At 37.6% G+C, this 288,358-nt stretch overlaps 2 protein-coding genes and 2 long non-coding RNA genes across 18 annotated transcripts in view; 2 read left to right on the top strand and 2 right to left on the bottom strand.

Moving 5' to 3' along the window:
- The window catches only part of RBL2 (RB transcriptional corepressor like 2), a 22,700-nt gene extending 18,930 nt beyond the window's left edge, over positions 1 to 3,770 (bottom strand). Inside the window, exons 1-3 of the mRNA XM_080553012.1 lie at positions 3,519 to 3,770; positions 2,788 to 2,918; positions 1,337 to 1,537 (exon numbers count right to left, since the gene is read on the bottom strand). Coding sequence (XP_080409138.1) covers positions 1,337 to 1,537; positions 2,788 to 2,918; positions 3,519 to 3,740 — 554 coding nt within the window. The 5' untranslated portion in view covers positions 3,741 to 3,770. The remainder of the gene's footprint in view (positions 1 to 1,336; positions 1,538 to 2,787; positions 2,919 to 3,518) is intronic.
- A 3,557-nt stretch (positions 3,771 to 7,327) lies between these two features.
- CHD9 (chromodomain helicase DNA binding protein 9) lies at positions 7,328 to 101,680 on the bottom strand. Of its 14 annotated transcripts, XM_080551858.1 has the most exons (42): positions 101,407 to 101,552; positions 93,634 to 93,711; positions 92,873 to 92,958; positions 91,109 to 91,156; positions 84,118 to 85,721; positions 61,082 to 61,419; positions 51,826 to 51,937; positions 48,218 to 48,364; positions 46,757 to 46,825; positions 46,615 to 46,670; positions 45,944 to 46,061; positions 45,343 to 45,429; positions 43,818 to 43,955; positions 41,524 to 41,645; positions 39,923 to 40,166; positions 38,624 to 38,800; positions 37,675 to 37,818; positions 36,845 to 37,100; positions 35,837 to 36,047; positions 33,613 to 33,808; positions 32,792 to 32,959; positions 32,050 to 32,229; positions 30,453 to 30,563; positions 29,551 to 29,747; positions 28,060 to 28,259; positions 27,402 to 27,561; positions 26,377 to 26,466; positions 25,341 to 25,444; positions 25,112 to 25,229; positions 24,400 to 24,457; positions 24,044 to 24,086; positions 23,677 to 23,896; positions 23,345 to 23,547; positions 22,164 to 23,072; positions 20,080 to 20,243; positions 18,942 to 19,214; positions 17,954 to 18,122; positions 16,976 to 17,115; positions 16,264 to 16,485; positions 15,365 to 15,493; positions 13,012 to 13,116; positions 7,328 to 10,786 (listed from the first exon to the last, which is right to left on the bottom strand). In XM_080551858.1, exons 5-42 carry the CDS (start codon positions 85,552 to 85,554, stop codon positions 9,923 to 9,925), a joined length of 8,679 nt encoding a protein of 2,892 aa, XP_080407984.1. In that variant the 5' UTR covers positions 85,555 to 85,721; positions 91,109 to 91,156; positions 92,873 to 92,958; positions 93,634 to 93,711; positions 101,407 to 101,552; the 3' UTR covers positions 7,328 to 9,922. The 14 variants fall into 14 exon arrangements, with proteins under 14 accessions (XP_080407984.1, XP_080407989.1, XP_080407986.1 ...); XM_080551863.1 differs by lacking the exon at positions 91,109 to 91,156 and having other exon boundaries at positions 18,990 to 19,214; positions 20,080 to 20,240; positions 101,407 to 101,680; XM_080551860.1 differs by lacking the exon at positions 91,109 to 91,156 and having other exon boundaries at positions 20,080 to 20,240; positions 101,407 to 101,680.
- A 126-nt stretch (positions 101,681 to 101,806) lies between these two features.
- LOC308176298 lies at positions 101,807 to 222,987 on the top strand. Of its 2 annotated transcripts, none has more exons than XR_013938213.1 (4): positions 101,807 to 104,524; positions 133,308 to 133,428; positions 219,931 to 220,038; positions 222,617 to 222,987. It is a non-coding gene; the product is annotated as an uncharacterized lncRNA (long non-coding RNA). The 2 variants fall into 2 exon arrangements; XR_013938214.1 differs by lacking the exons at positions 219,931 to 220,038; positions 222,617 to 222,987 and adding exons at positions 170,410 to 170,539; positions 172,630 to 172,834.
- On the top strand, positions 115,528 to 124,753 carry LOC308176299. The gene is made up of 2 exons (XR_013938215.1): positions 115,528 to 118,967; positions 119,078 to 124,753. It is a non-coding gene; the product is annotated as an uncharacterized lncRNA (long non-coding RNA).
- Positions 222,988 to 288,358: the final 65,371 nt, after the last annotated feature.

Consider the following 288,358-nt stretch of genomic DNA (forward strand, 5'->3'; position numbering starts at 1 on the left):
CAATCATTCTGAAAGAAAATTAGGCTTTACCATGGAGTAGCCAAAACCTCTCCCCCCAAACCAAACAAAACACACAAAAACCTGACTGAGGTAACGAAAAGGCTGCACACTGCTTTACTGCAGATGCAACAGGAACCCCAGTCTCAGTCTGCACGCTATGATTTGAATGTCACCATGGCAGTCCAACACAAATTGAGAGCTGGAGCTGAAATGCCTTCTTCAGGAGTATTCTGAGCAATATAACCACGTATACATGTTCTTGGAGGAATGCATTACACAGCGTGTTGATGTTAACGTCCTGTTTGTTTGCAAGTGTCACCTATGTACTTAGGTAAAGCATTTTTGTATGTAACTCTACAGGGTATACAGAATGCAAGGCAAATTCATTCAGGGTGAGGCCATTTAATCCATTTTTCTAGTTGTCTGGTCAGCCTTAAATCATTTATTTGGTTACAGCAGGTTATATGAGGAATGTTAAAACTATTATGTATTTCATGCAAAAATCAGAAGTATCATCTTCTGACTTGATTTTCAGAATTAGTTCATACCTTACCATCCAAGCTAACCAACTAGCAGGGCTCCTCCTCTAATTGTAGTATTATATACACAGTATATTATAATTTCAACATTTTGTGCCATCTTAATGCTTCTCAATACATTTGTAACTCAATTTTGGTTACAAATACCACTAAGCTATGCTCACAAAAAACATCAAGGAAAGAAAGAAGAAAGCAATGGGTTTTTTTCCTAATATTTACAGTCTATCTAGCACAAGCCGTGATAAAGTGCTAGCATAAACAGATAAAATCTTGTTAAGATCAAAATAACCAGAAAAGAATGCTAGTGCATAATTTGACAGCTCTTATAATACCAACAGTGACAAAGAAACAAAGCTTCCACTATAAATTAAAACATGCAGAAGATCTGTCTCTATGGAGAAAACTACAGGAATTAATGTGTAGTGAAACAGACTGAGTTGTTCTGTGAGCTAGTGAGGCTGTCGAACCATAAAATGATCTAATTCTTCCAGCCTTCCCCACCTTACAAATACTAGTACTTCTCTTGCCTAGAGGCTGGTTTTCATTTTTCATCTTTTTCCCCACCCCTAAATCACAGAAACTTAACAGCTTTGGGACTTCACGCATCCCGTCAGATCTGACAAGCTGGAAAAAAAGATTCCAAAACTTCTGGAAGCGAAGACAAACAGACCACCTCTGATATCAGAAAGAACTACTATGAAAACACAGTTAAAGCACATTTACAACAACCAAGAAATTTCAGGATATTGTTGTGACAGTGATGCTCTAAAGTCAGTCTGGAAATTACAGAAAGGTACCTCTGTTTTCTTCCTCTCTGTTGACGAGGTTGATCTTCTTGAGGATATCTGAAGATGTCCTGAAAAATGGGCTCATACTTCTTAAAAATTACTGCAGAAACTGTAAAGTTTCTCTCCAGTCTCTCGGTTCGTTCTCTGAACTGGGGGGGTAGATTCGCCATGTCTTCCCATTTTTTCATCTTGTTAAAAAACTCAATCAGGCTGAAAATATGGAACAGGTTAGATCTCAGAGGTTGCTGTGTTTTTTTTGTGTTTGGTTTTTTTTTCAGAAATATACCATACATTTTTACTTATTTACAACAAAAGAGCAATTGCTACTTTCCTAACTACTGATAAAATGGCAGCATTGCAAATGTGACAGCTGTAGTTCAAAGTGTTCAGAGCCGGTCCTTCACCTACACACACGGACAGGCTTTCGGGCAGCTCGCGGCGCGTTGCGATACCCTCTGCTGATGACCCTGTTAATTACACATTCAGGGTTCTTGGCTTTTCCTCACAAAGACACCATCAGCTCCAGCAGGCAGCTTACTATAAAAGCAGATTGCTGTCATTTTTCTGAATAATTTATCTACTGAAATAAAATAAAATCTGACCTCTACTGAACACTAAAAAGCTCTACAAAGTAGGAAAAAATAAAGCGTATCACTTTTACACATGTACATTTCAATTCATAAATTTGGCTTCCATTCATTTTCACTCCTTTTTCTAAGCATGCTTTTTCAATGTTATTAGTCTTGCATAGTCCAAATGACAGAAACTACTTGTCCATATTCAGTTCCTTGAATGGCTGATTTGGAAAAAAATGCTTTTGAAGGAACTCTTCTGTATTGTTTAAACAAATAATAGTGGTCCAACAGTAAAGGAGACAGAAAGTGCATAATGAACAGTCATGTAAGCATTCTTTTTTTGCCGATCTACTAAATTGCTACAAAACAACCACATTGCTGATAAATAACATCATTTGTTTCAGGAAGTTCTCCTTCGTTACGCTATAGACAAAAACACTCGAGCAAAGTTTGTCAGAACCTGACATTGCTTTCGCATCATAAAGCAAGAACAAATGAAAAGTGAAAGTCTTGACAAAAAGAAAAAGTGAAAAGGTATTAACAGTGTCACAAGCAATGAAAACTGTTACTCTTGTGGGAAGCTCACACTTCATTCAATGTTCAAAAAACTGTTCTTCATGAGTTGGTTTCTTCCCCTTCTGAGCATAGGAAGTTAATCTCTAATTTTGAAAAGCAGTGTTTTTATGATATACTAATGACCAAAATGGAACTGTCCTACTCGTGTGGCAATGAGCTCTAGCGCACAGATTCCCACTGTGTAAATTCTATCTGTAAGAGCGGGAATCAAGAATGACATCCATCCTTTGTTCACAGTTTCTAAGTCTTCCAAACTGACAAGTAGCCCTTGAGATTTTGTGTTTTGAAACTGGCCAAAAGAAGAATTACCTTTGCTCCGAGCAGCGCAAAATTCTGGTTAAGGACACGAAATTTCCCTCAACCGTCCCTCTGCTCATGGTTGGAATCGCTTTTCTGCAAGCCACGTACAGGGCGCACGCCAGCCAGTGCAGATCGTTTCCCTGTGAAGTAAAACACGGCGATCTAAAAAGCTGTCAGGAGAAGGAAAACCTTTTTCCACCGTGCTGAGGGGAAGCACAACCCGTGTCCTGAACCAACCGTGCCCAACCACCGAGGAATTCGGTTCCCTGTCTCAGAGCTGACACCGCCGCAGCGTGCCTGGAACGCGTATCGCTGAAGGTGTCACAACAGAAGTTACGCAATTAGCGGTTACGTTAATGAACTTCAGAGCTGACCCACAGACCAGCAGCACGGTTGGTGTCGCTCCCCTCCTAGAACGACACTCAGTACTACGCGTGTAAGAACTACCAACAGACTAAAGCAAGCAGCGGCTCCTTCCCGGGGACGCCCCCGCCCCTCAGCGGACACAAGCCCCTTCCCCACGCCGCCCAGCCCGGCAGCGGCCCGGCGGGCACCCGCACGGGGGCAGCGGGGACCCGCGGGGCGCCGGCACGGCCCCCCCGCCACGGGGCAGGGGCTGGCGGGGCCGGGCCCGTCACGGCCCGCCGGGGGCTGGCAGCGGGCGGCGGCGCCGCGCGCCCGGCCGGGCTCCCGCAGGCCCCTCGCACCCCTGAGGCCCCTCACACCCCTCACAGCCCCACCTCCAGCGTGTAGTTGCGCCTCATGCTCTGGAAGCTGAGCCAGGCCTCGGAGCGGGCTCTCTCGTCCATGTTGAGGCTGCTGCAGAGCTCCTCGTAGCGCTGCCGTGTGTCGCCCTCCTCGGCCGGCGGGGACGGCCCGCGGGGCCCGCAGGGGGGGCAGGGGCAGGGGCCGCCCCCCCCGGCCGCCGCCCGGCCCTCGGGCTCCCCCCCGCCGCCCGCCATGCCGCGCCCCGGCGCTAGGGGGCAGCGCCGCCCCGCCCCGCACCGCGCACGCGCCACCGCCCCTCAGCGCCGCCCGCTCCCAACGGCCCGCCGCCGCCGCGCCGCCGCTCATTGGCTGGCGGCTCGGAGGGGCGGTGCGCAGGCGCGGTGGGGGTGGGAGGGAGCGGTGGAGCGCCCGCCCGCATGGCTCCCGGCGAGCAGTGCGGGCATCGTGACGTCATTACGCGGCGGCGGCGCTGTCATGGCGGCGGGCGGTCTGGGGGGGGCGGGCGGCGCCGGGCACCCGGCGCTAACCCAGGCGCGGCCCCGGCCGGGAGAACACCGAAGAAGGGCCCGGGTGGCAGGGGAGGGGCCCCGGGGAGCCACAGCCCCGGCACTGACGGGGGAGGCCGCAGCGGCCTGGGGGCAGGGGGCGCTGCCTGCCGCCCCCGGGGGAGCCAGCTCGGCGGACAGGAGGTGAAGGACGCCTCGCCAGTCATTTATTGCATTATTTTACTTCCTACTGGAAACCCTCCACTCTTCCTGCGTCCTTTAGGTAGAAAGGACTCTTACACAATAAACAAGGGCTAGGTTAAAAACAAGGTTATCCTGCTGCATACTTCCCTAGTTTTTTATGCAACTAGGCTCTAAACTACATAACGTGACCGTTCTTCTCTAGGAAACTCAGAAGTCGTGTCATTTTTCAGGTAATGGTCTACTGACAATTCATACAAGAACCGTTCAGATATTAAAACCACTGATACCTTTTTCACTCCAGAGGACGTGGCTTTATTTGTATGTTCCTCTGTGCCCTCCCTCCCTCCTTTTTCACCCCTCACAAAGCAGCAAGAAGGCTAAACATCACTAGTAGCTAGAGTACACACTGTAAATGAGTCAATAAAGAGGTATCTTCGTTTATCATGTCAATTGAATAGTTTCCATTACTGGATTCAGTTCTTTATCTCCCAGTACTGTAAGAATAAATTACAGCCAGCAGTATTAGCAACTTATGCAAGGCTCTACTGGAACCTCCCCACCTACCCTCTAGTCTAGGTCCCTGAGAAGGGCTAGGCCTTCTGACAATAAAATACTATCAATTTTCAGAAACTTGGCTTATGAACCTTTTATGAGACAGACTTGAATTAATTTTACATGATACTCCTAGACGATGAAAGGCCTCCACGTTTAAGTATTTCCTTGTTTCGTTCCTCCTCCTTCCATCACAGTGGGGAGCTGCTGCTTTCAAGCTGAACATGGCCCTGAGCTCAGCTCTTGAGAGGTGGCACTCCAGAGCACAGGTACACAGCTGCACATCACAGAACAACTAGTGAACATTTTCAAAGTGGGATTGGACAACGATAAGGGAAACAGCCTCATGTTTTTTCCCTCTCCTGGTGACTTGGCTAAGAAACTAGTTTTCTTGCAAAATGCAAGAAATGGGTAGCAAATGTTGAGGCCAAACAACAATTGCAGTGATGCACAGGCTGTAGCTGTACTGACCCCAAATAGAGAAGACTGACTCAAACTTCTGAAGACTGGCTAACATTTACCTCCTGAGAAATTAGGGGGACCCCCAGACAAGGCTAGACAGATAACAAGCAAGGTCTGATGTCCTAACAAGGCAGGTCCAAGATGACAAACTCTCAGAAGTATTACTGCAGGGAACAACATCAACAGAAGGCTTCCTTCCATTATTCCCCCTGGGACTGTCCCAGCACAGCCAGTTCTCCTGATACTTGTGATGTCTTTTTGTCAGTGTGAGGAATGTTATCAGAAATCTCACAGCATTTGATGTTTTATTAGAACAAGTCTCAGTGAACGAAGACCAACGATTACATGAAAAATTTCAGCTTCCATTTGAAAAGGACGTCTTCCCCTCACAACTCTCAAACGCTCATAACTAAAAAGCAGAAATTACAACTTATTTAGGTTATAACTGCTGATGCATTGAAAAAACAAAGCACTCTATGTACACTTTTTCTAGAACCAGGATTTAGAAGCCCTCCCTTAGAGGGGCAAAAAGCTGAGCTGTAGCCAAGCCACCCGATTTACTTGAGAGGCGGGCCAGATCAAACAACATGAAGCAGAGCTGCTGACAACAGTTACCACGTCAAAAGCTGTTCTGAGAACTGAAACAAGCTTGACCATATGCTCTAAGTTTTGGTGAGCACTGGTGAAAGATTCTGACCCCAAATCTGACATCCAGTTCCCACATATTTTCCAAACCAGCCTGCAGAAGTGACAGAATCAAACACGTTATTTTCCAAACCACACGCAGAAGTGACAGAAGAAGGGGTAAGCACAAGAGACCTTACCTAGAACACTACCAGCTACACCAGTGCAATTATTCTCCTCTGCAGATCCCAGCATGACCCCAACATCCTGCAAACATACAGATGTGAAATTTGAAGTGTTCATCAGCTGCAGCAGTGCAAATCCCACATTACACTGACACAATTTACTTATGTTAAGATACTCATGGATATAGTAGAACTAGGTCAGAAACTGTTTACACAGATAAATGGGTATCTAAATGGGTATATAAAAATACATTACTAAATAACACATCGAGAGGAATTTACTCAGACAAAATATAACAAAAAGGACAGGAATTTGTCTAGGACAACCTGTTAACAGCCTTATAGCTCAAATCAATGTATCCAGATAGGTTTTCAAAAAAAAACTTGAGAGGAATGCAAGAAATTAAATACCGTGCCTACACCCTCTGTTCCTTGGAAATCTCATTGAAGATAGATCTCTTCATATTTTACTGTACAGACTAAGATGTCTGAATTACAAAATTACAGGATTATGAATATACATTATTTTTTATTTATTCAAGTCTGTGACAGTTCTCTAATCGGCCTGTTAGAAATAAATGAAAAAATATTAGGGTTTTCTGCAGAACTTTAAAGGAGAAAAGAAGTGGATGAGAACATGAGAGCAAAGCACATACACATTTTTATCACCTGTGGAGACAGTTGAAAAAGTAGAAGCTTAGGAAGGACAGACGTGATCTGGAGACAAAATTCAGAGTAGAATAAATAAGGATACCACAATTCAAGTTCAGTGACACATTAAAAACAAGCAGGCACTTGACAACCAGGAGACAATCTGTGTTCCGAAGTTCCAAAGTGTCTGTACTCTGTAGGAAAAAAATGAAAAATAGTTAAGTGCTGTGTACAAAATTAAAAGATTCAGTAAACACATAAAAGAGTAATGCAGGGTTTTGAAAAGCAAGATTCAAAAAGATAGTCCACTCCCAACACGCTTACCCAGGAACATTAGATGCGTCCTCATTTCTAACCAGAACCTAGACTATGTATTCCTTCCACAGCAACTCAAGGGCTGGAACAGCAGCTCATTTTGTTTGTAAGACAACAGAATTATAGGAAATTGATTCATACCAATTCCCAGAAAAATTATACAAAAGTAAAATATTTGTGTCTGTTGAAATAAAAACACATCCTATGCTTGATTTTACTTTTAAGGTCTAAAGAGTAATTTCAGTTTAGTCCGTAACGCTGAGACTTACCTTTTGCTGCTCTGAGATGCACGTTTAATCGTTACACAGCATTATTTTCATATATTGAGGCTGACATCATGGGTAGTCAAAGAATATGTTTAATAAAAAATAATTAAACTTCCATTTGCTCTATAGAACATCATAGAAAGTAATTCAATAAATTACAAATGACTTTTTAAGACGCTTGTTCAACTACAGAAAGCAAATTCAGACTACACAGAACACAACTGGCAAATATTGCAAATGTCCAAAAGAAAAACTGGACTAAGACTTGGATCATGAAGCCTGAAACAAGGGATAGAAATACAAGGCAATAACAGCTAAGGTTCTTTTAGTAACTACCAACACACACTTTATCATCACCTTGGATATCCTTTTAATTTTAACTTCAGTATTAGTGTAATTCTACTGAGGTTTCCTTATAACCCTTAACTTTATACAACCGTATTTGCATATAGTCTAGCTGATAGTGGGACATTTTTCCCCTTCTGGTTCAAACTGATTAAAAATAAACCCAATACATTATGTTCAAGTCTGTACCAGCCTTTCATTACTTGAAACTGTAATTGCCTTATTACATAGAAAGAATCACTAGAATGGTAACCAAACACTTGAGCATAATTAGGAAAATACTTTATTTCATAAATCTGATATAAATTAGGTTTTAGCCACAAGATTTAGGATTTCTTTTGTGGGGTAAGGGTGGGAAGTGATGGTATCGTTGACATAATCCATCAGCAAACTAAGTTAATAACTGTTTGTAGAACTTTGGCTATTTCATAGATGCATCCTAGTTAAATAAAAGTGCTATATTACAAAGGGCAAAATATTAAATATGCAATACTTTTTTCTTTCCTTTTTTTTTTTTCCATGATGAATTGCTACCCCCTTCTCTTGGCAGTTTTTAATTTTCACTATTGCTAAGACACTGCATGAAGGGCCAAAAATCAGAATACTATTTGGGAAAATATGTAACCAGCACAATCCAAATGGTACTTGTATAGCTGTGTAATTACATGTAATACTGCTTCTAATCATGGGGTTATTTTGCACATAGAAACTTATATTTCATTGGTAAAGTTCTCGGTAAAAAAAAACAACACAGTTGTTTTACTGTACAAGCAAGCAACAGAACTATATCAAAATATACAGTTTTTGTTTTTATTTTTAAATTTATCCCTTTGTAAAGCTTTTTCAATGACTTCTACTAGTACCTGTATCTATTTTCTCTTAACACTTGCCTTTTCTTGGACTGCAAATGATGTAACAAAGGTCAATTGAAATCTCAGTCACTTCAGATCTTCTGTAAATGTGAATCTGGGCCTTTACTGTGTCAGTGTAATAGCAGCTTAAGAAGGAGGAAGGATCAGATCACACATCAAATATTAGACAGATTTGATATAGTAAAGGGTTCTAAGGTTTTGGACTTCCAACAGATGCTTTATGCCCTGTTACTGTTGTTTCTAGGAATAATTTATCTTCCTTACTATTCAAAGTGCTTTTTCTTTAGTGGGTAACTCAGCATAACATATGAAGTGATATCCCAATAATGGTTTGGGGTAATATTTAATATTTAGTCAGATTTAAATCTGCAGAGAAGTTTAAACTCAAAAGGAGTTCAAAACTATCTATACTTTATTTACCATTATTAACTGGTAACTCCAGGAGGTTTTATGACATAAAACACAAATAGAAATCTACACAAACAAAGCAAACAAACAATTTTTACATGAAGTATGCAGTGTTGAAAGGTCTTTTCAGTGGCACTTTATGACAGTTTGCCTCTTCTGAGTCTTGGGGAAACTACTCCTCATTTGGGGAGTTTTAATTCTGCAGAGGGAGCCCAAAACTTTGCAAGGTGTAAACTAAATAGATCTATATGGTGCCAGGTAGCATGAGATAAGACAGTTTTTGTTAGTATTTCCCCCTTACTGCTGTCACAGAACAGTTGTAATGACAGGGGGAAAAAAAACACCAACAGTCATATCTCAGCTCAGATTTTAACATGATATACAGGATGTCTTTAGAAAACAAAACAAAACCTGAAAACAAGTAATAGAAACCAATGTAAACTTCCTAAACTAACTCAGCTGAGGTAACAGGTAGCCAGTTTAATTGGCTGATTGGGAAAAATTTATCTTTTTAAACACACTTGTACCTGAATTGGAAACAGCAGTGCATCACAACACTAGAGCATTTTCATGTAATTAAAGCAATGGATGGTGATGTAGATTCTACAGCTTTCATGACATTCATTAGCTGCCCAAATTATTGCTGAGTTTTGATCTGTAAATTATAAGTGTCAAGGAGGCTGTAAAACTATATTCAAATTAAATCAATAATATGCATAAAGTATTCTGTGTTCACTGCAAATATATTAAATATACAGCTCTTACTTGAGCATTATTTTCATAAAATTAACCCCCCAACAAAATTATAATGCCTTTTGTTGTAATTTTACACCATTGTGTATTTGATAGTACGTACAAGTTCAGAAACTTATGAACTTCAAGAAATATTACATGCAAAACGTCTCTGAAAGCAGTTTGCACTTCTAAACAAATACTGAAATGTTCGGTCAGTAAATCATTGATGCACTCAACACTGGGTTATTTACAATGAAATAATTAAAGAATAAATTCAAAATCAGTTCATAATTTAAGTGCAGAGTCTGGGGTCAGTCTTCATCACTAGAATCTGAATCCTCAGATGAAGACGATGTACTATCAGATCCAGATGAAGCATCTGCTTTCTCTGAACCCTCATCTGTGCTGTTTTCGTTGTGAGAGCTTGGCTCTGTTCCCCCTTTGTCTTCCTGATCTCTAACCCTAGAATTTTCCTCCTTTTCTTCTGTGGGCTTGGCTAAGCCTGTGTCATTACTTTCACTGTTTTGTACATCAAAAATATTAGACTGAGACAAAGCTGGGATATGAAGATTAAGGCCTGGAGTGAGAAGCATCCCTGGATAAAGTATGTTGGACAAAAGTAATGGGTTAAGAGAGAGAGGATTGGCAGCTGCAGCAGCAGAGGATGTCGAAGGAGAGCTCGAAACAGAGTTTTCACCACCAGTATCTGTATTTTGGTCTTCTGTCCTTTCTTTCTTTATATCTGCCTCTTTTGAATCGTTTCCCTTTTTATCCTCTGAAATAGATTCCGTAGACTTGGTTAGAAGTCCTCCCATGCCCAGCAGGTTTGGTAATCCAGCCATCCCTGACAGCAGCATGGGGAACATGGCGGCCATGTTCTTGGTATCTCCTCCAGTAGTTAAGCCAGCTGGCATTCCCATTAGTCCCGCCGTTACTTGCAGCGACTGCAGGTTTTGCAGGTTTTGTTGTAAGGCCTGAAGACTAGGCAGATCCACTCCTGGAAGCAATCCGTTAGCTAGCAGAGGGTTAACCGACACGCTTGCAGCAGTGGCAGCGGCTGCAGCTGCTGTTGCCTTAGCAATCTCACTTTTCGGGCGCCTTCCCCTCCGACTGACTTCTTCCCGCACAACAGGCCCAGTGAGAATACGGTCAAACATAACTTCTGGGAGAAATCCCTGCGAGAGACATTGTGTATCATCAGTGTTTTGATAGCATAAAGATGCAAAAGTAAAACAAAGCAAACAGAAAACAAAAACCCCACAAGCATACAGTAACGGTGTCGAAGATGATTCCAGTATGTCAGCACAGCAGCTCGATCTCTTGCCCACTCACTGGAATTTATGGTGGCTTTGTGCTATCACATCTCAAACATCTCAAGTACCATTTCTACAGTCAGGTCTAAGCAGGTGTCTTCTCAGACCCATTGCTAACTCGTCTTCAGAAGTTTGTTTGCACATCAACCCAAATACAGCTAATTAGAGGAGCACTCTTATTTCAAGATCTAAAACATAACACTGCTTTGCAATATTATCACATTCTAATCACTTAGTTTGATACTGCTTAATTAAAAAAATCAGTTTAAGGTTAAATATAGACATGTGACTGCACACAGACCAACCTCCAAGTCTTTTTTATTGTTGCCAGTGTCTGTTTAATGTCTATATATTTCATCTTATCCATAAACTTAAGAATAAAGACTCTCATTCAATTCTATTAAAATGGAACTCAGACCACTTTTTTTTAAGGTTTGCATACTATTTGCTTCACCTCTGCAAGCCCTCCTACCTAATGATGGAAGAACTACTATGTGTGCTAATGTTCTCTTTGAAATGTATTGTTCTGAAAATTTCTCTTTAAAATGGCAACCATATGATCAATTATTAATCATCTCCATAATAAAACAGCTTTTTTTTCCCCCCAGAAAATTTCTCTAATTTAAACTAGTCTACTACATCTAGAGGAATTCAGAACTCACACTGTTCTTCCGTCCTGTGGCACAGTATGAAATTCTAAAAGTAATTCTGCTGTTACTTATATCTATATTTGTTGCAATCTAATCCTCTCTCTAGATACATTTTTTCTACCACCATGTCCCCACAAGGGTACTGGACAAACAGGTATTTAAGACTTTTTCACGGAAAGACTAGTCTTTATCTTCAAGGCAAACACGCAGTGAACTCAGAACCATATGGCATACTTGAATCCATGGCACTTACAAGGGAAGAGAGATCAGCTATTTAATAGTTCCCATAATGAGAATTCATACCTGTTGTTTCATTGGAAACAGACAAAGTAAGTCTATGGAAAAACTTTCTTGTTTGAAATTTAACTAAATGCAAACCTCAAACAAAACCTCTGAAATTTCTGGTGTGTTCGTTTTTAATAAATCAGAGTTTTTATTATTGCTACATAAACATGTATTATTTCTTCTCTAGCAGTTTTTTCATACTGGTCCCTAATGATTGAAAACAAAGCTGTTTAACCTTGGAATCATTCTCAGAGATTTGTTTCTATATCTATGGTTGCAAGGCATGTAACTTATCAGTCAGGTGCACAGTTATTTGATGGATGTAAACATGTACAAATCCTGTCTACAAATGCATGTAGTTCTGTAAGCTTTTTATTAGCCATGGTCTAAACGCAACACAGTGTATGTATACAAATATGCATGGAAGCACACACATGCCTGCAAATGTGAGGACACACACTTAGATGCACCCCTTTGAAGCATCTAGGAAAAAGCTACTCACTAAATCTTGCTACTAGCAAGAAACTTAGTGAGGATTACCAGGGAAGGTACTATTTTTACCCCTAACTTGGTTGATAATCCATACAGAAGGAATGCACAGGCAAACTCTTAAGTTGTTGTGCAAACCTATTCCTAACAATATAATAACATACTAACATTGGTCCCTCCACTGGAATTTCAACATTAGTTTCCAGCTAAAAATAAAACCTTTAAGTCAGAAATCCTAAGTAGTACAAAATATTTTTATTAATACTTGATTTACATTTTGATTGGTGATATTGACCTCTTAAAACTAAAAGTAAGTTGGCTAAAAAGTAAATATTTAAAATCATACTTATCGTTCTGACTCTAAGGGTAAGAAACTGTTCTGTGGGCTAGTACCTTTTTTAAAGCCTTCAAGGCAACGTTTATGAGATGAAGTAGTCACAGCATTATAGCACCTTCAACCAAATCTCTAATTTGGGGTTGCCAGTTACTGTCCCTTCTCTTCCGCCTACTCACAGCTGTGCCAGCAAACCACTTTAGGGAACCGAGCTGGCTGAAAAAAAGCTAACACTGACTCATATTCCAAATTTAATATAATTTAGTACCAGAAATGAAAACCCTGCCTTCCCCCCCATGTCACAGATATCTCATTTTGCAAATACTCACAGACTGTTTTACAACATCTCCCCACTCAGGAGCCACTCCATACTCTGGATTTTCTTTCAAGAACCTGCACAAATCCTTCAGAGGGGGAGCAAATGCACCCCCCACCTGAGAAACAGAACAGAGAAGTTAGTGAATATTTCTCTTCTGATAAGAAAAAAAGGCAACAACCATAACTGACACTGTTTCATTTTTGTCTTTCATATACTAACACACATATGGTCTTACAATTATCACTAAGTATAGCATAGCGTTTAATTGATTTCTGTTGGTATATGTGAGATACTCCTGACTTGTTCTCAACCTAAGCCCTAACTCCTCTATTACACTCATATGCCACAACTTCAGTATCTAACATTCATACTATGTTAAACATCAAGAAATTTAGACATGTAATGAATCAAAGAGCAACAGTATGAATAGAAAATAGTGACCAAGTAATACCAAGTTTGTAGCTATAATCTCATTTGTTCACCTTTTCATCTATTCACTAAATCACTCTTATCTCAGTCAGCTTCTAAAATACTTCCATTGGGAGGCTCTGTTTCTCTTGTGACGTTCTTGTATTTTTTTCCGCGCAAAGGTCACTTTTGAGTTAAGACTGCTAGACAGCATGCCGTAATAAAATCATATAAGCAAGGAAGTAAGCTTTCAAATTAACCAGAAGTATTACTCAGATCCATATTATTTTACGATTCTGTTTTATGATCCAGAAAGAAAGAAGAAATGGCTGAAAGAGGGAAAAGAACTGCAGCATCTATTCAGCTTTGTCTATAAACTTCAGCTTAAATTCACATTTCCTAGGCTACTACTTATGGTCCTCCCACCCCATGGTACTAAATACGTAATTAAGAAAAGAAAATGAGACAATAGTTTGGAGAGTTCAGTGATGCAAAGAAGTTGGTGGCAGGTTATAACTGGGGAAACAGAGTAATAAGGTAACAGAAGAAGACTGTCTCAACTTGGGTGTGGAAATATAAGAAAAAAGCCATCATGAAAGCATAGGCTCTTACAGCAAGCAAAGACCAAATCCCTCATTTGTCAGTCATCAACTTTGAAGATTCCTCAGGGCACGACTTACTATAGAGAAGTGTTTTTCACGAAACTAGCAACCATAGATGTTCCTCTTCAGAGTAGCTATCCCAATGCATGGAAGAGATTAAAGACTCAAGCTCTGCCTCACTTTCCTCTACAGATGCACAAAGCTTCTGACCTTAATGGCAGCATTAAAAAATAATAATAAAAAAACTGCTTTCCTTGCAACTACTCTCTAACAGAAACTGGCAGCATCACAAGAGAAAATGCTCCAGAAGGTGTTGCAATCAACACCTCGAAGACTCTCCCTGGATTGCTGCTTTAGTACTACATTGACTCTCAAAGACACCATCCCAAGTATCTAAATTCATTCCATAAATAACAGGAATGTTCTATATGCTTTTCTTGAGTATGGCCTTTTTGCCTTCCCCAAAGCACATTCAAATGCATTACATCTTTTGAACTTTGACCATATATTCATATATCTGAAAACTTGTATTCAGCAACTGGCTTCCCATCTTCCACTGTTCAGATTTTAGACCAAAAACCCAACAACCACTACTTTTGATCCCCTGATCATAACCTAGCAATTTGATGTACAATGCATATATACTGGTGACCCATAAAGGCTGAATGGCAGAGATAACAACAAAAATAAAGAAAAAATGCAAAATGATCCAGTACACAGGATTTAAGCAACACCAATGGACAAGATCCTATGAGAGATGCAGTACCAATCTACTTTTAATCTTTTGAAAAGTAATCATGTAAAAATGAGATGGCATGCCCAGAATTTAGCATTTCTGAGAATGCTGCTATTTGATTAGAACATACAAAGAATTACACTAAAAAAGATGTCAAATTTAAAAACAGGTCCTTTTTAAAAGCATTGTCTTTGCTGCTAGTCTTCAAGTAATTTAAGATTATATAGAGACTAAGAACTTTCCCTGAAAAAAGTTTCTGTAACAAGTCCAACAGTTAAACTGAAATAGTGAGGTACAACGAGTCATTTTTACAAACAGAACAAAAGATTTCAGTGGCCATGCCTCTGTGTTAGTCAATGGCACAAATACTGCAATATATCGAGTGTTCAATTCGCTCTCAACATTAACCACAAGGTAAATTTCTAGCAGTATCTTGTATGTTTTCATGGTCATAAAATGCTTACTAGAAGATTGTGATCAACGTTCTTGTTCTGCGCCAAACCCCTAGCAGAAAACCTTTAATTTGTACATCGAGTTACACTTGATAAAATACTAGACTTCATTTCAGATAACTTTTCATTTGGGGAACATACGAATGAGAACAGCAATATGAATACCTTTCTTGCATTTCTTCTATTTATGAGCTGAACACGTTCTTCACCAGTCAAACTATTAACATCCAGTTTATTAGGGTTTCGACAACGATGTCTTTTTTGTTTGGGCCTCCCATCATGCAGCTGTGTCCTCTATTATAAAGAAATTACAAAGCCAATTATGTTTCTGACATAACTGTTTAAAAAAATGGTAAAAATTAGTTTCAGAAACATGTTAACAACAGTATTAATTTACAAATCACAACTATGTAATGAGAAGACCAGGAAACAGCTTCTACCCATTGTTTTTTGATATTTTTTCAGTTTTCAGTGTTTTAACTAGCACAGATGCTGTTTCTTTTTGTATTATAACATCTTTCTGAAGAAATAAGGCTGTTATTCAAGATGTCATAAATAAGACTTCATGCATTCTGTGCAACATTAACAAATCTGAATTCAGAAGTAACTTGAGAAAAATCATGCCCACATAAAGATCACTACCATACCCCTGTAACATAGATAGAGGGCACATCCCACAGTAAAGTCTAACCCCTCTTGCACATCACTAACTATGCTGCTACATGTTTTCTGCTCCCATAATTTCTCATATTACCATGATATTGATTAGCTCATTAGGTTTCTTATCTTAGATTATTTTTTAAATCCTATGTACAACTATACAAGGATTAAATCTCTTTGTTTAGTATTACTTTTCTTAGCAATTATATTTGGAAGGAAGGGAAATAAATGAAAGGCTTGTAGAGCTCAAATGTATAAGAAAAAACAGACATTTTCTTTCCTAAACAACAAAAAAGAACAAAGAAAGAAAGAGTAATTCCATGAAACATGCAATACCAATTGAAATGTATTTTATGAGAAATGTTTTGTTGTTTCGCTGAGGTAGAGCTGAAAGGAATACTCACAGGAATACAAGCTCCTAAATCTTCAACATAGCCAGGATGTTCTTTCAGCCACCTTTCTAAATCTTTTCTTTTGGGGGCATCATCACCTGCAAGCCTTGTTCCATCTTTTAGGTTAATAACAGGAACTGGACTCTCTGCATCAAGCACGCCTTGTGACTGTGTGTAGGTGAGTGCTGGGTTTATTCCTGCAGCAACTTGGCAGGAGTTAATACCTGGATTAACCTGGAGAAATTCAAAACATTTGACTAGTTCTCCATAGAAAGCAAACCATCACGATTATTTCATGTATGATACAATGAAGGCCGCAGTCCTGCAGACCATTACGCACAAACTCAAGGACTTGGGGAGACTAATTAGGTGCATAAAGATAAGCTCCCTTTAAATCCCTGTAAGATCAGGTGCCGTAACACGTGAACATGTGTAACATCAGAAGGTGTTGCTAAGACAAATATCAAGTTTTTAATAATACACTGGTAGTTACAGCTTATCAAAACTAGACTCTTAAAAAATTACTGATATTGTAATGTTTCTAATATTTTAGTGAAACTCCACCAGTTCTTATTTGTGTAGTTATATGCATCCAATGAACAGTTTCAGAAAAAAAACAGCCAAGTAATTAATTTTTCACTGAATGTTGACAACCAGTTACACTCAGGTAAGGAATTAACAGTAATCTAGGCCTTATTTTGGATACAGAATGGAGTTTACTTACATGGTTAGGCTGCTTATTTCTATTTATAAAGAGGACATCAACTCCTTCCACATTCTTCCTTCTTCCTCTTCTCTTTTTGACTGCAGGCTGACTGTCAACTATCACTCCATTGGCGCTGGCTGTTAAGTGACTGGAAGTACCTAATGAAATTACACAGCAAAATTAATGTCGATGCTTAAATTGTTTATAACAAGAAATACTTCAGAATTAAAAGAAAAAAAAGGAAATAAAATTGAAGTTGTGCTAGTGCAGATAATTTCTACATGTAATATATCTAGCAGAAAATGAAAGCTAAGAATGGTATTTTCGAAGGAGATGTTTTAATATGCATAAGCATGCATTCAATTACAGCCATTTCATCAGAATCTGGCCTAACGCAAGCACCCAATTCCATACTACAAATATTTTAATCCAAATTTTAACTGCTAAATTCAAATGCTTTTTAAATTAGCCATGTACACTTACTGTTACGAAAATAAGCTATGAGTTTCTGGCTGTAAGCCACAAACCTTTTTCTAGACTACTGTCTTCCACTGTTTCATTACATGAGACACAGGCAAGAATACGAAGAGTGCAAAGACAACACAGGCATAAGTGTAGAACTCTTCATCTTTACTTCCAAACTAGCCCTAATAAGCTGTAATTTAAACTCATTATTTACAGTGGAGACTGATGAGCTTTATAATGACTAAGATCTTCTTGTGGGGGTGTTTAAAATGCAAGATGGCATCCTTCTAATAAATGAATTCTACAATAACTGACACTGTGAGAGTACTCATGGTCCAATATCCTAACTCAGGTACCCAGATTCCCTAACACACTGCACAGAATTCCCCTAAATGGCAGTTTAGAGCAAATAACACTGCCAACATCTCTCTCCACTGCCTATACACATGGAGTTTAACAAAAGAACACAGAAGAAAAGACTTATTACTAATCCTCATGTCCTCCGACATTTTAGGAATTCACAGTATATACCCGATTCAGGAAGTGATTTGGGGAAGTTGACGAGGCTGGTTTCTGAAGCGTTCTGGAGTTCACGTAGCCGAGCCAGGTATTGCTGCTGTCCCAGTGCACCTTCCTCGCTTTCAAATGGCCTTTTCTGAGACAGTCCCTGCTTCTGAAAAGTCAATTTCAAACCACCTTCCTGTTAAATAAATCCCAGGGTTAGAAGAGTCTCTTCTGAAGCAGAACGACTACTTCATAATCCTTCATAATCAGGATTTTTGTTGTATGAGTTTCAGTTTGTATGAGAATACAAACAGCTACTCCAGAGGAGTTGAAGAAGAACAAAAAACTTATATTAGACTTTAAAACTAGTCTTGATTCTCCTCCATGTAAAGGAAACTGACTGGAAATTTCATGGAATTGCCTCTAAGAATATAAATTATATAACATCCTTATATAACATCCTAATTGAAAAATCTAGACACTGAACAGCTGCCTACCTGATCTTGTCCTAAACAAGTGACAAATCCAATTGCAAGAGAAAAGTTTCGTATATTTTTTACATGCTACCAACGGGTCACAGAACATAGGTAAGAAAAATGTTTGAAGCTTCTTGCCTACTTTTTAACTTGAAAACGTACCTGTAACTCTCTAAAAGGCCATGAAAAAAACCTATTTGCTGAATAGGATATGCTGAAATGTTCAAAAAAGCCAAACAGAAATACCATTTATTATTAACCCAGTTTTTAAGGAAATGCATAAAACAGGCTGTCTGAAGAAGCAATATAACAGCAAAATTTAAATTCAAAGAGGGAAATAATGGTGATTCCCCTCCAGAGTTTTATGAAAATTAAAACCAACAATGAAAAAAACCCAAAAACCTCAGAAGAAGCAGACCCAAATACCCACAAACAAGTGTGTGAAGGAAGTGAGAATAAGAGCAGGCAGCCACTTGCAGGTAAAGCATGCCGCACACCGCAATCGCAATCAGGTCCTAGGGCAATAAAAATAAACATACGTCATTGATTTTCACTGTAAACTCCTTTTCTCGTACATGCTTCTTCACCTTTGACATCTGTGGTGACTGATCATATTCTTCTTTAACACCTGCAAGAGGGGGTGTTGGTGCACTGGGCTCACTGTAATCTGCAGCTGCACCCGGACTATCCAGAAGCTTGGTTGTGTAGAAAGATGCCACCGTATTGCTGTCATAGTTCCTTCTTGCTGAAGGCCATTTACCTTTCAACACTGTTTGACAAATACTATCGAGCCGGTTAATCATAACTCGATCCTGAAAAACAGAGAAAGTATTTTTATAAGTGTAATGCTTAGTGACACTGCATACATTACATTTATGTAGTATGTAACAAACTACTCTGTGAACTTCCTAACTATGAATCAAATCACATGGATCTTCTCTCTGACTATTGAAAAACAGCTAAAAAAGCACGTAATGCTCAAATGAAAAAAATATATTGTGGAAGACTGAAAAGCAAACAATCAACCACAGAATTTAACTTAGTTATGTCAGTCATAGAAATTTGGATGCAACTGAAAAGCTTAAAACTATTCAGTACTTATTTCAAAGAAGATGAATTTACAGTCCGTTAGTACTATTATCTTTCCAATGTATACTGGACTATTTCAACATACAGAATCACACAGTAAAAATTCTAACATGAGAGCTGTCTTAGATCACTGCCTCACCTAGTCTATACTTCAGCACAACTTCAGAATTTTACCAGGATTTTACAATGTAGCGGAAGGTGCCTGATATCCCTAAATAAAATAGTTTCTAACATGTAGCATAAATGATTTCTTGCTCTACTTCACTCTTGACGTACTTTCGAACTACTCTAAAGAGTACAATCGCTGACTTAAAATTCCAATACCTGATCATTTATCTCATGTACATCCAACATACGCTTTCTTTCAAATTTTGCTTGCCACATGAATGTTCTCTCACGTACAGATACAGCTTTACAACTGATGCATAAACTGCTTAACTGCAGTTTTACTATAATTTACCCTGAAGTCAATTGTCGTCCCCCGCCGAGATCTTCTGTGATGTGGTGTTAGCATATTTAATTGAATACTAATGTCACAGCCCACCTTCCCGTATAACCTTGATTTTCAAAGTAGTACGATAAACTTGCCTTTGGCCAATAGGATGCTGCCAACATGTAGCCACCTTGTAGGAGGTAACTGGAATTTGGTGTCCCATTGTTCATCTGGAAACTGTCTTGCGTCTCATCTTGCGTTGTACTCAGAGAAGCTACACTTTCTTCATCATATGCTTTTATATGAGCGGTTCCTTCTGCTAAATAAAACCACTAAAATCACTTGATGTAGTAAGTTAAAAAAAAACAGGCTCACTGTAAGAGGCTCAGGTAAACAACACAAGATGTTCAAAGTAAGTCCAAACTCAAAATTATACTGAAGAATTAATTTGCGAGTTTTTTCAGTGTGACTGATGACCCTTTTCTAGGCATGTAAATTCCATATATTTCTGTTAATTATTTGAGAGCTTAACATGTCGAACTTGAGATATTTGAAAATGGGCATGCTACAGGGTAAGCTGATAGGAAGTCCTTGTTTACTTTAAAATTAGTACTTCGTTTACAGGTAAACATATTAAAATACAGAATTAGATTGAAAAGAAAGGTGTCTACTACCAGAGTGTGGCATATCTATTGGGAAACTACTTTTAAAACTGCCATTTCATTTACTAGATGGAACATTGGATGTTCTAATTTACTCATATTGAAAATGCACCTCTGCATAAATAACTTTTAGGTGTGTCCCCTAACTTTCTTATATTTCTTTCTTCATCTTTATTTTACTTTTGCTTCTGTCTCACAATACAAGTTTCACTATGTCACAGGGAAACAGTCAAACTGGAAAAAACGTGCTGCCTAACAAGGTAAATACTACGTCAGCAAAAAGAGCAGGATAATTCTACTGAACTCGTATCGGTCCTTAGCAATAGCTATGTATTCAGTGACCTGATATTATTTTACTCTCTCAAAATATGTTTCAAGTATGGAAAGTACACCAAAGGTTCCGCCATACAATATATGACGCAAAAACTGGGCCTAAAACTGAAAGCACAGATGAATTTCAGAGAAGCTTTCCAGCATTTGCCAATCTCTTCAATACCAAGTTACAGTAAAATAGCCACAGAAAGGAAGGCTGACTGATTTATAAGATTTTGCACATCTGAGGATGGCACAATTACTTGCATAAACAGACCGAGCTGGCAGAAAGCAAGGCTAATATTTTGACTTGTAGCACATGTTATGGTATCCACCATCTAGAACTGAAGATCGAAGTCATGTAAGCTTTCCTTTTCTCTCACTTTTTCTATTTTTTTCATACAGCTGTTTCCTTTGAACATGTCCTCCCACTGCTACACGGAGCAGCATCTTAATCATTTTGCCTAAGAGGCATTTAACTTGCCCACTTTTCCCAGTAAATTAACCCTAAGGTTTCTATCTGTCATTTTCACAGACAACAGGATCCATCTGATTAAATATTTCCTTTTGAGGTATCGGGAAAAAAGTCAGCTTATTTAGTCATGCTGTAATGCCACTGCTTAACTTCACTCTCTTCACTTTTCTACTACCATTTATTATCACAGAGCAGAGAAATATTGCCACATTCTGAGTCTGAACAAGGCAAAAGTCGAGTACAGGTCAGAGTATCTAAAAGTAAGGAATGTTTCAAATAATGATTGGTTGGCTTAGTGCACATTTTAAATCACTTCACTGATCAGAGGCTTTTGTTTTTCACTTTGAACCTTCCAGAAGCGTCTCAATGGGTTCTTTGGTCCTATACTCTATAATCACTGCAGTTTTGAAGTATGTATTTAGGTGTTTGAAATTTTTCAGCACAAGTACACTGCTAGGCCACCTCTAGCTTTCAAGAAAAAGCAGCTTACAACACAAACTTGTACAGAAGGACACTTGCAGATTTCCTGAAAGCACAGTGAGGAAGCTACACATACAGGAAAGCAAGACTGGAGAAGAAAAAAAAGCAAAACCAACTGCCTCACCCAAAGCACTGATAAAAAGCAAAGCAAAAGCTCTCTTCTTGAAATTCTTTCGACTCACTTCAAATCAAGCAAAACTGTTTACGTTTACTTTTCTGGGATTCAGTAACCTTTTTTGGACATTCTTCCATTAGGAATAAATTCGTTCAATTTAAAAATTGTGGTTCAGAAATAAGACTACCAACATACCACGTTTTTGTGCCTCCTCTTCATCACTATCACTCTCTTCAGACGATGATGATGATGACGATGAGGAGGAGGAGGATGAAGATGATGAGGATGAAGATGCTGAAGAACAAGATGAAGATGAAGAAGAGCTAGAGCCTGATCGAGAGTGTGAACAAGATGAGGAAGACGAAGAGGATGACGAAGATGACCTGGAAGAACAGGATGATCTATCTGAGTCAGAGTCTGAGTCAGAGCTAGAGTCAGATCCCCTTTTGCTGACTCTCTGTTTTTTGGAAGCTGGGTTTGGAGTTAGAGGCTCTGTCCTTGCTGACACCATGCGCCTGTCTGTTTCAGTCTTCACACTAGGTCTGTGGTCTGTATTTTGTACTGGTGTGCCGTTTTTTGGACTCAGAGGTTCAGATTTCATTATCATCTGGGTCTCCTCTGTAGACATAGATTCCTCTCCAGAAGACTGAGCATCCTCTTTCAGATTCTCATTTTTAACTTTTGCATCCTCAAGAGCATTCACTTTAGCGTCTGGAAATCTTGACTGCGGTGTAAGAGGAGAAGCAGCTAATGCCATCTGGTACTGATGCAAGAGCGGAGTAGAAGTCCTTGAGAGCGCCACTTTGTTCTGACTATAGTTCCTCTGGGCAGACATAAATGACAGTTCAGGATCACGAAGGATATGATAATCTGTCCTGCTAACTCCATGTTTAGCAGCTCCAATAAGCAAATCCCTGTCGTGAGTCCCACACTCCCACCAGACAGGTAAGTCTGGGTTTGGCTGACATAGCTTTAGTCGCTCAAACAGCTGGGGGTGTCTAAGGGCCTGTTCTCGCACCTTCCTTAGGAGCTCAATGCGATACAAAGTCCGGGAAGCACGCTCCTCTGTAATTGGCTGGATAAAAATGTTTGGGTCTACGAGTTCTGTTTTAAAACAAAACAAAGATGAGAATATGGCAAAAAAAACAAAACTAAACAAAAACAACCACTGCAAAGCAATACTAGAAGTAGATGGCTTCAATCAGTTATGTTCCCCCATTATAAGGTTATAATTTTACACTTCACTTAAGATCTTTACTAATTTTCTTCACCCCCATTTTTATTTCAGAACACACGAACAAGGAAGGCAATAATCAAGAAAAACACTTTAAATAAAAAGTAAAGAGAAAACTAAAGATAAAAATATATACACCCACCTTCTTTTGAGGGGAGACGACAGACCCTCCTGCACATTGACATAAAAGCATACAGGTACTTTTCTAAGCTCTCATCAGTTTTCTTATGTAGCCTAGCCATTGCTCTAAATTTGGTCCAATCAAATCGTCCCCGTTCAGGATCAAATACCACTCCAAATGTGGACACAACTCTGTAGAAATCGGCTTCTTCTCTTCTTGTCCACCTTCACCACCAAGCAAAAAAAAAATCTGTAATTTTCTTCACTATACCATGTGGCTAGCAATTATTTCTCTCTCTATATATATTTTTAAATAAGTATGCATAAACATTTGTATTTCTATAATGCACATACCTTTGCTGTCTTTCTATCTTAGCAGCCATCTTTGGGTTTAGAGCAGCTTCTTCGTATGGAGGCTGCATCATACTAGTTTGTATTGGGAATGCTGGCTGGATCTGCTGGGCCTGCCTATTTTTACTCGTTCGTTGATAAGCTGTTATTAGGCGTCGAAGACGTGTTGTTAAGGCAGACTGGGTGGGCCAATAGATTTTGTCTCCTTCCATCATTTGTCCATCTATATTAAAAGAAAATCACAGAAAAAATAAATTAATTGTTGCTCGCCTCCATGGGTCTACACAAGGCAATGTCAACAAGTTTTAGTTAAGTCAGGGGAATTAAACAACCAAAAATAAGGTGCCGATTTCAAGTTCTATGTATTTACCTCCATCTGCTATTACCAAATCACCCGGAGATGAAATATCATCCTGTAGAAAAACAACAGTGAAACAAAATAAATGTATCCTTCTCCAAGGATTTAGGTAAAATGCACTTCTTGTAGACAATTTACAAATATGACGAACAAGAGTAACGTGCATTATGGACAGGCAGCTAACAAGGCACACAACAGAATTACACAGTAAATTGCTCCTGTTCCCCACCCCCAACTGCAGAGAAACACGGAGTAAGGTCTATCAATTTTGAAAAACATAGAAAAATGTAATTATTTGCTCAATAAAAAGATGGAAGTGTTACTTTCTAAGTGTGTTAAAAGTAGCTATTAATAAATGCCTGTTATACCTCTATGTCATCTTTAAACATTGCTGGTGCTGGTTTATATTCCGGATCTTCTACATCCCTGTTAAAGTTTCAACACAAAACACGTTTTAATAATATTTAGGAAGACCTTACACTCTTTCAAATCAAGCAGAACCCATTTCAATTTAGTTACATACACTGTGTTTAATTTTATATTTGAAACAAGGAAAATATTTCATAACAACTTTTGCTTGAATCCTGCCCCACTCTCCCATTTACTGCCTCACTCATATTCTTTTTGAGCAAAATTACTAATATCACTGATGAAGCAAGAGTAAAGGAAGTTCTCTCTTTCAGAAGTTATCCAGTAATACTCAAAGTGATCTACTGGTGTCACTGGTTAACTACACAAGAAAACACACCAAGGTGACCAACCTAAAATCAAGTTAAATAGTTCTGTAGTATTCAGCCTCTGAAGGCTTGTACACTTCAGCATGTAATATTTCTGAAGTAGCAACACAAGGCACAATCCTTTTAACATAAAGTTGATGTATTTCTCCCTTAACTGTGAAATCCCAGATATTTAAATTGTTTTGTCACACTTCTAACTCTGCTCAAAGTATTGTTCTTCACAACAATGACATCGAACTAGCGTAAAGCTAGTTAAGAGGAGAATAAAGTACAACACACACAAATTGAGTCTTGTTTACTTTAAGCCCTTAAAACATTCATGCTCAGTTTGAAGCACTCCTACCCATCAATATAATCATTTGCTCTCTGCTCAGCAGCAACCGCTTTATCATCTGGCTTGCCAACCCTTTCCAAGAAGCACAGTGCAGGGTCTGCTCTGATAGTGTTGTATTTTTCATAACCTATAAAAAAGTGGCACAAAGTCATCTTTTAAAGTAAACTATAAAAGAAAAGAGGTAGAAGTTGATATTGAGGGGTGGGGAAGTACATATGCAGTCATTCATATTACTCACCATGTTTAAAAACTCCAATTAGAAGGGATTTATCTGCATCTGCATCCCACCACTCAGCAGGAACTTCTGAGTGATCTGGCTCAGGGACCCAAACATCAATTTCACTACGGAGAATCACCAACAGCATCAACGTCAGTAATATTCAGAGGCAGAAGTACATTTTTAATTTGGAATTTGTACGTTATGGAAGGTTTTCAAACTTCTCTTTTCAAAGACCCACGTACCACATTCCATGTCCAACAAAACAATTCAAAGATTATTTTGAAGGTTGTAAAGATTCTTTGGATAGAAACTTTTTTTTTTAAAATGCACTTTGGTATTTAAAAGCAAGTAACAGTTAACTAATGTAGGACTATGCTACTAAGAGGTACATAAGCTACACAATACAGTATTAAACAGCAATACAAGACAGACAGCTTGGTATTTTGTATTTGGCAGAGACCAATAACAGGGAAAGAATATGAAATCAGAAGGAGCGTGCAATATTCTCTTTGAATTCTGCCAATTTCTAGCAGTTCGTGTTTACCAACCTTAGTAAAACCAAGTATTATCTGCTTTTGTGTTTAATAGCATGAGATGGACTAATCCGTAAATGTTTATAACAGCTTTCTGAATCCAAATCAAAGTTTCTATTTACTGCAAATTCTTGCAGCCACGAGCTCAAGAATTCTCACACAGAAATACTTCCATAAAAGAATTAATGGAACTTGCAGCACTTAACTAAAAGTGTGCATAAAGAGGCAAGGAAAACCTGCCAATTAGAATGTCAAACATATTTCATCTTTCACTTACTTTCTCATTCTATTTGTTTTTAATAATTTCATATAGCTAGACTCCCAAACAGGAATCACGACTTCCTGTGTCAAGTAAATACAAAGTGTTTTGTTAAAATGGCAAATAAAAACATGTTTTCCTCACAACCTAAAAACAGAAATATTTGCTTGCAACATCTTTTATTTGGGTCTAAGACTTCTGAATTTTCATTTGATAAGTTTACATCTAAAATAAACAGGTGAAAACCCTCCATATAGTTCACCTGGCATCAATTCCTTCGAACACCTTTTGGAATTCATTACCAATGACTTCTTGTTTTAGGTAATACAGCATTCTTACTCGAAGCAAGACCCTAAAGAAAAAAAAAGGTTAGAAACAGATATATTAGTACTTTAAAAGCTTTCATTATTTTTTTTTGTGACATCAGAAGGTTTACAAGCCGTTTTCCTAAAACATACTTCCTTCAGTTATGAGAGGAGATAACCTCTAGTTCAAGTCACTCTGCACTTTTTTATTGCTACTGTTTCATTGCAAAATACCTTTCAAATCCTAGAGAAAGACCAGAGCCAGCAGAATACTCACTTGCTTCATAAATTGCTGCTAAGAGCAAATTTCTAATTTCCCTCTTCCTACTTGGAAGATTCCCTTAAAAAGATTCCAGCAGGCTGACGATAAACATCTTTCACATCCCTTTTCATTCCTCCTCACTTCAAATTTAGTTCATGACCTCAATGGCTTGTCCATGCTTTATCTCAATTTTTGTCTATAGTTGCCTGAAGTTTTCAAGCAGAGTATGACAAGCTTTGTTATAAAGCAGTGCTTTATCTAAAATAACCTCATTCATCATTATGGATAAGCTTTCAACAAGCAAGCCAGCTCAGATTCTCAGAAGCTGAGAAACAATACCAGGCAAAAAAAAAAAAAATTTAGGAGCAACAACTGTAGCACTTTCAATTTCTTTGCTAAGCACTCCCAAGTTCTTTAGTCTTTGGCTGCTACGAGGCTCCGAAAACATGCTAGCAAGATTCTCTCTCTCTCGGGCCCCCAGCTCCGCAATGTACAAACATGCGGTTTATTTAAAAAGGATAACAAGGTTATTTTTAATATGAAATATTTATTTCACCTCACAGTACAATACAGCCCGTTTGTCCTAATCAAACACACACTATGAAAACTTGTTTTTTCATAGCAACACAAGTACTTCAAAGTCTAAGACAACAAGGAATTAGAAGAAAAAGAATCTTTGCATAAGAAGTGAAAAACATTCACACTTCAACTACTGCTTACTTGTTGCAGTGGTGTTTTATGTGCTTTTTGTATCCTTCATCTTGCAACAGATGTTCTGGATTGTATTTTCGAAGCCATTCTGCTTTGTGTATGTCAAAAGTGCTAGCCTGGGTCTTCACTTTTTTTCCTTTTCTTCCTCTAGGCACAGGGGCTGATAGGCCTATATAATTTAAAACATAATACAGTAACAGCAACAGGCAGGTACAGAACCCCTGTGATATTTATAGCTACAAAATCCTATACCAGTATTGTGACCTACTAGAAAATACACCAGCCTTCCAGCTTGTGAACACAAGTTTTGTTTTGTTTGATCTGTTAGAGCATCTCTGAACTACATTTCACAAGCTAAGGACAAAGCAGGAGATGGGGACAGAGACAAGAGCACGTTGTCACCTACTTTGAAACAAAATAGGTTCTTATGAACCAAAATGAAAAGAAAGCTTAAATACAGTATCCCAACCCATTTCATTAAGCAATCAAAAAACAAAGTGAAACAGAAATGACACTTCTTTTTCCATCAGTTGAATTAAATGGAGCTTACTCCAGACACCTGTTTCAAGTAGCACACTTTCAGAGAGAATTTTTAGCTGCTTTTATCCCATTGTCACTGGCATGCGTATGCGAAGCTTTTTAACCGCAAAACCACTTCAGTCCTTACCAAGGTGATTCTGCAGCTCTCGCGTTTGCCCATCTTCTGTTGGGGTAATGAGATCCCATATAAAACTTTTTATTTTCTCATCCCCTCTGTAGTGAACAAGACAGTAGGCTAAGAGAGCTCGGCAAATTATCTCCACATCCTGTTCATTTAGCTGTCTCTTGAAGCGACCGTGTGACAAAATCTCTCTCCAGCGACCCCACCTAGTCCAAAGAGAATCACAGGTTAGCACGTAAAAGTGAAACACTCCAGCAGGTTTATTTTATAAAAAGGAATACCAAAATTTTAGAGAAATTCTACTTTTTCCTTCCATTTAAATTACTGAGTGGAAACATGAAAGTAACATTTCCAACAAGACTACCTGTTTAAAATGGTTTTAAACAAAAACTACATGTTTAGAAAAAAAAAGATTGTTTTAGGCACAAAACTCACTGGAACTCAATGATAACATGCACAGTCATTTATCTTTTCAGGTGGATGAAAAGAACACCTAAGACTTTATTTATAAAATCACAACATCTGATATAAGTATGCTTAAAATGACTGGTTAGATTTTCAGTTCCTATTCAAACCTCACGGAAGTGCAAGATGTTCTGCAATTACGAACAAGACAGTTACCAAGCCGTTCATTAGCTTATTTTAGATATTGACATATTTAGGTTTTAAGCCTGCCTGCAGCCCTTATCATATTTCTTTTTTTTTTTTTTTTTTTTTTTTTTACAGAGACTACTGGAGTGCCCATATTAGATGTGTCTACCCTTCCCTGAAGAAAGGGTTTTACCTGTTTTCTTTAACATTTCTTCAATTGCTAATTGTCAGAAAGATTTATACAGGGCACATGATTATATCAAATTTATTCATAAAATAAAATTCAAATTTTAAATAAAATCTCTCTATAAACACACCAGGTTATTGCAAGTTTAATCTAAAACTTGTATGTAGTTCATTTTAACAGATTAAACAACAAAGAAGGTAGGAATTAAAACAATAAAAGCATAATAAAGATTTAAATGAGCTCCTTTAAATGGGGGGGGGGGGGGGATAAAGGCAAAAATGTTATGAATGCCATCAGTACATGCTTATTTCTACCTCGATAGTGCAATATGTATAAATGTCGCCATTTATGTAGCCATACCCAAAAGCCCCCAAAAGACCAAGGTAAATCTTGGTCTTGCTACAAAAGCAAAGACCTAAAACTACAGTTGTGTGATTAGGTGTATTTTACTATGCCTTAGAATTTCTGCAAAAAGTAATTCATCTTAAAATGCTTAGGATCACATCCAATAGATACATTAAGGAAGCTATATATATAGTCTCTATGCAGTATACAAACACCTATTTATTAACTGGCCAGGATCTGTACTTCACCAATATAAGTTTCCCCATAAATACAATTTAGTACATGGAAAAACAATTGCTTTTTTTCCCCTCTTTTCTCTTTTTATTTTTTTAAATTTATTTTTTTCCTAGAACAAAGAAGGATGTATACCATACCCATAGACCAGTAAGTTTTTTTCCACCCGAAAGCACTCTGTTCTTCCATATCCATTGGAACGGTCACACGGCCTGCGGAGTTTCGGTTTATCCTCACCCTCGCTTTCCACTTCAGACAATTCAGCCAGCTCATCTTTTGTAGCACTGAAGGGCCTTGTTTGTTTTCTAATTCTTGGGGTATCAATAACCAGGCTGTTCTGCAAAAATTCAAGCAAACCATATCAGAAAAACAGCTGGAAATTTTTCTGTAAATATCTGGCTTTAGTTCAAAAAGGAACAACCTCTGTCTAAAGTCATTAATAGGTCTTTTGCAAAGACATCATGGAAAACACCTGTAAAGCACGTAAAACATTTTGCGGTATTTAAGGCAACAACAAGAAAAAAAGGGTTTCATGCAATGATGCCAGCACACTACTTAAAAGCCATACTGAACATTTCATCTGAGCTGAATACTTCGACTGACTACATATGACATAGCCTCTATCAGTAAAAAGGCTCAATGAAACCTTTTTAAAACTGACTTCATAGGAATGTCTTTGCATGTAAAGTCACAACTTCCAGTATTGTAAAACCAGTAATTAAAACTCTGTCTGCTGTTTTGCAGATTCCAGAATAGGAGTTACGGCCAAAAAAACAAGGCAATCAGAACAATTACACAGTTTCAACTTTTTCCAGGACTTGGAACAAAAAATCAAAAATGCCCAAACTCTTTTTGGGACAACAGGGAGCTAGGAAATATTAAACCTATCTGCTGGTTGATTATCCGTGCACAAAGTAACCATCACACAAACTCTGGTTCATAGATGCATTAAACAAAGAAGCACCAAAAATTTATATTGCCTCAGACTTCAAAAGCAAGCACATACTTGGAAAAAACGATACATTATGAGAGAAATACTTACTCGGCCACTGATGGCATCTATATCTATTTCTGCTTTTTTGGCCCATTTCTGCCAAAAGTTGGGATCATCTAGTGAAATATCAGTCCTGTTTCCAGATGCAACAAAGCTAGCCTGTAAAAAAATATTATTATATCTTACCAACAGCATTCATGAGAAGTTTGTAGAGTTGAATGCCTCAGTGTGGCATTACTTTATTCCATCAAAATCTCCCAAGCAGCTGTTAAGCCTTTAGAAGTTACTAACAGTGCAAAGTAGCTCAAAATTCTCCTCCCCCTTCATTTTTTAAATTCAGACCCATAATATATCAGAAAAATCTAATGAACTTTTATGCACCATCAGGGGAGAACAACATTAAGCAGCAAGATTATTCTGCTTCCAAGTCTGAATCTAAATTACTTGAATGGAAAAAAATAGAATCGTTTGAAGAGGCTTATCAGCATTTGGGGATTTCATCTCATGCAAAAAGTACCCGCTTGAGGGAAATTTCAAAGGAGTACTTAAACTACCAACAATCAAAGCTTGAAAGCATGGAATAAGCTTTATTTCAGAAGGCCTTTTAAAAAATGATACACTGCTTTTTGGAAAAAAAAAGTAAATAAAAATGAATTTTTCTAATTCTTGTGATGAAAAGAAAGTCACAATCATGTTCCATAACTGGTTTCATATTGATTCTTCTTTAGAAAGCTTTTGTTTTTTTTGACTAAACTCAGAAATAAACAAGATATAAGAGATCCTCAATAAACGTACATTTCAAAATAATATACACATCAGTATAAAAAGTTTTCTGTTTCATGTCTTCTTTAAATGTAACAATTGCATTACTGCATTAATGAAGGACGCATGCTCCAAATTTGATTATACTGCCTGAGATTTATTTTTTTTTTAATTTACCTTAATTTATATTTGTTCAGGTTCATTTTTGCAAGTTTGGAAATTAAAGGATTCAAGCTTATTTTTTTGTTCTGCTTGTTCAATTTTCCAGCACAGGTTTTTGGATGCCACAAAATTATTGGTTTTTGCCTACACACCACAAGTCAGAAACAGAGTTTGTCCAATTTTTTTTCTACACTGTTACTCTTAATGCCTTATATTCTTATTCTCCCCTCCCCCTTTACTCCTTTTATCTTTACTCCTAAAATATTTATGTATTATTTAATTTTTCAAACTCCAACCAAAAAAAGCTCAGGTTCAAACTATAACCTAGCTATAAATAGATCTAGAATAAGGCTAACTATCTGTAATCTTATTAAATAGTTGTCTTATATGCATTTTCCCTTGTTCTGAATATGAATGAATCTATAAACTAAAGGCTTTTAATAATTTTGGTTACTGCAGCCCATTATGTCTCTCAAGTCCCAGCCTTTTTCCAAAGCTGCACACAACTTGTCTCTTTGTGTCTGGCATTTACTCAAGATGTATGTGTAAACTGGATTTTGCTATATGCATATGCTAGTAAGTATATATAAGAACTCCAAAAACGTATCTAACATACAAACACACACAAAAGTTGTCTACTTTTATCTAAGTATAAATTTTTATAATATTCGATTAAGTTTACAGGTCTATACTATCAAAGAAAAACTTGCTGCTTCTTTACCTTGGCAAATGTGGAGCCCCTTCCTTCTGATTCAATTGTAATAGTTTTAGTACGGCGCTGCAAAATTTGATCAATGTCTTCCTCACAGAATTTAGAGCCTTCATCTTCTTCATCCATTATGGCACCATATGCACCTCTTCGAAGCAAGTCTTCGATTTCTTTTTTTGAGAGTTGTTGGATCTAAGTAAATAAAATGGGTGTTAAAAAAGCCTAGAAAAGATCCCCAAAGTTATTTTTTTCTTTCCCTTTCCAATGCTTCTGTGACCTAACGGTGCCTTGTAATTTCTGAATTTAAAATCTAGATTATTAAAGACAGAGATACATCTAGTTAACAGCTAAAGTAATTTGCTGTGTGTTTACAGTACCCACTTATACAAGTACCTGTCTCTGGTTTTGGCCAGTCTCAATACTGTGATGAATATAAGGTTTAAAAACCTACCCTTTAACACGAGATGTAAATCTCACCTTGTATTGAAGTAACACATTATATTAATACAGGAAGATAAAAGGAAAACAAGAAGAAAATTTTCCCTTTGTTTAACTTTGACATTGTTTACCTTAAGAGGCACAAACTCTGATAAGTTATTACTGAAGTACCTTGTAAATTATTTCTACTATTCTTAGCTCACATCAGAAGACATAGCAGAGATGCAAACAATAGAAAAAAAGTTTAACTTCTATAATTTAAAATACTTCCCACATGACTACAAAATCAAAAGGAAAATTCAGGAAGTCTACATACACCACCAACACTGTTTTCTCTTCCGCTCATACTCTGTAAGACAGCCTTATCGAGTCCCAGTTTCAGACTTGCTCGGTCAAACATCTCTCTTTCATATGAGTTACGAGTTATCAGTCTGTAGACCTTCACTGCTTTGTTCTGACCAATCCTGTGACAACGGGCTTGAGCCTTTTGAATGAAGGGAGAACAGTAAGAATTTAGATTGATCTAGGAATAAAGTAAGATTCTTCCAATAAATTTGTTTTGCTGTAGCACAGCCTTAAAAAGAAAATATAACCTTAAGAAGAAGTCAAGTGCCTATAGTTTTTCCAAAACCAGAGTAATAAATAAAATGCAGATGAATGTGCTACTGAATGGTATTTATCTTCCAGTAGCACTAGACAAAAAAGACATGCTAACCCCAAAGTTACCTGATCTCCAGATAAAAATCCTAAAAGAAGTTGCGATTTGGGAATGTATTCAATTTCAGCATCCAATTCCTAAATTGGATTAGTTCACTGTTTTGTTATATAAATTTGTTCATTTCTATAAATTATATTTTAATGGAACAGTTCTATTTCTGTAAAGTGTGTTAATCAATATATGCAAAATCTAACCCCACTGCTGCCTCTGGTTTCATAACGTCATCAAAATCTTAAGAGATTTATAAACTCACTGACTTAGTTTTCTTGTATTGGGTATTTAATCAGTTTGAAAGAATAAGAACCAAACCTGAACATTTAAATGTGATGCACATTAACAACAGAGATTGAACATTCTGAGGGACCAAATTTCTATCAACCAAGTTTGATGTCTTCACTCTCAATATTAAACAAGTTTACCTGCAGATCATTTTGAGGATTCCAGTCAGAATCAAAAATTATACATGTATCTGCTGCAGTCAAATTGATGCCCAAACCACCAGCTCTGGTGCATAGAAGGAACACAAAACGATCCGAATCTGGTTTGCTGAACCGGTCAATTGCAGCTTGCCTGAGGTTACCTCGTACTCGTCCGTCAATTCGTTCATATAAATATCTGGAAATTGTCACGCACACAGATCACTACAAGGTTTTTCACAGTTTAAATGGGGATTAGAACAAATCTGCCTGCATATTTATTCTTTACAGTGAATAAAAGTCACAGACTAACTTTGATTACCAGAAATCAGGACAGAGCACGGTAGTACTAATACACATCAGGAAGTCCTAACGGCAAATATTTTAAGAGATGCTCTTTGTCCATTAGAGCAAGTACCGGACTATACATACCTGGAAATATGCATTGTCACGACATTTAGTTGCATTAATACACAGCACAAACTCAAGGCTAATGGGGGCACCTAGAAGTTTTTCCCATCCTACTCTTGGATCTCAGCCTGTGGCCACAGAAGCAAGCAGTGTACTTCTGTATTACACACCAACTTGTCTGAGCACAGGAAGGGTAACCAAGTAACCAGCACAAAGGAATACTTAGCTGTCATTCAGCAAACTGCACATCGATTCTGGCAAGACCAAGAGAAATAGAACAAAAACGACTTCACAGCACCTCTCACTATCTTTTATCAAGGCATCAATGAATCTATGACTACTTAAACTGAAAGTGGCAAAATCAGAAGCCCAAAGTAATTGCTGCTTCCGTTACCTTTGATAATTACCAAGACCCCTGTAAAACTTTGGAAATGAAATGGACCCTCTCTGTCTTGCTTAAAAAGGGAGCAAATACTTCTAAATGTACATGGAGTTAAGATGCCGAGTCTGTATCTAGTTAAAGAGCTTCACAACCATTTTTCTTCTAATCAGCCATAAAATGGGACAGCAGATAATCCACAGGACCACAGGCTATTTGGCAGGCAGCCATCTCCTACAGTCATGAATTCTGGTAAGTCTAATCATGTGTGCACTCTAACATTTCTAATCAAACAGCAGCATAAAGCGAGCTGCAGCTTCTGTGGATATCAGAAGATTGTACCTGAACCTATGATGCACCAATCTAAATCTTGCCAGTTTGTTATAAAAAATGAATAGTTTCATACTGAATTGTAAGCACCACTATGAAATTACAATTAGTGTATTAAAGTGCACACATACAAAATACAAAACGTTAAGCTCAGTTCAAGTAACTAGATTGATGAAAGAAAAAGCAAAGAATCATGTAATTTATATACAATTAAGATAAAAAGAGATACTAGTAATCTACAAACAATTTCCAGTATACGTTCCAGCATTGCACTGCATGAAGGCATGCCTTTTTTTTTTTGTAACATGTTAACTCTGTATTACTGTGCAGTTTACTGACAAATATACATTTTAAAACAGTATTTAATTTCTAACAAATAACCAGAACCTTTTTCATTTTTCAGGTTGATATAGCAGCTACTGGTTGTAACTGAGTTTAAGGGCAGATTTTACATGCTAAGGCTTTATGTGTAGTACTTAGTCATGTACATCTGTAAGTGCCTAGTTTCTGTGGAGTCGACAGCATAACCAAAGGGTGCTATTACACGTGACAGCACAAGGCAATCTAAGGAGCTGCATTATGTCTGGCAGTAAACAAACTGACTTTCCGTTCTGCTGCAAAATTCAAAGAAGTACTAATTTACGCAAGACAGGAAGCCCATTTTTGACATTAATAAAGAAATTAAACCTCCAGTTATTTACTAGTTTGTAGTAAGGAACTGTGTTACCCGTCAGGTCCAAGGTCAACATGATGTAAAGAACATACTATATGCTTCCTGGAGGTTGGATGAGCAGTGTTGAGCTTGAATTTGATTGGTTTCTGATAGGTAACGCCAACAGTGTGGATATATGTTAAATTATAATTATGTTTAATAGAAAAAGCAACTAACTGAAGGTTTACTCAACCAGCTCTCTTCAGTTTCTCTGTGAAGTTGTCCAGTTGTTGCTGAACAACTGATATGACATCACATAGTAAGTTAGTGATTCGCAAAAAAAAAAACCCACCAACCTTCCTATCTTTGGTATGCTGTATTGTTAGCCCCACAATATCCAAAAATATGTCCACTGACATCAATATACTACAAAGACAGAGCATGCAGTATCTTACCTTTTATGTATAAGGTAATCCTCCAAAATATCAAGGCATCGCACCATTTGAGAGAAGATAAGGACCTTGTGGCCTCCTGCTTTCATTTTTGGAAGAAGTTTATCAATAAGAACTAATTTCCCAGCAGACTGGATCATTGCTTGTAGATGGAAGTCAGGGGCACTTGGGCTGTAAGTTTCTTTAAACTCTCCAAGGATTTTCTCTTCAGCACCTATCAAAGAATAAATGTCTGTGTCTACTGGCATACCTACACAAATCTCTCCATATGCGTAGAAGAATAAGTTCCCAAAATCAATGCTTGTACTCTAAAGGTCCCCGATTAGCCACTGCAGGAGACAGAACAGAGTTCTGGATGGATCTGAAGTCTAACAAGAAGATTTATTTCTATGCTCTTTGAAAAGAAGTCTTGTATTTTTAAGCAGAACACAGAAAAACATATCTAAAATTAGATGAATAACCCCAAATTGCAAAATCAAAAATACAACTCCTTCAATTGTTGTGTAAAAAAGTAATTTAAAAAAACAAAACAGAAGTCCATTTACCTTTGTAATATTTGAAGTGGGACATGAGTCTTAAGAACAGTATTTTGAAGACCTTTTCTGAAGTCCCGCTATGTTTGAAAACATAGCAAAAACTTAAGGTGTATTTTCTTGCAAGCAGGAAAAAACATCCAAAACAAGCAACAAAAGCAAAAAACACCAAAACAGACTATATCTATTGCAAGTAGTAAAACCTCAAAAGTTCGCTTTCGAAGCATTCCTTCATACTGCTTTCAAAGCGAACTAACACTTTCATAAAGTAATCAGTTCTATATGTTCTGTGGAATTGTACAAAAAAAAAAACAAGCTCCCATTTCACATCTCAAATATGCAACTGCCTCACAACTTTGCCTTACATCTGTCAAAGAACGTTTCCTCCTAATCCAGTACTTCAGAAGTCTGACAAAAATGTCAAAGATTGCCAGCAGAAATTGTTATATAATTTCAATAAAAGTAGAAAAGTATATACCTTTGATGAGATAAGGATGATTACAACATTTTCTGAGTTCCATCATAGTGTTAACCAGATTTGGTACATTTGCTTGCCCTGCTCCTTTGGATAAGAAAGCAAAATTTTTCTCCAGAATTGCTCGATAATATTTCTTCTGAATATTAGTTAGTTCTACTTCAATTATAGTTTCCTCCTTAGGAGCCAGCTTTTTTTCTACATCTTCTTTTAACCGTCTGAGCATCATGGGTTTCAGGATAGCTTGTAGTTTCTGAACCTGAATGAATCAAGTTTATTGGGGAAAAAATTTGAACTCAGTATCACTTTTCATTTCCAGACTTATATGAAGTATCTTCCAGATAGAATATAGTCTTATTTTTAAACTTTAAATTACTAAAGAAATGTTTGATGTAATTCAAAGAAGAAGAGCATCTTTTTAGCATTTGTTTGCAAACTGTCTACAAAGCCAGAAAGCTTCAGTTTTTATTATTCTCCCTATTTACCTGCTATACTTACAAGATTGTAGTGGTTTTACCGTGCTAGGCAGCTGAACTCCACCACAACCGCTCTCTCACTCCCCCTCCTTAGAAGTATAATTTAGAATAACTTCAGAATAACTTAGAATAAATTCTAAGAATACTTAGAATAACTTCAAAATATTATACTTAACTACTTTCTTCTGCCTGTGTGATTTAGGAATATTACATGCATGACAAAAAAACACCTGAGATGATACACAGGAAGGGGCTTGGGGAAAACCAATAATGGTTCCTACACAAAACAAAAGTATCTCCTACAAATCACCCATTCAAATACTGAAACTCAAAACAAACTAATTCAACTTCCAATACCTGTTCCTCTGTTTTAAGGTCTCCAAATTCTTGCATGAAGGTAGATTCAGCAGGAAAACGCAATGGTTCAAGAAAATGAAGGAGACTAAATAATTCTTCTACTGTGTTCTGCAGTGGTGTACCAGTTAACAACACTTTATGCTCCTATAAAAGGAAACAAAAAAGTCTCATAATTTACGTGCAAACACTTGCTAGAAGTTTTTTTTTGTCAAGTCTGACTGTCATAACTTGACATGACCAGCTCTGTGTGTCACTAAGTACAAAGGCAATACAGATAAAAGAATCCATAGAAGAAGAATGGTATTTTCAACTAGCTTTTCTTTAAATTTTGTCTTCCTTTATGTGTAATAAATGACTGAATACTTCAACTTTTCCCTGTAATATTCACCCATATAATCCCCGCTCTCCATACTACAGAAAACATACATTCAAGATTCATGGTAGCGTTATTAAAATCTTCCATTGTATCAAGCAAAATCTGAACTACAGTATTAGACAACTCTACCTTAACAAATAACAGGAATTTATTCCTAGCATTGCTTGCTTTTATTGTTAACTAACTTGTTTTTAAGAAGCTACAAGATAGTTTAAACATTAATCAACAAATATTTGCATTAAAAACATTTTAATATTACAAAGACCATATTAAATGAAGTCAGCATTGTAATCAAAACAGGGAATAGAATAGTATCATCAGGAATAGACTCTGCTTATGGTTAGAGCTTTTCACGCTTTCTTTTCCATCAGAAACATACCAGTATCAGGTTTCAAAAATACAGACATTTGAAGAGAGCATCAGGAACAGATATTTCCATAGAAAGACTGCTCAAGATCTCTTTTTGACAGATAAACAAGCTTGTGATTTATACTCACACCATACATAACTATTTGTACAGGAAACAAATAGAATCAAACAACAAAAGAAAATAAAAGTAATAAAGTTACTCACAAGGTTCATTAATTTTAGTCCTTCCAAGAGTTTGCAATTTTTATTCTTCAGCCTATGTGCTTCATCAATTATAACGCATCGCCATTCAATTGCATTTAGCTCTGGACAGCCACCAAGAATCATTTCGAAAGTTGTGATAATGGCTTGGAATCGGTAGGTACCTCGAACAATACGCCCCTATAGAGATTTATCAACACAAAACTTGTTATATTATCTTGAATCTACTCATTTCAAAGATTTTGTCGCTGAAATTTTATCCCAAGCCAGACATTAGTTCTTACATTATAGAACATTTTGTCATCCCATACACGTTTATCTAACACTTCAATTAATATTAACAATTATCCACCACCAGGAATTCAATATTATCTAACCAACAATCAAGTTCTAACCACTTCAAAATTACTGATATAGCCCATATAATAAAAATGTCTTTGAAGGTGCTTGTTGACAATACTACATTTCTAAATCTGTGAAAATCTGAAAGACGCTCTCTAACAGAAAAAAAATAGTCAGTAAAAATATGGCAGTAATACATTTAACCATCACACAGTTACATAATAAAAATATCAGCTGACAATTAAGCAAACACTTTTTATCTAGTTTGCTTTACTCGACTGGTCTGATAAAGAATATGGACAGCCTTTAGTAAGACAGTTAGCATACAGTAACTCCCTAGAGAAACAAGACTTAATTTTAGTATCTAATATCTAGGACTGCTTAAAAAAAAGTTTTCAGCCTTATCAATTTTATATAAATGCCTTGTTTTTTTAAAAATAAAACATTTGTCTATGCAGAATACATAGACAAGGAAAAAAACGTTAAAAAATCAGATTTCAAGTCTTTCTCATATCAATTAATGTAAAGTAATTAAGACAGAAAAGCAAACTGTACATGGGCAAGGCTAGCTTACAGTAGGGAAAGGAAATTAACAGCTACATAAAGGCAACAGAGCTTAATCGGCTGTATTTTTGTTCATACTGCTCTTCACATTCAGGGCCCAACTGCAACCATCTGCATACACTTTAATCTCCACACGTGTATCAGCATTACTGTTATTCAATTGCAAAATCACTCAGCATACTGAAACAACATGTATCTTGCTGCAACCACTTTCACAAAACTTATTCAGTAAGCATATGTTAAAGATTTAGGCAAGCAAAAAGCTTTAAAACGCAACATGGGATGTACAATGACTTTCTTTAAGTCTATATACAGATAACGTAAAACGTACTTTTCATTCCTACTACCGGAGGCAGTCTTTGGGTAAGATAGTTAACGCGAGCAACATTACAATACCTGGGAGTCCCTGAAGTACATTTCATACTGCTGAATCATCTGCCTGCTGATCATACTTCCATGATACACTACAACATTAAGGTCAGTCCACGTGCGGAATTCTCTTTCCCAATTTGTTATAGTGGAAAGCGGAGCTATGATCAGAAAAGGCCCTCTTATACCAGACAGGAGGATTTCATAGAGGAATGTAATTGACTGAATGGTTTTGCCAAGACCCATTTCATCCGCTAAAATGCAATTCCGCCTGAAAGTAAGATATATTTATTTGTTATTAAGGTCAAAGAAGATACAGTATTCAAGCTGTTACTCAAATGGATAAAAATATAAAAGCAAAGCTCAACTACACCAGTTTAAAACAATACTCGAAATCAAGGTACTGCAAAAGATGCTCCTAAATGTTCCCTGTTTAAGGCCAAAGAATGAATTTGGCACACAAAACCACAAGCTTTCAGTTCTGTTTAGCACTGGCAAAACCTTAGGAATGGAATGTTCTGTGACATTCTCCTAGAAAATTGCTCCCAAATATTCTTCTGGGACTGTATCTGTCCCAGTTAAAGGAATTTAAATTAATTGGATTACCTATATGTATGTTCACCTTGACAAGTCTGCTACAAATCAATGAAGATTCCGTAATAGTCACAGATGCCAAGTATCCCAGCTACCCTCACATTAACAGAGGACATCTTAACATCACAGCCAAACTTCCCCCACGTTTCCCAAACTGGGACAGATGCATATAACCAAATTACTATGCAAAGAACCACTAGCTGCTCACCCCCAGCCATGTATTCCAGCCCTTCACTGTTTGCATAGGTGCTCACACTGCTATGGAGGGCCTTACGCGGAGTTTAAGACAATTTTATTTTATTTTTTTTTTTTTGCAGATCATAGAACTTATGTCATAAAATGGTATGCTCACTGACATTGCCTCTAAAGGACAAGCAAAAGATGCTTTGAAAAGAAAGCAAGCAGGACAATGCATGAATAGATATCTGAATTAGATACAGAGACATGCTTCTGGAAAAAATCTTGAAAGCACTTATACTCCAGTTAATACAGTACCGTATTTATGAACGAAAGTTAAATTAGCTTCTAATATAAGGGAATAATTATTTACTAGTCTTATGTTTGAAAAGAGGTAACTATATTTGAAACATATATTAATTCTAGAAAATATTTTGCAAGACGAAAGTGCAGCAGTGAGACTATATATTTTTTTTAAACCTTTAAGAAGTAATTTTATTTGGGTATTTTGATAGAGATTAACAAAAAATTATATTCCAGTTCCAAAAATTCTCAAAGTTTGTACTTTGGTGGAAGGTGTTTTTTATTTTTTTTTAAATAATTCCTTACAGCTATTGAAAATTTATTTTCAGTTAGGTTAGTTTTGCTCTTTTACGATTTGTTTTTTGTTGCCATTATTGATAAAAACATAGTTGTATACCCAATTTCAAAGGAAGAAAATTTCCCTTTTTCCAGTTACACCTTTTTAGCTGTGAGCAGAGAGGCTAAGATATATTTAGTCAAAACAGTATTCAACCCTGTAACACTTATTCACCCCCATATTTAAAATTTGCATTAGAAAAGATCTATGAATATACCTGTTGTACCAGTTGAATAGAAGCCAGTTAAGTCCTTCCAGTTGATATTCCCTGAGCTGATTGCCATTTTTATATTCCCTGGAGTGTTCTATCTTCTTCCAGGAGTTTGGAGGCGGTCGGTCCTTCAACGGAAAAACACACATGCAAATTGGCACACGTTTTTTTTTTTTATTTTCCCTAAAACAGTTCTACCCACTACTTCTTGAGTCTAACAGCTGAGATTTACAATGTAATTATTCAATCTTAAAATTGGGATGGTGTCACTGTTGAAATTACTTGCTAATAAGTAGTTTGCTGAAACCTGAAATTCATACTTTATTTATTTAAATTAATACTTTTTGAATTGAGATTATAATATCAAGCAATTGATTTCTAAAATTAAACATACAAATAGCTCGGCCCTGCTAATTTGAAACACTAATTCATTCATATGAGCCTTCAGAGAACCTCGTAAGAATCTTTGAAGTTTGACTTGGTAAGCTCTAAGAAGAGCTGTCCCACAACTACAGCCACCTGAATATTGAGGTGATATTTCTCAAGATCCCCAGAGTCTGAGTAACTTTGGATTCTGAAACTGTCCTTCTGAAATAGCTTGGGCAGTCTACAGAGTTAACTATGATCTTGCCCATTCCTTTCAGAACTTGCCCTGGTCATCCATAACGGTTTGATCGCATAGTCAGCCAGTTCAGAAAGCCAATGCCAAGAATACAAAAGGGTTGTGTAAATACAGGGAGGTTTAGTTCCCTGAATCAGTTTCACCACGAGATCGGATGAAAGACAGCATCAGCACAGGCAGGATCACGACACCGTGGACATGACACAACAGACCTGTAACCGTATCAAGGTGCATTATCTTCATCGCCCTAGCAAACTAGAAGACAGCTGAGAGGCTGCATAGACTAGCTCCAAGCTTGGACGCTCAACAGGGTGGCAACTAGCTCACAGAAGGCAACTGAGTAAAGACAAACTGCTACTAGGTGGGATTGCAGCAGAAGACTCTCTTCAGGTAGATTCTAAGTTTCAGTGTGAATAAACTCTCAAATTCAAGCAAAATACTCTTCCTAAGAGCTTCTCTGATCAGCTGTGCTTTTGACATTGCTCAGGATTTCTAAAAGCTTGCTGTTACTCTACGCTGATGCGGCCTTATCTGATGAATCTGAACTGCAGACGTGCAATTTGTGCGCCTGTTGCCAGCATCAGCAGCATCTGCCCCCACGTCCCCGTGCGGCAGCGGCTGTCCTTCCCCAGCAGCTGCGGCTTCCTCCCCTCGCGCACAAGCAGCCATCTGGCCGCTGCCCAGCCCCAGGAGCGGCCGTGCTGCCGCTCGCAAGGCTGCAGTCAGCACATACTTCCTTGTACGTGCCGGAGCCTGGGACAAAAAACGCTTGCTGCTGATGCTGAGATGCCTATCGGTTGGACGGTTGCGCTTTAATCATCTTTTTTCTCCCCAAGCCAAATACGGTAACAGAGTTGTATAAAGCCCTTCTTCCTGCATGCCAAAATGGCAGGATTTTAAATAAATGTTAGAAAAATGAAATAAATGTAATCTGAAGAGGTTAACCATGACCTCTGTCATTATATGAACATAAAAGAAAAGATAAAAATAAAATCCAAAGCCTGTAAAAGAAAATACTGTGCATATTCAGATACGTAAAATAAATTAGAACAAGCATACTACAACACACTGGATATGCCTTAAATACAAGTAAGCTATGACCAATAACACAGGACTTTAAATAGAACAAGTATTTTTTCCCCCTCCTCCTCTGAGACAGAAGATTGATAATTTAAAGACAGCATGAATTTCCTCATTAGAAGTATTTTTCTTCCTTTCAGCTAGTCCTCGATTAAAAGAGGAAAAATAAAAGCAGGAAGCAATTATGGAATCTGTTTGATAGGCCTGTTTGCCAATTTCCTTCAGTGTTGAAGCACAAGACTTAACCGTTCTTCGCAAGAGGATGTTTTCATTTTATTCTGTTCTCTCCTCGTCTTAATGGTGTTTAGATTCTGTAATAGCCAGATTCAATGTGGTGTTCATCACTCAGTTAAAAACTCAGCAAGTTCTAACACTTTGTATTTTCTGCTAAACAAAAAACTTATTTTTTTTTAAACCGAGTAACAATTTAGATATTTATCTATGCCTACCTGAAAACATTATTATTCCTAGCTAACAAGGCACACAGATCCTTTACACAGATTGTCAATAAGCCTTACATTTTAAACACAGAAGTTTACAGTCAGGAAAATCAAATCCAATTTGCCAAGACAGACGAGAAAATTAGGTATAATTTTACCAATCTCCTTGAGTCAGGCCTGGAAGCTTGCAATTGTTCAAATTCTTCTATTTTTGCTTGATCTACATCTTCTTTCAGCTCCCACGTACTGTCTTCATATGGCAACGAACACCATTTTACTAAATAGTAAATAACAGGCTGCAGAAGAAAATTCTGAATGTTATCAGCTTTTAATTTAATATACACACTAATATACCTTAGTTAATATACCTTACTATTCGAGGACCTAACTTAGGTGACAACCCCAGAAACAAAAACACATTTCTGATACTTTTTACGGTGATTTGTGTAGGCTCTTTTTAACTAATCTACTTATCCTTGGCTTCTCATACTTTTCTACTTGGTGTAGACCCCCGAAGTACTTTTCAATTCCACTTTCCCACAAGTAAGTTTCAGTCTGTGGGAAGACAAATTACTACAGTGTGATATTTGTGGAAACAGAAAAAAATAATTTAACACAGAGGTACCACCTGGAATATGTCTTCTACTCTCCAGATCGAGCTACCTAAGCCTAAAACAAAGCACTCGAGAGTGCACCTGAACCAGAGATCTCTTATATAAAATAGAAAGCTTTTATTCCCAGCAGACCTAGATAAAAATTTAAGAAAAGTCTCAAAAAGTGGAACCAAGGCAGATGATTTATTTTGAATCAGTAAATGAAGATTTAGAAGCTAAATAAAAAGTTTTCGGGGCAAAGTGTGGGGGAACAACATTGTTTTCTAAAAGCATAATAATGTCAAATCTGCTGCACACAATGAGAAGTAATTTTAACTCTCAACCTTCTTTTAAGATTACAGCAGAAATCACTGTTTAAAAGTCTGCTCAGTTTGCTATCTGAAAGAACAGATTAAGTTATCACAGCTATTCCAACACCCTTAAATAGACAAATTTACCAGTCTTTGGTCTCTGCTTGTCACTCAGACCCTTTCTGAATTTTGGCACATTATTTGCTTGATGGGTTTTTCCTTTTTGATTTTTTAAAACTTGCATTCTTGGCCTGTAATAGCTTTCCAGAAGAGGTACACTGGGTAACAAGGGTTCTGATAAATACAGAGAAAAAGGTTCACTGATAGCCACACTGGTGGCTATCAAAAAACCTCTAAATCACTGATTGTCAAAAGGATAGGGATGGAGTTAGAGAGGAAGAAGGTACCACCACTGGACATATTTATGGCCTGCCTTCTTGTGATTTTTCCAGCAGTGATCCCTCATCACTATCAGAGACATGACTGTACATGGGATCAGTCTTTTGTCTGAACTCACATGGTTCTTACCAAAACTTGCATTTATATCAATAACCCCCTAAGCTTTGTTTACTATTATATATTAATACTAATAAAAAGAGAAGCCATTATACTTTGTGATTTCTATTCCAAAAACATGACTAGCATAGGAAATGATAAGACTGACATGGCTCATTAAATTTATCTTCAAAGCTTAAAATCATGGAAACGTTACTCTGAAACCTGCTAGAAATACAATTATCAGAGGTGCATCTTCTAGATTTGCTTTAGGATATATTTACCTCACCAGTGTCCTTATCTTCACAGAGAGAGACTTCTAATACCCGGTCTACTTCAACGTAGTCAGGATTAAAAGGTTCTTCTTCCATCTGCAATGCAAGATTAATAAAATTAGGTGAGAGGCCAAAAAAAGCTGGCATTTGCTGAGACTTGGTCTCATCATACACAAAATCCAATTGGGTATGTATGAATTCGATAGTTATGAACTGAGGCTTTTGCAGCTCTCCCCTGCCGTCACCCTTTTCAAGAGACAACTGGCACTGAAGAAGAATCTGACATTATGCAGATTCATTTAGGCATGAAGTGCTCTCTTGGAAGCAGAGAACCTCGCCATGCTAAAATATCCCTTCCCTCCTTATCACTTAAGTAGTTACCCAAATAATCCTCTATTTAAAACACGCAAGTCAGGTTAGCTCAGTGACTCCAGGAGAGTTGCTCTTAGAATTATGTTAAACAAGCCACCTCCTGCTGCAACCCAACACCCAGTCCTGATGGCTAAACTTCACTTTTCAGCATTCAGTTCTTGTATTTTAAAAACTAATATTAATCACAATTTTGACAAGGAAAAAAGCAGCTTATTTTAATTGCGTATTTCATACTCACATCTGCAAAAAAGTGAGCTCTTTGTGCTTGCCTTAGTTTGAACCGTTTTATTTTCTGCTGGATTCTCTTATCCTTTAAAAGCTGCTGTTCTGTGGCCCACTCACAGTGGAGATAAGAGCTAAAATTACACACATTAACGTTAATATATTAGTGTAAGCCAAAGCTTACTATTTATTTTTAACACACAGTTCAAATAATATAGTTCATAAACCAGAAATTCACTCAAATAAGAGACTATTTTATCATTTAAGACAGAATTCACTGTAAAGATTAAAGATTTATTCTTCCAAATAATCATATTACAGCATCTAGTTAAGGTGGCATATCCAAAGAACTCTATGGATTCCTAAATCTCTTTCAAGTGATCTGAGAAGAAAATCACGCACATTTAACATGAACTTAAATAAAGTTAAATAAAGGTCTCTTAGAGTACCTGACACTCCAAAAACATGTGAATCCAGAAACGCCTAAGTTACATTCGTTAGCAAGAATCTAATAAAATTAGTCATGTAGGTAAAATAAAAGAAAATCTTAAAATTTTAAGTTGACAAAGAAAAATGTGAAAAAGAGAAAACCGTTCACAAGTAATCTTCAAATAACGCAAAACTTTAGTACATGAATATGGTCCTTACTTTAGTCAACAGCTTCAGTGAAACAACTCTAATACTTACTAGTTCTTGTATTTTACAAAAAACTCTTCTGTTTCTACAGTCATCCCTGCAGATATCTAGAACAGAAATTTCAGGGAATTGTAAAATGCTGAAGCAAAACCCATTTTCAAATATGCAATTTCATCCAATGACAATCACTTACTTCTTTCTTTATTATCCTAGAGGATAAGATTTTGTCTACAATTGCTGCATCTTCTTCACTTGGATTCTCCTACAAATGTAGAAAACCCATGACATCATTATAAATAGCAGTAAATGCTCCCTCTTCAAACCGATCAGGCTTAAAGGCTTCATCAGCACCAGTGGCTTGTTAGAAGATCAACAGCGAAGGCAAATAGGAGTTTTATCAGTAGCAGTCTCTACCATACTGGTAGACAAATTTAAAGTACAATGAATATTACTCCTTCAACATAGACATTTGTTTAACGGAAAGGCAAAAGCAGATGAAGATGATTGTCTTTATCTTAGATTAATATTTTATTACTACTATTTAGGCCAATAAAATATGTTCCCATACTAAACCAAAATATTTTTCTTAGGATGCAGGAGGTTAACTTCCAGATGTTTATCTTAAAAGGAAGGTCAATATCTATCCAGAGAGAAATGTAAGTAAAAGTTCAGTTCATCTTCCAAAGACCAGACGACTCAGTGCTCACCTGCCATACACACTTATTGTGCAAGCAACAGTGATTCTGATGCTTTCCAGAAACAGACTCACTCTGTATGCCCCGTTAAATTAATCTGATACAGTGAACATACCCTGAGCTTCATTACACAGAGATGGAGAAGCAAGAACTCTAGCAGACAGGTTAAAAATTAGTAAAGTGAAAACCTTGTAGCATAATACGTCAAGCATAGATTCACTCTGAACACAGATAACAGAACTATGCTGTGGAATCAGACAAGGTCATGCCTGTGAATTCCAGCAGGGCTTAGGTGTGAGAAAGACAGTGGATTATTTAGCTCTGCTAACGCTCAAGCTGTGGTTCCAGAGACAGTGAGCCCATGTTTAAAGGTTGCTTCCATTAAGGTCAACCTCCCTCCTGTCCGACTTGTTCCCAACCATAGTATCTCCCTTACAGCTCGGACATTCTTTCAATTGTCTCAAAAACACTTTTATTAAATTTACTTCCTGCCACTTTATTTACTTGGAATCGTTCAACTCCAAGTTCAAGTGCCAGAATTGGCACAAGTTAAACAGTAAAGTGTGAACCTGAGGGGAGAATGAGGAAGGAAAGGAGCACCCTTCTTAAAGTCTTGCTAAGCAGAGGTCCCCATAGGCTCAATTAATTTTATGTTTTGGGAAGTCATGATAACAGTAGTGCACAGCTTTATCCTGTACCAACAAAGTATAACACGTGACTCCAGTCATACCTATCCTTTGTCTTACCTTTACACTTATCCCTAACTTCAGTTAAGTCAGTAAATGCTTTTAACAGAAAAAGAAAATGGTTCTAAGTCATTTATTTCAATTCTTAGGACCTTGTCAAGATGTCACATTGAATAAACTATAGATTAGTAATAATAATTCTGAGCTTTATTCACTGAACTCCTTGAGACAACTGGGCAGTTCCTACTACTGACCAAGGTAGATTTTACTTACCACAAATAACTGTAAAGGCTGTTCAGCAGGTAAAGGAGCTGAATTCTTTTTGATTTTCACAGAAACTTTAGCTTCTTCTTCTGACTGCTTTCCTTCTCCTTCTTCAGCATACTTTTTCCGTTTAACTTGACGATTTGATCTTCTCTTCTGCATGGAGTAGAATAAAACTAAGAGGCTTTACCAAAAACTTCCTTCAACATGAACTGCAAGTTTCAGGGTTTTTTTAAGCAATACTTCAGCTCTATCTAAAATCAATGGCCAGCATCTGATGGAATACATCAAGCATGTGAACCACAGGGTAAAGTAGCAGCCAAATCCTATTTTGGACCAATTAGACTATTTTTTTTCCCTAATGCTTTTCACAGGAACATTTGATGCTTTTATTTTTAGCATTCAGAAGCAAACACAGATCAATAATTTGAGGGTGGGTGAACTAAACTGACACATAATAGATTTCCCTTAAGAAAGCATCAGTATTTCAACAGCAGTTGAAACAGTAAACAGCAGAACAGCTGTATGTTCTTGTCCAATTCAAGAATCTCAGTGAAAGATGCAAAATATGCTATCTCCATTAAACAACAGTAATATGAAAATTAAGAAGATATTCAAAAACAGTAAGAGGAAAGATTATTAGATCTTGTTAGTCAAATTGTTGATCAACTCTGATTTGATTGTTAATAGCTTGTTTCTTTATTCATGTTTTTCTCCTCCACTTTGATCAAGCTTATTTATCGCAGCATTTTGCCTACTCAGCTTTTTCTCTATCTTCCACTCTTGTTTCTGCAAGTATCTGAGGACAACAAGCTCCAACTGGAGAAATAATGTTATACTATATTAAAGAAATCCTGTCTAGGACAGTAATTTCTTCTCATCCCTCTGTTTAAGCTTCAAAAACTTAGATTACCTTCAGGTATCCTCCTTTCCTTGCCACAGTACAAATTGATAGGACACTGCATGTTTAAACATAGGATTGACTTGTAAACCTACTGCATAAATAGTGATAGCAGGATCACAACAGTCAGTTAACAAACAGCCACTAACATTTGAAAACATTGCAATCCCCTTTAAAGAACTGACCATCACAGAAATAAAATCCAAGTAGAATAGCTTATATTAATAAAATTTATTATACTGAGCTACACAGAAAGCATATTTTTGTTTAGGAAAAACCACTGCTGGTTGCAGTATACTGCAGTAACCAGCTGGAAAAGAAAAATTTGCGGATAGACCAAACCCCAACATCCTGTGGTCATACTGGCTTCTGCAGAGCAGAAATGAAGTAACGGTATGATTGCAGCACAGGAACTTTCTTCCTGTTAAATTCAAGCCTTGGTCTGGCTGGTCTCCGGTAAAAGATGTTTCTATACTTTAACAACTATTTGAGAAATGTTTTAGTAAGGTAGAGAAGTTGTAAAATATATACAATACAGTAAACATCAAAGAATGAGCATCAGACCATTCTTCTGTAGAAGCTAATTGTGCATAAAACAGTCAACTTTCCACAAGAAAAACAATCAGACTAGCTATTCATCGATAGTAAGTGTGCATGGGGGACAATTTAAGGCAAAAATAAACTTCAGATTTAAACAGACTCTAAGAATGTGACATTATAGTTTCAATCAATAATACTCTGAAGAAAGTAGGCAAGTTTTTATACAAACTGCTAGTTAATAGAAGCAATGCAAAATGATGCACGAATTAAGAACAAAAGGGTTAAGAACCAGGTTCCAGTTTTACTCATTAAGTAGTTGTTGATATTTTATTTAGCCTACTGAGTCATTAAAATGCATTTTCAATCCTTTTCAGTATGTCTTCTCTTAATTTATGAAATGATTAACAAAACATCAACAAACCTACATTCTCCAAAGTATTTATATAACCTCTTTTGTTTGAAAGAGGCTGTATACTTCCCTGAGCTGAGAAGTATGGCCATAAAAATGATACAAGGAACAAAATAAAGTAGTACTGCACATTTTTCCAACAAATAAATCAACGTACTAAAGGAATATACTTAGTGAGAAACTAAACATACCAAATGAGTTAGGGAAAATTACCTAAAAATACACTAACCTTCCCCACCTGGGTTGAAATAGAAAGCTACTGGCAATAGGAAAAGAAAATCATGTTCAAATACTAAACAGACAATGAATTAAAGCAGAGACTGAAGTAAAGCAACAGATGTCTTTCCTGTTATGCTTCTCCGTAACTCTTGTAGGTAGGCAGAGCAGTGTTACGTGACATTCTGCAGCATGATTTTTTGCTGTCCCATTCCACCCGTCAGTATCTCCACCCTCTGTTCCCTTCATACAAGGCTCATATAATACTAAAAATCAAATAGCTAAAAAAAACTTCCAAAACAATAACCAAAAAGGAATGAACTTCAGTCTTTTGTATTAAAGTTGTTGATCCAAAGGATTATATTCACGTGTTTACAGAACTCTATTGGTAAGTTACAGTACTTTAGAACTATGAAACCTTTCACCTCCTCTCAAGTCTGCTAAATGGGCCTTCCACACCAAGACAAATACCCTAAGGAATAAATCATTCCACAGTCTCTTCCAGGTAACCTTTACCTAAGGCACTTCATCATTTAAATTAATAAAAAGCCATTCTTGGAAATGGCTTTGGATCCTCTTCTCCCCAGCATTATCATCTGCAAAATACTAAAGGTCAGCTCTGCAATTCATGATTATTTTCTGACATTGTCATCAGATCACGCAATTAATTTTTACTCAGCAACTTATTATGAATATTGATTACATCCCCTTCAATGAAATTGCTACAGAATAAAAACCTGTACATATTCAGAATGAAATCTTGGGTTTTAATGCTGCCCGCCCAGAGGAACAGAGTTGCAATTCTGTTACTAATCCGCATATAAATAGGGTACTATCTCTTACACAGTCCATATTTCTTTGTGCATAAAGTTTGTAAATGATTAAATGACTATACCAGGGGAATCTATTAAAAAATGAAGACAGAAAAGTTACAAGGGAGAGATGCCAGGAGAGAATGACTCCACCCCTTCAGTTCTCAATCCTGCACTTCCTTCAGGTGCATTTCAGAAGCAACTAGAGCCTATCAGCATACTGAGCATAGCTCCTTCAGATCCAACACTGTAAAAAAGTAATTCTTCAGTTTCTACAGAAGCAGTGCTCAGAAAAAGAGCAAAGTTTGCCACAGGCCTTTTAAATGTTCTCCAAGAGCTGGTATCACTGATAAATGCCCCTTCTATTGGGCAATTACCACATTCTCCTCTTCTTATTACAAAGTCACCCACAGTAAGCATCAGGTCTAACTGCCAATTCAATAGATGAGTACTTACAGTCTCAAATCTACAGACTTCTGTACTGAAACGCAGCAGATGCAAGCAGGACATTGATGTCCCATTACTACAGAGGGATTGTAACCTGCAGGATTCTCTTATTTCAAAAAGGGAAAAGTAGCTGACAATGTGAGGATTGTATCTATGAGCGACACATATTACTGAGAGAAAAACAGTAACTCACTCTATCAACAGAAGTATAATTCTTTGGAGAGACAGGAAAAAGAAAGCCTATAGACGTAAGAGCAAATACAAATTTAAGAGAAAAACTCTGACTGCTTACCTGCGAGTCTTCATCTTTCACTGGCCGCTGCGGAGTCTGCTTAGCATCAGACAATTCATCTGAAGATTCATTTTTTCTTTTCTGCTTCTTACCCAGCGTGATGATTAGCTTTCTGTTAGGAAGAAAATTAAAAAACAGTTCTAAGTGAATGCTATATACTAAGTTTACTTAACTTCAAGATTAAAAACAATGCCACAGAGACTAGCAATTCCATTACCCTTGTTACTATAAAAATCAGGAAGCACCACGCCCTTAAAAAGGAAAAATACTTCTCAAAACAAAAAGCTACAATTGAACACTAGGTATTTCCTACTCATGTGTCTGGGTTTCTCTACAAGTAAGCAGTTATCCAACTACCTTATACTCCTCTATCAAATATTTTATATCTATAAATGAATAACTGAAACGTAAAATCTAACATTTAAACTAACTGACAATGGTAAATTATATAGACAAAAATTGGCATACCTATCATCTGCAGGTGATGACAGTAAATAACTTGCTGAAAATAACTTCTCATTGTAAAACATATCTTTTCTTATCAATATTTAAAAGATTAGCTACAGACAACAATCTAAAACAATTCAAAGCTGTCTGACATGCAAAGCTTGTATGCTTAATCCAGTCATTTAATGGTAAAAGTGAGAGAATTACACGAATCATTTTTGCCTTTAAGAAAATTAAAAAGCTGTATTCAAACCCCAGTAGTTTTATCTCTAAGAACTCTTAGTATACTCTGAGAGCCAACACTGTGCTGAAGAAATTGGCTAAATTCTAATGAAAAACCACCAATTATTTCTCAGTTGAGCTTTAAAGGTTATACTATAAATTATGGTACCAATGTCATCTAATTTGTTTGTATCTAAAAGGTGTCAAAATATTTCTTTTTTCATATTCGAGATGTGCCAAACACTACTCTTCAAATATGTTTTCAGTGGAATAATCACAGAATGATTACAAACTACCCAAAAACACAGACATAAAAATCTGTCCTAAAACACATATTTCACATAGTATCTGATCATCAGCTCTGTGTAACAGAGAAAGAGACAACTGTTCCAGCACACACGTCTCTGCTATTTGTGGCACAAATTAAGCGGCTGACAATAGCTTTTAGACAGACAATTCGAGTTATTTTATGCCAAAGTAGCATCCAACATATTGGCCACCTGAAAAAACACTGATGAGAATGTGGTGGTGGTTGAAACACTTATCTCATTTTTTTTTTTTTGGGGGGGGGGGGAATGTCCAAAAAAAAGAACTATCACATATTTACTAAAACCAAATCAACACTCCAGAAAATGAAAATCTTAATCTACCAAAATATTATGGGTAGGATTAAACAACATGGCTGCCAAAAGATTACAGACAGTTTTTAAAACACTGAACATTTTCACGTTTTCAGTATTTAGCCGCTAAGTGTGGAAAGGTCAAAAAAATAAAGAAAACATTTTCCACTCCCATTTTTTTTGTTTCATTATGAACTGAACAGTGCTGGAAAATGCACGATGAAATTACATTGCAATAAGCATGATCACAGAGCTGCTTGTTCACAGGGCTGCCTGCTCAGAGGGAAATTCTGGTCTTCAAGCCCTTGCTTTTCATTAGGCATCCTCAGCTTGTTATTTAGAAAACACTTATCATAATTGCTGGAAATAATTTCAAGAATGAATACAACGGTTTTCCCACTGTATATGAAAACAGACTCTTTGATTTTTCCCTTGCTTTTCCATATCTAATGAGGAGTTTATTTATGTATTAATACTGTTGGATCCTCAGATATTTGTTAAATATGCTTCTTTCAGGAGATAGGCTTGGATAAACCACTTTCTTCCTCTTTCATCTCACTTTCTTCCACAGAATTTAAAGGTGTTATATCAGCACTTACCAGCTAATGTGCTCAATTAGCTAGTATTTTTGAAAGTAGTATAGACAAGGCACACTGATTGACTTTCTGAACCTAGTTATCCTGAGCTGCGGATACTACAATTTAACACTGATTTAAAGGGAAATGCAACAAACTGGTGGGATAGAATTTGTTGGAAGACCAGCGAACTGACAAAACCATCCCTATCCCAACAAGCTCTAGAGCTGCACATTTGGAGATTGGGAAAACATGAAGAAGCATCAGGAATGCTTCTCCTGCTCTTAAATTCTGCCTGTCGCATCTGCTTCTGACCATGGCTGGAGACAGAATACTAGTCTAGATGAAGCTCCAGGGAGACCTGGTCAGGCACTATTGTAAGCTTTGTCCTTAGGTTATCAGTAAGTGGAACACGCTGGGCTGATCTCTAGCTGTCCCTTGCTGATCTTTTCACTGAAATACCGGACATAGAATGTATTCAGACTATTGAACTCATAATTTGTAGATTATTATTTTTCTCCAATAAATATTCTTTCATTAACTAAGTGCTGAATACAAGTGAAGCTGGACAGGATCTTGGGAGGACATTTGGTCCAACTCCTGCTCAAAGCCAGCGGCAGACAGGGCCTTGCCCTGCCAAGCACTGCTCATCTCCACAGCTGATACGTCCCTGGCCAACCTAATCCAAATCTGGACTCTTTCTACATAACAGTGGGTTAAAATATTTCATAAATGCATGTTGCCACGTTAAACATTTGTACCTGTGCAACCAGGTTCATCCTCGATTCATACCCTAGTGCCTAATATTCTAGGTTCAGGTTCCTTTTGGGTTCAAGCAGCACAGCGTGATGGAAGGCCATGACCATTTTCCTACAGCTTGTAGTGCCATCCACGGAATAGCAGATCTTCAGCTTTAGAACACGGGGCTGTTTTGGGATTACAGACTTCTCTACATCTTTTCCTGCACATTTTTCCCTTCCTTCTCTGTAGCTTTGGTCTCCCTGTGTGCTCACCTCTTGATCTGTCCCTGCAATCTTATAAATATTCCACTTGCCCATCAGCTGTTGTCTTATCTTAATCTTGTATTCCCTACCCCCGGTACTTTTCTTCACATGCATCTTCCTGAAATTTTCTTAACATCTTCTTTACACATTACTGATCAGAACGTTTCATCCTCCATGTGGATACGATGCCAATGAGGAATAATTGCAGTTTCACTTCCTTCTGATCCAGTGCCCAGAACTACCATGCAATTTGGTATCAGAAGTTGCTGAATGACAGTATGGTGCTGAAGTCATGCATTTCTCTTAGTAAAAGTGCAATCTGCTCATATTTTGGCCATAAACTTCAAAAAAATCTGCTATGTGAAAACAATGATTTTCAGAAGCTTGTAAACTGGATCAATTCTGTGAAATTTTTTCATTGACAGAGCAAGTTGCCTTGCCAGTTTATAGATTTCTGCAGGAAAGCATAAAGATCCTTGGCTAAAATCCCTTTTTCCATGCTGAAACAAACTCTTCTGAACAGAAACTATCTATTCTGTTTCTATGAAAAGGAAGCAGCACACTGTAGACACAGAATAAATAATGTCACTCAACTCCATTCCAATTTAATTTTTTCTTGCCTTCTTAAACTTAAAATCTTATTACATAACATCTAGAAATACTGTAGTTTGCTTCAACATGTTTTTCTTCTTCTCTGTCTTCAAAGGAAACCAAAAATGTTGAGAAACGTATACAAATGGAAGAGATTAGAAAGAAGCCATCTGAGGAGCCAGTTTTACTCTTGATCCTTAGCACATAACTCCTAAAGTGATTTAGGTCTCAAAACTAAAAGAAACCATCAGCAAGACCACCAGGAACCACTATTTGAGGAACAAATCTCTGGACAGTGTAACTACTTTCCTACAAATTAACAACCAGTTAGAATCTGGTCCATTCCTCCTGTTTAAGAGCAGAAGAATGTGATGGAAGAGTTGTCAGCACTTTTAACAGCTATAAAATTATGAGAACAATTTTCAAAGCCTTAAAAATATTGAACGTGAGCAAGTATGAAAGAGGAAAAAAAAGGAAAACAGCAAATTTGTATTAGGGGTGTAAGAAACAGAAAGATATTGCTGACTTTGAAAGTAGCATTTCAGTTCTGTTTTCTCAAAATCAAGAAACACTAAATAACTAATCATTAGTATCCGAACAGCCACCTCCCAAATACTTAATTTGTAGTCAAAGCATTTTATTAACTCATGAGTAATAAAATGCTGGTTATCTACATCATTAGTGTTTATCACCAAAAACTTAGCTAAAAATCCTATTTATTAGCAAAATAGAAAGCAGATATTTCCTTGACAAGATAGCATATCCTCTTAAAATGAGAAGTATATTGATGGTATGAAAACAGTTACTCTCATCCTTTTAGCATGTTTAATAAATAATACCAACGCCCTAATATTAGCCACTGTCTCCTTCTCCAAATATATCTCAAATTAGTAACTTGAATTGGAGACAGATTTTTAAAACACTCATCTAATCTTACTTGGAACAGGCAGCCATTTCAAGCTCAGACAGAACTAGAATAATAATGCAAGAGAAAAAACAAGTACGTTGTTTTTTGTTGTTGTTGTTGTTAATAAGACCATATTGTTTGGCACTCAAATACTTTGTAGTAGGTTAGCAGACTTCAGTTTCTGTCACTTAAACCCAACTGGTGCATCAAAACTAGAGTTTGGGAGCAGAGAAAACTACGCCAATGAGTCATGGCTCAATGCAAACACATCCCAGGAAGACGATCGAATCTGAAATGTGTGTGATTTCTAGTCATGAAAAAAGAGGGTTATGATCTGATGGAACAAAGACATTCAGTGACATCTCCTCTACTTGAGCATAGATCATAGAGCCAGCATTTCCCGACTTATATAAAACACAAGACAATCGACAATGTCTACTTTCTAGGAAATTCACTCCAAGTTCTTACATTTAACCTTAAATGATGCAGGATCAGCTACTAGGTGAATCACTTCCTTTTTTTTTTTTTTTTCCATCCCCATGTCTCCTGCTGCTGAGTTTAGAAAGGATTCAAACCATCTTGACAGTACCATATCAACAAGTGATAATATAAAGATTTTTCTACCAGGGTCTTGCGTCCTAAAAAGGCTCTGTACTGTAAAAAGTACATCTGAGACCCATTTCAAGACAATAATATTTACTCATTTGGGTAGTTCACAGGATCGTGTAGGACTTGCTGGATTCATTATTATGCAATTTAAGGGTTAATAAAAAATCAGCACTGTCCTTTTAGCACATGAAACCATACACCCACTTCTGATAACAGGAAACAGTTTTGAACTTATGGGCTACGATCCCCAACTGAACTTTTGTAAATCTAATTCCTATGGTTTGGGGGAATTTATTTAGTTATTTATTTAAAAACAAACAAACAAAACTACCTAGCAATTAAAAAGTTTTAAATATAGTCTAATGATACTGCCTTTTATATCACTAATGCTGAGCTACTGCTTTTAATCAGGACCATGATATTTAATTTTGTGTTTGAGTAGGTGGGAGTACATTGAGAGCTATAAATCTAAATGCCAATCTACTTTCTTGAACAACAGAACGTTTATAAATTCCTAACTCTTCTATCCTTTACATAAAATGCTAAAGGTAGACTTTCGAGTTTAAATATGTATCACCTTAAATGGAAGAACTGGAATCACAAGCAGTTCAAATGCTTGTAAATAAATACAACTTCTATGCAAAAATATTAAGTATTTAGATTTCTAAAACTCAATATGCTTTGCTAAATCAACACTAGATGAAAAGCAGTTCTGCAGTCCTGAGAAACCACTGAAGTAACTTAATTTTTAAACAGTTAGCTTTATCAGTAATGAACGTATAAAGATAACCATTTCCATATCTGGTAATACTAAATACATTATACATGCATTCTTATACTGCTAATAATTTGTCATACACTTATGACACTTTTGGTAATAAAGGAATTTAGTCATTTATCTTCAGCAATGCTTACAGCACAGAAGCTTTACTAATTATTGATTCTATTTCTAAACCAGAGGACTGAAATGAACAAGTCTCGTTTCTTTGACTTCAACAGGTCAGAGGATAAAAAACCTTAATCAGAACCTTTAGAAAGAAAATATAGCCTGCCTAGAAAGTAATTTCTAGTAGTTTATAACTAGTAGTGATCAACTGGAAAGAATTATTGTGGTTTTTATTTTTTTTATATACCTGTATATCTCAGAGGAATCGTGACAGAAAAGGTAAACAGTGAACATGAAGCCTCCAAAGACATACCAATTAATTATGCTTAATTAGGGGGAAAAAGATTAAAATCATGCTGTCCCCGATATCCAGAAACACAGTAGCTAAAACTTATCTTGATCCTAGATGAGGGCTACTTAATGCCAGTAAAAGTTGCATTGCATTGTATTTAAATGCACATTTTTTCTTTTTTCCTTTTTAATAAAGCCTGTTGGCTAGCAGGCCATTTTAACAAGGTCTGTTCAGCAACTAGCGTGCCAGCTCCAGCTCTGCCAGTTCAGCCAGGCAGAGCCTATCATTTTCACAGCTGGGTAACTGCACCTCTCTCAATCCTCCTCGAGAGGAGCGCACGACATGCTACACAGTCGGGACCTAAGATCCTGATTAAATTCTTGATCCCAATCTGCGTACGAGCTTGCTGTTCGAGTACTGGACCAGAGAAGGTACACTTGTGCTCGTATTGGACAGGCTACGTCTGATGCACGAAGGGATGAGAGAGAGATGAGATTAAAGCCAAACAGGAGTCACCTGAAAAATGAGCGTGACTTCACATCTCTCAAGCACTCACAGCTCCACACCACCTCCCAAACACAAAGTTCTCACGGAATTCAAGTCCTCCCATCTCCTTGCCCAATAAAGCACTCAATCTTACAATCTTGATCAAGTATTACTTGAACACAGTAGAACTTTCTCCCAAGATTCAATAGTAGTTTGTTTTATTTTAAGATAAAGGGGAAAATGGATGTAGCAACCCACACATTTAAAATCCTAATACTATTTTGATAGCACAATTTGCAGAATGTGCTGAGATTCATTAAGAAGTATTTTTCTAATAATGTCAGACACGAAGAAACCTTTAGAAAAGGTGTTTTAATCATCTAAAACCTTTATGAATTATTGGATTTCACTTTGTTCTTCCCTAGGTAAATCGAATTTTATTAAAAACCTTGGTAACCACACTTTTTCTTAAACACCTTTGAATAGCCAGTTATAGCCATACTACAGTAAGTGTTCTACTTCCATAAGATCAATAGGTACAATTACAAAGAAAACAGAATCTGGTAGGATTATTTTTAAACAGAAAACAGAGCCTTCTTGCAATTACTGCTATTCAGTATATACCCTGTGGTATACACTCATGCTAAACACTTAGTATTTTATTTATATAAAGATATGTATTTATTCATAAAACTGTAAAATACTGCTAACCCAACATAAAACCACATCAAGCTATTCAGATACAAAAATGAAGCATATGGGCGTCCAGAAGCATTAGATTTAGAGCAGTCCACTAAAGTATATGGAAATTTGGTAGAATCCATAAGTTGTGGCTCTAGAAGACTCCTTTCACAGCTCTCAAATATGATATGACTCCTAATTCTTCACTTATCTGTCCCACATTGTTAACTTAACTTACCCATGCTGCAAGGTAGCATGCTACTGGGGCATTACCCGATTAGACTGGCAAATAACAGGGAGGCAAACCTTCGCAGCTCAATGAAAAATTACACAGAGTTGACTGTACAGAATTAAAGCTGTCTGCCAGCTTCAGCGTACTTGGGATCAACCACAAACATCACTTAAAAATCACTTAAAAATCCAGTTTGACAAATGCCTACTTGTCATTTGATACTACCCTGTGCAGTCTTGAGAACTGATGCAAATTGATGTGCACAGCTAAGCATTTCATGAAGACAGAAAACCGAATGCAGAAGTGTTAATCAAAGGTAAAAGCTCATTTCACTATTCTGACTATAAAGCAGCAAAAATACTATGGGAATTATGTAGCAGATCATAAGGATTTTTTTTCAGTATGTTTTGTTAATTACCTAGACAAATGGCTACAAAGCACCTAGAGCAATTCAGATAAAGGTTCCAGAAACTGACAGTAGCTAAACAACAGTGTGCAAGTTTCCTGGTAAGAAAGACCCGCAAAACGCCTACCTATTACAGAACATGAGTAAATTCAGAAACGTGAAAGGGAAATCAACTTTGGAAGTATATATCCAACTCACCCCCCTTTAAGCAAGACCAGAGGGGTGAAGGGGGAGAGCAGGAGAAGAAGGAAACACAATGAAGTACTAACAAGTATAAGCAGCATTCATTTGCAAACCCTTAAGTAGAAGGGAAAGAAATTAAGACCAGGAAAGTTCAGGTTAAGAATCAAGTTAGATTTAGAGTAGTAACCTTTATACTATCGGATAACTTCTCATGGAAGTGGTTTGTTTGGAGCACACAAGCAGAGAAATAGGCTGATTAAAAGAACATTCATTTCTCCTCCGTATAAATGAAAATATACATATGCATATGAGACATTTAAATATGGACAGACATGCCAGTTCCTACGTCTGTTACTGAAAAAAGGGCATACCATTTCAAACAAAAAATCTAATCGTAGCTAAAATTTCCGTTTCAAGTCCTGACTGACACACTTAACAGTGGAAATCACACTGTTTCCTTTAAAAGTATACTGGAGAACTAGGTTAGCTCTGAAGTCAGGAGGAGTGCCATGTATCGAATGTTCTGCAGCGCCCTAACATCTAACATGTCTTTTGAAGGCTTCTTACCCCTAGGGCATCAACCCAGCTTGATCCAGCTGAGTCTGCAAAACCTTTAAGAGGGCAGATTAAGTCGATATGACTGAAGACTACAAAATACTTAGAATACAAATTTTCCAATATGCACTTTACTTATAATACCCCGTGTGGTATCTGTAAGAATATTCATAGTATCACAGATTAAAGATATATACCAGAATTGATAAAGACAGAATTTATAATATCAGATAAACTTCATTTAGAGTCGGAACCAATTACAACAGTAGGCAAAAAGACACTAAGATACTTTGGTGTTGTTTATACTTCAAAATAAGTATAAAGAAATGTAGGAAATGGATTTAAAACACAAAAGCCATTCCTTTCAAAGGACAGTTCTAAAATGATTTTATCTGAAGAGAAAACAAAGCATTCTTGTTCCTGAACAATAAAGTCCACACATGGACTTAATTAGGAAGAATTTTGTGTAGGCAGCAAAAGGAGAATATTATCAGTAAGCAGTTTTTATTTTAATCACAGATATGCAATCTGAAGAGAAGACAACATTTAAATCTACTTACCCAATTTTTGTTTTCTCTTTAATTTTGGTTGAGGAACCAGTTTTTGGTTTTTTGGTCTCCTTGTCCTTGGGTTTGGTTTTAACTTTTCTACCTTTCTTTTCCTCTTTTCCTTCAGCTGAAACACTGGGAAAGTTTTCAGGACTCATTACTCGTGGAATGTTTCTCTCTCCTCTCTCTTTTGCTTTTGCAATCGCTTCAGATATTATGCGATTTGCCTTCTCTTGTTTACTTTCAGAGTCTGCTTTTTTCTTCTGCTTCTTTTCAGACATTGCCCTCACCTGGGTATTCTGCAACTTAGTATATGATCCTGAACCATCAGTCTTCTTGGAGGAAGGAGGCTGTAGAAAGAGACAAAGTAAACAAAATCCCCTTATTTTAACAATCTGAATATTTCTTAAAAGAAAAGTGTTTTTAATCTAGAATCCTACATAAAAAAATTAAACTGGCAGAGACTTATACAGACACAACAAAGAAGAAATTCTGTTTTTACCACAGAATGGCGTGGGTTTCAGAATAAGTACATCAATTGTTGGTTTTACACAAGCAGTCTACATACTGAAAATCAGGAAAAAAAATCTTCACAAAATTCTCTCCACGTTCTTTCCTCCTCTGTAGTTAGACACACCGATCCCTAACCTTCCAAGCATTCCCATACGTTTGACACAAATCTCAGACATCTCCAGTAGATATTCTTCTCATAAAATCTGAGAAAGCCAAGAACTCCCAAAGGTAACAGCATCAGTATTTCTTCTTCGGTGTGATACCAGGACCACATAGATCTTACGGTAGACATAATATCCACAAGACAACTCAGTGGTAACCAGAATTGATGCCGAACAAAATCAAGATTAAAAAAGACAAAACAAAAACTAAGCCCATGCAGCTCTGTATTAATCCAAAAATACTGCTTTCTGATCATTTTATTTAAATCAACATAGTATATTCATTCGAAAATGCACGTCTTGTTTTTGCTTTTGGGTTTTTAAGCACTATTTCATTGATGCAGGTTGTTTACGCAAAGAATTCAATTCCAAATGAGCAGCCGCTCTTTAAAGAGAGCAGAAGACATGTTTTTGCTTTCTTCCCTCCTGCCCCCGCCCCCCTTTGAGGAATGGAAAGAATTTCCTATTCAAACAGACAAAAAAAAAAAACAACCAGCAGATAACAGTTATGTTACATTCTCACCCGTAAATGCGCCTCTGACTACAGCATGAAGAAAAGCCACCAGGAATTTCCAAACACATTTTCAGGCCAAATCCAGTGCACTTCACTGGATACATTTTCTATACGTGCCTCATCAAAGGCTTAATAGCAGTGCTGCGGCAGTGGGAAGGAGGCAGGGTTTAGGATCACTCTCTAAAATGCCACCTTAAGGCCTACAGGCTATAACAAATAACCGAGACTCGAGAAAACAGCCACAAGCTCAAGATGGCGATGCAGCACGGCTCCCGCAGCAGCAGCCAGTAATAAGGAAGGTTATTCAATCCCATTAGCCTTTTAGCCCAAAGAACCCCTCCTCCTCCCACTCATTCAGGCTTTCACTTACCCTTCCTCTTGGCCTCTTCACTGAAGACATTTTTGGCGTCAGACAAAGGCTTGCCCTCTGCTTTTTCAGCACCCCAGGCAGTGCTCAAGAGAAAAGCATTGAAAGAAGATTGCTAAATGGCCTATTTAGCAAGCTGCAGCCAAGATATGCACAACCCTCCACAAACACACATTGGGATTTATCAACATATTTCTCCCTTGGCAGGCGTCCGTCCACCGATCGTCCAACTCAGGTAGGGCACAGCCCGCCTGCCGCCCCTCAGCAGCGGGGTTTCCACCAGGGCCGTAAGCAGATAGCCAGATTCCAACAAAGCACAGAAAGAAATGAATGCACAAAGCATCAAAATGCATCAGCATGAATATTAGAGATGTCGTTAAAAATACTGACTCCTTCTGCGGAAGTAGGCCAGCAGATGGTGCTACCAGTTATTATTCCATTAGGCTCTGCAATTTAACCCCCAACGGACTGCTCTTCCCTACATGTGGTACAGGGATTAACTCTTCCCCTTCCACCGCTCGCAGTACACCGCTGCTGTGCCTTGGTTCGGGCTGGAAACGGGGCCACGGACTGTTTGTGGGGCCAGTGCTTCCCTGAAGCGCTCCAGGTCTCACATCGACGCGGGGGGTGGCGATGCACACTGCACTCAGAGCCTCGGGCCTCAAACCCAGTTTGTCCTCCGACATACCTTGCTCTTTTTTTCCCCACTTCCAAAGGCAGTTCAGCACTATAAGCAAGCAACAGTGACCACGTAAGGGCTCGCTTACAGGCTTCGCTGCTTCCTACAGAAGGAAGAAATCCTGAACTGGATCTCAGCCTCTCCCCCGGCCTAGGTCTATGCAGACCTTGTGGTAAGGGCCCCCTCAATTACATGGGACATGGCTTTATGGAAAAGTCCTCCTTATTTTAAGGTTGTTTTGAGTGCTATTTTAAAAGATCAGACGCATTTTTACATGTGTTCTCAAAGAACACAAAAAGGTTATTTTTTAGTAACTCTCCAGAGTTATTTAACCCACCTTTGTCATCACAGCTATTTCCTAGCAAAGCCTCCTTTTATTTTTTTCCTCCTCAGAAGCCCACTAGAGAAGAATCAAGAAATAGCTCAGGATATGATTTCTGCTAGGATTTTGACTGTTAAGACTAGGCCTTACACTTGACCAGGATTTTACTTCTATTTAAGATTCACTTCAAAATGAACTTCAATTGTCCACTAAAAACATTAGTGGTACTGGTACATGAAATAATCCTTTAGTTAACAGTATCACCTAAATCCAGAAGATATTTCTGCACATATGCAGCTTCACTACAATTATTAAATTTTAATTTTGCTTTTAGAACTCTAGCCAAGATGCTTCCACATTACTGTTATGCAATATCTAACAGAAACTGCCGTCATTTATCTTTCAGAGTTACCATTTCGTAACTCAGGACGATGCTAAATAATGTACTATTTTAGTTTTTTGAGATCAGTTAAACAAAAAGAAGTTTCCTAAGGCACTCACAGTATGATTTCAGCTCTAAGCCAAATACTACTGAAGTTAGTACAGATAGAGGACTTTTAGAATGAACGGATGCCTTCCTGAACCATTCTAGGGCTGGAAACAAAGAAGTGTGCCTAATAATTAAGCGGGCAAGAATAACCATGGTAGCTTTTGGGTAATTCTTTTGAAATCCTCTTCCTAAGTGTTTTGTTACTTTAAGATGAAATTTCTCAGGCTACATCTCCTCAGAGCTGCCCTGCAAGTTATTCCTCAACAACTTGTTTTACTTTCTTATTGTAAAATCATGAGTATGCTGGACGAGGCTACTGTGTGTTTTAATTCCTGGGGCTGGCCCACTGCTTTGTGCTCCATACTATTCCTTCTGTTTTTAAGTTACATCTCCTGCACTCCACCAACAGTAAGCTAACTGTTGGTTAGAGGACTGAGAACGTACTCTTTCGGTTTTGCTGTGCCATTTCTAACCATACGGGAATGACACTGACGAAGATACCGGAAGGCACCAGCCAGCCATTCTAAGCTAAATAAAGCCGCAGTGAAACCTGCATCAGGGAAGTCACCATCATCACAAAAAACAAAACTGGAAAGCAACACAACTGAGCTGAGATTAGAAGAACCAGAACTACCCGTGCATTACAAAGGACAATGTCTGCATGTACTTAGCAATCACAGCGACATAAAGGATCTGATGCTGCAGAGGTCTTTTATTTTGATTACCAATTCATCCTGAAATAAACTCATAAGCAGTTATAAAATCATGCACACTGGAAATAAATTCTGAAAGCTACACAGCATCCACAAGAAAAAGGACAAAGCCTTTTGCCAAGCCAAAAACACCCCTTCCCCCTCGCTCAGAGGGGACGCTGATCAAACACCCTAAAGGAGCACGTCCTTTTGCCAGCGGCTTACAAACCTATTTCATCAATCAGCATCGAGAAAGAAATGCTTAACTGACAAACGTGTAGGAGAAGGTGGAAAGAAAAACCCTGAGGCAGATGTCTTTAAAAACTGAATATTTCGTTTGGAAAAATATGCTTTTAGTTTTCATGGCTGCAAAGATAATCATCCCGATAGAACCGAATGTCAACCGATGCGATGTTGTCTTGAGCCTGCACGGAGCGAGCTCCAGGGTCTGTGGTGCTGCTGACAGCCTCGGCGAGGAGCAGTGCACGGACACCACCGAGCTCCTGGCAGTTCCCTGCTGCTGCTCTGAGAGCTGTAGCAGCAGGGAAATGTGGGGAACCACGTCAATCCCGTGTCAACTTCACGCTGCCGCCCACTAAAGCCATTAGCAGCAGCAGGTACGGGCTGCCTGCTGGTCACGTGGAAGAGCTATCCCTAAGAAATATAAAGGGTGGAACAGATAAAACGAGAGCTGTAGGCTTCCCCACATATGCCCTGATTCACAGCTGCCAGCAAAGTATCTTCTCTTCAGCGGCATTCAAAAGACACTGACGTGCTGTCTTACAGGGGCAGAAGGTATTCTACATGTCTGACTGGTATCTTAATTAAACTCACGTAAAAACAATCATATTACCAGATGATACCCAGAAACAATCGTGACAGCAGTCTTCCCAATACCTGGGAATACTCTACTGAGGAGGCTTTTCACAGGAAGGAATTTCTGCAACACTTCAGCGTGGCTTTCATCAGCCCAGCGCTTCTCTGGCCTAACAGCATTTCCCACAGCAAGGACAAACCTCTGTGCTTGCCTTCCCCCCCCCCCAAGACCTAAATGCACTTTAAATCTGCTCCATGACAACACACAGTTTCTCCACATCCCCTGAGTATCACTACAAAGGAAGTGTCAAGAAGAAAAAAAGGAGTTTAACATAGCAGAAGCTTCCATCTCCTAGAAAACCCTCCCAGGCCCTGCCTTACCTGCTCCACGAACAAGGCGTTGCTTCTACTGTAAGAAACCCTGCTTGGCGGTAGGTATGGCCATCGTGCTGGAGCAGTATGGCTCTCCCTTCTGTGTGCACAGAGTCTTTAAGACCAAATTTCTCTCTTGAGTTGTGTCCATTCTTGATGTACTCTAAGGCCTAGTGATGCCTTTCCCTGGTATTTTCATTAGTCACACATTCCTGACTACAATTATATAACCCCCTTCCTTTTTTTTTTTTTTAAATAATTATTTTCACTTGTGGATCAGCTCACCCAAACAGCAACTACCACTACAAAAATTATGATCCCAACCATCCTAAAAAATAGAAAGCTAAGGGTTACATTTGCAATGCCTTGAAAGACTCTTCCTTCTACTGGCAGCAGACATCTGCAGGAAGATGCAGAAGATCTGCAAGCACAAAGTACTGTATGGCGAGAGCATAACAAGTTCTTGCTAGTCTACCAGGTCATTAGGCAAATCAAGATGACCTTGACATCTACTGCACTGAAAGCAGCTAAAATTAGCCACCTGGAAACCTGATCTTCATGCATTACCACTTCATCATCTTTGTCCCTGTTTATTACTAAACAAGGAATCCCTTTGTGCATGTCAAGCCACCAAAATAGTATCAATATCCCAGCTGTGACACAAATATAGGAAGAATTGTATATATGATCATGATCAGTATCGTTTGTATTTCTGTTCAAATTAGACTGTCGTATATTTTCATATTAGAATCACATCAGAATTCAGAAACTGCAATTGCTTTAAGCTATCCCAGAGAAAACTCTTAAAGGAACATACATTTATCATTTGAATCACAAAACTGTATTTAGGAATGCAAATCAAAAAATGCATGAACTCAGTTCAATGACTTCTGAATTCCATTCTAGTATTCTAAAATCTTTTTCTCTACAGAAGCCTGCATAATTAACTCTAGTGGTGGTTTTATGACAGTTTTATAATCAAAAAGAAATCTATTAAAAAAGAAGATACCAGCTCACTCCCTGTACAGTCTATTTGTAGAAGATCGCTTACAAGACAAACGCGTCATCCCACGTGCACGCAGAATCCTTTGCTGAATGGCAATTCCAGAAGAGGCAGTGATTTGTCTTTTGATGACTTACTGTGACAAAAACTTCAGTTAAATCAAGCTGCTTCCACACAACTGACAGAAAGATCATCTAAACATGCAAGAGGGTTTCTTTTCTCCAGAAAACCTTTTTTTTCATCCCCTTCGGAGTTCCTTCTGACTTGCTTGTTATTTTCTGTTCAAAAGTTGCCCCATACCATTTGTTGGGATTGCTCTACAGAACTAAGAGCACTGTTGAACGAAGATCCATGGGGTTCTATAATTTTTCCTTCCTTTTTGGTGTATATATGGAACTATTAGGAGAGTCAATGCAACATTCTAAATTGTGATTCTTTTGTTATGCTGAGAATACTCCGCACTCTGCTTGTATCTTATTATCAGCTCTTATAAATGATTCAGTGTTTCAGGGTTACAGAATTTTAAGACATACATATATGAAACCTAACCCAGACTAACATTGAAGTGTTAGACAGATTTAAAGAAAACAAACAAACAAACAAAAAAAGATACAGGAAAAAGAAGTACCTTTGCTGTCTCCCATATTTGTTACCTGTAATGTTGATAAATGGATGGCTGACAACTACAGCAAAGTGACAAGCCAACAGTCTGTGTCTGTGTAATAGTCACTTTTGAATGTAAATTTGGCTACTGTAGGTCATACCTTACCACACATTTAACACTAGGCTTATGATAAATTTTAAATTTACGTAGAAATGAAAACGTTAATGTAAAGGCCAGCAACCTTACTCATCTTCCTAGGAAGAAAGAAGCAAGTGCTTTTCATGTCACACACGCATACTAGCAGGTTGTTGCTGCAAAGGCAGCACTGATACTAGAGAACGAATCTGTAGTGTGCATGTCTGTGTGTGGAAGATTTTGTTTGAACAGAGACATTTTGGGGGCTCAGCACCAAACACGGAAGAATTGTTTTTCTGAATATTCAGTAGTGGTATAAAAACTGTCTCCCAGTATATCTTAAAGGAAGTACTATGTAATGGAGTGTATTAAACTGCCAGGAAATGAAAGAAATTGAGAACTTCATCCTGCTCACCCTGCCAAGCTACTGCACTGGATGCGTGTCAGCTTTCAGTGGCCTAGAGTGCTGTGCCCATCACGTACCGATTTCTTTTGTTCTAGTCTGTAGTACTGAACACAGCTATTTGGAAAATGACATACAACACCAACAAAACCAACTTCCTCGGTGGCATTTCTCAGGTGCTGTCTGTCAGTTGCTGAACTAGTAGCACTGAGTACTTGCACTGATCCCAGGCTGATGCATGGCATGGTTTTTGCTGCAGCCACAAGGCGGGCACCCTGCCCGAAGTACCGCTGCAGTCAGCGTGAGCCTCAGCGCTGCGCTCCTACGTAGGAAAAAAGGTAACGATCACATTCAAGTCAACTGGACTTGTGAATGCACTGTAGATTTGAATTACTAAAGTTCAGAGCAGTTTTGGAGCCATGCCATACCTCTGCAGATTTTCTAAAGCCTCTAATGCCAGTCCTCTGGATCCAGAAGTCTTAGCTTTATTCTCCCAAATACATGAATGTTTCCAATAAAAAAAGCACCTCTAGTTGGTTTCTTTCTTACACTCTCGACTGATCTTACCTGCCAATTTTTACAATTATTTAACTTCTTAAAAAGTTTACTTAACTCAATACTCTATAAAAGGAATGTCACATTTTACCTCACTGGTTTCAAACAAGACCTGTGCAAGTATCTGGAAATAGACGTGTAAGATAACTTGCCAAATACTTACAGACAAGAAAATAACACAGATCCTTCTGATTTTAAAGAGACTGGGCATTAGAGTACAAAACCCCCAAGCAAAGCCCTACAAATGTATTGATCCACTGAAATCTCAAAACATCAAAGATATTCTTAAAAAGTACAGGTAAGAGGCAGCTTCGACTGGAACATACTCCTGGTTTTGCAATAGGAAAACTTTTATTTAACAGGTCAAGGAAGTCCAACAGCTTCCGTAACAGTGTGGAACAGAATGCTGCAAAGCAGCAAAATGGAACAGCTCTCTCCAACTTATCTGTTTTTTATTTTATTTTTTTAAAGTCCTTTGTACTCCATAAAAATATATTATTAACCCAAACTGCAGTGATTTTTAGTCTTTCATCACTGAACATGGGTTAGTTAAAATCATCTCTCATCCAGCACAAGCAGTGCTTCAAGAACCTGCTAAGTAACAATACGGGAGCAAAGCAGAGTAAGCTGTTAACTTTGTTCTGTATGAAACTATTCTCTGACAAGACTGAATTCAGTTGAATTTTACATTATATTGCAGATCCAAAGTACAGGGACTCCCTGTACAGATATTACAGTAAATATAAAATGCTGTTAGGGAAGGTAAGAAATAATTCTTACTGTACTGAATGTAAGCTTTTCTTTAGACAAAAGTACTATAACATCTCCGATTTCAAAAATGAAGAAAGCTTACTAAGCTTGTGTTCTCTGTTCAAAAAAAGTAGAAAAAGATTACACTTTATTTCCTAACTTTCATAATACTGATAAATGAAAAACAAAACCACATCACAAAATGGAAGCAAGCAACAGGAAACCCCTAAATGACTTAGCTGAAGGGTGGTTTGTTTTTTTTTTTTTCTTCCCACAAGGTAAGTCATCTTTTCAGACATTTTCCTGGAGTTATTTTTGGAGGCTTTGCAAAAAGAGATAAATGTACAAATACATATTATAAAATTTCATAAACAATCACCACCAAAATAAATACACAAATAGAAATTAAATTCTCCTCCAGGAGAATGATTCAGTATTCCCTCTTTCCTGTTTGCAAACACAAGGTCTCTTGAAAATGTAGCACATAGCAACACAATGTAGCAAGTAAAAGCTTACTGTGGAACATTTTCTATTCCTGCTACTATGTGCTGAATTGCTAAAAAAGCAGCCTGGTGGTACCACGAGCAAGGAGAGCAGGAATGCCAGCATCACAACTGTTCGCTGACAGCAAGCACTCTGCAGGCACCGCCAGACCTGGTCGCACTGCTCCTCATCCAACACATCCCGTGGCAGCCAGAAACCTAAGGCAGCGTCAATAATCACACATTCTTTGACTTGTGTCTTAAAAGAAAGATTGAACGAAGAATTTAAAACGTTCAGCAAGGTTGCTGCCCAGCTCACAGCTGCTCAGTTTTCCTCCAGTTTGTTTTAAAAAAAGCAAGGCTACACGACCACGTCATACCAGGTTGTGCATTTACGCCTCCAAGTTCTCAGTAATTTCTAACCCATTGATCAAATTTAGCCAAATTAGGTACATCTCTGAGATAGCTTGCTTTGGCATGAAGCACACAGGATTTAAGCAGAATCTGAGGCAAGGAAAACGAGCTCAGTCCTCCTTAGACCTCCGAGCATCCACTTGAGATGCTCTAGGTGTTGAGACCACCACCTGCAAAAGGCACCCCTTGGACACCACATCATCTTCTCATTCTCCCCTTTCTCCCTACTCCAACAAAAGAAACCTTCAACTTCCCTCTGCTAAAGAGCAGTCTTGGCAATTCTCTAAGCAGTCTCCTTGCTACCTTCCTCCTCTCCCCCCTTTCCTAGAAGCCATTACAGTGCATCAAAAGGAAAGAACCACGGATATCCTGTTGGGACCCAGATTTCTTCAGCAGCTGTTTGGTCTGAGTGGCCAAAATATCCATCTTTTGCACCCGGCTTGTTACTCCTGTTGTAAATTCAAGCTGAGCAGCGTTTACATCACCTTGAGTTTTCTGTAGTCTTCCTTCCCACCGGCTCATCGGAGCACCTTCAACTTGCCCAACTGACAGGACAGTTGAACTGTCTACGTTACGGAATGGCTGAACTCTTGTAAACAAGCAAAGGCTGTAGAGCGTACAGGCCCATTTATTACAACATTTAAGCTATTGATCCTGTTGTGAAGGCCTAACTGATATAAGCATAGTATCGCTCTCTAGAATTAACACGATTGAAAAGGAACTTTTCAATGTATAAATTAAAACATACCAATTCTGGAGATTCAAGAAAATTATATATTCACAGAAACACAGGGTTTATCACTCCTCCCTCTCTCAAAAAAAAGGTTTAATACAGGAAATGTACAATTTAGGATAATATATCATGAAAAAAATAATTATTTTCTGTACCTGATTACTTAAATTTACTTCAATTCTCTATGCATAATAACAACATAACAAAACAAAGAGGAGAGTGCTGTAGTTAGTTTCCTATCAGTTTCAGAAACTACTACTTTATACACTTTTTTTCTTTTTTCTTTTGATGTTTTCTCTCTCCCACCCTGAAAGGGAGATAAATTCACAAGTTTGGCTGTCTGAAGTCAGGAAGAATTCACATGCTCAGATTTAAATGCAGAGGCAAGTCTGATACAGTGGTCTAAAACTTAATCTTGGTTTTTTTTTTTTCTTTTTTTTTTCTCTTCCTCCCAGAAAGGAAGTTAGTCTCCAATGGGAAAGAATCTTTCAGAAAGTGCCTGTCTGGAAAGGAACAAGATCTGCCATAATGCAGCAGCTTACTTGGATGCCTTATGAGTCAGAAGAGGAAGCTAGCTAAGCATTTGCATTTTTCCAAAACTGCAAGAATGATCAAAAAGCAAAACAAAAAGCCAAAATAAAATCCAAGCTTGTTTTTGCTCAGAAACCCAGAAAGCCTTTTAGCGTTCTGTAATCAGAGTCTTATGAACAATAAATTCAACCTCTACCTAAAAAAAGGTGAAAAATTAACACCTGAAATAAGATACACCCCACCCACAATATACGACAAAAAGACATGTTGCACACAGAATACACTGAACTCTTCAAGTTTTCCTTTTCACAAAAAGCTTCCATTCTTTTTTTTTTTTTTGTACACTATTTTGACAACGGCTCAAATAAGCTGGCACCAATCCACTGGAACTCTGTTACTAACCAGCTCAAAGACCATCCCTTGCAAGTCTATCAAGCAGATGCAGGCTAGTTGTTCAACAGCCCAACTTCTAGGTGTTCCAGAGAAGAAACCACTATAGCCAACCCACAGGTAAAGCAGAACAGCAATCCTGACCCACAGCATCTATGTGCTTTTGTCCAGGCAGCCAAGTAATAGAATTTAAGTCAATGACTTGATAGCAAAACAGATGGGAACTACTGTGTGTACTGTGAAGCAAACACTGTGAAAACTGAAGACACAATTACGTTTGATCATTGCAGCCATATGCACTTAAAGACATATCTATCATTTGCCATTTCTGTGTATAAAACTAGCCCACATTAAAACTGACACGAGGGCGGGTGTTACGAAGGTGTGCGAACTCAGGCAGGTTGAATATGCTGAGGCAGCTTTTATCCAACCTTTTCACTGCAATTTAAACAACACAGGCGGTACTCAGATTAATAGCCTTCAGTCAACTTCCATATTACTTGAAAAGTATTCAGGTTTGGGCTACTTGGTCTTATATGAAGCCATTTTGTTTCTGCTTAGAAACTATAAAAGACCACAAAACCCTTAAAAATGCTGATTTCAATGTAAAACGACAAAGATTTGGCTGCGAAAGCCTGCCGAAGAGAGAAAACAACTACAAACAAGGGGAAAAAAAAAAAAGAGCTCTCCCCCTTGCCACTTTGCCAAGTTGCTACCTGCCCACTCATGTTCTAAGTTGCCGCCACTTCTGTGCTCTGTCAAGAGATTTTCTCCAGTTTTTCTTTACCAACCAGAGGGAGGACAAGGAGACCAAACAAAAACAACCCCAAGCCATCCAAATAATCCCCCCAAAAGAACACGAGGAGCTTTTTGATCACCTTGATGATCCACCCCAAGATCAGCTTCAGCACACCTACCGCCAGCAACCAGCACGGCCTGCATACAGCTAGCAGCAACAAACTGGGCGGCGTGAAGGGTAGCTGCTTCTGGTCACAACTCCATTTCACATCAAGTGCTCCTTTTCTACACCTTTTGCTGATGTGAATGGCCTCATAAGAGAAGATTTTTTTATAAGTAAAACCCAATCCCCTTTCATCCTTATGAAAAGGATGCCACTGTTTCCTCGCTCTTCCCCCCAAAGCCCTCAGGTTTGTCTTTTGTCCCAGAGCCCGAGGCCTGTAAGCACTGCAGCCAGGCAGCCGCTGGCGAGGGCGGCAGACACAGAGCCGTCCCCGCTCTCATTTCTGCACTCTGCTTCTTCAGCGGAGCCACTCAACCTGCCGGGGCAATGCGAGCGAAGGGCAGGAGGCAGCAGCTCCACCGAACTAGCGCGGACCTGCCCACCTCTTGTCTCCACACCTCACCGCAATTACTGACAGAAAGGCACGCTGGGCTAGGCCCCAGAAACAACTGCGGATTAAACGAAACAGACACGGGTTCTCTTCCTTCAGATGTTTTAACAGCGTGGCTTACCTAATTCAACTCAAATTTCGTAATGCATTGAGTGCAGCCTTACAGTTCACTTGGGAGGCGAAACAAACCAGCTTATTCAGAACATGAAGGCTCCTGGAACTGCAACTGATCGTTGTCTCGGGCAATGTCAGGAAATGATTCTGTGATAGCGCCCTCTTTTTTTATTATTATTATTTAAAAACGGCATGTACTTTCACTGCTTGTTGATGACAAAAAAAATCAAGTGCTGTGAAAGAGATAACAGATGTGAAAAAGATATGATTTGATTCCACATGAACAGGAAAATACTGATCATAAACTATCTGTAAATTGAAACAAGCTACATCTTCAGAAAGTCCTACATGCAAGACCTTTTTATTTACAAATAGGGAGTTTATTCATTAAAAGCACTTAAGTTTAAAAATTCACTCTATCTGTGAGCATGGCATTTTTGTAGGATTCCTTGATACCTAACAGAGTAACCAAAATGTCCTCAATGCTTGCAATTTCAGTGAAACAAAAAAATGAGCATGTTATGTACATTAGAAGATACTGACGCAAACTGGGAAAAGCAATTTATTTTTAACATTACCAGCTAGGAAGTCACATATCATTAAAACCAGTGCTGACTGCACAGCATATTTCCATTTAAATCAAAGGGGGACATACTTCTTCCTCTTCAATTCAAACTAACTTGCATATCTGCCGTGTCAGCTTCAAGGAATTACTTTGATGGCTTTCTCTGCCAAGGTGCTAGAATATCCAATGTAAAAGAAGAGCACTTTAGCATATATATAAGCCTAACGAAACTACTCCTGTTGCATACAGGTTTCTCAAATATTCCTGAAAAGACCTACTCCTCTCAGTGAATAGGGAAAACCAGACACCCATAGAAAAGGCATTTATTAAAAAGAGGTGCTGGTTTGAAAACAATGCTCACAAGTTGAGGGATACTATAGGGGATCAGGAGGATTCAATTTCACGCAAAGGAAAAAACCCAGGAGGGAAAAAACAAACTGTTGTTTTCCGAGAGGGAGAGGGAGAACATAGCACCCAAGAGCTTCACTTTTAACCACAAAAACCAGTAGTGAGTATGAACTTTTGGTAGGGACCAAACAAAGTTTTAAGACAGCTCACTAGAAGGAAGCCTAGCCGTCATCTTCTATCTCAGCCAAAGCTGCCTGTTTGCACAAGAGACAAGACTAGGTGTAGGGCTCAAGACAAATGAAATTTGTATCATCTTTAATGGAGTCAACAGCAACTGCTGTTAACATACATAGAGTGACAGGCTGGCTAAAGATGGCCGCGTGCTGCCAAGGACATCCTCCGGCACAGCCAGGAGCACCAGCACCTTCCCGCCTCTGTCCCCGACCAGGAAGGTTCACTCACCACGTCCCCAAATCTCCCAGAGTCAGTCAAAGCCCACTCACACTTGCAATTAAACTCTATTATAAAGTGAAAGCGCCCAGCAGGCCGGCACCATAAAACATGCCTCTTGTACAATATCAGGAGCTTGATCAGATTTCATAGTAAGAAGTGACTGCAGGTGAAAGAATCCTCCACGGGATAACAGCAGTAAGAGCTCCAACACAGAAACTTCAAAATAAGTTTGCCTAATCTTTTTTCAAAATTGTTCTTACCAATCTTATAGACAGTAAGACACGCTTCTGATTTTGCCTCTGCTTACTTAAAATAAAACAAACTTTAGGAAACTTTGTTAAGCTTGTATACATAAATCTTCTCTCTATGGAATCCTACCAACAATGAGAAGATGTTAAGGCACCTTTCCCTATCCATGTAGGGATGCATATTCGTGTCACACAATGATGCTTTCAGTCATGCCACTTAGCTTCCTGGACAGATCTCATTTAAGATGGCTATAATTGGCAGGACTTTGAAAAAAACACACATTAAAAGCCACATAAAACAGGGAGGTGGGGGGTAGAAAAGAAGAGCACATATTCACGTCACGTCTAGGACATCACCTCTTAATTCTGACATGATTTTTATTCCAGAACAAAATCCCCAAAGGAAGAGATAAAGCAACACTTGGCCTGTAGAATAGGAACTGAGCTCCCATACATCAACAATCCCTTGCTCAAGCATAGGCTAAGTGATAATTTCAACAGGATAGATACTGCTCTAGTCTGAATACGCAGAACTCAAACTTAGATTTTTACTGGTGAATTTAATCATACTAAAACCAAGACAGCACGACTTAAAATCAGTGGTCCCAAAGTGTAAAGCTTGCAGAAGAATCACAACAATACACAGACCGTCGAAAAGCTGGCACTTCCCGCTGGGTACTCCTCTCCCATAATAAATCATGACAGGCCAGATGTTAAAACCATACTTCAATTTCACAGCTCCATCTGAGTATTATTAAACCATTCAGCACTGTAACACTTCCCGACTCCAAAAACATTTTGGAGAGCATCTCTGAGCCTGTGTGCACAGGGCTCTACGTTGCGTTTAAGCAATCCCTGACACAGTTCTGTCTACAAGTATGAATGCTGAACTGCAGCCTGGTTACCTGCCACTTGTTAATGCTACAGCTGGAGAGAAAGGCTCCTGGAACCTCTGAACAAACACAGGGCTTCAAGCCTTGGGTTACAATTCAAAAATTCTCTTTCTGAAACAATTTTTCCAAGTATAGCAAAAGAAGCGAACAAAATGCTCAGAACGACAAGAACTGAGATATCTTCTTCAACATTAAGGGCAATACTTCTTCTTTCCAACATATAAACTGAAACTCAGTTGTGAAGTTATGAATATCTCCTAAAGCAGGTATTTCTACTAATCTATGAAACTAGTTTTGGCTTGCTATTCAATAGCATTTTCTATGCATATACAGTATGCTACTAACACAGAAATTACCTTACAAACTCCTGAAAAGGCACTACAGAGAAGACTGGAACATTTTCCTAGAATATACATTAAAATGCTAGCCTTCACAGTAAGACATCGAGAGAGCAAAAAAACAAAGTGCAAGCACAAGCTAAATAACCCACGCAAAAGAAAGCCTACCACACTTATGAAAGAAACATGAATAAGTATACTACAAATTACACTATGTTCAAAAAATATAGGACTTGTCAACTGTTCCTAGCCTAAAGCTATGTTCCTAGACTCATTTATCAAATTTATTCAAATCAAAATATTAATTCTCAGCCCCACCACCCTAGAAACCCACTCACTTGTATTTACTTTCTTTAAGAGTTGCCAAATTCAATCCACTCTCAGCACATAAGGATAGACACTGCCTTGGGAATCCATGCAACTAGGAGCTTGTGCAAATTTTTTATCTAGATAAACTACAAAGTAAACAATACCCCTCCAGTTCTGGAAGGCTATTGAGTGGACGAAGTGCTGGGAATTGTTTTGGTTTCTCTATATATTTAGACTTAACATTACAGCTAAAAGAAATTGTAAAACCTGAGCGCACGTAACACACTGACACCTGTATAAAAGCCACATGAATTCCAAATGTACTTAAGATTCTTTGGCTTCAAAAGCAGGCCACTGGTTAACATCTTTAAAAGCTCTGCTTCTCTTTTGGCAGTAAGATTTCACTAATGCTTTAGAAACACGGTGATTTTCTACAAAATGTCTCAAGGTGAAATGGTATTCTGGAAGTTTTGGAGGTAAAGCTAGGTCTTAAGCCTTTTGGAAAAAAAAAAAAACAAACCAACGTATCAGGCTTTAGTTAACAGCACTGGACAGCTAGTCACCACCAGTAGCAAGGGAGAGTCCCCCCGTGAGCCCACTGATGTCCTCTGAGCATCTGAGACGCATAACAGCACGCAGTTAGTTGCCTCACTGCAGCACAAGGTGCTTCCCAGCTCATCACGCCTTCCTCTCCCACTGCCGCTGTCTCTAGCGTATGCAATTTTGTCAAACTACGCAGCAAACCAAGTCAGCAACTTGTATTCTCGAGAAACAGCTCTGGCAACAAAAAGCCATTTCGCAGCTCCTGAATCAGTTTTGCAGTTCAGTTCACAGCACAAATGGTTGAATTAACACATGATGTAAGAAGGGAGCTTTTTCCCCATAAACTTTTTCCCTTAATCTAATGATATTTTAAACAGACACTGAACTACTGCTTCAACAGTCCACAGTATGGACTGCTGTCTTTAAAACTTGTCTTGAATCGTCCTCTATTTCCCTTTTTTCCCCCCTCTCTAATTAGGCACCAAGCTCAGACACTGAGCTTGCACCATTGCATCATTACTCGTTGCTTTACAGTTCTTCAGTGTTAACAAGACATCTGTTTGCACATAAGTATTTAGATATTCAATCTTACTTATTTGTGCATTTTTTTAATGTCATCTATTTTACTTCTGTCAACCTGTCTCACCCTGCTATCTGGAGGATTACCCCTGTAAGCTGAGCTAGACAGAAGCTTCCTGCCTGTGCCTGCCACCCATTGACAACTTTTTATGAAAAGGTTTCTCTTTTGGAGCATTTTGAAGACAATTATTACAGTCATTTAATGAGTGTGCAATTATCTCAGGAAAGATTACATTCTTAAATTGTAACAATCATTACAACAGCAGGTATTGCTTTTTAAATAAGAAATATATGCAAAGAATTGGACAGCCTAATTATTTGACAACTGAGGAAGGTTCAGAAACTTCAAAAAAAATAAAAAGCATTAGCAACAGCTAACACAATTCAAAACCGAGAAGAATGATTAAACATTTTAACTGATGGAGATGGTAGCTACTGACAAACTCATAAAGCTTTTAAAATGATATAGCAGATAGCCTGGTACATTTTTCCAGCAATTCTCTCCTTCCCTTGTTATGCAGCTGTATTTCCTAAAGAAAAGCAAGGCAAATGAAAAAAAAATGGATAAAAGTTAAATATAACAACAAATATTTATCAGTAAATGTGTTACAAGCTCATTTCATACACATATTTCCTTTCCCCCATCCTATGGGATTTCTCATTTTAAAAAGCAAGAGTATAAAATGCTTACCTAAAATTTGGATAAAATATATAAAAACTAAAATTTTTCATATACATCCAACTATAAAGCTAGCAAAATATTGCTGTCTTGAGTGATGAAGACATCTATGGCAAAAAGCCATAGATTGGTTTTGAAACACATTAAATACAGTTATAATCTGAAAGAGTTTGCTCATTCCAGGAACTGTGCTACTCAGCTCAGAGATGATGCCCTACTCATCTCATTAACTCTACACACTTGACACAGCTTTGCCACTTTCACTTCCTCCCATTTGTGTGGGCCCTTCTGAAAATAGAAAGCAAAAAAGCAGGAAAATACGGTGCGAAAAAGGTCAGTGGAGGGAGTACTTTGTTACTTGTACAGACATGATAAACCTGCTAGGTGCTGGGAGATGACAACTGAATTCTGCTGCCTCACAGTGGCAGTCAATTTATTAAGCTGCTACAACTACAAGGAAGGTGAAAATTGTTCCTCAAACAGAGAAGTAAATCCAGAGCACGCAACTCCTAGAAATGTTTAAAAGGCAAGTTCAGACAGATTTACATTTGTTAACGTGGTGACATCACCCATAAAATTAACCATAATTAAAAGGAACGAGTACAATATAAATACAATGGATATGCTTAACAGCATTTTAGAAGAAAATGAGTTTTTTAGGACTCTCTTTGGGGGGGGGAAGGAAGGGCTTTTTTTAAAAAAACAACACACTTGCAGATTACAAGCTAATGCCCCACCAAATACAAGTGCTTTCAATACAACAGATGTCTATATTTCAGTTTTCAGATAATGCAAAATAGGGCAAATTTTGAGTCACGGATTTTATTATGCTTAGTCCCACTGAAAACTGTCATACACTGCTTCACAAACAACGTTAATAACAGCATCATAATTTTACAACATGGTCTCGTAAGAACACTTAAGAGCAATAAGCTTACTATGCAGAAAAGCCGGTCTCTGCTATGAAGAATTTAAATACGGTCCCATCAGTTCAGTATTTGAAAATATTTCTCATTATGGGCTCTCTTAAAAGTAAACTACATGGAATCTGAGAAATGCACTCTGAAAAATACTCTAGCCTTGATTTCTATACGTCTTCCTTAAGTGCACGTTGCAATGAATTGGCTTGTTGGGCCAACCGTAACTACCTGAGACAACACATCACTGCTTACTAGGCATATCTTTCATTTGAGATCTGATATATGAATAGAACGGCAATCAAGACCAGAGAAAGAGGTTTTTGAGTAGGATAATCCAAGGGATATTTGCGAAACCAAATTTAGAGCCGATACAAAAGGGAGGCAGCTGCTAACACAGATGAAAGGCTGTGACCACAGACGACGTACATCTCAGCGGCACCAGAGCCTCTTCCCTGCGCTCTGATCAGGTGAAAATTCCACCTCCAACGATACCCTCATGTATGAAGTTACACCATTCTAATATACGGTCAATATTTCTTCCTAAGCTTTCAACAAGGGCAAGACAAATTCTCTCCAAAAGCAGCGTCACCTGTTGCTCTGAAACAAGCAGTAGGAAAGCACGCACTTGCAAGCAGAAAAGCACTTTCAGGTTTCAAGTCAGTTTCAAAACAACAACAAAACAAAACAAATGCAAACATGTCAGATGCAAGATACTGGACTTCATGAATACACTGAATTATCAAGTTAGGTGCCAAACATTTAGTCACAAAAGGGGTAGAAAAAAGATTCACCTGATACCAAGAGCTGAGATCAACACCTTATCATGTAGCATTTGCAATCATTAATAAAGTATTATTTTCCAGCTCAATCTCCATTAAGCTTTGAGATATGTGGCCAGAGGAGCACCGGGGTCCCCAGCCTAAGAAGGACGTGGACTTGAATCAGGTCCAGAGGAGGCCGTGAGGATGCTCAGAGGACTGGAGCCCCACTCCTACAAGGAGGGGCTGAGGGAGCTGGGGCTGCTCAGCCTGGAGAAGGGAAGGCTCCAGGGTGACCTTACAGTGGCAACTTTCTCTGAGGCCACTATGAACTTCAGAATATCACTTCAACTTCCTTTTTTTCTAAGCATACAAAACTGAACACGGACGCCTATATTTGTCACCTTTTTTTTACACTCATGAAAAGCAAAGAGAATATTTTCAAAACAGTTTTAAGAGAAGGTAAAAAGATCAGAAGCGTTATATTAGTCAAAGGTGAGACTACACGGATCTCCAGGGTATTCCTTCACTTCATTTCATTCCCATAATCAAACTATGATGAAAAATGCATGATGTAAAATTAAGAGGCACGATATATTTACAATTATAATCTAATTACAGCAGGCATAGAAAGTATAACAGCAGCATAAGACATTTTAGATTGTTTTTAATTGTGCGCTATTACACTGAACTATTAATTTTTAAATTAATTTGTACTGAGAGAATAGCTTTACAAGTTAAACTGCGATAAGCATGCTTCCTTTCAAACAACAGAATCACAAGTATTTAATCTTGTCTCATTTTTAAATGATCTTAGTATAACTGCAGTTGGGGATATTTGGTTGTCTAATGTTGGGTCCACTCCAATAGCTACAGTTCATCAACTACTTCATAAAATTTAAAAATAGTTCTTTTTCAAAACCCCTCAATCATTATCAAAGCAAAACTGCTGAAAACAACTAAATCCACTAGTAATTGTTTCCTCCAGTTGCCATACTATTACTAATTCATATTACGTACACTGCAGGCTCAGAGAGACTTGTACATGGTTTGCTCCTGTCGTTCCCCCATCGATACACTCCCTGCAGCTGTATGACAGCTCTCACTGCACAACCAGTTTCTGGAGGAAACACTAAACATCTCTTCTATTACATAAGCTTAAGGTCTGAAACCAATTTATACAATTTATTGCATACCCTATAATAATAATAAAAAACAACCCAGTAGCTTATATGCCTACCTGTTTTCTGCCAGTGTTATTTCAAAGTTCCAGGAAGAAGTAAAAGAGATGAAGTAGAGTTGAAATCCTGTGAAGCTGCACTGTTCTCCAACCGCTACCAAAACCAAAGCAACCCTCCCAAACACCTAAACACTCTCTACAGGCCTCAGAACTTTCCCTCTGTTCCAGCTTATAAAACAAGGCGCTGAGTGATGTCAGCAAGGCTGATGCAGTCTTAAAAAGGTTCTGATGTACGCTACAGAAAAATTACAGCACCAGAAAGTGTCCTGAGACCTACTTTTCACTGCCTGGCTTGTATGCCGCACGCTCCTCACAAACTATCCCAACACATGCATTTCTTGCCACCGCCACTTTTCCAGGAAGCCACATCCCGCTCACGCTTTACCCCAGCATACCGATGGGAGACCCAAGGGTGCAGCTAACAGCTCTGGCTTCTGCCCTGCAGCCCCATGGCAGAGAATTTGGGCTCTGTTGCCTTAGCAGAACCCAGAAGTACCTCAGTGCCCTACCAGTCGCCCAGCTCCGTGCCCCTGTGCTAGGGGCTCATATCGGACAGAACCAACACGATGAGCCACATAAGCTGTGCCCTCCTCTCCTCACTCCCTACCCCCCAAAAAAGAAAAAAAAAAAAGCACGTTAACACCAACGGGTCGCACTACCGCATCATTCGATCCATCAAGCTCATCTTAAACACACTGCTGTATGCATATTCTAGGAGCAACAGGCCAGCACTACACCAACTGAAGTGCCAAAAGTTTCGCTCGTAGGAAATGAAAATCACATGCTCCATGCACATAAGCCCAAGTTGTAATGGAAAAGTCATCTACTGAACCAGAACCAGAGATGCAAAGTGTGAGACCCTCATCTCTCCGCCGATGCCATGAAGCGATGGCACGTCTTACAATGCCTCCTTCACAGGACACGTGTCTTGCAAGCTAACTAAAGCAAGGCTCAGCCATTGAGTTCCTTTCCTTCCCAACAACTCTTCCAACAGGACACCAATCCATATTGTAAGGTACAGAGTGCATCAGTAAAGAGAACACAGAGAAGTAACACAACAGTTGTAGCTTTTTAAGGCCACATGCACGTACGTATTTGATGTTAGTTGCCTCTATTTTGAAATGCACAGATGGAAAACCAGAAAACATTGGTATTTCCTCTCTCCTTTCCCAACTAGAAGCTACATTCCTAGTAGAATTTAAAACAACAGTTCAAAAAACTTCTCATTTTTACTGCTCAGATGCACACAGACTTGAACAGACATCCTCATGCTTTTGGAAGCCCCAGATTACCAGCAAGAGCGGCTGAATATGTAGATGTATCATACAGAAGCTGCAGCTCCTTCTGCCAAACCATGAGTAGGAGTTTCAGTCATTCCTGTCAAATCAAATTTGGGCCTGAAGCTATCAAGCAGTACCAAATGGCAACAGCACTCAGGAACTAACTTACAGCTAATGAAGGCAGTGATGGCACTCAAAGCCTTAACAAAGGAAAGCCACTAAACCGGTCTCAAAAATGGCAGCACTGGCTTAAATGACTTAAAGATTTTAAATAGTTCTTTGTATATTTGGTTACTACATCTCTCTTTATTCAAGATATAATTTTTTTTGAAATAGAATTTTTTTGAGATGAAAATTCCTGCAATCTTGCACACAGTGAGGTTTCCAATAACTGTAATCAAAACAAATGATTTTGCTGGTTACAGAGTTGTGAATACAGAACTTTTACTGGCTTTTTTAACAGATATTTGTTGTTGTTGTTAATTATTGAAAAGTTCAGCTACTCTCAGAAGAGAACAAAATACCAGTCTATACTTCAATTTATTACTGCTCACACACTTCAACAAAAGACAAGGTGACACAGATGAAGATAGGGGTCAGTGTTTGGAGAAAAAAAATAAAAGAAAAAAAGAAGAAGTTAATATCTCAATCAATTAAAGCTACTTGAAAATTCACTAGGCTCACTAGAGAAAACATTTTAAAAAAAGTCTATGAAACCTTGCATTTCTTATATTCATGTCACTGCAGGATTGTTTTTCTAAATTCTTCAATGTTCATACAACTTTTATCTTTTCAGATAATATGAAAAGCATTGTCTGCAAAGTTAATTTATCTTGTATGCCATTAGAACAGTACAAGATAATTTTTATGCTTTCATGTCCTCCATACCGAGGGCTTTAATACATGTAATAGATGCGGATGTTATTCAAGAACTACTGCACATTTTTTTCTTTTACCCAAAAGTAATGAAATAAATAGGTATAGCCTTTTCTATTATTGCTAATCATATAAAAACAAACAAAAAAACCTTGTATTTTTAGTTAATGACAATGAGCACAGAAAGTTACCAAATGACCAAAGCCATGCAACTCCTGCAGGAAATCAGCCACACCAGTACCTCTTATTAAAGCTCTTAAAAATATGCTGCTATGAGTACTTTAAAAGACAATAAGCCATGATATTTACACCTGAAGCATAAAACAACAGTTCTTCTCTGCTGTACTTAGAAAATACATGCAGTAGGAGGACTGGCTCCATTTCCTCTGAACAAATACCTCAGGTCATATAAATTTGGTTTACTACAATGGTAAGAAAACAGAAGAGAAAGCAGGCTTGCATCAAAAGTTTTTTCCATAAACCAAGAGTTACACAGACTTCTTGAGGACCAATTACCAACAAAAGGTCAGAGCCTCCAGTCACCCTGCTTTGGCACAAGTACCAATGCCAGAGCAGCCAAATCAGGCCGGGCAGCTCAACCCCCCCATCCCCTAAACCCCTACATACCTGTCCTTGTAAGGTTATACGACTTCTCTCTTGCAGATGCTGACTGGAAACTGCAGAATGCCAGGGATGAATCTGACTTTGCGACTGTGCCCGACCAATATCAGATGCCTGTGTTACTTGATGGGGGCTTATATGGTGTTCTAGGTCATGCTCTAAAACATGGCTTGTGCTATCCTGAACAAATGCAGAGTCATCAAACTGTGGCAGAAGATCTTCCTGAAGGAGGTCGTCTGGGTCAAGTCCTGTAAACGGTTCGTTTGGAGCCTCAACTTGATGAAGTAAGTTCTCATCCAAAGACGTAAAACCATTGCTCTCAATAGGGTCTGTGAAATGGCTTATCTGAGAAGCAGAACCAGCAGAAGCTGGAAAATTAATATTCACAGGAGAAAGTTTTGAACTACTAAAGTTGCCCTGAGGATGCGCAGAATGCAACATTTGAAAACTACTTGAATTCAAAGGTGTATTAGGATTCAACATGTGCTCGGTTGTTTCTTGCTTGGTCCCTGTTTGAGATGTAAAGGCATCGCTTCCAGTGAAGTCAGAGATAGGGTGTGTCTGCTGGCTACTAGAAAGAGCTGTTGTAGACTGAAGAAGGCTGGTAGGAGAAATGTGGTTATTAGAGTACGAATAAGGAGATGAAAATTGTTGGCTATTATTGACAGAACACGGAGTAATAGTTGGGGACTGTCCATCAAAAGTTCCTTCTTGATTCCCACAAAAATGTATTGAAGCACTTGCAGTTTGAGAAAACTGTTGAACAGACAGAGGCTGCTGTGAAGTTGAAGGATTAGAAACTGGAGGTGGGTGGTTAACATTGACTCTGTGAGAAGTAGATACATTAACTTCCAGGAAGTCTTTTGGCTGACTCAGAGCATCTTGCCCCGTGTTGTTCCTGCTTTGTTGAGATCGTAGTGAGGCACACTGATGCTGCGGTTCATTAGCCTGAAATAAGGCAAAGTCATGGTGTGCTACAAAGCTTTTGTTTTGCTGCATAGACTGAGAATGTCCTTGATGAAAGGGGGACCCATTTTGATTCGAAACAGTCGTGGCAGTTTGGTGACCCCACATAGGACTACCATCAGCCACATCTGGAAACATCCCATTAGACTGTGTTTGTGGATGAATTGGTGAACAATTGAATTGAGAGTGTGGCGATAAGACGTTGTCTGCTGAGCTATTGAAAGACGTACTTACTTGGTGAAGTTTCAGAGAATCATACTGATTCAGCGGCTCAAACTCACTCATCTTCTGTTGATTCTGAGCATCTTGCACATGGTTCAAGGAGTCTATGTGCAAAGGTTCAAATTCTGCACCTAAATTCAATTCATCAACAAGTGAAACAGGTCCAGGTTGAACAAAGGCATCATCTGACAAACCTTCTAAGGTCTCACTAAAAAGATTGGCATCATCAAAAAAATCCATCATAGGATCAGTCATCTTGGTAGGTCTGTACTGCTAACTTCTCTCAACTCCAAAAGGAGTCAGTTTTGGCTCTCTACAGTAAACAGAAACAGATTACATCCAGTGGTCACCACCTTATCCAAGGCATACCAGCATCCATTAGTGCTTCTGATGAAATGTTCGTCTTAAAGTGTTAAAGCATCCTATGGGAGAGGGGAAAAAAAGAGAAGCATAATAACACATAATTGCTTTGTATTTCATTCCTCATACCTCCTTTTCCTTCCCAATATTTCTATGGATTTTTGATATTTCATTCATAATTTTAATAATTTAGGTAAAGCACAAATCACTTAAGAGTTATTTTTTGCTTTTAGCAGATGTCCTCTACAGCTCTTATAGTTTAAGCCTTATGCATTTGATGCTTTAAGTATATGGGTTTCAAATTGTTTCCAGTTTGCTGTTATCTAAGCACAAATTCAGGTTCTTCTATGCCATTTTCATTAAAGCTACCAAATTGTAACAGACTTGTTTTCCAGTAGTCCAGAAGTAAAATTCATTTGCTTATGAACAAATTCAACAGAATGACAACTTCCCCCATACCAAACACCTTCAGACAGATAAGCCAACACTAGGATCCATAGAGATAATGTATTTTACAACAGTTTTAATCAAGGTGGTAATGTTTCCCAATAGAAAGTGATCTAGTAAGGCAACTATTTATATTTGATGGAATTTGAATGTGTCATCTTGTAAGCATTTTAACTATAATTATTTTTCAGCACTTTTATTAAAGGATCCATCTTCAGGTACTTCCACGTCTGAATTATTTTACTATTGTAGCTAGGTAATTCAACTAGGCTACACCAAGATGAATTAGATGAGCTCCTACATCCTGTAGTCACTAAGAGATATAGAATAAAACAGACCTACTAAACACATGTATTTTTCAGAAAAGTACCAAGAAAGATGAGAAAAGATCCCTATCTACATTTCTCCAAACCAACACCTCCAAAGACCTGCATTGTTTTCAGGCTTTTGTAGCATTTCTAATAGAATCATCTCTCATCTTAGGATATTTCAACTCAGAAGATAAGTTGGGGGAAAAAGTTATTTTAGCTAAGAAAAGAAAACCAAGTAAGATTAAGTACAGGGAAAGAATATTGTAGCCACAGAACAATCTAATTTAAGAGATGCCCATCTGTGGAAAGATGGATGGAAATTATGGTAGTTGTGTAAAATGTCAAGTTCCAGGTTATCAAGGACTCAACTGTTAAAAACTCAGGTTTGAAGCCTGTATCGAGACTGAGCATAACCATCTCATCAGACTGCACGTAGCTCCTTGGTTATGCCCAGATAGACTGTTTCACTGTGACTCATAAGGAAGGCTATTAAGTTTGTACTAAAACTTGAAAAAAAAATTACTTCTGTCTTTAGTGATATCGATACAACCAGCTGTACAGTATTTTTATGTAGGGTAAGTGATGTACAGTTCAGCAACTCCAAACTAACTATTATACATGCTCCTGAGTTTAACTATACAATAGCCTAGAATTATCAAACAGGAGTAAAAACAACCATTGAAAAAACATGCACCAGACAATCTCTTCATGTTTTATTACTGAGTAACTTAAAAAAAAAAAAAGGAAGAAAAAAAAAAGTATAATAGCAGATATCACTGTCGTCATGGCTCTGTAACTCTGAGCTTGTGTCCTTGTGTCCTGGCAATTTTCTTCTTTGCTCAAAAGACAAGAAATGTTTCCCATCTCTGTTCTTCCGACTTCTTTTCAAAATAATCAAAAAAAGGAAGAAATAAAGAGACTACAAAACTCTTCTAATATAAACAGCCCTTTTAAGATGCAAAAGTTTTATAAAACAAGTCTTCATAGGTGTGAAAAGAAAAAGTAACCTGAAGACGTCAGCTTCAAGGACCCACGCAAGATGGACTTCCAAATGAGAAATCTGAAGGCTAGACAAATGAGACACTTCTCCAGGCTAAATAGATACATGTAAATACATCATGACAAAAGCTTTTATGTAGACAAGAGATGATCAAGTGGGAAAAAATAAAAATAATAAAAAAAACACTATTTTCAAAAGGATGCCACTGTAGATGGCCTGAACACAGGTCTGTTGCAAAGACACCTTGTCTTTTGATCAGAGAAGCACTTTCACACTTTGCTTTTTAATTCACTGTCCATAAAATGCATCATGTTTCTTCAGCCCAAAGAAAAGCATACCTGGGAACTTCAATAATATCTAGCCTTGCACTCAGTCATCTTCAAAACCTACTCAGTGACTGTGCTTTTTGTGTCTCTGTTGTACTTAAATATGAAAACATTGAATGCTCAGCTTGCAAATCGTGAAGGCACATGAAGGCAAACTGCAGCACACTTCTGATTAAAACTGGCACATAAGCATGATTTTTCTGTCCCTACCTTGAAAAAAAATTCCTACCTTCTCACATCCATTAACATTAAGATTCTCACATGGGAACTCTTTCACATGCTTTAAGTGCTTCTCTTCCCCTATTTTGCTCCCTCTTACATAGAAAATGATAGCAGCTACAATTAGGTTTTAGCACGCTTTTATCCAGCCTTTTCTTTTCCCCAACAGATCTCTTATACCAAGTTGAATTTTGGACATTCTTTTACCTTCAGCTGGCAAAAGAGCATTTTAGGAAGTAAGTGTTTCTAAGACTTTCATCTATTGTACTTGACAACCAGAAGTTTAACAATGCAAGTGCAGACAATATAAGTATTTTTCCAAAATCCTTCTCACTCAAGATAAGCTCCTCTTGCAGTCACATTCTAATCAGAATGGGGAAACTAGTTCTGAATCCCTATTCAATGAAGCAAACTACAGTAACAAGAGGCAGAATGTAAAAAAAAAAAAAAAAAAACAAATCCCACCCAAAATCCCAACACTGTTTTGTTAAAACTACTTATTTCCCATCAAGCAAACACTGTTACAGTTAATAACTCTATTTTACAGCAATCCAGTTTGATTTCTCTTCATAAATAAAATTCAACATCTGTGTGCCCCTTATATCCCGAATTTGTAATAATCACACTTGCTGTAGAAACTAAACTAACTGTAATATTTTATATGTCTGAATTCACCATTATTTTATACTGATTTAACATTAATCTCAAGCCAGCTTAAAGTTGGTAAGATCCTTCTACAACAGCAAAGTCTAAGAGCTTTTTGGAGAAATTCTAGAAAATAAAAAGAGCACCACACCAGAGGTACAACCTGACAAAGCAATTAGAAAACCATGGTCTCTTTACTTGAGTTTAAGTAGTTACTGCCCCCTATGAGCTGGAATTGCTTCAACAGCATTTACCAAGTATAGGACATTTGGTAAACTTGTAATTTTCCGTGGTGTTGCACACTTTTTTTTTTTTTTTTAAATAAACTGGAACCCAGAGACATCCAACAACATTTCTTACGAGCATTTAGTTTCTCTCTTTTTAACTCCTCAATTTTGTATCAAGATGATTTATGCAAGAAAATTGAATAACAGCTAAGAAAAAACATCAAATGTGTTCTTCAGACATGCCGAAACACATTTCAAGGTTTGTCATCCTTGTATATTCTAAAGCATCTCTCGTTTAAACATTAAATTTCTCAAACTGCTAACTCTACAATTTTACTTCACACAAAGCTCAGCATGCAAGAAGTATCAAGTTATTCTGCAAACATACCTGAATTAAAACAAAAACATTTTCCAGCTTCTATTTTTATCAGTTCACTACTCATTAAACAGAACACCTATACTTTATTTTACTAGTTCCTAACATAAGCTTTACAGTAGAGATCTAAACCGAAGTTTTAAAACAGAAGAAATGGTATTAAAATAGATCTTACAAGTCCAAGTAAATGAAAATATACTCACTTCTGCACAGCTCATGTTTTTCATTTAAAAGTACAAAACTTGGTAATCTATATGTTTGTAAAAACATCTTTTCTATTACAAACAATATAAATCAATTAACTACTCCTGTTCCTCTTAATTTGCAAAATTAGCTAATTTATTTTTTCTGTAATTCTAACTTCTTTAAACTTTACATCTTTCTCAAGTTTTATTTATATTCAAAACCACTTAGAAATGAAGCTGGGTACACTCGGCCCTATTTGATCCCTTTCATTAAAAAGTCTGTGTGCAACAAGACAAAATCGATACCAGAGCAGAGGTTAGGAAACGGAGATTTCAAGTTAAAAAGGTCAATGTAACTTCTTGCAAAGGGGAAAAAAAGCAAACTTTCTCCATTGTGGCTGTCCATCAGAGTTTAGTAACAGCCTTTTACTCTAGTCAGAGAGAAAGGCCAAGAAGAAATAAAGACAGTCTGAAAGTCTCAAAGAGATGATCTCCTTTTATAGTAGATTAGCGTATGGAAGATAAGAGTTGCAAAAAGACAAGCTATAGCTATAGAAACAAGCGATAGCAGAAATGAAGGCAATGGTAGAAGATACAATAAACAGACGAAAAGTACAGAAAAAGGTATTTTATCACATACGTCAAAAAAAGAATGAACCTGTAAGAAAACAGAAAAAGACAAATTTTCCTTGCAAGAAGAGAAGTAGTAGTCAATGAAGAGTAGCAGTAAAATGGAAAATAAAACCTGATTATTTCATTAATTGCATTGTTGATTACTTATGATGAAGGGACAACAGCAAACTAGCTGCTTTAGTTATGAGCATGCCAATCAGGTAAAAATTCAGCACATTACTAATGACATCTCCTCTTTTATCCTTTGAGGGACTGAGTATCGCAGCTTCACATGACAGACGTATGACAGCATCACAGATAATAGGAAGCAGGTGACTTTGATGGACACTTTTTATGTGAGAAGTTGAAATAATGGCTATCAAGACACATAATAAAAGCTACCTCAGAAATAAGTTAGCAACAAGTTAGTAGAAGAGATCAGAACTGAAGTCATTGAAGCATAACGTAACAGAAATCCAGATTACATGTAAAGGAAATAGAAGAGGTAAACACAGATGGCCATAACTAGGGAGGAGTTTTACATTATATGCATGGACAGTGTTGTTTTTTTTTTTTTTTGAAAGCAAGGCAACAAAGCATAACAGACTTGCTTCCAAACAAGATCTGTGAAAGACTGAAAAACAGTTTTGTTTGCTAAATTTTATGTAGTATACAACAGCATGACAGGCATAAAGAGGTATAATGTGGTAGAAAACAATACTGAAAAATCTGATCACTTCTGCATGATATTCAGAAGTGATAGAGATCTTCCCTCCCCCAATATTAAAAATAAATTACATTTACACTATCATTATTTAACCGATTTAGTTATAACCAAAGCTTTGGCTGAGTTCAAAAAGCTGCAGTAAATTAAATACAGAAATTATTTCCCAGTGATGCTCCAATATAAATGATAGTATATTATAGATTTAAAGATCAATGTGCATGTTAAATTTAAAATGCACAACGGGACAGAACAATTTGCTCAAATTCAAGAAACACAGAAGACAGAAAAAAAATGTTTAGACATTTAGTAGAGATCAACTGTTTTATTCTCTAACAGAAAGAGAGAAACAAGTCTTTGAATAAGAATGCCAGTACCTATAGCAAATATGGATCAAAGAGGTGAGTTTTCTCTTCCTGGTATCACTAAAATTAGTAAAAAGTTTGCTTGGGTAGTCCGTTTCATTGAAGAGAGAATAAACATCCAAATTTTATTTTATATAATCCATATTATATTGGTATGTTGCATATTATATCTATATATACACGTGTGTGTATATATATGTAAATACGCATTTTTAATTTTAAAATTGCCTTTCATATGTATGTATTTCTAACTATTTTGGACTAATAAGCTATACCTTCAATAAAATCATACTCTCAATATGACACTTTTGTTTAGAACTCTTCTACTAAAGAGTTCACAGACATTATACTACATACTCAAAAGATAACTCAAGTCCTTCATATTTTGATTTGAAGGTCAGAAAAAGATTTGAAACTGCTTTAAATTGTCAGTAGATTCCTGTCCATGGCTACGGCTCCAACTCTGAGTAAGAGCATACAACCAGAGCACACTGACTGGGGTGTACTTCCCATACGGATACAGAGTGGTCTGGTTGCATATCTGCACTTATTTTGCTTACACCAAATACTTCATGTCACTCACTGTTCCCCCTTGCACCCCTCACAAATGCACAAACTGCCATCTAACAACTCTCCTCCTTTCCCCTGAAGCAGGCAGCCTCTGGGAAATAAATATTGAAGGTTTACAGGAAAAAATAAATAAATGACAAATGACAATTACACACTTTAAGGTTTTATATAAAGTTCGAGTGAACCAACGTGACAAAGGATTTTTCACATGGAAATGAAACATCTTTCAATGCAATTAATGCCAAATTTCTACCATAAGCAAAGAGATTGGCAGGCACTATGTACGGGACAGATCCTTCATTAAGAACAGCTTTGCCTAAGCTCAGAGCAAAACCACACCAAAGAGAAAGTGTATCACAAAATTTTTATATATAAAATTGCATGACATCATGCAACGATGTCAGCAGTGTTTGTGGCACTTCATGTACTTCTTCAAGGATCCATTAATTTAGAACTCAAGTTTAATTTATAACATTAATTTATAACTCAAGTTTATTTTATAGTCTCAAAATGATATTTCAACAAGCAGTGCCTAATATACGAAGGGAACACATTACACCAAATTCTGCAACCTATGAAGTTATCTTAGCTGTTTTATTTAGATACCTACAAAAATTAAAATATTAGTAGCATTTAGAAAAACTCCCATTCTCTATTTGGATTTTTGCAAGTCTTCTGTTTCTACTTTTTTGAAGTAGGACTAATACCCCAAAGTTTCTTCAGATGAGATACAGCTTGAAAAACTGTTTTTGTTTTTTAATTACATAAAATTCACACCTATTTTGTTTGTTGTTTTCCAGGACAGAGTTCTTTTCTTTCTAGAGCTCCAAAAATTCAAAAGATGGATGGCAAATGTCTAATTAAAGCCAGTAGAACTCTTGTATATATACAAAAAGGAATTAAAACTCACTGACCAATTTGTAATTATTTAGAATTATTATTTACCTATATACAAAAACTCTGTCTCACTATCTAACCAAGAGTTAGTGTAATATGAAAGTCAGACCACTGATATTTAGGTATATGAACTCCTAAGTTGCATGAATAGCTTGAGTCAAAATTAAGAGCTCATACATGCACCTAAGGAGCTCTATACTAAGTATCTGATGAACCTGTAAGACACCAGTTGCTAAAATCTTAGAAATTAACAATATACCATAAGATACTCCATAAAAGTGTTCAAGTCAAGATGAAAAATATCCTTACCCATGAATACAGAACACATCTCTTTAACGAAGAATTAAGTTCAGAGATGCTCTTTATCTCCAGATGGGCACCTCATCATTAGAGACCTGAAAATGAAACATATTAAACTAGCCACACAAAACCAATCTTAAGATTATACTTGAAATAATAGCATATTATTATGCAAATACGACAGTTGGAACTCAATTATTTAATAGATACCATAAAAACAAGAACACCAGAATTAATGTACAATCAGCAGTAGCCTTGATGTTATAAATGTCTCTTAAATAAGGAAGTGAAGTGCCTATTTTTACTAACTCTGGGAGAAAAAGCAAACACAAAACTGCAACATCCCAGTAAAATTTTTTTGTGAGTACTATTACTACATTTATCCTTTTACGTAATGTCAAATAGATCTCCCATTATGCAAAAATCCTCTTCACATCCAGATGTTAGAATCAAGTTCAAAATTATTCAACTGTCAAGTAATATGCAGCATTTCAAAATATATTTTAATTCCTAAACTTGTTTATCTAAAAATTGTCTTACAATATATAAATTAATTGAATAAAAGCATTAAAAATATTATTATTTATTATATTGCAATCAAGTAATTGCTCCTAGCTGTAAAAGTGAAGCAGTAAAAACCAGAAGTCTAATTAATCTGTAACTACTATATAATACAAGCACTATCTTAAATTCTTTGCTATCAGAAAACACAGTTGTCCTCCCTGAAGCAGTGTGTTCAGAAAATTTCAAAACAAAAAGATACTACTTACTCTTCAGGCCAGTGTCCACTTGCTTGAACAGATTCCAATATGGAGACAACTGTGGAGTACTTAGAAGTTTGAAATATCCTATGTTGAAAAGAAGAAAAAACGTACATAAATACAAGAACAGAACTACGATACATTCTAACAGTAAAATATAAGAAGTATTTCATACAGAGAAAGAATCGTTGATGATTGCACTGAGTGCTAAAGATGGACACATGCAAAAGGAACTTAAAGCTTTCTTAAGATGCAAAATAAGATCTATCTCCCCAGATTCTCAACTAAGCTATGTTGTATGTGAGCTTTTAATTACACAACTATAAACGTATCTGTTAAATGTGTATGGTTAAGAAAAAGTTCTGTAAAGTTTCCTTCTTTGGAGCATGGTCTTAATTCTTCTTTAAAATCTCAAATTGGGAAAATTTGCTGATACATGAGGAAGCTTATATTAAATAGAACCAGAACTAAATTTATCTAGAACTAGATACAGACATATTAGGCTATCTTAGAAACTTTTTTTTTTTTTTTGATCTTCCACTGACCAACTAACATAGCTTCATCATAAAATACTCACAAACCACGCACTTCCCTATGGGCACAAGGATTTTCTTATGTTCCTGAAGGAATCCGAGAGAACTACTGTTCTTCATACAAGATTTTGAACAATAGTCATCTTTCTCATTTTAGACCCCAAAATGCAGACTTTTATACACATTACTGTAACAGGATATAAGCTATGCATTTCAATTAGTTTAAAATAGTCATTTTAACCCTAATTTCTACTTCTTAGAGCACCATCCTAGATTTAATAAAAGAGTGTATTAAGTTGTATACAAAATCCTTGTGTGTTTTTGTCTTAGGTCTTTGGCAAATACCATTTAGAGAACTTAGCAGCAGCAGATTGAGAAATTATTCTTTTCAACTCCTTCTTTCAACCTATCTGCCAAAGGTTACTGCCCTCAAATCACATTGCTTGGAACAAAACACATACATGTGCCTCAGCTGCTTCGGTGCATAGCGTCTCAGCTCAGGTTTAACCTAGCCTTTTGGCATTAGACATTGCATTAAAATGGCTGAGGTGTACACATACTTTCCATTTTCTCGTTTATATTTTGCAGGCATTAATTTCAACAGAGGAACAATAACAAAGGCGGTAAGGAGATGGTAACATGGTACAATTGTTCGAGAGCTTGGAAGATAGCTAAAGTTTCAAGAAGCTTCTTGTAAAGAGTGTAAGGCTTATCCTTGAGCCAGTTTATTTTACTGAACATAAATGTTAGAAAGTTCAAAGGTTCTGCCACAAGACTACTGAAGGAAGCTATTCTAATAACTTGCTCTGCTCTTTAAACATTACCATCATTTTGCTTCTCCAAAGGGAAGAGTCAAATTTCAGAACTTCAGAGGTGCTGCTTATTTTGCTAATACAGCTCACAGAATTTCCCAGTCTTCGTTTCTTCAGGTGCAAATACCACTCTGCAGAATAACTTCTCTTTAAGAGACCTGCCCACAAATCTCAGCATAGCTGCACTGAATAGGAACGGGCTCTTTTTATCCTCTTTAGTTCTCAGAAGAGTTAGAACAACATATTCAGTGTAACATCCTTGTAACTTACACTTCTGGTCACTAGAAAGGCAGTTGCACAGGCTTCCCTCTGAGTTTAAAAAGAAAAACCTCTTGGTGCTCTCTAGATTTCTCATGTGTGCATTATAGGGTTTCTAATTATTTGCCAGCTGCTTTTATCATGAACTCCAGCATTACACCTGAGACACGTTTCTGAATTCCAGTATCTTCCTGAGGAACTTCACTGCAGTTTTTAAGAGGCAGAGAAATGAACGCGCTGAAAACCAGAAAAAAGCTCTCTCCTTTTCACACAGCCTAAAACCAGATTTCGTAAGGAACCTTCAGAGACAAAAAGACTTCACAGCACAGCCCTCTTTCAGCTCACAATCTGTTAGCATATTAACTCCCAACAATTCCCATGTTCTCATCTGATAAGCATCTTTATGAACTGCTGCAATTTTATGACCTGGATGTACCAACTAGAACAATTCAAAGGCTCGCATCTGTTCTACAAATGAGCTGTAAGTACAGACCAACAGTAGCAAAGCCTTGACACTAACAGAGAGAAATTACTAAAAATTTGCAAAAAAAAACCCAAAACACACCAAACAACAAAAGTTCAAGTCTCAACACCCCCAGATGAGGACATGACAGGACCATGGACATCAGTGCCATGACAGCGCTCTACTCAACAGAATAGGTTGAGATGTTCAGGTTCATGCTACATGACCTGGCATCAAGCGTTTCACCTATTACACTCATCTATATCTTTCAGAAACGAAGCTGCATGTAACTTTTCTCCTTTAAAACTATTTCCAAGCAAATTTGGCATCAAAGTTTCTCAAAAAAGTCCCTCCCAAACACATGCTAAGCAAAACCTTCTGAATTTGTTACTAGTTTAATATACTATTCTTAAGAAAACGATGAAAAATTATATTATCTCAAGCAAAATAACATTTATCATCTTGTTTCATTGTTTCATGAATATGTTCTTGAATTCACTTACAATAGATGGCCAGAGAATCCAGGCTCCTGCTGTAACACCAATACTTTGCCACAAGCATCTGACAACACAGACTTCTAAAACACTTCCCCTGCTGAAATGGGACAATACACATCTGTCTCTCAAGGGTAACCAAGCGTTAATTCTTAAAAACTTCCCTGAAATTCTGGCTCTGAACCTAGATTTTAGCCTACCTTCTGCAAAACAGCAAAAAATATACTTCCAAAACCTGGATGCTGAAACCAGCAGCACGGTGCCCCATGGAATCAGGCCCGACCTCTTCCCTAACACGTGGAAATGGTGGTGGAAGCCAACAACTGCAGTGGCTTCACTACAAGATAAGGGAAAACAAAAACGTCAAATTTACTTCTCAGATTCCCTCTAAAAAATGGAGTATCAGAGGCAAATTTCATACCACTACACAGACCTAAACGCTATGAAACTTAACATTTTCTTTGTTGAGTTGTTAAGGACCAAATGTCATAAAAGAATTTGCTCTATAAAAGACAGTTGCAGAATAAATTGTGGAAAACTCCCTCAATTTTAGTGACCAGAACACGACTGAGCTTTCTAATACTGCTCATGCAACACAAGGAAAAATGCCCAATAAGACATTGCAGAAGGGAACCATTTGGTAACCAGTTATTAAATTTTCTTAATACGACTCAGATAAAGAACAAAGTCAAGGAATATTATTTGTCTTCAGAAAAAAATGATAGGAAATTTTTCCATCTGGCTGCAAACTTTAACTGCTGACTTAGGATGAAAACAAAAATATTTACCTTAAGAAAACAGTTATTTTCTTTAAAAAAAAAAGTAACATGCATTTACTAGTGGTCTAAAGACATGAATGCTTGACTTCTCGGTAAATCCTAAGAGTAAAGTTGAAGTTAAAGTTGAAGATCATTGGCTCATTGACAGATGTCACATCCTATCAATACTTCTGCTGAATTCTGAGTTAAAAGAACTGCCTTTTCTTGTAGCTTGTTTCTAGCAGCTTAGTAACAAAGCAAAGGCAGCACTAAAGGAGAACTCAACCCAAGAGTAGCCTTTCACTTCAGCACTAAAGCTGGTTCTCTAAAGGTATCTGTGTATCCATCTGAATACTACTACACATGCATTTTGAAAGTGTTACTGAGATGCTAAAAGTTTCTGAAGTTGAGCTATAGCTTTACTAACCACACCATTTAAAAAGTGTTTGATTTAAAGCTGATCTTTCACAAGTTTTGAACTCTGCAGTTCCTCGAAAACTTGGTCATCGCAAACCACATCATACTTTGTCATGCAATACTTAAAAGAAAACAAAAAACTGCTTAAAAAAGACCTCTCCTCACACCCTTGTAAGTAGGAAAGTCTTCTGTTCAGCCTTTTTGACATCTGGCCAGCTCTTTCTCGTGTTTATGGATTGATTAGATGGAAAAAAAAAAGAATCAGAGAATCCTGCTATTCCTTCATCCAAAGAAAGAGCTGCAAACCATTTCTGGTGGTTGTTGTACGGCCAAAAGAATTAAACCTTAGCACGATAGTTTATATTGCTGAATGGGAAAGAGGATATTTAGGATATTATTACTTCCAATAACATCCTAAAATATTTCCAGTAATGCTAACTATCAATTCTTGAATGTTTGGCTTAAGAGACAACTGGTTTCTCCATCCCCCATTTACACGTACGCATTAACATTGCATTCCTGACACCAGCTACAGGAAGAGCACTAGAAAACGGAATTAGAGCACATAAGATAAGCCTGGGAGTGGGAGATTTCTAGGTGCTCATTAAGCACACTGTTTGATAGGAGAGGCTATAGGAAAGGACAAATAAAGACAGCTGAGCAGAATACAACGTATCTGCCAAACTAGTTTGGTTAGAAAAGAAACTGAGTGTGAAAGTTACCAGATATCAGTTAAACCCAGAAAAACACTTCAACTGATCAATTTAAGAACCTAGGGCCCAAAGTTGACTGACACCTTAGTTAACAACAGCGGTAGAAAGAAGTCTAATACTGCAATCCCAAAATGCGTAGGCTCACGCCACTTGACTCCATCAGATCCAACTTCTCCTCATCCTAAACTGCATGAACAGTATCCAAGAAAGAAAGCAGTGTCTGAACACCAGGCTATTATCTACAAGACTGATATCAAGGAAAAAAAAAGAAAAGGAAACTGCATTGTAAGGAATTCAGACCCATAAAATGCATGTATAATTGTCCAGCTTACCTTCACTTCTGAAGTGTCTGAAGGATTAATACACTTAAATCTTAGTATTATAAGTTTGTGAGATACACAAAAAAATCTTACAACTAGCCCTTTAAGACGAACAGAAGTGCATCTATTTACTTTATGGGTTGCACAAACAAGGTAATTTTAAAGCGTCATGTGGATGTTTTTGTTTTAATCCACCTGCATCGCTAACTTTTCTCTCTCTTTATACAGGGAAACAAATGAACAATGTCTGTTTTAGGGCTTCTGAAGTCTCCTGGTACTGGCTCATGTCATACATCACTTAGATAACATCACTAAAAATAGTTTTTAAAAACAACACTGCCTTCATCAACATTTCTCCATGACTGAACCCTTGGAGGAATCTTCAGGAGCATTTAGCACCAGCAGCTCTGAGTAGGTGCTGAGATCCCTCAAAATCCTTGAAAAATTATGGGGCTTAAAATCCCAGTTCTTCCTCCAGTAAAAAGAACAGCTTTAATCTGAGGGAGAGGAGTTAACACACCTTCATCATGAAGAGCAGCATAAATTCTTACAAACGAGACTACCTGGTTAAACACAAACCAGTAAGCACAAAGTAAACCAGCAGAGGCATTGTAACTACCTATGTGCCTGTCCTTATCATACTATAAAGGCACAGTAAATTGAGGCAGTTTGCCCCCCTCTTTCTCATTAAAAAGAGAAAGCTACCTCACATTTACTGTAAGGTTAGAGGGTTCACAATGGGTTGTAATCAGGCAGCTACCGATACCTCAGGCTTGTAGTCCACTCTATTTCCCACCAATTTCTGTGTGTGCCCTCGCCTGGCACACAGTTCCCTGCATTGGTTAACTTTTGAGGCCATGTATATTAATTTTCGCTCTTCGGATGACAAAAACTGCATATTTAAGTCCATGGTGCTTTGCAAGTCCCATCTGCCAGATGCAAGAACAATGAAAAAGTCATTATTAAGCCTGAAAGAAAAAAGTATAAACGGGAGGTGGTAGAAACTCTGTTAGTAGATAAAACCAAAAGATATTAACTGCTGCCACTCATTCTTTAATAGTTAACAAAGTATATGAAAGGAATAGTTATTAATTTAAAAATATTTATCCTATGGAAGAAACTAGCAAAAAGTTGATCTATGTACCAAGACATCAAAACTCGGAGCCAGGTAAAAACCCAGGTATTTCTCAAAGATGACTGAATGTTAACATTCTGCCTTGAATGCTAACCATATAATCATTCGTATGCAAATATAAGTGAAAGAATGATTTTACCTCACACCTACCAAATAGGAGCTTGATGGTGTCAAATGACACGGCTTTAAAGAGATGCAGAAAGGTCTCACACTTGATGGGCCTAATCTTCCTGAGAGGCGACTTACTTTTCATGGCTACTTCTCGCAGTCTCAGAAAAGACACACAAGGAGAACTAAAAACCTTCCCTATGGACGCAGATTGCTATTTTGTCCCCCGTGAGTATGCATAATGCTGCTAAAGGGTTCAGATTTCTTCTGCATAAGGCAGGAAGACCAACCTCTATTTCCTCACACTGCTGAAGTTGAATAACTTTCACGAACTGAAGGAAGTTTGTAGTTGCTAAAGATTTATGGCACTTATACGAAGACAGTGAGGAGTGCAAAATATTTCTTGAGAACTGAAAGTGCATGCATCAACCTTCATGTCAAAGCTACACAGCCAAGTGAGGGAAGCCTGCTATCCTCACCTGCTTCGTATCCCTGCCCACAAACATGTGTGCAAAGAGGGAACGATGAGGTTTTCACATTTCACCGCTTTATGCTTCAGTAAGAAATAGCGTGATGTCTCCCCTTTAGTGGGAAATGATGCACGCCACCAATTCACCCAATGCGATACGCAGTACTGAGCTAGCCTCAAAACCCTCACCTTGTCATCCCACAAGGAAGTCAGCTTGCTACCTGGGAAACACCAGCCAATAGATGCCAACCTTGTGCTCTCGCAGGCTCTTTTCTCAGCTCCCACCCATGCAGCAGGAACCTGTGGCCACGAGCCTCGGGTTGCCCTCACAGCAGCGATCCCCAGCCCAGCAGAGCCCATCGCCGTCCTCCCCAGGTACCCAGCCTTCCCTTCCACGTCCCCTTCCCCACTCCCACACCACCTGCTGCCGTGGATCCAGGCCAGGGGGCTGCCATAGTCGCCTCCTTTTTTTCCTTCGTCTTCCCCTGCCTGGGAAGTCATTTCATTTCCTCCCTACTCTGCCCACCTGGGCGGGGAGAGAGCGGGGCCAGCCCCGCTGCCCACCCGGGAGGGTGCCACATCCCCTCCCTGCCCGCAGCCCCACGACAAGGTGGGGCGCGACCCTCCCCTCACCTTCCTCCCCCTCACTGGGGGGACGAGGCGCATCCAGCCCCGTCCTCGCCCTCCCCGAGGAGGGCAGCGCCCCCTTCCCCCTCCCCTCACCTGGCAGCGCCCAGGGCCCGGGGCAAGGCCCCATTCCCCCCTCCAAACTTTGCGGGGACCGCATCCCTGGGCCCCCCCCCGGCAGCGGCCGCTCGGCCGGGCCCGGCCTCCCCCTTCCTCCCGGCGGCGGCTGCGAGCCGAGCGGCCCCGGGCCGGGCCGGGCCGTGCCGGGCGAGGGGCGGAAGCAGGTCGCGGCGGCGGGCAGAGCCCGGGCGGGGAGCAGGCCGCGCCGAGCCTCCCGGCGGCGGCAGGAGGAGGAAGGAGGGGCCGCCACCGGGGCCGGGGCCAGCCGGTGCGCCCGGAGCGCGGCCTGCTCGGCGGGGCGCAGCCCGGCCCCTCTCGCACGTACTCACCGCCGGGTTCGCCATTACGCCGCGGCGGCGGCGCCCGGAGCCTCCCCCGCTGCCCGGCAGGCGGCACGCACGGGCGGCTGCGGGGGAGCGGGGCGGCACGGGAGGGGATGCCCCGCGCCTGACAGCTCCCCACCGGGCCGGCCTCGGGCACGCGCAGCCCGGCGGCGGCGGCGGCGGCTTCCCGTGGGCCCCACGCCCCCCTCCCCGGGCTCCCGCGGGCGCTTACCGGGGGCGGGCCGGCTGCCGGGGCCGCGCCGGGCCGTGCCGGGCCGTGCCGAAGTTTCAGCCGCTCGCCGCCGCGACCCCACCGGCCCCAGCGAGCCCGCGGGGCCGGGCCGGGGGGCTCATTTGCATATTTCTCAGCCCCGCGCTGATTGGCCGCGGCGCGCGGGGGCCGCCGCGCGCTGACACGGCGGGAGGGGAGGGGGGGAGCGGGAGCGGCGGCGGCGGCGGCGCGGGGCTGAGGGGACCCGCGGGTGGGAGGAAAAGGGGGCGGGGCCAGCGCGCGGGGCGGGGCCCGGGGGGCGGGTTTCCTGCCCCCGGCCCTCGCTGAGGGGAGGTGGCGGGGGGGGGGAAGGAGGGGATAAAATGGAGCGCGGGCGGCGGGGCCGGGCCAGCCAACATGGCCCCCTCGGTGCGCAGCGGCCAATCCCCGGCGCGTTTACTCGGGAGGCGCCGGCTGAGGGCAGGCCCTGGCGGCTCCGGGGGGGGAGGAACCGGGGATGGGGAGTCCCGGGGCGCTCCCGGCTGAGCCCTGAGGGGGCGGTGCGGGGCAGCGCCCTCAGAGGAGGGGGGGGGTCGGGGCCGTGAGTGGCGGTTCCCGCCTGCGCTGTGAGGGCAGCCGAGGGAGGGGCCGTGCGAGGGGAGTGCGGGTCGTTGGCCCCGCTCGTGGCGTGGCAGCCCCAGGAGAGCTACAGCCCTCCAGAGATAAATAAATACAGGCAGGGCTGCCATGGCCTCGGACACACCGCAAAAAGCCATTTTTCCACAGTGGGTTCCTCGAGCGTGCCACCACAGCACGTGGGGCTCGTCAACCTTCCCCTCTGCTTTTACATTACGTTTGTGTCAGTCATACAAAACAAAGTACTTTACATGTCAAATAGTGATTTGAAGGTCAAAATCGAGAAGTAGCTCACAAGACGCTGAGCATTCATAACAAGACTTTCAACAAGTCTTGGGCAGGAGTCGTTACAGGCTTATTTCCAGCCAGGGCCCTTTCCCTGCAGGCAGCTGGAAGGGGTGCTCACCTGCAGGGCAGGCAGGAATCACTGAGGGGGCTCACCTGCTGCTTTATCAGGAGCAGCAGAGAGAGAAAAAGCTCTTCAGGTGAGCGGTTATGCAACTCTTCCTGAAGAGGCCTCAGCAAGAAAGATTGGTTCACCTGAGGACTGAAGTAAGATGCAAAGGAGCGTGAGAGGATTCCCAGAGTTACCCTCCCGTCAGCATGATGCCTAGGAAGACTATTTGGACTACGCGTATAGGGATAGGAGAAATATCCTTCAGCATCTTCTGCAGCTTGCCGAAGAGAACTAGAGATGTACTTCTAGTTCTCTGCAACCTGTTGCTTATATGTCTTCTAAAAAGTTTTTGTCGTTACAGCCAGTATCAGATTTCTTACGTAGTTCAGATACATAACTACATGTTGTAATACATGGATTTTAGGATCTCTAAACAGTTCAAATAAGCTTATATTGATAGAAGCATAAGATAGGCTCTTATTCTCCATTACTTCAAAACACAAACCCTTAAGCAATTTATTTAACAGTTTCAGCTTTCTAATATGCTATTTCCCTTCCTCTCCTTCCTTCATTGCTAAAGCTTTATATTTTTTTTTCTTTCAGACTGTTCAGTAAGACTGCTTTTAACAGTTATGCTGAGGTTCTCTTAGAAGCTCTCTTCTTTTAGCCAGCCCTATAGGTTTTTCTTCTGTATGTTTTCTCTGATGAACAATAGAAGATAACTTCAAAAAATAAACGTGCCTGTTGTTTGGTGTTTATTTTTTTTTATGTCCTCATGGTTTTGAAAAGAAAGCACATATACCTCTACTTTTCTGTTCTCTCTGAAGAAGTATTTCTTCAAAAGAAAGGCAACCTTTATCCTTTTAGTACAATTAGTCAGCCAATCGTAGTGCATCCTTAATAAAGCTATCAATGCAATTATAACAGCGTGAAGGGCTTTTAGGTGTAGATACTTTGAATGGTAATGTTATAAGTTGAAAACACAGGGTTAGAATGATAAATCACATGAATGACTGAAAACGGGATCATGGGACTGATCATTCTGTTGCTGAAAAAGAAAATTGAATCTCATGAATCTCTTAGAATTTAGACAAAAGGAAAAAAATCAGACTGTTTAAATGTGCAGAGTTAAATGTAGATTTTTGTTTGGGGCTTCATTTTCTTAAACATATCATCAGTTCTGGGGATCACTGTCACAAAAGTTTTGCACAGTGCTAAATGTTTTCTTTCAATTTCTCTAAACTTCTGTCACTTTATATCACCATCCAAAAAGGCTACTAGTATTTCAAACAATCATAATTTTAGCCAGTTTTATACATTTTGTGAGATCTTTGTTTTCTCACCACCACTGTTCCTTCACAAGCTAGTTGCAATGCTTTGATCTAACAGTCCATACAGATGACACTTCTAAAATGTTGGCTTTGATAAGGGAGGAAGAATACGGTGTGTCTCCCCTCCTTTATTTATGGATGTCCTACCTACAGCAGTTAGAGCACACGCATGTTTGTGTTCTGGATTCCCACAGAACTCCAGCAGTTCATTCTGCCTTGGGACCTACCACTCGCATGTCTTGTAACACATCGTAGGCTGTAGAGGGAGAAGTCCCACACTTTACGGAACACTCATCTTTTATCCTGTCTGGGTGTGGGATAAAATTTTCCAAGAAAAAAACAACAGAGGAAATTGATTGCTGCACTTGCCTGGTTTCCTGTCCTTTGATTATCCATGGAAGCTGCTGTAGGGGTATTGAGGTCAGGACTGGAATGAGGTCTGCAGGCACTGAATCAGCTGCTGAGATTCCATTGTTGCCACAGTGACTGCTTTGATCCTTCTCTGTAGCCACTCTGTGGGACTTGGGAAAGCAAAGAGCAGCTGCCTGCACAGATTGCAGCTATTAGAGCAACTCTTCATATGTCTCTGTCGACACTTTCTAGAAGCCTGGTAGGAATCTGTGATGCAGGTGAAGACTTGCCGTGCCACGCAGACTGGGCCTTGGTTGATGTCTCGTGGCTGCTTGGTGCGCTGCCTTTACAACACGCTGCACGAATGTGGAAGGGAACACTTTCAGATTACTTTTGGAGCCGTTAACAAATCTACAGGGTGAGGGTAAGCTCATGTTATTTTACCTCTGAACATATTTACAGTCATAGGTTCCCATACGGTTCAAGTTGGGGAGGTCCACTTTGTTTTGTTGTGTTGTTGGCTGGCAGTTTGTAAACACATTTGATCTGAAATATATACGGGAGCTCCTGCAAAGAGGAGCTGTGCTCCACACCTGCAGATGTGAAACACTGCAGATGCAAAGTGAGTGCGTAGAGGCAGATGGTTTCTCTCATGGCCTTGCAGAGGCAGATGTAAACCAGGCTATGGTTATAAATCTTTTTAGGTTAGCACAGTTTAATTCTTTTGACTGTGTGTGGGGGAACAATTGCATCCAAGGATCAAAAAGAGATGGAATATTGTCATAAATAACCACAAATAAAAATCTGATTGCTGTTTATATTTGCAAGCAACCTATTTTGTAACATGGAAACCTCTTGGCACCCAAACTATTTTATTCTGAGTGATATATCCTAGAAGTTTGCTGGGCAGTTGGAAACTACTGATGTAAATTAAGTAACCCTGCAGTTAGGATATCAGAATGCTGCTTCCACTGCTGTTTCTCAAACACCTACATCTGTAGTTTGGTTCTCCGCTTGCCACAATGACAGACACGAGTACACTGTTAGCTGATAAAACCATAATTGTAGTACTAAAATGAAGTCTGCCATGAAATAGGCAGTATAAGAGGAGAACATTTGAGAATCTGAACTTACTGAAAAAGTATTTTTGACTAAGTCACGTTTTTAGTAAGAAACTGAAAAAAAGTTTGTTTTTTTTTTTTTAGGGAATTGTTGGTAGTTACCAATTTTGTAGGCTTTTTTTTTTTTTAACCGTTTGCTGTGCTCCCTTTTGAGAGAACCGCTCATCTCTTGACAGACTGAGGATAATTTCTGAGTCTGGGTGCTGAGATGAGATTTTTGAGACAGGGTTTAAAGTGTAGTCTGCAAAGATCATGTCTAAACAAGAACTGCAGTAAAGAACCACTGCTAAGCATTTGTGTTAGGAAGAAGGTAGCCCATTCAAGAACAGAACTGGAGGTTTTGATGACCAGGTGGAGCACAGGACTGAGGGTCATCTGTCTCTCATTGCGCTACATAAGACCGCGCTGAAGCCTTACTGCTTTTTTTCAATAGAGGAGTCAAATGGGGAGGGGTCTTCAAGAGAAAGAAAGTAAAGATAATCACTTTAGAAATAGCAAGTAAGGAGATTTTATTAAAGTAGAAACGTGTTAGAGATGCATAAGTCTAGAAGTATCTTGGAAGTGGCTACAGTGATCTGAAAATAGCCGTATTTAAAATCATGTTAGTAGACCAGTTGTTGAGAACAAATGTAGTAACAAAAATTTATTATTATTGTTGTATTTTCTTGTTTTCATGCTTGATTTTCTGTTTCTTTATGTTACCAAAATTTGAATGGATATGGTATTACCTGATATTTGACTGCAGGATTTAAAGTAAGTGTAGTATTTTGTTTGAAATCTTATGCCCTTGAAGATTCTTTATTAGGAGTGTCTTACTCTAAGACTCACGTTTGTTGTCTGTGGGCTGGCTTTAAACTTACTGAATGAAAAGAAACAAAAATAGTATATAAGGGATTTGAAGTCTAGCTATGGGGTACAGTGTTTTTTTTTTTTTAATAAAACACTTTTCTGGAGATGATATGATCATCTATGAGATGACAGATAGCGGGCCTCCTACTAAAATAGGTATTTTGTTTGTTTTTGCTTCTGTTCTCTTTTGCCTATTGCCCTGGTAGTAGTAATCTTAATTTGATAGTAAAAAAAGCAGAGTTGTTGTCAGGTGTTATAAGACACGAAAATCTATCAAAATCTACTGGGAAAACTACTTCAATGGTTATAGCCACAGGGTTTTCTTTTTAGAGGTGGGCAGAGGTTTAGTGGTAGCTTCTACTCCCTGGTGAGGGTTTTTGATTCTCTTACGTGAAAACAGTAAGCTCATACTATAGGAAAATCAGATAACATCTTAAGGACTTGAGGCTTCTGATGAAAGATTGGGAAGGAGTGGGAAGACAGGTCAGTGCCAGTGTAGAGCTTTATCTCATTTTGAGTATTGGTTAGGGAAACACTTCAGACTACTTAAAAAGGAGACTTAGACAGCTCTTCAAGTAGCTTGAGTGCACAAAACAAGGTGTGAGAGTAAGTTACTACCTTGTCAGCTGCTGTATTCAGGGACTGCTGTAGGGAAGCAACTCTCTTGAAGGAGTAACAAAACTATCATCTGGAACGGTTACCCTATAAATAGGGTTACTGCTTTAGGGTAGCTACGCACTACTGCTGATAGACTTGTGGCACTTTCCTGTGTAGCTCCACTAACCTTACTAGGGTTCTAGCTTCGGGACTGCTGTTGTGGTCTAAAACTAGTTGTAAAACCAATTGTTAGTATTGTGGCCCCCTGCAAACTTGCCTTGAAACACACTATCTCAGGAGTACTGGTGCAATCCGTGTACTGGCTTTTCTTAGGCACCTCTGAACGTTGAGCCCCATATGTGCTCTGTAAAAGAAATTCATATTAGTGTCATCAGTTGTGAGTGGCATATGAAGTAAACTCCTAAAACATTAAGTTTTAATGCAATCTTCTGGTATAAAATGCTATTTATTCTTCTTTCTATATGAAGTGTACTGTAACAACCACTGAACTGTTAATAATAACTCTGTTACTCTTTATCTCCATTTCCTTTTCTTTTTTTTTTCTGTAATACTAAGCCAGTGAAATAAACTCTGGGAACTGAATTGTGTATGCAAAGCTCTACCGCCACAGACAGGTGTTGGAAGAATTTGGATATGATACCTCAGTTTTGTGTGAGGCTTTCATCTGTCTGATGGGACTTCAAACAGCAGAGCCTGACTGGGCTGCATGAGCTGGTGCTCAAAGCAGCCACATGGCTAAACTTTCTAAGTGTAGAAAGCTTCTGCTGCCCTCTTGTGATGGTTGTGTAGATAGCTGTGTAGCTGTTAGAAGCCCATTTTCTTCTGAAGCTGTGTTTTAGCTGCTAATGAAGTTAAAGATGTCTTTTTACTGGTAAGCAAGAGCTTCTAATCTTATAGGCTATAAAGCATTCTTTTTAAGGTAAAATTACTAGTGGATGTCATTTATCTTACCTTTAGCAAGGCTTTTTGTACTATCTCCTGCAATACTCATGCCTAAGGATTTTATGCTCTGCATGGACAAAAAAATAGTTTTTTTGTCTTTTTTTTTGGACTTTAAGAAAATAAAAACTGTCTGGATGATCAGGTGTGGAGTCCTTAGTACTCAGCACAAATGCTGGTAATGAGTAAAATACTCCAGGGATCCATGGTGGAACTAGTTCTGTTTAACACCTATGTTGGAAGATGCCAAAGTGAGCAGGACAGGCTGATTTGCTCGAAGACAGGGCTGCCATTGAGAGACCTGGACAGACTGTGTGACTGACAGGAGCTTTCTTTCTCGAAGCTTGCTTTCTAACCTCAGATCCCTAGAACGTATTCAGAAACCTCCTGTGCAATCTTCAACGTGTTCAGGCATCTGTTTTATAAATCCAGATGATGTAACATGCCAAGCCGATTGTTCTGCTGCCTGACAATAGGAACGTGGCTTGTCATAGGTTTTTTGGTAAAACTTAAAATGAAGTGGTGATTCAGTCTCTTGTCAGTGTTGACTTTGGGTAAGTCCTCAAACTTGCTCTGAGGTAATACTGAAGTAATCGTGAAACTGAAAGTGAGAATGTGTTCTTTGTAGCTCTGTATTTGTAACCTTGGGGTGAAACTCACCTGGTCTTAGACAACTTTTAACAAGCAGTTTGTACTTTTTTTTGTGTATGCATTGTATCTTTGAAGTGAACTTGGCCTGGTATATGTTAGACACAAGATTTGATGTTCAAGTTATCTGTAAAATAAATCTGGTACTGTGTGAACTTCATTGGTACCATTTAGCTTGTCACAAGACAAATCATCGTCCTGTCAGCTGTTGAGGTATCATGGAGTAACTGCTAATATTGCTGAGTCCTGTGAGCTGTGCAGTTGAGCACCTGAAACATACACCCTGCAGAAATCATCCTATCTAGACCAGAGACCACGTTGGTTTGTGTGGTGCAAATCAGCAGCGGCTCTGCTGAGCCTGCCCTGCAATTTTCAGTATGGAACAAGTAACTGAGGGTGCACCTTGCAAACAGAAAGTTTTACATCTCTTCTCTTGAGGACAAATTCAGGGTAGGCTGTGTGGGATTCAGCAGTCATTTGATCCCGGGGATTTCGGCAATGCCTAGTGATCCCAGCGTGCTGTAAGAGCAATGCAAGCAGGCAGCAGCAGTTCTCCCCATTTGCAGTGCTGAAACCCTCCAAGGGGGAGCTGAAGGTAGAACAGAGATGTGGCTGCCAGAGGTTTTAGGAAGTCACTGAAGAGTGCTTTCGTTTCGCTGGGGTTTTGCAGCAATTTGGACCCATGTACCTAAATTCAGTTAAAATGATTCTTTGGATCTGCGCCTGAACAAACAAAGCTCCTTTGGACCTTGACTCTCTAGGCTGAAATCAAATATTTAATATCAGCTTAGAAGTGATTAGTTGATGTGGTAAGATGAACTTTTAAGAACTTTAGAATGTTTTGGCTTGTGTTTCTCATGTTAAGCTTAATTTCTGTGAAACTACTAGTCATGACGTGCAAGAATATGGCAAAATTAAGCTTAAAGGTCTTTTAAAATATTACCTCGAGAAACTGTAGGGAAACATTGTGGAGGTTAAACATAGCAGTGATTGTCTTTATTGAATTGTTGACTATTGCTGTGTACAGTAAACCAGCTCTGTGCAAAGGAAACAAAATTTGCATTTTCTAACAAAATACATATTGGCAAAGACTGTTGCATTTCAGAAAGTTAATTCTAATGTGCGGGTCCTAGGTAATAGCAGTTGTGAGGTACTGTTTCTGATCCTTCTGTCACTGGTCTAGTTTGTGACTGATGCCACAAAACTGAATATCCAGATATTTGTACTTGTATTTCATAAAGATGCATAATAAAAATTGGATTTTGGGATGACAGAGCGCTGACCTTCAGGAACTTCTAACTGTAGTGTGCTGTGAATGAGATCTTTGTTCTATTTGACTAGCCTTCCCTTGTCTGCACAGACTTTAATTGCCATCTTCTAATGGTTTCCCCACAGCCATCTAGGAATTAGGATTGCATTTTGGCTGTACTGGCTTGTTTGTTCAACTGCTTTATTGCTTTATCACTCCTTACTACAAACTCCCCCCTCCCCCCCCCTTTTTATTTTAAACTTCCACCAATAGTTGCCATAACCTCCAGTACCTCATCGCTTGTTACCTAATGCTTAAATTGTAGGGAAAGTTTCTCGCATATGTGCGTGTACGTGCTCATGTTTTTTTTTTTTTTTTTTTTTTTTTTTTTTTTTTTTATGGTGGTATTTAATAAGACAACATTGTGGTCAGTAATAACGGCTCCAAGAAATTGGTATCGATTTTTTCATATTTCGAAGTTATGAAGGAATAAATGAATGAATCTGTTCCCCTGTTTCTTAAGTTCAATGGATTTTAAATATTATTTAACTTTTTATACAAACATCTTCACTGGTTTCAGGTATGCTAGACGCAGGAGAACTTTGTGTGTGTCTATATATATGGAGGTAACTAGTTAAAAAGCGTAATGCTTCTACTTGGGCTCAGTTTGTAGCATTAATGCTGCATCCCCCTCACCATATCACTGCTGAAAGTGCTTCTGCAAAAATGAGATTTGACTGCTCACAAGAGGGCACTGCAACTTTACTTTTGTGCACGTTCTTGTGAGATGTAAGCATTGCTCTGAGGTCTAGCAACAGAAGGCAAATAATATTGTTACTGTCTAGACTCATTCATTTTAAAACCAAGTTCTTAGCACTAAAAATTGCAAACTCTTTTTAAACACAACCTGAAATTGAAGTTAGTGGAAGTAATGGAGAAAGTTGAGTGTAGAACTTTGAAATGGAGTGTCTGTGTTAACTTTTGGGTCCAAGAATCATAGCTGCTGATGACTGAGGTAAGGAGAGCTACGTAATAATCTATGAGCTCATTTAAAGAAGAAGAGGGACTGTAATGAACTAATTTATTTACTTATCAAAGCCTTAAGTGTTATTTGACAGCTCAGTAGACAAATCATCATAAGAGGAGTGTTCACTTAGTAGAGATTAATTATAGCCTCCAGCATATCAAGTTTATTATGTCCAATAAGTATGGCAAACAGCAGTAAGAACATGTTTGTCGTTACACTTGATAGCTTTCTTTTGCCTCAAGGCCTGACTCATGAAAAAATGATTAGATGTGGGTGAATTGCTCCTAATTCTGCAAACTGCTTTTTGTGGGGGTGTATTTAATCCTGTCCCTTAAAGCAAAATGAAAGTATAGGGTCTAATACTGAAGTTATCAATACATAACTGCTTAAACAGTGTTTGAACTTTAAGGGAGAGACTTTTTTTTTTTTTTTTGTATTGGTTACCTATAGTCCATGCATTTGTTGAATTTAAAGAAACTTTAAACTTTCGGTCTAGAATGATTTTTCTCAGTGGAAATACGGAAGACAGGCAACCCAACAAATGGCTGTTTTTTTAGGGACCGCCTGCTGAAGAAATGTGTTTTAACAAGGTGTTTTTCCAATTTTCCATAGTGACTTTCAGATCTGAAATTGTTTCCTACTGATTAGTACAGAAACTCGTGAGCTGTGTTATGGAAAAGCATATATTGCTGAATAGGCAAGGCATATTCAGAGCCGAATTACGTGAATAGCTAATGGAGTCGTAAGAATCTGCTGGGGAAAAGCTGTACTTATATATATATATTTTTATTTCTTTTTGAGAAGCATACACACTACAGGATTATGACTCAAGCTGGGAGGAGGGGAATTATAAAAGCTAATGAAGTCATTTAAATAGTGAGAAAAAGGGTTACAGAGGAAATGAATAAACAGTGTAGAGTCTTTCAGCAGATTAAGAAAAGCCTTCTGACAACTAAGGTAAAATAAATTTATGATCTCCAGAATAGGTTTTAACTGAAGAATATAAATTTGCTTTTTATTCAGTGCTCTGATGGACATATCAAAAAAGGAGACTTCTTAAAACAATGAGAACTTGATATCCTAGTGACAATTACTGAGTTCTGGCAGTTCAGACTGAGCTGTAGGGATGTTACAGTGCAGTTGTGAAATAGGGAGTGAGCAATTGTCTTCAAGTCAAGGTAATTGTGCCATCAAAACCAGATACCTCTTGCTGTGTGCCATGTTGAGTCCTTTTAAAAAAAAATTGGTAACCGTTGTCTAGGGTAAGTGTGTGTGACCCACCAGATTTGATGTTATCCCATGTGGTGAGTACTTAACTACGTCAGTGTGTTACGGTGAATTTGTAAAGGTAGGCAGTCCAACTGGTATGATCTGACTTGGCAAAGTATGATCTGACTAGCCCAAGTACCTGGCTCCTCGTGAAGGCCTGCTAGGTGGCTACTCTTAACAGTCAGTTATATGAGGACTGGAGCCTGAATTCCAGATCAGAAGCCCACTTTGCAAAGTTGGAAATAGGGGCTTATGCTCTAGACCCCAAAGCCCTGCTGCAGCTGCTTGCCCCATGGTAGCGTTGTGCCCTGCCCCTGTTCAGGCCTGTCCCAAACTGGGCTGTTTCAAGATGGAACTAGGAATAACTTGAATTAAACAAGAAGCCTCTCTGTTATTGTAGGGCAGAACTCAGCGTGAAAGGGGAGGAGGGGAACACCAGCCGCTTAAAGGAGGGAGGAGGCTCTTTACCTGCGATACAGACAAATGTGTTTTGTAATCTTGGGGCATTTTTCTTTGAAACTTTCTGATATATGCTTAGATGCTGTTAGAGAAGAAAACTGTATGATTAGATTGCTTTAAAATGGTACTGTTTGGTGCTCTGACCTACTTGTTGCCTTTGCTCTTTCTGACTCGAGTGGTCTTGGGCCAGGCTGTCTTTGCTGTTGGCCGTATCCTGCCAGGCAGATGCTAGCACACATAGAACATTTGTTCGGAGTCGAGAATGGGATACTTGCAGGGCTTGGAACTGCTGTGTTTAGAACAGTTTTGTTTCTTAAGCTTCAAGAAAATGATTTAATAAGTACGGTGCCTATGTCAACAGTCATATTGACTATGTCAATAGCAACCAACAACACCAGTTGGATAATATCAAACTTATTGTTGCACAGAGTTGAATGGACTCTCAAATATAAAAGAAGGCACAGAGAAGTATTCTGTGCTGCTTTTTATTCTTCTAAATTTACTTCTGTTCAGTTTTTCAATAGCTTAGTTACAAAATTCTGCTGTACCTACTCTGGATCTTGGCACCTTCAACTCCTAAAGAATCTTATTTCTATATAGTGGTGTATATAATTGTGTTGTAAGGATTCAAAAGCAGTGGGCATAATTCTTATGGACAGCTGGAGCTTCTGGGCATGAAAGAACAAGAGCAGAGCTTGGTGGTTATGAACTTAGGTACACTGGCCAAAGCACGGCGTAATGTTTGGTGAGGAAAAAGGTAGCAGTGGACAGAAGATAGGATTGGATAAGTTAAATAACAGAAAGGAGAGACTAAGCAGCTATTTGCAAAGGGATAAAAGAAAATAACCCACTACTTGGAAGGGTATTGTTGATTGTGTTGACATGGGCTGTTAACCTGTAGCTCTTTCATGAACGTGCTGAACCAACAGCATTTTAAATGTCTAATGTCTGTTTAACCTATGTGTATCATAATATTTTTAACGAGTGTCATTGTTGGGTTTGAACATGCTTATTTACAGCTGTATAGGTTGACCCCTTCAATACACAAGCTGCTTGACTTGGAATAAATTGGGTTGAATACTGCTGCTCTAGCTTACAAATGCAAAACAAAATCTTCCACTTGACAAAACTGAATGTTAAGGTACTCATTGGTCTTGGAATTAATTTGTGAATTTGTCATCTTGATAGTTATTTTTAATGAGTCTTTAAGTGATTCCCATATTTAAAGCCTTGGTTCACAGTTTTGCAGTTGGTGTAAGATCTCAGCTGGACTCAAATTTGCAATAGAATTGGCTTAGGTTACTTTTTATTCCTACTTAAGGCCTTTCATCTGGTGGGGGTATCAGGCTGCTTAGGAATGCTACCTCCAAACTACAAAGAGTATGTTTGATGTGGCTGCTTATATTAATAACTACAGCTCGTGAACATCTAATAATTTTAAATAATGGAGCAACTGGAGTCACAAATAAGCTTAGCTAGATAAGGTACTATGCAAAATACATTACAACAATTTTAGAAGCTCTGAACAGCAGGTTTGTGGAATTGGTCACTTGCTTGTGCTAATGTTTTAATGGGTTTTTACACTTAGTTGTGCAGATTGCTAACCCTCTAGACCTCCCAAATGCTGCTACTGTAGCAGTGGATGTCTGGGCAATAACTCTTTATTTCTGAGGTAGCTAAAGCAATACTTACATGGGAAGGGAAACTGGGAAGGCACTTGAGAATTGCATGCATTGAGAGGAGTGTAGAATGGGAATTCCCGGGTTATGAAGCTGTGTTCTAAGATCCTGCTGTGATCTTCTGGAGGCTTGAAATAATTGGGTTCATGTGTTTGCACCCCAGCACCCACCTGCCCCTTAGAAACTTCCCAGCTCTTTCATGAGCTACAGGAGAAGCAGCACTTGCTCATCATTATCAGCCCGTGCTTTAGTTTGACTCTCCCAGCCTGAGCTCTGTATTTTTTCTCGTTTCTTTTTGATTATACTTTCTGTCCCAAATATAAGACCTGCCTCCATGCTGCATTTTTTTACCCTGGTAATTTGGAACAAAGACCATGATTTCAGTTTGTCAATCTAAAATGTTTGCTTTCTGCTTCATTGTTACAGGAAGTTAGGCTATTTAATTAACTATTAGAACTGTCTAAATTAAGTGATCTTTATTTCTAAGTGCGTGCCTTGTTAACATCTCTAATAAATACAGTTATTCACTTCTAAAATGTTTGTTCTTGCATCTGTTTGCAGGCACTGATTAGACATGATTTGTATTTGACATAATATTATAGGTATTGAGGTAGTATTTGAATACCCAGCTTTTCACTTCTGCAATGCTGAGCTGTCTAACAGCCCGTTAATTCTCTGCTCTAATGCAGATTTTGGAATTAGGGCACATGAATCTAGGCTTCAGGATTGCTCAAAAAAAAATGTGAACTGAATTATCTAGGATTCATTAGCTGCCAAGAGGAGACTGGTTTCTTTTCTTGTGACAAACCATGTCACTTAAGGTGTAATGCTGTCCCTGATATTTAAGGATCCTGAAGAGTTCTTCTACTAGTCAATGTGTAAGGAAGCTGTGTGATCTGGCTGGTTACTTGTGAAATCGTTAATGGAAATAATTTTGAGTTGGCAATTCAGACTAGGAAACAAGACTGTCAATGCAACAGGAAACAGGCTTATGACAGATACCCATTTAATGTAGGAAATTGGCAGTGCTTTTTTATGCAGAGCTAAGTCTTCTGGAGAAAGAGGAAAAAGCTTAGACTCTCCGGTCCTTAGCTCTGTCACATCTCATTGCAGACGTGCTGCTTCTCTCCCTCACCTAGCAGATAGCAGGAAGTTGGCATCTACCACTATAACGATACCTCCCTTTCTGATGTTCGTGAAGCATACAATACAAAGCTCAGAGAGTGACATAGCCCACTCAAATTCCAAAAGCTCATTTCTTAAACTTAGTTTGGTAAAATTATCAAGTACTGTAACATATTTACTAGCTTGACAGACTCTTTTTTTCTTAGCCAGCCAAACACAGCTTGTGTTTTTTCAAGAGAACAGATTGTCGTGGTTCCTCCTTCTTGGTGTACAGCAACATGGGCGTGTGTGACAGCAACAGAACAGCAGCTAGGACTGAGAGGCAAGGAGCGCTGGGGATCCACGGAGTCATTTCCTGTCCAACTACTTAATATCTGCTCCTTACCTTAATAGCAAATAGGTACACCTTTGAGAGCATTTACTAAATTAATCCTGGTTATCTACTAATTTCAAACTAAGAAATAGTCTTTTATGTAGTTATTTGGATCTTAAAGATTAAGTTGAAAGACTGGAATTTCATAGCAAAATGTATCAAAGGTATTTATCTAAGGTCAGCAGACCTCTTAAGGAGCCATAATTAATATAAGGCTAGAGTGTCACCGTTCCAGCTGAGCCATTCAATTTCAGAAATCTCTGGTAAAGAAATGGAGGGGTGACAGCATGTGCTGTGCCACTGGAAAGTTTAACACTTCTTATTTGCAAAGGAAGCACAGAGCACAGCAGTGAAGTCATACCTTACAGTAACCCCAAAACTAAAATAACCTGATTATGTACCTGCATATGGAGACTGTCTTCTGTTGATAAACTCAAGTCTTAAAAGAAGCACTGAGATGTCCTTGTAAATGAGGCTTACCTAGGCAGCCTTTCCACCTTGGAGAAGGTGGATTACTTATAAGTTTAATGAGGTGATCTCCTTTATTGCTGTGGGAAGAAAAGAGTACGAATATACTCATTTAAGGCAGCACAGCATGCTCAGTATATTGCAATGTGCAGCTTGCTTTGTTGCTTTTAGGGTATTTCTGTAAAGTAGTTCATAAATAATATTTTGTGTACTAAATAGACAAAGGAAAAAGACTTTTTTTTTAGCTTATTAATCCAATAAAGATGGGGTGAAGCAATATTCTGAATTTACCGTGCAGTAGACTTTCCTATTTGCCTGGTTATTATGCATTTCAAGTTTTTTAAAGGAAATATGCAATGGAAAACTATTATTGTTGCTATGAGAGCAAGAATTTGCTGCAATGGTGTAGTTGTTGAAGTTTGTAGCACATCAGTATGTTGACTGCTGCTCAGATGTGAAAACAATGCGCGGCCAGTTTGAAGAGGGGCCAGAAACTTGAGGAAAGGGTTATAAGTGTAATTAATACACCTCAAGCCTTTTTCAAACACTTGTAGATAACCTACTTCTGCATTTATTGTCCAGTTCTAATATGTGACATTTGCAATCTGAATTGCACTGAACTTGAGGCTACTGGACAGGCCAGCAGGACACGAGTACTTCAGCTGAATGATTGATTGCTTGTTCTGAAGAAACCTGTTGTAGAATTTTACAATATTAATTTTGGGGGTTGTAATGAAGAGCTTTACAGAAAACGTTCTCTTTTAACAGTGGAAGGAAGTAAATATGTTAAATCAAGATATTCTAAAGATTTCTGATGGCAAAAGCTGGCAAACAGGCATTTGTTCACTATCACAAACAAAACAGACTGAACCAAGTGACCTGCAATGAGACCAAAGTAGTCTTAAGTAGCAGGACAGTGTAATTATCTTTGTGCCTCTTATCCCACCCAACCTGCTTTCTGTTGAGAGGGAAAAAAAAAAAAAAGAAAAGGACTTAGATGTTGCCAAAAAAGAACGAAGACTATTTTTAAAAGAGATAGCGAAAGGTGCACGTACAGCTGTTCAAGGAAGTTGAAATGGCGTTGGCTTGTTGTCTGTAGGTACCGTAGCTTCCTTACAGGCAATGAAGCCATAACCTGCAGGCTGGTCCGAAGGGTTGTCTGTGCTACCCCTTTGTGTACAGCCCCTATAAGAAGGGTTCTTGCTGCAGCTGGACTACTGGTTCTAACAGGGCACAGGGAGGTGGGTGCATTCAATTCAGAAAGGCTGCAGTGCCAAGCTCTCTGTTCTGTCTTGTAACCAGAATGGTATCTTAGGTCTGGACCCAGACTTGTCATGTTCAGTACAACAGACTTGGACTTCATGTCTCAAGTACAAAAATTAAGGTTCTCATACTAACAAAGCTTTTAGGGTCCATGGCTTCTGGCTGCTAACCTCAGAAACAAATGATTTGAGAAACGAGAGCATCTACAGTTTCCTTGCATGTTGTGATGAGTATTCATGCCTGAGAGCACCTGGACAGTTTTTTCCCTCCCACCTAAACTGATTTTATCCTACTTCCTGTGGTACCCCTTCCCTCATTTTCTGAAACATGTATGATGAAGCCATCTCTGACAAGAACATACAAGGCACATTTTTAGCAAGATCTACCATTTTGGTGAAGCCTGCACTCACATAAAGAGACTCGCTGGTGCCAAAGGCATGACACTAATGGATTTCACTTCCTGGTTCAAAACTTCTGTGAAATGTAAATCAGTCAATATTTAAGACGGTGTCACGTCTGGGAAGGTTCTATTTTTCTTAAAAGATATTGGGAGTAATCCTTTAAAAACTGGAATCAGGTGCAACTCCTAGGGCTACTCTAGGCTGTATAATACTGCAGAATCAGCATAGTATTCAGCTACCATCTAGTGGGGAATTTGAGGTAGTGTTCTGAAAATGTGGAGCAGTAAATGCTCCAGAATCGTTAATTCCTACATAGGCAGACTTAAGGAGTTCTGGGAATCAGTTTTTGCCTGCTTCTTTTACATCCTTATAACTATTCTGCTTTCACAGGAATAATCACGTTCAAGGGAGGAAGTATACTAATGTGGATTAAGCACTCAAATGCAGAAATACAGAAGTGTAGAGTTATATTCCTGTTTTCCTTACAAACCCATAAAATACACTCGTGTCTTCAGATTCTGAATAGCTCCATCTTCCTCTCATTTCATCAGACATTCTGGCTTAAATTAATCTGGCAAGTACAAATTCTACAGTGTAGTGACTAGGTTATGGTTGCTTTGGTGTCTATGCTGCACATGCAATTAAATGCAAGAGTAACAGTAGAAAACTAGCAACTAGCAAATCAGATACACCTGAGGAACATACAGGTTTATGTAATATTCTTTTAAGTAACTTTTTCCTGCTCTGTAATTTGGCTTATCAATGCTTGTAAAGATAAGTGGGTGTTCCTAATGTTAGCTGAATAAAATGGGAGGTGGTAAATGATGTAAACAAAACACCCTCTTGCCTAACAGCAGTTAGTAAAAGAGAACAAACCACAAAAGCCTCGAAGCAGAGAGCAACATCCCTGGTGGTAGTTGAGCAGCAGTAGTCATCTGAGAAGCATTGAGTTGTGCAGTTAAACTGCCTGGTGGTGCTTGGACTTGTTTCAGATGCACCAATCTGATTCTCCTGAATTTGGGGGGAATCTTAAATATCATGCATTATATTTAGCCTCTGCCTCAAAGGAACAGTGAGCAACTTTCCCTTTATTTCTACTGAGCATGTTTGTGGCACCTGTACCCTGTTCCCCATATGGATATCCTTCACATTAAGACAGCTCACCTTAATGTACCTCTGTTACGGTTTGCAAGCATATGCAGATCAACATCCAGTAATGAAGTTTACTGCTGTTTTTTTTCTAGGTCTAGAGAATAAGGGCCTATTTCGTCGTGTACTGGCAACTCTGCAACTGTGGTCCCGATGCTAGTTACTTATATTAAGAGTAGCTGATTATTAAAGATCAAGTCAATTTGTGTGGTTCCATTTGTGGTTATAAGGTCTAGTACTGTTGAGCACTTACCTACTATATAGTTGTGTGAAATATCAATATAATTTTTTAGCTAAACATATATCTGCATTTTTTTTAAATAACTCACTTGTTTCATAGGGGGAAACACACCAATGAAGTTGATCTGCACATGGCGGTACTACTGGCTTTAGTTTGTAGCAGATAGATGATAGGAGTCAGCCAGTCACTGTGAGCTCACTGTATGTAAGTTTTTCTTCTTAGAAAATTGTGTTTGAATGTTGGGTTAGAATGTGAGTTGGCTTATTGGTTTAGCTTCTGGTAGAGACCTGCTGTTTTTGGCATGCTTGAGTTCTGAGTGTATTCATTCACTCCTGCTTTTCAGCTAAAAACTTCCAGTTACTTCAGTGAGATATTTGGGGTCCTTTTTTTGTTTTGTACTAGACTTAAGATTCAAGCTGATATTTTAAGTGTTTTTGAGCACATGGATTCGTATAACTTCAGAGCTTTCTATTCAAGACTAGTGTCTTAAGTCAGGTGTCTACATAATCTGGTAGTATAGATTACAATACTGAAAATGGTTAGAAGAATATATAGACTTGCTGCTGTGACTATTTTTTTTTTTTTGTGTGTGTAGCAAGGCACTGTTTCCTAGTAACTGAACTAGAGGATGTTTAGAAGTTAAAATTAAATAGGCTTCCTTGGGCAAACCAGTCATGAGTTACTCATCTAGGAAAAAATACTAATGAAGAACAGTTTCATAGGCTTTTTAGAAAGGCAGTGAAAATTGCCTTTTGCTGGCTGCATTAAACTGTAGCTCTTTATTGGCCAGTGCTTGATTAGCAGGATCAGTGTGTTGTCACAGAAACCAAACATACTTGCTCTTAACAATACAATAGGGAAAGCTATTTAGCTTGGAGTTTGTTTCCTCGTTCTTCATTCCTTCAATGCAGTGAGCCTTCTATAGACTTCTACCAAAAAATCACGAAACCTTCATTGACTGAGACCAAAATGGGCTGCAATACCAGTAAGAGCACAGCAGTTGTAGAATCTGTCCAAAAACCTGGAGAACAGCCTGAGGAAGAAGAAAAAGATGACCCTTGCATGGAAACGACTGCTGATGCTGCCCAGAATTCGGCTCTGAAGGACAGTGCTTGTGACAGAACAAGCTGAAATAGGGTATTGATGTACTTCAAATACAAACTGTAGCTATGAAGTAAGCAACTTAATTATTGGTGTTCTGTGCTTGAAGGGATTGATCTTTGTATTACTGACAGACTGCGCAGATCAAGTCGAGTTTCATGCAGGATTTGAAGGAAATCTGTATTTACAGTCGATGGTGTGAGACACCATCAAAGTTGATGGATTCCCTGGGTGAATACTCAGAAGTTTGTGTGTTGCAGAAGAAGCAAACCATCAACATTGCTTCCTGGAAACTTGCACTGAAGTCTGAAGTAATCTCATGGAAATCGGTGGAGCCCTAAATCTAAGACATTAACTGACTTTTTTTTTTTAAATGTATGTATATGTATCTGTTAATTTTGACTCTGACAAAGTTTGTATTGTAATGACAAGTATAAATAGCAATATGTTGAATAATCTGAAAGTGTTATGCAATAAACACAAATCTACTTCAGTATATACAAATTCAACTACATATGAAGTTTTGTCTATTCTCCAAACTGTGCATGTTGATCCATTGATGTACATTCATATTTACTATAGTTCATTATGATCTGATGCGTTGGAATTTTGAGCAGTTTAAAAATCCTGATTATAATCAGTCTTCAATCTTGTTGATGCAAAGGTGTGCAACAATTCCTGTGCTTGAAGGTGTAAACCAAGTAAATTAGTGTTGTAACATATTTGGTTCTTTCAGTTCTTAACATGTGCAGTAAGAGATGTGCACGTACTTAGACATGCACACACCTAGGTGTACATTTCTTTGTGGGCTGACCTATACTTAACTTCGGACTGTTAATTAAAAGACAGTCTGGCATTTCTTAGTGTTCTCATGATTTAAGCACTTGTTTATAGTGTTTATGTATGTCCATTCTGAGAAGATGAAATCTTTATTGTATCTCCACTAAATGGTGGATGGCGTGCATCTTTAATGAAGTATGGAACTCACTTTACAAGAGAGGCTGAATGCCTGCTCTGTAATAGCACTGAAATGTTCTTGATTGCCATATATAACAACTTGGGAACAGTATATTCTGGTACTTTTTTCATAAATAAGGCAGCTTTTAAAGTTATTTCAGTAGTCTGCTCATCTGAGTTTGGTGTCTGATAGTTTTACTTCATTCTACTTACCTATTTTAATTGCTTTGAACTATTCTAGCTTGAATGCAAATGAGTTGATTGAAAACAAGTATGGTGAGAGGAGAATAAACTTTTAGCTGTTTCTGAATTGTAGACAGACTCTAGAAAACAAGAGGATCTGGCTTTAACTCTCAAAGGGGCATATATGAGATATATTTGGCCATCTGCCTAAGTATCTGAGGGCTAGCTCTTTCTGAGGGATGGCGGTGTAGCACTTCAAACTGACTAGAGGGTAAAGCTGGGTGTTTAAGAAACTTCTGTTAACTAAATTCATGTACTTCTGAGCTTAAAAAAAAATGTTTGCTGTTTCTGCTTTTTCAGATGTGCTTTGTCTTGGGTCAGTGTTCTTTGCTTAAAAACTTAGCTTCTTTTAAATCCTGTGTCTTACACAAACAAAAACCTGCTGTCTCTTAAGAGGTAGCATTAACCTTTGGGTAGAGAAGGAATAACAGAAGGTGACTCCTCTCTGAAGGGTCTGTTTCTTGCTGTGGTGGGTATCTCTAACATGGAGTTGTATGTTCAATGAGTAACCTGAGTTCAGTAAATATAATTTATTCAGTACGCCTGTTGGGCATACCTCAGTTGGCATGGAGGTGGTGGTGGGAAGCAGGAAAGATCAGATCTGTTACTACTTGCTGTGTGTTCATTATAGCCTCAAGAGCCAGCGAAGACAAGTTAAAGGGGGTTGGCACTTCCAAATGGGAACTTGACACTTGGCAGAATTAAGCCATAATTCAGCAGATTGTTAGAGCTTTTCTTTAGCCAAATGCATGTTAGTTGGTGTTTTTGTATGTCTACATTAGCATATCTTGTTTAAATGCTGGCGACGCTCATTTGAGAGTATGAAATATAGCTGCTTTCACTGTGTAAACTGAGAATTTAGCTAGAGCAACCCGTGCATAATTTCACTGCCAGTGTGTAGGCTACCAGACAGGGTAACCATGTTTGTACGTGGGTACACCTAGCAACCTGAAGCTCCTGGGGGTCATATCCAGAAGTTTACAACAGGAGTTACCGTCACTGTAAGGATGTCTAACTGCTACACTTGTGGATGGGCTAGTGTCTTAACTTAGAGTAATATGGGATGATATGTGTTCTTCATCCGAGTGACTGGTGGCAGCCAGGGCATTTCAAAGGTGTACGCAGCTTGGCTGGTAGTGGCAGGTGGCCAATGTAAACAGCAGCCTGTGGCTGTTGATTGTATATCTGGTATGTATGCATTCTTCTCTCACAAACTGGATCCTATATTCTTAGTGGTAGCTTGGGACCTGCGGTATCTTTATTTGAATGGTCATGTGAAGAACTTCATGTCCTTTGCTTTCCCAGTGACCCAGTGCAGCGTTCCCTAAAGTGGTGTATTTACAGCTTTACTCCCTGATGGGAGGGCAATGTTGCGCTTCCGGAACAATTGTATTTCATTCTGTTTGGACTACCAGTTCAGTTCCTGCACTTTACAGCTGGCAGTTCTAACATGAATTTTTAAAATGGCACTTGATCCTCAAGTACTTAGCTTAAGGCATTGGCTAGATAATGATTTAGCACTTCTTGATACAGACTGCAAGTTGCAGAACTTACTATGTACACACTACAAACTACTAGTAAGAAAATTTATTTATAATGTTCTAAGCATATTATATTTCTGATTCTTACGTCCTGGAAGTTAAACAGAGGATGACATAAGTTACCAAGCTAGTGGTACTCAACATCCTGTAGTTTCTCTTTAACATTGCATACAAGTACCTTGTTTCCTCTTTTCCCTAAGAGATTACCCTATAACTGCATTTTGGCTTCCTTCAACCCAGACTTAGGTCATCTTCAACAGTGTCTCCCTTTCCCCACAAAAAAGGCTTATAAAATATTGTCCTACCACGTTCTTTATGACTTACTCGTCTAGCATGTGCTAGTCTGCACGTCAGAGGAACTGCTCTGCAGAGCTAGGGATTTCGGGTATAGGCTGTTGTAATAGGTGAACTGTAGTGATACTGTCAGGGAGATTCAGATCCATTTGTTCATATCTGAAACGATATTGAGAACTAGATCCACATGCAGCAGCGTGGAGCCCTGGGCAGGGCTAGCTAGCTGTCCTGCTAGCAATGTGTGTGCTAGCTCAGAAGGTTGTGTGTTGTGCTATGATGCACCACAAACGCTGAAGCAAAGGAAGGCTGTGTGGTAGGCATATGATCTTGGAGTCTGGTGTGAGAGTACTTGACCTCCAAACATCAAGGGTTTTGTTGGTTTTGTTTTCACTCTTCCTGCACTCTTCCTATCTACCCTATTATGTAATCTTATCTCTGAGAGTTGCTATACGCCCTTATGTTGAGCTTTCTGTTTTTCCCATTACTTCTCTGTCTCTGGGAGGGAAAAACGTTTGGTTTATTGCTTTACATTCAAAGGAGGAGGAAAACAATTACTTGGGCAAGTGTTAGTAAATATCTATTGAGCAAGACTTTGATAAGCAAACAGTTGCAGAGATGACTGAAAACTGCCTTATGAGCAGGTGCTGGGGCTGTGTGGTCTTTTGTGTTCTGTCTGTGTAGCTCAGGTCCTCCTGCCCTCAAAATAACAGCATTTTTTATAACGATGCTGAGAGCACGTTCTTTGAATTTTGGGATGTGTATAATTGATTATGAAAGCTATGGAGTGGCAAATGGGACAGAACAGTTAATAGAAAGTCTATGGAGTCTTGCCAGTGATCCCAGAAATAAAATATTTGTCACAATTTTGGAAACCAGAGCTGATCTGGGGATTGGAAAACACAAAATTACTTTCTTCTATGCAACCTTCAGTGATCATCCAACTTCCCATCTTGTGCAAGGAAGTTGATCCATCTCCTGAGGATCTATAATCATACCTCCCTCACTCCTGAAATGGAGTGTCTTCACTTATGAGTTCAGTCTCTCACCTGCAACCATTCTTATCCTATTTTCTGTGCTGTTGTTACTTTCCACTGTCGTCTATTATGAATAAAAATATATTATGAAAACTTTTTGCTGATCCAGATCAAAAATACCACAAATCACGGTTGGAGCATATGAAATTCTGATGTTAATAAAATAATGGAACATGCTTAGAGAAAGCCTGCACCTGTATTTATGGATAAGACTAAAAAATGAACATGCTACATCGTAAGTAGGCAGGATATTTCATTTTTAGCTTTGGGTGTCATGGAACAGGATTAATTATATCTGTGTGGACATATAGGTAATGACTTAAACTAACTTGATTGCTGCAGTTCTTTGAATTGTCACTCCATTGCTTTTTAGAGCTGAAATCACACAGAAATGGTTGTTTTGTCTTTTTACTTAGCTGCTTGTAAAATATTAACATGCCTTTGACTCATGGTATCACTGTCTTTGCAATTAGATTCTTACTAGGCATTACGTAAATCCACTATGCCATCTAGCAGGAGGGGGACAGTAATGGGGAGGAGGTTTGTAATGTTTTGTAACAGATGGCCTTCATCTGGCATATGTAATTAAAGATACTCCTCACTTAGATGTTGCTGTGTCCCAGTAGTACCTGCTTTTTGAAAAAAAAAAGAAAACACTGCCTCAGTGCTTGTTTTTCCTCATTTACCGTCTAGTAGTGGTGGACAACCACTTACATTTCTCAAATAATTACCTGTATCCTGAATCCTTAAGTGTGTGCCCACATGTCTGTATGTATAAAATTATATAAACAACCCCTTTTTAATAGAAAAACTTTGCGTTCTGTAGTAAGATCAGTTTAAGATTGGGTTGTTGAGCCTGGAGAAGATTCCAGTACCAAAAGGGGGCTACCGGAAAGCTGGGGAGGGGTTTTTGTCAGGGGGTGTAGTGACAGGACAGGGGGAATGGTCTTAACTAAAAAAAGGTAGATTTAGATTAGGTATTAGGAAAAAATTCCTCACTGTGAGGGCGGTGAGGCCTTGGCCTAGGCTGCCCAGAGAAGCTGTGGGTACCCCGTCCCTGAAGTGCTCAAGGCCAGGCCAGATGGGGCTGTGGGCAGCCTGGGCTGGTGGGAGGTGGCAGAGGTTTGCAATTAGATGGTTTTAAGGTCCCTTCCAACCCAAATCATCTATGATTCTATGATAAGGTTAGTAAGATTAACTGAAATGCTACCTTTCAGGTATATTGCCCAAATAAGCCTATGTATGTGCTGTGTGTCTTATTCTCCACTTTGGTGAAAACATGGAGTGACAGAATTAAATAAGTAGTCTCAACTGGGATTTGTGATAAGTGCTCTGGTTCTTCAGGATTAACAGTCCTTCCTATATGCAAATTACACTTCTTACAGTGAACTGAAATGCCAAGAAGTTTTGGGTTAAATTAAGTGAGACCTTATCTACATATCCTTCATCTCCTCTCCCAGCTGTTGAGCACTTATTGCCTACAAAAATACTTGCTAAGACGTATTAAACTTTCTTCAAAAGTATTAAATCACTGAAGCAAGGGAACTGAGCTGCTTCCAGAAGATACCTGAGGGTAATAAACACTAGGGGGCGATGTTGTAAAAGGAATTAAGGCCACCGCTGTGTGAAGGAATACGGTACACAAGTGTTTCCTGACGACTAGCAGGGAAGAATGCAAGAAACCAGTATTACATGTCGAAGTTTCCTAATTGGAAAGGCTATATATTGCTAACTATCAAGGCTTTAATGCATTTTTTTCAGATGTTATAAATTGAATGCCTCAAGTATTCTTCTATGTAGTGCTTAAGTTCTGAAGCATTTTCTGTTGTCATTGCTGTATTGTAAGCAGTGCTTGTAGGCCACTTTTGGGCTATCTGTAACACTAAGCTATGGAAGCTGTATTTAGAAGCAGACTTTCTCTGAGTCTTGACTGTGTTGAGCTCTTGCATAAAATATTAGAACAGCTTTTGTGTTAAACATGGCTCCTAAAGGGTACAAACTACCTACTAAAAATAAAGAAGCTCAGCAGTACAAGGTAAGGGCAGTGACCTGATGGAGGATCCTATTTGGAGACCTTGCAGGAAATACATGTTGCCTCTGGACTCTGGATACTTTGAAATTTACAATAATTATTACTACTTTTTTCCTGTAATGGCTGAAAAACATACTTGTGCTTTGCTTTAGAGAAATGTGATGGGAGCGCTCTGGGAAGAGTTCAGTATAATGCTGGAGATGCAAATTTTTTTGGTGTGAATATATTGAATAGCTGTGTAGTCCTCTTCAAATGCGAGACGTATTTCTATATTGTGGTTAAAAATCATCGCAAGTTACTCCAGTAGATGATGATCCTTAACAAACTGCAGAGAAACAACTTTAGGGCTACCATTGAAAATGCAGATTGAAAATCAATTTTAATTCATTTCACTCTTACAGTGGAGTAAGAAAATTAATTACTTTTCAATGCATGGTGGTATGGTATGGCTAGATGATAGCATTAAGAAGCTAAATTCTTCAAATGAAATACTTATACCAGAGCAAAATGACTGATGTTTTATTCAAGAGTTTTTGCATGCAGCTCTAGAAAACTCCAAAAGCCATGAATCCTTGCAAGCAGACTTTGTGACTACAAGCCATTTCCTGTATCTGTTAAGCAGTTCTGCAGTACGAAGTGATCTCTAATTAAAATAAATTTGTCATCTATAAAGTATACGAAAGTTTACTTAGAGGTTGTCATAATAAATATTTTCTTACTGCTTTCCTTGATTCATTGATCCATCTGACTTCTGTAACTTCTGTCAAACCAAAATTGCTTTTTTCTGATGAATTTATTCTAAGGCATCTACCACAAGTCTCAAGTAATTACTATGAATACTTGCTGTTTATCTGGTTAAATTCCTAGGCCCTGTTGTGATGGGCAAACATTACTCCAAACACGTCATTCAAGAGAAGCCTGTGAAAGACTGAGTGCTACATCTCAGCTGTTTTTTTGGCCTTTGCTAAAACTGCTTTACAATTTTAGCTCCCAGGTCCTGGAATCGTTTCTGTATCTGTAGCTCTGAACTCCTGGCTCCTGATCATGCTTATTCTGCCCTAGTCTGCTTCCTAGTCCTGGGCCATTTTATTCAAACCTTCTGCAGCTTGTGCTGAACCTCTTGTTATCTGTTAGGCCCCATGTATGTGTTTGAGACCCATGAAATCTCTTGGCTTGTGTGTTTTTCACTTTGGCTTGCTCTGGGATGATTGTCTGAAGTGTTGGCATCAGATCCAGTCTGATGAGCTTAAATCTTCTGGTGAAACAGATGTTAGAACTGAGCATTTCTTGCTTGCAATGTTCTTGCTCAAGCTGGTCATGTGTTATGAGCTATGTATTCTGATGAGAAATTGCTTTTGGGATGGCTGGGACTTGCAAATCCATAGTTTACCTAGGACTCCTCTGGTATCTGAAACATAAGTATTACTACATGATTCCTTAAAGAATATTTTTACCGCTCTGAAAAACTTTGAGATGGCTGAGTTCATGGTCACCTGCAGCTTTAGTAATTACTTGCATGGTGATTATAGTCACTGAGAAGGCTGCAGATTGTCCGGTTTCCGCTTCTCACTTGTTTAAGAAAACATAACTCTTTTGCTTGTTTCAGGTCAGTTTCTTTACAATCCAAAACACTTTATATTCCAGTTGCTTAAATATTAAGCATTGATCCTTTTTATTGTATAGTACTTCTGCCTTTTGCACGTTGTAGGTAGCAGCTTGGTGAGCATCTGTGCTCAGTAAGGTGCCAGACCATCAGAGCTGAGAGCTGTTGGGGCCAAGCTTCTGTCCTCAGTTTCTCCAAGTGCAAAGCAGTGTTTATAGATATAAGTATTTTACCCCATACCTCACATTTTCATTTCTCTTCCTTCTGTGGTCCTTTGGTACTGAAGCAAGCTATCTGCACCCAATTTTCTTGGTCCCTTTGCTGACTCTGGTGTTTGAACACTTATTCAGAATCCAGCATTCTTTTCATTGTTCCTTAATTATTGTCTCTTGAAAGACAATAATTTTGAAGTGAAATCTAATTGCTTTTAGTTCAAGCATCTGCTAGAAGATTTCAATAGATAATGATACTTTGAATTGCTGCAAGCTGGAGTTTGTTACTGATGGCTGGTAAAAGTCTTTGACATATTAGCTTTGGAGTGACATTGACTAATAATAATAGTAAACAGTTTTTCTTCGACTTCTCCATTTATATGTACTTAAAAGTGATCCTGACGCTGTCTTTTAAAACAGATTCATTCTGACTGGAAATGTTCAAGTTTATTAAAAGTTCTAAATTCTTTGGAAGGTTTTTAAACTCTGTAAAGCCATATCAAAGCTAATCATCAGTTGGAGCCAAAAATACTGGAAAATCATTTATATGAAAACGGAAACTGTTATAATTTAAAAAGGTGCAAATGAAACCATGCTTTTTCAGAAGGAGATCAATGAAAACCACTTTATTAGAAAATATAAATCACTTTTTAATTTCAGATGCAGTACAGGAAAATACTCTGGTTTCATTGAAATTGATTGGTACACCTGCAGAGAAAAGCAGCTTTATCATCTCATTATCAGTCAATTAATATTCAGGTCTAAATGTGAATACTGTTGCGGTTAACTGTAAATGAATGATTTTATTGAAGTCTTAATAGACCAGGAAAAGCAGGCTTCCACTATGCTAAATGAGGTCAGATGGGGGAAAAAAAGTAAAAATGAGTAATTCTGTTAGCGATTTAAACATCTTTTCAGTGTTTCCAGAGCTTTAAAAGGACAGTTTCTTGAACTGAGCATGCATTTTTGGTCATATTGAAGTTTCCTTCTGCAGGGTGCTACTGCTCATATGGGGAAGCTTCCACATTTAGCCTTTCTGGTATTTAAGTGTAGAAATGCATTTCTTAAAATTGGAATAATAGATTTGCATGCAAAAAAAGCACTAAATATTGAACAGACTCAAATAATTCAAATTCATCTTGGACAGTACTATTTTCTCCTTCAACATATGCCTTGTTAGCAGTTTGCTGGGATAGTTGGAGAGATTTCTGAGAAGGGAGGGAGTTGGGGAATGATGACCTTTCCTCCTGCTGTAGGAGAAAACTTTCTGCTAGGCTATAAACAGAAGGCCATAAGCGTGCTTCAGTTACCATTTGAAAGCTTTTAGGGTATAAAAAGATGAAGTCAGCTGATCGCAGCTATCATGTTCAATTAGTTTGTGTGTTTCCCTGTTGCGTAGTTATCTCCCTGGGCTTGTAAGTTAGTGCTTTAAATTGGGCTGAAGTGTGGTGAGATTCCCTTTTTTGCACCCAATAACAGGGTAAGTAGCAGATACCATAAAGCTTTACAATCAACTACACAAGAATTAGAAATCAGAAACATGTGGTTGAAACACGGTGGAATCGATTCTTGATCAAGGATTTTGTTTTACAAAATAGTATTGTGCTGCTGGGACACCAGATACTAAGTATATATAGGTCTAAAAGTATTGCCCTTGTAGGAAGATTGGGATCCCTTTGAATTCTATTTGGTTTGAGAAGACCTTTACTGAAACACCAGATATTTTTTATTGACTTAGAAAAATGTAGAACCAATGTAAATTTTTACTTTCAAAAGTGACCTTTTACAAGTTTGTTCTAAAGAAAACATTTTCAATGGGAAATTACTTATTAACTTGATGATTTCTGAAGCTGTTTCCTTCCTCACTTCTCTCCTATTTAAAGCTTTTCTGATGAAGCTACAGTGTCACTCCAACAACAAAACTGCAGAAAGAAGCCCTCCTCCCCTGGCTGGTCTTAGGAGTATTTTGGCTGTAAGTGTGGTCATGGTCATAATGTATAATCAAAATGAACCTAACTTGAGGTTATTTGGATATTAACTTCCTAAACCGTTTCTAGTTCACGTGACTAATGAGCTGGAAAGCCTGTACAGATACCGTTATTATTGTTGCCACCCAAATTCATGCATCCTGGCCATATCTTCAAAACCCATGGTCTTCCATTTTGTCTGGAAGAAACTCATCTACTTTTTTAGGTAACAGGAAGACTTTACAAGAGAAGACTCTTGCCACCATATCAGCACCTTACTGTCTGAAGGACAGTATGGCTGTGTGGATGATGCTCCTGAGCCTTTACAGTTTATAGGCTTGCATGTCAGTATGACTACCTGTTTGTTTCTTTAGAGTGCTCTCATATTTCAGAAATACGTGCTTCTGCTGAAACATTGGTTTTACTGTCCACCTGGTGTATCTGCCAAGCAGTGTACACTGGCATTAGTTAGATTTCTCATGTATGTAAAGTGTAGAAGTTGAAAAGCAAATTGCTATTCGATATATGATGATCCACAAACATGCAACTGGAGAGGTAAATCAGGTAGAATTGAATTGTATGGAAGATGAATACATAAAAAGCTCGTTCAATGTCTGCTTTAATCATTAGCAAGCTTTTGCACATGATTCTTAATTATCTCATTTATCTAATCTAGTGAGGCATAAGACACTAACTGCTGCAAGAGGACCAAACAATCGTTAGAATCCTACTCCTGTGGATACGATAGGTGGAGTAAGAGTGTAAACTCATTAGAGTCCTTTTTAGAGAGAACCTCTGCAGGCATCTGCTTAAGTACACTATTACTGCTGATACTTCCCAGCTTCTTTATTTTTAAATTGCTATAGCAAATCCGGTTATTGATCTGAAGTTCCCCACACTCTATAACTCTATTGAATGTTCATCAGAGGGAACTTAATCTTCTGCAAAAGATTTGTCATCTTCTTTTCTTCATTTGAAACTAAGGCTTTGTTATCACTGTACTGCATTTGATCTGACTTCTGATATTTGAACTTTTTGCACTAAATTGTCTGTAGCTCTCTGACTCTCAAAGAGGATGTGTATGCCTATTTCTCTCCATTTTGTTTTCTTAATATGACTTAATATGATATGGTCAGATCAGGTCACTTAGTCCTGTAATAGGTGCATTCAGAAAACTTATATTTAAATATTTCAAGTTAGTCCATAATTGTGAAATCAAGCTGAGTAGGTTATTCTGCACAAGGGAATTATTCTTTTACCTGAGAATCTGACATGTTTTTTTCTTTTTTGAAACTATTGGTATTAAATGCTAGTATTTTTATTTAACTTTGAACACTTGAGTACATAGATGTTTGTTCTATGCTATCTGTTCTTGTCAAATCCCTTCTAAATTCCTTTAACTTATCAGCGTAATTCTGAAATTTGACAAAGCAAAAAATGGAGGAAGGGAATACAATTATTGTCACTGTGTCCTGAAAGCTCCTTAATGAGGCAACAGTGAATGAGATCTTTATTTGTTTTGATTCTAGAGTTCATTGGTAACTGCTCTTAGACTTCAAAAATGCCAAGGTGATCTCATTGTTGCTTTACTACTGAGCATATATTGTAATTTATGTGTAGGGATGGTCCAATAATTTCATAACTGTTACCTACAGAACTAAGTAAATAGTGAAGAGGAACTTTTGATGGCAGGAACTTAGACATGTAACAGCACATTACCACCACCACCCCAATCTTCAGCCCACAAATGCCTTTGACAATTTAGCCAAAGCCAAGTTTACCCTTTTGAGCATTTCTGGTGTAATTTGTCAAAATAAACAAAACCCATCGGAGATATGCTGGAAATTGCAGCGATATCTCCCTTTTCTTCCTCCAGAAGTATTTTAGATTTATTCTTAATGGGTTAGGAGGCTGTGTTATTTCCAGATAACTGATGTGTGGCAGTAATGTGTTTATTGGTGGTGTTCCCGCTTGGAAGTGCTGAGTGACTTACTCATTTTCACAGCCTCAATACGTAATGCAGGCAGCCAACCTAATGGGTCATGGGATCATTGGATGGATCAGTACAACATGTATCTAATTCAGTGTTTACCTGTGCCTTCTGTAATAAGCTGTGAGCTAAGCATCTGCTTAGTGCTTTCTTCTAATCAGTATTGTCAGAAAACCTGTTGATCTAATTAGACATATATAGATTAAAACTGTGAGCATGTAGCTTTCAGAACACTTAAGGGCTAATAAAGACCCTATTCCCTCCTGTCCTGTTCTATGCTGCCCCTGCCCCTTTCTGTCGTGGCTGAACAGAGTTGCCACGCAGTCAGCATCTTCCACAGAAGCACCTTTTCAGGTGTACTAGTTGACAGTTTCTACCATGGCACATCAGGGTGCATAAGCTGTATCATGCCATATTGTGTACCATGGTATGTCAAAAACGACATGGTGCATTAAAGAAGAGATTTTAAGAACTGCTACGTTATTAAAGCTAATCAGAGAAGTTTTCTATGTTACAAAATATCTACTTTCCTGTTTCTAACTAGAGTTTTATAAAGACATCCTAGAGAAAACCCATGTGCCTGTTTTTCTTTTTAGCTTTGAATTAAATGGTGCAAATGTAAGCTGTTTCAGAATCAGATCAGGTATAAAAACTACTGGAGAATCAGGTTCTTGTGAGTATTGCAGCCAGCTGCTGACCCAATGTAACTCCAAGATTTTCCTAGTCTTGACAAATGGATTAAAGTGTCCATGAATTTGGAAGCGACAGAGAAAAATCTCTGGCAGTTGACAGTTAAGACAGTTAAATCAGTGTACTCAATGTTTGCCACTATTCCTGATCATATTTTTGTAAGTATAAAACCAGTGGCAGGGATGAGGTGGAGTCTGAATTCTGTGAACCAGCAGCTGGGACTGTCTAGAGCTTAGCTAAAACAAAGAAAAAACCCCAACCCATCAAGGTTCTATTTTCATGTCTGTCTTTTATGTACAAAATTTATACATATAAATGTGTACATACTTACATAGTGTATATTGATAATTTCAAGTAGGAAGAAGGGGACTACAAAAAACCATCATAAGCATAATCTTTTTTCTTTAAGTTTACCTCAAGCCACTCATTAATTGCTGCCCATAGCATTTTTTTAGTCTACCTCAATTAAAATAAACAATTGATATGGGAATAGATAGGTACGGAATAGAGATGACAGATGTACCTGCATTAGCTAAGTCTTGATTTGTATTTGATTATATTAGCATCAGTTAACAGATATCTGGAACCTGTTGATGATCTTTGAAACAAGATATAAGATCAATTTTTTTTCCTGGTACTAGAGCTTTGTGTTGTCGCTGCTTCAGGTGGACTGTGACAAGAACTACTGAACTATAATGACTTCAGGAGAAGAAAGACAGCAACTACTGCTCAACATGTTCAAGTTGAAAGACAATTCTGGTCAGAAGCTTGAAATCACAGATCCCAGTAAGTTGTGATAGTCTACTTGGACTTCTCTGAATCTGAACTAATAAGTTATTTACCTATTTGTTCTAGATATTTCCTATATGTAGCTAATCTGCTGCGTTATTCCTTTCCTCGCATCTCCCCAGCTTCTTTTATGCATTATTGTTCTCAGCTTATGTGAAAATATGTTCTGGTCATCTACATCTTTACACTGTGCTCTCAAACTAGTCTTTAGTAGTAAAGAGGCAAAGTAGTATTTGCTACTTTGCATAATGGAAGCAAGTGTTAGGGAGCTGCATTGGAGGATGGGAGGAAGCGTCACGACTCTACTCTTCTAGCCCTCAGTTCCCTTATATCTATCTGTAAATCTATTCTGTTTTTGCCATTCTGCTACTAAGCCAGCAAAAAACAGTCCTTTTTTCTTTTTTTTCTTCAAGGGGGTGACCTAAATCCTATGGCTTTTCAAAAATCATCCCTGTTTTTTTCTGGTCTAGTAGAATAAACTGAATATGTTCCTCTGAGCCAAAAGGACCACAAATTTGATTTCTTAATGACAAGGAGGATTCTCTATTCCCTTTTTCTTTTTTTCTCAATGATCTTGATATTACAGATGTATGTCTCTCCTGTCTCTCCTAAGATTTGATTACTAAAGAAATGGATGTTGTTATAAACTTACTCTTCTGGTGGTTATCATCCACAAAAGGGCCTGCTTTTAAACTGTTGAAAACTTGCAGCTTACTCTCCCAGTAGCTCCATGTAGGTTTCTGACAAGATCAGGCCCCAAAATTCATTTCTTAAATCTTAATAGATCAGAAACTAATTTAGCTTAAACAAATGAACAAAAAGCCCCGAAGGTGATGCTCTTAGTTGATGATAACTCACTGCAAGCTTTTCCCATTTAAGAGCAGAAAATAAAGAGCATTTTGGGAATCTGTGTGGAAACTACTTAAATAATCATTTCTCTAGCTCAATGTATGAAGTATAACGTAGCAAATGTTGCATTGTTACTTTTTTGATTTCATGCTGACTCTGTTGGAAAAAATGTGGTGGCTATCTGAATGTTATGGTTCAATAACATTGTTTGTGCTACTATGTGATGTAAACAAATCCAACTAACCCGTTGCTTTTTTGTACACGTGCATACATTTGCATACATGGGTGTATGTTTGTGATAAAATATAAACCAAATATAACATTTAGGTATTGCTTGAAAAGGACATCTGGTAAATCTTGGCAAACGCCAAGGAATAAACTCACAAAATAGGTTGCAACTTTTATCCTCTGATTATGTGGCAATACCTGTATCTACAGCCACAAAACCAATCAGCTGTCTGTAGTTACATTTGACACTATGACAGGGGATCCTAAACAAGGTTTGTTGTATTGATTTTGCTTTTATGTGTTGGATTAGCAATGTATTTGAATGTAAGGACCATGTAAGGACCATGATATTGCTCCATCATATCCAGTAAAACCTAGTTGGACTAATACTTCTCAAGGAATGCATGTATGTTATCCAACCACATAGGAGCACAGGTGATATAGGAGCATCAGTTACATAAAATCAGTTACTGTGCCACCACAGTTTCTGTTGGCTTGTTGGCTTTATTTCTATGGTAGAAAGAAAATCCCTTTTTATTTATTTTTTATCCAGGTTATCATGAGCATGACTGATTCTGAACAGTTTTGGTCGTGTTGCCTGTAGGGGAATTATAGTGCTGTTAAACTAGGCTCCTACATTGTTTGTTCAATTAAGAAGCAGGAACAAATGTTTTAAACAATAAAAAAACACACACACAAAAAACCCATCAACCTCAACTTATATTAGAAACCTCATATATCTGTTGTTCAGGAAAACAGGAGCAGTAGACACAAGTTTACTAGAATCCTCAGGAATTGAATTAAATTTGTGACCCTGGTATTTTGCAAACGTATATTCATGCAACTCTAAATTGATGTTTTTAGACCCTAATGGAAGAACTATATTGATATCTAACTGTTGCTGGATGCAAAGGCTTTACATGCAGATTAGGGTTGGATTTTGATGTGTTTTTATATATTTTCCCTTTTATTTTCTTCACCTTTTATGATCTGTAATACTAGCTGTATCTTCCTGATGCTGAGCTGGAAAATGCTGTTTAGATTCTGAAGTTGTAAACTGACATTTTTCTAAAATATCTGTAACTTATTTTTCCCTAACTTGGGCAATGTTGATGCAATGGTTTTTCCCTTAAAGGTAAACAATGCACTGTTATTTAAAATCACATGTTAGCGGACTTACAGTATTTGAAATTCCTGTGAAAAAAAGAGCTAAATATATTGAATTGCTCTGTATAGTACAGGTAGCTGTCAGTCCCAAGGTGCTACATATGGTAAGGCACATCTTCAGACTTCTAAAAACTTCTTTGGGAATTTGTAGGGTAAAATGACTTGAATCCTGTTGTTTGTCTTCCAAGTGAGTAAAAAAATAAATAAATTGTTAAACAATCTTAATTTGACTGTCCTACACCTAACCTAACTGAGCACTTTGGCACTCATCTTTCTTAATTTGGATAAAAGTTGAAGGTACTCTGAACCTTACAGTCCAGGCTGTTGTAAAGCAAAACAGTTATTGACAGGTTTCAACTGGAGTTTTGTGACTCAGTTTGTACATAGGTAGTTGTGGAAGAGAATTCTCTTCTGGTAGTGATATACTACTGTTCACAGTGGCTCAAACAAAATCATTGTTAATTTCTTAGCGGATGAGATGAATGAAGCGTGTAACAGGCAGTCTGTAGCAGTCAAGTTTATTTGAAATATACATGGGGCAATGTCTTTTAAATTCTGTCTTCTGCTGAAATGGATTATTTGCTTTAGAGAACTTGACTTGTTAATAGATCTTGTATATTTCACAGATTTCAGGCTACATGTTCATAAGTAGAATTTAGGTGAAAAAGCGAATCTGTTTTGTCATCTTGACTTTGGTTTCAGATGTTATTCCCTCTCACTCATATACAACAGCTAGTGCAACAGTAGAAATGTGTTTTTTATGGTGCTGGGTGTAATTACTTAATAGCTCCAGGGGATCGTAATTAATGGTAACGGTTGCTTTTTTCCTAGGAGCAAGACATACCACTTCTTAAAACATTCTGCCTTAATTTGCATCTCCTTGGTAGAACTCATTCTGTTATCAAGGGTGGATGGAACTTGAGAGAATCTGGTATTTTAAAGAGTTGCATGACAGATCAATACTAATTAAATAATATAGTGTGAATCCTTTACAGATTTCTCACCTATGTAAGGCATCCATTCATTGTTTTCATGCCTGAAAGCAAGATATTAAAATGTGAATCAAGTACACTAAATTGTAAGGCAACTCTAGTTAAGTGGCATTATATAAGATTGCACTTAATTTCGAAAACAGTGCTTTTTTTTTTATGGGACTTGCAGTAGTTAGTGTGGTATGGACATAGAAAATCTGTATTCATGCTGCAGAAGTCATTGATTTCAATGCTGTATGGTGTTCTGTGAACCTAGGTGGTAGGAGTCTTGACTCTGATCTTTACTTTTGCTAGTTATATGAAATTAATCTTAACAGCTGAGTTAATTGGAAAGAAAGATGACATCAAAACCAGAAATAAGCTTAATGAAGTCCATCAAGTAATTTAATGATTAGATAATTATATTCATTTAAATTCAGGAGTTGATCACTCCAAAATTAATTTTTGCTATCTTTATACTCTTTGAACACATTTATTGTTGAGGTGGGGCATCATTTTCATTTCTGATCATCATTCCACCTTTTTATTATAAAAAGAATGATATGTTTGAGTGAATTTATATGACCATTATTAACCTTTTAATGGAAAGTCTGTTTGGTGGGGAGATGACTGCAGTTTAATGGACTTAACAATAGTGCCCTAACCAAAAAGGAAAATTGAAAGAGCCAAAATATATGGATAAAAGACCTAAATTGCTTACATTTTAATAATCAAGGCCAGACTTCTGGATGATCTCTACTAGCTGCTCTCTTGGGTGTACAGATTTTGTTCCTATATATGCAGCAGCAGGCACAATGCCGTGATTCACATTGTCCCATCATTAGTCTGTTTCCCTTCTGTAGCTTTGTTAGTGTCGTTTTTCTACTCCTTAACTAAGTTGAGATGGGAAGATTGTCTCAAAAGTTTCTATAATTATGTTGTTGTAGTGCTTCAGAACTAGATGTAAGATCTGATAAGTGACAAGGCTTAGAGAAATGCTTTAAAATGGTAGGAAGATCTTTTCTGTGGAATATCTGAAAGGAGCAATGTAAAGCAACATTTGTGAAGGACTTCAGTTAATTCTCTTTTCTGTTTACCATTTCTTGTAAGATCACACAGATATGGAAGTCTCATGTAACCCTATTCTAGAAAGTTTTATCTTGGTATGTTTCAATTTTGCTGTTTATGCTGCATAAATTTGCATTTGTTTAAGCCAGCAGATAAGAACACTGCATATCAAGGCTTTAAGTAATTGACACTACAGAAACCCTGAGCTGATACGTGTAAGTGTACCAGTCTCTCCCTGTTCCTGTAGTGCCTCCCCCTACAGTGTGAAGCTACCTGCAAGTAGCTGAGATGTTTGACTGAGGTTTCTCAGAATATCTTAAGCTCAGGGAAGATGAATGTTTCACCTTTCTTTTCACAGAGCTGTGTAATGAAACAGTAATGCATTTTGTTTGGGCAGGAAAGTGCTTTCAGTTCTGCCCAAGTCTGTAGAACAATCTTGTGCAGGAACTAAAGAGTTGTAAATCTTGCTGTCCCAAGTGCAAGGACATCTTGTTTCATCTTTTCTTCATAAACACAAATGTATACCTATTATACATTAAAAAAAAAACTACAAAACTTCACATTGTATGTATAGTTCTCTCCCTGAGTAGCAGATGAAGCAATGACCTGTTTTTTTGCTCACCTGAGACACTGTTTAAAAGATGCTTGAGCAGCAGTAGAAATATTGAATCTATATTGAAAGGAATGTTTTACTGGCAAACAACTTGTAAGAGCTGGAACATTGCAGTGTTCTTGTGTTGGTTTTATGGATTCCTCAGTAATCGAATCATGTATTTTATTTTTACCACATTGACTTCATGGTTTGCTATGCATAACCATTATTTGATCATGACAAAGTTAGTATTTCATGATGCAGCAGGAGTTCGTTGTGTACAATGATACTAGCTGGTTGCTGGCTGAACACTTGTAGCAGTGAATTTTTCATTCTGTAACTGATTCCACATAGATCTTCTGTATCATAAGTGTACCAGTATTTGTTTCTCATCCAACCTGTGAATTGTCCTTCACAAATTCTGCTTTGGATGTCCGGCTTGGGACGTCACCAGACGTCTGAACTGAAATATTTCAATGCAAGACTTTGAGCTGGGAAGAACTGTTTGGGAGAAGGAGTTTAAGACAAGGTGTTGCTTGGTTTTCTTTTGTTTCTTTCTTTCTTTCTTTTTTTTTTTTTAACACTTCTTTCCTGCATTCTTCCTCCCCCCAAATAATAAAGCTAAACGTGAAAAATCCTTTCCTGTTTAGTTCCACAGCTACTTCTTTTCTTCTGCTTGATTAAAAATATCTGTGGGATTAGAAGTAGCTTCTGAATTCAGCCAAAAGTAGTTGGTCTAACGTAGAAAGTCAGACTCCATATACATTCCATAACAGTTGTGGACAACGTTTAGTATCACTTCTACTTTCTGTTAGTGCTGTTTGCTGCAGGAAGAAAATAACATCACATTATATGACTTGAAAAGGACATTTGTTGTAATAAAAGAAGAAAAATTTTGCATTTAAAAAAAATAATGTGAGGAAAATTGAATGATGGTAAAATGATACAGAATAGGAGTGCTTTTTTTATAGTGATTGGAAATTGTTCCTGGCCAACTTAATGGGTGATGCTGTTTGGTAGACTTGAAATAAACTTATTTAGTGGAAATAATGCTGCTGATATTTACACAATAATGATCTGGTCCACCTGCCTTTCAAACTGGGAGAAAAGTACAATGACATGAAAATCAGTGTTTAGGAATGTCTACATTTCATGTATTTAACTGGCATTTATTAAATGTAGTGTTGGCTTAATACTATAAAATTGAGTCTGTTTTGACAACATATAGTCTTCTGAAACTGGATTGTGCTTTGTAGGTGACTGCATGCCAATTGAAAATGTATGGAGGATTAAAGGCTGAGCGTCCACTGTTTACGCAGAAGGAATCTGTAAAACTGCCAACCTTACTTTCATATTGTTACAAAAACAATCAGAATCAGAGGATCAGATACAGAATGGCATGTTCTGTTATGTTTAATTGAGACAGGCTTCATGTTAGGAATCCTAGAAGTGAAGTAGAAAAGGCTGGGGATATTACACCCCTTCCAATATTGATTGGCAGAAGGACTAAATTTCAATTTCTGTAATGACAGGACTCACTAAAGTGTTTCGATTTATAGGTAAATTTGTTATTATTGCTAAATCTGTTATTATTGCTGTTTCTTGTAAATATGTACTATACTCTTTTATTGAATAATCTTCATAAACGTCTAGACAATAAATTCTATAAACCATTAGGTAGTTCTCCTCAGAATGACAAGTACCTACTCAAATTATTAAGTTTTAATGGGGCTTTAAAATCCTAAGTATACGCTATTCGCAATGTAGCTTATTGAAAGTTCTTTAAGTGCCATTCTGCTTTTCTTTTGTTTTGAAGAGTACATAGTCACGTCAGCTTTGTGCACAAATATTCAGAAACTTAATCATCTGTAATTATTATCATAGAATCATAGAATATCCCGAGTTGGAAGGGACCCATAAGGATCATCAAGTCCAACTCTTATTGCTTTTGGGTTTCCCAAATTTAACATGGTTTTACTGCACTGTAAGAGATTTTTTCTCTAGCATTTCACTTATTTTCGAATTTCACAACTGTATATAATTTTGTGAATTTATTGGGCCATTTGAATTTGAGTGTTTTCTAATGGGATTTTTTTTCTAAACTGCTTCTTATGCAGTTTATGCTTTATACTTCTTACATTTTTCTTCCAGGATCAGTGAGCGTTTTTTAAAAAAATGGAATTAAGTGCAATTTTAGATGAGTACAGTGTAGAAATGACAGATACATTAAACAGTATGAAATTGCTTGTTCACTGTCATATCAAGATTCTGTGGCAGAAGTGGAGGGGAAAATGAAGAAATCTTGTCATTCAATTCCATCTGATGTGTGAACTTAATAGTAAATAAATATAATAGTAAATACTAAGAAGGACTGAATTATCAGCATAATTAAAACATTTCAAACCCTCACCAGTCAGGAATGCTTTAAGTGCATGTTTCTTGTATTTTATGTAAATACAGTAAATTATCCACTTTGCAGGAAATCTGATGTTACAGCATTTAGAGAATCATGTTCTTATGGAAAACACTCTTAATTTTATACTTATTAAAATACATTTTTTTTGAAAAAAAAGACTAGTTACGTGAAGCTACAACACAAGCAAAAGAGTTCTAGAAATGCAACAGTTTGACAAGGATGAAAAGCAATGTGAATGTGTAAAGTATTAGTGTAGCTTGAAGAGCAGAGTATTTACTTAATTCAGCAGTAAGAACAGTATTTGTGCCAGCACTTCTTCCCCAGAACTGGGGCCAGAGGTAATCTTATTTTCTATGCAGTGTTAGATTTCCATATGGAAGATTTTTGTGTGTATAATCCCTGTGCACTGCTTATTAAGAAACTATGGTGGAAAAATCTGTTGTGTAAGGACTCCAAAGTTTCCTTGAGGGAGCAGCATGGTAGAATGCTCTTTATTTGAGGGACCTGAAGTTATGTTGAAATTCCACCTTGCCCCTATTTCTACTACAGATTTTCAGGCATAACAGTTTAAACATTTCATGCTACTTGAACAGATCACACTCAGTGTCAAATGTGTTGTAAGGTGATAACCTTTTTGTAAAAATGAATAACCACCTCTTAAAAGAGAGTGCTTATCACCTCAATTTAACTTTTCTCTATCTGTAATGTGAGCATCAATAGAACATTCTCTGTAAAACATCCCTAGTACTTTGTACAGAATGACAGTAGTTTTAAGCTAGATAATTATTAATAACTTAATTTAATGAAACTGGCCCTCTTCTTGGTTGTAATTTACCTGGCCAGAGCTTCATAGTTCAGTACGTAGGTATTCTGAATTATTTCTCAAAGTTGTGGTTTTAAAATTTAATTTCTATTAAGTAGAGTGATTGTATTGTTAACTGCTATTGGCTACCTCAGCTATTTCTGTTCATACATGAAAGATGCATCTTATGTCTGTGGCTGGAACAAAGGGAAATGAAGATAGGAGGTAGCTTTCTGAACAGTGGTTAAACACTGTTGATTGAATTCTTGGGCAAACTTTATTCACCTAAGGGTTGGAGAAGTTTTTTAGTGAAGCTACGATATTGATGTTCTAAAGACTTAAAAATTTAAGTTCTAATTTTTAGGAACCATTCTTATATTTAAGAACCATTTTTAAGAACTTATATTTTTTTTTTCAGTAGAGCTCTGACCTTAACTTGAAGACAGGATTAACACCGTGGTGCCTAACCTCTGTCCTTGGTACACTAGTGGAGACAAGATGTTAAATTTTGTTTGTGTCTGTTCTTTCAAGTATTTATTTTGAGCATGTTTCCCTTAAAGCACTTAATGGTAATCATGGCATAAGGAAAGCATGTTGTTTATCTATTTGGAAGTCAGTAACGGGTGTTCTATGGGTGAAACCTGAAAAATCAGTCTGTGCTGAACTCTAAAAAATATATTTTATAATGATTCATAATAAATTGACATATTGTCAATTGCTGTATTTCTCCCTCAGTTGTTCTGAATATCAACATAAATGAAGTAGTTAAGTGTCTGTCCCCCAAATATGCGTGAGTCTGCTATAAGAGAATCTTTCAGGGAGCAAGGTCTTAAACCTCTCCTCTTCCACTGTTGGTATGGCTGCTAGTGGTGTGGGCCGCCCCACTGCTACCTTGTAGACTACATTATAAGAATTTTATTATGTTTTTCCTGTAAGGTATCTTGCTATGAACAAGAAAAAAAAAATACATATGAAAACTATTTACCAAATTGCTCTGATGAAATAATTCACTAGCTACTATTGTTACTTTATTTTTCAAGCAAATATTGATAACTGTCCTAGGAAGTTTCCCACCACAGCTTTTCTTTACTTTGGGAGGGAGAAGAGGGTGGATAATTACAAAACAAGCAACCTTTGTATTTGTAGGGCATGTCCAGCATAGCATGTCTGGAAAAATATTACGTTAGCCTATATTAAAGATGTTCCTTAATATACTGTTCAGTCTGGAGCTAACTATGCATTACTACATTTCTCTGAACTTGGTAGTAATTTTAATTTTTTTAAGACAGCTTTGAACAGAATACCCCAGAGATCAGTTAGGATTCTGCCTTCACTGCTACACAAATTATTTTAGGCTTTTTTGATCCACTTCCATTCACAGTTAACAATGTCCCTGACACTTAGAAAGCTTATAAATGAGAAAAAAATCGAAGGTGAACCTTCAAAAGTTAATGTGAACATGAGTTCTGACAAACATATTCAAGGGGTTCTGAAATGACAGGCAAAATCATCAAGTGTAAAAAGCAATGTTTAAAAAATAAAGGCTCTTTGTTCCTCATATGATGGTATTCACGTACCTTGTCAAACAGTTTATGTACTATATCAGGTAAGTTTTTAAATAGCTTCAGTCATTGCTCTCTCCCACCACTTGCAGTTCTCATTATGCTCTTAAAAGCAGTTTCACAACACTGTAGAACTGAAAGGGCAAAAAGATGCGAAAATGAGGAAGAAGTGATAAACATGTATACCATGAGGTTAGTGTTAGATTCTCGCAGTTACTGAAGTTGTTGTAATAGTTGGCAATACTTTTTCCATTTCTGAAACCTTGCACTCTTTTGGAAGTGACTCGAAGTACCCTGGTAGGAGTGGGTCCAACACTGACTGGAGATGTCGGTAGTTTGGGGTTATGTGTTTTGCATAGTCTGGCGCGTGGCATTTACGAGCGCTAGTGGCTCTCCTAAGAAAGAAGTTGAGCAAAGTCTGGTTTTCTTCATCTTCTGAAGGCTTCTGTGAGGAAGCCATGTTAAGATTTTTTTTTTTTTTTTTTAATGCTTAACTCTTCTCCTTGTTTTACCTCTGACAAAAGTAGTAAAAAATGTAGATAATGCTTAACTCATTTAAGCATTTGACTAAAGGATAAAATATTCAGGACTCTCTTACTTGCTTCAGTATGTAAGTTTGTATTGTAAACAAAGATCTGGTTCATGCTAATGGAACCTAGAGAACAGATTTTAATTTTTTTCTGCATGTAGTCATAGTGATCCTAATATTAGTTTCTATAGCTGGTCACAGTGTAAAGATGCTTCCCTTACATATCCTTACATTACCATTTTAATGGAAGTTGCATCAGACGACTGTACTCTGACTTGTTTCATGATTTACACCACACAAAATTTAACTGTTTATTTCTGATATATAATATTTCAATGTTTAAGAAGTCATGTTTGTCACGTTCAGGGGTGTAGCCGATTAACTGTTACGGGTCTGGTTGGATTCAGGGTACTGAACTATCACAATCACAGATTCACCAATAATGCATTAACTGATATGTGTCTGGTCAGATTCAGAGCACTGAACTACCACAGTCACGGATTCACCAATAACGTATCATGCCATTACTCTAGTCACGTTCAGTGAGAACTATCACGGCTAGGAACAATGCAGTTAAGTGCAATTTATTACAGCAACAGGTACCCAGGTTCTTTGGATTGCTGGCAATAATTTACTGTGTGCAAAAGCAAGCTAGCATGCATGAAATACACAGGTGCACAGCCTGGAAATTAATGTGTTAAAAGGCAGAAAGACTCAATAGAGATTTCTAAGTTTCTGCAGAGACACCCAGTGTAATCAGGTCTTCAAATCTCACCCAAAGGCGTCCCAATGAGGGAGGAAGAGAGGCTCAGCCTGTCGACTGATCCCAGAAGTCACAAGGTCCTTGTGATGGTATTTCCCCTGACGATGGTAACTTCCCTCACATCCCCTCTCTTAGGCCAATTGATATTATTTTCTATCTTTTAGGTGGAGCTTGAGTGACTCTAGTCAAGCATATCTTAGTTATGATTGGTTTCCTAGTTACTGTAGGCAATTATACCACAATGTTTCATGTGGTTGCTTTCTTTTTTTGTCAGAAAGTGTGCTTCTCAGGCATACTTATCTGTTTTTGAAATGTAAGTTGTGTGGAGCTGTTTGTGAATTTGCAGTATGCTCTGTATTACGAGGAATGTTACACTATTGGATGTTTTCCTTGTTTCTTGTCAAAAGATGTTTTCACATCGCAATAAGGCTATATAGAAATTGCAGGTTAAATGGACTTCATTGAAAAACAAACCCAAATTTAACATATTCATGCTCCGTGTAATCCCTTCTGGTACCTGTTGAAGGGATCTGCATGAATAAATTGAAGGAATATGAGCAAGAAAATATACAAGTGGTATGAATGAGTTCGAGAAGAACACGTATTTAGCATCTGCCCTCTCTCTAATTCTTTCACCTAATTTGTGTGTTCGGTAATGAGAAACTTGTGTTCTCCATGGCAACCCTTTCATTTTGCTCCTTCATTTCCTAATATGTAAAATGGAAACAGAAAAATATACCACATACTTCTGCTTTCCCTTCACTCTGCCTATGCCCATACTTCTGAAATCTGTGTAGAATGGTTTGGCTAGGAAGAGATGTCTTCGTCTTTTGGTGTTGCTATACTTGGGTACATGTGCCTGAGGTAGATTGTTTGGGTGCCCTCTGTTTCACAGGTCTTTTACCAGAGTGTGAAGGTCATCTCTTCTGTAAGAGACATACTCTGAGCCTTGAAGGACAGAGCCCGAACAACAGGTTCCTTGACCAGCTTATCCTAAGTAGGAGGTAACAGGACCTCTACTACCTGCAACTTTTGAATTTGTACAAGAGTTTCAGCCCAAGTTAATGCAACTGTAGATAACAATATGTTCTAGTTAAATAATAACAAAAAATAATCTGATCTATCCTGTTAAGGAGATGCATGTTTTTTCAGGGCAAGTACATCTTTGGTCACTGGAGGGAGGAAATGCCAGGAAAAGCTATGAGTTAACTTTTACTTAACGTTATATAAGAAGGTAATTGAGGTACAATAAAAAGCATGTTTTAGTTCATCTATTTGCACATCAGTGTGACGGGATGAATATATGTTAAAGTATATCTGGTTGCTGTATCTGGTATCTTTTTTCTAGAATTTATTATTAATGGGGACCAAGTGCTCTCTCCATGTGTGCAGGTTTAAAAAAAAAAAGGCACTAATAACATCTGAAGTATTTCCAGGTTACTTAGCACTGACTCTGCTATGAAAAGTGGTGGTACTTGCTGCATTACTTTAAATATTTAGGTATTCTTAAATTGAAGTGATACCTGCAAAGATAACTTAATCACTTAAATTATGCAACTGTCATAGAATGAAAAAACACAATGTGAAAAGAATATTAGGGTCATACAGTTTTCATTATTTGCTTTGCTTTTAGAGTAGTATTGGCTGGTTAGGAACTGTAATAGGAAAATGTTCATTAATTTCTTCCATGACAGTGGCTTTAGAAAATAGGTTGTGTTCTATGAAGTCATTTTTTTCACCATTTAATTAAACAAAACCCCAATTTATTACTCACATACTGTAAACAGTATATGCTTAATGGCTAGAATACACCAAATACGATAGTTAGAACAACTGGTAGATGTTTTGTGCATTTAAAATATTTTGAATCAAGTATTCCCAGCCAAATGAAAAATCTCTTGGGCTTTGCAATGGCTTGAACATTTGTGAAATGATACCATTTGTGTAGTATATAAAGATTTCAGTCAGAGTCTCTACTGCCTGGTGCTTTGCCTTGGTATTCGAAGCCAAATTGGATAGCTACCATGTACCTCACCAAATTAACTGAAGATTTGAGAACTTGCAGTCAGTAAGTGAACCCTTATACACACATTATGCTACTGGATAGATACTAGCCATTTTTCACACCAGAGCAGTGGTAGCTGTCTTTGGTCTCAGTATAACTTTTCTACCAGAAGAGTAAGGAATTTTGACCCAGGTATTTTGAAAACCTCACTTCCATGAAGCTAGAACACCACTTTATATCTGGCTTTTGATATATGGTGCATTTCTCTGTGGTTGATTTGTGGTGCACTGATTTTGAGGTACCCTTTCTAGCTCCAGTTTGTGCTTTTTCTCCTACTGCACTTTCCCAAGAATTTAATGGGCCTATACTGACCAAAATGGCTGCATGTTTTCTAAGCATCTGTCAGAAGATGAGTATCGTCTAATTCTTAAATACCAGAGTCTGCACTTTCTGATGGTACGCAAAATGCCATATAGGACTACCAATCCAACTCTACTACTTGTAAATCATCCCTGTGGACAGAGGGGGATAAAATCAGGGATTGTAGCCCACACATGCATTTGAATTTTGTAGGATTTAAAAAATAAAGACCAATGTTAAATGACAGTGTCTGTTTAGCACTTTCCACCCATCGGTATCCCCAAACATTTCATGGTGATTTATGCAACATAAGGATTGTTTCATTCTTCATTGACAAACAGCGATTCTGCATAGCTGACTTGGTCCTGAATAGGATTATGGTATAGTATAACCTGATCTGCTGAATTGCTTTGGTTCAATTTGCACTTGAGTTTTGTATTGTAGTAATACAAAAACTACAATATAACAGTTAATTTTAACTCGGATTAAACATTTTTAACTCAGATTGTGATGATTACTTTTTTAATGTGTACTTCTATCACAATAAGTTCTTGTGAAGACAGTTATATCAATATCAAAATGTGATAAACTAGTATGTATTTCCACGTATATTTTTTTTCTACGCAAGAAAGCTAAGTATACAAACTTGGTTTTCTTTAGCCTTCCTCAAGTGTCCTTAAATTCTGCCTGTGCGCAAAAGGAAAATGACAACACTTGGCTGACTTGGCTTGTTGAAATTTCTGTTCCCCCTTCAAACTTCCTTTTTAATATGGAAGGTTAGCCTTCTGAAAAACCTCAAAAGTTAGAAGTCTGCCCCTCCAACCTGTTATCCCAGTGAGTTTTTAAATAATATACACTTTCTGTAAGTGTTCAAGTGAGGAAAATTGCATGTCTTCCTAATAATTCATGCAAACCCCAAAGGGAACCATACAGTAGATTGAAATGCATTAATTTGCAGTGTATTCTTAAAGCAAAAAACCTCTTGTAGACAGTTGTTTTTCAGCATTGTCCTGTCACAAGTATTTCATCCTTTGTGCTTCCTCTTGGCAGATGCCCTGCCTTTTGGAAGATCCCAAGCATCAGTTACCATGGCTAGCTGTGTATTTTTTCCATGAAGCTTTTTGCATGCTTAGGTGCGTATGTACCTTCTTAAAGTCTGATCTGCCAGCTAGGTGGAGCCACTCTTTACATAGCAATGCACCATCATCTCCTCCTGGCCTAGAGGAATTCTTTTCTTTCACTGATAACTGTAGTACCTGGAGCTCTACTTCCTGAATGTGCTGGAAATGAGTGTTGAGAAAGGTGATTTAGGATATTTAAAATGTAATCAGGGACTCGAGGAAAGAAACAGCTGGTGAAATACTGGGGTTGTGAGATAGGTAAGCCTGAGTGCCTAGACTAAAATGCTTTGGAGAAGTTGTAAGAAACCTGTCAGTGAGGCCCTCTGGAGCAGCCTGTAAGATCAGCTCAGTTGATGGCTCTTTGTATTTTATAGTTTCACTTTGCCCTCTCTGCAGAAGGGGTGTTGGAAGATGAATACAACGGGTGTTTCTTTACTGTGTGCTTCCCTTTGCTATTTTTTTTTAAGCCTAAGGATTTTAGTCATTTTTCTTACACCTTCAAGGCCATTTGAATTTGAAACCTCACTTAAAAGTTGAGCATACCACCATTAGTTGTAATTAGAGCTTTCTGGGAGCGCTCTGTTTGCACATTTGACCCCAGTTATTAAATTTGTCTAGCACACTGTCAAGATAGCGTTGCTTTTTGATGACTACAACCTTGGATGCTTCAAAGGAGAAGTATTTTTTGATGGCCTGGAAAAGGCATTCTTGCTCCTCTGTTACAGATGGCCCTTTTTATCTAGGTAGTTGAAATAATTTGTCATTACTCCTTTATTAGTCTTTCGTGTTTCTCTTACCATTGTGCATTTGGTTGTTTTTTGGTTTTTTTTCCCTGTCTTCCTGACCTGGCAGTCAGCACCTCTACTAAATTGTGCTGTTACTGGATGTATTTGCTTCAGGCCACGTGAATTTTGTTGTGTGCCCATTTTTGCTGAGGGGCTGCACAAGTGACTGCAAACTGAGCTGGGCATAGCAAGCTGCATGTAAGAGTTCGTGTGGGCAAGATGAGCAGGTCGCGCAGGGACACAGGACATCAGTGGCATGGGCCAGTCCTGTGGTGGTGCTGCTGACAGCATTTCTGCTGGAGCGAGTGCAGTTACTTATTGTAAACCTAACTGCTAAAATCATGTGATGGAAATGGAAAGATTTTCTCGTAGCTCTTGTTAGAGTATTTTCAGACCCAGAGGCGTGTGTTCAACCAAACCACTTAAATCCCAGGAATACCCAGCAGATGGCAGTTTGATCAAATATGTGTTTATTGGATTTTACATAGGACTCTGAAAAGCTTTAAATATTTATCCAAATTCAATACAACTCTGCTCATCAAATCATACGCTTAGAATTCTTTCAGTACAGTGAAATGACATTAAACTGGTAGTCTAGCTTCCTGTAGTGTTTGATTATATATAAACCTAATATTTTGAGTTTTGACTTAAAGCCATAGACCTAGGCTGAAACTTTCTTTTCTGATCCTTGCAGAAAATATAGGCTGTCTAAAATCACTTAAAGCTCTAAAGACTCAATAGCACAGTTCTGTCATGTTTTCTTGTACTCTGTAGTTAAAAACCATGTCTTTTTGTACAAAAGCCCACCTGTGCCTGGGATAGCTAGGAGATTAAAGACATGAATGAGAGGTAAATTCTTGTGTGTATACAAACACATGCGTGTTTTGTACATATGAGGAGATAAAAATGATAGTATTTGATGGCAGGAGTCACTTTGCAGCTTACACTGCTCTAATATAATCCAAAGGGAGCTTTCTTGAATTCTGTAGTTGAACAGAGGTGAGTGCAGTGTGCATGTTAAACCTTTAATATATGAAAAAATGCTCCACTGCAACATCTAGTTAAATGTAGACAAGAAGCTGGTGGTTTATTTTTGAATACTTCCCTATAGAATGCAATTTTAAAAATAAAGGTATTTCAAAGTTGTGAATGCCCACCAAGCCTAGTTAACACCTTTAAGAAGCAGTTTTGGTCTGTTTTTCTCGTGTACTGTGTTTGTTTCCAATAAGGTATCTATTTAAATCTTTTTAGATATTACTTAAATATTCGAAGTGCTTCAGTTATGTAAATGAACAAGGGATCTGGACTTCTGAAACAAATACTGGCTGCACCTCTTCCTCTGAAGAGGAAATGTCACACGTTATAATGGCTGTCACCGGCTATTGTGGTCATCCCCTGCACTCTTTCCTGTGTCTGATGCTTGAATCATTCAAATGCAAGTTCCAAGAACAGGGTTTTAATGCTTACCACCAAAGAGAACAGTAATATGGATTGATTGGTTTTTTTTTTCTGCTTTTGTTTACATACTATTACTTGGATATGATTATTATCCAGGACATGACCAAGAAAACCCAGTTGCGTCTTCTAGTGTTTAGTTATGCATTTGACTTCATACTTGATGCTAGGTCACTGGAATAAAATATACTCAGAGAAAACTGTATGAAGGCTTTAATACCAAATCTAGTAGTTCCTGGCTAACTGTGAAGAAGACTCAGAGGGGATATCTAGCGCTTTTACCTTTTTAGTGGATTTCCCCTATCATGGCACGTTTCCAAATGCTGTTACTTTGGTAATTCTTCAGTTTGTACAGGGAGACTTGAAATCACTTTAAAGTGAAAAGGAAAACCTTACTTGTACTAACAAATGCCTAGACTGAATCAATATTGTCAGTTGTCTTAGGTCCTTTCACTTGGCACAGGAGATATTAATACCTATAATACGAGCCTGAGACTGCTGCACAGTCTGTGCCTTATGTTTTCTGTTAGTCCTGCACAGTTTCAGGGGGTGGGAGGGAAGGGTTTCATCACTGAAATACACACAGCAAAGTAATATGATCAGACTCAAGCTTGACACACTGAGTAATCTGTAATATGCTAACATTTCAGTATCATGTTAGTATTGCATTAGACTAATATGACACTAATACAAAATGACAGGAAAAATGACTAATACAATAAGACTTTCATATATTACTTTAGGGCTGCCATATCTGTCCTTTTTAATTCACCTGAAACCCTGCTTAAATGCAAAGTGAGAGCTGCATCTAGAACATAGCTGGGGAAAAAGCCCATTTGAGGAAAAAGGACATTTCAAATATTGTGTAACAACTAAGATAGAAATAATTTTACAACACATGAGCTTTCTGTACTAAGAATGATGGCAGCTTTCCCAAAAGGATACAGTGCAGCAGTAGACTGTAATTTATTTGTGCTGTTGGTATCTGCAGTGATGATTCATTCATCATTGAACAGAATTGGTTCACCATTTAAAATTGATAGCAAATATAATTTCAATAGAAAGGATGAGAATGCGATCCTGTATGTCTGGGAGCTCAGACATGATGGATTGATTCTGATAAAGGCACACCTGTGGATTTTTGACCAATCCTGTTAACTTCCTAAATGAAAAGTCCAAAAAAGTAGCCCCGTGCTTCAAAGGGAAAATTTGATTTTTGAAAGTGCTTGCAGTTCTGAATTACCCAGAACAAGATGGTTCTCATTCTAGATCTCTGTGCTTCCTGTTAACTGTGCTGCAGAGCTGCAGTCCTGTATGGTTTTTTGTTTACAATGGATTATTTTGAAAAGCATTTGCTGAAGCATATTACTGGCTTTACCGCTCATCCCCGTGTCCTTATTTGAATAAAACAGTGAAATTATTGAAGACGGTTAAATTTCAGGCCATTAAGCCATGTTCAGCTAGTAATGTGTGCGTGTTTACATCTGAGCATTTAAACAGTGAGCTGAAGTGCAATTGGGAAGATGTTAACTCAATACGTATTCTTTTTGTACAAGTCTAAAGAGTTGTGGGGCTTCTGGATGCAGTCTCAGGATAACACAACGTTAACCCCAGTGCAGGTCACAAAAGGGGGAAGTGAAGTTCAAAATCAGAATGCCAGGTTGTTCCCTTGTATGTTCCTTCTGTGGTCAACAGGCAAATAAGAAATCTACTGAAAAACGTTTAGCTTTCTTAGTGAAATCCTTTCCTGTCCCTTATCCTTGCCTGGTACCAAGCATATGATGCTAGAAGATGGCCCTCACTGTTTTTTTCCTCCCCAAATTTAACCAACCTTAAGTACAACGGATGGGCCAAATGGAACAACTTGCTAACCGTCCCCATGTTAGCAAGCCTTGCAGCAAGTCTACCTGAACACAAGCACTTACTTTCTGCTCTCCCAAATTCCTGTATATGTGCTTCTTTCAGCTTACAGAGTGCAAAGTAGCCAATAGTTGGTCAGCTGCAAAACCGGCTTCAGCTGTGGAGGGCTGTGCTCAGGTACTCTGCAAAAATTTTAGCTCTTTTGCCTGTTAGAAAAAAAAAATGAATTGTTACTCTATTAAACGTTGTAATTTTAATAAAGAATTTTTGATCAAGATCTTAATGGTCACTATGCCCCAAAGCTGTTGTCTAGTAATATTTATAAAGGAATTGCTAAATGTCCGACTCCAGAAAGTCTTTGTGGTGACACATGGTGGTAAGTCAAATGCATGCCCTCTGGAAGGGGTCTGTGTTGTACTTCAGATTTCTGGGTGTGTTTTTGCTACTGCACTAGACTACAGGGATAAACAACAGCATCTATATGTTAATCAAGTAGTTAAGCTACTTTCATGTACCCTTCCTTCACTTTCATATCTAAATAAGTTTGTGTGTTTTAGTCAGTTTCCCAACGCAATCTCAAAACAAAGATTAGTAAATTCATCTTGCTTTGTTCTCTTACCTAATGTGTTTATTTGCTGACTATTCAATATAGTGGTCATGTAACAATTATGATGCTATTGTTGGTCAAACTCAGCTTTTGTGAACTGATGGCAAATTATTCCTCAGTGTATGGAGTTTGTAGGTACAACTCATCACTGCTGAGTTCATAGGTAGAGTTTTGGAACTCACAAAGTGATGATGAATCTTTGCTTGGTTTTAATCAAACCCACAACACTATTTTAATGTATTTTGCATTCCTTCAGGGATGAGAATAAAATAAAATTCAGATTTTAATATTGTACCTGCTGCGAAGTAGCTTTTAATGTAGCTCGAATAGCATTGCATGTGTAAACTGCAGGAGAGCTCATCAGCTTGGAGAGCTTATTTGGAACCTTGCCATGCTTAATGTATTGGACAGCTCAAAGCTCAAGATTTAGGACAGATGTTTGTCGAAGCTACTCTTAGAGATTAGAAATGATAGAGACTCTGCAGTCTCCACAGGCAATCACTTCTAGTCTTTACTAATAGAAGGGGTTTTGTTCACATTTAAACTGAAGCTTTCTCATTGTAATTTAAACCCATTACTAGTCCTGCTCATGGTGGGCATGGAGAACAGATTATTTTCTTCTTTGTAGCAGTAGGGGGTTATAAATGTGTCCCTTTCTGTACAGAAACTTCAGGTGAGAGTTGGGGAACCCTGTGGTCCTATTCTTGTATATTGCCCATGTAAAGCTACAGGGAAGTATCTTTATGCTGTTCTCATCAATATGTAAACTACGATTCTCTTCTCGGCATGAAGACACTCATGAGACAGTGGAGAAAATTAATGTGTATTATCACTGCTAGCATTTTAACAGGGGGCTCCCCATAGTTATTTCTTAGTCTGACAAGCCTTCTAGGAATGGGAAGACTGGAGAATGGAGATGAAGTGTTTTTTTCTAATCTTCCCAGTTAAGTAATTTGTCAGCAGTGAGTAACATGGCAAAAAATCATAACTTTGAGCCAGATATATTAGAATACCTTTGAGACTTGGTTTAAAACCAGCTGAAGTAGAAAATTATTTTCACAAAGTATACGTTGGATGGTACGATAGCATAGACTTGTAGCCACTTTGTATAGTATGCAGAAGGATGAAGCTGTAAACCTTTATAAAGGAAGCCATTTGTTTCCAAAGCAGCAAATCAGAAGCTTTTAACGAGATGTCAAGGTGTTCTTGAAGTTCTCTAGCAGCCACTCAGTCATCCTGCAGTGGTTGATGAGCTAGAGAGTCTCAGGACACTGCTATTTTACATTTATACAAAAATAGAGAAGGCGTCTATTTTTTGTATGGATTCTTTGGAGAGTGTAGTTTCCACATCACAGGCAGATTCTCTGCTGTGTGTTACTTACAAAAAAAACACACCGGAGCAACTGCTAGGAAAGCCAGCAGTAGAGCTGGGATCAGAAATGAGTCAAGTAGTGAGTAGCAATCCAGAGACAGCAACTATTAAGCAAGAAGTGGGATGTGAGAGTTACGAATGGGGAAAAGGTCTGGTGCATTACTACAGAACAACCTGTGAGTTTTTGGATGTTTTAATCCTGATTGTGCAGGATGTGACCTAAATGATATTAACTCTTGTAGACCTATGTCATGTGGGGCAATGGCTCTACATGAACTTCCTATTGCTAAACTGCCTTTGCTGAAGTTAGGGGAATAAGGTTTATTGAAAAAGCACACAGAACAGGAAGGGGGGTCCACCTCTGTGCAGATGTGGATTCTTCCCCAAAGGAAGATATCCTTGCAGAGAATATAACCAAATCTAAATCTTAACCAAATTCTGAATTTCATAGTCCTTGCATGATTTTTGAGTTGCTTTTAAATATTGCTTTCCCTATGATACCCTTTTCTTGCATAATTCACGTTCTCAGCTTGCAATTTCATCAACTACAGGATAAGACATGAACAGGGTCCAGAGATCACAAGATACAAACACCAAGCTGCATTTGAAGGAACAAATTTTCCTGTTTACGCATTCAGTTAGTGTGTATACTGCTACTGTCATGTAACACATCTGTGGACTAGAAGGGTATGATTTGTAAGTCCCTCCACTGTAAGTGTAAACACTAATTTTAGTTAAAATTCTCAGTGGATTCTATTTAAACGAGAGCCAAAGTCTAATAAAGGTGAACAGGTTTGGATTGACTGGTTAATTCCACATGGATCCTCAAGTATCTAGAGTCTGACTGCTTAATGGAAAAGTAAGTAAGCCACAGTACCTGACTCTATTGTAGTATCTTCAGCATTAAAAAAAAAATATATCACAAAACCAAAGTTAAGTTAGTATAACTGAAAATAAGTCAATGAAGTATTGAAGTTAAAGTGAAGTTCATGTTGTGTTGATTTAAAAAAAATGAATTGATCAAACCAGCGGGATAACAAGTTGGAGGATAGTCTGAGAATGAATGTGCCTTTGCAGATGCATGTACTTAAAAGTTCCACCCCAAAATTATAAAGGAAATAGTTAAGTGATATAGGTTATTTGCTTACTGTTTTTAATAAAAAAAAAAAAAATCATGTCAGGACAATGAGCTGTTTTGGAAAGAACATTTAAATCCTCATCCTCAGATCTAGGCTTCTGAACAGTGATTCATCATCTCTTCTCAGCATTCTACTTCCAACTTGAAATGTAACAAAGTCTGGGTACCAGAACTGTATATTATAACTTCAAATATTTTTTCTTGATTTTGAGTTTAAAATGTGTGGGAATGTGGGACATCATTTTTCAGATGCTTTTTTTATACAATTTTTTTTTTATCATGTGCACAGTTACACTTGCTCACCTGCTAAAATACCTAAGTACATTGAGGCCCCTTGCAGCACTGCTTCTGTCCAACATGAGAAATTAATTGGATGATTTGTGTTATCTTTTTTGCTTTAAACAAAACAAACTCTTCTGTGCATTTAGACTTCTGTCCTAATTTTTGTTAGTCTGTTTTAGTGCTAGATTGGTGTTTTATTTGGCTTCAAAACAGAGGCTTTGAAGACTATCACAGACAAAGAAAGATTTAAAAACTGGTTTCTGTTGCATGCTGTTAGAAATACTGTGTCTTAGCAGTTTTCTCTTACTTCTCATTTCTTTTTGCCCCTGTATTTTTTTTTTTTCAAAATTGTCAGTCTTCATCCAAACTTTCTAGTTTTTGATATCTTTGAAAACTCAATTTGTATTTGATGAAAAAGTATTTCAATTTAAGGTATTTATATAAGTTATGGTTGTCCTTTATCCTGTGCGCAGAAGAAAGGGGTTAGAGATTGCGTGGCTGCTGGTACAAACCAGGCCATGTGCTTGATTGACAGGGGCTTTCAGTGGCTGCCCCCAGGTAAAATTACTAAAACCAAGTGTTAGCTGGTGACTGTTATTGCTGCTTATTTTAATATTTTGATTAGTTATTAATGTGAAAAGTAATATTTAAATGGGAAAAAAAAGCTTTTCAAATTCCTGGTTATGTATGTTTGTCAGTTTGCTTTTGTGATATGTATGTTTACGCTTGATCAGTATAACATGTATGTGAGTGACTTATGATGCCCCTAACTATTCATTACTTTGCTTTTAAGTAGATGATTTGTAAACAACGTGCTAGTTTAGTTTGTTGTAACTTAGCAACCTCAAATAAGCTTTGAAATGTTTGCTCATAGAACTTAATGCACGCATGACATGTGCATGAAAAAATTAGAGGGAGATTTTAGCCATCAGTTTTGTAAGTAAATAGCTTCTTTTCCCATAAGCCAAACTGATTTTCTTGCAAGTACAGTTGGAAGTGTCTTCTAACGTCTCACTGATGTTAGTTTCAAATGATAGCAGACCATCGTGCTCAATTATTTGAATTAACACCTGTAATTCCAACAAAAGCCAAATGTCATCTATCTCTAATTCTAGTGTGCAGGGTCCTTATCAGGGAGGTTTCACATTTTTTACACTTTGGTACCTTCAGGTCCTGTGTTTGACAGAGCAAGTATGTATTTTCAGAGGGGTTCTGTAGAGTGTTCTGAGTGTGACTGCACAGAAGAAAGATTTTTAATATGTACAGTGACTTGTGGTGTGTTGAGGTGCTACCATTTTTTACGTGTCATTAGGCTTGGAAGTACTTGAGAACCTTTATTTTGCACTTGGTCAGCCTTTTAATATTGAATTCTGAACTTTGCATGTGTAGTAATTACTTTCAAATAATTCTTCCGTTTGCAGTTTCGAAGGCTGTTATACTAGGGGTTTGCTGTCTGGTGGCTGCTTTGCTAGTTAGTGTTGGTAGAGTCTATGGAGTTCACCTGGTTGAGCTGGTAGAAAAACATTGATTGTCCTGTTCCTGCTACTATGGCCCATGCATAAAAATAAGGAAAAGTTTGAAGAGGTGTGGGATGTTGTTAAACTACCTGTTATGGGTAGAAAAAGCAAAATTACTGCTATACAGAGCTGGGGCCTAGGGAAGGGTTATTTCAAAAGAAAAAAAAAGGCTTATTTTGTTAGGTATACAAATTTGTAGTAAAAACTGTCACTTCAAATTGTGAAAGAAAAAAACAATTAGTATACAGTTCTGTACATCTCTAGAGAAAATTGGAAGCTACTTTCATGCTTAAAGTTTATTTGGCTGTATTTTTTTTCAAGATTAATGCGTAAGGGTTTGTCATGCTGATGAATGACGAGGAATTAGGAGATCATTTGTAGATGTACTTGGCTATATTAATAAACAAAAAATAAAAAATAAAAAATAAAAAGTAAAAGTAAATAAAAATAAAAAGTAAAGTAAAAAATATTTTGTCTGAAAAATAATGAATCCCCCTAAACTAAAAAAAGTTTGCTGTGCTGAGATGCTTAGTGTTTTGTAGCCCATAAGAATTGTGTAGCTGCAATAATGAATAGCAAGTGATAAGTGCTTAAATGGTACCATAAATCACCTTTTACAAGTCTGCCAATATGTTTTACAAAACGGATTTCTATGGACAAATGGCAAAATACGTAAAACAAAAGCATAGAGAATGTTAGTAATAGAACAATGTTTTTACAGCAGTATGTGGAGTAATTTAAATTTGAGAATGCTATAAAATGAAGTTCTGGTAACAGCAGCTCTGTTGTAATACTGCCTTTTTAGTTTTTATTTTCTAACTGGTCAAAATACACCCTCTTTAAGACTTATTGGGGTGCAAATGGGTATCTGCCTTGGAAAACTAAACTTTCTGTTTGTGACTCACTATTTGTAAATACGTAGAGTTAGATTTATAAAATGCAGGTTACTGTTGGAGCAGAGGCTTAGTTTTGAAGCACCATTGGAAGCACAGGACCTTTTTTAATTTTACTCTCAAGCTCAACAGATGGCAAGTAACTTTTTAACCAGGAGGTAGTTAGGACTCCCATGCTCTGCTCCCAGTCATTGCTGTGTCATATTATCTTTGACATATCAACTTATTTTTGTCGTTTGGCTTCCTCATAAACCACCAGAAAAGGTAATGCCTAACATACAGGCTTCTGGAGACCATTATCTTTAATGTTTTTCTCAGGAGAGCTATTTAAACACATTGAAATATGCAATAATGAAATCCTAACATCAGACCTTCAGAAGGTGTGCTCTGACCAAGTAACTGTTAATATTTGATGACCAGGACTTCACCTGGTGTGTTGTGTCCTTGTGACTACTGAACTCACTAGAGGTGTGTAACTCTTTCTTGGATTTCCTCTTAAGCATTTCATTTATCTGACTTCAACATAAATGGTGTGTGATCATCATCAATCTTGATGTTATCAGAGAATGTTTTTGACAACAGGGCTTCAACTTCAAATAAATAATCCTGCTTTAATTCTTTTTAAATTTTTCCTCTGTCTTCATAAATTGACACTGGGAAGGAAAAGTTCAAAAAGTGGTAGCAACCAACTTCATACTTAGATGTTGTTGTTGTGATTTTTTTTATAAAAATAAAATCAAGTAAGTCTTTTCATATTGAGTGAAAGGAAGGTTGCACACTTAAAGAATGTTTAACTTAAATGAAATAGAAATCTGCAGACACTTCTGTCTTCATATCAATCTTTAATTGAAGCCTGGTATGCATGTGGAAGCTTGCTGTTGATCAGTTACGCAGAATAACATGAACAACAGAATTGTTAGAGAATAAGCTTTGCTAGAGCTAAACACTGTCTGGGTCTGAGGATTTGGTCTAGCCTGCTTTTGAGTTGACTGTCACTTCAGAACCAAAACTAAGCTCGCTGTTTGGTCCTAGAATTTTGATTTTTGAATAGCATTAGTATAGAATTAACTTCATAAAACATCAGGTGCTTTTCTGAAATGTGGTTAAGTGTATCTCTAAATCCTGATACATCTGGTGATGAGGACAAAAAACAAATAAACAAACAAAAAAACACAAACAACTGTGCCATCAGGACAGTTGGTTCTGTAGTAGGCATTAACAACCCCCCTGACTGATAGAGACAAGAAACCATGTGCTTCGTTCAGAGTTATTCTCTTTATTGTGCACAATAGTTTTAAAGTTCATATGGTGAGAATCACTTAACCATGTACAAAACTACTTGAAAGTGTTTTTAATTACATCTGTTTCTGAACTTTAATTGCCTATTCATCCCAGTTTAACTTCAGAAGAGCCCTTGCAAGTAAACATTTTTTTTAAATGTTACTTCTGAAAGCTGATGTATGTAATGTATGTGAAAGTAATGTAATGCCTATACCAGATCAAAGGACATGTTTATACAGTGATACATAATCCATGTTCTATGTAGTCATTTCCTCTATAGCTGTAATGAATGCCACGGGCAGGAAATAGTGAAGAATTACTGCTGCTCTTGTTTGGCTCCTAAAGTTCTTCCCCTCTAATTGATTAAAAGATACCAAAGATGCTTTGGAAGCAATCATTTAATTTTCTTCAGTATACAAGGTTTCTGAACTGTACAGACTGTAGGGGCCTTGTGTGGGAGAGCCATGAAAGTGGCCCCACCTTCTAGGAAAGGATGTGGCTTCCAGGACGGGGGGCAGTTGGCACAAGGGGAGCCCTGTGGTGCTGAGCTCATGGAGGCTGGGCCTGCAACCTGTCTGCCTGGCTCACTTGGCAGTTTTAGCTCTGACAGATGCTGTGACACACTCTGAAGACCTTCTAGAATGGGAAGGGTGTTTAGGGGTTTCTAGGAGATACATGTGTGCTAACAGCAACAGCGAAGGCCCATCAACGGTCTACAGATTTGAATGCATGTCCACTGGAGTGAGCCAACATTCTCGATAGAGCAGTGGTGATACCAACTCCTCGTGTTGTGTCCCCCCTTCTGTCCCTGTCAGTTGGAGTTGGCCCTTGGTCTTGGACCTCACAGCCAGTCAGGCTGTCAGAAGCTGGGGACCATCATGGGCACGTTGCAGGTTGTTAGAGTCCTACAGCTCCGCTGGTCAATAGTGAAGAAAAGTGAAGAATAGATCATTAGATTTAATACTGCTGGGAACATCCAAAATTGCTATGCAACAGAACAGTGAAACTGGCTTTTTCTACAAATGAAAGCATTAAGTAATATGAAAAACATTAAGTAATATGGTAAAAATCTTAATGCAAACAAGTTTAATACACATTTTAAAAAATCTAGTACTCCAAATATTAGAAATCCTTAATAGTCATCCGAAGTTTGTTTATATTTAATTCTATAAACATAGTATGTATCTTACAGTTAATGGTGTTCTCATCTGGGAACTTATTTTCAAGTTTGGTGGAACTACTTGAGTACTGGTAGTTGTTTACTCTGGTTTTGGTTTTGCTTTTTTTCCTGTGTATGCGTGGTTCTTAGAACTCATGTTTTGAGCTGTCATTATTTCATATCCTGCTTTTTTCCATAGCAGAGAGAATTTGTCAAAGCCTTTTTACATGCTGGCCATATACACTTTAGCCTGAACTTAAAGAGGCTGTGCTGAGTATAAAGAGGTGCACAGATTCCATGATTATCCCTTACTTCTCTTCAGAGTTCACTTTGTGCGGATTCGAATGTGGAAGAATGGACAAGGACTCAGAGGCCCTTAATACATAGCTAATGAATTCAGGAATATGTGAGGTGTCTGCATTGCCTGGTAACTGAAGTCTGTGACCCAAAAATGCACAAAACGGTGCAGATGTTTGGTATAGATCATAGGCACATGCAGTAATAAATTGTTAAGAAATGTCTTGTTTATCCCTTTCCTAGATGAATAATTGTATTTAAGTCAACAAGTTTACTTAGATGACAGTCAGTCAATTGCTCTGTAGTTACAAATAGAGCAAAGGTTGTTCTGAGAAATGGTCTAGGTTCCAGAGATTCAGAAATGGATGAGAAATTGAGGATCCAATCCATTTTAATATGCATCTGCTACTGTTTATATCTGGTGCGATCCAGACTTGCCCTAAGGTTTTGCAAGTGTTTTGATGATGTTGATTATAGCTAGAGCAATTTTAGTGAATAATTTTACTAATTTCCAAACATGTTTGAATCAAAACAGCTCTTGAATTTGGTCATATCACAAACAGAACTGTTCTTAATGGGTAAGGATAATAATTAATACCTCTTGCTATCGTGATAAATCTGGCAAATAGATTCGTATTTGTAGGTTGCTTGTTTGTGCAATTTGCGGAAGAATACTTTTTCCATTTACAGAAACTACTTCTAGCCTCCCTATACAAAAAAGCCCCTATCTTACCGCTTATTACTTGGCATATGAATGTGCTCACTACAAAATACGCCATAAACTTTGCCTGTGGCTTATTTAAATGTGAAAGAACACATGTGGATAGCTGGGAAACACATTTTTGCAAGCTATTATCTTTCTCTTCCCAATTCAGTAATCCTAAATACAAGTATGCTTGCCTGCCCCTAGGTAGCATTGATATGTAATTGCCTTTGACAGTTAGTTGTATTTAGCATTGTAATGAAAAACAAATCTCTGAATTCTGTATATTAATTATAATATTCTTAAAATCATTTTTCAAGATCAATATAAAGAAATCTAGCTACAGTGTCTTTGCATGCATATAATTGTCTACATCAGAATCCTTGAGGAATCACAATAACAGTGATTCATTCATAATTCACAATTTCCATTATCTTTCTACATTTAGTATGTGCTAAAATTTATAGCTTCATTTACATTGTGTTCTATGAATAATAGAAGAAATACAGTGAAGACCATGGGAAATGATCTTGTTGCTGCAGATGCACTCTTAAGCAAATCTGCATTACAATACAGCATATTGCCTCCTGCACTACACTTTCTACAGAGCCTGCAGCTGCAATGGGGACACTTCAGATGGTCTTCATTAAATGTAAACTCTTTCATTTTCAGCTTCAAAGCAGCACGATGATGAAACCTTGAATAAATTGCTGTAGGTAAATGATATAGTTGCAGGCTTTAGTATAACTAGAGTATAATATCTTAATTTGAGCACGCTCATAGACATCAAGTAGAAAAGAGTACTTAAATAAGCAGCTACAGTTTATAAGAATGCTCTCCTTACTTTCTTAACCAGTTAGTACTCAGAATTTAGAAAAGCATGTTTAGGAACCAAGACAAATCTTTTCAGTGGTAAATTCAGCTACTGTAGTAACATTGGCTTGGAGCATAACTTGTCATCCAGAGAAATAGTGCTAACTGCAGTGATAGAAATATTTAGAGAAGTTTGGCAGTGACATAATGGAATCCTTTTCTTTTTGCTTTTGTAACACATCACGTTTAAATATTTTTTTGATATTCTGGTAAACTGTTTCCAGCATTCAGCAACTTTGCATTTTAGTACATGTGTGTTGTAATTGGTTGAAATTGCCTTACTTGAGACTTGTTGGACCCGACAGTATGCTTGTGATGAATTGTCTAAGACATTACATAGTTTGATATGTTAAGGTAAGCTAGTTAGCTCAATAGAAAGTTAGAATTTAATTTTGTCTTTAGTTGTTAAAAGCTCAGCCTGTTTCCACTGAGATCACACAAATAACTGCGTGATCTTTTGAAGCAATAAAGTCTTTTGCTTCTTACACAAGCTGCCACAATAATGCATCTTTATACGTAAGTTTTTATTTTTAGGTAGTGAAGAGATCAGCACGCTCTTTTTGGGGTGATAAAGATGCCTAATCTGTTCAAAATAAAACAAAACCAGCTAGTTAGCAAAAAATGAAAGCAATCTTTTGTTGTTGTTGTTGTTGGGGACAAGTCTAGGAAAGGTGTATGGTACCTGTTTCGAATAAATTGCAGCCTGTAATTCAGTTGACTTAATTTTTATCCCTCTTTTTTGTGCCAGTACTCAGCTAGGCATACTTTAATGAGAAACGCTTTGAGAAGAGTATATAATTTCCTATAAGTAACTGCCACATAGTCATTCAAACATAAAAATTATGACAGTTAAAAAGAGTGGGGTATGTTTCAGTTTTGGAGAACACAATGTTTTCTACGCTAAACTGCATAGCATGGCTTAGTTTTCTGAAAAAATATCCAGCGCAGTACTCAAATATCTAAGATAATGTCAGTACACTTGTTTCCTATCTAAGCTGATCTTTCCTGTGCTATGTAAAACCCACTTTCTCTTGTTTAGAAGTCTGACGTAAGGATTCACAAAGCTGTTTCTTAGGCACTTCAATATTTCTCTTAATTGCTTCTTCTCTGAAAGTGTTGATACTCAAATTACACTCTTATCTCCGAAATATTATTGCTCAGTTCTGCTGAGTTTTGTTCCTAGAACACAAGCCTTTATCTAGCTTTGCAGACATGTCAGATGAATCCATGCTGCATCTTTAACATGGCTTTAGCCAGACTGCTTTAATTGTTTTTGATAATTCTTTCAATGAAGTTCTTCAAGACAAATGGGACCTAATGTGCTATCGGACTTGTTGGCTAAAATCCATGCTCTGCATAGGTCAATAGGAGCTTTTCTACTGATGCCAGTGAAGCTTGGATATTGACCATTTATTTCAAAATAAAGGAATAGCAGATTCAATCCCAGAGCAGTTTTTCCTTTGGCCTTTTGGAGATGACTGTTACTGTTCAGTTTTAACCAGTAGTTAGAAATATATGTGGGACTATAAGTTTTATTGTATCTTTTTAATTACGATTCTACCTGATCAACGTAATTCCCTTTCTGTTGGCCAGACAGGATACAACTCTTGACAAGGCAGAGCCTCTTTTCTGAAGCTTTGTAGGAAGAATGTGACTGGATGTGCAAATATGAACGGCGTGTATGATCAGACAGATTGGCTTGAGTCATCCTGGAAGGACTTGCCAAGCAGCAAAAAGAAATTGCAGTTCCACCTCATGATTCTTGCTTCCTTTTTGCTGTCTGCAGCTGGCCTCAAGGTGAATTGCTCAGACAAATCAGACTTAGGTGTCAATAATATGCTCACAAAACCTTTGTCTGTCTTTATCATGTATGGGTCACAGGACGTGACCACACAGCTTTTGGGGAAGTGCCACTTCAAGTTCACTATCTTTTCACACCACACCACTGCAAAACTTGTTAACTCATTGATGACAGCAAGCCCTTCTGCAAAGTGTCTCCCCACACTGTGCATGTTCTCCTAATAGCAATATGAGCCTACAAAATAACTTCTTCCTGTGGCCATAGAATAGGACTTTAACATGTGGCTGAAGCAGGATGCTTAGGTGATAAAATAATTGCTATTCTAAGCAAATTCAGTGGCTGTTTGGCTCATTGATCAGACTACTCTCCAACTTTCACTTTGTTTTCTTTCCCTCTCCCTCCATTCATTGTAAATGTCATCACATTCAGATGCACGTATTTTACAGATATACGGAATAGTTTTCTTTAAAATATCTTCTTAGCTTTGCAGTGAGTTGTTATGAACAATCCTCTCCATCATCATGTATAAAAGTTGACAATACCAACTTCAGATAAATCATTAAAAGTCACACAGAGTAGAACTGTGTATTATCATTCTTTCCTTCTTTACAGTAATAACCAGCAAAAAAACATGCTCTGTGTTTCTTAGAATGTTTCCATAAACCTACACCTGTCTACCTAGCTGAGGTGTAACAGTCACTGTGTTTTGAATGTGTAGTTGCTGAATGGCAAGAAGTTTCCCAAGGTGTACTGGAAAATACTGGAAACACTTCTCTGATGTAGCAGTAAACTTGGCTATACACTTAGAAATGTGTTTGTAATGCTAAATGAATTGCATGCCAAGCAGGGAAGCATATGTATGTAGTACATGGGGTAAAACTATTATTTGATAGAGATTCCATTGTGAAATCTCAAATAGTCTCATAAAACCTGTACTTTTTGGGAACAAAATTATTCTATTATTAATGATTGGATTTGAAATACGGTTGATCATTCTATTTTTATGGCTAGATGTTTGAAAAATTACTCTCCCGGCTAGATTTTGTTCTGCTTCGTCAGAGATTAGTTTCCATGTTTTATAACTGAAAATTAAACTAGGATCCTTACATTCATTTTCCGTCACTACCTGATGTCTTGCATAAGTCAGTTTTTCAATTGTATGGTGAATGAGAAAAAAGGATGATGGTTTTCTGTCACTGTCACTTTCTATTAAAAAAAAATAATTACACGGTTAATGAAGATATAGCTTTATTATTGTTGTGAACTTGCTTTCTATGTAATAATACTAACAGGTTAGCTGAATTGCTTGTCAGAGCAGTGTTAAATAACCTGTTGCAATACTAGTTTAGGGTGTAATCTAGCTATTAATAACAATTAAAAAATGCTTGTGATGTGCCCAATTCTGACCTCTAATTATATACTGTTCTGTTAGTCCTACCTGTTTGAACTATGAAGAGCTTAGGTTTGCCCTTAGATCGACATCTGTGATTTTCTTTGACTTAGAGAAAAATTACGAGTCCAAATGTAAGTTCTAGTAATGTTTATTTTCCTTAAAAGTTGCTGAGACCACTTAAACGTTGCTAGAGTATTATAAATTTAAATCGGTATCTGAAAGGTGAAACTCCTAATTGCTTTTGTTTTAATGTTTTTCTTACTGTACTTAGAGTAGTATGTACCCTTTAATTTTTAACTGTGGCTTCAGTCAACATCTTTTGCTGTTCAATGTTTGGCCCTAGTATATTATTTCAGTTGTATTTGCAGGACTCCAGTAGTAGGGTCTAGTTCAAGCCAGTCTCTGTTCAGTTAGCTTGGCTCCTCATGCTTTGGAAAGCAATGTGAAAGTGTTAAAACCATGTTGATCTGTGATCGTCTGTGTGGTTTCCAAAATGAATTTGCTAATATATGAGCACATAACCCAATCTTAAAAATACAAAGTTTGCTGGGGTGGGAGTGACTATAGAAACTATAGCCACTGTAACCTGTGGCTTTTCTATTAATAATAACAAAGTTATGTTTGGTGCTGTCAGCCCTACTCGTTATGAAGGTTAGAGATTTTATTTTAAAAAATAAAAGCTAAAGAAGCTTGTAATCAGAACCACAAGAAAAAATGTGGTAATGCAGTACAGGAGGAATGATGTAGGTAACAAGTCTGAGGAAGAAAGGAGAAAGCTGTAAGAATGGGAACAGAAAAAGTCTTAGAAAGACTGAGGACGTAGATGACAAATCGAGTGCTGATTAGAACTGGAAGGCAGATTTGAGTAAACAGCAGAATGGGAACCAGGAAAGATGAGATGAGAGAAAAATACCATACTGGGACTGCAAGATAAGTAAGAATTTTGAGGTGGATAGTAGTAGAAAAACGGTTTAAGTATTTTAAAAATAAGTAGAATCACTGCTATCCTACGAAGCTACGTTGTGATGTCTCTGCTACTGCTGTTTTTTTGGTTGTCAAGCTACAGGCAGAATTCCAGCCCTGCTGATGTCCCTGGTGAGTGTTGGTGTGACTCTATAACATGGACTATGACAATCCTGTATTCTTTTTGTGAGATGTATGCCTCATTCAGCATGTGTCTCCTCTGATGAATCAGGGCTGTGTAGTTAGAAAGGCTCTTTTCTGTGAAATTGTACCTGAAAAAATATAATACATGAATTGGGTGGCAACAAATAGTATTCGCATGTCAAATACCAGATCCTTGCCTCATGGGAATAGTATGAGAAGTCAATACTAATCCGTGTTTGGTAAAATGTAGGAGAGAATACTGATGAATGCTAAAGAAAAATTATGTGGAAAAACTAACTGCCTCAAGAATACTGCAATAAATAAAGTGGGAGTCATTTTGGTTCAATGACAAAGAAACCAAGTACTGAAGAGCTGCTCATTAAGCAAACTGCCATTCTCTGCACTGAATAAGGCAGGATATTCATTAACTTGGATGTTTCCTAATTTAAAGGCTTGAGTTTGTAAGCTATCTTTTTTTTTTTTTTAATTTTTATGTATATTGTTTACAATTCAGCTATTCTAAATGTTAGGATATTCTTCTTCAAGTTCCTTATTTGTTTTGAAAGAAATGCTATTACTAAAGGAGAAAGTAACTTTGTTTAAATTATATGTATATAGATAGTTACTTGAAAAACTTAGTGGAAGACTAATCTTCCGTAAGTACAAAGCTCTATTTTTCTTCATCATGAAATAGTTAAAATTCCCAAACCCCATTAAATCCATTTTTTTTTGTGGTTTTGTCTGTGTGTTGGTGTTATTATTTTTTTTTAATCTGAATATCTCTTTAGTGATTTACTGCCATTACAGGTCACAAGAGCATAACTTACGTAGCACATCAGTGTTGTTATTTGCATGATACTGCTCAGTTATGAAATAAGTTTAAAGGAAGCATGGGAGACTCATGACTTCTGATAATTAAGATCTTAACTTGTTTTTACTTTTTAAAAAGCAAGTTGGTTTTTTTTTTTTTTTTTTTTTTTTAGGACCAGTAGATGTAAAGAGCATTTGAGTTGCCTATTTCTAGCATTTCCTTTTTCTATACATGGCTGAGTAGCTTTGCAGGGATCATATGGCTAGGACTGGAACAGCAAATTTGAGGTACAATCTTGAAATTGGATGTACAATTTTGCAAATAACGGTTAAGTGTTTGATCATAATAAAATGCTTTTTCTTCATTGTTATGAAAACTCAAGTATATTTAAGAGTAAGGATCTTTAAGCAGAGTACAGTCAATCCAAAGAAGATTTGTCTAGATTGATAGGTTGTGCAGGTAGAGATCTGTGGTTAAATCATGTTTTCACTATTGCCAGTGTATGCTGAGACAAATTAAATCAAGGGCTTAGTCAAACTCAGTGCTTTTCTAGAAAACCCAAGCAATGCTCAAGACATTATTCAGGTCATTGCTCAGGCAGTGAGCAGGCCCAAGCAATGAGAGGTGTGGCTCTATTCTTTTTGACAACGTGTGTTTCTTTCAGCAATGCCTTCTGAACTATGGCAAGTGATTTGGAAATCTGGGCTGAATTCAGTTGAAAAATCAGACCAACAAAAACAAATGAGAAGCTGCATGTAATTCCGTGGTGTTGGTAGTACTTTTTTGCTCTGTTTAAGGCTCTGGTTACCTATTTATCTTTGACAGAAAGGTATTGTAATCCAGCTATTTTGGCTGCAATTCCGTTATCCCCACAAATGTGTAGATGTTCCATCTACTTAGATGGGTGTCTTTAAAGCAAATTTTCCTCTCTGTTGGTAATGATATTGTCATAAGGTGCCTTGCTCTTTTCTTCAAATTGGCTGTAAATTTGTGCCATAGTGTAGTGCTAGAAGGCAGTATACTAAAAGTGTTAGAGCATGTCACTTTTTTTTTTTTGCTAATACCTTTCATCTTACACCTCTCATATCTGGAGTATTTCCAGCTCTGCAATTAAGTTCTGTAATTATTGGCAGCAATTTGAAATGAATAACAGTAATTCTTAATGTCCTGCTCTAAAAACTGATGTGTGCTGCTGAATTGCTGCTATACCAATCTAGAAATGGCTCAATTTCCCTGATGTGCAGAATGGCATCTTATCTGCACCTTCTGAGGTTCTGACTGTATTTTGAATTTGATGTACAAAATATTAAGATGTCAAAACATATGAAAGATAAATTTCATGTTGTCTTCTGTGATCTGATACTGTATTGTTATTTCAGCTAAATCATGAGTATGATAAAACTACAGAATTTTTACTCTACAAGTCTATCAGTCTGCCCCCTTTCCCCCCCCCTCCCCCCCCCCCCCCCCCATTTACTCAAATATTTGATTACTTTACTAAGGAATATTTACTGTCATTTATAATTTTGATCAACTTAATCCTTTTGGCCAGCCATTTTATATATATATAAAAATATAAAAGCTGAGTGTAAGGTTGAGGAAATTATTTGAACAAAATTAGATATAATTTTAACTAATTCAGATTACTGGTGTATTCTAGAACTTGAGTAGATATTAAGGAAGTCAACTCTTTTCTCTGAGCAATATACAGCCCTTTTGCTCTTAGAATGAGGTTGTAACTCCCCTCTGAACTCTTCTGCTTCAGTTCTTCAGATCTATTTTCTCCAAGTGCAGTTAGTTGCTTTATGGTTTGAAGAAATGTATTGGTTTATTTACCTGTTAGAACTATAATAATATTGCCTTTGGAGTCCACCTTGGTAATAAATCTGACTACTCTTTTCCCCAGAATAAAATAATTAAAGTAAAAGTTGCATGTGCCAGAAAGTCTGTACTACAAACAGAATAGAATTGTTGGCTATAATTCTAAACATTTGACTTGGCAGAGCGTTCTATATCATGAGAACAAGAAGGATTTCATTATAAGGTTGTATTTCACAAGCAACTTTAAACGCAATTTCAAAAACCTTTTTTCCCCCCAAATAAAGTTGCACTTAGTCGTACTGGTAAGACTTACAGTATAATTAAATTATTATATAGCTCTAATTTTAAGAGGTGAGCTACCTATGTGAAGTGTCTGGAATTTAGTACATACATATGAATGAAGTATGGCAAAACTACAGGTTTGGGAAAACTACATCTATTGCCACTACCTAGTCAGATACTGCATTTTGTGTCACAACAATTGCAGTTGAGATGTTCTGAGTGAAGTTACTGTATTGCAGCTTCATATTTTTATTGTTACTGGATCTTAAAGCAAGCATACCCCATACCCCCAATACAACAAAATAGTAGTGTGCCCTTATGCTCTATTTCTGATCATTATACTCCTTTTCCATCAGTGATCTGATGCATAGGCCTGGTGTTGTACCTCTCTGATGATGGATGGGTGGAGAGTCTACAAAAGATGTTTATAGAAGGACCATCTTTTAATCTTTTGCACGCTTAAATGCTTTTATACTGTTTTCCGTTGGCGTTACTACTGGACGTGAATTATGTTACTGAAAATAGTTTCCTCTTCAGAGAATATTGTGGAAACCATTAGATCCTTATCAATCTTGATAGGATATTCCCTCTGTGTCCCTTTGGATGCTATATTTAGTTGGTACTGAGCTCAAGTTGTAGTTGTTGTTTTCCCTCAGCATAACTTAGTAGTTTAATTCTGTGTTGATGAACCAGGATCACCTCTGGCAGATGCTCCCTTTATTCCATGACTTACCCTTTATTCTGTCAACTGTTTGAGCTATAGTTTATTTTTAGGTAATAAAACATGAACTAATATATTCATGAAGATATAGATTATGAAAAACCGATTCAAATAATTGTATTTCTTGTAATATATTAAAAATGGTTGGGTTGAAATCTCATCTTCATGAGAGATGGAAAAGGCATGCTCATGTTTCCAAGCTTGTAAATTACACAGGAATGGAGCCTGTCCTTTGACTTTTTTCTTTCTTGAAAGACTAAAAAAGATGCACGGAATAGCTAGTGCAATGTGTTAAACTATTCAGTTTTTTATTAGGAATAACATTGTTTGGGAAGCTTACCCCTATTCGACTCTTAATGAACTCGTATTTGTGTCATGGGTTTCCAGTGCTCTTGCGAGCGCCTCAAGTCTTAATGGAGGTTGTGTCACAATCATGGAGCCGTAGGAGGAGCTGAAGCTATTCCAGTACTCATCATACTCTGTAAATTCTGTGCTGCTTCTTCCGAAGAGAATGAGTGTAAGTTAAATTTACATCTTTCTCCAATAATCTGGCATCACTGGGAGCAAAAAGTCTGGTTTTCATAAGCTATCCACAGGTTATGCAGGTGTCTGTATTGGAATAAAATGTCACATCATGATCATACAGGCATAAAATTAATTTCGTATTAAAGCATGGCTTGGAGGACAGAGGCAAAAACAAATTCTGTAGTGACACAATTGCAGGCTTTCAAAGAACTCTGCATCTACCCTTCCCTTAGCATTCTCTGTTGTTCCTGATGGAGAAAGAAAAAAGCTATTGAATACTACAGTATAGTCTTTGTCCAGACCTATATTTGAAATAGTAATAATAATAAAAAAAATCCATAAAGAAATAGCATTTCAATGTACAAACAGTTCCTGAGTTAAAGTAATTCATTTATTAGATGGAAAACAATAAACTGACTTAATATGAACTGTGACTTGAATTTCAATAGAGCTCATCCTCATGGGATGTTTTTTATAAGTCGTGCATACAGTAGTGCTAAGTATGCATTTAAAGTCTCAGTCTTTTGGGACTGCATTTTTTCTCACATTCTTCCAATTGGCATCATGCATGCAGAACAACGTTGCTTGAAACTCTGGGAAAGTAACATGCCAAATGTGTTCTGTGTGCTTTGCACATATTCAGTCTAACTTAAACACTTACATTGATACAGAGGAAGACAACCAGAGCACAAAGCTGCTTCTCCAGGCAGTCCTAAGTGACTTTATGAAGGCCACGATAATGGATTACACTTGTGTTCGGTATTTCTGTTCCAGGCTCTAACTCATCTTCAAATCTCTTATCTTTTAATCCTTGTTTAATATGCTTTTTCCAATCTGCTTCCATGGGGTGTTATTCAGAACATCTTTCCAGTTCAGGTCACACACAAAATTGTTTCCAGAGCTCCTGTATTTTTTTCTGCTGATTTGTTTTTCAGTACCCTTCCAAATACTCTCCAGGCTGCATTGTAGCAGTATTTCTTGCACATACCACAGAGCAACAAAATCAATTGCTTCTGAATGTAGGCCTGAATGTACTTGTAGGCCTGAGAGGAGCGGTGCGGTGTTTGGGGATGGAGCACAAGTGACTCTGCAGAGTTTAGTGTTGCTTTAGAAGCATAATACCTGGACTGTAGGACAGCATGATGGTGAAGCACACAGAAAGTTATCTATCAGGCACTGTATACCCAAGAAAAAATGGCTTTTGGAGGGAGTATGTCAGAATAGCTCAGAGGTCATGGTGCGTACTCGTGTAAGAGTGGGTAAGTGTCCTGAAGTGCTCTGAGTGTGTTTTTTTTTTTTTTTCCTGCCTTCACATTTACTGTCAGTGTAGTCCTGTTAGGGAGTGAGACTTCTGTATGTATTTCAATGTCTTGTAACTGATCAAACCAGAGATTCATTGAACTAACCACTTCATTCAATGAAAAGAGGTTAACTGCCAGCTTATGGAAGCACCTACAGTAAGACCACAGAGCGGTAGATGCAGGTTGAGCACCGTAGTCACAACCCATACTTCTAACAGGCATTGAATGCGTTTTGCTAAGTCATGTACAGCTATATTTCAGTCTGCTGAAATAATGTCTAATTTAAATATGGCACAAATATAGAATGCTTCAAGAGCCTGTATAGTAAATCAGTTTTCAATAAGATAAATCCAGAAGATATTTACTATTGATTTACTATATTATTCTTTGAAGTCGTATTGATTTGGCTAAAAAGCAGACAAAATTTTCTCTCTAACAATTTGCACTGGTCTAGGCATTCATTTCTAAAGCTCAGAGAGGAGCAAGTGTTCCAAAGATATTGATTTGGCAAACAAACTGTATTAGATCTTTGTGACAAGTTAAAGTGGATTTGCAGTGTCAGGGGCAGAAGAACCCTGCTTGGAAGCAGTTGTCAATGTCATATTTGCATCAGGTTTTCTGGCAATGAGTGAACTTGCAAAAGTTGGGGACATTACCTTTATCAGCCTGTCTTTAATGTGAAATTTACAAATCAATGTACAGATGACACACAAAAGAAATCGATCAATTCATCACAGGGTTATTTTATGAAATATTACTGAATTTCACTTATACTTGACAGGTTTTGGTGTTTTAGGGAATTTGCGAGATGAGCCCTTTTTGGAAAAGGAGGAATCTTACTTATGGACCCGAGTTCGACAGTGTTTCTTTTGACCCAAGGTAAAATACTGTTTTTCTTATGTCACTCATACTTGATTTTATTTTATTTTTTGTTGTTCATGGTACCATGAATAATGCTGGATGTCACCACTTGAAATTGCTGCTTATGTTCTAAGCAAACTTTTCAGCTTTAATATTAAACTCTTAACTCCTCCACAGACCTCTGGAACTTGTTAAGATATCATAATTTTACAGTAAGGGCACAACAGCAAAGAGCACAGGTCTTTTAAAATTTGCTGATAATGCAATGAGAGATGATTTTGGATGCCTTAGCATTTGAGAATCTAGCTTTTTTTTTACTGGTATGTTTGCTGTTATATCTGTAAAATTACGTTCCATCTGTTCTTAAATCTTGCTCATGGAACACTGAGATAGGTAGGTTAAGAAGAAATCTCTTCATTTTCATGAATTGAACTGAAACGCTTTCTTCCAGCTCAATTTGCTATCGAAATATCTTTCTGAGATGCCCTTTGCCTTATATGAATTGTAGATATGCACTTCATGCCTCTGCTGTATTCTAATGAAGGCAAGGCATATTTCAAATGAAATGCCTATAGAAAAAATATGGGCACATACAATATCTAAACTACAATTTCAATGAAGCAGTAAGTAGGACAACATTTGAGGCTGAATTGATGAATAGGCACTGTATTATTTCACTGTAATTTGAAATTGCAGTATCTCTTGTATAATTGCCATGAGTAATTCTGGCACTTTCTTATGATATTAAATGAATTTAAGGAAAATATTGTACAAGTATTTCTAGTGAGATGTATATATTTTACCTAAATTGTGATTTTTAGATCAATAGTGCTTTCTTTGTATGGGTTTTGTGTGAAAGATATAGACGTAATTACAGCTATTTCAACAGTGATATTATAAGTGAGAACCATTTTCAACCTTTGTAGCAAAGAGTTCTGTTAAATGCTTTTCCCTAAACCCCCTCAAATGTTCCTGATTTTTAAGTACTCCCCTGATTGTTCATTCAAAATTATTTCTGTCTCCTTTTCATCTGTGGTGTCTCATTAAAAACCGAGACTTGAGTAGGATATAAAAGTTTCAAACACATTTAAAAGTACTTAAATATACCACTTTCTGGGCCTTTATTCTTCCATTTCAAAAGGTATCCATAATTGTGGCCTTTTTTTCCATGATTTTCACCTTTTTTATTACAGTTGTTCACTCTATACACTAAACCCCTGAGCAGTGCCCTCATATTGCTATTACAGGTTCTCTCATGCTGTTATTATGTATGATCCCATGCTGCAATATGATATGTATAATGGTTAATCATGAAATGATTTTTTGTTATTAAAATAACCTCTGCTAGTTATCTTTGTCCTTTTTTTCACACATCAGATTTGCATTAAAGGCAAGCTGGACAGAAAATAATTGCTACCAATTCTTGTATGGGAATAGAAAAGGTGCACTTTCAAATATTGTTTTTAATAAGAGTCCAAATAATAAGTGTTAAATCCTAATAATGCTTTAGAGATGCATTATTCAGGTTCTAACCTGAAATTGGGCAATTGTGAGCAAGCATTGGGAACCCTTCAAAACAAGTAAATCTGAACAGACCGTCACAAATGCAGGGATTGGATACTGTAGATGTTCTAGTATTATAGCTAGTGTTCTTTCTGAAGTTAAATGTATTCAGGTGTAATCTAAATAATTTTTTATCATTTCATGAACATTCTTATCAAGCAATCAGTGGGGCTATATACTTCAAAACCTTGGATGATCTTGTGGAGAGATGCTGTTTGGTTCTGTAAAGAAGGCAGAGCTGTCCCAAGTCAGTACGGCAGGGTATAGTTTTCTTCCTTCAGCTGTATGAGTCGCTGCTTCTAGAGTATCTGTTGGGATAAAGATATTCTGTATCATTACCAGCACAGGGTGATACCATTTTAAAAGCAGAATTAAACCTCAGCACAAACTATTCATTGTTACTGTGCTTGTTATTCATGCCCTTAAGAAGCTGCCCTCCAACATTTTAGTGGTATGCTTTTTCCACTAGATTATCTTTCTCTCTACTTAAGTTCAGTGACATAGCAAGTATTGGTGTATTATGTCGTATGTTAGCTTCCAAATCTATCATGTAGTAGCACAAGATAACACTGAGTGTACGTAAAACTAGATAGTATTGATTTGCCCACCTCTTCTCGTGTTCCTCCTTCCATACAGAGAGCCACTTTTCTAACTGGGCTTATTGCAGTGTATTGCTGTATTGGGATTTCTAAAATGTTGCCTGTGGGATGATTCCATACAAACGACGCCTATCATCATCATCAGTTGTATTCCAAAGTGGTATTGATATACCTTGTAGGCAGGTTGTATTCTCACATTGCTAAGCTAACTTTCAGTATAAAGTGTATCACAACAGATAGTGTAGTTTTTAAAAAACAAAACAAAAAACTTTCAAAAATACAAATATTTTGAGGTACTAGTGGATTTTGAACCTGTATGAACAGATGCATGATATACACAAAATATGGCAGAATAGAGTTGTAGAGACTGCATGCCTTAACATAAGGTACAGGTAATAGAATAATACCTATCCCTACCTCCCTCAAATTATACATAAACAGATTAAAGATGACTACTGGTTGTGTCATCTGATAACTATGAAGGTAAGAAGGCATGCTCAGAAATTAAGTGGTACAAATAAATATCTGATTAAGTTTGTTTTGTAAGTACCAGTGAACAAGAAATTATTGTTATATAAAGGTTGTCTTTAAACAGAAGAACTTAATGGGGGGAGGAGAGGAGAAAAATAAAGCTGCTCCCTAAATGATTAAATAAACCAGAATGCCTCTGCTGGTGGTTTTATAGGTCTCCAGTGGGGTGTTTTTTGGAAGACTTGTGTGTTTGAAATGCTATCATTTAATTTTGGTATTGTTATGTTATGAGAGAAATATCCATTTCTGTTTGTCATTTTAGTGCATGTCTGTATCTGTAGGGTGATCCTTGAAGAAACCCTCTTATTTGCCCCCAAGGCATTTTGATTTTAAGTTTGGATCCTACCAACATGGTCTCAACAAAATATTCAGTTAAAGCTACTGATTGCTCAGCTCCTTTTAATGAGTTGCTAGTGATACCTAAACGCAGCTGTGGATCTGTCCTCCTCTAGCTCCCTTCAGCTTCTACTGCGCCACCAGTGGCAGTCGTCACACAGACCCAAACCTCAGCCCTGTGTCTCTGTACAGAAAAGTGAGAATTTAGACATTGCTTGGGCAAGGTGGCACTCGGCACAGCCAGCCTGCCGCCATACTGGTGTTGGCACCAAGTGTGAGTGGCAACTGACTGGGTGCTCTTGAGGGCAAGTTGCTCCTTCCACAGTTCTCTGAGTAGGGATTCGGAGGCTGAAGCTTCAGTGGGCCATTGCAGTCTGACAGGAAACCTAGGAAAAAACTGCCTGCATAAGGTGAGTAGTTCGTATGGGATGGGAAGGAAGGTGGTTGTGGTGGGAGGGTGGTGTGCAGATGTGGTGGATATTCATGTATATAAAACCGGAAGCGGAAAGACTGAGGTGTGCCTGGTGGTGGGATGTGCGCGCCCAACTAGGCCAACGCCTGCAGGGTGGATGGGCTGCAGGTGCGTGGTCCCTGGCTGGCAGAACCCCCATTTCCAGTGGGGCACTTGCTAACATCACACCTACCAATGTCTTCCACTTCTGGGATCCCCTTCAAACCTGTATGTTTGAGAATGTGATGGATTATATGTTGGCAGGGTAAATCTCTTTGTAGAACTGTAGGTTTGTAAATGTTATCCAGGTGGGGAGATTCTGCAGTGTTTCTCTATAGATATGCTCCTAAGCCTTGGATACGCTGAGGGGCTCCGTGAGGCCCTCCATTTCAAAGTGAATTGAGTAGGAGTAAGGGCCTTCAATAGGTAACCTCTCCAATCATATATTAGAAATTGCCTGAAGACAATTAATTCAAAATCCCTGAATGCTTACAAATCAGTGATCCCCTTTTTTAAATCCCCGTAGCAACTTGTTACAAGCATGCTTCTGTTGCATGTTGGACGCATGTTAATGCAAGTACAACCCTTGTGTAAAGAGGCAGAAATACAGAGAATTTCTGTTAGGCCTTAAAGTAAAGTAAGTTTTATAAAACGACCAGATGGAAGATGAATGTTTGCAGAATAACGTATTAGAAAAGTAACTTGGTAAACATGCATATACTACTCACTGAACTATTATGACTTCTGCTAGATGATTTTTTTTTATTCAAGTTTTTCCTTTCTTTACCTCCCTGAAGAGTTAACTACAGCAATCTCCTGATCTTTTTTTCTCCTTTTTCTGGGCTTTGGTCACTCTGTACAAGGAATAAATTGAAGCTGTGATGAATAAAAGTCATGAAGCAATCAAGGACTGACAGGAGGTAGTAAACTGAGCAGCAGCAATTGTGCCTATCAGAATGTCCTAGCTCTGTAATTTAGAGATGAAATTGAAGACATGGTGATAAATAGAAGATGAAAGCGAACAATAATATGGTGAAAACCTTACTGTTTTTTCACATGAGAGTTCTCCAGTGCCCAGCTGAATAAAAGGAGCTTGTTCTAGACATTTAGAAATCTGAAAACACTTTCAAATACCTGGATGTAGGATGAGAAAGTCCTTATAAGCAAGAAGCTGTGTGAATTGAGTGATATGATCAGCTTTGGATGGTGAGCAACTGTGTATAAAACCAGCCTCTCCAGAGGCTCGTGGAGAAACTCTGTATAATGAAAAATATACAACATTCTGTTGCAAACATGAGAAGCTGGAGAAATTACCTTCAGCTGTGGTATGTAGGTTCCTGGGAGTCTGGACTGCTTCTGATCTGTGAAGGCTAAAGGAGAGACACAGCAATTTCATTATACAGCAGTATGTATATTGGATCCGCAATACAGTTTTAATTGTTTTCATCAAATGCCCCTTAGTTTGTAGGCTGGATAAATGCTATGGCTGTGTCCTCCTCACATTCTAAAACAGAAGGATCTAGAACTTTCTCCGTATGAAATTTGTCAATGTTTCACAATAATGGAATGCCAAAGGCAAATTTCAAGTTGAAATCCATACCAGCATGACTTGCAGCATCTGTCCTTGCATCATAGTGGCAGATTTGTGAGACAGGAAGATGAATTGGATAGAACTTCTATGGTGAGAACAGAACTAGTACAGGTCTCTTAGTGGTTCAAGTTGCTTTAAAAGTAGCTGAGATACTAAATTTTATCTAAAATAGCAGCATGGCTATTTCCAAGTTTTGGTATTTTTTCTGAGTAATGTAAAAAAAATAAAAAAAAATGCCCAGGTTCTTTCTTTTTGAGTATGGTATAAATTCACAATTAATATGTGACTTGAGTCTTGTTGCTCTTATTCTTTAAGAAGAAATTGGATCTTTCAAATTTTCTTGCTGCTCCAAAATACAGTATCATCTGCCAATGGTCACTGCAATAGCAACTGGTGAAGATAGTTTTGCTCTTCAAGTGTCATGTTTCACAGTAGGACTAATGAAAGTAGGAAACACTGTTCAGTGGTTAGTGGTTTGTCTGACATACATGGATCGTATCATTCTGGCTTAAGTAAGTGGTGACATCTGCAGGGAGCAGACTTATTCTCCCGAGGGTTAATTTTTGGTTTACAGCTTGAGTGATTAACTGTTTGTAACTAGCATAGTTTTTAATATTTCTGATGTGCCAGATTAAGCTAGCAGCTTTAGTTCTAGGACTGTGGACTCTGAGCTTGGTGGTTCTTATTATACCATATAGCAAATATCAAGCATGTTGTAGTAATAACTTACACTTCTGCTAATGATAGTTTAAACAAATGGAGTGCTTTCTTGTTTCATTGCTATATCTTTCTGCAAAATGTTGCACTTGACCAAAATCTGTTTCTTTCTAATACATGCTACTGTTTAGATCTATGTTGGTAAGATAGGCATAAAGTTGTTTTTGGTAGCATTGAAACAATTTCTTTCATTGCTGTTGAAGATAATCTAGATTTCTGATATGACTGAAAATAGCATTCTGTCGGGAATCAGCAGTTTCAGGTGGAGAGCTAGCTACAGGATACAGTGAAGGAAGCATACCCCTATTTTGCTATTAAGTTCTGACCTTAATTGGTGTGTGCTAATTCAGGTATATTCATACGCCATGCCCCATATGTGAATAGGACACATGAGATGAAGCTTCAGGTTTTATGAATTCATGTCATTAGAGTTCTGACTTACATTTATAATGTGTAAGCAGAATGAAATAGCCTGATGACATTTAGGTACATAACAAAATGCTAAAACTTGCCAGTCAAGTTTCTGTGTCTGAGAAATATCTATGCTAGACGCTACAATCACAGAAGAGTTGCACAGAACTGAGAACCAGCTTGATTATAAATCTGAGTGATCTCTTTGCTTAGTTGCACTCCAGAAATGAAAAACAAATCTGAATTTCTCAGTCTAAGCTCAAAGACGATAAAGCATGTTTGTTTACCATCTGCACCATCCTTTCAGTCCCCAGAGGCATATGAAAAGACAGGCTATAACAATGGAGTTCTGGCTTGCTGAAAGCAGCATCAGCAGAGCTCTAAAGACAAAGCAGCAACTTTCTGAACAACAGATGAAGGGGGAGAAGCAGCTTGTTTTTCTCCCATAGGTTTGAACAATTGACATGTGTTTACATGATTGAAAATGGATAGAAACATTTCTCATGAGGACATATTCATGGCTACATTACAGCAGCAAAGATGGTGTTTTCTGTATGTCCTGAGGAGTTGCTTAATCCTTTCAAATCTTTTATGGCCTGGATCAGAAATAGTGAGCTTAAATCCTGGCGTATCAACAGAATTTAAGATGCAATTTTCATGGCTTTTTTGGTGTATGCTAAAACTGAATTTTAATCTATATAAGCAATCCTTGAGTCAGCAGAAAACATTTTAAATAGATTTATTAGAAGAGTAAAGAGCAAGTCCTTGATTTTCCAGTGTTTTCTTTTGTATTCAATGTGTCTGTGTTCATTATAGTCACCCATTGAAACTGAATACTCAAGAATGCAAATTTATTTTTTATGTGGCACTTGAATTCCTAAAGCTGAACCAGCATGCAGGCACAACCTGCTATCAAGGGTAGGTATTAGACTGATGTTATGTATGCATAGTTCTGTGTTTCATTGTGTTCCAACTATGGGATATAAAGATCCAAACTACTGTTCTGAGCAAAAAGGTAAAAATTCTCCAGCAGTTAGTGTAACAGGTATTGTGACTGTTGGAAATACCTCATTGTAGTACCTGAGTTTTCTTGACAGAGAAATGGCTTTCTTGTAGGAGAAACCATTGTCTTCATAGATGGGAGTGTATGTGTGGGGATTGTTCGTCTGGCATTCTTAGCCTAGATTGATCTATGTGTATGCACCAGAGCAACTCTCATGCTGTGGCTTCTCTTCAGCACCAGCAGGAGGGTTTGGTTGGTGCAGGGGTTGATGAACAACAGGAGCAGCTGACAGGCTCCTAGCTTGCATGTCCAATGCAACCTCACTCTGTCTGCAAGACGTTCACAGGGCAGATGTCGTTTTACATGAATACACCCAACATAAAGAAACTCCTCTGTACCTCTCCAGTGTTCACTGTGCACATCTTGGTGACACTTGAAGGATTCATTAGCTGCAGGCAAGATAGAGACAGTTGTTCAGAGCAAATTCAGTTTGTCTTCATATGACTGTATTGTGACAGAAGAGATTGACTTGTAGTTATTGTAGTAGAGGAATTTAATGGCCTAGATTGAGTTCCTGGTACCAGTTTACTAGTTATTGTGGTTTAACCTGGCGGGCAGCTCAGCACCACACAGCCTTCGCTTCCTCTCTCCATCCCCTCCCAGCTTGTCCTGCATCCCCAGCCTTCTCGCTGGCAGCACAAGCAGCAGACAAGCCCTTGGCTCTCCGTGAGCACTGCTCTGCAACAACCAAGCCACCAGTGTGTCAGCAGCATTATTCTCGTCCTAAACCCAAAAGGCAGCACCATCCCAGCCACTAGGAAGAAAATTATCTCAGGTGAAACCAGGACACTAGTTCTGAGCAATGTCCCTTTTTGCTTCTGACACTGATCTGTTCAAGAACTATGTAATCTTCCTAATTTACAGATCACAGAATTGATAATTTAAAAGGAAGTCAGTGGTGTGCTCATGTATGCTGATGGTTCTGTATCTACCTAAACATAATTCTTTGATATTAGGAGGAATGCTTGGGTATGCATTTCTTTATTGTCTAATTCCCATTATATCTGTGTAATTATGAAGTTAGAGCATTTTCTGTGAATGCTCCAATAGTGAACTCAGTTTATGGTAATTGTAATGTCAGTTATCTAGAGAGCAATTAAACTGCTTAGTGAGTTTATAGGCTGCATTAGGAAAATAATCAGATTTACTTTTAAATACCTACTTGGTCCTGTATTTTTGGCTCTGTGGAGCCAATTCACAACACACAATTCTCTTGTAGAGAGTTTTATCCTTCAGCAAAAATGTAATGTCTGTAGGATCCCTACAAAGAGGAGGAGATGCAAAAAGGTACACCTGAAACAATGTCAGAATACACTGTATGGCTTCCCCTGCTGAGATGGAAGAAGAATCCTAGCAGTACTAGGATCAAGTAGCCTTGATTTTGGAGTAGGTTAAGATTAACTGAGGATGTGGCTTATTAATTTTTTTTAAAAAGGTAACAACCAGAAAAATCAAATCTCGAATGTAACTTGTACTCTGAAAGATCATGCACAGTTTCCAAGCAAGCACTTTATTCCTTGCATGTTTTTTATTATGCATCTGTCAGCCAGATAAAGGAGGTTGCAAATGCTTTTTTCCTTTTTTCCTCCTGCTTGGTTACAGTTGAGGAAGGGGTCATGATTTAAAGTATTTAAACGATATTTTCAGTAAGAGTAACTAAAATGACATGCGTTATAGCACCCTGCACTGTGCTGCCAGCACTGACCCGCCTGCCCCCAAGAAAAAAAGAGTGTGGAAAAGATTGCTTAATACTGTGTGGTGCTCATTGCTTCTAGAAGGAAGTAAATACTGTTTTGAAATACAATGGAATTAGCAGGGTTTCATCAGCTAGTAGTGGCCTGTGTTTGGTTTCTGGTGCCTTGAATGCTGGAGTGTAAGGCATAACTGGAAATAGGAAAGTCATGTGTGATGTACTGTACCACCATTTTGCAGCTGATCCAGGCTGGGCTATAAAAACCTCTCATATGCCAGCCTAGTTACAGAGTCCTGCAGGATAAAGCAGTCCCATCGGTGCTGCTCCAAATACACTGTTCTGCTTTGTAGTACTGGTGCAGAACCTTTGTGAGCTCTGACTTTCTGGGTCTGAACTACTGAAGGAGTAGCAGAGGATTTATTTTGGTTCTGGGACATTAAGGGTTCTAGGACATTAAGCTTTGTGTGTCCATACACAAGACTCCTTTTCCCTCCCCTTTTTGGAAGTGCTGCTTTTAGGCTCCTAGCAGGAAGAACTGTTAAGGCTATTGGGAGACTTAGTCTCTATATATTAGGTCTAAAGAACAAAAATGTGCTTCAACTGTCAGATATGCTTAACACTTGAGCATTGTAGGGTGAAGAGAGGAAGGAAACAGAAATTTGTGCAGCTACAAATACACATGTATCCAGCAGGACTGTGCTCCATTCTTCGGTCTGTAATCCATCCCTCCTTGTGATCATAAAGAACTTTGCAAGCTACCCCATGGCATTTGTGGTTCGAAATTCAGATATCTTTGTAGTAGGATTGATGTTGGAGTCAGATACACACTCCAGCAGGATCATCTCTTGCATAAAACACGTGTAATGCTTCCATCTTCAGCTAGTAGCTTAGCTTAAAAATATGGTCAAATTTATTATCATATTTACTTTTAAGTATATGAAATATCACTGTCATCCTTGGGGTGATGATGTTCATGAATGCAATGGCCCAATGTGTGCACTGCTGGGTTGGTGTCTTGATTGCTGGAAAATTCTTGAAAACATTTTTTCTGTATTTATCCAGCTGGAACTGCTATGTTCTTTTCAGGAAACATGTAAGATAATCTGCATCTCCTGCCGTTTCCGATGAATAATCAAGGTATCAAGTTAAATTAAAGAGAACAGCATCTACCCATAACAGCAGGTGCAAAATTGTCACTAATTATGAATTTGCTAGGTTCAGTAGTGACTGTGCATGAATTATGTCGCATTCATTAAAAGAAATATTCAGAGCCCAATCGATGACAAGAGGAAAAAAACTATCATTAGTGTTTCTCCAAAATGAATTAATACTACTGAGATTTGCAAGTGAAGGCAGCTACAGAAAGATGAAGTATTATTCTGCCTTTGTGCCTGCCAAATGTTTCTGCTAGAAAAACAGTTGTTTTTTCTAGTAGTTTGGAAAACATTAACGAATTCCAGCACAAATATCCTATCTGTCTTTGTAGAGAGAGAGGATTTGCATGAAGGTGTTGTCTTAAATATGTGAGAAACTTCTACGTATGTGGTATGAATAAAAGTGGGAAAAATCTTAGGTCGTTTTCAAGGTTTTTCTTTTTTTTTTTTTTTTTTGGTTACCCCCTTGACAAAAAGGAAGGAGTAGATGCTTCTCCTCTGCCTGTTTCTAATTATTTTTAATTGACTTGTATTCATCAGAAAGGAATATTAAAAGTAAAGCAGGATAGGGAGTAACCCATTATGTATTAAGTCTAGTTTGGATTACCAGGAGTAATAAGATCTCTGAGCTTCCTATATAATGAACCTGAAGAACTATCTCTGAGTTCAGAGGCACCCAGTGAAGGATTACCTTGCAGGTTCCAGAATGACTGTGCCAACCGCGGTCAAATTGCACGTTGCTCCTCACCTGCCCCCGGCCTCCAGGTCTGTCTTTAGAATAGCGATGTCGGTGTCCTCAGCATCCTGTTGGATGTAGCACTGCGGTGTCTCCACAAGGAACCTGTTCTTCCCCATTTGTTCTCCCCACTGCTGTGCCCTCTGCTCTGGTCTGTCCTGCCTTGTGCCATCCCCTGGGAGCTTGGCCAGGTCCCTGGGATCTTAAACCCCAACGGCTATGTACTCTCAGAGGGGTTTTCTCCAACAGAGCTTTGTGACGTGCAGGGAGTGATGGCTGCAGTTGGGGGTCACGTCCTGGTACATGTCACCCTGTCCTTGTGACAACCTAAATGGCAGCTCTAGGCCTGAAGGCTGCCCTTACATGCTAACACCTTTAAGCAGGTGCTTAACTTGAACTCACAAATGGTTCCAGAGTACCCTGTACCACTGCTCATGTGCTTAATGCTAAACGTGTGAAACATGTCACATGGCTAGGGGTGGGGGAAGGTGGTGATCTGCATTCTAGAGAATTGAATGCTTAAAAAGCAGAGAAAGTCAAATAGAGTAAGCATTAACAGTGCTCATAATATTTTCCATTTGGTATCTGCATTCAGAATGAAGCACAAATCTCATTATGTTGATGTATTAGTGATTACTTCTTCAGTGGTCCATAATTTGAAAATGAAGTGATATCTTGAGAAAGCAGTGGGCTTCAGTTTCTTCTGGTGAGAACAAAACCAGTGACCACTTGAGCCTGTCCTGGTTTTCCTGTCTATTACAACAGCAGCTCTCTTGTTTGTCCGGTTAACTGTCCTACAACCGGGACTACTGAGGTGAATTTTGGTATGTTTGGCCACTTGCTAAACCATCTTGCAGCCTTCTGAAATCCTAGTTAATTTTTCAAGTGTACGAGCTATTTTGTAGGTGGTGGTAACTTGTTAGTTGTTTGCTGTCTTCCTACAGGGAAGATGAAACAGTAAAATGGGCCTATTTTCTCCCAATGGTCTATTCCCTCATGTTCAGTAAGTGTCTTGAATGAATTTATGTTCTCAACTAATTGCTTGCTTTTGCTTCAGATAAGAGCTAGTAAAATAGCTGCATGTAATTATGATATCTTCTTAATAAGCCTTCCATTTGTTTAAACTTTAAAAAAAGGCAGCTGAAAATATGCTGTACATTACCATATGAAAGAGCTGCAGAAAGCCCTTCTCTCTTCAAAATGCAGAGTGGACTTGTGTCAAAGTGATTTCAAGAGAAGTGGAGGTTTGAAGGAAGGAAAAAAGCCTTTTTGACCATGGGCACATTCGAAGATGACTTTGATTAATACAAACACATTTCATCATTTGTACTTGAAAACATTTTAAATTAACTTGCAACCACAACCAATGCACTTTATTAGTTTTATATTCACTTTCATTAACTCAGTGCCTACAACAGCCTGGATTCATTTAGTTTAAATTGTTTGGGTTTTTGTTTTTAGCTGGTGGCACAGAGGACTTCTCTCAGGAAGCTTACAGGCACTTATTACATCCCCAGTTCAGTGTTTTTACTTTCCAAGACCTCCATCTGCCTGTAATTATACTTCATGGATATAAATCAGCCTTCCTTGTACTTCAGAATTAAATAATTAAAGGTGACAATGCTAACTGGAGGGAATGATAAGAAATGCTGTCAAAACTGAAAATGTGTACCTCAGTTTCATCCATGAAAAATGGCCTGCTTCAGAAAACAAAAGGCTTGGAAAAAAAGACCATGCATTCTGTTCGTTTCACATGAAGAAAAAATGGCCAGAAATTTGTGTAAGATATGGAGAATGCAGGCAGACTTGAAAAATATGTGGAGAAAACATCCCATGAATTTTAATTGCAAAGCAAGAAAGAACAAAGTGCTTGTGAATCTAACAGCATTAAAAACAAGATATTTACTACAGAGCACTCTAACTGGAATACTGTAACAGTTCTCAGCCTGCAATCTCATTAGTTCTCATACTTGCACATTTTCCATGCTTATGCAAAACCCTTCAAACTTTTCAAAATTAATATTTCTAAGGGAAACCTTTTCCACTGTGAATTGGTGCTACTTCTAGGAGAACTGAGCTCTGGTGCAACTTGATATTTCTAGTTTGGTTTTCAGTTGAAGTTAAAAGACTCATGTTGCAGAATTTACTTAGCTGGTTGTGTAAATGGGTATTTATTTTAACTTTAAATGCAGCACAGATACCTAGTTTGCATTCTATTTATTCACAGAATAGCCATTGAGATGGTTTATGTATAAATAGCTATGATTACTTCTGTTTAGAAGTTGCCTGAAAACACAGATGGGAAAACACATGCAAATTTCTACAATGAACTACAAAATAAATGTGCTGTGTGAAGGCGCCCAGTCCAGGCAAGGTGTGCACAGCTGGGCTTTAAATCAAGGGCACTCGAGTGTAGGTATGCCTGAAGTTACTCTGTGTGTGAAGTCACCAGTAATCCAAACTTAAGTCAATGGAGATTCTTTGACAGGTTTCAACATATTGGTGGCTCCAAAATGGCTCAAAACAGGGAAGTAGGAACAATTTTTTTAAAAGAAATGCCTACATGCCAGCAGACCCAAGTAGATATATTTTCTTATCTGTAGGTAGAATAGTTAGGAGGTAAATATTTTTGAAAATTACAACTTAAGATTCCAAAAAAATGCCTTGGAGAAAACAGGGGAAAACTTAATTTTTAATAGTGTTCTCTTTTTTTTTTTTTTCTTTCCTTGTGCTGTTTTGGCTTCCGAAGCACCATGAGTTCATCCGGGTGTTATCTTTTCCCATGTGTGCTGGACATCAGAGAAGCCCTCTGTATCCTTAAGGCCCTACACAACTGGCAACCTGAATTTAGGCAGTGGGGAGCACTCTGACTTTCAGCTAAGGAAGGATTTGGAAGTTAGTGAGTTGCTTTTAAAAACCTTGCTGTGGAGGTGCAACAAAGACTTCTGTCATTGGTTTTAGTCTGAAGGCTGTTGTCAGGAGTTTGTATGACAGTCTCACAGGCATCCCTTTAATAGCAGTCAGCGCACCAACACGGTGCACTACCAGCGAATTGTTCTTGCTGATGCTTTGGCGTTCATACAAACACACACAAAGACTCGTTGTGTTGACGTGTGCATGGAACCAAGTCCTATCTTACTGGGAATTAGTTTTAATTGTATGAGAATGATGCTTCTGTAACTAATGCTCACAAAGCAGTTAATACATGTATTTACATTAAAACATGTATTTTGTGCCAGAGCAACACACAGCTATTCAACGCTGAATCCTACAATCTGGGGAGAGAGGTGGGGATTGAGTAGGCAGTGGAATGTTGTTCTGAAATGCAGCGCTGCAAGTTTACACTGTAGTGGCAGTATCCAATCGGTGGTTTTAATTCTTTTAATTATGGAAAGCTCTAGAGTCCATAATGGTGTGGGATATACGCATGTATCTGTAATAAACAACATGTATCTTGAAGAAATGGATTTAGTTTTGGCAACAACGTGATAGGGAGATCAAAGAGCTAGCTGGCATTAAAATGATTTAGATACATTTGTCATAGGCAGCTGTTATGCTAATCTCATTTATGCAGTTGTCAGCTGATAGGTTCTGATGAGCCAGCTTAGTGGGAAAATCATTAGTAGATCCCTATTGTGATAAATGTTATTTATTACTGTCAAATGGTATTAATGTTTGATTCAAAGATGGGAAATGGGCATCATCTACATGAAGTTCACCCATTCATGGTCAATGATGACAAAGGGAGCCGTTGAATTCCAGCCAAAGGAACTTCATTTCTGTAAGAAAAAAGAATAATGGATTTAATTTGCATATGTTTTAAAAGGGTAATGAAGTAATATGATGTTTATCTTGGTTGAAGAGTGGTAATTTTTGCTGGCATGGCTCCAGCAACATTTGAGTCATTGTGCAGCATTTGCTGTTCAGTTGTTGGTTGTGGAAGGGGCTTTTCAAAGCAGCAGGTGCATACGGGGGGAGGAAACAAAAATGATTTATTCATTAAGCCAAAAAAAAAAAGAGCAATCTCAGTGTCTTTCCCCTTACTCTCTTGAAATATATTTGCAACCATCTTCCTTCAATTTTCTTCTGCTACATCACAGTTTCTTTTTCCTTCCCCTCTGTGGCACTGCCTCTTGAATTACACAGATCCACACTGACTTCCGTTCCATCTTTGTTGCGATTGACTTTTTTCCACTTCATCTAAATAGATAAATGCAGAGAGAAGGTAGCATCCCCTTCCAAACTACCAGGCAGATAGAAGTTGGGACATGTTCACATATGGCTGTAAAACTGAGTATTTTTTATTTATTTTTTAGAAGAAAAAAAATGTTTTGGCAAATTAGCCGTGCAGCTGGGTTTTAAGTTGTTGAAAAGTGTTCCCTCTGCTTGTGAATTTGCATGGAGACATCCCTCTTTTCCCTCTCTATTCCAATACAGCTGCACTACTCTAATCTAGTTCTATTTTTTTTTAAGTTAAAAAAAAATACAAAAAACAACCAACCAGAAACCAATTATGGTGCAACCAATTACACAATGGCTCATTTTAATTACTCATTTACCAAACAGGCATCATAACAGTTAAACAGTATCGCAGTCAATATTCTGCCACTGGTATATTTATTATTTTTACCCTTACAAATGAATGAACTCAGTATGCTTAAAGTTTTCAATAATTTTGTAGTGAATAAATGGTAAAGTGATAGTAGTAATCTAAACAAAAATACCATAAAGAGCACTGTAGTTAACACAAAGAAAAGCCAAGTCTGGCAACTCTGCCTGCTGGTTCTGTCCTAAGCCACACATTAATAGCCTTCGTATTTCAATAAGAAATGCCTCATGATCAAGATGACCTCGATCTTTTTCAAGGCAGGTAGATGCTAAATGCTCATTGATTTCAGTTAGAATTGAATGCATGTGTACTTTTGAAGCAATCCTTTCATCTAGACATACTCAAATTCCTACAGAAAGCTATCAGAATATTCTCAGTTGTCAGCAGTGATACTGGAGCATGGATGGATGCAGGTACTATATGCAATTCTGTAAATTAAAGCTAGTAATTCATATCTTGCAAATGAGCTAGTAGCAGTTAATGCTCTGTAAAACAGACAAAATACTGCAGGGGGGCTTGTGTGTCTCGATTTTAAAGAATTTGGATCATGTTCTAATGATGCATACACTCTACAACAGTAAAGGTCCTGGACGGTTTTCAAGATTAGCTCTAAATAGGCATCTACAGCATTAAGTCACGAGGTTATTCAAGAATGTGCTGCAGTTCCAGGAAGAAAGCTTACAGTACACTAATAGAAAGCCATCCTGTAATTGCTGCTGCTTGAGAGTTTTCGGACCGGTCTCAGTTCAGCAGCCCTGTATTTAAAACTTCGTGTGATGCTGCTCTCAGTGTGATCTGAGGCAGAAGTTCTTGATGATGGAACCTGATGTCTGCTGCCCAGCACCCAAGGTGGTGCAAGCCCAGTGTGTCACTGTGCTACCAGGCGGGCCCGAACTGACTGGTGTGGGGCATGCTCTGGCGATATGGAAGAGGATGTTTGCTGTGTTTACAACCTCTTAGAAAGCTGATCTTGCAGAGTGTAGTATAGACATATTTGCTGACTATTTGAGATTACTTGCGTAAGTGCTGCTGAGACGTTCAGGTCTTGTAAGCAAGATTTATCAAAGATCCAGAAGTTACGAAAACATGAATCTCACTATGAATTACTGTGACACCACTGCCTCATGACCCATATTGACTGCCATACTCTTCTCAGTACTGTATGAGAGTCTGCTCTGTCTTCACTGTGCTTTTAGACCAAAAAAAAAAAAAGTTTCAATAAATATGTATAAGCTCTTTCTCCAAACAGCTGCATCTTTTGGAGGCTTGTTTCAGCTAGCTCTCCAAGTTTTCTGAATTTGGATTTGAGTCCATTTCCTTTGCTACCTCCCCCCCTCCGTGTATGCACTCAGATAAGTGGTTTCCTTGGTTACTTCTGGCAAAAATTACAGTTGACCATATCTTGCTATTAGGATGCTATTTAGTACAATACACGGAATGCATGACCTTGGATCTTATCTGTTTCCTAATTAGTTCCTGGCACATCTTTTCTTGCTTAGCTGTGAACATACTAGTTTGAGTTAAGATAGATTTTAAAATCTTACTGTGAGAGAGCGCATATATCTTTAGCTTACTTTGATAGTCCTCTGAGGTTGTTCTGTAACGTAGATAGATTTGTCTCAATCTGTCTTTACGCTGAGATGTGCTGGGCTTGCTCCATTTGTTGTGATAAGAGTTGCTTTGTAGGTCATAGGAAATAAACGTAGATCTTGTTGAGAGATTTGCTTGTCAAACTGTGTGATATATTCCATGACTACTAACTTCTGGAGAGAGTGGGATTGTTATGACATGTATAATATACTGTAGGACTCATTCTGAAACCACTGAAATTCATCACTCTCAAGCTGACATATTGAATCACTAGTTTATCAGGGCTACTGAAAGTAGCTAAAATTGCTTTCAGCTTACTAATAGCTAGTTGACTAGTCAACTCTGACATCAGGATTATCTTTGGAAATAGTACAAAATCATCAGTAAATGAACATGATTTAGTATTTTCTGTTCTTACCTCAGATGCTGCTTGCTTTTCTGTGGTGTCATTTTCAGCCTGTGGGGTCAACACTGTCTTTTTTTTGGGGAGGGTGGGAGGATAAGCTTATTAGTTCTGCAGTGCTGGGGGCTATTTGTAAGCAAATCAATGTGCAGTTGGTAGATTGTTCTTCAATATTCAGTGAATTCTGGGTGCAACTTTCTGTTCCAGTTCCTCCACCCCTCCCATATGTGTTATGGCACCTGAAAAAGGTGAGTGAGATATTGACAGCCTGTTGCCATTTAGGAAGAAAAAAAAAGAACAGAAGCAGTTAAAGGCAGGAACCTAGAGGCAGATATTAGCTTTTTTTTTTTCTTTTTTTTTTTATAAAGATGACTGTGAAGGTAATTTTCATTAGAAATGAATCATATAATGGGTACCTTGAATTTGATGATATCAGGGGTAGTTAGGCATTGAAAAGATATGATGTGTAGAGGCTAGGTGCCAGGGAAATGGATTATTCTCTTCAGGATCTGTTTCAGTAAAATGAGAAGGTTTCTTTTTGCTGTCTTGTAGAAACTAAAAGTAATCTGTAAGAAAGACTGAAAATAACTAAAATAACATCTGTGTTAAAACTCAAGGTTTTGAGGGCATATACTGTATTTTTGGAAGCATTCCTTTTGTACTTTATTTGGCATCTTGTGGTGCATTTCAGAACAGCTTGCATGAAGTCATCAGTTGTCATCTGCTTTCTGATCAAAAACTGCTAAATTAGATTTTGACAAGTCTGATCTGTATCACTGTTTTTCCTTTAGTCTCTTAGGCTTACTTGCCTGTAAGCAAACATCTGTATAAAATTATTTGCAATCAATAGCAATACTTTCTCTCTGCAGACACAGTAGACAGCATTTTTTAAGTTTACATGTGGACAAATGCTTAAGTGCTGAAACTCCACAGCATTGCACCTTGTGATGTCTCTTCTATCAGCACATAAATAGTGAAATCCTTCTAGCCTGAAATTTATCTAATTCCTGTTTTAGATGCATGTGTACTTTGATCATGGCCACACTGAAGAGCATAAATAGTGTCCTTGAAGAAGGACGCTATCTATTCCACTAACTAGAACCCTGAAATTTTCCCTATTTAAATTATTTCATGTATAACAGTACTTATGCAAGATCTTATCACATGCCTTTTTTTTAACAGGTACGTAATTATAACTCACTTGAAAATCCAAACTTGATATAGAAGTGAAGTCATTGCAATAAAACCTGCTAAATTTGCTAAATTACACTATAATTATACAAGATGTATAACCACTGCAATATAAAAGAATCAATGGTAGCAAAATATATACTTTTTTTTTTTTTGGAGTACAGCTAAATAGCTTATTTAGGGAATGTCATATTCCTCCAAAGTAGGCAATATCATCATTCAGCAAGTTCAGCTTAACACTGCTGTAACACCGCCATAATTTCTGCATACAAGTATTTCCACGTTGTTTTATAAAGGCCGTTGACTTGGTTTTCTTCTTTTTTTTTTTCTCCAAATTGTGACTATCCTGTTGCACTAGAATCACTGTCTCTGAGCAGGTCCCATACAAAAGTAGTCTGAAAACTTTTTTCACTTTCCTAGTGACAACAGTGATTAATCAACTGATTGTGAAAAGTTTCTGCACCTGTCCCAACATACACTGATAACTGCACATGTGCACTCACACAATTCAAATGAACATGCATTAGTCTAATATCTTGATTTGAGGGGGTGTAAAATAAGGATTCCTACCCTAAACTTCTTATGATTTTATTAGGGAATATCAGGAATGATACAAATAAAAATCACATCCAAATGGTTTCCTTACTCAGTAGGTAGTAAAAATAGAGAACACTGTCAGGTCTGCTCAAGTTTACTGGCTCCGCTCCTCTCCTGGCTTTGAGCTACTTTGGTGCTTTTCCTGGCACAGAAGATCGTGTAAATGCAGGGAAGACTTCAGAACAAGAGTTTCCCCCCAAAAGCATGTTTTCTCCGATTGTTCTGCTTGGCCATGAGGTCAGTAAGACCTTTGAGGGAAGAGTGTCATTCTCTGAACTCTTCACACTGCTGCTTGTAGCACCTGATGCTTTCCCACTAAAGAGGGGGGGAAAAAAAGATGCCAGATGTGAGTAATAACTGCCACTTTTTTTTCCTTCCCTCTCTCCCTTCAACCTGAGGCATTGCTGTTGAATTCCTCTGAGACCATATTAGAGCTAATGGGAGCCAGTCATGTCTGGATAATTAGTGCAGATGACAAGAACACAACCTGTGTATTTCCAGGTGGCTATCAAATCAAGTGAACTCATCTCTCCAAATTCACTTTATCTGGCTGATTGGTAGCTAGTGTGGTGTTTTCCTTAGGATTCCAATTCATAACAATCACTTCAGAGAGACTGAAATTACAGTTGACACATCTAGGATTAATTTTACAACATGTGATTTTAATTTTGGTGAAAATGTATTTAATATAATCTCTTGTCAGATTCTTACATTAAACATAATGAAAATTTATAATATTCTAATAATATTAATCTGGTTTTGGTTGTTACTAATGTTGGTAGGAGAAGATCACACAGACTAAGAAAATAGATTTTTCTGAAATTAAAATTTTAGTATTGCAACAGAAATCATATACTATTTTGCCTGCTCACCTTACGTTGTCATGCCGTGTAGTAATTCTGAAGATGTTGCATGTATTCACTAGCAACTGAGGGCCAATCTATTTTCATCTGAAATTGTTAAGAATCTTTCCACTGATTTCAAGAAGAGGTGGATCAGATCTGGGTAAAAGGAACTGAGGATATTCTGGAAAGAAAGCCAGCAAGCCGAGGGAACCATCAGTGGCCTGGCATATTGTGTAGTCCTTAGGGGATAATGTATGACTCCAAAGGATGAGCTGTGCCACAGTGTGTTATCAGTCATAAAATTCCTTGCAATTTCAAAACCTCATTAATTTTAGTGCAGTTCTGTGCTATTAATATAGTCTAGGATGAACATGCAGTAGGAGTAGGTGAGTTAGTAATTCTGATCTGTCCGTTCTATTATTTTTTCCTCTGGGTAACTGTGGTGTTGACCATCATCTACCAGGTAACCCACACAGCACGGTGTAAAATTACTTTGGATGCAGTGGGACTGCTGCATGGCATCCAGTGCTCCTGACCATTGTGTGGAATAGCCATTCAGGCAATGCTGGTTGTCATCGTACTGGTGTGTTATATCTCTTCACTTTATGCAATCTGTAAATAAATTTATTGAGACAAATAACTTTCCCAAATTGCCTTCAACTCACTATAATTCCTTCACTCTAGGTAAATGCATTCTTTCTTTTATACTCCAGTTGATGTTCTTTATATTTCAAAAAGATTTCCATCCCCTAAGATCTTTTTTTAACCCTAAGTGTACTGGCTGCTCACTCCTTTGTGGTGTGAACTAAATTTTTAGTTTCTGTAATATTCTGATTGCCTTTTTCATATCTTCACTTTCATAATATCCTTCTTATACTAAAGGGACAAGGACTATGGCTGCATTCCAAATGTGGCTTTGAGTCTCCTTTGTAGTATTAAAGTGATTTATTCCAAGTCCTACTTTTGTTTACTGTATCTATCCTAGAATCTCTCTCGCCTTATTAATTTAAATACTGTTAATCCTTGTGCAGATGGTTTTCAAGTTTTTTGCAGTACCAGGACCATATTCGACTCCTGTTAAATGTTTTGTGACATATGGCTATTGAGAGAGCACTACCTTTTATTTTTTTGTAATCTCATAACCTTATCTTTCCTTACAATGAATTGCAGATGCCAGTGAAACCACTAACAGTATCAGCTTGTGATCCTCGTCTATTTGTCATTCAGAATTTTATTGCTGTTCTGTTTTTGTCTTTAGTGGCTCCATTCTTTGGTTTTGTTTCATCAGCAAATTTCTTCACCTTCATACATATTTCATGTCCTAGGTCAGTGATATATAAAACGAACAAAAATGGGCCTAATACTGATTCTTGTGGCATTCCACTAATCCCTCTGTCCCAAACTGCTCTGCCTCATAAACAGCTTCTGTCTGTGACATTTAAGCCAGTTCCCTATCCACATATGTGGCTCACCCCAATACCATACTTAATGACTTTGGACCAAATGCTCTTTTCAATTGTGTGGTGCAGAGGGAAATAAAAGACTGAAAGAAGGGTGGAAAGGGAATGGAGGAGGAAGCGGAGACTTGGTGACCTTTCTAAAATCCATGCAACTTAAATTCCTTCTGCTGTCTCTCCTCAATTAAAATTTAGCTTTTTAGGTGATCTTCAACTTCCATTTTGATGTTTGAAGGTAAACAGTCAGCTTGTTGGCTCAGGATTATGATTTAGCTATTTGTTTAAACATTGTTTTGTTTTCATGATTATGGGGTTACTATTTCACTTGTGTTTTTTCCGACTGTCCATCCTGAAGGTGTTAGCACTAGTTAGTAAGGCAAGAAAAAAAATCAAATTTCTGGAACTGAGGTTGAAAAGAGGGACAACATAAGGTAGAGATGTTTCTCATACTACAAGTATTTCTAATCTAACCAATGAAAAGTTTTACATCAAATAGTTGTAAAAATTCTTTCTATTTTTCTAGGTTATCTTGTGTACACTTGATGTGAATTTTGTCTTTCTGAAGTTCTTCCACTTTTTTTGGGGTGTCCCAGACCTCTGGATTACCTTCTTGTTGTCTGGAAAGATATTATCTGCCTGTCGTTTGTGGAACAGCTGCTGTAGGTGTGTAAGTTCTTTGTTCTTGGGTGTTGAAGTATTGCAATGGACAACTTGAGAAACTGATTTTGAACACTAAAGTTGCTGGGGACTGTTCACTTTTATGCTGGTGTCAAAGCTGGTGTAGGAATTAGGAAAGGAGTAAATGATCCTAGGGCAGAAATATCTTTGTTACTGTCCCTGAGGCAAATTTGGCCTTAAGGTGAGTGGGTGACCTGTTTCAAAGAGATGGCTCTCCATGCTGGTGATGAACATAGTAAGTGATATACCTAGGAACACAGCACAGGGGTTATTAACCCACCTTTCTACTGTGTTACTTCAAAAACAAGCCTAGTGAATATAAACTGATTATAGACCAGGAAGAGGCCCCAGCTTAGTGCGGTTTGTATTCAGGGTTTGCAGAAATTCTTGCCTTTAGTGCTCCCTGGTTCACTGCAAAGCTTTTGAACAATTTTTTTTTTTTTATGACTTTATAACCTACCTCATGTAAGTTGCATTTCCTTTTGTAGACATTTAAGTTCCATTTTCTGTCTATAGTATGTTATATTCTAGTCTATGGTTGAGTTATAACAAAGACTAGGTAAAAGTTACTAAATGGGCTTAAATGTCCAGAAGAAAGAAATCGCCTGTTCTTTAGTTTCTGTCATCAGTTCAGTTTTTTTCTGAGGCTGTCATCGTGCACTTTGAGGATCTAAGAAAAATCTCACACGTCTTGATATCAGAACATCAAATACTTTGTCCCTTTAGAAACCACCTTCAAATTGTAAAAAGGGGAATAGCAGTGTCAGCACAAATTTGCTTAAAATCCTCTTTGAAAGAGAAAACCATCCCTTTCCTAGATTGTGTAGCACAGTTTAAGAGTAGGGGAGAGACAAAGCTTCTTTCTTTCCCTGTTTTTCTTCTTGTTATACTAAAATGTTCTTACGTTCTGTCTCCCCTGCCATGCCTCCCCATACCCAAGTGGTAAAATGCTGGTACCTAGGCTCTGAGAAAGTTGGCTGGTGCCTAGGCTCAGAGAAATGTCTTTGCCTACTTTTCTTCCTTTATTTCTAAGACTAATAAATGAAACAGAACATTTATCTAGAATTAAAAATCCCTTCTATAGCTGGACGGAAGTCTATTGCTTTTCTCAAGATAAGTTAATAAAGTTTCACCTTTCCTCTTGGAGCATTTCTTTCATCACCTATTGGCAAGTTTTTAACTTCAGTTCTTTGTCTCATTCTTCAAACTCTGAACCTCTGTGCAATCAACCATTCTTCTCATAGAGAAGATAAAATTTTACCTGCTGTCAATTTTGTAGTTCTGTTCAGGTTTTATTGCAAATGTGATAGATACTCAATATGCTTATTGGCCTACAATGATGTTCTTGAAGTATGTAAATTTAAACCGGAGATTTATGATATAATCCTGTTAAGCCTATTAGAATGATGGTTTGAAAGTTGCAGCATATTTTTTCTTGTTGTGGGATTGCCTTTCCAGGTAGCCATGGTTCTTAAAATAAATACATATGTATAAAATAAAAATCTCAGCTTTTAAGAAAAAGGGTCTTGCAATAGCTATAGGTGTTCTCACAGCAGGAGTAGTACATGAGGTTTCAGGCTTCAGCATAGGCTGAAACCTGTCCAGGATCCTTTCTGTGCACTTGGGAATCAGCAGGTAACAAACGTGTTACTGTACCTTTGCTCAGGTGTGCGGGTTGCTGCCATCAGCTTTCTGATTTCAGAGTTTTCTTTCTGTTTAGGGCAGGTAACGCTAATGTAAGGCTGCTGGGAGCCTTCACAGAAAGGGCACAAGCAAAACGCCCTCCTCTGGGGAAAGCTTGCTTGCAACTTGCTGACTTTGGCCCTCTTGGTATGTTAAGCTTGATGTTAGCTGCTGTCAGGAGGCTGTATGCCATCAAGAAGGGCCTTCAGAAGCTGAACTCTGCCTACCCCAGCTATCATGTCTCCAGCTCAAATGAGTTTTAAAGGTATAAAATACTTGTGCTGGTTTTTCCTTCACTGAATAGCAACGTAGCTGGTGTAGAGGCTTCTCACTAACTCAGCAGAGCTCGACTGCTCGCATTTGTCAAAGCTCCAGTAAATTTCAGATTTCCAATTGTGAAACAATTCAAGTTTTTAGATCACAATATGGAATAATTTATGTAAATGCAGTCAAAAGGCATGCTTTTGCTGAAATGGTCTAAAATGCCACTTCTCCACTGAGGAGAAAACCTTTGATCAAATCGCCAAAATCCCATGAGTCACCATAGGGTACCCATATCTGAGGGCTGGGGAGCTGAGTGCTGCCCCTGCTGCAGGCTGCACATGCTGCTCTGACAGCAAGCCAGCAGGAGGACTAAGTATTTGTTTTAAGATACATTCGTAAAATGTAAGTGGCTGTGGTTTTTTGGATGTTGATCTTCTCCAGTGGGGACATTCAGAGATGGAAAAGTTACTGCTTTGCAGAATGAGGAAATTTCCAGGCTGGCAGTCTTCTCACAGCATCCTGCCGTCACCACTCCCCTCCTACTTCTGGTCCCCAAACAGTACCCTGCTTGCAGGCATAATGGGAATAGAGCACCAGTATCAGCTTCTCAGCTCAAAATTTGTCATTTCATCCCTGAAAGTTTCTTTCTTTTTTCCGCAAAAAGGATTATTTCTGCCAGGGACGGACTGAAGCTTAACACTTGAGCTAAAAAGGCATTCCCTGTGGGAATAATCAACATTTTTCTTATGTACAATTAAATGAATAGTTTTGCTGAGTAATGAACTCCTGTGAGAAGGTAGTTGTGGTTATATATCACACATATATGTGGTTACTATTCTTTAACTCAGTTCCAAATAAAGAACCAAATGAAATGTACAGTACACGTTACTGGTAATTGAGGAAAGATAGTTTAAAGTCATGAGTTTATCAACTCATAAAAATAACCTGTTTGCTTTCTGTCAAATATTTGGAGGGAATTAATAGCCACCTTTCAAGAAACTGGTTGGAAAAATGTGAGCTGTGCTTGAGGAGTTATTTCAGTTTTCTGTGGTGGCAGTTTAAATCAGTGTGCAGAAGTGCATGCAGGCAACAGAAGACATGGCTTATTTTGTTGTACATGGGAAAGATATTGACTTTGTGTTCTACAGCTTGGATATATCCATCTTTCTATATGTACAACATAAATATTGCAACTAGAGTGGTTGAAAATGTTTGAATATCAAGTATAGGCGAGGAATATTTTCTTGTCTTTTCACCAGTTTTCTGTAAGGTAGAAATATTCCATCTGCCAGTTCATTTTAATGAGGTTTTGCTGCAATTGCAAGTGAAATCTCCCTGTATCACAGAAATGTGATTTATATACGACAGAGGAGTGTGGGAGCTGCAGGTCAAACAATAAATATTCGACTGCAGCTAGAAGAGTTTTGTGTTTAAGGCGCTATCTGTTTGCTTATCCGTGTTCCAGTATGATCCCCATAGCCATGAGCAGTGGGTTTAATTTCTGTATATTTTCAGGGTGACTCTTAAAAACTTTCTGCTTCAGTTTCCCAGTTTTTGAATTTAGGGAACACTTCCATATGCTAGAGGGTGTCGGGAGCACAGAGTTTGTGTCCGTCAGTGTTGCAGGAGACAGGAGAAGTAAGTGACAGAGCAAATGCCCATGTTATCGAGAGCGCACTTTGGAAACACTAACAGGATAAAAAGCAATGACAATGGTTGATGTTGCCATTTAATTTTTATTTTGACAACAAATTTTGAATGGACAAAGAAAAGGCATAATTTTTATACATCGTATGGTGGTTGGTTGATGTTTATGAATGCTTATAGCCTTTGAGTTGTCTCATGCACTGGGAAGTTCTGAATACGAACTTGTAAATAGTTTTTTTAATGTAGGGTTCAAGTTTTGTGATTTTGTGCTCTCAAACCCGTAGAGCCATTGCTTGTGGTTTACCCTATAAAAGCATGCGATTAAGCATTGTTGTTTTTTTTTTTTGTAAATAAAGTTATTTCCTTCATCTGAAGCAAACCAACATAGGAATCATTTTGATTCAACTGCGCGCCAAACTCTTCAAACATTTGTAGCAGATCAAACATTTTAAGGGAGTTTTTAGAAATAAAGAGGAGAACTCTGTAGATAGTCGTAGACTTAAAATTAGGGTATTATGCAATGTGTTTGAAGTTCAGTAAGTGCACAAGTATTCTGGCAAAAGCAATCATAATGGGAAGGGAAGCCTCAAGTAACATGCTGAGTACCATTAGCATGGCTGTGCTTATGCAGCCACGGTTCTTACTGTTGGGTTGCTCCTTCCACTTGTGCTCCACACTGACCGCTTTTCTATTTATTCCATACAAGGAATAAAAATATGCTTTATTATAGTGTGGAAAAAGTCATTTTTTGAGACTTCAAAAGAAATAACCAGATATAACATTGCATTCCTTTCAAGTTATACCTGGTAATTTCATTGCCATGAAATGTGTTGAACTCTGGGAACCAGGTGAAAGTTCCCACACCTACCAATATATTTGCAGGGATTGCTCATGGAAACTGAGCTTAATTCATGACAGTCTCTCTAAAGAAACAGCTATCAACTTCTCTCATCAAGGACTTAAATTTTCTTTTGCAAATGCCCAGTATGACTCTATCTGAGACTAAGTAAACCTGATGCCAACTTCTTGTACAAAATTTTATTAAGCTTCTTTTTCTCAAAACAAACCAAATATGAGGATCAAAAGCCACTTCATATATTTTATTTGTCTCATATGAGTTTCTTTCAGTGTCATAGCAGGAGCAGGTACTGGTATAAAGCCTTCAATTTTTTATCACTAATGATAAGACAGTGTAAATACTGACTGCCTGTCACGTATCAAGCAATTATAATAGCAAATTGCCTGTGAGGTATTTGCAACAGGAGATTTTATTACCTTGACCACTGTAATACATAGCTACTATAATCTGTGCCCTCCTACCTGCTATAAAATGAAAGGTAGGGCTTAGCATGTGAATACAGTCCAGGCCAGGGATAAACTGAGTTGTAAAGTTCAGATTTGCATATTTTTTACATGTGTTTGGGAGATGGATGATCAGCAGGAGCAGACATTGGAATTCAGAGAAGTGGCAGAAGCTTTTCTCTGAGTGATTTTATACCCATTACTGTGATAATCCCCAACACACCAGTGCTGGGTCGTTCACTAACTGGGTCATAGATTTTGTTGCCAAGGTGAGCTATTTTGTTAGAAGATAAGGGGTTTTTTAACAGCACTGGAAGTAGACAGGTGCAGCAGAGCTGGTAAGGGATGCCAAGTAAGCAGGCTTGGGAAGCATTGCCCACCTTGGTTCAATGAACAGCAGCCAGTACTTCACCAGAGGGAGAAGAGCCAAGAGGAGGACCAAGGGGCTATTCCTTAGCAATTTCTGAGACTGACTGGCCAGAGGAAAATGTCCTGTTGGACAGTGTTATAGAAGATATCCACCAGACGGAAATATGGCACGGTCTGAGGTTTCCAGTTCTTACATTTTTCCTCTGTTCCCAAGAGATTTCTTTCTGAATATGAATACATTTTTTGCTTCCTAAAATAAGTTAGCATACTCTTGTCAACTTATGGCAGCCTGGCTGGGTTGGTCAGAACAGGATGCAGTGATGGAGAGGGAGGAAAGAAAATAAAAACAAGCGTGAGTTTAGCATGTGTAGTGGGGATGTGGGGGGACAACTTGAGATAGTGGGACGTAACCAGGAAACAGGGTCACTGACAGTGCTCGGGACCAGCACAATACTGGAGGTGTACTGTTGCTTGTGTGCAGACAGGTATTACAGCCACCTGGCCAGCCCCAGGTGAGCAGAGTGTTCAAATCGCGTGCTGTAAGTGATTTGGGAAGAGCCGGTGGCCAAATGGAGGGTGGTGCCTGAAGCTGGGCAGCAGCTTGGGTCGTGTGAGGAGGGTGAGGAGCCCCTGGAGAGAGCAGTAGTAAGATTTCACCGATGAATAATAGTTACGCCCATAATGCAGTGATCAGAACATCTCCTATTATTGCACCTGTAATACAACTTGTACAAATATTCAAATCGATTATGATATTCATACCTCTCAAATTGTGTTTGAAGTTAAAATGCTGAAACTGCTCTATTTCTTTCTACATGTAATGTAAGCATAGTAGCAATCCAATACCAGTACAGGAAGCTGGTGAAAAGCCAGCCTATCATTTTCAATGAATATTAAATATGCAGTTTTGAAAATTATTGAAAACTATTTGCAGATCAAAACAGTTCCTTAGACCAAAACTGCCATCATAATTTACCATATCATTCTCTACTTTAAACAGAAATGTTTGCTGCCATTTTTTGACCTTTGATTAGCATCTCTATTATGCAAATGAAGAAAGACCGTATAAAAAGCTGGCTCTGTGCATTTACATAATGATTTGCTTTCCTGAGATGGGCAGTTAAAACTAAATAGTTCTTAAATTCCTTTTGTGCAATTGCTGTCCTTGTAAATTGTAAAATTTAATGTTTAAAGGTAAGAGGAGCTGAGTATTTTATCTTTATAAAAATTCCCTTTAAACACTACTTTTGTGATTTTCATGGAAATAAAACCTACAGACATTAAGCATATCTTCTGAAAACAAAGCTGGAAGGATTCTGATGATATATGACACAAAAAAGGATAGAAGGCACACAATGTCTACATTAATAGTTACTGCAGTACAGGCCAAGATAAATTCTTTAAGTTGATAGAAACAAATTCTCAATGAATGAATGCCTGCAGCAGACGTCAATAAAGGAAAAAGCTATATGAGCTTTTTTTTTGAGGGAGAAAAAATCTGAAATGTAATCTCTGAAATTTCTTAGGGAATTCTTTATAAAGGATATTTTGTATGCAGAGAGATTACATGCCAGAAATGCAAAATGAGGTACAAAGTAAGCCAAATAATGAACATCCTAAATGTAGAAAATAATATATAATGCATGATACTTTAAATCTCATTAAAAACACAAGCATATGTAACTTCCTAGCAACCAAACCTCCAGAGTCTTCCTGGAAAGATGTTACTTCTCTAAGGGCTCCCTTGTATAAGTGCTTTAATAAATGAAGCACATACGGAAAGTATATCAGTGTTCCCTGTGTGCAAAATATTTCACTATTCTCAAAAGCCTCATATATGATTGTATAATTTCCTAATCTGATATAATCAACACAAAAACTCTACATTAAATTAATGTTCAAGATCTAATTTTAGCCAAAAAGAACCATGACAACTTTGCATAAAGCTGATCCTAATTTCCCTTTTGCTCTCCACTAAAAGCAGTGTCCCAGTATGGTCTTAGAGAGCTCTGTGCTGATTGAGATGCCATCTCCTGGCTGAGCTATAAAACCAAGTTGCAGACTTATTGTGGTTATTCAAGATGCTATAGTGACTGTTTCCTGGCCTCAATCCAACCCTGGTAATTATAGTTAGGTTTTGTAATTTCTCTTTCCACTTTCATCTCAATAGGGTATTCTTCCTTGCCGCCTGTCCTAGACTGCTGCGTAGTGTTAATGTGGGCTGTTAAACAGCTGCTGTGTTTCTCACTGCAAGTGGCTGCATTTCAGTGGTAGGTAAATGGCTGTATCGTACGGTGTCTTGAGAATTCGCAGGATAAAGGACACTCACTGTTTTTATTTTACCACTTGGTGCCTAAGTTTTATTGGGGTCTTGCCTGGTAGGTATTGCTGTATGACACATGGAGGTGCTTCAAGGCCTAAGAACAGCAAGGCAAGCCAAAGAAATAACTGCCTGGATTGTTACAGTCTTAAATGCTGAGAATTTTATTTAAGACTAAATGCATTTTCTCATTCAATTTTTTGTCAATTTTTAAAAATTGCATCTGCAGTCTAATAAATGGAACACAAAATGTAAGCGCACAGATAGATTTAACTTTTACTGTAGAAATCATGGATTTCTGTTCATGGCTGCACCCACTTGTGCATACAAGCTCCATAAATGGCATGCTCAGAAAGGGGACAAGGTTTACCTAAGGAAAACACTACTTATAAATGTTTGTTTTTAAACAAACAAAACCCTTAGAGCAACAAAACCTGAAAATGAATAGGTAAAAAATGAAATTCTTGTTTATATTGAAATTTTTATAATAACCCGAGTCTTAAATCAGCAGAATATTCCTAAATGCAAATCCATGAGTACATTTCTTCTGGAATGCTAGTGGTTGTTCAGGTCATGATGCAATATCATCAAGACAGAGAGCTCTCACCGCGAAACCTGGGAGATCCGACTGGCATTATTTGTTCCCTGAGACATCAGGCAACGTCGCTGCTCCTGTGTTAGACACTTCTGGTGACATTGTACCAGGCTCAGGAGTCCTTTAGATGTGCTATGAGGGCAATGGGACTATTAAGATTTTCTCAGAACACGTTATCTTTGGAGATGCAGTAATAGCTCTTCAAAACCTTCATATTCTGGGTATAAAGGTCCCTTTTTGAGGGTAAATGACTCAGGTTTTTGTTATAACAGCAAAACAAACCGAGACGACTAGAAACTGGCAGTTAAATTGTCAAATCCAGATTCTTGTAATTATAAACATGAAGTCTTGTTTTAGCTGTTGTTGCCAATTGAAAAGAACAGTTTAGCTGACAAATGCTTTTTTCTCTAAGGTAATTAATTCTCTAACAGCAAATATGTCACATCGTTCTTGAGTCTGATATGAATTAAAAAGGCCAAAGTAGAAGCTCCTAGAAATCCAGTTAATATTGGAATGATGACTAACCTTTAGAATTAGAGCCCATTAAGACCATAGCTTGATGTTACTTTCATCTTTAAACCTTCCAGTTTGCTACAAGTAGCTCTCCTTTAACAACATAGGCTTCAGCTGTTTTTATATCAGAAACTACAATTGTCACATTAGTACAGGCAATGAATTTTTTGCCTCATTGTTCCTATCCTTAGCGTACATTTTGACAGGTCTTTGAAAGTGTCTGTTTCACATATTTATCTCTCTTTCACTAAATGCATTTAAAATTCTGACTTACGGATGTTTGCTCTTGGTGTTAGTATAATGTCCATACATCTAATTGATAAGTTATAATGCATTTTTTGTAGCTTTAACCAGTCATTTAAAATAAATAAGTTCATAATTATCAGTTTCCATTTACCCATTTATTAAATAACAATGTTCACACTGAGCAGTTTGATTTTGTGTTACAATAAGGCAGTCTCTACATGATGACAGATGGTGTTTCATTTTGCCGACGCTGTGCTAAAGTGCTGTGAGTTGTGATGTGTTTGATTTTATTAGAGATCAGATTTAACACATGCATGCTACATAACTGCAATAGCATTCCCATTTCTCATCTGTAGGAGAAAATGAAACTGTGATGAAATGTAATATACTCACCCTCAGGCAGAACTAGTGGGATTGGGAATTGCAACATAATAAATCTAATGGATATTGCACTACAGGACACTAGAAATTTACTGTTATTATGTTCAGGGAAGGAACTTGGTTTTGTAAAACTCACTTTTATTTCACTGGCATCAGTGCAATTTCACATTATTTAACCATTATATCCCAATAGTTTTCTGCATTGAGAAAGTAACCTAAGCTCAGAGGAAAAGAGGAGTCAAAAAGCCCAAAAGGGAAAATAGAAATTCTGAATAATGAAATGACTGAAATTATTAAATGCAAATTACTGCCTGACAAAAGTTACAGTATAGTTGTTAATATCTTATGGTTATGTGTGTTTAAACTCCATTTATCATTTATAACAACAGAACATTAAATATCAACGTTATAGATCCATAAAAATTAAAGTACCCAGTTTATTTAATCAAAGACCGTTTGTACTTGAACTCTGAGATAATGTTTATTCTTATGCAACCCTGGAAAATGTGCTGCTTTGCATGTTTACACTTTCACCGAGTCAGAACACACTCTGCTTGATCACATCCATCAGAAAAGGCTCATACAGCACACAATTTTTGGTATAACTAATCTACTTTAAGAACCATCATGGTAATTCCATCATGAAAAAGGAAGATGCATTTATTCATAACTTAACAGGTTTGGCATGTTAGAATATCCTGTGTTGGAAGGGACCCACAAGGATCATAGAGTCCAGCTCCTGTCTCTACACCACACTGCCCCAAATCAGACTCTAAGTCTGAGAGCATTGTCCAAATGTTTCTTGAACTCCAGCAGGTTTGGGGCTGTGACCACTGCCCTTGGGAGCCTGTTCTAGTGCTCAACCGCCCTCTCAGTGAAGAACTTTTTCCTAGCGCCCATCCTGACCCTCACCTGATGCAGCTTTGTGCCGTTCCCTCAGGTGCCTGTCGCTGTCCCCAGAGCGCAGAGCTCAGTGCCCGCCCCTCTGCTGCCCTATGGTTTCACGGTGTATTGAGTAAATCAGTTTATCATGGAGTCCCAGTCACATCATCAGAACAGCCCTGGGTACCTGTTAGCTTGCACAAAGCAACATACCCTTCTAAAACATGAGTGCACAAGGAATTCAATTTCCCTTTTAAATGCCATTTGAAGAGTAAATTTGCAGAGGCCTTTAAGGAAGGTAGAGGCGGGCTGCATTTACTCGGTGTGACTCTGGTACTTTGTTTTCCAATATGACATCGCTCCTGTTAACTAGAAATGATTTAAGTGAACTGAATGAAGAACACCAATTTTAACCCTTAATTTCTTTTGAAATGCAGCACTTGTGTTTGCTTCATGCATTGATGGTGGAAATAGAGCAGGGTGCCAAAATACTGAATTTTGACAGGAATAATATTGCATTGAGGAGCTAGATACTGCTGAAGCTTCTGGTATTTTTGTAAACCTTCTGGTAGGATTTTTCTCCATTTCAGCAAATAAAAATGCTTTTAAATGTCAAGAATCCTAGAGCCCATGTCTTGATTAAAATGCCAGTTATTGTCACTAAAGAGCTTTTCTTGTTTGGAGGGCTGCGTTCAGCTCCCTCTCTTGAAGTGAAGCAGCTGAACACATCTCTGGAAAGCAGAGGCACAGCTTTCAAGAGTGGCTGTTAATTTGGGATACCTCTATTCTTATTAAAATAGTGTTTAGACCTTTTTATTAATATTCAGCTTTTGTTTGGGAGTGTCGAGCACTCTTGCTATAATCACTTCAGTTGTGAACTAAAGCAGCCAGTGACAGCTGAATTTTTTGCGGCCTTGTTGCTGAGGCTTCTTAGTAGAGGGGAGTATGGTTCAGTCCTTTGCAGAAAAGGTAGTAAATCACATTAGGTTTAAAAAAAAGAGAAGAAAACTGACACTAAGCAAGTTATTGCTGGGAACCAGAAATGCTATAGCTTTGCTTGCACTATTTAGCAAGGTGCCTGCCAAGGTAGCTGCGCTGCTGCTGGGCCCCAAGAGGCGGCTGCCTCGCGGTGCTCCAGGGCTCCGGCTGTGTCGGTGGCTTCGCCAGGGTATCCAGCAGGAGACAGGCAGATATGCTTTCTGATTCCAGACATCTTCACACAAAGCAGACTTCTTGCACACCTTAGTAGAACTGCTCCTTCAAAGAGGAGCTAATTTATTCAAATGAAGAAACAAGTGGGACATGCTGCTTAACCTTGCAGCTACAGCTGAAGGCTATGATATAGCTGCTGGTTATTGTTCTCAGGTTGGGTGGAAGGCCAGAGAGAAGTCAACGTGATCAACAATTCAGACTTGGCACCACAGGATAAAAGAAATACATATATTCATGTGTTTTATTAGTTTTTATTATAAGAATTGCAAATATCAGCAAATACACTTTAAAAAAAAAATAAGCCTAAGAATATTAAACATTAGTGCTGTCAGCTTGGTGACTGTTTTCTTTGCTTTTTGCACAGTGTGGTCCCAACACTTTTTAATGGATTCTAGATGCTGAAGTACTGAGTGTTTTAATTTCTACAGGTTAATTATTTTTATGTCCTTTATAATTTGTTATGCTCCTATCATTCTGTCATTATGTATTATTCCTTTTTAAGTAGAAAATACTTACCTAAACCAACTTTATAATTTGAAAATTAAAGATAGAAGCTATTTTCACTATTAGTGCTTTTTAACTTTAATATAGAATTCTCTGCCAAGGTATTATTGGAAAGATGTACATCTGTACCTGTATTGTATACATATAAAAATATTTTCCCATATCAAAACTCCACAAGACAATATACCACATTTCAAGTATTTGCAAGCAATATATGCATTTAATATGCTTCTGAAGGTCATTCTATAGGTCTTTGTTTATTTTATGCGTCTGCCCTAAAGAAAAGCAATGAAAACAGGTTTTTGTTTTTAAATCTAGGTGTGTAAAAGGATTAATTCTCCATATTGAATACCCTTTAAGCACTGATTTACCTTTTCAACCCTAGTGTGGTAATCTGTGTCAGTGGACTTGCTTTGGTTGCACGAGCAGAGACGGTGACAGTGAGTCATATATATATAATGCTTATGAATTAATCACTAATCCTACAAAACACTCATTTTCTTAGTCAAGTGCACTGTAAATATAGTCTTTTGCACTCAGAGATCAGCTCAATTACAATATTAAATTTTTTTGGATGACCAGTTCCATATGTTAAGTGCTGGCACTTAAAAGTAGAGGTTCCTTAGCTGCTGTGGAAATGAAGAGGATAGAAATTTTGGCTTAACCAAGAAAATGAAGTAAGCCTTAAAGTCAGTTTGGATTTCCCTCTCCACATATAACTGTTGGTCTTGGCGTGTATATTGTTTTAAAGATGAAGGTCAATATAGGGGAAAAGCGTAGTCTTCACTCAGTTTCAAAACCAAACTGCAGCTCAAGTGACCTGTCTTTTGGAGCTTCTAACTATTGCCAGGCAGCTAGCAATGCAGATATCTCACTGTACCTTCCTGGGGTGGGTAGGGACAGCTGGCAGAAGTTACTGTTTGCTTTGTGTCTCCTAATTCTGGGCATCAAGTGTGACTTGTACCTGTTCTCTTCTACACAACGCTAAGAGGTCTCCCTGTCTCAGGAGTGCTGGGTCAGAGCACTGACATTGTCATTGTGGTATTTTGTGTGTGGCAAATTCACAACATAGAGAGCATCCTATAGGCTTTTGTTGTTCTGTTGCTGCGTGGTTATTTGCAGTTAATTTATGCATTGGTGTTATCCTGGCTAACACAAGTCCTTCTGTCCTCACAAGATCGCAAGTAGTTAAAGTAACCTTTCATGCTACATGGGCAGCACCTACTGAAAAGCTGGAAGTGTGCAAAACCTCATGGGTGTCACAGGGATCCACAGCGCCAGCCTGCCTCCCAGCTAGCGCACTATGAGAGAATTAAGGACAAAATCCTGTTGTCACAATTATGGCAACGTGGAGGTTGGTCCTAGGGTTTAAGAAGGACTCTAGCAAAGACAAAACATTGGGAACATTTCTGGTAGGTGTTGTAGGGACCTTAAGTGTATTTTCCAAAACTTTGAGTTTTTTAATGTATACTTGCATTTCTAAAGTAGAAAACAACTAAAACAGTGATTTCTTTCAGTTATCTTGATTTTTTAACTCCTTTCTCCCCACCCTCCCTTAGATCTCAAAGAACTAAAGGGAACATCAGAATGAGATCACTGGCTGCTAATGTGGTATGTGGCTTGAAGTGGCTTCTGATGTCAGAAGGGTCTGATTTCAGTGTCATGTGTCACTCACAAGGGTAGCACCTTATTCCTTGTGGCATCAGTTAGTCTCCATAACATGAAATGAGTAGCATCACTGACTGAGGGATGCTATTTTAGATCCTCCATGTATTGCACTTCTGGTTTCCTCAGGAATGCTACGGAAAGGGAATTGTTGAAAAGAATGGGAGGTATTCAGTAGAACATCAGCTTTTGAGGCAAAGATCAATATATTATCCAATGGTTATATTTTTATCTTCAATAGCATACATAGATCTTTCCCTGTCTGTTCTTAGGTAAAGAAAAAAAAATCAGCATATACTTCACTGCTGGAGTTTGTTCTATAATTTAATTGAACTTTATTGTTGCATTTCCTGCCTTCTATACTCTTTCTCTTTCAACATACTTCTCGTTATCCCTTTCACTGAAATTACTTCCTTCTTTTGTCAGAAACTCTCCCAACACTTCTTCAAAGGTGGAAAAATAAAAGATTTTTATGAGCAATTTTGGAATGTTTTCTGTTGTATTCATTGTATTGAGAGTCACAGCAGTGACTGAAAACCAAAAAGCCCAGTAATGGTTATTATTGCTTGTACAGGACTGAAACTTGACAGGGAATCTGGGTAATGCCCTCACAATACCAAGCACTGATACCTTATTCCTTTTGTGTTTTGTACTGATCTCATTTCTACCACTGCATACAAAAGAGAGTCTCTGAAAAGGTGTCCTATTTATGAAGAAATGGATAGCCCCTACTTGAGAGGGCTTTTTCTTCCTTTTTTTCACCTTTTAATTGCAGATAAATTAAAAGCACTCTAAACTGAATCTGATTTGCATGAAATTGCACTGGCATGCTGGTCATGATAGCAACTTGGGAAACTCTATTAGCAAGAACACTTGCAATATTGATTCTTCACCGAGGTATTCATGGAAAAAATATAAGAGCCCTCCAGTGGCCAAAGTAATGCCATAAAGCTTGGTACTGCTTAACCGAAGCCTGTCTAAGCTCTTGATGAGCTTGTGGTGCTTAAGCAGACCGTGTGCTGTGACCTAAGTTTATCGTGCTGCTTCTCATGTTTCCTTGTTATCCTTTGCTTCCTTATTTTGTTCACCTGCTCTTCTTGTCGTCCATTTAGATTGATGTCTCTTGGAGAATTCTTTGAGAATAAATCTTATTTTCCCTAGATGTATATTGTCCTTGTTCCAGGAGGACTGCTCCTGTAGCACACACACCACAGTTATGTTGTACCTTATATAATGATACTGGAACTGTCCCCTATGTGGATTGTAACGTGACCCTTTCAACTCTTGATTTAGGATAATACTTATTCACTTTTTAAAAAGGAGGTGTTGGCTGTGGAACAAACTCATCTGTGTCGCTTTTTCAGGTTAAGATACCTGGTTTTTGGCGCTGGATTTCTATAAGACCAGAAATAGGCCTCTCTTTTTTTTTTTTTTTTTTCTAGAAGAAAATACTGTTAAAAATATTACCTAGTATATATTATGTGCTTATCATTTTAATGGAGAATAAGACCTGACAGAAAAAGTGCCTTAGAATCTCTGGAAAGGTTTTCATTGGAGAAATGGAATTTTTAGGGTGGGAGTTCCCACTATGACAAAAGACAGTTCTGGACACTTGTGGACCATTGCCTGTATGGCATGTAATGACACTTCCATATGCACCGATAACTAATTAAGTGCATGTATCTAATGTAAGGTACAGTAAAAAAGAAAATGAAAAGTGTGTACTTTATATTATGACTCAGCTAGTAGCCCACACTGAAATTATAATTCTTACCTCTTCCTGAAAAGAAAATGCACTGCAAGCACATAGTATTGACTCTTTAAACATCCAGAAAGCCTTTCTGTTATGAATAAGCTTCCCATGTCTGGCCCACATGGAACTGTAACACTACCTTCCCTACCTGCCTGCTGAAACTCATTTCAGACCAGAAGACATACACGTATTTCCTTTATGTAAACTAGCTGTTTTCCAAAAAGAATACTCAGATGCTTGAGTCCCAGGCACTTGATAACAATATTGCTCAGTATCATGAACTTCCCCTGCATTTGTTTACAGGAGAGAATTATTAAGTAGCTGTTCTTTGCCTTTTAGCCATTCTCCATATGTAATATCCTCAGGAAAGCAACAATGTTCTCTGTTTAGCATTTTTCACTTCTTGCAAGGTACCTTGTAGACCCGGGATGCTGTGCAAATAAATAAAAATCAGCCAGCTAGAGAAGCCTTTCATTTAGCATCAAGCTTGTAAGATCCTGTAATGCATGAGTTAAATACAGTAGGAAGCACATAGGTCACCTATTCGAGAACACTCTTGGAAAGATAAAACTTAGTACATCTTTTCATTTTCTATTTAAAATGCAAGAAACACATTTATCTAAGAAATACTGAATTTGTGAAGAAGGTGGTAGTCACATACTATCAAGCAAATATTTTCATAGCTTTTTCTAGCTACCGCTTAATGTAGGAAGTTGTCCAGCCACCAAGGAAACAAAACAGAGTGAAGTAGTGGGGCTCTGAGATGTGTCTGTAAACTCATTTATGGGATTATATGTTCATTATATATGAATCCTTTCTCCTGCCAAATACTGCTCTGCTTCCCTAATCCAGTGTCCCATGTATATTAAGGGGCACGTGCTGGTGACTGTCATAATATGTTAAAATCTGCATTAGTGTCAGGGGTATTCTTGTAAAACCTTTCTGATAACATTCAATATATATATAAAGACAATTTAAATAAAGAATTGTTTATGGTATACACTCCAATTTTATGCAAAAATGATATTGTGAGAACATATAAAATTTCAAAATAATTTATTTTAAATCTTCACCTATAGTGCAGAAAGGGAGAAATCTAATGAGAATTGTTAGCAACATTAATATCCTTCCAGAAGGTACAAGAACAGTTGTTAAAAGATCTTGACTGCTTTTCACACAAGTATGTTATTTGTACAAAGAAGAGTCTGGATGAGTTAAAGAAATGTGGATTTATGGCTTTGGAACAGACTGTAGATCCACCTTGCTTAAAATTGTCAGACTAATATCGGATTTTCTAGGGTAAAACATAAATCAGAAAACATATTTGATTCTCAGAAATCCTAATTGTTTCTTTGGTAATGTTAAGGTCAAATTACTCTGCGGAACTTAAATGTGATGTATTTTACAATAGAATGTGAGTTTGAGCTGGGAATATAACTGCTTTGGAATATCTCTTGTACCTAGAAATGAGTCTTGCAGATTGTTGGAGGGTATTAATGGCATCACTGTGGTTGGCATGAAGGTGAAAAGAATGCAGAAGGGTTGCCCTTTATCTTAATCTCTAGCTAGATGCTTTTGAAACCTTCTGCCATGCCTGTAATTATCCCTTTGGCTGATTTTATTTCTTATTCTATAGAAATCAGCTAAAGTAATTATTTAAATTGTGACAATTACTGTAGAATATTGTAGCATTCTTTTTCAGCTATATAATTGTGAAATCCCATAAGCACCAAATGTTCCCTGCAATCAGAGTGCCAATCTTGCATTTGGTGTTTTCCACAACCTATTGGCATCCTGGAGGAGTTCCACTAGCAGAAAGTTCTGCTGATTAATCATCTTTTCCACCAAAATATTGTTATTTTAAAAAACGAATTTTAACCTTAATTTCAATATATTTTTCCTTATTGTTCTAAGAGACCTGTGCTGAATAGCTTTGTCTGGCTTAGGTTTCTTTGTCTTAATCTGTTGCCTTGTTTATAAGTGTTTCATGATTCTGTCATCCCAAATGTGTTAAAAAATATTACTCTTGTATTTCATTTAACTTTTGTGCCTGTGCATAAAGTGAAAGTCGGGATAAAGCAGGGAATTCCCCTGGCTCTCTAACTGCATTTGAATTTAATTTGTCCCTTTCATCTCCTCTTTGTCTTCTCTATTTAAATTGCAAGCCGTGTAGAATGGATTCTCCTACATATTTTGTTTGTACTGTGCCTAACACCATTGTGAAATGACCCTTAGTCTTTTCAGTAATAAACAAGATTTATAATAACATCAGTTTAAAGATAATCTGGAGATACAAAAGCACTAATTATGCAGTGGTGAGGGGTGCAGTTGGAAGCCTTTTTTTTTTACTGTGAGTAGGATTATCTTCAAATATTAATCGTCAGTTCTGTATATTTCCAGATTTCTTACAACGCAGTAATAAAGATGTACAATATTAATTGTGAAGTTATAATTGTTTGCCTGATAGCTCTTGGCAATATCATTATACTCAGTTCTGCCGAAAAGGTCCCTAAGACCCTGAACAAAGTGGAGTACCCCATATTTTGTGGGGTAGCTGAAGAAATGGAACTTTATATTCTTGGGGGATAGATGTTATTGTGGAAGTCACTCTAACAACCACTGGACTTAGGGTAACCTGTGAAAACCTAGCAAACATTTGTGTTTTATGAAAAGTCTGCCAAAAAGCCCAAATGTTTTTATGTGTGGATGAATGATGGAATTTTGATCAGATCCACATCTCTTGTTGGCTTTCTAATGTATCCTACACTTTATGTACTATAAACCAGGACATCTTTAAGAAACAGATCTGCCATGTCAATCTTTACAGACGGATGCCTTCGGTAGTATTTGTATCACTCATGCATTTTGTTGTTGTTGTTCTTGTTTCTTAGGGTCAGATTTCAGTTTTATGGGTATTAATTCTGAATTCCTGAAACCAGTGATTTCCTCCTGCTGTTCCATAACACCTTACATTGCCTCTCTTTGCTTAAAATTTCATATCTGATATTCCTAACATTAAGGTTAATTTTATTGATTCTGTGGATCTGTTCTTCCACTGCATTTTTTCAAAGTGCATACAAAGAGGGTAACTAATCTTAATATCTTGTGTTCACAACTCTGTTTAGCATGAAATCAGTAACTGACATATTAATTATAATAATCTGTTAAATATACTTTACCTACATGTTAATTATAGCAGACCATTCTCATTTATTTCTCTGGGTAGGCTATTAATTCAACCCAGATGGTACAGCTTTTTGAGACTGCAACACTCAGTGTTAACGGAATAAATCATGTTGCCAAGATACAGGAGCAAAAATGTTATCACATCTGAATAGGCTTTAAAATGATATAACCATGAAAGAAACTTACCATTTAATCAGGGAAGAGGCTTAGTTAGAGCACGGTCAGTCGGTCAGTAGCCCAGGCCTGTTTTGTAAGACAGGAATCATGACTTGGAAGTACAGGAATTTCTATTATGTCCCAGAATATCAAACATTTTGTGAAAATACCTTTGTTTCCTGCCTAAAATATGCAATCTAAACAACATGATATAAAATAACTGTCTCATTTTACTTCAGATAACGTCGAGGACTGTTTAAAGAAAAACAAAACAAAAGAAAACCACAAAACTTTATACTTTTTAGCAGGAGTAATTAGACTGCAACATTTGCTGTTTGCAATCCCTGTTTAAAGGAAAAGAATCTAGCTGCTGTGCTAGCTGTAAATAATATGATATAGTAAAAATTCTTCCCTCCTGCCCTTTAATTAAAATTGATATTGAGATCAGTTCCTTCTTGTTCCACCTTTTCACTAACAGTGTATTCAATAAGGAATTCTCTGCTGGCTATAAAGAGCAGGATTTTTACTTTGATATTTAGGTGACATGCTACTTCTTGAATATCTCATTTTTTAAAGTTGGTCTGCCCTCCTACGCGCACACATACACCTCTACCATGTTTACTTGCAGCATATCCTTGTGACTGGTTTTTTTTTTTTTTTTTTACTCTAATTTCTAATTGGATATATTCTCGTGGCATAAGCTGGACCACATTTAGGTATTTCAAAATCCCCTACTTAATCTAGATGAATGAATCAAGACAAACCTTTAAAAAAATAAAATTGTCACCTTTATTTTTTTTTCCGTCTAGAATAAACAATTTCTAAATGATGGACATGAAGCTTTCCATTACAAAAGCCTATGTTACTTAGATAGAACATCCACTCATTTTAAGTATAGAGAAACACTTCTAATTTTCTTACCCTGTTATAGGAATTAAATGTAATTATGATGCTTTTAAGTGTGTCATCTGTTCATATCCAGGCAGAAAACTATGAACTTGATACTGAAACTTGAATGAACTGTAAAAGGTTATACTTTGGGGGGAATTTAGGTAGCGCAGCCAAGTGCTAGCAATTATTGCTTGAACCTTTCTAGGCAGTACCAGTTTAATCATTCACTAGCACCTTCGGGACACATGCTGGAGGTACTAGTTCAATAGTCACGAATAAGTTAGAATAAAAATACCTGAAGTACTACGTCCTTTGATAATTTCAAAAAATCTAAGTAATTTGTGTACTTGGGAAGCAGAGGGATAAACCTTGCTTAATGATGCGAGACAACTCTGTATGAACTATACCTCTTTGCTACCATGAAAAAGGGATCAATAGTCAATGTTTATATTCTCCAGCTTGAACTCCTAGCCCAGACTCTGCAGTCAGCTACCATATTGCTTTGTTTTAGTTCCATTTTTTTCTGGTATTAGAAAAAATTCTAATTCTGTTACGTTTTAAACTCTGAATCATAATTGCAAGCCATATAAAGTGGGACTGTTTTCCAATTGCTTTTAAACATGCTGTTAATTGCTTTGCTTGATGTGAGTCTAGGCAGTTTGACAGTTCATATCTTGGAATTAATTTGTTTCATTAAGGGCAGGTAGAACCATATACTTGAGTCCCAGACTTAGGGATTTGAAGGAATAGAAGAAGTAGCCCCAAATTCTTTTGTAGACTGGGAGAACCTTAAGTGTAGTTTTGTTAATCTTTTCACCTCTCTGGCTGTTTGGACAAAATGGGGTGAAATTATCAGAACTTAATATTCGCTGAGCTCAACTTGTTTCTATATCCATGCCATTGAGAGAAACAATTGAAATGTTTCCTAAGTGCAGGATTTGTAGAGCTACCAAAGGCATGCTATAAACCCACAGCAGGAATTAGCATAATATACAATCCTCTTGATACCCATATTAAGCTTATTGGGCCAAATTCTACTTGTTTTCCTCCTATACGACAGCTGTGGGAAAGACCTATGGGCTGAAATTGGTCCACTGAGTACAGTGCTAGCCCTCAATCTGAAAGAAATGTGCCCGAGAAGAGAATAAAAATCCAACAACAAAGCTGAAGTATAACCTAAAACATAAGAATTACAACTAGGAAATGTTTCTAAACTAACTATCAATAAGAACTACAAAAACACTACGTGGTTACAAGTAGCTTTCAGCTAGGGAATGTAAAATCTTAAATGGCACAGATAACGTCAATCTGAATTACCGTTTTCAGAATGACACAGATGTTAGGATAAGGAAGCATAAATGGAAATTAAAGAGAAACAAATTCAGAACAGATGTCAGGAAGCATTTTTTTCATGCCGAGAATCACAAATGTGTGGAATGGCCTACCAGGCAAGATTGTTAAGGCAAAAGCACAGGGGACATTCAAGAAGTGATCAGATGGCATCATAGGGGAATTGAGTAGTAAAAAAGGAAATGAGCATGCATAAAGCAAATGGTTTTAATTTAATCCCAAACAATGTCCATGTTCTTAATGCTTGCATACTTACCTTGGATAAACTCACAGAATTCCTACATTAAAAAATGCATAAAATAACCACTTTGATATTAAAAAAAAAAAAAAGACAAACGAACCTATATTTTCCCCATAATGGCTTTAAAAATATTTTTTTGGTACAATTTCCCTCTGTATTCTATATTGGTAATCTTTAGCTTTTAGACATGTGGTCGTATAGGTACTCATGAATAACTCTAGATTATATTTCTCAGGAATGGTATCTTGTTATTGCTGTCACTTATGTTTTTTAGGATGTTTGCTCCCCTGACTTCTATTCTTCACCCAGTTCACAGGTGGAAAACAGGATTTACTTCATCCTACCTTTTGGAAAGAAGCAGATGTATAATGCCTAAAGCCCCACTCCCACACCACTTACTTGTGTAACCTTGTGTTTTGCCTGCTCTGTTGATTTCAGTATGCATAAAGTTACGCACAGTTGTTTGCAGGATAGGATTCAAACTGTCTTTGAATGCTTGTAGTAGGACAGGTATCCCTCAAAATAAGGAATCACATTTTTCTGCTACAGACTATGTATTTCAGTGTAGAGAACTTTGAACCTCAGATGTGGAAAGATGGAAACTAGGGATCCCAAAAGCTAGATCCAGATTCTGAATATGGGAATCAATGTTTTGCATTATCACTCTGTGCTGGGTTGAGTCCAATGGCAAATAAAGGACTGATGAAAATGGTCAGTGTCTCAGAGCCTTGTTTATGGACCCCTTTTTGTTACCTGAGCACTGAAAGTAGCTCTGGAAGTCCCTGTAATCACATTGTATGCAGCCTACAGCATAAAGAGAATAAGCAAAATGCTTTTTTAAAAAAAAAATAAGTATTTTTTTTTTATTTCTCTGCATGTTTCTCTTCTGCTTCCCTGATGCTCTCAATGTCTTTCTTGTCCCATTGACCGTATTATCACTGCACCAGGAGTATTGAGTACAGGACTGCACAGGAGACTAATAGGGGTATTGGCCGTCTCTAGGAGCTCGGTACTAGAAAACTATGAGGATTTGTTCCTTTTATGCGCACTGTAAACTTGGCTTAGAAGTTTTTCTTGGATATAGAGCAGTTTGGCTCATCTGCATAATAATATCATTAAAATTCCGTGTAAATGGGTTGCTTTCTTTCCCCTCCTGCCAGTGTTACTACAATAGGCTAAAAAAAGCAAATTTGAACCTAGTAAACGATGATAAAATGGGAGGTATGTTGTAGATTCCTGAGAACCAGGTCCTCACTGTGTGTAAATCGCCACAGCACTACTGAAAACAATGGCAATTTAAGTAAATAACATTCTGTTCCTTTCCTCCTGACTAGGTAGTGTTACACCCACTGTTGTGACAATACTGTTTGTGTTGCCAGGATTTTAAGTTCGCAGACATAGAAATGTATTGGAACCCACCTGGTGGATAATTTAGTTTATGCCTTCCACTTTTATATTAGCTTCTAGTCTCATAAGTCCCTGACTTGTAAATTAATCAATTAAACATCGATTTTATGTACCATTTCCCTTTAAGCTGTTCTACATAGTATTTGATCAGTATATATTTAAAACCCCTAAAGCTTAAACAAATCATCACCGAGTCATTTAGATGGAGACACAGAATACTAAACAATACATTGTGAAGTTATCTGTTGTGGGCTGAAAATGTGTCTAGGCTTATCTCTTTAAACATTATTTTAACATAAAACCAGTTCACTAAGTCACATACGGAGAAATTCAATAATAGACTGGGCTTAGTGATTCACTAGAATCCTGTGTAAATCTCAGTCATGTACTGTGTATAGATTAGGAAATCCACAGAAAGAGGAAGAGAGCCACAGGAAAATAAAGCAATAGAGCCATGACTTACTTTTGAAGGTTCTGGAGTTTTAATCATAACCACATGTTTATATTCTTATTTCTGTTGTGCTTGGCAGCAAGTTGCAGTTTTAGAATTGTATTTCAATTTTGGTTGTCAGTGTCTGAAACTAAATTATAATGATCCATGGCAACATTTTCTTAATTATGTAGCTATCAGTTAATTAACACTTGTACAATACATACCAGGCATAGATTAAACAGAGAATGAAGACGTGTCCCATGTCAAGAAGAATAGGCAGGGATTTTAAAAATGAAGAGGTCTGCTGGAGTTCAGCATCACTTCCCTCTGACTTTCAATGAAAACCCAATACTTTAGCCCTCTGTGGAAAGCCTAGCTGTGCAGTGAAGGGGCCAAGCCCACAGCACTTGGTGGGACATTTAAGATGGCATGTAGTCTCTCTGGATCGACAGACTACACTGCACAAGTTTGGTAGTGATTTTACAGAACTGAACCATAGGAATAGCTTACAGCACAGATGAGACAAAGTTATTACGAGTATTGAATGCAAGCATCAACAAACACCAAATGCTTTGATTTGTTTTTTTTTATATTGGAGGTGCAACAAACTTTTGTGCAAGGTCTTTATAAAGCCTTCCCAAGAATTTGTCAGTAGTTGCTCAAAAACAAGCTGCACCCCTTTTTGTGATATCTATGCCTCTTTGGTGACTGCAAATGCTATGCCTGAATTTTGTGAATACTGCAAGTGAGACTAAGTGGCAACCCTGAGATCTGTAGATAGCACCTTGTTCAAGAAAGAAGTCCATTATCGCTGAGACAATAGGAACAATGGGCTAGACTTTTTTTGAGCTACATCTTGCCAAAGACACATCCCAGGATGAATCTGAAGTACATTTGAGAAGCAGTATGTCTTATATAAATCTATTCAATAATGCCTAGCTGGCACATTAGAGGCAACCACATTTTATTTGTTAGAAAGTACCCTCAATTTTAAACCAGTTCTATCTCCATGATTTTGGACACAAAAGAATACATTCTTATGAGTAGCAAGATATTTTGAATAATGGAATATAATTCCGTCAGCACTGTGTTCTCTTGTTATTTATTACTATACTAAATTATCTACAACTGAAGACATCCAGTTTATAATGAGATATCTGATGATTTATTTTTGCAAAAAATATTAGCTTTATTATTTATTAATTCTAGCAGTATTCCTCGGTGTATACTCCATAAATATTAACATATCTGATGTCTTGTAAAGATCCGATGAAAATAGTAGCATTATGCCTGATGTATGGGGAAGATTTGACATCTCATTTTATGTAGTTGATCTGCTATAGCTTACAGTATCAAAGAGTTCACTTAATTAGGAACTTGTCAAAAAACAGTGCTAGTGTAAGAATATCTGGAGGCTTGCTTTTAGACTAAAAACACTGTTTAGCCCTGAACATTATCACAGAGGTAGTAAATTGGAAGAATGGATCTTGTTCACTTTAAAAAAGCTAAGTAAATTACAAAATTGCCTTTAAATTATTGTGTTACTCAACAAATGCCCATTAAAAATATGCTGAGAACCATCGGAGGAGATTGTGATATGACCTAGGATATTTCAAGTTCTTCTCTTAAAAAATATTTGTGCTGGGTTACCTACCTTCCCTGTTAAAAACAGGTCAGATACCTCTTCATGATGCTGTAAGAATACAGCTGTTGTCTGGAACCTACAAAGACCATCTGGAATTTTAAGTTTATCAGAAGATTATTATTCAAGGCTGGTTTATCTCAAAACCCCAAATCCTTTACATTTGTGCTGACAGCCTTTTGTAGAATCTGAGTCTGATGTAGAGAGATTTCCTTTAAGCTTGTTATATGTTTAGTCTTACTAAAAACATGACAATAACTTCTGTTTTGGTATATATGATCAAATACAGTACTGCTTTTATAAATATTTTAAGAATAAATTTATAGGTTGTTCCATTGTCATTTGTCCCACGTTTTCTCTTCAGATGGAAGAATTCATCTATCACGTTAACAAATGTAAATACGCTGTATTAATGCTGAGATCATGAAGACTTAGAGGAACTTGATGTTTATCTATGTTTTTCCAGTTATAGGTAAGCTTGAAACACTCAAAGGGACACTGTAATGATTTGACAAATGCAAATTTAAAACAGAATTAAACGTGATGTTAATAATTTATAATATAAGTTGATATTTGCTTTATATCTTTGAATAAACATCTTGTTTTTCCAAACAGGTACAGGTAAGTCAGCTAAATGTTCATAGTCTGTGTATGTGTTGGGGTGGGGGAGTGAAGACTCCTAGTTACAGCCTAGTTATGTCTGGTTGGCTGTGTGTAGGTGTCCCAGCTGATAACGTGATAACAAAAGAACACTAGGAAAAGGGAGAAGCCTCATAGATCATCTTCAAGGATCTGGCTATAACTAAAGCCCATCATGGCATATATTCTGGAAGGTGTCACATTTCATTTCTTTATCAGTTTTCTAGGAAATGTAAAGGCACCAGTAGTATTCTGAGTATTCTGTATTTTTGGTGAGGTCTGTTTTTTTTTTTTTTTTTCCAATAGTAGTTCCAGATGTCTGAAGCCAATGTGAAGGTGGTGGATTTGAAAAGCCATACTTAAAAACTTTAGAAGTAAACAGAACAAACAAGTCTAAGCCATTGCATTTGTGAAGATTTATGCTTGTATGTTTGGTGTTGATTCCAACGCCCTGGCTTCTCTTATCATCTTTCTTCTGTTTTCATTACAGAGCAGGCTGTGACTTTGGCTTCTAGCCAGTATCTTTTGGCAGGGCTTATACCGTAGAGATGGTATGGCCATCACATACATCTTCATGTGTGCAGCATAGGAGGGAACTCTGATAACATTTGTAAGCTGTATTGGAAAAATTGTGCTGAGTTTGCTTGCTAGAACTGTTATTAGCTCAACAAAGCTGAATGTGATCTTTGCATCTCAACATATTGTTAAGGTCACACTGTTTCTGCATTGTTACCTAAAGATAACTACATAAGTAAATTATTTTTGGTCTTTGATACAATACAAAGGAGGTGTTTACCAACTTTTTTAAAACTCTGGAGTTACAGATAGTTTTGTTACGTATTTATTAGTACGAAAAGGAAAAGAAACCAAGTAGCATGCACAAATACAGCATACATAGACATGTATTTATATATAGTCCATGCAAATACCTAAATTAGATAACTGCTGCGCACTTTTAGTGATATTTTAAAGCATGAATCTCAAGCTGAGACATTGTGATCATTGAAGGAGTGCAGTACAGCCTTGAAATGCACTGGCTGGAATGGAACAGCTCATGACTAGTGTGAGACAGAATCCATACATGAAAATCAAGCAAAGAAACCTGCGTGTTTCTTAGGCATTATTGAGATACTGATCAGAGTGCTGCATGTGTGTCTGGAATTCTAAATCATTTCCTGGATGGAATCCTGGATTTCCTTGGTATGAAATACCTACAAGTAAATTCTAGGGCTCTCCAAAGGCTTGTGTGCATCTGCTACTGCTCACATATTTCTGAAACCTATTGTCAGTCATTTGACAAAGGCTCAATGTCAAATAATGGCCAGTTCACTAGCATTCCAGATTGTCACCTTCTTTTCTGGGAGAAAAACATTCTTGCAGACGTGTTCTGGAGACAGCACACTACAACATTTTTTTATTTTTTATTTTTTTTCTGCTGAACAGTAGTTTCTTGAAGGCCTGTAGATAGAGTTCAGACCACTGCGGCAGAGACTCAAAGCTAACCCATAGCAGGGAGTTTGGCACTGTGTTTTGCAAAGTACAATTAAAAATTGAGAGCTACTTCTACCAGGATGCAGCTCCTAATTGGCATTTTTATTTGCCTTTAGATCTTCATTTCAGTGCAGCTTACTCCCAGCTGAAGAGCCTGATACAAAGCTGCTTAGTCCTGTAATACATTTGTATAACTTCAGTAATTTTGGGTCATGTCAGATTTGTCTGTAGATTCTATGTCCAGTGGACTCAAGTTACCTTGGGAGAAATAACCCAAGGGTGGTTTGTGTAACAGTTTGGCACAAAAGATAGAGGGAAAGCAGGGCAGAGATGAATTACATTAGAGGGAGAGATGTGCTTTTCCCCAGATCAAAATAAAAAGAGGATTGGTTTAATCCATTTTAAAAGTAAGAAAGCTGTAACAAAGTATAATATAAAACCAGAAGTATACTATATATTAGAGTAATGAGACTAGAAGAATTCTGGTATGTGGCATATCTAAGCTTTTGATTTTTGTATATAAATAGAAATATATACCTTTTGCATATTTTATGAGAGAATTCTTTTTTAAAAATGTAATTTTAGAAAGTCTTTGTCAAATATTGTGACCTTGATTCATGATGCCTTGATTCTTGCATTGCATGCTGTTAGAACAGTATCAAAGTTGAACAGTACAATGGTAGGTCAGACTCTTTATTGAGATTTTGCACAGGTACTCTTTATCTGTACTTTGTCCAAACTGAAGGTTAAATTTGATGTGTTGTTTTAAGAGTGACAAACTAAAAATCTTGTACCAACAGAACAATATTAATATATGAAATGCATGAGTTATTTTAGAATGCACTTTGCTTGCTCTTCAAATAGCATTACAGCCCTGCAATGATAATAGAATCTGAATGATTTTTTTTTTTTCATTTCAGAAAGCATTTTTTTTTTGAGGTGAGAAGAGACCAGTATGATTATCTGGGCCTCTGAGAGAATTGTGGCAGGAAATGTAAGTACGACTTACACATCCAGTAGATATTTGTTAACTCTGATACTGTTGAGCACAAAATAAGCTTGATTAATATGCATCTATCTAGTCTTTTTAAGAATTGTGTATCAAAGGATAAAGTATTCGCATTTTGTACAAAGTATGAGGCTGTAGCTGTATCAATATCACTATAATTATACTTCTGATCTTTCCTCTGAGTATCTCAACGTTCCTTGGTGGCTGGCATTAACTTTTTAAAAAGAAATTATTAATATCCACATTTGAGTTTGTTAGAACCTTCACCTGAACTTCTGTGTGCGTTATCTGACAAAATAAGCAGTCTGAAAAAAGAATGTTAGCTCTTTTCATATTTGAAGTAAATAGTAGAATAGGATGCAAAAAATAGCAATATACTGGGTTTATTTTGTGATCACTTACAATACAAATTAGAACAGACTTATTGGGGTCTATTTGGCAGAAAATGGTAACATTGTGCAAGGCAGATATCATGTCTAAATATGGACAGAGATGAATCTAGCCAAAAAAACAGTCATGGATGCAGATGTCCCTGCTGAAGTTTTTGCACCTGGGCCATTTGGTTTCCAAACTGACCTTATGACTGGCCACAATGGCTGCCTTCTCTTCAAGAGCCAAAAGAGGAAGAGGCTTAAGTGGGTCCATATGGCACACAACAATTGACAGCAAAGATGCATTGCCAACTTGGTATTGCAACTACAGTTTGTATTTCAATGTGCTGTGGAATTGGTTCACTATTCACAGAAGAGCAACTACTGCCAGGAGCAGCTTAATCTATGAATTTATCTAATTATGTCCTAAAAGCACCGGAGAACTGCAGTATGATTTCAGATGTTGTGAGATGAAGCCAAAGTCAATTTAACCTGAACTGTGCGAATTCCAATTTGCATCTAGAATCAAGAAGTTGAACTTCCCTTATCTATAGTGACAAAATATGTTGTATTTTACTGTATTCTTTGCATAGGAAGCAGAATATATCATCAGTTGACTTCCAGGAGTTAGAAGATAACAAAATTTACAAACATGCTATCAAACATCATTATCTGTGACCTTGAACAACTTCTTGTTGTTCCTTCCCACCCTGGACTTCATAACAGAATTTATTTTAAAACAATGATACACAACTGAAAAGAATAAAAGACCAAAAGACCTTTGATATAATTGCTGTGGAGCTAGAAAATCAAATGATATTACTGTAAAATCCTTGTAATAGCCTAGGCAATAACTTGACTGTGTTTGAGTGCTATAGCTCTGTTTGTTCAGTAGTTGTTCATTATGTAGTTTTATTGGTTATTTTTCCCTTTTATCCTTTGTTGATAGAGGGTACTTAACTATTTATGAGTCTCTCCAAGGGTGAAGTTTGCTAGTTCCTGGCTGGAATTCTAAGTGAGAGGAACATAATGGTACAGGGTGGTGACACCTGTGTGTATTTGTTCCATTGTGATATCTAGAAAAAGATTTATATATGTGAGTCATTCTTTCCACCTGGAAGCAGGCACATGGTTTGGGTAGGACATTGCCTTGTGACTATGGTATTCTTGTTGACAAATGGTAGATAAGAATCAAACACATATTTGCATTTGATAACCCAAGTAGATACCTGTCCCTAAGATTATACTTAAACCAATTGTTTTAAAGCTTGTTTTTTCTTTTTTCCTTTTTCCTTTTTTTTTTTTTTAAAAAAAAAAGAAATTTCTTTATTTCTTTAAATGATGCATCTCTGGAGATACTGGTTCTGTTTAGAAATGCTATGGTAGAATACAAAGTACTAGTGGAAAATAAAATGTACGATTGACAGTGTTGGTAAAAATACATTGCAGATTATCTGTATATAGTTGTCTATAAGGTTTAATGGGCGATGAGTTGAGCCTAAAAAAAAAATCTAATTGCTTTGAAAGACTAAGAAGTACCCATTCAGAAATTTTCTAATGTAAAAAACTATTCCTCCCCCCTTCTTTTTTTTCAGTGAATGTGTCACTACATAGTTTATATGTAGCTTTTTTTTTAACCTGCATGTTACTGACATAAGCTGACATTGACGTTTGTCATGTTATCCCCTAAATATTTTAGCATTAACCCTCTTCATCTTTACATAGAAAAACATTGCTTCCAAAAATCTACACTTCTGAACCATAAGCACACGTAGCCCTGCATAATTAACCTTTTACTGAGCTGCTGTAAAAAATAGATTTTAAATAATTTTATTACAAAGCCCATGCAGTTATACAGATGACATGCTTATCTGGGATGGAAAACCTGGACTCGCTTTTTTTGGGTTTTTTGGTTTTTTTTTTTTTGTTTTTACAACAAATTTAATAATCCTCATGCTGCCATCAAATTTTCTCTGAAATACTTCTACACCTACAGAGCTCTTCTACGTACTTTGTAAAATCTGAAAAATAAAAAAGCCCCATAGCCTACAAGCTACAGTACATAGAAGCAACTGCTCTAAAAAGCAGCCGTCAACCCAGACACACAGAAGTGTTCGTAGTATACAACCAAGTCGTAAGACATTGCTGCATGTGACAAGAGCAGCGTGCTTATACCCATCTTAATAATATTATGACTTTTATTCAACAAGGCTATTCTCCTAGGAAAATAAAATGTATTTTTGAAAGGCCACCTAGGTTCCTATAAGGAATTGTTTCAATCCATGAAGATACCCTACTGGTTATATACACCTCTCTGTAATGTACAGTTTAGAAACCTGAGTGGAAAATCATTAAGCAATTATAGTTTCTATTAACAAGACTTGACCTTGAAAGAAACTTTCCTATAAGATCCTCATCTAGCCTTTAACCAGGCCCAGTCTTGTTCAAGTCATAATGAGAAATAAATTCCCTGCAGTCTGAAATTCACCAACTGAATGGTTCTATATCCAGAGGTGAGCAAAATCACGTATGTGGTTGACACGTCTCCACTATGACCACAGTAAGGACTCTCTGCCAGCAAAAGAAACTCTCCTGAAACATGATATACTTTTTCCATTGTGTGAAATTCCCCAATGATATTAAATAATCACTACCCACCACACACTTGAATGATCTAACACAATTAATCATATATAGATAATAGTGAGGAATATCCTCAGGAAAAAAACGTACAGGAAAAATTCCTCACAAACTAGTAATTCCTCTGATCAGGTTTTCAGATAAAGAGTCATCAAACAAAATACTTTCTAAAGAAGATGTGTTCTTGAAAATGCATGTTCTTAATTTGAGTTGATAGCAGAACTCAGAAATACTGTGTTAATAGCTAATCCTATAGCAGTTTGCAGACAGTAAAGCTGTCTGCTAATTACATTTCTTCCCCTTTATGAGAAAGAGACTCTTTCACTGTCCTTCCCTGCAGCCTCCTGTCCAAGCAATACTCTCTATGCTACAAGTACTTCAAGTACTTTCCTTTTTTTTTTCCTCTGTGATATTTTAACCATGAATTTCTAATTAAACACTTAGCGATTGCTCTTCTATGAAACTGAAGAACTTCCTTCCCTATGGCCCCTAGCTCTGTGGAAAGTTGGAAGACTGTCCTTCTGCATCCTCAGTGGTAGCACTGGAAAGAGGTGATGTTGCCATACCTCATCCTCTTCTATCTGACTTAAGGATGCCATGCCGAAAAGCAGATTTGGGCTGCAGAAAGGGAGGCAGTGCCTGAAAACAAATGCTCTGTATACAGGGGTAAATGGAGGTGTCCCTTGAAGACAATCCATTGAGCAGTACACAACCAGCACAGAAAGAGATCTCAGTAATGGTTCAGCAGCTAAAGGAAAGCAGATGAGCAAAATGTGGGCTACAGGAATTTGACCTTACATTAGATACCACTGAGGAGTGTGTCATATTTCAGTCTCCTCTGAAGAACAAATTCTGGAAAATCATTTGACTTAGCAAACTTTCTTAACACTTATCTCCCAACAACCCACAGCCTCTCATAAAAGGGATCAACATGTAAATGGAAAGAGGATTGTAATGAACAGTACAGGATGCCCAAATGAATTTCACAAAAATGTGTTCTGAGAACCACCCCTACTTTGAATAGACATAAGAATGCTGTGTAGTGTTATCTTTGTTGGTTTATGAGCTCTCAGGGGAATGTTCCCCCCCCTTTTTTTTTTGGTAGTTTCAGTAACATGTAATGTGGTAACTTCAAAATATCATTGTACCAGAACTTCTTACTAACCTTGAAATATGTTCAATATAGTAAAGTATATCTACTACTATAATGTTATGCAAATACCCATGGTGGTTTGTTTAAAAAAAAAAAAAAGTTTAAAGTTTGCTCAAGAACCTTTCAGACTGTGACTGGTTCAGATGTTAAGTAGCTTGTCAAATACCATGGAAAACTTTACAATCATAGAAGATACAATTAAATGCAGTAATAATTCTCAATGTGCAGATGTCTGTACCAAAGTCTATCCATACTTATTTGTAGTTTCAATAGTGTTGTGTGCCTTTTACTCTTTTGTGGACTGTGATGAGGCAAAGAATGCTATAAAATATTTTGATAATATAGTTCTTTAACATGAGTTTAAAAGAAAAAAAACATGATTAAAGAGTCTCACAGCCTGTTCTGCAAAGGTACTGTAGTCTCAGTTCAACTATTTCTACCACCAGTTTATGAGCTTTGTCCATTGTTACCGTAGTAGTACCATACTGACCTTTCCTCAGCCCATCTGGTATGCTTTTCAAATGAATGTTGCTACTAACAATGCCCTGGTTCAAGCTGATGCTGGAGTGCAATTTACTTATTGTTCACCAATGATTAATCAAGAAGAGATTTCATAATGAAGTCAGCATTAAAATGTATGGGCATGTGGCAAATCAGATTGACCGGCAATATCTCAGAATATATAGCATCATATTGTTGGGTTTCTTTTGTGGTTTTCACTCTCCTGGGGATCTGAGTATAGACTCTGATATGCTGAGAGCTCTGTTTATTTTACATTTTAAATGATTAGTGGAAGATTAAACTTTCATGCTAACTGAAAAATATAATGAAAATGCTAAATTCTGGGCTCCCTATCTAAATATTATTAGCTTCTACATGATGTATTTGGTTCTTTTGTTCTTGCTGACTCACACTCCATAACCTTTCTTTTGTTAACGCATTTTAATCCCCTGTTTAGTATCCCTAGACAAAAAGACATTTTGATATAGTAGTGGAGGGGAGGAGAAATATCCTGAACAGAGAAAATAATGGAAGATTATTATTTTTAGCTGCTTTCATTAAATATAAACACAATCAAGAACAGTGAGGAGATGAATTGTATCAAAATGGCTGTATTTTTTGAATCACAGAAGGGAATTTAAAGCTAAAATTAATTTACATTAGGTAAAAGTGTATATACATATACACTGTAACTCATGCCTGCTGCTGTCCTGCATTAAAGACCCAGGCCAAGTCTACTTACCACAAATTGCCAAACAAAAAATTCCAGGATGCAGGACACAAAGTAAACTTGTGGATATATGGATTGTATGTACATCTTTGTCCTCTTATTTTCCAAATGTTTAAAAGCTCTTAGGCTGGTTTCATGAAACGTTGTGTAATAGGACTAGTGATCAAGCAAATGGTGACGGAGTTTCCAGACTAGTTGGATCCCTGCTAAACAACATCAACAGACATTTGCAAAAGACCACCCGTTTTTAATCTGCAAATAAACAAGTGACTTGTGGTCATATATATCTGTCAATTCAAGCAAAGTGTTCATTGATACCTGAGAAAGGGAAAAAAAAACACTACTGGAAAAAGAAATGAAAAAGGAAAAGAGACTATGCTATGTAAAGAAGGGAAATACAGTACTGAATACACAGTTATAAGAATACATAGTTAAATGTTCCATAGTTTGGGAATCTTTTTTGGGGATATACATAATGCTTTATCATTTATTAAAAGCTCCTGAGATCTTATCTGTCTTTTGCATTACAATGCATAATTTTCATTGTAAAGAATTTATTTAATCATCATCAGAAGTCAGGTAGGGATAAAGACAGAAACTAAATAACATGTTTCATCTTGAGTTTGTAACAACAATTAGAATTCCGATGAATAAATTTAAAAAGAAAAAAATGCAAAATCAAAGAAGTTCACCACAAGAACTATTGTTGTCATTGTCATTTGAGTACCACTGGAAAATTATCCTGCAACACAACCCATCAAAGAAAAGTACAAGAGGTGTGGATTGACAGAATATGTATCTTTACAGCAGAACCTCTCTACCTTTGTAGTTACTTAAAAATAAAGGAAACACTAGTTATTGCAAATGCAAACCCTGGTATGAGTCAGTGGATCTGCACTTAAAAATAAATTTAAAAAAAAAAAAAAGAGAAAATGAAAGTTATTCCTCTCCTTTCTGCAGCAGACCAGATTATTATTAATGATGAGGGGCACATGATTCTCCTTCAGTTATCTAGTGGGTGCATAAATAGAATTAAAAAAAAAAAAAGTAAAATTAAAAAGCAGTGATATCCTTTCCTGGGATAATCTCAAGGAATGAGAGGAACTATTGACAATTAAAGCTCTTTCTTTAAAACAGCACATCTGACCTATTTTTTAACTCAAGGAAGGCCAGGGGACCATATCAGGGAAAGTCCAACATGCAATAAATAATGTGTTTTTAGATCTCTTCAAATTTTTTTTTTCATATTATAGCCATCTATTGACTCTCACTAAAATTTTCTTAAACTTTCTATTGTAAGACATCTGCAAAACATTTTAATCATTAAAAAATAAAATCCCCAGGGTGTATATATCCTAAATCCAAAGTGATATGAAGTTGGGTTAATATATCTTATTCCAAGAAATATTTTTCATGAAATCCTTCATGAAAGACTGGGTTGTTGGGTATGAGATCCCTATCTTCTTTAATATGCATCAAAAAACCAGCATGTTTTATTCAACAAGTCGGATCAGTGAGTGTATTCAGACTATAAATTTGTACATTATGTACAGATAAAAAGCATACAATGCCAAGAAACTGGAAAAGAAATTTCCAGTTGAATTTTTTTTTGTTGTTTGGGTTTATAAAAATAACTGTGGTGCATCAATTACTCCCTATTGCCATGGATACAAGCGATACTTTATTATATAACTGTACAGCTGTGCTCCACTCTAATATGAAAAACAGACTTTTTTTCATCTTTCTATTTCATAGTTACTGAACTAAGATAATAACATCTGTTTTTACCTATGAATGTATTCAATTTCTTTACCGTTCTCCGAAGTATTATTGATTAGAATTTCATTAAGGCATTTATAATAAAATCTATAGTAAATGTTTCTGTTCTACTACAAGGACACTATGATTGAAGGTTGTTCTATTATGTATTACATGCACTACATGGGTACGTACCAGAAGAGCATTGTTAAGGTTAAAAAGTCAAGCATTCAAAAATTACAGAACATCCAAATTAAGGCTATACCATTTATTTATGTTATGATGCAGTCTTTAATCAGATAATGTCTCCTATACCTTATTTATTTAAAGCTATTTTAATAAACAATAATTCTAAAAGAAAAATAATGATAGATCTGATCTAATTCTGAGAAAAGTATAATTCTGGTTGGCTTTTCTGTAGAAATTACCACTGCAGCTTGGAAACCTTTATACACATGATTAAACATTTCTTCACAACAGCTCTGGATAGTAATATTACCATTCTACAGCTATGGATCTGAGATGCTCTGAGATCATTGCTGTACGATTTACACATTTGTGGATTGTTAGAGCTCTTCATGACCTGATTTTTCACAGTACTTGATCATATATGGTATTTGAAATGTTAAGAGCATTGCAGACCTGCCTGTGAGCGTGAGCTCGTGCTGGAAACTGAGCCTCTGAAGTAGAGGAGCATGCAGTTAGCAATATACTCTGGAAAATTTGGCTTAAAAGGACAAAACTTGCTAATCAAGTAGCAACATACAGGGTTGTTGGGCTAAAACAGGACAGCACAGCTCTTCTGGAGCGCTTTCCCTATCCCTTCAATTCTTGCATTCTCACTACTATTCCATCTTTAGCCCCACTGTTACTAAAATTCTCTTAGTTTCTAATATGTGACTGTTTATGCCCGATCTACACCTCTCACTTGTGTGACAGACTTCAGCTGTGGTAGAGTACGTACTGGTTACTATTTCTTGGCTATATTAGCTATAAAGTTTGGGTGGCACTCACAGAATTAGGCTACCAAAATAAATATTTTATTTTGTACAGCTTACTTGCATTACTTTTTCAGATAGAAAAGTAGTTGTTTGTTTTTCATTTGTATAGGATGTTCAGTAATAGTCCTAAGTAATAACACTAGTGAGAACGCAGAGATCCTCACATCTGCAAGAGGCAGAGTTTAGGCTTAAGCACGACATGGCAGTAGGGAGAAGTCTGGAGAGTTTTGCCAAAATGGCAGGTAGAACTTGTGGAGATACACCTGACTGTCATCTGGGAGAAAAGTACTGATGCAAAAGGACTTGTGCACGCTTACTACCAACATCATCGGTCTTAGCTTTTACTTGTATAAGCAAGGCAACCGTATGTTGCCTTATTACTTAGCACGGGACAGGGAAGGTAGAAGGGGAAGAAATAATTTTCTAAGGACATAGGTAATTTTCTAATAGTAAAGAAGGCAACAAACTCAATCTTAATGCTCACATGCTACTCAGGCCAAAAAGAAAATGCTCCAACATGTTACAATGAATTTAAACATTCAGGCATCTTTTCTATTTTAGGAAAATCAGAAAATATACTATCAGTATTAGTTAATGTGATGCTCCATAAGTAAGAGTCTATATTTACCTTAAAATAAGTTAATTAGTTTAGATTGCATAAGAATAGGTTACAGAAAACCTTGCAACTGTATGCAGCCATTAATACCTGCAGATAAATCTACAAGTAAATTATCTCAGCGTGCTATTTACAAATATAGAGGTATATGCTTAGTTTTGACAGATTGAATGGCTTACTGCCTTATGTAGTCACCTCCTACTTTTCAAAGGTAGCACTGCCACAAATGACATAAGGAAGGAAAATAAACTTGTGTAGACCTGGTTTAACAACTCTGTCTACTTATGCTTCCTCCCTGGCACTAGAGATTGAATGGAAAGAGTTCTCTATATGCATGCGTATGTACATATTCACACGCACACACACATACGTATACATGCATATAACTGCAGTATTCCCAGTGGAACAATCACTTCAAGGCAGTAAAAGTGCTGCTGTAAGTTGCATTACAATATGAATCAGCTCCAGTTAAGTAAAGGAGAAACTGAATAATGGCATAAGATGTCTTTTATCTCTTCCTTTTGAACATCAGTGCAAAAAATTGGAACCTTTCTACCTTACGAGTTTTTTTCCTATAAAAGTCTGCTGTCAACTGGAGACAAGTTGGGCTGTACAAGGCCTTGTACAAGCTAGAGTTTAGAGAAGACCTTATCCAGAAGACATTAGAACCAAGAATTTATAGTGAAGAAATAATGAACCTTTATAGAATTCTTTTTTTTTTTTTTTTTTGTCGATTTATGCCTTCATCCATCAGAAGAATTAATTACATAAACCCTATGGCTTTATGTTAATGTGGCTGTGTTGCAATAGAGGTCAGTAGAGACTTTATTTGAAGAATCTTGTTTTCAGTTATTAATCCTTTTCCCTAAACTCCCATGCCTTGTAGGGAGAAGGTATTTTGTCAAATGCCTGTTCTGGCCCAGACTGGGCTGATGATGAGGGTTGCTACAGTCCTATTACGTTTTACGGTAAGCGAGGCAGGAGACCTCTTCTCCTGGTACTGCTGTTAGTGGGGGATTGTGCTGCATTAGGAAAGTTCCAGTTTCCTTTTTATTTTTTTTTTATTTTTTGCTTTTATAAGTCTGTAGTCTGGCCTGTGGGGTACCTAATTTTGGACCTTGTTTCCATTTCAAGTGCCCTGCCCCCTAAACTGTAACTTAACTAAATGTAAACTTTAATGTTTCTGAGACCTTTTAGGTTTCAGAGTTGTTGGTTTTTTTTTGTGTGTGTTTGTTTTACTGTGATGTTGATTACTGGTGATAGCACACCCATTACCCCACAGTAGCTGAAGAGAAAAATGTATGAAAAATTGTCCTTCAGATATCCTTTTACTAGAAAGAGCTACAAACAAGAGCAAGGGCTAGGTTGAATCCAGGTTTTAAGGCCCATGTACTGGATTTGGGAATTGTTTAAGTAAATAACAGTTCACTGCAATTAGAAACCAGTATTATCACTTCAATTAGCCTTGGGCATGATCTTTCCTCTCCTATTTAGATCACATATCAAAACCAGTAGCTCCTGCTGTACTTGTAAGTAATATACATCAAATTTATTCCACTGTTTCATTTGTTCCATTTTAATGCCTATTTGACACACTGTTTGAAATGTTTCATTTTACACAGAATAATTATTCATATATTAATTGTGCACTCATCTTTCCTTCAGTGCTATTTGTTATCTGATTATGTTTAATACAAGTCTGTATATTACTGACTTCCAATTCTGTTACACACTAAACAAAGCCATTATGAATCCTGTTTATAATGGTGCCATTAAAAATGATGTGCTGTCAAGAATATCTTATAATGATGGTAGAGAATGTGTGTTTTCAAAGATATTTAATGACTATATGGTTTTAAAACTGCAATGGAATACTTTTAATGGATTCCAATACAATAAATCAATCATACCTTGCTTGACTTAGCTACATTATATCTGTACTAACTGTGTCTTATGAAAAACTGCACCACTGGCTCTATAATATTTTCCCTCTCTCAGCCTTTGGGCATTGTTCAGGTTTAGATCATATATATGTATTTATTTGAAAGACCATTTGCTACCTGACTTTTTTTTTTTCCCCCCACCAGGTTTGTTATGTGGTTAAATAGGTACAATACAAAACACTTATAGTGTGCAATTTTAATTCTAAGTGATAAATGATATTAGAAAACCTATGAGCTCCTTAAAAGGAGAACTGAACATTATTCCTAACAGGTGAAATACTGCCAGTTGTTATCAGATACTTCAGATGACTCCCAGTGCAACAGAAGTGCTGCAATTACATAGAACGTGGAGTGAGAACAAGTAGGAACCTACACCTGCTGGTGCAATCTGCATAGAAAAAGAACAACTCCGGAAGACAATCTGGGGAGGTGGAACCCTAGGTAGGTCCATGATTGTGAAATTTAAGATGTTGGAGACAAGATATTCAAGAATGCTGTTCCATCCCAAAGATAATTCTTGAGGCTTTATGACCTGATTGATTATTTTTGATATAAATTATATATTTTAAGAGTTGATAGAAGATACATCCGTTTTATCTCATTCTTTATTGTCTATAGATGTGTTGAAGTAATGCAGAAATGGTTCAGGTTAGCTGAAGATAGAAATGTTTGTTGCCTTTGTAGGTATATAAAAATAAAATTGAATTTAGGTTTAGGGACATTTGTAGAAATGAGTTACAGCAGGGTATAGTTAAAAAAAACTCATGAAAAGGGCTTGAAAAAAACATGATCAGCAGAAGAAATAGAGCAATGAGCAGAGGACAGTATTTGCATAATGAGACACAATATGACAGAAATTTCCTTCCCCTTCTATTTCCAGCCACTGATAGCTAAATGAGTGTGACCATCAGACAACAGGACATACGATAAAATATTGTGATTTTTGTTATAGGAGTGACTAGTGGAATACTTGGTTTTCCAAGTCGCACATTAGAATTAGTTTTTATACTGTCAGTCATGTCTGTTCTTTGACAGTCTGTCTGTAAACCTTCAACAGTGCTGGGATTCTACTTCAGTTTGGTGTAAAGTTGTAGCTCCTATGGGTTTGGATCATGTCTTTTCCCATTCTCTTTGTAGTACCCTGACACAAAACCCATTCATTTGGGTTTTATGGTGTGCAGGAAAAAATAGGAGTCTAATGAAAATTTTATCAAGATACATTAGATCTCTTCTGGCTTTACTACTTCCTGAGGAAAAAGTGCAAGTGATCCTTCGGTTAGGCATTGGAATGGGTTGCCCATGGAGGTGGAGGAGCCACTGTAAGTTTATTTTCACTTTTATCTAAGGATACTAATTTTCCATTTAAATTGAAGAATGATTTTCTTTCTACTTTATAATTATTTATTACACTGAAAACTAATTTAAAGCTTAAGAGGGTTTGAGAAAATAAAGAATGTTATTCTAGATCACCAATTTAAGATTACTGTAGTTCTGTTTGGAATTTTTAAGGAAGTTGAAGAAAGAAGATGCATTTCTTTATTATTACAGCCCTTCTTTTTGTCTGTAACTTCTGATAAATCTCTGCCTGTCCCGTCCTGTCCTCGATATATTCGTGCCTTCTTTCCCAGAGGTTACTGTACCATCACTTCTCCCAGAACAATTAATCATGTAGTTGTTCTCAAACTGTTTAATTTGGAGTGATCTGAATTTATCAGAGACATATTAGTCTAAGTAATATTTGATTGAATCAGAGTTAGAGATGAATATGTGAATTATTATTCTGGACCAGCTAAGAGAGTGGGAACTCTTACAATTGGAACAGTATGTGTGAACAGCTGCAGGTATTTATCACTTGATTGTCATCTATTTTTTCCATTTACAGGATGAGACACAGGTTGTTGACTAGGGTATAATCTACGCTTTCATTGCAGAAGTTACGTTATGATTATACATGTCCTAGAAATGCACTGTAGTTAATGACAGTCATGCACTTTGACCCATATGTTTTTTCTTGCTTTGTCTAAAAAAATCTAATTACAAAACCACACTATCACGCAAAATAATAGATTAGAATCCAAATTAACATTAGGCTATTAGCCTAAAGCTTCTAATGCAGTGGCTGAACTTTGCAAAAGGATTTTAATAGAGCTTTGACTGCCTTTATCATGGATCTTTTACATTAAATTTACATTAAACACATTATTAAGCAAAGCTATAATCCTGTGACATAATTCTGATTAATAATCTGAAGTACTGCACAATGAACTTGGAGAAGTTCATTCATTTTGTTTTGATAATCATTTAAGGAGGCAAGGTTCACATATTTGTGGCATTCTGTATTCAGCTACAACTATGACCCTGACTTAGGATGCACAAATTGTTTTGGATAATTAAAAAAAAAAGTCATGTTTAAAATGATCTCATGAAGAATCTTACATTTGGCAGTTCTTGCAGAATACTGTAATAAGAGAAAATAAGAGTATTATTGTATCATTTCTTACCAGCGCATCTTCAACAACAGGAGCCACCCATTTGGAAGATGGGACTTGTCAAAGGAGTCCAGAATGTGGGCTTCCCTAAAGGAGCTTTGAAAAGGTTTTCAGTGTAGATAGTATTGTGATAGGAACAGTGTATCGACATTTTTCACTATACTAGGTTAGGATTGGAGTTTTCTTCAATAGTAATAAATGAATATTGAAAATTAATATAGTTTTATGTATTTGTGCATAAAAAGCTATCATGACGCAAGAATTCTTCTTCAAAAAGCTTAGAGCTTAATGGATTTTAAAAGGTTGAGAAACAGTAACCTATACAATAACAGTAGGGTAGTTTGGTGCTACCTAATGAGATTCACAAACAGCCTGTTAACTTGGCAGGAAACCATCTTCTAAAAGGAGGATTCATAAATTTCAGCCTTCTGGGATTAAGATGACTCCCTCTAACTTGGATACAATCACCAATAGACAGATTTATGGCCCAGAATACTCGTTTGATAGTAGATACCTAAGCCTTTCAAAGATGAAAGGTGGCTGAGGTGGTCAGTACTCTTGCAGATGTATGTTAGAAAGTTGAGAACTCACTCCCATGGGTTCTTCCTTCTCCTGAAGGAGGTCACAAGATGAATTTACAAGACAGCAAGCCAAGATGGCAACAATTCTACCTGTGTTCAGGCTGGGGAACTTGGCAGGCAGAAATATAATATCTTTGAGATGTTAGCAGCCAAGGGGTTAAATAAAGCTTTTTAGAATTGCTGGCTTAGATTTAAATGCCTAAATTGCATTTTTAATTCTTGTCCGGATCTGGACCTGATGCACTATGATGAAATGGGTCACATACATATCCAAGGTACGTATCACCAGAGGGCAGTGCTAAACTGGGAACTAAAATTTTATTTTAATGTGTAATTCATGTGTTTGGGAAAAAGCTGCTTTTGTTCTCCTTCAAATATTACTATTTTAAAAAATAGTTATTTTATTGACACTAGTGTATGTCTAATTTTAGGAGCAATGAGAAACATGGTGCTTTAAATTACAGCAAGGAATATAACTGTAAAACGTTACTTTTTGGAATCCAGAAAAGAGATTTTGCTGTCAAATGCACAGACACACAAAGATATTTTGTTAATATTACTCTTTAAGCACATGTCAAGATTCAAAAGTAAATTATTTGACAAGTTATTTCAATCTGTTCTTAACCTCCTCAGAAGCCTAGGTGACCTGAGAAGGCATGCTATGTGCACTGTCTGTGCTGCTCATCCTGGGAAATAACTGCTTCGGAAGCCGTGGCCTGTGTCACAGATAGAGGCAGACATGGCACACGAAGAGTTACTGCAATTTGCATCAAAATGCCAGTAAAGTGCAAACGCTGCTTCATTAATATGAATGAAATTCACAGGATATTTACAAATTACACAAAGCCCCCCATTTAAAAACATATATATATTTGATGCAAGTCACACACAGTGTGTATGTGAAGCAGTTTCTGATACTGGCATAACATGGCGTGACAATAAGTAAATATAATGGTTGTCTTCATCTTCGTTGACACAGGAACTCAGATTGGGTGCTGACAGTAACAGATGTAGCGGTGGATATTAGTTGAAATGAACTCCAGTATAGTATATCACGGTAATAGGCTTTGTCAATATGAAGCATGCTGTAAAAGCAGGGACTTAAATCTGCATGAAGGAGGGAAAAACGGGTCAGATTGAAAAGGACATGTCTTTAGTGGTGATATGAGGCTTGTGCCTTTCTAGGAAGCACGATGAACCATACACAGGAAATAATGAGACTTTGAAGCATTAAAAGTATTTTATTAGCAAGAGACTGTTTTCTCATTAGTCTGTGATAATGAGGAAGATGTGTCTGTGAAAAGAATAGGATACCAAACTGCAGTCTGTGCAGTAAAATCATGTAAAATTGTGTCAGGCATCAACTTATTCAAAATATAACATATACAAATAAATATATAGAGGCTTATGCAGCAAAGATGATGCTTATCTTTCATTCACACTTGTGAATCACCCACATGAGAGTGTATTTTGTCATGAGCTAAATGAAATATAAAATCTCTTTCTGGATAAGATATTATGCATTAATCATTAATTTTTATGTTATGAAAAATACAGTATCTACATCCAAGTTGGATAATGAATTACATCAACTTCACTCAGAGCTTAAAGGCATTTATTTAAAATACTGCAATCTAATTCAAGAACACTGTGCTCTGGTATCATAGCTATTTAGCTTCACAGCAATGAGCTCATCTTTTCATGAAGAATTAAATTCCTAACCAATCCCACAGATTAAAACAATATCATGAGGACTGGGCCATTTTTTACACTTTAATTACTACCATAAACCTAAATATCAAACCATAATTTTATAACTATTCAGATTGTTCAGTTGATACTTTGTGAAGAATGGGAATTTGGAGAATTGGGTGGTCTGTGTTTTATTTTAATAAGAGGCAAAGCTATATTTTTCCATGGATTAAGTCCAACACAGAGAGAACTGTCAGTGTGAAAACAATAGAATTTATCTCCACTGATGTAGCTTGACATATGAACAAGAGCCTGAATTGTTGCCATGGCAATAAATGTGTAGGACTTATGCATGCATTTTCTGCTATAGGATTTTGATTAATGGCATTGACTAAATAGTCTGAAGTAGAAGAAACACTGCGGCAGGCCTGAGAATAGAGATGGCCTGGAATGGGTCTGCACACTCTACTGCACACTTTTACTGGTAAAATAAACTGTGGTTGAAATCGGAGTTGTCAAGTCTCCAGTAATGTACGAATTGAGGATTTAGCACTTAGGCTTAGTGTGAGAATTTAAAACAAAATGACAGTCTCTTGAACTGTATTGGAACGCATTTATATTTTCATAGATGATATTTCTGTATTTGGGGGGAATGTTTTGGATGATATAGGTAGGCATTTTCCATCACTGGCTGCTGTGGGCTCAATAAAGGTCTCGATTCAGAAGACAACTAAGTATCTAACTTCTGATTAATTCATTAATCCATTGCAGCAGTGGGAGAGGAACATGTCAATATTCTTTTGAGCCAAGGCCTTCACTGGGAACAGGGAGAAGTGGTTTTCTGGGACAGGAGGACTTAGGCAAGATGCAGAGCACCACATGGGAGGTGGCTTCATTAAGGGATTTGTCAAAACTTATCAGGAATTACCCTAAATAACATATCCTTCCTTTGAATTCAAGTAGATCTAGTTGAAAATAGTAAAAGCATGTTGTTTGTCTGTATTTGTATATATACAATACAGTTGTGTATACTTGTGAATGAGTGTGCTAAGATAGCTATAGTGCATTTGTAATACTAAGTATATTTATGGTGAAAGAAATGGAAGATCCTACCTAGTGTTTTACAAGCTGTATCCATGCTGGTTTTTTTTTGTTTGTTTTGTTTTGTTTTTCCCCCAGTAATTCTGGAGCACTTATCTTTACGAATTACATATATTTGTGGGATTTAAAAATAAATTAGGGAGCTTTGAAAACAAACTCAAACAATTCTGCAATGCAGAAAGTATCTAGCAAGGAAGATGCTTGTTCTTGACATGATTTTAAATATATTTTCTTCCTATATTTGTTCATTATAAGAGCTATTTGTGTTTAATCAAGGGTTCAGCTTTTCTCCAGCTCATCATCTGTTCCTAATCAACCCTGTCGAGGAATCAGACTGCTGAATTTGTGACGTTGCCATCATTTCTATGGTAATAGGATAGTTGATGAGCACAGTGTTATTGCTTCATTGTAGGATCAGGGAAAAGAAAGACTGGACTGGGGGTGGGGGGACAGAGTTAACAGGGACACAAATATCTTTAGTTGGAGAAAATGGCAGCATGGGAAATGAAAGGCAATTAAAGGTGTTTTGTGAAAGGGTTCTGTTCCAATTTGCCTCAATGCAAAGTTTTCTATTATTTTATAGAACCTTAAGAATTCCTTTGGAAATAGTCACTAACTGTTCCTGGATGTTTCGATACCTTTGCCATTAAACCTTATGTAATGTTCTCTTGATTCGTGCTGGTGGTAGTTACTCATTGCAAACTTTTAAGGCAAGAAGATGCTAACTACTTAAAAGTTTTAGAAACCTGTGACTACCTGATCCTCATGCTCCCAGTCTCATACTGGCATCACTGGTGCTGATGTTCATTATGCTGAAGACCTAACCAGGAAAGATCCTGGAGGTACTGCTCTACTTTCATCTGATCATGAACTGAGTCTGTCTTAAGTGAGAAAAACTCATTCGTTTGAGCTTACGTGAAAAGCAAAAGTCAAAATAGTTCTTCTTTAGTCATTCATAGGCCTCCAGCAATGAAAGTATTCTGAATAGTGCTTACCACTATCTGAATACGAATAATGGGTCAAATATGGAAACTCATACTCATTTCCTCAAACTCATTTTCCCTTTTGTTTCCCTTGGACTTTCAAGGGGTAACTCTGATACCACCCCCACTGTAGGCCAAAAGGGTCTGTCAAAACTGAGGATATCATGGCACATTCATGTATTTGACAGGTTATCACCTCAATAAGATAATGATCAGAGACCTCACAGCTCTCAGGCAAGAAGACAGACCAGGCCAATTATCCTGATTCAGCCTTAAAAAATAATGGACTTGACCAGAATTCCAAAGCCTCCTGGAAGACATTGGAAGTGAAGGAGAAGCTGAGGATATAGTGAACCATCATCACTGTACATTGGCCTTTGTACATGCTAGCCAGCAGTAATATGACCAACACTCTGATGAATATCCTCTCCTTATTGCACAGATTGTCTCAGTTTTCTGACTGCTGTTGCCTGATGAAAAGCAAGGGTAGGAATTCAAGTGACAGTGATAAACAAACAAACAAACATAAGAATGTGAGATTAAACAAAGAATTCTTCCTCCAGAGGCTATACCGAAGTTGCATCACCAACTGACCACTATCCAGTTTTGAATATTGTTTTGAATCAACCTGAAGAGAAGCTAGTTAATCTGATGTAATTGAAGCAAATATCCCAAGCCTGGCGTGATGTTATTTTAGACTGAACTGTAGAACTAAAACCATCCGTGGAGTATCCTGTCATGTAAGATATAAAGCTTTGCACTGTAGGGAACAAACTTTCTTCTGAAGTCTGATACATCTGGTCACATCTTCTCTGAAGCTTCTTATCTGTAGGGTCCTCAAGGATCCGTCCTGTATTTGGTCCTTTTCAGTACCTATTTGACACCAAATTCTGTGTCTGCACTACCTTAAGTAGTCCATCAACAAAGCAGTCAAACTGATATGCAATTGTCTACCTTATTCTCTGTTCACATCAATGCAGTCCAGGCAATTTAATGTTGCGAAGAGTTCAGATGATGTGTAAGAGATGACTGGCTGAATCTGAACTGAAGTATAATAGAGGCAGTGATCTTTAGCAGAAAAGAGCAACTGGAAGAGTCCCCGGGTGTGCATGAGAGCAAACTGTAGTTATAGTCTATAGTTTAGTCTTGGATTCTTCACTGACACTGAGCTCCCACGAGCAGCATCTCAAGAAACATTTTCTTTCATTGCTGGTTAGCCAAATTCCACTCTATCCTGCAGTGTAAAAATCTTGCCTTGGTTATTAATACTTTTGTCACCTTTGAGCGGGATTGCAGGAATATAATTTAGGTGAAATCCTCAGTGCTATATTTCTTTAACACTGTTGAACTTTCCACAATCAGGATTAAAGTACACAGTTGGAGAAGATTGTCTTTTCTCAGTAGCTGGTCCAGACTATGCTGCAAACTCTCCCCTAGCAAAAAACTAGCCTCCTAACACCAACTTAGAGTGCAAGGAGTTTTTTGTTTGTTTGTTTGTTTTAATACATATATATATTTTAAACCTTAACTTCACTAAGAGACACAAAGCACAAAAAGAAAATCTAAATGAAAAAATATTTTTCAAAGTAAGTTTAATCTTGTTTTAATATATCACTAGAAGGTTCTCTGGTACAACAGTACAAAAATCTACAGTGGTACAAATGAATTATTTGATAAGCAGGTGTTGGTATTTGGACCGTCACTGATGATCTCTGCCTAGTGAAAATATTTTTAATTGCCTTTGCCTTGTAGATAGGCAGTTCTTATCGCATCAAATTATCATGTAATCTCCCAGGTTTTGTAACGTAGCACATGGGTTTATTAGCTGGTAAAGTCTGATGTTTTAACTATACATTGAGTTAGTCAGGATGTTGGCAACCTTTAGGATCAACATGGATGATCAGTTTGAGATCCTTTTTTTTTTTTTTTGAAATGCATACAGCTATTCTCAGCAATGTTTACACTTTGGTGCAGTCTTTTATACCTCTGAACCAAATTAAATGATAAATTACATATAGTAATCACATGTAGTGTAAATTTTATACCACAACAGGTTTTAATAATAGGTTTTTCTCTTTAAGGAAGCACCTTTGATCCAGTCTCACCAAACAAAAGAGTCTGCCTTAAAAAAAAAAAAAAAAAAAAAAGCTGTTTCATTTTATATTGGAAAAATACAATGTGACATCTGGAGAATAAATTGTTCAGTCAGCCAGAAATACGCCTTGTAAAAATTGCTTAGGTTTCTGTAACAAGATTATTTACTGCGACTGTTCACCTATAATACAGCACACTTCTGAAATGGACCTTTTATGAAACACATCAAGCACTGTGGAAATGTATTCAGTGCATTAATCTACAACACTACACACTTTACAACACTTTTAGAACAGATTTTGAAACTCAGACCATCTAATGAGACAAAGTTTTTTCTTCATATTCATTCCAGTCACGTTTTATGCTAAACCCTCGGGGTATTTAACATAATGCAATATTTTTTTTTTTAATACAAACAAACACAATGTATTACTTTTCAGATGACTAGTGAGCTCAGACTGTTCTCTGCTCATGTTTCCATTGCCTATACATAAGGCAAATGCCATGTGTATTTTTTGCTCTAGAGCTTTATAAATATTTAAGCACCTCAAGACGTGTCAGTTTCTAATCATAGATTTGCGTAATTAATGGCAACAACCCAATTATGATCATGCTTGAGGTAAAGTAAGGGCCTGATATGGAGAGGGTGGAACTGGATTTCTCTGACTCTAGGTGTCTCAAGTGAAAATGGAAGCAATGAAAGGGATGCATTTTTGCTGTGTTTTAGCACGGGATCTGCAAGGAGCTGAATGTTTTCTGTAACAAGACGGTTTCTGAGTCTGAGTGAAATCATACCTAGCGACAGGATGAAAGCTGATTCAGGAAATATCCAGATGTAGCAATGAAATTCTAAATTCTGTTACTGATATGTGTGAGTAGCTAATGTCTAAATCCCAAGCAAGATGACAATGAGGAAACATTTTTTTGCTGTAATGTAGGTCACAGCAAAGTAGCAAGGGTGTGTAGGAGAGGTTTCTTGGTACGTGATTCAGAAATCACTGCCTTCAAATAGTAAGATGGTCACTGAGTTTGGTTGCTAATGCAACAGAATTGTCACAAAAGTGATTTGTCACAAAAGAGGGTACCTTAAAATTTCTATACATAGACGGCAGTCTTAATTGCTTTCTTGCCTGACAGTACAAAGAGTATTCTCTCGCATGGCAGTAACATTGCATGAATGACGTGTTGGAATACTTGATTCAGATATTGGGTCTGCCATATTTTGGCAAGTCAGATTGTCCCAAAACAATACATATTCTCAAGAAATCTATTACAAAAATGAAAATTGAGATCATAAAATTCATGAACTATCAATTGTCATTAGGGGTGTAGGTCATAAGAGAAAGCAGCTGGAGCATAAGAATGCAGTGCACAAGTGATAAGCATATGAAAAGGCACTTATTTCTCTGTTTGCTTTCCCTCTGTTCTAGGAGTGTGGTTTACAGGAGGTTCTCAGCACAGGTAAGCTACAGGTCTGCCTCCAGTCTTTAGGATATGCATTCAAACCTGTCCACATCTCCTGGCTGTTTAAATTAGCTCGTTATGGGAAACAGTTAAAGATGCTCATCACTTTATGGCATAGGATCTTGACCTGGAGATTGTAACTGTGGGTCATGTTTATTTCTGATAGCTTATAAAAGATAGTACTTTGTTGTTGTTATTATTGTAAGATTATATGAGGGCGGTGAGGCCCTGGCCCAGGCTGCCCAGAGAAGCTGTGGATGCCCCATCCCTGGAATTGTTCATGACAAGGCTGGATGGGGCTGGGGGCAGCCTGGGCTGGTGGGAGGGGTCGCTGCCCATGGCAGGGGGCTTGGGACTAGGTGATCTTTAAGGTCCTTTCCAACCGAAATCATTCTGTGATTCTATGATGTTACCATATAGAGAAAGCTAAAATTCACCAACTGGAGGAACTGAACTATAGTTCTTGAATTTTTAGCTTCTACTACTGGCACAGTGGTTGGTCTGAGATAACTCGCATGTCACCCTGCTAGTCTAATACTTGTTTATCTTGTTTGTGGATTGTGTTGTGTTTTGCATATTCAAATTACTGTATTAGTGTTTTTCCTGTTATTTAAATTTAAACAACCCTTTATTAAGAAATAGAAGTAATTTTTGGCAGCATATGGTAATAGAGAGATGATATTTTCAGCCAGAAATTGTCACCTGTCTTCCTGCTTTCAAAGATCTCTCTTAATGTTTCTTGTGTGTCTTGCCACTTAAAATTAAATCATCCCAAGATTGTGAAGTATTTTTCTTTAGATGCCTTCTGATGTTGTCATTTTTGTCAGTCTTCAGATGTTCAATTTTTGCTGTGCTCCTGAATTTCTGCAGATTTTATTCTTTCTTCCCAGAATGATTCATGTCATTTTCTAGAAGTAGTGTCTGCTGCGCATTTAATTCTTCTGTCACTAGAATACCCATGCCATTAGAAGTCATACTGCTTCCTGTAATAACCTCTGGTTTCTTGTGCACTTAAAAATGTCATAATTTATCTCAGCTGCTGTTACAACATTCCTTTTATTTTTCACCTTTTTTTTGCTTGATTGCTTTTGTACTGCACTCTATTTTGCAGTATTGGTGCTTCAGATGTCATACGGCCTTTTTTTTTTTTTTTTAACTTTTGGTTATGTTTTAGTGTGATATCCTTGATTCTCCCTATACACTTTGACTTAGAGTTTGTTAGCCAAGAAAACTTAGGCATATGTTAACATATAGTGACGTAATTATAAGTGGAAATGAATGATATATTACATTTAATACAACATATATTCTAAAAAAAAAAAAAAGTATTACAAAGAATAAAAGATGGAATAAAGCAATTACTTTACTTAATACATACTTTTATTATTAAAATAGCTAAGAGAACTGAATCAAACCTAACTTCACATATTACTGAGGTTTCATGAACAATTGAATTAAAACTAAAACAGCTTGCTGAGTATGTGTATATATGACAACAAGAAATAAGAATTAAAAGACAGTTCTAACTCCTTGCACCACTAAAACTGGTGAGGCTTTTTAATGAAAGAACCACTGAAGGAACTGTTTCCCTATGCAAGTTCTGCAGATGGAGTGCAGCAAGATGAATTTGCTAGTGGATTCATGACTATAGTGTCTGATAGCCTTTAAAACTTCCAGAGATTTTTCCTGTTCAGATTTGATCCTGCACTGAACTGATAATATTCTTCTCTGCTCAGTAATCCTTGGTCAGCTGCTTGGGCTTCCAGGGTCATTAATAAACATATTTTTAAACCAAATCGCAATATTAAAATAAAAACCCACAGTAAAAGGACATGAAGTAAACAAGCTGCTGGTCTGTAAAACTTCATATAAAACACACACAGTAAGCAAGCACGCATCATAGCAACTATATTATTAAAACATACAGTAAATCAATCCATACACAGTAAAATGAAAAGATTGCAGAAATGGAAAAATGCATGTATAATACTTGAAATGGGAACATATATAGATTCTGGAATTAGAAATGGTATCCAAACCATATATAATAGCCATTCCTTAACACAGCACAACTGCCCTCCACTGCACTTGCAGAAAACCAGCCCCTGGTTCTGGAGGAATTTGAGACACTATAGCTGTTATTGTTGTTGCAAGACATCAAGGAAAGATGCTGGTCTTGCTAATCTCATGTTCCCCTGCTGTAACACCAGTATTTAATATAGCCCTTTGGCCCTTTTCTCTCAGTGAGACATGAGTCAGCTCTTCCTGATGCCTGTGGTATTACAAAGGGAGGAGGATACACCACTGTGCAGTAACTGTGTTGTGGGTTTTCCCTCTGGTACAGACTTCAGCCAACACCTTTCACTGCATGGGTGGACACCTGAGAGTCACCTTCAGCCTTCCCTCACCCATATTCACCTTTCCCATCTCATTATGTGAATTGGTGAGGGGGGTCTCGTTTTTGGGGAAGGCAAGGGAGAAGCTAGGACAGCAGAAAGGTGTGCCCTTACTTAATCCAAAAGATAGTTGTGATGGGGCTTCGTGAACTGTGTAGCAGCTCCATGAAGTATTTGTGGAGACTGTACCAACTCAGGTGATGTGTTGGTGTAAATCAGAATAGAAAAGGCAGTAGACTTGGATTCACAGAAAATGAAAGCTTTGGGTTGGAATAAAATCTAATCATGCTACATTAGTTTTGGGGGATATGGGGTGGAAAGCTATGCTAGGAGGAAATGCATCTGTCCAGTAAGTAGGGAATAACCCAGCTGATAATTTCATTAAAGAATTTAGCTGGTGATGTCATGCTTCCAAGGGTTAAAGGAGGAAAAAAGTACTTTTTTTTTTTTTTTAATAGCTTACTCCAAGTAGTAGCGTATCAGTTCACTTGTGCAGAAGTTCATCTATGTCATTATGAAAAAGTAAGTCTTCCAACCAGATTAAAAAGCCTTAAGGACTCAGGGAAACTGTATTGGCTGAAAAACGTAATGTCAAATAGAAATTTTTATATTTTTCTTTGCTAAAATGTTCATCTTAAAAATTGGCAGTAAACATTCTGAAAAGAACTTTTTTTTTTTCCCCCTGTAAAATGATATTAAATATGATTTTCAAAATTATCTCTGGCTATTCAAACACATGCAAATATTCTGTCAACGTGTGGAAAATAGTTTTGCTCACATAGAAGAAAACTTCAGCTTTCTTATTCCATTTTCTCAGCTAGTAAGGAAGCTAATAGCCTGGGTATGACTTATCCATTTCCCTGATAAAAGTGGGACAAATTCTGTAGTTCTCACAGCTTGAAGCATGATTTCTGACTGTATAATGCTTATTAGTTTGATCTGTGAGTATTAGGTTACTTATTTCAGATAAAACAAATATGATATAATAAAGGAAAACAGGCAAAATCCAAGAATAAGTGCTACGACTGGCTTTGCAGCCCTACCTAAGAAAGTCCAGTCAGGAATTCTGCCTATGTCTGCATATAAAATACATCAAGTGGACTACATTTATAAATAATATATTTCACATAATTGTGAAAGAAGTCAAATTGTTTCCCTACTTACAGCAAAGTATGCTGGCAGGAATTAAAGTTGGAATGGAAGCTGCAAATCTGCAAATACTTCCAATTTTCAGAGTTCATTCCCGTTGAAGCCATTAGAAAAACCTTAATCTTATTTCAGAATTCCCTGAGATTTGTCCTCCCTCAGAATAGCCTTGGCACATACAAATTATGCACATACATATCATGCACATACTTAACAGACTGATCTAAAATCATACAACTCTTCCTCCTTCCCTGTTCCCCTTTCTCTTTGAGACAGTTGTAATGAATAGGGTCGTTCTGCTCTAGATATTTTGGTACAGATCATCTATAGAATAATTTGCAGCATTATGCTGTAGTTTAATATTCACTCGAAACAAAAAACATTACTCCAATCATTTATTGATTGACTAGTACTGAAATACTATAGATCTCTGGCACAATGTAAATTACTGTTTTATATCTGATGCCACACTGCAAAATATTAGCATTCAGATTAAAAACAAGTGCACTCTGCCAAGAAAAGCTAGATTTAGGGCCAAAGCAATTGGATTTTGAAATACATTTATGCTTATTTTTTAAAGCATTTCAATTTTGGGAAAATGAAATTGAGGGTAAGCTTTTTGCCTGGTACAGTATACGTCAGGGGTTTACCCGAGGGGATAGAAAACAAGCCATGAAGTTAATTTAGCTTCAGAACTAGACAAAAATCTCTTGGCTCACATAGGCAGTGATAAAGGTTGAGAACAGCTGCAGATCTCTTAAAATCATGCTTTTTCTGCAAAATCAGTTTTCGTATTTCTGTATGCACCATCTATTTATAAACATTTCTATAGCTATGTAGCTTCCTCTTTAGAAATGGGTTATTTTAGTAACCGTTTGATCCACATAGAATTTATTCAGTTTATTTCAAGGTCAGGATTAAATATCTGGAGTGTAAGATTTTTCATACACATTGTTTGAAAAGGTGATCTTTTGTAGGAAAACCTAAGTCTTCTGGTTTGAAAAACTTTGTATACATAACTCACTGCACTGAAAATACTTTTTATTAAATAGTTTGGATTTGCTCGGAAAGGTAAGTTAACAGTGCTAATTTATTTTTATTTTTTTTATTTTGATGAAAAATCTAAGCCCTGACCAAAACCAAAGCAGTTCCTTGAGAATGCACTTTTGCAAACCGTACTGAACAAAATCTACTTGTGTTTTATAGGATTATAATAATAATTGTAAAAGCAGGAAAATAACTATAGAGAACAAAAAAGTTGCAAGCTTCCTTGTCTGTTTTTCTTCTACTAGAAATGAACAAAATTGATGTTAGTTCTGTAGAAAACATTTTTTTATCTGTAGACATAATTGTTCTTACTGAGTAGAAATTTGAAACAACTAACAAAACCCCCACCATTAATATTTGTAAATGATATAATGTATTGGCTTTCCAGAAATTAAATTTTTGACTAAAGAATATGATTTAATACTATACCTGATATTTATTTATACATGCCACAGTAATTGAATTGTCAGTTTTTGTAGTCATTAAGAAAAAGTGTCATCTTGTATATACACATCACGCATGTGCTCAGGTTGTTTTTGCTGTTGAGTACAAACCACCTATATACATTCAATTCTGTATTTCAAGTATACTTAGAGGAAATAAAATTTGTATTTAAAATATGTTGCACCACTCTGATGTCATAGTGTAGGAGGCAATTCATCTTCTGAATTTTTCCAAGCCATATTTATGTTGAATATTATCTACACATAAGCTGTAAACACAACGCAGAGAACAGAGCAGTATGTTCTAATCTGCTGCCCTTTATGTTTTTTTTTGTAGTCTTTTATTTTTCTTTTCCCCTCCCAAATGAATTTAGCAATTTTATTTAATTTTTTTTTTGTCAGTTTTAGTTCAGACAGGGGCTGTCGCTTTGTAAGTTAGTTTGCAGCATACATTGTTGATCAATGCCAGTAGTTAGCCTGCAGGACTGTGGAGGAAATACAAATATTCGGACAACTTGAATGTTTCCAAGTACTCAGTCCTAATGGACAAATATTATTGATACAGCAGTATTAATGGCTATGAACACATTCATATACTTTTAGAAATGGTAAATTGCTTAATATTTTGAAAAACACCATAGGTGATCAGTTATTCCCTAGACTTAGTAGAACATTTGTAATAACATATGTGTTCTTCATGCCTACAGCACATTTTAATTCCTCCTTGTACTAAGTTTACCTTTTGTCACACTGTGAAGCACAGAGAATAGGAATAGGGATTTTCTTTACCATTTTCTATTAGCATGGCATTTATATTAACAAATTAATGAATTGGAAATTATGCCAACTTCAGTGGAAGCTTGTGTTCCTGTTTTAAGATATTGTTCACATGAAGAGCTATCACATAATGCCAGATACTGCCATATCCCAAGCTAGAGCCTGTGTGCGAGCAGAGCTTGACATTGTTACCTGCTTGATTTCTCTTAGGTATGGAGACATCTTAGCCTCTGCCTCTTCACAGCCGCATGATTTGATTCTCAACATATTACGATAATGCATTTCCACTGCTCAATATATCATTATTTTCCTAGTATTTGAAGTTCTGTACTGTAGAATATTAAGTAAAAATACTCATATTATCTTGAGTTATCAGTGGGCTAAAAATAATTGATAGTTTCTTCAAATTCTTGCTTTATTTTCAAGTCTTGTTCTGATGGTAATTTACAACTATCAACACAATACCGCCCTGCCGCCCCCTTACACAGACACAGACACATGTACATGCACACGCACGTTTTTACCTGTTAGCTGATGGAGGGCATAATTTTGTCTTATTGTTTCTGAAAGCCACATTTAGATATAAAATACAGAGCACTACTGTATTAAGAACCATCCTAGTAACAGAGTGAATAAAAAATCCATGCAAATTTCTATTTATTTTAAGAGGGTTTTTAATTACCTGATCTTAGATTAATAGATATCCAAACAGAGCACAACATCAACATTCATGTCTCCAGAATTATTATATATATTACCTTCTCTTTGGCAGTTAGTTAATAATTTTGAGATAAAAAGTCAATTTAGGTCTAAAAGGTATTTTTGATAAGATTTTTGAAGAATCAAGTACAAACAATTTTATTTCTATAAGTTTTCACAAACCATATTTTGTTCTAAAACCGTAATATTTTTGTCATGTCCTATTTTGCCACCCCAGTGCCTTACATTATCAAGGTCTAATTGTCTGAGCATTTCTCAGACTTGATGTATTACAATAAAAATCCACGCTGTGGGCCTGTCCGAGTTATCGATTTTATTACAATATTATTTTAATTCAATGTATTTTAATTCAATGGTCTTTCAAGTGACAAAGGCTAGAACTTCAAATTTGTCCAGAAATCCCAATTATATAATTACAATGAAAACTGGCTTGCAGTGTTAATATTAGCCAGGGCATGCCAGCCGACAAACATGCATCCGTTCCTGACCTTTTTTAAAATTATTTTTTATTTTGCTTTATTTATCAATTCTACCATTCATTGGCGTTGGTTTCTGACAGCCCTCCCTGTGAACACTATGAAGAAAAGGGAGTACAGGGACCAAAAAGCAGAGTCCCAGCAGCTCTGTGAACTCAGTAGGTATAATTAACCAGTATCACAGCCAGGTTATTGAAGAGACAAGTTCACTTCAGCGCAAAGGGCACAGTTACTTTGACATTTTCCCTGAAATCATTAGGGAGGTTAAGTGACCTACTGACAATTACTTCAACATTATATTGAAAAATAATATATATATATGTATATATATATTTAGGTTGAGTGATCCTATAATGATCCACAATGTTTTGAGGTCAGAGAAGCAGTAAACAAAAGCAGTAAAAATAAATATAGAGCTTTATTTTTGGAAGTCATAACTTTATTTCAGATTCTCCTTTTACAGTAGATACTGTGTGACAGATAATTTTAAAATGCTGCAGGAAGGGATAGGTTTTTAAAGTATCCTAATAATACTGAAGCAGAAAGTGTGGAAAAGATATTTTCCAGACTGTGCTCCCTTCTCTTAAACTCCACAAAGAGCAACACTGTTAGAATGGAAAATGAGTATTTACTTTGGAAAATTGCTTGCTTTTTGAATAAGTCATGTTGCACAGGCTAGAATGGAATAACACACATCATAAATTAATGCTGTTAAAATGAATACTTGATATGAATCCTGGGAAAGGTTCTTTGCCATCAGTGTTTGAAAAAAGTGGGAGCTGTGCAGAAGCCAAACCAATTTGCATTGCTTGAAATCACATAGGTTTCCCACTACTGATGAATTAGCAAACACTTTGGATCAGCTCCATCTTGTAGTGTTGTCAGTGTTTACCTAAAAAGCAATAGTGCAAGAAGGTACAGTATGTGATTTGGAAGTAAATCAATACTGAATTTCAATAAAGAATTATAAGTTAGAAGAGCAAAAAGAAATGCAGTTCTGTTGACCTGAGCACCTGATACATACCTGGTCACAGGGCATAGGCCAATGAAGGTTGTCTAATATGCCATTTCTGCACACTTGTGAGGAGAGATTTATTTTATTTTGTAAAAGTTCTGTACTCCTGCTAGGCCAAACTGCCAAAGCTTAGATATCCTATCCAGTTCTGGATCTGTTTTTGCAACTGTCAACCTTTTTCTTTTCCTAACTCCATTATACGTATTTCTCATGTGCTCCTGCCTCTGTCCCCATAAACAGCTAAATTCTTCCTGGTACCTGAAATATTCTGATTTACACACTGTATACTTTGTGATAAATTGATCAAGCAGCAAGCAGCTACTCTCTGCCTTTTCTGTATGAATCAGTTTTATTTTTCCACTCAGAAAAAAAAAAGGTATTTAGGTTAACCAATGTAAATTAGGCATGTTATTGGGCTAGGATGGCCAAACATCATTCCTGAGCACTCTAGCACTGAAAAAAAGACATCTGACGACATTACTGGGCAATGACTTCAACATTCAGGAAAGCAATGTAACAGCCCTTTACTCCTTATGTGTAGGATCTCAGTTTTCAGGGTTTTTAACTAAGCAATTACTAGTGAGATAAGTACCATATTGGAATGTTTCATGGTTGGCATTTAAGAAAGCTAAACTGGTGACAGTAAATAGCTGGTAAAGACGGAGGAGGCAAACAGTCTCTGCAAGTATCCTCTGTGTGGAATCTCTCCTCAGCCGCGGTGTACGTGGCGGTAGGCCTCAGGCAGGCATGGGAAGCCCCTTGGTTTGCTCCCAGAGTTATCTGTCCCCTGCCCTGTGACTGCTTGACCCCAAACCTGCTCTGGCAACCTAACACCATACAGTCAGCTCTGCAGCTATGAGGAGCTGTGTCTGAAACGTAAATACCTGGGCCTTATTCTACTGGAGGAGAGCTCTGCTGTGGCGCCGTCCAGCGTTCTGACTAATAGGGGTCATCTGTGAAGCGCTCGTTGAGTTTGTCTTAATATCTGAAACATGAAGATTTAAATCACTTCAAGTAATTCTTTGTCAACATTAAGTAAATTTCCTAGTTTCAACCACTGTGTATCTCAAGAATTTATCTATGTGGAATCTAATCCCTCTGTGAATCTTGTTAAATTTATGGCCTTAGCAAAATGCCGTGGCAAGGAGTTCCAAAATCTAATTATGTGTTGTGTGAGAAAAATTATTTTCCTTTTATCAGTTCCTAATTTGCCCCATTTCAATTTAATAACTACCTCATTTTATTGTGTTATGGAAGAGGAGAAGAAAAGCTCCCAGTTGACCTTCTTTATAGCTTTCATTACTTCTTAATACACTTTTTGTCATGCCTGTTCCTATTTGTCTTCTTTTCAAGAAAATAAACAAAATATGAGTTTAAAAAGCAATTTATCCTTATCTAAGAGCTTTTCTTCATCGTATTTGTCTGCTTCTGTGAACCCTATTTCTTCAATATCCCTTATGAGATGCAGAAAATCTATAATATTTTTATCCACATTATTTCATTATTTTCCTTGTATATTAAAATGCTTTTTTTTTCTTCTTTCTTTCTTTTTATTTTTTATTTTTTGTTTTTAATGACCTCTTATTCCTGCTACAGGCCATCCTTCAGATCTTTCCACAGTATTGGTTAGGTGCCTTTTCTGTAATATATCAGCTTAGAACTTGCTAAGATGAATGACTAATTTCCATTATCTCCACAGTGTACATTAGTTTTCATTTATCAATATTGAATTTTTTTCTGCAGTGGCTTTGACCTAGATTATTAAGCCATTTGAAAGATCCTTATAGTTATCTCAGGACTTGAGAAACCTAAATAACTTTAATTCTCTGTAAATTTAAGTACTTTATTTAATTTAAATTTATTAAGTATACCAAGCACCATATTTTGTCATCCTTAGGCACCATTGCTATTTTGTTACAAAAAAAAAATTTGAAGCTTATAAAATAGAACTAGGAAAAATCTCCATTCTTTCATAACTGTTTTACTGAAGCAGAGAATGAAATCTTTTGTGGTATTTGAACACTTGCCTTCTGCGGCTAAAAGGAAGATCTTGCTTCGGCGTTATACTGATGAAATCCTGAGATGGATTTTCCAGTCTGGTTTGGCTAATTTGGAGTGGAGTCAAGGTTGGTAAGAATCATCCACTGCCGTGATATTAATTGACGTGACCTTAGAGTGGAATTTACCTCTGAACTATAGGTAACATAAATGAGTCTTGCTAACTTAGCGATTTATTGTATGTTCTCCCATATCTATTTTTATTTTATTTTTTTTTTCAATCTGGCTGACAAATTTTATTCAAAAACCCTAGTACATAGACCTGGAAATTTTCTGTTGAGCTTTGAACGTTTGCTGACTAAGGTCTGCCTCAGTTCAAGATTCTTTGCAGCTGTTTCTATATTCTGCTTTTGAAGTGCCAGGGAAAGGATGCCAGGGTGTCTTCATCATCATGATAGAAATTTGCTGTAGCTCAGCAAGAAAGTACTAAACTGCTTCCAAGGAGTCCAAGAGAGCCTTTTCCTTGTTCATATTTCATGTGACACATAGATTACCTTCCTGACTTCTTATATTTCCTAACTCTAAATGCTGTGCTATTTGTCTGATGTGCATCTTAGTCAGGATTCAGCATAATTCTTATGAATTGATTTAACAATCTTTGTCCTCTGTTTATTGGACTTTAAGGGGTCTAAATCTATCTGTCATTGAGCTGCACTGTTCCTTATCACTTAGCGCTGCTTTTTCTTCACCTTCCTCATCTCTCTAGTGTGGCTGGTGCATTTTTGGCACTAAATCTGTCCTTGCTGCTCCCTCGACAGCCTCATTAACTTTATCCTGAGGTGTGGAATTTTGTCAGTAGCCTTTTCTGAACCCAGTCTTATCAGTGGATCAATTGTAATTGTGCTCTGAAGTGGTCCTTTCTGCAATTATTAAAGCTAGAGTATTTATCCGTTTGGTTTTCGGGACTAGGGTGCAAGTAGTACTTGTTCCTCCTGCTTTACAACCTCCTGACATGAGCGGTTATTTTCGGTGTGCAACCGAGGTTGTAAGCATCTGAGGTATAAGGACTGCTTACAGAGCAGGAGTCTGTCATTGCAGAGTGCGTACCTACAGTGTGTGTGTGTTCCCATGAATTCCTCACGTTGCTCTTCACTGACACTCCATCTATCTCCATAGTTTCAAGGGCAATTCAGAGTGGCAGTGGGGATAGGATCTAGGGAGTGGCTTGCTGCTGACAATTTGGGCATAAGCATTCTTTGTAACGTATATAATTTGGATAACAAGCTGATTTTTTAACACCAATTAACAGGTTGAATAACTTCAGCAGTTGTTTATAAAATACCTGCAGAAGTTGTTCTCTGGGGGTAGGCATTTTAATACTAAGCAAATACTCTATAAGCAGTGTTTTACCTAGATACAAATTCACATTAAATTAAAGTTGAGTTTGGTACGAGCAGGTTCCCCATAAAAACATTAGAATTATTATTTCACAAAAGAATGTTTTGTGATAAATTTGGAACAAAATCTGAACTCGATAAAATAAGCTTTTATATTTCACACATGCTATTTTCTGGGAAAAATATTGCTAAAAATATTTTGAATTAATACTCTTATGTTCCAGCAAAAGTGAACCTATTGCAGAAGAGAAACGTATAGAAAATGTGTTTTGAATACATGTACTATAGCAATTGAGCTTTAAAAGATGTCAACTTTTGTTGTGTTTCTAAGGGTATTATGTGAGCATTTTTATGTGTGTCATGTAAAATCACTACTATAATACATTTTTTTGGGTCTTGTTTTTTGGAAACTCTTGAAGTTGGTTTTGTAGAATTAGTGGCAAAATAATGTGCCTGCACACAAAATGGTCAGAAAGTCATTAGTATTTTAGGCCAGAAAGTTAAATACAATCCCAGTCAGTTTGTCAGTTCTTGTATCTTTAAATGAAATGCCTGATGATCAAAATCACCTCCTAACACAGAGACCCAGGACTGCTGAAATTTGTAGGATAAGCATCAGTCTCCAAGATAACCTATTCAAACAAGATAAATAGGTACAAGGTCTATGGGATCTGGGTTCTGTCTCAGGCTTGTAGGGGAACTCCACGTGCCTTGGAGTTATATAATGTAACAGAGTTGTAATTTCCTTCTCTGACTCACATGACATTTTGGAAGACTGTAAGCAGCAGGAACATCTTGCTGTAGTGAAAAAGCAGAAACAAAACATAACAATGCCTGCATGAGTTTCTGTTGGCACCAACATCTGGTCTTTGTGGATGGTTTGCTTCAAATTTGAAGCTAAAAGAGCTAAACCAGCTGGTCAATTTTAGCAAGAGAGAAAACAGCTAGGTACAACTGTATTTTGAAATGACAATAACCTTTAATAGATTTCAACTAGCAATTGGTATAATTTAGATACAGCGCTGCTGCAGAGGTAAGAACACCTGACCAAGTGAGAGCAAATCAGGCACTGTGATATGTTTCAAAAGCACTTCCAACAAGCCATCTAGATTCAAGCAGATATCACTATTGATTATCATTTATTTCTACTGTGAGTATTAAAGAAGATAGCAAAATGTTCCAATATATACCTAAAAGGATCAAAGATTTTATCTTTCAGGTTTTTGTGACTAGAAATAAAATGTGCTTCAGTGTGTTTTTATGGGAACATGCATAAAAGAAAGGAAATAGATCAGGCTGGATGTATTCTCAGGGGAAAAAAAAAAGCCTAATAATATCTCTTAAGATATCTTAAGGTATAATCCAAAAGGGTTTGAAAAAAGTCAGAGGCATTAAAACAAAGAGTTTTTTTATACATGTATTCATCAGAAGTAGTAAAGTGAGTATACTATGAGTCTTTAAATCCAATGGCATTACTGCAGAAAATATTGCACAAGATTAAAAACTTAAGTTTACATTTTCAAATTGAGTTACTGTGTTGCAGTATCCTACAGTGATGCTATATTGACAAAGCAATGTCCTTTTTGTTAAGGTAAGCAAGTATCACTTCCATACTACTGTGTTAAAAAAATTGTGCTGTGTGAGCTTGTTGAAGTTTTACTAGTGTAAAATAGAAGCATTTAGACTTAAAACTTATCTGTTTCTTGTTCTTTGGATTAAAGGAGATCATTTCTGTGTCCTACTACCTTCCTTGTCTGGGGGGTATCGCTGTTAGAAGTACTAAAAATCCCCATGGTGGTATGAAAACAATTAGATTATAAACACATCCTTGCCTATGTTTTTGCCTAATAAGGCAAAAAGGCTAAGGTTAAGAGAATATTTAACAATGAATTGAGTCTATGAATGGATACTTTTATTTAATTTTGTTGGTGTGTAATGTGCTGACAGGGATGGATGTCTTTCTGCTGAGAAATAGACGTTTTCAGGACTTGTATAACTGCTCTTATCTCCTTCTCCTTGGTCCTTTTTTTTTTTTTTTTTTTTTTTTTTTTAATTCTACTATCTTTCTTTAGGGCTCCATGAAGTACATGTGCCAAAGGGGACCAAAGAATGGCTGTACTGAAGTACAGCATGGCATTTTTTCTCCTGCGATTCAGGCCCAGTTTAAGATAATGATATTGCCAACCCTGAATTGACTGGAGTAACTCATGAATATTTATCATGCGAGTGATTTGGCTTCTTGCATTATATTCCATATAATATTGCTGCCGACCAGATTAGCAGTGGCAGTGGTGGTGCTGAGAGGACAAAAGTAAACAGAGACCAAATTCTAGCCAAAAGGAGATTTCAGACCAAATCTTAAACATTGCATATGCTTTTTCCCATTTTGGGGGCTCAAAGTGATAGCTATGAAATTCAGACATAACTGCAATGGGGGATTATTGTAAAAGACTATCTATTTACAAATGATAAAGAAAAGAGGAATAAAAAGCAGTTATTTCTTGCAACATAAGAACTCTGCTGGTATCCCATGACACTGATCAAGTGGCACGTTTAACAGAGATCAAAGGAAGTGCTCACTCATTTGATGCTGAATAATTCACTTGTAGAACTCATTAATTTAAGATATTGTGGAGGCCAAAAGTATACATGAATTCATAAAGATGTAACACAAATTAATGGAGTTAAGTCCAGCTGTTATTAACTGTGATAGTTCATATGCAAGCACCAGCTCAAGAAGTCTCTAAGTTGCTGATTACTTGGGAGATATGCCTTGAAGAGAAACCCTTTGTACAGCCCCTGGTTCCTGGTCTTCTGTTATCCCCTCTTGATCTATCATATGCAAGAATTTTAGTCTGATTCAGTGTAGCATTTGTCATCCTTGTACAATATGATCTACTGTAAACAGTATCCCAGCTTGCAAATATAAAGATTCAGACTTTGGGTTTTACGGAGTCCTTTTTGCTTAGCTCAGGTTGCACAGTCCTTCCACAGTCACTGAACCACTGTACTTGCAGGTCCCTTTCTACTGCTGCAGTGTGTTGCCTATGCATCTATTTTGAAGATGCGATGTATATGTTATCTCCTTAAACATAGGTGCAGGAGCTTATAAACTGCCGTTCTGATGTTCCTGACTGGGAAACTTGCCCTCCAATACACACATTTGGTACTCATACATTATCTTTTGGCTTCCTATCCACATGCCCATCTGTTCTGATGGCATTGTGCCTGCTCACAAGACGGTGTGCCAGCTTCACTAGACAATGATGCCAATCAAATAAGAGTTGCTGCAAGTGCTTTCTTTTCTGGACGTAGCCCCTCTCAAGTGAAAGCAATGCTATAATGGTGCCACTCATCTCCTTTTTCCTCTTTACACCTGCTGACACTTATCCTGCAAGATAGTTTTGGAATTGTAAAGGAGAGGACAAGAAGCATTGTGGTGTGACTGGATTGTCAGAAAACATAGGCAGAATCACAAGATCAACCTGTGTTTTAATCATAAGACATGCTGACCGTGTTGGTCAGGATGCAGATCCAAAAGAAGGCAGAAAAAGGTATCTAACTGGAAAGAAGTATTTTGTAATGAGGGTATTACTGGGGAGAAAAAAAAAAAAAGCCTCCTCTATATATTACATATATTATATATATATATATATGTACAACTTTGGAGCAGTAACCTTTAAAGCTGAAAGGTCCAAGTGCAGGTAAACCTCTTTATTCTGTTGCCCGCCAGTGGAAGGGTACCTGTTCAACTCTGAAGAAACTGAGAACTATATCTGAACGAAATCTGACACATAAGTCAAATGGTTTGACAGTTTGTTATAAGATGCATAACCAGCTGGGACTGGAAAGAACCCGCTTTCTTCATTTTCATTTGTTATATAAGCAAGGACATGAGTTCAGTATTTCACATCTGAATGTCTTGTGCCACTTTCCATGGTTTCTGCTTTCTTTTGAAAGGAAATCAACTCTGAGAACACAAGCTTAGGCAGAATGCAAAACATTTCTATATAGTCTGCAAAGCTCTCTAAGGTGCTAGTATCCAGAAATTCATCCGAGAACAAAGCAATGATCAAGCAAGGGCTGAGGTTACAAATATTTTCTGCATTTGTGCCACATAAAAATGCTTATGGGCTACAACTGAATATTGTATAAGGTAATTCTGAAAACTGATCAAAGCAAGACCCTTTCAAGAATGTCATCTAATTGTTTCATTTTGAAGGCTTGCTCACCTTGGTATTTTCCCCATCCCTAAATGGAGTTAGTAGTACCTTATTTTTGAATTCTGAAGTCAAGAGCTATTTATTGAATTTGCATAGCATATGGTAAGAAACCATGAAGCAGTTCCTAAGGTGCACAAACCTTGCATTATTAATCCACGGAATTACTGGAGAAAAAATTAATCTTACAGAGAAATAAAGAATGGCTCTCAGTTCTTACTTATGATGATCATCTTGATACTTGAAAGCCCCTTAATAGCCCATTAGCAACCCATTATTGTGATCTTTCTGCTAAGGTGACCATCTCCTGTAATGACAGATGTGATTAAAAAGAATACAGCTTCATAGCTTTCAGATTGGTTAGCAGTTGATACAGGATGTAGGTATTGTGGCAGAAAGAGAAGAAACTTGGATTATTGTTTCTAAGAACAAGCTGGGGAGAAAGAAAATAAAAGCTGACTAATGGAGAACTAACTTTTCACTATTGACATATAATGCAGCCCATAGGGAAACATTTTCCGATTCTCAAGTGTATGAGTAAAACACTGCAACAGGAGAGTGATTATTATTGCCAGTAAACAACAACTGAAAATATCAGCCTCTGTACTGGGTTCTTGTGACTTTTCAAATGAATGTTATCATTATTTCTTTTCTAGTTTTGTTTTGCATCTATTGATGCTGCAAAACAAATCAGGAGAAGTATCTATATGGAAACAGAGTATTTCAACTCTTACAGTCATTATAGTAAGAAAGGCTGAAGATGAAACAGCCACAGAAGGTGAAGTGAGCTGCCTCAAGCACCCAGCAAATTAAATATCAGATCTAGAAATATTATCTGGCTTCTGAGTTCCAGTTGTGTGTCCTATCTGGGCTAAGCCATTACCTCTCAGGAGCAATAGGTTGGATGGTGTCTAATTAGCTAATAATTTGAAGTAATAGGACCTGGGTAAGAAGTGATAGGCCCTATCACCTATAAAGAGATTAAAAGAGTAACGGTCCATGAACTCTCACTAGCTCTGCAAAGAGAAATACAAAGTTTTACATTCCTATTTGAAATTGATCTAGGAGTGTATCTGATATTATATAAACACGCTGTCTGTTCATGACTGAAGTTATTTCACTATGTAAGAGTCTTCTTTATTCATAGAAAATGCATAAAATCTCTATTATGTGAAAAACCTGAAAGCCAACTTTTAAATTTCTCTCTACAGAGAACAATAAAAGTCAATCATCGACACAGAAAAGCTCAAATAAAGCTTTACGTGTAATTTACATCCCAACAAATCACATCAGACACTTTCTGAAGAAGGGATATGTGAATGAGTCATTGCAAACTGTAATCTGGAATAACCCTTGACCTTCTGCGCTCTCATTCAGGCTGCTGCTACCCATGGCCATTCATTTAATGCACAAGCAGCTCCTTTCTTCTAAGAGTTGAATCCATTGCATACTAGCATTATTTGGGACATGGGATTAGCACACTGTAAACAAGATTTATCTTATCACAGCTCATAGCAAAAGACTGCTATGTAGAACTGTAAATTGTCACAGAGTTGTCTCCTTAATCCTTTCTGCATTCATTTTTATTAGATTTCTTACTGCTTCCTTCAATCATGTTTGCCGATTATTAAAAAGTATGAGTTTGGGAAAATGCAGTCTTTTCAGCTGTCAACTCTGACACTGCTGCATAGACAGAATACATATAAATAAAAGCCCTCCTAATGTTTGCTTTGGTATTTTCTGGCATGGAATCGTGTGTAATTGTGCTGTTAGCTGCAAGCCCCGAGTGAGTTTGGAAGTGATTTTGTCTCCCTTACCATGGTTTGATGACTCTTATAATACTAAAGGAATGCTCATTTATTAGAATGTCAGGCTAGGAAAACTACGAGGTTAATACTGAAATCCCTTTGACTCGTTAAATTCATATCTTCATTTCCATTTAAACACCCCGAACTTAGATGTCAGCAGTAAAACATCTATGACAATAAAAACAAAGGACAGAAAGAAGAGGGGAATTGTGATCACGGTGAGGGAGGAACTCCATACAGAGGTAAGCAAGAGATGTGGAGGACACCAAGGGATAAGCAGAATTTTCAAAAGTGCATGGGAGCTCTGAGAAGTCCTGAACTGAATCAGGAAGGGAAGCAGCCCAAGCACACCTGTGTCTCTAGTGCAACCTTGTGAAGTTCAGTGCAATCATTTGAGTGCTGCTGCTTTTATTTCCCGTCTCTGTGCCATAGCTGCCTGTGAGCTTTGTCCTGGAAGGAGAATGTCCTTGCAACCCTTTCCCTGTACAACTCCTCTGCCCCTTATGCCAGGAATTCTTGAGCCTTCCCTGGTCAACTGGCCTGAGTGCCTTCATGGTGCTCATTTCCACAGCAGGCAGCAAGCAAAGCAGCTTTTGTTAATAACATCAGTTGGTTTTTTTTCTTTTTTCTTTTTTTCTAACTCCTGTGTACCTTTTCTTCTCTAGAAGGTGACAGCACCCCCAGCCCCCCTATGCAGAAACCTAAGGAAAATTATTTCTTCTTGCTTGCTGTTTTTTTATGGGTTTCCCAAACCTGATTTACAACTGTCCTGCCTCCAGGGTAGGAGACCGCCCCTGCAAGCACCTCTGTCTGCCATGACTTTGCAATTCTTACAGGGTGGATTTTCCCTAAACCCAGTCGAGGGACTTGTATAAACCTCTTCGAACTGTTATGCGAGTAGTTAGTGTGTCATTTATAGCAAGCTTTTAGGAATGGTACACTCCTGCTTCAAAACAATCTAATTAATCACAGGCGAGAGTACAAGTGAGTAATTAAACGGAGATAAAAAGTATAATTCACACAAATGTATAATTATTGTCAGACTATTACAATTTTTCAAAACCTCTTATGTATCTAAGTCACTTTTGAAAGTGGGAATGCAGCTTCTGTCACTTAGGTAGGTATACACTGGTTATACACAGTTCTCATTTTTCCTTTGAGTCTATTGTATGTATTCATGCTGAATGGTTTATTCGTAGCTATCTGTAACAGCAAAAGCTAGCCCGGTATTAGGGGGCTGGATCACTGAATACTGGACCAACTGAAAGCAATGCCATTGCCAGAGAAGGGAGAAAAGGAGGTTTTCCTGTGCTTTGCAGATGTGTGTTTTATGATGAATGATATTCACATGATTTACATTTTTTAATTTATGAGAGACCGAGTGTGTCTAGCACTGTCAGGATAATTAGAGAGAAATAGTTTATGGTTTACAATGAACAGAGATCTGTTTTCTTTCCAGGATTAGGCCTGAGTATGAGAGGATAGATGACTCTGGTACTGTAACACGTTTGACTAGATTCAAAATATGTGGCTTTACACATCTGTGAACTCTGAATGAATTTTCACAGTGTACTTGGAAGGGCAACATCATACGTGTGGGTGCAATCAAATAAGCAGACCTTTTGAAATACACATTTTTACCTGAAGCAGGAGCTTTAAGCAGCAAAAGGACTGGTTGGTTTTCATTGTAGGGGCATTCTTCCATGGGTGTTACTGCCTTAGGTGTTGCGTATTGAGTGGTGAAGCTTTTGAGATACAAAATTGCACTGTTGCTGGCTTGCCTTCCAAGGATATGGGTATTTCCAGGGAGTCATTGCAAAGGACACACTAAAGCAGGCACAGCCTCATAGGAAATAGCAAAGCCAAGGCAGCATCTGCCTTAAGGTTGCCCAAAGGATTGAAGGCTGGTGCCGGGGTGGACCAGACGGTGCACCTGGGGGATGGGGCAGGATCTGGAGGGCAGTGTTCTCGTGAGCCACATCATCTGCCTTGTGTCCTGCACAGGGATCTTGGACAGGGGAGAAAAACTTGGAGAAGGTCCTAGAGCAGAGCAGATCTTTGGAGGAGAGGAGGCACAAGTTCTTGGTCCATTTCTGTCTGCATTAGCACTGCACAGGCTTTAGACCAAATTGCTCCATTGTCAGGGTTAGGCTATATGCCAATGTCTTCTCAGCGACACTGCATGAAGCACTTTTGGGAAACTAATCTTAACAGAAACAGCTTTTTTAAGTTCATGTAATAACTGAACGGTTTGGAAACTTCCTTACTGGTTTACGTTTGGTGTTGCAGTCAGGTACGCTGGGGTGGATGTCATATAGAGTTTAATATCTCATTACTTCTACAGTCGAGCAAAGAGGAATTGAAGTAATAAGGCAAAAATACTAGCAGTTACAATAAATCAAAAGTAGAAGTTGTTTATATTTGGTTGTCCTGCAGCGTAAAAGAAGAAATCATGATGCCAAAAGCATTTAATCATAATATCTTTTAGAAAATGAAAAATTTAAGAATGAAAAATCTCTGTTCTTCAAGGCAGAAATGGATGGAATGAGAGGACTCAGTGGCAAAACAGGTTTTTAAATGACAAAAACTGTTTCATACTCCATACTTTTCACCATACTTAGAAGATGTTATAGTGCTGAAGGACTTAAAAAGAGCAGTCTGGAATGGACCAGGGATTTGAGGAACTTAATTACAGAAAGCTCAGGAAAGCCAAATCCACGTAAAAAGAAAATAAAAGGTGACTCTACTGGTATATTAAAAATCTGGAAGGAGCAAAAAGCATTGATGTTACAAGACACTTTGTACTTGTGCCAAATACAGTTTGTGATATGAACCACTGCTGAAAAAAGGTCACTGTGAAAGAAGTAGGAACAAATTTATTTACGTATGGAATAAAATGAAAAAAAGTACAAATAGTATAGAAGAATCTGACAATGCCAAAAGATGGACAGCAAATGGAAGAGGAGTTATGTATATAGAGGAAGAGATGTTGTGAGACATGGTGGTAAGATGAGGGACCAGCTGAAGTTGGAGGGGGTAATGCAGCCCGGTGTTGTGTCAGTGATTAATGTAGTCTGAGCTGTAACAAATGACCTGGGCAGGTGGTGCGCTCGCTCCCCAGCATTCACCCGAAGACACCTTCCTGCTGCGGCTCCTTTTTTATCCCCTGTCCATGGGCTCATTCCAGACTTTTGGATCGTACAGCAGTGAACAGAGTTTAGCCATACACGGATCATACATTGAAAAGGAGCCTGTTTTAGATGGACCTTGGGGATGCCAGGAAAATTTGGAATTGTTAACTGCAGAGCCCATGCTAACAACATCAACAACAAAAAACCCACCTTAATATTCATTAGGTATTAAAAATCTCGCCATTTTAAGTTTACTTACCGTTTTATTTATAAACACTGTGAAATTTTTCACCTTCATTCATGCATGCTTGATTAGGTAAGCTAATTTGTATGGTAGAGAAGAGAATTTCAACTCCAAAAACCTTAGATTGCTACTGTTTTCACTAACAAGCTAGTACAGTATAGCTTTCTGATTGTTATCACTCAGCCACAAAGGAAATTCTAACTCCATCTGATAGCAGTATCGTTAACCTCAGAAGGTCCAGAGTCTTGATGCCAGTTAAAAAAAAAAATCACCTGTTCTTAAAGATATAATATATGTTGGCTTCCCTTTATTTCCTTTGGATTTCCGAGCACAGTTTAGGAAAAGTTCCTGTCACATTTTTCAGACTTTTTTCCACAACAAATGAACTGTAGAAATGTATTTTCTGTTTTCTGTGTAAGAAAATTAGTGTTCAGTGGGTAGAGCATTCTTGTTTCTTATGGTTCTATTTTTGGTTCTGCCGCAGCCCTGCGGGGTGATTTGGATTAGCAGGGTTCCTGTACTTACATACTTTGCAAAGGAGGTTGAAAGCTTTGGGTGTGAAGTACCAGAGGCCAATCATGTTTTAGGGTTATCCAGATCCAGAAGATTTTCTTCTGTCCCAAACTCCTGGTGGGCGTATTTACTGTTTTCACACGTACACCAAGGAACAACAAAAACCACTGGGTACTTCTCACCCTCATCTCTCCTAATCCTTGGCATTGTTCCTCAGACAGCCTGTGTATCTACTGGTATAATGCATTACTTAACATTTACCTCGCTTACGTTTATATAATAATGATCTTGACTTTCAGAAGTGTGTGTGAACACTCAGCTTGTTTGGAAACAATCATCTTCATTTAATCTCTCTTCCAAAATAATTACTTTTGAAAATGAACTCCATATCTTATATTTCCTGGTCAGTTTATTTTTCTCAGCTCTGCAATCCACACTTTCCATCCCAGTGAACAATATATTTATATATTTTCCTTTCTGCAACTTGGAAGAAATTAGAAACAGTATCCATTCATTCAAGTATTTTCTTTCAATTTTTTCTTGGAGTTGGTCTTTTCTTAGTTTTTCTAAAATGTAACAATAAACACTTCTCATGAGAAAGCGTGCCAATGAATACCAACTACAACACTAATATTAACTTCATTTCCCATCCTTCACCTTTATGAAACTTCATTAAGCTTCATTAAGTACCATTTTTATTTTATTTTATTTTATTTTATTTTATTTTATTTTATTTTATTTTATTTTATTTTATTTTATTTTATTTTATTTTATTTTATTTTATTTTATTTTATTTTATTTTATTTTATTTTATTTTATTATTACAAAGAACATTACAAAGAAGAACCTGCTTCTTTAAACCACTGATACTGTTGGTGAGAGGAGGACTTTGCTTCCAAAAAGCTTTTGTTCTCACTTTGAGTGAAATTGTTGATAGCATTTTAAATGTGAACTACAAACTAACAGTTTCTCCTTAGCAACTGCCGTTTCTGCCAGTACATGAGCTGTATTCTGAGATTTGAATATGCAAAAGACTAGGTCAGACTGTCTTGAGGATATAAAAAACTATTGGATGAAGTAAAACTTTGTCTGAAATTAAATTTGCGGAAAATCAAATATCTGTTGTTTGGTTCTAAGCAGATGTTGAGAAGGTTTTTCCTGGATGCCATCCTTATTGATAGTACGTCTTTTGATCTGAAGCCAAATAAGAAATCTGGATGTTAGTCTGGATTTGGAAATTTTCTTTAAATAAACATATTAGTTAAGTATGGAAATCTGCTTATCATCACTTAAGGAACCTTGCCAGAGTAAGAAACATCTGGAGCTTGGTATCAGCTAACTTATTAATGCAGTTTTTAAAGTATGTTTCATCCGGAATATTGTAGGATTCTGTTATCTCAGTTGCTTAAATCAGCTTTGTCTGAAACACCATAAGCTGTACGTTCTGATGTTTACAGATGGACTTGTATAAAATCCACCCAGTACAGCTTTATGGGCCTAGTTACTCAGTTTTCCAGACTTGTTCAGAAGTAGGCCAATACACGTTGTTGCACAAGAAAATCAGAGATAAAACAATCGTGGCTTTGGAACACCAGTTCTTTCTTTCACAGGAGATGGATTCCAAAAATTAATTGTTACCATTTAGGATTATGAATTACACGGTCTGGTTTATTTATCTGAACTCATCACTGTGTAATTCCACGAAAGGATTATTTGATCTGTTCTTGATAAGGACATAAGTACAGATATAAATACAGCTTTCTGCCATAAAGCCTCGTCAGCTTAACCTCCGTAAGGTTAGAAAAGGTTCTCAGTCTAGTTCAACTCCTAAACCTACAGCAAACTATTTGTGGATGTTAGGATTTTCAAAGCTGCTGGATGCTGAATGTGTTACAGGGCACTTTTGCTAACACAGGTAATAGGCTTCATCAACCCATGACATACATCCTGCTAATCATTGAAGTGAGAATGGCTAGTGGGTGAACCTGTACCTGTGAAAAGCCTAGTAAATTAAGGGAACATACTGTTTAAGGAAATATTACTTGTTGGAGAAAAAATAGTATAAATCTCTGCATGTAAACCATGTTGAAACTATGAGTCAAAACCTTAGAGCTACACAAGCAAGTAAGGAATTTACACTTCTGTGTCATTATTACGGCTCACACTGCGGCTGGCTGGGCAGCTAAGATGAACAAAAAGCTGCATAAATTTCTCTGTGTGTGAATTGCATGCACATAATTCTTGTTACTTAGGTAGCAAGATCTATTTTAAGAATAAATATCCCTTTGTTTAATTTTTGCAGGGAGGTTTAATAACTGTATTACTGTAAAACTCTGCAGACTTGCTGGAATTTAGGAAGTGCATGAGCTCCAGTTAATATCCTAAACAGGTCTAGCCCTTTCCAAAAACTTGGTAACAATGTAAGATAGTTCAGGTTTGTGTATGTTAAACTTAAAGGCTGTTTTAGCTAACTACTTTCGCTAGATAATATTTATACTTTGCCTTTATTCCACCAGAGGAGGAGTTAGGCTCATACCAAGGCATTTTATGAATTCACTTTTCTCAAGTACTGTATTTCAGTGAAGTCAGCCCATAATTATAGATCAGAAGTGTTGATCTCGTGTCCTTGAGCAGATTATATAACAATTTATGATTGCTTGATATGGTATGTGCTGATTAAATGCAGTCTTACAGACAGACCGTAACGATCAGTGTTACTATTTTTAATAACTTGATTATGTGCAATGCCTTTGGAGCATGGATTGCTTAGCTGTTGTTTGTACAAGTCACTGTGCAAGCAAGTACTGATTCAGACTTTGATTTCCTTGGGGCTGCCATAAACTGAAAGCTAAATAACAATATTTATAATAATTTGGAAATATAAGTTAATTAGTGGTTTTTTTTTTCTTTAAGTTTCTAAAGATGATTTTCTGACTTGTTCTCATTTCTGTTCTGAAGATGGACAGTTATAGGAGAGGAAAAAGTTCACCACTTTTTGATATACAAAAAGGAAATCTGAAATATGGGGAATACATGAAAGAATTTTAATATTAAATGAACAAACAAAGCTCATGGGGGAGTACTTTTGTTATTGTTTAAATGATAATTATATTTCTATCTTCAAATAAGTGGAAGTTGCTCCACAATGCACCTACTGTGTGAATTAAACTATTCCAAATATTTTTTCTGACTCAAATCAATTAAGAATATGGTGTCGGAGAATATGACTGTTTGTGTACTTGTAAATACAGTTGCAGTCTCCCTCTAGAGAGTTTACATTAGAAGAGAAATTTTCTCATAAGAATAGAAAAAAGTAGAACTGGAGGGCAAGAAATTACTAACAGCGTTGAAAAATTGTTTCCTACAGTAAACACAAAAATTATTAATTTGTACCATATCCAGTAATTATTTATTACATTACTGAGAATGACATGTACCTACTTGTTTTATTTCTTTCTAATAGTCTGTGCTTCTTTAGAATAGATAAGAATTTTCCACCAGTCAAGATGAAAACACAGGGGGAATATCATAATCTGAAACAAAAGCAATTTTTCCTTGCACAGAAACATTTCTAACCACTTATTTTTCAAAGGAATCTCAGTGTTGGAGTGAGAGAAGCCTATCTCATGTTATTTTAAAACCTTTCGCTTGCATCTCGACATCAGAGAAAGCAGTGGAGTCAGAGTAATCTTCATACTGTCTTCTTATGTACAGAAAGAATATATTTAGCAACGAGCATTACTGCCATTTTCTGTTGTGATTTCATTTAATTAATGTTATTTCACCTGTGTACAGATGACATACTTTTTGGGCTCATAATAAGTGTCAGTTATTGTGAATCCATTACCTTCAGGTGATACTGATACAGCAGTATGTACAAGCTGAAACCTGTTCTTTAATCACATTACACCCACACAAAAGCTTATTTGTATTTATGTTAGTTTGGACCCTCTCCTCTTTCTCCTGTCTTCTATTTATCAAAAAATGAGGATGCTTACCCAAACTATAGGGAAAAGCTAATAAATATTGTGTAAAGGGGCTGTTACATGGAAACAAAGAAATCTGTGATGTGGTGAGTAGTTTTTCGTCCACTTTGGGTGAAAGACATGAACTGACTGGTGTTCTCCTTCCCTTACTTGTACTTCTGGAAAAAGCATGATAGGAGAACGTGAGTCATTAGTATGTTTTAGGAAAAAGCAGCTCAGTAGTATGCTCTCTTTTTGATGCAGGCTTACTGAAAAACAAGACTTACTGTTAGGAAAATACCATCACATAGGCAGTGAAAGGTCTAAGAATACTTTTCTAGCCCCTAAATGATCAATTGTGTGTGTGTGTAAATGATTGCCAATGTAGAGCTTTTAGCCTGAAAAGTTTTGACAGAGGTGTTCTAACAACTTCCATGGAGCACTGCAAAGACAAATATTCTTGTTAATGTCTTTGTGGGATACAGATTGCTATTTGCTGAATGAAAATGAAAACACTTTTACTCGCACAGAACACGGACTTTCATCACATTCATATATCTTGAATAAGCTGTTGAAAAGGGTGATATTTACTGGAATTCAGAAAGAATCTTCTGGAGTTCTTATGGTGATAATAGGCCCTCTCTCTTTGATGCATCACTCAGCAGATGTCAGCACTGAAAATGAGGACCTAAAATTTTGGCATGGAGTTTTCGCTGTTATATTATTATTTTTTTAGAATAATAAATAGTGTTTTTCTGTTGAATCCAAGAAAGAAATTTGTTGAGTGTGTAGAATGTGATTCTGTAGAGGAACAATGTATAGTAGTAAATAGCCAATGAATCATACTTCCCAAACAAAAAACAGCATATAAAAAAGATCAAGGTTTATTATGCCTCACTTACCATCAAAGAAAAATGTACTGGCAGATGCAATGTTAGCAAATTCATGGTGCACTGTTCACTGTTCCACAGCAGATGAATGGCTGTCATTGACAGACTGGTCAGACAGACTAGAACAAAATCACATTTATCTTCTGCAGATCAAGGATTCACCTGCTTTCATTTCAAAGAAAAGCATGAATGCTGGAATAAAGTTTTATTGGAAGTGACACACCTGCACTGTCAATAGCAGGCAAATGAGTAGTGGAGTGGCAGAAGGTAAACTAAAGTGTTCGTATTTAATATTTTGGAGATAAAAGGCATGGAATTCTTATGAGTCACTCATACTCTTTAAGAGCAAGATTGAGCAAGTCTCACTGTTCTGTACCAAGCAATGAGGCCATATGATTTTTCAAAATTTACTTCGTGGAACAAAATCATTTAACTGCTGACTGTATCTTGGGGTGTGTGTCATGGACTCAGCAATATGACTGGAAAATCACTGTGAAGTCCTTCTTCCCTACCATCTTTTCTTTTTCTTGTTGGATTAGTATCAGGTATTTGTCTTTATTAGTATACCTGTATTCTTTTGGTGGATATTCCTCAGTTTGGTTAAAATGTTCTTGAAAACCACAGCTTGTCTTTGTATGTTTTTTTATTTTTATTTTTTCTTTCTCAGATTAAACTGTACCTTTTTAGTACAGGAGGAATACCATAGTAAAATATTAGTGTAACACTGGGTTTTGTGGACTTTCTCTTCCCATCTCTCAATTTTCTTGACATAAAGATACTCTGCCTACATAATGTACTACTTCAGAGAAGATCAGAAACAAGATGATTTCTAAAAATAAAAATAAAAATTAGAGAGCTAGATCCATGGTATGGCTTAATTACAGAAAAAGTTTTTTTTTTTTTTTTTTAATCTTTGAGTTCCTGGTGTGCAGACTAACTCATCCTGTTCACATTGGTGCCTTTGTTTTACAATACTAAATGTAAACAAGAGTTGGAGAACTGAATCCAGTGAGTGCTCCAATGGATGTTCACCATATTTGTAGAAGAAAGAGGCAATAATTTAAATCTACTTGAAACAAGGAGAAGATAAGGTTGGTGGTTTTATAGATCTAATTTTATCCAAAGATTTCCAATTCAAACAACAACTTATAGAACAAAACATTCTTTAAACAAATAGCCATTTTTAAAAATAAAAAAATAATAAAAAAAAAGAAGTTAAAATGTGAGGGGAAAAGAGTTTGTTTGCTGCCACGCCAACTAAAGTGCGTGGCCTTGGCAATGAAGTAATCCAGTATACAAAGCAACTTTTCTGATGAGAACTTGAATAAACAATAAGCTAATTGTGTTTCATTTGCAAATTATTAAATTACTGATAACCCTATTTAAACGCCATGATTCTAATTTGTACTTATCTGATATAGTTCTTTGAGTATGGCCACGTCCTTTCAATATGTGTTGTCACATCTCTGATAAAATGGGGGTAAGAGTGATGACAAAACCAGAAACATCTGGGAAATGAGAGCAGAGAAGCTAAGTGTCAGATAGCAATCAATGGATCACTTAGGGCAATTATGCTTAGGAAGTGAAAGTAGTTCCTGTGATGCAATTTGCAAATGATCAGGCTGGTGAAGGGAGTCAGTGCCGCTTCCCTTAGGCTGTAAGGGAGATGTCTGTGCAGATGTCTGTCCCAGAAATGCCACACGTTCAGGAGAAGCTGTCAACTCCCTGAGGTGCCACCCACTTGAGACGAGATAGAAGAGGGCACATGCCCTGTGGCAGTGTCATCCATTAGAATCTCTGTAAGCTACGCTGCAAAGAAATGAGCAAACGGGAACAGAAAGCAACGTGAATTGTAAAGCTCAGAGCTCTCCTTCCAGTCACTTTAAGCTTCCTGGCTCACTCCAACCTCAACACCTCTCCAGCGAGACATAACTTACTCTGTTTTGCCAGGTCTGTCTTTTCCCATTTGTCCAAGTTTATTTTTTGTCATTTCAACTTAGCCTGTTCTCCCTCTATATGTTTTCTAGTGCAGGTAATCGAGTGATTTCACCCCCTTGCTTTCCAGATCATGTCAACTAATTGCTTTCCTGTATTTCTTCTGCCTCAGTTGGGCTAACGTTTCTCCTATGCAACAATTCAGCTTTATGCTCCCCTCCTCTCCATCCCCCCATTATTATTTATTAATGGATTGCACAAGACCTCACCAAGAACCCTGACTTTTCTTAAAGACATGCAATAATTACACCTCGCAATGAGCCTATAAAGGGTGCAATTATGTTATCTATTTACCAGATGGCTAACCAGGAACAGACAGAAGTTAGGTAAATTGCCCTGGGTTAAAAGTTGGGGAAAGGCAGCACTGGGAATAGAATCCAGAGTCGGTTGAGTTTCTTTGCCAAAAGCTTGTAGTACTACAAAGTACATGTACCAGCTGTTGGCAAATCACTGTGCTGGCCCAGAATTGTCCTCCTCTAGTTTAGAGCGTAAGATCTATTATTGAATAGGTTTTCAAGCTCTGGCCTTGCCCTTTTCTTTCCTAAAGGGACAATGGAAACATATGAATTTGTAAACTTAAAATAAAAGCTTGCATATGTTTTCAGGTCACTCCTGTGCTAGTTCTGTAGATTATTAAGGTCTGTGCATACCTGTGTGTTTTATTCTGAAGTGTGTATTACCAGCAAAACTATATCAAGAAGAGAAGGTCATTGTCTGTCTGTCTGTCAATCTATCTATCTATCTCGGTGTGAGCCAGTCAGACAGCCTGTCCATAGCATCAAAAAGCCAGGCTAGATTTGTTAGCTGTGCTACCATCTGGACTACATACTGAATTATCTGTCACCATTAAACAGATGAATCACACTTTGTAAATAGTGACTTTAAGGTTTTTTTCTCTAGAGTTACTTGTTTTGCAAGGCTGGAAAATTCTTAAGCAGTCCTTGTAAGATTAGGTCTCCATGTCCATCCTATTATCACGTCTGAACCTGTTCAATATGCAGGATATTGAACAGAAAGCAACCTGTAGAAAATTCCAGTTGAAGGGTTGCCAGGACATTTATGGAAGCATTGACGTGGCTCTTTAACTATTTTCATGAAATATTTTAGGATCGTTTTAAGCCTTCTGTGAGTAACTGTTTAACTGCAGACTCATAGTCATTGCACGATCAATTAATACACTGTGATCTTTAAATCTTATTTGATAGTAGACAATATTGGTACTGTGAGTTAATCTACACAGGATAATTCTTATGATGGACGAAAGTGCTCATCCCTGTGCTGCAAGAGCTGCAGGCCAAAGCATGATCGCTTCTGTAAGGTTGCTCCATCCATCACCAGGCATCATGTTCCATCTCTCATCATCCTGAAGTGCATCATACCTGTGAGGGAGAGCTGGTGTGCAAAATGTTTTCATTCTTCAGCCTTAACCATGAAGAAATGCCCTTTGGTTGTTTCGCCTTCTGGTTTCTTGTGCCTGATCTGGGATATTTGTGGGTTGCTTTCAGGTATGAACACCAAGGGCAGTAGACTCCAAGAAACTGGCATCCTTAGCACACTGCCAAATCCCCAGAATGTGTGCTTTCCAGTGCTCGAGGCAGTGCCTTGCAGTAGGGCTGGTTGTAGTACCTGCATAAACTCAGTGGGGTCGCAGAAGATCTTTTGGGGGCTGTTTGAGGTTTTGTCGTGAGAAAGATTGAGTGCTGCAGAGTAGATTGTCTTTCTGTTTTGTGGAGAAAAAAAAAAAGCCCATCCATATGAAATTGTGCTCATTACTGAGGAAAATAAATTCCTGTCTGTCAAGCAAATGGCCAGCCTTTAGAACTGGTTAGGCTTCCACATCAATTACTAGGGAAAAACAACACCTGTGTACACTAATTATTTCTTTAATGGAAGGTTTTCAGATACAGGGTCAAATTCTCTACTTTCGTCAATAGTATGCCAGAAAAATTCCATTGTTGTCAGTGGAATAACTCCTGATTTTCCCTGGTAGGTGTTAGAGTAAATTAGGTGAACAGTATGTTATGGCACACAACAGGAATGTTGTGACAGTTTTAACTTGTAAATATATATTTTATATATTCTTACGTGATCAGTGTCCCTTTAAATACTGTTTGATTTAAATTGAGTAGTTTTGTTTCTTGTCTGTCTCATGTTTATTGACTTTTTACTATCCTTATTTCTGTCAAAAACATTTGATGCTATAAATAAGAACATATATTAAATACATTCTTTGTGACAAGCAATGTACACTGTATTCACTTCTTTCTTCTAGAAGATACATTATTCTTTTTATTATTTTGAATCTGTACTGTTCCATTATTCTGAAGATCAGTAGAAGTACATCTGAGACCCAGTTATGAAAAAAATAATGTCTGTGTATACACACACACACACAAATGTATATCCTACTTGTGACAGATATATGCCTGGACCTAAAAATATCCACAGACATACAAAGTACAATTTCAAGAAAGTTGCAGAGTTTATTTATTTATTTATTTGTTTTTTTTTTATTATTTATTTATGAAATGAACTCCATGTGCTGTGATGCAAAATCTTGAGTTAAGAGATTGCATATGATTAATCGGATGAATCAGTTAGACTTGAAGTTTTCCTTCTGGCTTAAATAGTAGGTGTAGGGGATCAAAAACGGAGAGGTCCTCATGCGTTGGTTGTTCCTCCCTGTGCCCAAGTACTCAGGGAGTTGTGTCCTAATTCCCACCGCAGCCAAGAATTCTGCAACAAGTCTGATGTTCAGGCAGGGTTTGTTTGATTTACATAGATGTGGCCAAATCTTTTGCAGGTGTAAGCTGACTTGAGTGAAGCTGTGTCTGTCTGCATTAAAGGAAAGCTTCACCCGTGGTGTGCGTTGTACCCGCTGTGCAGGGAGACTGGTGCTTTTTGAAAATCTGACCTTGTCACTCTCTGCAGTGCATGGTACAGTGGGAATTCACTTTAAATAAAGCTGAGACACACACAGGAGGAAATATCAAGGACAGTTAGGTTTACATTTTAGGTGCAGATAGCAGACATTGTTATATATTTTCAAGTTGCGTATTTGCACAGAATACCATGTTAGGCCAGTGATTTGCAGGCAGGAGAAAGAGAAAGATTCTTTCTCTGTTAAGTGTCCCATAGCTTGCAGAAATCCAGTGACTGTGAAGTCCAGCCCAATCTCAGGCAATTTCAGTTTGTATTTGTCTTCATTATTGAGCATGCTTCACGTTCTTCTCTTCAGCTCACTGCAGCTTCATTTTTCCACTTTATGTATCAGGAAACTGGATGAAGTCAGTTCAACTGGCAGCAGGATTTATTATTATTAAGTCAGAAATCATTTCACTCAGTAATCTGGAAAGATGGTGAGAATTTGTGGGTTTGGCATGATAGTCTTTTTAAATTTCTGTGGATTTCTGTTCTTATACATTTCCCTGCAGTATAGCATCTAGTTATGAACTTGCAACACGAGTGTCAAACTCCCCTCTAGTGGTTGCTCTACACAGAGGATAAACATTAATTTAGCTCGATGACAAGTATTTAACTCTGGACCAAATAAGATGACAGTTTGCATGAGATTTCGATGATTGCGCATGGCAGATTTTTTTTTTTTTTGCTTTCTCCCTCTTTTTAATGATTTAGTTACTTCACATGTTGAAATACTGTAATTAAAACATGAATCATTGTAAAAGCAAACAACCAAATAAAAACAAACAAACAAAAAGAACTGTGGCACTATTCTCTGCTAAATGCGAATGTGCCACCTATTGGTGATGGCTTTGCACTTCTTGATTGCTCCTTCCAACAGGTCAGCAGCAATGTCAGGACGAACAATGTCGTTTGTGCCGCACAATACAATAGATCCACGCACAGCTCTGCACAGAGCTGTATTAAAGCAGTACCAGTACTGCGATAATATAAAAGCAAGAATTGAGCAATAAGTGTGAAATAAAGAACTGAGTGTTAAAAATGTGCAAAGAATAGAGTGATTCATTAAGTGTCATTAAGATTAAAGAGTTCCATTTCTTGCTAACAGAGTTCTCAGCAGCAGATTGTGAAACCAGAAATATACTCTACAAGGCAGAAGTTTTTTGCTATGTGTGAAGAAGAAAGATATGGTGAACTTGTATGTTTCTCAGCCATCTGAGCTGTAAATTTGCACCTCTACAATCCTCTCAGAGAATCTGTTAATAACTTTTTGGAAGCTATTCTGCTAGAATCTTATAAGGCAGGAAGATTGGACCCTGCCTGCACAGGGTCTGTATGTGGAAAGGAAAAAGCCTTGGGATATCTGACTTTGCAAACTCTTTTGTGAAGGTTGAAGGTTTTATTTCCCTGTTTTCAGAAGGAGCCCTCATCCACCCTTTGTGTGTATTCAGTACAGTAGATTTGTTCATCATGTTTTACACAGGTACCTCTGGTCTTCTGTAAGTGCCAGTAATTACATTTGTATGTGCGGAAGCGGAGGTTATATTTTAAAACTGTAGTTCTTCTAATTTAATTTTCTTATGGTTTACATAGCAGTTAACAATTTTGCTTGCTCACCAGGAAAACATTAGGTTACTGCTTGTGGTGCAGTATCACCTTGACTTCATCTTATTTAGTAGAGAAAATTGTAGTGGTTAGGTTAATAGTTTCCTCACCCTTAAAAAAAAAAAAAAAAGAAAAAAGAAAAAAAAAAGAAAGAAAATCGCATTTGGTGACAATTTTTGAAGCATGTTTTTGCTCATAATCTTGCTGCTTCCTTAGTGCTTAGCTTTGGTTGGTGTTTTTGTTGTTGTTTTTCTTTTGTGTGGCTCAGCTTAGTGAAAGGACAGAGTCAACCCTGGCTGGCTGCAATAAGCTAAGCACTGGTGTGTGACATTAAATGTACACACGAGAATGTAAGATGTCAATGAAAACAAAACCAGGTTTGGAGAGAGAAGGTAATAACGATAGCTAGCATACTGCAGTCCTGGTTAAAATACACCATATTGCAATATTTGACTAATAGTCTAAAAGTATTGTTTTTCCTCAAACTTAAGATTTTCCAGAATAAGACAACAAGCCAGCAACCTAGATAAAACTTGGAATGAGGACCTAGAAAAGCACATTTTAAAATATGGGGTATGTTGTTAAACCCATAAAGATCATAAAGCAATAGCTGTGTCAGGTCCTCTTAAAAAATAATATGCTTTCATCTTATGTCTTAATGTACGACTGTCTTTTATAGCAGATGTTCTGGGAGCGCTCCCTCCCTTACGCAATGACAGAAGCATACCAATGCTCCTAGAGAGGTTTACCTTTCAGAACTGACAAGTGTTAAAAGAAAAGAGGGGTGTGAACAGGTTTATAATCTACATCACAGATATGTGGGAAAGGGTTTTAAAATATACTGTGTAAGGGAGAGGAGAAAAATCAGACACATTAAATAAAATCTATATAAATAGTAACAGTGAAGTCATACAATGATCTTTAGCAAAATAAGCCCCACTAAAGCGGGCCATGAGCAGTGAGAGCCTGCTATTTCTTATGGGATGCAGTGATAAAGAAATTACATACTTATTTGAGAGGAACATAAATAAAGATTAATAGGTTAATGAGTTATTTTCCTTTCATTACTATACTATTGTACTTTATTATAATTGCTTTGCACTCATTTAATTAAATTTGAACTAGGGCCAACACAAGATAATTTGTTTTCCCTGTACTAAACAATGAGTATGCAGATTGGAAGTACTGAAGCAGTAATCAGCCCTCTGTTTGCAACACTTTTCTACTCTGAGTAGACATTATAATTGATAATTTGATTGTTGCAGCACTCCGTGCAATATATTTTAAAGCAACATTAACATAATGGAAATTATGTTGTGTGCCTAATCCGAGCTTTTTACTGTGTAAGTATATGAATCCCATTCTATAATAAATTAGGGCACTATCCACTAAATGTTTGTACAACCTTTACATGCCTCATTTTGGAATAGAGCTATCTGCTTCTAGTCTCCATTCAGTGCCTTCTCTATCAAGTTCTATCGCTTAAATTGTGCACAAAAAGAGCAAGAGTCACAAGCTAAAACAGCTCAGCTTTTCAGTAAAACTAGATTTATTGACATATATCTTTCATTAAAATTAAGTAGTTTTTGTATAGTTCCCTTATAATTCTTGCATTATTTTAAGGGAAGATGCTTGTCCGGTTCATTAGAATTTAACTTTCCATTGTCTCTTTCCAGCTGCTGAGAAACCTGGTAGCAATTGACCTAAATAGTGAAAAAATAATGGCGTGACTCAGCTATGGAGGTAGAACTTTTCAATGTCTGTAATATAAGTAAAATTACTGCAGGATCTCTTTTTTACATTTTAAAATATATTGGGGTCATGTAAGAAACAGAGTAGTATCATTTGTGTGTAATCTACCTAGAAAAAAAAAAAAGGCTTGGCTTTGTTTGACCTTCTCTTTATTCCAAGCACGTGCCCAACATGCAACATGCCTTGCTTCCTGTTGCCACCGGTACCTGCTGAGGTGCTGAGGAGTTGGCTTCCATATGTCCTGACCAAATGAAGTCCTGAGAGCTGTGGGACAGTCTTGAGCAGCTGCATGCGACCTCAGCAGTCACCAAGGTTTCCTTGCCTTTCAAGTTTGGGTTGTGAAAAAGAAGTGGAAAAACAAAGTGAAGTGTGATGGCTTATAAAACTCTGCCAACAGTGAACTTTGTTTTCTGACAAAATAAGAGTGGTTTTGCTTGCGTAAATGTTTGAGTCACCTCACTTAATATTTGCCTATTTACTTTTATGGACTGAAGTGTCCCTGTACTAAAAAAGTGAGTTGTGGGTTTGCAAAATAAATTCAACTTGTTTGAGAAAAGCATTGTAGAGGAGAGTCCTTTAGGACTGAGTCTGCAGAGCCTCCTGTGATCTTCATTGTGCAAGGGATCCTGCTGAAAATAATCACATGATTAGTATTTGAGAGAAGATGTGCTGAGGTTAAATGTGCACGTTGGTCTGGATGGAGGATACTGCCAGTGAGCACAGAGTGGTCCAGGCTGCCTGCAGAGGCAGAAGACCTGACGACAGGCTTGACTTGAGGAGATTTCTAGGATCCACACAGGCTGCTTGAGCCATTTGCTTAGGAGAATGGCTGGTTTACACCTTAAGCAGAGCTGCAAAAGAGAAATCCAAATTAGAAGTCCAAAAGCCTATGGGCGGGTTTCTTTCACACAGATAGGAGCAGAAAGCAGAGGACTAACCAAAAAGTTATTTATAAAGGTTGCAGTTGTCCTCAGTGAGGTTCAGTTTTGCAATAAAGGCTGGTGCACCTCAGTCACTTACGAGTTTCCCAATGACAGGCTTTGCCTGAGTGAGAAGACATGGGATGCTTGGAAGATGGTGCATCATTCAGCCTTCCTCTTGGGGAGCAGTGTTGGTTTTTTTATACCACCTTGGAATTTGCTGCAGTGGGTTATGTCTTCAGAAAAACTAATTTATATGCCTCAAGTAGAAAGTGGATCTTAAGTGCTCTCTCTTTTTATACAGAGCCACTGCTATCAGCCCACAAGGCAAATCCAGGGAGGTTTCTGTTTTCCATTTATCGTACTTTTCAATTGATTGGTCAGTGGTGTGTATCCTTTTTCAGTTTCCTTATTCCCTCGCTTTCAGACTTGGAATATCACTGCCTGAAATCCTGAGGGTAGCATTATAGATTTCTTTTTCTTTCACACAGAGAACTTTAAACACACAACATACCTGAATTGCCATTCCATCTGGCTTTAATTCAGTCTGGGTGTGTAGCCCAAATCACAAACTGAACACTGTAATATTGTTTCTTCACACAATTTAAAAGGATAAACTAAAAAGGAAACAATCCTCATCATAAATGTGCATAATAAATATAGCATGACTGGAGATGTAAGAATGGGAAAATATATTGATATGAGGTGTTATAACCAAGTTAGATTTATAATTAAATCAAAAATTGCATGAAGAAAGAAAAGCTATATAAAGCAAGAGGATCATGGAAAGGTATATATGGGAAAATAAAATTGGAGTATTCAAATATAAAGTTTTGTAGCTGGAGAATTATACCTGGTATACCAAAGATATTTATTTGGGATAAATAAAAGAGCAGTTGAGACTGTTGAAGTGCGTGTATCAATCATCTGTAAAATAAAGCTGGTTGGGAAGATTGAAAGATTAGAGAACAAAGTGAAGTGTAAGCAAAAAGGTACAAAATAAGTCTGTGCAAAGGGGTAAGATAAAAGATTTTCTGAATACAAAAAGAAACAAGGTCAACTGAGAAAGCAGCAGAGTTTCAAACATAACAAAGGTAACTTACAGAAATGTATTTCAGATGTTAAACATTTTGACTCAGTTTTCTCAACGAAGATAAGGATAATACAAATAAAGGAGACACAGAAACAGAAAAAGAATAAGGAGTTATTGTAGTTTCTGAATACTGACAAAATCCAGGACATTAGAAGATCAACTCAGATTTCTGGGAGAAGTTAAAACATGCAGGTGGAGACATGAAGATGCTGAACATGTCATGGGAAATAGCGGCTTGCTAGAAATGCCTGATGACTTGAAATACAGTTGAAGTCGTCTAATTCTTGGCAGATTTTAAGTCATGATGTGTTTCATATAGTTTGTGGTTACGAGAGCATAGTTATGCCTCCTCAGTTTTGGACAACGCAGTTTCCATTATCCTTGTGCACTATGTGCTTTTTCCTAGTTTGTTGTAGAGAGAAGGGCACAAAAATGGGACTGAGTTAAGGCTGGTGCAGAGGTGTATTGAGGGAGAGGACACATCCTCATTGTTTCTAAGTAGAATATTTAATGACAAATTTAACATGTCAAGCAGTCCAAAAGGAGAAAGATTCTGCCAAAGAAGATCACCCAGTGCTTTGCTAGTGCTTGTGTTCATTGTGTTCATTGTGCCATACATAATCTAGCCCAAATTCTTCCATTGTAAATAAAGAAAAAAAATCAGACATACGGAGTTTCTGTACAGCCAATTTTGGATTGTATAAACTGTTAACTAATAAATATCCTATCATCCCATACAGTTTTCCTTATAGTCAATACATGTTAATCTTCCCTAAGAGAGAACACAAAGATATGTACAATGACTTTTTTTTTTTTATGAGTAATTTTCAGAAGCTGAAAGAAGACGTGCTGAACAGTACTTTAGAGAACAGAAAAGACCATGACCTCACAATTAAGTAAAGAAAGTATAAAATATGTTTTCGGAGACCAGACAAACCAACTGGCAGATGTAAGGCTGAATAATTCTCAACAACAATAAAAACAAATAATGTAGAATCAGGGCAAATTGTGAAATGCAAATAAAGAGGCTTCACCTCTTTTATAGTTTGGTATCATTGAGAGATGACAGTATTGTGATAATGCTCAAGAGACCAGTCTCCTATTCTAGTTGTTAAAATATAAAAATAATAAATTGTACAAACAGCCAAGGTTCAAAACTGATACTAGTATGATACAAGGGCAGAGAGACCTTTGTTGTTTGCTGAAGTTAGAGAAAGCAGGTCTGTAAATTAAGAGGTCATCTCACTGAGTCAAAGATAATTCTGAAAGGAACAGGCAGAATAAATGCTACCAGGCTACTTGAACTCTTCTGAGATGCAAGAACAAGGGAGTGTGAAATAAGAAATGGATGACAAAAATATTTATTTGGAATTTCTTACACAAACAGAGAACAAGTACAGATATAAAATAATTCACTAATGACAGCAAGAGGAAGAAATAATTGAAGCAATACTTTAAAGGTTTAAGGTACCTACATTTTAAATATAATGACTTTTAACATTTGCAGTTCCAGTGAGCTGTTATCTTTGTAATTATGCATGTATATATGTATTTGCAGTACAGCTCTATTTTAAGAATTAGTAAAAGAAGGGAGAAAAACTTTGGAATAGGAATTTTAATTTAAAGGTGGTCATAATTCTGGATTTTGGACATTTTCCTGCCACAAATTCACTAGCCACGCAAATGTGTTGTGTGGAAAGAGGGAGTAAAAATGGCTTTTTGCAGCTACTATCTACTCTGCTTGAAAACATTTATAGCAAAAGGGATTATGTGATGTCTGGGTCATCAGATTATTTATTTGTTCTTTTTTAATTTTGTTTTCAGTCACACATCTGTGCAGACAAGTACACAAATGCACACACCCACTAAAACACAACCCAGGAATTTGCCTGTTGTAGCTCTGAGGAAAAAATGTGCAAGCACTTCAGAGAGGGGTGCTTCCTGAGAGCCGTCCTGTTTAACACTTTGCTTCAGCTGTTGTTCTCTTTGATAGCACAGTCCTTATTGGAAAAGTACTGACTGAGATTTGAAGTAAAAAGGGAGACATATATTAATTATATAAGAGCAACAGACAAACTCCTGTTTAAATGACAAAATGGAGAATTCTGTCTGTATTTGCCACAGACTGACCTGTGTGGTATTTGTTGTTACACTTAGGAGATGCTCAGAAGCTCAGATGAAGCTGTAGCATCTTGCCTGGCAATGGGAGCCTTTCCACCAGACTGACAATGGATCATCAGTTTCAGTTTATTAGAAATCTTGCTCTTGAATAACTGAAGCTCAGGTATCGTGGAAGACCACTTCTGTTCATCCTAAAATGACCGTTGGCATAGAAGCTGTCAGCAGAGGTCCCTATGGTCTGCTGAAACCTGGATCTTCCATTTTTCTTGTCCTTGAGGATATGAAGATGGGCAAAAATGTAAGTTAATAGCAAATTACAAAACAAATTGAAGCGTGAAGGGTGGCATGTTGTTGTAAAGACGAATTAATATTGAATTGCTTTACATTGATGTAGTTTGGAGCAATGATTACTGTTGGTTTTAAATGTTAGAGGGAGGGGCATCCAGTACTCAGGACTTGTGCTTCTAGTATGCTTGCCTGAAAAATGAAATAAATGTGCATAACCCTAGAAAACAAAACAAAATGAAAAACATAGACTCAAAGCCATTCCTGAAGCATGCGTGGACTGGGTTCTGCTCCACTAAACTCACAGAAAAGATAGGATTCTCCCTCCTCTTCCTTCTCAGGCAAAGTGGGCCCCAAATTGGTTCAAATCCTGGGAATCCAGCCTGAAGAACTAAATATTCCTGAAAAGAGGGGTATGCTGCCTGCAGTGCAGCTCTATCCCAGGGGCTGCCACTCTTACAAGCACATCCAAGCTGGCTTTAAATTAGGTTGCTCAGCCAGTAATGTAGCCACAGCAGCACAGAGCCGGCACAGGGCAAGCCGTTTACCCAGTTTTTCAGCCATGGAACAACATTCACATCAGTGAATGCAGCGAAGACATACCCAGAATAAGAATGTGATTTATTCTTTCAATGTGAGAAGCAGCTATATGTTCAACAAAGGCTTTCCTGAGACTAATGGCCAAAGTAGGCCCCAGTGCAGCTCCTCTATAGAATGAGAAGAAAGGATTGTTTGTTGAGGCCCAACTGTCCCCCAAAAATAGTCTGCTTAGTGGATTCCATCATGTATGAGTTCTCTGCTCGCTTCATTGTCAAGGGTGTTTCCGCAAGTCTGCCATGCACAGCATAACTGGGGAATTTACTATAGCAGTAGCTGATAGAGCAAATAATTCAAAGTCCTGTCACATCTTGAAAAGAACAGATGACTACTATAAACCAGTTTAATATATATAAGATATTGTTTACCGATGGAATACACTACAATGTGATTTTCTATAAAACCTCGCCTTCTCAAGGAATGGCAAAGCATTTAATGAAGGAGCGAGTTAGAGTTGTGGTTGTTCAGGCCACAGCATGGCTGGTTTAGCGTTTCAATGCAAAATCATTGTGTGCTCGGCAGCGGCTGTGGCTGGTAAGGGCCGCCGTGCTGAGCCAGGGGACACTGGCCCTGACACTGTCTTTGTCCTCTTGAACTGTTTGTGGTATTGCTTACCCTCTCCTCGGATGGGAACCAGAGGAAAGAAGGAAACTTTTGTTAATTCTTAGCATTTCCCTAATACTAGTGGTGGTAACTTTGTCAGTATGGCACCTTTAATACTTAATTGCAAGGGCTGCAATCGGTTGAGCCCCAGTTTGTGTGTAGGAACTCTGTTCTCCAGAACTATTTTCTTGGTCAACATGTGCCTCCTGTATGCTTGTGAAACAAGTACGTGCTCTCCTGCTCCAGTGCAGGATGCTACCTTTCCTGTGTAGTTGAAGCAAAGAAGTAGTAAAAGTATGCAATGTTTTTCCTGGGGGACGTGACTTCAGATACATTTGAAAGGCATTTATGCATCTAATTCATGCAAACTAATGCTCCTGAAAATTGCTGCTTTTTAAACCAAGTTTATAATATCACTCATTTTGGACGCTAATCATTTCCAACCGTTTGGAATGCTGTTTTTATTTGCATATCTCCATGTATGCATGCTGATCATGACTAGCATTGATTCTTGGATGTAATACTGTTGTGTTCTTTGCCTGCCTTAATATTCAGTTTACTGTTACAGAAAAGCCAGACCACTCTTCCGAGCAACGAGGTGTCTCACCAATGTAATGCAAGGACATTCAAGTAAGTGGTGCAGAGCAAGAGCTGTGCTTGCACAACCAGCTTGCATGTCTGAACCGCACATTTAACATGGTTTTGGTGCTTGCACAATCTGCAGTGAGCTTGTCTGCGGGTATAGGATGGGAGTAATTTGTCTAAAATAAGGGTGATAGCTGAAGAAGGCAGCACAAATCTGGGAAGCTTGCAGAAGAGAAAAAATGTATGTACTCAGTTGTATTGGGTGAAGCCTGGTTCTAAAGCACAGGCAAGAGCATAGCCCAGTGCAAAACTGGCTAGAGCTGCTGAGCCAGATCACACTGCTCATGTGTGACATGGAAAATGACTTTGCTCTCTTCTGCTGCCTGCCATCTCTAAATAGCCCGTGCAAGTTTTCCACTAGTGGGGGAAATTTATTTAGTTGGACTAACATTGTTATTCTTCTGTAAATAATACCAAGGTGGCACTGAAGTTATTGGGTTTAGCCTTCGGGATCTGTATGGCCCGAAAATAATGGAAATCGTTTTGTCCTGTGCTGCTGGCATCAGGGACACTCAAATCACTCTCCTTAGCCTGTGATAGACTGGATAGTTTTTATAAGACTCTGTGAGACTGAACCACTGTGGTGTGGGTTCAGGAAAGCCTACCAAAACCTGGCTGAGCAGATGCACAGCCTTGCACGTGGTAGGCAGTGTGGCAGAGTATCTGTGTGCATTTAGCCACCGGATGTCCCTGTAAGGGCAGTTTGGCTTTCTGTTGGCAGCATGCTGTAGGGAGGTGAATGTTCGGTTTCAGATGGAGGTGGCTGGAGGCAGAGTTTCAGTCCAGAATGCTCTGCAGCTTCTTGTAGCTACTATGGTCTTAGTGAATTATTAATTAGTGCAGTATCAGTTTTCTGGTAATTGTTTAAATTCAAATTAAAAAAAAAAAAAGGAAATTCTTCATTCCACTTTTTCTAACAGTTCTACTCACTGATCTTTCAGGCAGTTTGCAGGTATCGTGGAGCTTTGTCTTGAATAAATACATAACAATGTAGTATTTACAATATTATTTTACTTGTTTAAATCATCATATATTGAGATTGTAATAAAGCAAATGTGGGGGACCTAATAGACTTCTCCTAAGAGCCCTGAATTTGTTCTGCCAGGAATGAAATGCTTTTTAAGCTCAATTTTCACAAATGCTTCAATGAGTAAGTTTGAGGACAGATACTAAACATGTAAATTTAAAGCTGCTTGTTGGAGAATATTCATCTAGAGTTTATTCTGAATGGCTAAACGTGAGACTTTGCAGAAGACAGTCGATTGTTTCCACTTATCCCTCACAAAGAGGAGGTGACTGCTGAAGTCATTAAAAGCCAATGAAAGGAACCCAGTCTAGGCTTTTCATGATAGACAGTCATATGAATATTCACAATTTATAGGCCAGCAAGGTCTCATACCTTCAGCACGAGCCACGTTAATGGATCCCCAGCTTTGCTCTCACCATCCTTGTGCACGTGTGCTGGTGGCTGGGACAGAGCCACAGCCCTGCTCCACTTGCAGGCCCATGTGTGCTAGCCCATGAGGTGGGGGCTCCAGGCTCCACAAATCAGAATTTCTTCGGGCTTCCACCAGCTCTCAGGGCTGGTGTGCAGGTCCTCCTCAAGCCTGGGTTGTCACGCAGGGCCTCACGGGTCAGGGTTTAGAAATGTGAGTGGTCTGGTTTCGATCCATGGGGGCAGGTCCAGGTTTATTGAGGAGACAATACTCGTAAGTGCCCTGATGCAATCAAACATTTGTGCATATCCCTACCTTCAGCCATGTGGGCCATTTAGTTTTAATAATCCATACCTTTAAAAAAACAACAGGCTGTTCATGACACTTCATGAGCACAAAGTGAGGCAGTGTTCATCAACTATTTTTTCTGCTGGAAATTATACATTCAGGTCAACCTTTTACTGTAGAAGTATGGGAACAGGTGAGCTGCTGAATCGGTACAGGTGTGGAGTTGCTCCATGGCATATAGAGCCTCTCCTTTGTAATCCAGGGGAATGGCTGAGAGGGCTGGGAGGAAATGAGCTGCTCCATCCTTGCAGCATGGAGTCCACATTAACACACTCCCATTGCTGGCCTGGTGGAAGAGACTGACCTCACCGTACCTCTCCGACATTTTTGCCTGCCTTCCCTGTGCTGTCCCATGACACCAGCAGCCCTCGGTGCTGCAGGGACATGGACGTGCCCTTCTCCCTGCAGGTACTGCAGGCAGAGCTGCCCTCCTTGGCCCCCTGCCCCACGCACTTTGCTGGGAGCAGAAGGGACATTTGCAGAGCTGAGGCCCTAATTGGCATGAAGGGTCTTGCAGCGTGCGTCAGCAGCTGGATGGATGTCGTGGAAAGTGAGAGAAGGGAAAAAAAAAAAGGCAAACAAGTTTTGGAAAAATCCTTGTCAAACAATACCTGCTGTGGGCACTGCTTTCAGTGAGATGCAAATGTGTTATCCTTTCATTTCTGCAACGGTTCTGAGTTGCATCATTAATAACAGACTTGTTTTAGAGAGTGACAAGATGGGAACCAGCACTATAATTACACACGGTTCTTTTTGTGAGGACTGCCACAAAAACAACTGTATGTTCTCATTACCTCCAAAGACAAGCAGCGAAACAAATTTCTAACACCTTGCCCTCCATTACAGCTGGACACTGTTCCACAATGACACGAATCATTCAAAAGTGAAAATGTAGCCCTAAAAATGTTATTCAGTAGACCTTGTACAAAAGAAGGTATTTCTGCTTGCCTAATCAAAGGAGAATGATTTTTTTTTTTCCTGTAGTAGTTGTGGAAGTACATTACTTTTTTCTCAAGTCAGATCATCATAGCACAAAGGTTTTACAAAGGAAAAATGCTTCCTTGTCTTGGAGTTGGGTAATTAAAAGCTTTCTTCCTGATCACTTCACTGAACACCGAAGACATTTTCCATGTCTCTTTAGTACCTGGAATTCCTTTTTTTTTTTCCAGTGGAAAAGCTGTAATATAGTGAACTAACACACCCATGACTTACCTGTGCTCTTTAAATAAAGCAGTGATAATCTTTATCATCACTCTCTTGACTTTGTTTCAACATGCTTTTTAATGCAAATTTCCTAATCTAACTTGTAAAACATTTAATATTTAGAATATACTCCTTTAAAATCCATCAAAAGAGGCAAAGCTGCATAACAATGCCTGGTGCTGGCGCATTGTGAGCCTGCTACAAAGGAATGAGGTGATTCTTTCTTTCAGGTCAGAAGGTCAGGCTTCACTGCATTAATTTTGCTGAGTCTCTTTGTTATTTATAACAAACAAGGTCATTTATTTTCATTTCCTTGTTTCTAATTGCATGCATCTCCTTTAGAGTATGAACTCAGTAAACAGGTGGCTGAAATGCTGGGGAAAATGCTTGAAGCTGTTCCAGAAAAAAGGGCATGTCCCACACTGGTAAAGCAATTTGATGAGTTAGAGATTTAGTCATAGCAGGATGTGCACCTGCTTGAAAGCAAACACGCTTCTCTTTGGCACACACAGATACATGCAAATTAAAAGAGATTATTTCACTCTGAATAGTGGGTTGATATTTGATCAAATTTAACATTGTATATTTTAAATAAAGCCTTGGTGTATATTAGTGAAACACAATCTCTTTTCAGCTGCTTTTGAATTTTTTCCACTTCTCTTTGATGAGTATTACAAATGAATGATATTTCTTCACTAGCTGAGCCTACAAAAAGAGTACGTCTCCAGAGGAGAACTTTATCAGAGAATCTTTATGATGAGAACTAACTCCGTGCACTGAAAAACGGAATAATGAAAAGCTGCGACGTTTGACTGACAAAGAATA

This window comes from Anser brachyrhynchus (genome assembly GCF_964034855.1).
Source record: "Anser brachyrhynchus genome assembly, chromosome: 12".
In the NCBI taxonomy this organism is placed as follows: Eukaryota; Metazoa; Chordata; class Aves; order Anseriformes; family Anatidae; genus Anser; species Anser brachyrhynchus.

Excerpts from the sequence above, each read along its gene's own strand:
- CHD9 (XM_080551851.1), bottom strand. The coding sequence starts at position 85,554 with ATGACTGATCCTATGATGGATTTTTTTGATGATGCCAATCTTTTTAGT. Across the intron at positions 41,646-43,817 it reads GGCCTGACTCAAGGAGATTG|GACCGACCGCCTCCAAACTC; the intron begins GTAAAATTATAC and ends TTTCCGTTGAAG. Across the intron at positions 28,260-29,550 it reads AAAAACTTACTGGTCTATGG|GTGGGGTCGCTGGAGAGAGA; the intron begins GTATGGTATACA and ends TCTTTGGACTAG.